This window comes from Pseudorasbora parva, chromosome 9 (genome assembly GCF_024679245.1).
Source record: "Pseudorasbora parva isolate DD20220531a chromosome 9, ASM2467924v1, whole genome shotgun sequence".
Classification (NCBI taxonomy): domain Eukaryota; kingdom Metazoa; phylum Chordata; class Actinopteri; order Cypriniformes; family Gobionidae; genus Pseudorasbora; species Pseudorasbora parva.
The window spans coordinates 13,632,270-13,920,627 of NC_090180.1; the positions used below are offsets into that span (position 1 = coordinate 13,632,270).

Genomic DNA, 288,358 nt, shown 5'->3' on the forward strand with positions numbered 1-288,358 from the left:
TCCAACTAAATTTTTCTTTAATTTAGAAAAAAAGAATGGACAAAAAAGATTAATTCATGCTCTGCGCTCTGAATCTGGGATGTTGTTATCTGATCCCATTGATATTAGAAAGAGAGCAGTTTGTTTTTACGAAAAGCTGTACAGCTGTGAATGTGTTGCAGAGCCTGACAGTGACAATGTCTTCTTTGAAAGTTTGGCACAGGTGTCTGAGGATGCCAATACAGAACTCAGTAAGGCCATGAGCCTCGACGAGTTATACAAGGCCCTTCAGGGCATGGAGTCCGGGAAGGCTCCCGGCATCGATGGTCTCCCAGCGGACTTTTATAAGTCTTTCTGGACAGTATTGGGGGAAGATTTGCTCGCGGTGCTTAACGAAAGCTTGGCTGGAGGGCGGCTGCCGTTGAGCTGCCGTAGAGCAATTCTTACACTTCTCCCAAAAAAAGGAGATCTAACGGACATTAGGAACTGGCGCCCTGTGTCGCTGCTTTGTACAGATTACAAACTGCTCTCAAAAACTTTGGCAAATAGGATGGCGGAAACAATGGAGCAAGTTATTCACCCGGACCAGAGCTATTGCATACCTGGTAGGTCCATTTTTGATAATATTTCTTTAGTACGCGATATTTTAGAGGTCTCCAAGTTGTTTAATTTAGATTGTGCTTTGTTTTCTCTGGATCAAGAAAAGGCGTTTGATAGAGTTGAACATAATTACCTCTGGAAAACTTTAAGAGCTTTTGGGTTCTGCCAAGATTTTGTAGATATGATTAAGACGCTGTATACGGATGTTGAGAGTTTGCTGAAAGTGAACGGTGGCTTATGCACTCCTTTCAAGGTTGGTAGAGGTGTAAGGCAAGGATGTGCATTGTCAGGAATGCTTTATTCATTAGCCATAGAACCTTTATTGCAGCAGATACGAGTACTTTTGAGTGGGTTACACATACCTGGCTCTAACAGTAAAATTCATTTGTCAGCTTATGCTGATGATGTGATTGTAATGGTTAGTAGTCAAAAAGATATAGAGATTTTAACGAAATTACTTGAAGATTTTAAAGATATATCTTCTGCTAAAGTAAACTGGAACAAAAGTGAAGCTTTTATATGTGGAAAGTGGAATAGAGAAGAGTTAAGCATTCCTGATGGTTTAATTTGGAGTAAAGGGGGTTTTAAATATTTGGGGGTCTTTTTAGGAGATGAAACAACTGTATTGAAAAATTGGGAAGGGATTACTGAAAAAGTTAAAGGACGTTTAGCCAAGTGGAAATGGTTAGCCCCAAACATGTCTTATAAAGGGCGTATATTAATTATTAATAATTTAATTGCATCCTCTCTTTGGCATAAACTAGCATGCATAGATCCACCTTTAAAACTGATGAATGAAATCCAAGCACTACTGGTGGATTTTTTTCTGGGGTAAAATGCACTGGATCACTAAGAGCATTTTGTTTTTGTCCAAAGAAGAAGGTGGACAAGGACTGGTAAACTTGCAAAGCAGAACAGCAACTTTCCGCTTGCAATTTATTCAAAAGCTTCTTTCGGGGTCAAGTGACTTTTGTTGGAGAGTAGCTGCTTGTGCTATTCTACGGAGTTTGGGAGGTCTACAGATGGACAAATCGCTCTTCTTTTTAGACCCCCTAAGACTGAACACTTCCAATATGCCAATTTTTTATCGCAATCTTTTTAAAGTATGGGGTCTTTTTAATCAACAAAGGACACTGTGTAAGAAATCACTTTTCTGGTTGCTAAATGAACCCATAATATATGGAACCCGTCTGGATATTTCTGCTGTTGGACATACTTTTTCTGGACTAAATGCTATCCTTTGCAAATCCAAGATTACTACCTTAAATCTTCTGTTGAATATGGCTGGACCTAATTTTAGGAACATTGAGCAGGCAGCTTCATATCTAGGAATGTTCTCAACCCGGATAGTTGCTCAATTGATGGCAAAATGGCAGTCTGCTCTTACAGAGGAAGAAAGACAATTAATAAAGGACTATTATGCGGGAGTAGAGACTCCTAATGCAAAGGACCCTTTTCCGGCTTTACTTTTGTCTCCTAAACTAGAAGATTGTACAGGTATGTTTTTAAAAACTGGGAAGTCTTTGGTTTTGGATTTCTTTTCGGTTGCAGGGAAAGTTTTGTACAAAGCTTGTGTTTTGGTCTTTAACAAGAAGATTTTAGATGGCAAAATGGACACACCATGGAGATCGTTCTTAAAACTGGATGAAAATGTTAAACCTGAATGGAGAATTTTGTATAAGCCACCGTTAACAAAGAGAGTTGGGGATATACAATGGAGGGTTCTCCATGGAGCAATAGCTGTCAAGGCTTTTATCTCTGTTTTAAATCCTGAGGTTGGCTCTGAATGTCCTTTTTGTTTTAAGAAAGAAACTGTTTTTCATGCATTCATGGAGTGCTCTAGATTGAAGCCCTTATTTAATGTATTAAGAAATCTCTTTGATGTTTTTGATGAAAATTTTTCCATGGAATTATTTGTTTTGGGTGTTAAATATGTACAGAAAAGAAAAGTTGACTGTCAATTACTAAATTTTATCTTGGGTCAAGCTAAATTAGCTATCTACTCAAGTAGGAAAAACAAGATTGAACAAAGGTCTGGACATGATGTTACTGTTTTGTTTTCAACTCTGGTAAAGTCTAGAGTGTTGATTGATTTTAATTTTTATAAATCTATGGATGATATTTTGTCTTTTGAACTAAAATGGTGTAGTAAAGGAGCATTGTGCTCGGTGTGTGAAGATGATTTGCTTTTCACAAATTTGTTGTAATTTATTTTATTTATTTATTTATTTATTTATTTATTTTTTAATTTTTTTTTATTTTTTATTTTTATTTATTTATTTATTTTTTTGTCTGTAAGTTGATTTTGTAAATGTGTCTGTGAAAAAATTGTAATAAAGAGTATTTAAAATTCTCTCTCTCTCTCTCTCTCTCTCTCACAATTTTTGTGCATTGTACTAACACAAATGAAAATATACTGAAATGTTTGTAAAAAGGTTTTATTAAGAGTTTTGATATTAAGGCCGGAAACACACTGCAAGCGTGTTGTGAGCGTAGCGTTTCTGTTGCATGTCAGCCGCGGGGCAGCTGCCTGCCGTTTTCTCTGTCTTTGCACACCAGGACTCAAGGTGCAGATCCACTTGTCCGTGCAACACTTCTGTCGCGTCGCGCACCACTTTATTCCTATGGGTGACGTCAAGCTTTAACTTTAACGCTCCCGCATAGCATTCTGGGAAAGGCAGTGCTGCATTTGAACCGATTTGAACGCACAAATGAGGGGAAGCATCACAACATCACGCTTCAGTCGTGTCGCAAAAGTGGGTCTCCACGGTCAGGAGCGTGTCTGATGTGGCGCTGCTGCTGCTATTGATGTACAGGCAAGACTTTATCTTAAATATAAATATATTGCCAATTGATACCGCATATTATATTATATTACATTATATTATATATGAATAAATCCTCATAAATATTACATACTGCACTTTTAGGTTTTCAGTTTTTGTAGGTTGAATTATTATTATTGTTTTTTAAATAAACTATAAGTACATTACATGTTTTAAACTCGGTTTGTTATTGTAAAACAAACTTTTTGCAAAACAATTCTCTACATTAGACACATCACTCAAAACTCAAAAGCTCATTTGTTGTTTCATTTAGAAAACACTGCCATTCAAATACGTACAAACACTCAACGGTTGTGTGTGAAAATCTTTTAAATAAACTGGTCTTAAAAATCAAAGTAAGAAAATTATTATTTTACCCCATTATATTTCATAGAGTATGTATAGGCTTACAATATATGAATACTGCAATTTTTTTTTTTTTTTAAACAAACAAACACTAAAGCACTTTATACAATATACATTTTTTCACATCAGCTTCACAATAGTAACAATTTCATATTCTGTTGTGAAGGAGCTGTAAGTGTTATTATTCAGCTCAAGTCCATTCAGTATTTATTCAGTTCGGTTCCATAACCGTGTAAAATTCATCAGTTGTACATACATATTGTACATACAGTGTATTTTGTGCACATACATGTACATGCAACAAACTCCTGCACACTCAACTGCTCTCTGAACGAGCAAAAGAGACGAGATAACAGTGTTTTACATTTTTCGCATCCGTGTGTAGGTTGGCTTGAATGTGGCTAATCATTTTATGTTTGTGTGTAGAGTTACAGAAAGATTTGAAGATTTAAATAGTTTTGAATGAAGTGTTCGCTTTTGCAAGAGATGTCTGACATTTTTCATGGTGTGTGTGTGTGTGTGTGTGTGTTGTGGTTTTGTGTTTAGAGATTTTAGAAATTAAGCCATAGTTTAAAAAAACTGTACAAAAGTACAATGGAATTGCATAGGCTAAAACAATAAATATTTAATAGAACAATAACTGAAGAATAAAAAGAAAATATGAGTAAAATATGAAATGTGGATATGTATGGTAGTGGAGGGACAAGTGAATGTGGTAATCCACTGAAAGCAGTGGGGTTGAATTGATCATGTAATAAAATATTAACCTGAACTAAAATATGTGGTCTATTTGTGTTTGTTCAGTCTACCTTTTTTGCTCTCCAAAAGTCTTGTTACAAGTTTTGTTTATTTATTTAGAATTACATAAGAATCTTCAACAACCCCAGGGTTACTCTCACTTTTATCAGTAGGCTACAGTGACTCACTGAAGGGACGTCAGGGCATGTTCAGAGACGAGATAAAAATCGTCCCAGCCGGGAAAGGAATATTTAGAAGGAATCAGAAAGTGTGGGGGCGATGCACATAGTAGTGAAAGTAGTGGAGAAGCGCACATCTCGGTGGGCGTTTATGCATTACTTCTTCAGAAAAGACGCTCTCCAATGGAAAGCAACGGGACTGAAGATCTTATGTTGTCGCAGGGCATGGATTTAAGTAGTAAGTAGCCTATGCATGAATGATGTCTTGACGATTCTACCGAAGTGATCAATGCAGAACTGTGTTAACGCTTCTGAAACTCACGCTCTCTCTCTGGGTAGCCTATATAAAAACGTGCTTTTGCGCAGATATTTTAAAAATGCGGATACATTTAAGTTAAGTGGCCTAAAGTCATTAATAAAAACTTTATTGGCAATTAATGTAGCCTACATTCAAATATGATTATGTATAGGGCAATGAACAGACAAAAGGGGGTTATACAGAAATGACCAGTTTTTTCCCCCCTTGAAATAATTAGGTAAACTACATACATTGACATGAAATAGCTTATTTGATTTGTCTTAAATGTTTAGTTCCCCAAAACTGAAAATTAAGTCATTAATTACTCACCCTAATGCCGTTCGACTCATCTTCGGAACACAAATTAATATTTTTGTTGAAATCCAAAGGCTCAGAAAGGCCTCTATTGACACCAATGTAATTTTCTCTCTCAAGGACCAAAAAGGCAGTAAAGACCTCACAAAACCTATCTCTGTGGATCTACAATAATTTTATGAAGAAACGAAAATAGTTTTTTGTGCGTAAAAAATAAATAAATAACGAGTTATATAGTGATGATGGATGGCCGATTTCAAAACACCAAACCGGAGCTCTCGGATCGCGTGTCAAACCGCCAAACTGCTAAAATCACGTGATTTTGGCGATCCGAACCGCTGATTCGATACGCTGATTCATAACGGTTCGATGCGAAGCAGTGTTTTGAAATCGGCCATCGCTATAAGTCGTTATTTTGTTTTTGTTTTTTGTTTTTTTGCACACAAAAACTATTCTCATTGACGTGCATTTTATGGGTCTTGAAAGAGGAAATGGCATGATGGAGGCCTCTCAATCAAATTTCAACAAAAATATCTTATTTGTGTTCTGAAGATGAACAAAGTTCTTATACAGGTGTCGAACGACATTAGGGTAAGTAATTAATGACAACATTTTCATTTTTGGATGAACTAACCCTTTAATTGTAGATTATTGAGGTTGTGAATTACATCCCCTCTCACATAGAGAAGCTACGGTGGCCGACACAGGGCAAAAAATGTCGCCGTAGGAGAGAAAGTGACTAGCGCTCTGTAGAGAAGTTTGTCTGTTTAGGGCTACTGTAGAAACATGACGGCGCAAAATGGCGAATTAACTGTAATGGGGCCCCATAGACTGTAAAAAATATGAACGTAGGGTCTGTGACGTCCTCCATAGGGTTCTGAAGAGCAGTTTTGAAGCCTCAAAGTCTCACTTCCGGATAACAAAAAATTGGTAAAGAGGTGGGACGTGGTTGTAGCTGAGGTGGCATGATGTCTATAGGCTAAATGCAGAACTTTAAGGCTTAATATAATGTAAACGAATGAATTATAAAAAATAAAAAAATTGTACCAGGCTGTAAACATGTCTTTTTCTGCTGTAAAGTTGGGCATTGTAACATGGAGCTCAGTGAGATACTGCTCCTTTTTGGAGCCAATCTGTAGCAGCCAGCTGATGAATTGCAATTTAAGTCACTTCCGTATTGGCTTCAAGAGAAACTGGGGGAGGTTGCCGCTTGGGGGACCCACGGTGTGTGTAGATTGAAATGGCTCATGCTAATAAAACATAACATTATGTAAGGTCTTTATACACCACTGAAAATGTAGTTATGGATATTATATAGGATTTCTGTCAATAGATCCTCATAAATACTACAGTGCGTTAAAATAGTCTAGCTATCAGAAAATACCTGTGACAGTGCTGATGTCATTGAAGAAACGCTCACTTGTCTTTTTTTTTTTTTTTTTTAAATAATCGTATTTAAAAGTAGAATTCCTGGTGAAAAACTACATTACCCTAGCCTGACAAGCCAGACCCACATCAAGATGTTTGCGGGCAGATTCAATTTGCTGCCGCTAGGGTGCGTCTAGATTTCTAGGCTAACATTACCCATGATTCTGAATACAAATCTCAACCAATCAGAGAATATATGGTACAAGTAGTAAGAGTAGTGTGCTTGCATATATCCCTGTGCTCTCAAAATACTTAAATATTTCTGTGAATTTCCTTCATACTTCATACTAAGATCAACATCTTTAAATCATTAGTTCTATATCTATTGGGTTTCAATTCAATTTAATTTGCAATTCTTCATGGGATTGTAGTTTTTTTCTTCATTAAAGCCATCGAGTTCACAGATTTTGTTAACACTGTCTTTTTGTCTGATTCTCAAATACTTTTTTTGCTTTAATCAAAGTTTGGCTCATGGCCATAAAAATCCCTATGGGCAAAATGAATGGGGAAAAGACGGCTAAAAAAGTTGGCATGCACTGTTGCGCTCTATTATAGAAAATATTTGACAGTTCAGTTCTGTGACCAACCAGAGTTGAGTAATCCAGAGAGTTATTTCATGTTACTATTACCTTTTGATTTAAGAAATGTATAATGCCATAATGTTTATTAATGTTAAGTAACATTGAATATTGCTAATTTGTTACTTAATGGATCTACTAATGTAATTCATTATTGTACTAGTCACACATTTTCTCATTGGATTGGTTGTTTTATAGGAGTTCTGGTAGTTGTCTTCAGCATGGTTGCCTCTGAACTGTCTCACGTCCACACTAGACCAGTTGACTTTGTCTGTAACAGCGAGGCCAGAAGAGCGATGAACAAGGTGAAGGACTTACAAGAGGAAATGGTAAGACTGTGGTAGCTTAATTGTTCTTTCAATTATTTTTGTGTTTCTTAGGATGTTTATCTGTGGCCTATACCATATTGTTTAAATTCGTATCTTACATCATATTAATATTACATATAATTTTACAAGGATAGTGAAACCATTTAAATGTAGGCACAAGGAGTGAGAATATATTCATCTGTGAATGGACTTGGACTGACCAAAATTAGCTTATGTTGTGGGCTAAAATCAAATTATACCCAAATAACCTTCAATTGGATATAGGTTATATAAAGTAAATGTAATACTTTTTCAATTCATCACCATTTATTTGTGTTTGTTTGTTTGTAAAGAACTGCTGGAATCAATACCAAGTTACCCTTCGTATATTTTTTAGCATAGCTGAGCCTCATTAGGATGTTTGCATGCTACACTTCACTTGACAGATATTTGTCAGTTTATCTATTTGCATGTTGACTGTCTCGCTTGATTCTCTGCTGTCATCCTCTGTCTTGGAGTCATCCGTTATCTTATCGACTTGACTCTGTGTTTGTTTGACAGTTTGCCACTCTGACTCCTCAGCGTCTACATCTCTGCTTGTCTATCCACCGGTGAGACTTTTGATAGGCTGTACTTTTCACTCCCTTTACAGAAAGTCTGCAGTGCTGTAGATGCTCTACCCTCTTCTATTCAATTACCATGCGTCGGCATTAACAAACCAACCTGGGAGAGAAAATCGGTGAGTCGTTCAATGCAGCCCACTCCCACACACACTCCCTCCATTACAGCATCAACCCACTCACGCTGCTCTCAGGCACACAATCTTTGAGACACCTGTACCCAGAGGAAAGGAAAATCAAACATGAGATCTCCTTCTCAACTCACATCTTTCTCCTAGACAGAAATGAGATCAAGTGAACATCAAATTGAGACATAAGGCTTAGTGACCTGCTTCTCACATGTTTCTCCTGAGACAATAAATGACATTCTCTCACGTTTATCTCCTCTAAAGTTTCATAAGAGATCTCGGTAACATTTCGCACTGTGCTCAGATTATTCTCCTTAACCAGAGACACTCACACTCTCACATTTATCTCCTCTAAAGCTTCATGGAAGATCTCAGTAACATCACTCACTGTGCTCAAATTATTCTCCTTAACCAGAGATGCTTACACTCTCACATTGATCTCCTCTAAAGCTTCATAAGAGATCTCGGTAACATCACTCACTGAGCTCAGATTATTCTCCTTAACCATAGACACTTACACTCTCACACTGATCTGCTCTAAAGCTTCATAAGAGAACTCAGTAACATCACTTACTGTGCTCAGATTATTCTCCTTAACCAGAGACACTCACACGCTCACGTTTATCTCCTCTAAAGCTTCATAAGAGATCTCGGTAACATCACTCACTGTGCTCAGATTATTCTCCTTAACCAGAGACGCTTAAACTCTTACATTTATCTCCTCTAACGCTTCATAAGAGATCTCAGTAACATCACTCACTGTGCTCAGATTATTCTCCTTAGTTAAAGACTCTGGCACTCTCACATTTGTCAAACAAGTGATGTGCCCTATGCAAATAAACTGTACAGCTTTCTTATTGTATCAACAATTAACCTTATTTACTGAGGTATTTTCTAAAACTGTAGAGGAGATAAATGTGAGAGCTTCAGAGTCTTTAGTTTAGAAGAAAAATCTGAGCACAGTGTGTTGTTGAGATCTCTTCTAAACTTTAGAGGAGACAAATGTGAGCTTCAGAGTGTTACTGAGGGGAAAAACATCTGAGCACAGTGTGTGATGATGTTGAGATCTCTTATGAATCTTCAGAGAAGACAGGTGTGAGAGCTCCAGTGTTTCTCGCCAAAGGAGAAAAGTCTGAGCACAGTGTGTGATGATGTTGAGATCTCTTATGAATCTTCAGAGAAGACAGGTGTGAGAGCTCCAGTGTTTCTCGCTAAAGGAGAAAAGTCTGAGCACAGTGTGTAATGATGTTGAGATCTCTTATGAATCTTCAGAGAAGACAGGTGCGAGAGCTCCAGTGTTTCTCGCTAAAGGAGAACAGTCTGAGCACAGTGTGTTGTTGAGATCTCTTCTAAACTTTAGAGGAGACAAATGTGAGCTTCAGAGTCTTACTGAGGGGAAAAACATCTGAGCATAGTGTGTGAGGATGTTGAGATCTCTTATGAATCTTCAGAGAAGACAGGTATGAGAGCTCCAGTGTTTCTCGCCAAAGGAGAAAAGTCTGAGCACAGTGTGTGATGATGTTGAGATCTCTTATGAATCTTCAGAGAAGACAGGTGTGAGAGCTCCAGTGTTTCTCGCTAAAGGAGAAAAGTCTGAGCACAGTGTGTAATGATGTTGAGATCTCTTATGAATCTTCAGAGAAGACAGGTGCGAGAGCTCCAGTGTTTCTCGCTAAAGGAGAACAGTCTGAGCACAGTGTGTTGTTGAGATCTCTTCTAAACTTTAGAGGAGACAAATGTGAGCTTCAGAGTCTTACTGAGGGGAAAAACATCTGAGCATAGTGTGTGAGGATGTTGAGATCTCTTATGAATCTTCAGAGAAGACAGGTATGAGAGCTCCAGTGTTTCTCGCCAAAGGAGAAAAGTCTGAGCACAGTGTGTGATGATGTTGAGATCTCTTATGAATCTTCAGAGAAGACAGGTATGAGAGCTCCAGTGTTTCTCGCTAAAGGAGAAAAGTCTGAGCACCGTGTGTGATGATGTTGAGATCTCTTCTATATCTTTAAAGGAGACAAATATGAGATTGTTAGAGTTTTTGTCTCAGGAGACAAGTGTGAGAAACAGGAGACTTAAGCAAAGTCTCCATTTAATGTTAATGTATCCTCATTTATGTCTTGCAGAAACATTTGAATTGTTAAAGGTTTTTTTCCCCCTCTGGGTAGCTTATATGTGATTCATCCATGCCATTTCAATCAAGCACAATACATGCAAAGAACAAAACAACCTATGTTAACATGCGTGCAAAATGGGTTGTACAAGATAAACTTTGTAATGTTAAACGAAGAACAAAAAGGTTAAGCAGCAACCATGAAGCACTGGTACATTATAGTATTACATTTGTTATAAATAAATAATTTATCTAGACTAAACAGCATACACTTGTCTGATCACTGTTTGGAATAAGCACAGCATATTAATTTCTGGGTCAATTTTAATGAATAAACAAACCTTGATATTCTGAAACACATAATGCTTTTTGAATGATAGTTTCAGTATTTAAAAATATTAGTACAAATTTAAAAGATAAGTTTATCCTAAAATAAAATTTAAGACATCCGGGGTTGGTAGAAAAACTTCTTAGACTTAAAAGGTAGTCAATAATTCATTTTTGAAAAAAAAACCCAATGTAAAAAAACCAACAACAAAAAACACAGCAAGACAATAAAGAGAACGCCCATGTTTCTGATTTTGCACTCCTTTTTCTCAGATATTTCTCATGTCTCAGTTGTGTCTACTCTTATTTCTCTTATGGATTTTAGGAGAAACATCTGAGACACTGCTGATACTACAACAAGAGCTAAATAAGAATCTCAATTAAGTCTCAGATATTTCTCATGTCTCAGTTGTGTTTACTCTTATTTCTCCTAATGGATTTTAGGAGAAACATGAGAAGACAAATTTAGACAATAAAGAGATTTTCCAAGCTTCTCTCACCACAATCTCAGTTTTGACTCTCTTAGACATCTCTCATTTGTGTCTATATTTGCTTCTCCTAAGGAATTTTAGGAGAAACATCAAATAAACAACTGACACTTAATCAAGAAACATAGGAGAATCACAACTATGTCTCCTGAGCTTAGAAAAAGCAACCAATGAGCAAACTGTTTTTCCTCTGGGTATGTGTGTATTCCAGGTGCATGAGTGGAGGGCTGAGATCCTGCTGTCTTTGGGGACTCTAGCGCAGGATGTGCGGTCTGCCAGGACACTCAGCCAACCTGGCTGTAGACTCACTCTGCTGGAGCGCTTGGAACGCAGTATCAACAACTACTTGCATGTAGTCAGACTGCTCCACATTGAGGTTAGGATGATCAGTTCAACCTTGTGCTGCAGCTCAGATACATATTGGCACAGAGACGAATGGCATGCAAATAGATTGCAAGCCTCTTGAGGAATTCACTCACGTAGGATATTGACTTGCAGAATGAAGAATAAAGGCATAGGATTTACCACAGATCAGACTAAAACATCTGACCCGTCAAAAATAAATATATAATTTAATAATATAAATGATCTTCTATTATTTATTTTGATTTTTTTTTGCTTGCATGCTAAACTTTTGTAAAATGTACTAAATTTAAAAAAATTATATATACAGTTGGCTATATTATACAAGCAAAAAATTATAGTAAATATTTATATGTATATATATACAGTATATATATTTATTTTACATTACTTAGTAATATGTTTAGCATACATTACAAAAGTTCTGAAAATATATATATAGTAATTCTATTCACAATAATAAATATACAATAATTCAGTATATATACACATATACACTATTAGGCATGTTAGTATTTTCACCCCCCAAAATATGCCAATAAGCCAGTTATTTATATATTTTGCAATAGGTGGTCAGTAGGTAATATCAGTTTACATTTTCAAACATTTATTTTGCCATATGTAATAATCCATTCTATTGAGATTTTGGTATGCAGAAGGAGTCTGACAATAGCTGTTTAAAGAAACTGCTGAAACATGAAGAAACTGAAAAAACTGAGACAAAATCCACAAGAACTGCGATAACATCTCTAAGACACTTGAAAAAACCTTCCTGCAAAACAGGTTTAGACACTTGTGTAAAAAATGCTGTAAAATGAGAATGCATTCAAAAGTAATGTCATAAATAGATTTTGTTTATCAATTAACTCCTAATAACTGGTACACTTGCTCATAATTTTGCAGGAGCTTTGCAGGAAGGTTTCTTACAGCATCTTGGAGATGTTGTCGCAGTTCTTGTGGATTTTGTCTCAGTTTTTTCAGTTTCTTCTTGTATGTAAAATGTAAACTGTTACCTACTGACACACTATTGCCAAATATATAAATAACTTGCTTAAAAACATTTTTGCGGGGTAAAAATACTAATGTGCTTAAGACTTTTGCACAGTAATATATATATATATATATATATATATATATATATATATATATATATATATATATATATACATATATACGTATATATATATACGTATATATATATATATATATATATATATATACGAAAAGTATTCAGAACTTCTTAACTGTTTCACTCTTTGTTATATTGCAGCCATTTGCTAAAGTTCTTTTTTTTCTCATTAATGTACAAACAGCACCCCATATTGACAGAAAAACACAGAATTGTTGACATTTTTGCAGATTTATAAAAAAAGAAAAACTGAAATATCACATGGTCCTAAGCTTTCCGACCCTTTGCTCAGTATTTAGTAGAAGCACCCTTTTGATCTAATACAGCCACAAGTCTTTTTGGAACAGTTTTTCACACCTGGATTTGGGGATCCACTGCCATTCCTCCTTGCAGATCCTCTCCAGTTATGTTAGCTCGGGTGGTAAACGTTGGTGGACAGCCATTTTCAGGTCTCTCCAGCGATGCTCAATTGGGTTTAAGTCAGGGCTCTGGCTGGACCATTCAAGAACAGTCACGGAGTTGTTGTGAAGCCACTCCTTTGATATTTTAGCTGTGTGCTTAGGGTCTTGTTGCTGTGTCTTGTTGGAAGGTGAACCTTCGGCCCAGTCTGAGGTCTTGAGCACTCTGGAAAAGGTTTTCGTCCAGGATATCCCTGTACTTGGCCGCTTTCACCTTTCCCTGGATTGCAACCAGTCAGGACGACTTTCCCTGCAGCTGAAAAACACCCCAAAGCATGATGCTGCCACCACCATGCTTCACTATTGGGACTGTATTGGACAGGTGATGAGCAGTGCCTGGTTTTCTCCACACATACCCCTTAGAATCAAGACCAAAAAGTTCTATCTTGGTCTCATCAGACCAGAGAATCTTGTTTCTCACCATCTTGGAGTCCTTCAAGTGTTTTTTTTTAGCAAACTCCATGCAGGCTTTCATGTCTCTTGCACTGAGGAGAGGCTTCCGTCGGGCCACTCTGCCATAAAGCCCCGACTGGTGGAGGGCTACAGTGATGATTGACTTTCTACAATTTTCTCCTATCTCCCGACTGCATCTCTAGAGTTCAGCCACAGTGATCTTTGGGTTCTTCTTTACCTCTCTCACCAAGGCTCTTCTCCCCTGATAGCCAATTTTGCCCGCACAGCCAGCTCTAGGAAGGGGTTCTGGTCGTCCCAAATGTCTTCCATTTAAGGATTATGGAGGCCACTGTGCTCTTAGGAACATAAAGTGCAGCAGATTTTTTTTGTAACCATGGCCAGATCTGTGCCTTGCCACAATTCTGTCTCTGAGCTCTTCAGGCAGTTCCTTTCACCTCATAAATCTCATTTACTCTGACATGCACTGTGAGCTGTAAGGTCTTATATAGACAGGTGTGTGGCTTTCCTAATCAAGTCCAGTCAGTATTATCAAACACAGCTGGACTCAAATGAAGTTGTAGAACCATCTCAAAGATGATCAGAAGAAATGGACAGCACCTGAGTTAAATATATGAGTGTCACAGCAAAGGGTCTGAATACTTAGGACCATGTGATATTTCAGTTTTTCTTTTTTAATAAATCTGAAAAATGTCAACAATTCTGTGTTTGTCATTCAAAATGGGTTGCTGTGTGTACATTAATGACAAAAAAACGAACTTAAATGATTTTAGCAAATTGCCACAATATAACAGATTGAAAAATTCAAGGGGATCTGAATTCTTTCCATACCGACTGTATATATATTCATATGGTAATATTAATTAGTAGCATATATAAATATACTGTATATCATTAGAATATATGCAAATCATTTATGCATGTGGGAAACGAAGGCTGGTCCGTGTGGTTTGATCAAACAGATGAACTACTGTAGCTCAAATTGCATGGGCACCCCTGACCACAGACCAGTCAGGGTGGCCATGCTGACTAGCCTGACAAGCCAGACCCACATCAAGATGTTTGGTCTGGAAACTCACCATAGACAGGGCTCAATCTGAGGGGCGGGATAAACGGTTGTCTTTTAAACTCCCTCTCCACGCGATAGGATAGCGCAACACCAAAACCAGAGCAACGAAGGTGAAACAGAGCTTGTTGATAGATTAAACATTCACTGTATCCGGTCGGCTAAACTCCGAACACATCTTCCCTTTTTAAGAATGACTTCAGTGCCGTTCTTTGTTCTTTTCTCAGAGAAAAGCTTAACTCCAAGTCTTCCAGAGTCACGGTCAGAGCTGATTCGAAAGACCTCTGCCGTTCGCCAGTTTCTGTGTTTACTAGAAGCACGCAAACGCAACTCGGCCGTCGTCATTATGGCCCCGCCCGCCGACTCTATACATGATGTGATTGGCCCGTCCAGAGTGAGGGGAATACAGCTCAGAAGGGTATTGAGAGTTCCTAGACGACACTTGCGGGCAGATTAAATTTGCTGCCGCTAGGGTGCGTCTAGATTTCTAGGCTACATGCTGACCCTTGTCCACTGCCAAAAGCGCTAACAGCAGCAGAAACATGTACCATGTAGCAAAGGAAAAAGGTGGCCTTGTCTGATGATTCACGTTTTCTTTTACACCACCTGGATGGCCGGGTACGTGTGCATTATTTACCTGTGTAGTTGTGGCTGTTTTGACAGCAAAAGTGGGACCAAGACAATATTAGAAAGGTGAACATAATGTTAATAATAATAAATAATAATACATTTTATTTGTATTGCACTTTACATTTGGAACAAATCTTGAAGTGCTACAGTTAAGATGATTTAAAAAATGTAAAATAATAATAGATTTAATAGTAAAAGTCATAAGTTCTTCTAAAAAAAAAATGTTTTAAGTCCTTTTTTTAAATTCTCAAGAGCTTGAGGTGCACTCAAATGGTCAGGTAGGGCATTCCGAGGAACGGCAGAACAGAAAGCCTGATCAACCCATAGTGATGAGCTTAGTCTTGGGTGGATGGAGGCGGTTTGAGTTTGAATATTCATGTTATCTTGTGCTTAACATAACATAACATAACATAACATAACATAACATAACATAACATAACATAACATAACATAACATAACATAACATAACAAACATGTTATGCTTGATCGGTGTATATAAATATGAAAATGTATTCAATTATAAGACTTGATTGCACCTAGCAAAACAAATTATTTAATAATGTAATAGCGATAATCTAATTTTACAACGTGCTAGATGCACTTTCATATTATTATTATTAATTGTATTATTATTATTATTATATATATATATATATCTTTAAATGCTTTAAAAAGACGTAAATGGAAAGTTGCCATATTTGAATGTGGTTGTGGGACTACGTAGTTCTCAGGGAAAATATCCTGCCTTCCCGGAATCTTTGTTGGTTCATCACGTCATCTTGGTGACTTTGACTCCAGGTGACCTCTGCCTTCCTTCCCCAGGAAAGAAGGGGAGATAGCGACACATACTTGACCCGTGAGAAGGCTGGGAACATAGTGCTCTCTGAAGTGCATTACAGCCATGCCCTGCTGATAAAATATACATGCCGCCACTCCTAGATTAAAGCACGTACTGTGGGGGGATGCTTGACTGTAATTTTGCTGATTTCTGATGTATTTGCTAAACATAATTATGCCAGTGTTTTCACTGATCTCAATGATGACCCACTATCTTCCAAAGTATTAATTTATTTCAATCACACAGTAAAAGCCGTTTCTGTTCAACATACTATGACTATTTCTATCTTGAACACCATTTTCTTTATATGTCCATCTTTTTCTCATCCAGCAGGGAGAGCAAGTAGGGCCCCAGGCAGAGAGATGCCTTTCTCAGCCCTCTAAGGATTTGGGTTTGGTGTTGAAGAAATTTGGGAGTCTTCTCACAGGCAAGCTGGAGTGGCTCATTGCAGAGATGGCAAAGGGGTGCTAGACGGAAAAACTGACTTCTAATCTCAGCCTTTCTTCAAGCTTGTGTAATAGGACCGGACAGGCCCAATCAATTTTAACGATGGTCCACTTTCAAGACGATAGACGGCCATGCACTTTACCAGAGACCACAGATTTACAGAAGAAAAGTTTAAACGACAAGATTCTGCCATCTACTGGATCATAACTGAACTGACTAACCTGTTGGCAGTCACCCACTTGAACTTTTAAAAAAGACAAACTGAAAACTGTGAGTCCTAAATGTTATTTTATACCACAGATTATATTTATTTATTCAATATAGTAGGCTGTATGAAAGTTGACTCATGGTGTAATAGGATATGGAAGACAACCTGAAGCCAATAAAAAGGGCAGAATGTGTGGAAATGCAGTTCACACACAGGAAAGGTCACTTTATCTATACACTCCAACTTATTATTATGTGATATTTGTGCATATAATATATTTTGTATAAAAAAGTCTTTACAATATTTTGTAAAACAAACAAACTAAAAAAACACATTAATTCAGTATTTTTTTATTCAATTGAAACACTGATGCATTAACACAAAACAATGTAAATAAACAGTGCATAATGTGAAAATATGTAATATTTAAATTACTAAATATATTCTCTTTTAAAATTGCTTAAGCAACATTTTTACAACAAGGCTTATTTTGTCAAAAGTAAACACTACACACAGTTCACATATCCACACACACAAGTATCAGAACACCTCAGTTCGTTTGCTAAATGAAACACTTCTTTCAAAATTTTACAATATAACAAAACCCAATTTTGACACCATATGGCACACATATGGTTCATATATACAATCTGATTCTGTTTGATTTATTACACATTGCTCAAAATACAATTAACAAAACCTTACACCCAAACTGCAAAATACCTCTTGCAAAATGAAGCACTGCAGCCAAAACTACATATAGTATTATCAAAATCAAACTTTTGCACGAAATGGCACACACTTCATTCATTTACCAGATTTTTGTCTGACCAGCAAAAAAGTTATATGTTCAATAAGTTATGACAACATATGTTTTTACATTGTTTTAACTTATAAAAATAAGTTAAGAAATGTTAAACTTTTTTTTTATTAGTTATACAAGATGTAACTCATTTTTTAAAGTCAGTTTAACATAATGTAAGTTGAAATAACTTAAACATCCAAGTCGATTGTACTGCAAAAGTAAAAAAAGTAAAAATGTGCCCTTTTTTTACAGTGTACACACTGTTGGGCATAATGTGTATAATATGTATAATGTACAATATTATGTAGTTCAAATTGTAGAAAATTATTCCGTTCACATGCACAGATATATATTTGCAGATACACACATGCTGTTGAAACATTTCACCAAATAAGTCATTTGCACAGCAGATCATTGGATTGAAAAAAAATATGCTGACAATAAATAAATAATTACATCCTGATTGAAGTGTTAATTCAGCAATGAATGTCAGTGTTTTTAAAAAGGCAAACATGTGACTTTATGTCAGGTTATTGTGTCTTATGCAGATAACCATGTTCAGGGCATTTAAAAGGTGCCATTTTGAATTGCAAGATGTGTGTAAAGCAGAAAATGTGTTTAGGCTTTAGGAGACTTGAGGTTTTGCTCTCTGTGTGTCAATTTACTTTTTTTTTTCCCAATTGCTAACACACTAAAATGACATGCACAGCACAATTATTTAAACTGACACACAGAGAGCAAAATCTCTACTCAAGTCTCTTTAAAATTATACTTTTAAAACTACATTAAAATAAACCAGTTAAATTGTAACCAGTTAAAAAAAGATGTTCTCCTCTGGACAGTAGCAGCACACATCAGAGAGGAAAAACAAATCTCTGTTCTGATTTTTCTGCTTATGCTTAATAAATTACAGTTCTGGTTAGGTTCAGGTGTCTCTATAGAGATGACAACTGTAGGCCTAAGTCATTATTCTATATGAGAACTCAAATTATCTGCAAGAGAAGTTTAAAGTAGAGAGCCTAAGGAGTCATTTATGTATTAAATTCTATTTTCAGACATAAAATGAGCTGTAGAGAGAACATCAGGCTAAGCGTGTGATTGATTGTGCCATACAGGAGCTGACAGATTGCTAGGAACCTCTAATACGAATTTAAAAAATGCTAAAAGACTCATGTGTTGTCTTTGGTTAAACCCCTTTAAAATCAGACTTTGAATATTTGTAGACAAAAGCAAGTTACTAAACACTGCCGATGTGTATGTGAAATGCTATAATCACATGAATTATTGATTCTGGAAGTCCGGACAAAATATTTCAAACCATGGAAGACTTTAGTTATGTAATTGCTGTTTTCATGTTTATTAATGTTTGTTCATGCAATTGCAGGTCCATTTTTTTGTCAGGCAAACCCCTAAGACCTAAAATTCATGGTTTTCTGATGCCAGGTAATAGTAATCAACTTTTAAAAATTTAGATTTATTTATTTCTTTTTAATTTTACATTTTTATGATTTCATTAATTGTTAGCTTTTCATCAACTCATGAACCACCTGTATTTGTTTTTTTTACAAATTGATGTTTAATGTCTTTCATGACATTGATAACCATGAATGGATTAATAAATAAATATGGTTAACAAATAATAATCCCACTCAAATCTACAAAGTGTCCAAAGCTGCGGTGCAGCCCGGGGTATGAAGCCTGGTGGTGGGGACTTGAAGAAGGGGACTTTTGTAGGGGACTTTTGTATTTTTATTATTATTATTATAACTACAAAAGTGGGGACATTTGTAGTTGATTTGGGATGAAACAGGGAGCCAGTGCAGTGAGTGTAGAATGGAAAGTGTGTGATCATATTTACATAAATAATTAAAATGTAATAACACTGATTATCTCTTCATCACGGCACCTGTTACTGGTTTGCGGCTATGCAGCCCATGCACAACAAACTGAAGCAGTGTGTATTCTGACACCTTTCTATCTGAAGTAGTTAAGCATTAAGTTCTTGAGCAGTTTGAGCTACAGTAGTTGGTCTTGTTGACTGGACTATACGGGCCAGCCTTTGCTTCCCTCTTCCATCAGTGAGCCTTGGCTCCCCATGATCCTGTTGCCAGTTCACCACTGTTCCTTCCTTGGACCACTTTAGATTCTGACCACTGCAGAGCAGGAACACCCCACAAAAGCTGCAGTTTTGGATGACCCAGATGCTCTGTCGTCTAGCCACCACAATTTGGCCCAGTTGTGCATGCCCATTTTTCCTGCTTCTCTAACACTTAAACTGTGAGGGCAAAATGTTCACTTGCTGCCTAATATATCCTACACACTAACAGGTGCCCTGATGAAGAGATAATCATTGTTATTCACTTCACCTTTCAGTGGTCGTAATGTCATGTCTTATTAGTGTACACACACACACACACACACACACACACACACACACACACACACACACACACACACACACACACACACACACAAACACACACACACACTCACGTCTGGTTCACTATCTTTGTGGGGACTCTCCATAGACGTAATGGTTTTTATACCGTACAAACCGTATTTTCTATCCCACTACACTGCCGCTGCCCCTAAACCCATCACAGGAAACATTCTGCATTTTTACTTTCTCATAAAAAAAAACCCATCCTGTATGATTTATAAGCCTTTTGAAAAGTGGGGACCGCTGGCTGATTCCCACAATGTAGGTAATCTCAGGTTTTACAATCCTTATGGACATTTGGTCCCCACAATGTAATATAAACAAGGACACACAAACACACACTGTATATATATGGGCTGGCAAACATTTTGATTTAAGGTAACGTTACCTTAGTGACGTATCTGATTAATGCCATGTCTACATCTGTCAGTGTTGTGTTCATGCTGCTTTTCCTTCTGCTCATCCTCGTCTTCTGTCCCACTAGCAGCTGGGCCTATCTCTACGGCTTTTTCATCAGGTACATAGACATTTACCTCCAACACTTTAATCAGTGTTGAACATGGCTCTTGAAACACTGCTTAGAAAGTCAAATTTGTTACCTTGAATTCATTTTTATTAGTTTAAATGAAACTGAATTAATATGTAGATTGATTTAATTTTAATTACTTAATATAATTAAGTTTTGGGGTCTATGGGAAGTTATTATAGTGTATAATATTGAAGTTCTTGTGAATCAGCTGATTCCTCTCATCCCATACTCTATCAATCAATTAACTTTATTTATATAGTGCTTTTACAATGACGATTGCTTCAAAGCATCTTCACAGTGTTAAATAGGACAATATTGCAACACAATTTTGATTCGGCTGTACAGTCGTTCTGGAGAAAACAGTGATGTTATCCACTTATTTTGATTTATCATATAGCAACAATGTTGGCAGATCAGTATTATAGTTTATAGAATTAAATAAGACCTAATTCATTAATTAATTTTATTTGTAGGCCTATATTTAGTTTAATAACATATATCATAATTTTAGTGTCCCCACCCTAACTGAGCAAGCCAAGCCAAAGTGGCAAGGAACCAAAACTCCACCAGGGCATGATGGAGAAAAATAAACCTTGGGAGAAACCAAACCAGGCTCAGTTGGGGTGCCAGTTCTCCTCTGGCCTATTAACAAACAGTGATTATTATTCCTTACATTCCTTTAATGGTCATTGAAATTCTGGCAATTTCCAGAAGATTGTTCTTTTCAGATTCTGGCCTCTCTGTGATGAGGACAAGTTATTTCTTTCATCTTTTTAACTTTATGGACACCAAGTGTCATTATAAGCCTTCTTTGTGTCATGTCGCTCACATCATTCACTTCAAAATGTAAGGTCTCTGAACACGTTGCAGGAGGTCCAGCGAGTTCAGTTATGCTGGGTGCCCTCATGTGCACACATCATAATGCTGTTGCATCAGGGCAAGTCTATAATAGCAGTCAGATGTAGGTTATAGTGACACCAAGTGACTACACTGCACACATACTACATAAGAAAACGCTTTAAATATTAAATGCTCAATATGTATTTGGCTGAAAAATCTTACGCAGCATGCAGGTTATCGCAGTGAACACTTGGCGTCGCACTTTAAACAGAGAGTGAAACTAGGGGAAATGAAACGAATGTCAGCTCATGAATATTAATCGTTTCGTGTTGACGTTGCTGGTGGTGACATTGTGACATTCCAGAAGCAAAATAACTGCTAGTGCAATTTCTTGAAAAAATTCTCAAAAGATTTTAAATTAGGCTACTAATTCAATTAAAATCTTAAAGGTTTAATATACTAATATAAAAAACAAAGGGAGACAAATAAAATATACAGCAACCTACAATTAATTCAGGAATTTTAATTACAAAGACATTACAAAGACAAAGTCTATTTGAAGCAACTTCTGGATTCTATTTGATTCAGTTGTAGGCCTATGATTAAAACGCATAATACTGAAATCTAGTCAATTAAACAAACCTCTCCTTAACTAATCACACTGCCCAGTTTCACAAGATCTGTAAAAATGTGTTTATTCCTTAAGAGTTGAATCTGATCCTTGATCCCTATTTTTTCTAAATGCAGCTACACTTTCGTATAAATGCAAGTATTAAACATGTATGCCTTTATGTGGCCAGTGCAAGAAGAATTTGATCGCTAAAGATGACACATTGTTGCATTGTAATGACGTCACGCGGACTCGGGTGCCGCCCCGCGGTAATGTTTCCTCTGGATCCAGAGGCACGGTGGTGTCACCCGCTGTGAAACGCTTACCACACAAGGTTACGAAACAGACGCCATCTTGGCTCAACTGCAAGTCTCTAGCGTGGGAATCTCACGCCACTTCAGCGTAGCTTGAGCCAAAATGTCCCACCCTTACTGCAGTTCGTAGTAACCTTCTCCATTAAACCCTTGTGGGAGGGATATACGAGAGCTGTCGCGCAAACTACTTCTTCCTACACTTCTGTGGAACACTGGAAAATGGCCTAGCTCGTTCCTGGAGATATCCTGCAGATGTCAAAGACGTTATCGCTTGCTTATATGACGCGAAGTGTGTCGGGTTTTACCCGGGGAGTTACATGGCTAAATCGTGCGTGAAGATGATGGTAATGATGATGATGATGGGGATTCCACCGGTGAGTAAACGATTAACCCACAAACTGTTATTCGCCTATGACATCTGTGATGTGTTTACTATAGAGACCCAACGAATGCAGCATTTAATTCTACTTCAGAGTTTGAAGACGGATCGATTGCGAGATTTAAACTGACTCTTTTGCGTGTGTTTCTTGCCAAAGATTAATTTAGCCTCGACCTCGTGCATTTTATGTTATGTGTTCACGTTTAAATATCTACGATTAGCCTCTGACTGCTTGTGAAGCGAGTACAAATAGCTGTTAAGCAGGCAGGTTAGTATTAGTTGCAGTGGAGCGGGTTATTTGACAGGCTAATGTTAGTTAGCTAACGGTAATAGAGTCTTTAGTGACTGCAGAATGAACTTGAATGAGACAGAATAATATGACAGAATAATCTGTTATACATGTGACTTTGGAATAAGCTCCTAATACAAGTTTGTTTGCTTTAATATTATATTACGCTACCATAATGAGAAGCTTTCGAGAAATTATTCATGAGGTAACACTATAAAAATTAACATTAATACATAATTAAAATATATACTGCATAACCACTGTATTGCACATGAAAAATCTATAAATAAAACATTTCTAACCCGCTCTAATATAGATTATATGACACGTATGTAAAAGTTTTTATAAAGTGCTAACTTTTAGTAGTAATCAATCACATTTTTTTCATAGAAAGCTTGTGTCTGTTTTGGGATGCTTTGGGGATATAATTTAGCATGAACAACTGTCAAGAACCCCAAAAATTCGAAATGGAGATTTGACAGTTTTTTGTTTTTTTTGGTGGTAGGGCGGGAGTATAGCTAGTCATCAAGGGTTTGGTCCTTGCTTTGTCAAAGTGAATCAACACTTGTAATGCAGAAGTTTAAATGACTCATTCAGCTTTCTAATGTGTGATTTTTAGGAAAAGAGGAAATTATGCAGTGGAAGCTTTTGAAATCAGAGACAGGTTGACAGATTCATGCTTCCTTCAGCAACAGATAGTTATGTAGTTGACCCTCCTGTTCAAGACATCTGAGCTCCTTCTAATGATTTTTCTTGAAAATATGACACTGCAGCAGGAACAAAGGCTAGTTCCTTATACTGCTTTCATTCTTCTTCTTTAAGAGTAGATGAAAGTAAAATCCTGTAATAGAAACGTACTGTGATGTTCAAATGGTGACAGACACTATTGCAGCTGTGAGCTCTAGTCTTCCCTAGCTTTTGGAGCATTGCTTATTTTTCCTAACTTTATACGGCTTTAACTTCAGGATGACTTCTAAGCATAGCATGGGTGAAATGCCACAGCAGGCCTTCAAGTTTATCCAGGCAGTAGCCAGAAAGTGACAGCAAACCATTCCTGCAGCGCGGAAGCGATCAAACTGAGCTTCACGTAAACAGTCTTAGCGGCCCAGTGTGCTGCAGAAAGATGCTTTGCAAAATGAACATTAACAGGAAGAAAAATAGCTACTGTGAAACTCAACATTCCAGAGTCTTGCAAAAGTTATCAAGTCTGAACTGAACTAGTCACATGACATTTAATTTTAAGTGGTTACATGGGAGGATAGATTTTACTGGGTGTGCCGATGTGTAGGAATGTGGTAATATAACATGTTTAACTCTTATCATGAGATGTGAATAAGGGATCTAAATGATTAACATGATTCAAACTTGAATGAAAAATCTTTTGAAAACCATCTTCTAAGCTGCTAAATCTTCTTTGCCCTCCGATTAATAGTTAAAACTTTTGTAGCAAGTAAAATACCTTTTAGGTCCTGTCCCAAATGGCACCCTAATCGCTCGCGGTCTTCGTATTATGTTTAGCTGTTTAAATTGTCTGGTAGAGGTCTGCTGCGAAGCTTGGCAAAAGTGTGAATCGAGGGTGCGTATTGACCGCAAAATGGGGAGCTTGCAAGTAGTTTTGAGTGTTTTTTAAATGTTAGTGATTTTGCCTATCAATTCCGATTCTTATCGATTCCCAGTTTTGATTCCAATATGGTAAGTCAAACATTATTGTCTTTTTTTAAAACAGAGCAACTAACTACTAAACTAGACTAACTAAATTTTAAACATTATTGAAGAGAAGTAAAATAACACTGGATAGTTTCATTTTTTTTTTATTAGGGCTAGGCAATGTAGTCAAAAAATTATCACAATAAAAACAAATTAACGTCAATTGATGTCTATAATTATCATAATACATGATGATTAAGGCAAAAAATGTAACATTTTTGCTCCTTAGTGAAAGTTGCAGAAACCAGACCGTTAATTTTGCTTTTAAACTACTCTTTATGTTAACATGTTAACTTAAGTAGCATCCTTTTTCAGTCTTTCTTCCAAATCTCTCTATAGAAAAAGATATTTCTTAGCTTCTGCATGTTCTAATGGGTGACAGTTTGTGTTGCCTGATTTTGATGATGTGAACCTTTGGCACAGTTTTCCCAACATTTCTTATAGTTTGTATATTTAATGTTCGCAGTGTAAATAATTTAATTTGATCGATATCAGCCCCTTATAGTGTCTTATTAATATAATTTAATTTATTGATCAAATGTACGAATTTCACATGAAAGATGGCACATATAATATTATGTTAAAAAAGTAGGCCTTAAAAAAAAGGAAAATAACACCTAGGGGTAAATATCAAACACAAAATTGATCCTTCTTTTTCCTCAAACAAGTGATTGACTGATTTATTTTCTGAATTTTCTGTTTTCATTTACTTCAAGCACACGACAAGGCTTAACGTCGAGCCCTGCACGAAAATTAACTTGTCTTGGCAGGGCTACAAAACTGTGTAAGGTGTGGGATATGTGTTTGGTCTCTTTCCTAACGGCTTTATCATAACTCATTGGCTGAAACAGAATTAGGTGATTAATATGTCACGCACAGTCACAGTCTATTCTGTTTGCCCTGTCACTCCTTATTTCTGATGTAAACCTATTTCTGCTTACAAAAACACAATGTTTACCTCTGGTACAAAATTTTGCCAATTGTGAATTACTTTTAAATGTCTGGGTTTGGTTTGGATGGATTGGATGTCTGTATTACTCATTCTAAGTTTACAGGTATACAAATTCAGCACCTTAGTTGACTGACTGTGCATGTATTATTCAGAGATTCTACCAAGAAATTAAATCTTAATCAGGCATGGTCGCTGGTTTCATTAGTCACAACTCGCAAACAGCCTCTCCAAATACATTTTATTATAGCTGCTTTAAAAAGCAATTAAAGCAAGCAAAGTTTAACTGTGAGTGTGCACTACATTCTGGATTATGCAGTCCTCCTTGAACTTCAACAATTAGCTTTAAGCGTGAAAACAAAGCTTTTTGTATTTGAGCATGGGTGGAGTCTCAGTGCGGTTTAATGGAAACTTTGTTGCTTTTAAATGGTTTGTTGCTGCGCTGCTAGTTATCTATAGCAACGGTTGCAGATTGTAATTAAAGACTTGCGTTTTTACAAGCACAACCTATTCAGTCTGTTGTAGAGACTTTGGGGATTTTACTCCTGATGCGAAGAGTTTGGTTGGTTGGATGGCTTTAAAATATTGTTTTTTATCATGTAAGTTTGTACATTTCCAAAAGTACCATAAGACATTCATGTTGGCAGTGTACTTGATTCTTCTGGTACAGTGAAGGCAGAATGTGAGTGTAGAACTCCGTAACCCTTCATTTCCTCGTCCGATCTTACTTTGTTATAACAGGACAGGAACCTTTGTGCGACAGTTCTTCCATCAGCCTTTAGCTGATATATTCTCAGAGCGATAATTGCTATTTTCCAGCCATGAGATTGAGTTGTGGTCCTTCATTCTACTTCTGCGATGATGTCAGATCTTGGTTAGATGTTGTCTTTATGATCAGAACCACCTATGAGTCAGTCTTCTGACCCTTTTCGGTCATAATTAGACAATATTGTGTTCAAGAAGTCGGGCTGCATGATATTGGAAACTGGCATTGCGATATACATGTATATATTGCGAGATTAAAAAAAATTCCCCAGATGATTTGAATAGCTCTATTTGCAAAGAACTAATCATTCTTTTGGGATGATGATTTTGTAGGGAAGTGCATTTGCATAGAAAATAATAAACAATGGAACAAAGTGATCAAATTGGAACAAATGAAATAAGCAGTGCTTTAAGTTTTTCATGCAAGTCTAACAACATAAATTGAATAATCAAGTGTAAAATAACACTGCATAGTCTTCACTATATTAATTAAAAATGATTATTCTTTGTTAAAGGCTTAAAGCTATAAAAGTGTTTTTTCTCCTTTCTCTCTATTTTGTCTTTTGTTGTTTGAGTAACATTAATGACAGAAAGCAGCATATTTATTAGGCTGCTGTCCCTTTAAGACTGAATGCACATATCCATTATGATACACGTCCATTTTTATCTCAATTGTTTACATTCACTTAAGACCTTACTTGCCAAGATGGGCATTTTTACATAATTTTGCATCCATGATGTGTCTGTTGAAGCACACGCTTGTAGCAAAAAACGTGTGTAGATTTCCTTTCTTTTATAGTTACTTCCCTCTTCATTTACTCTTCATGTTTTCTGGTCTTAAGCGATATCAAATGTTGTTCTAACACACAGCAGAAAAGAGAGCATATGCATTATCGGGGGGTCCTGTTCCCCAACCTCACTTAAGCGGTTTGCATGACTGTTTCTTCTTCCCCTCCTCCGTGCCTTCTTAACTTTGTGCTGACAGTGTGGCAAAGCATGCATCTTTAACTAAGTGTAAAATGTGTCTAGTCCGCTACTTTCAGAACCTTCTGCTTGGTGGAATATCTTTTCTCTCTACACACTCATTCTTACGTGAGACCGGCCTTCGTCATCCCCCATATTTGGCAGTGACAGGCTATCCACTGCAATGTAACAGAGGCAGCAACAACTTTGTGCTCCTAATTTTGTCTATCTTCAAAGCTCAGCAAATTACTTGAAGTGGAAATTATTTAATTTTAACAATATCAGGTTAACTGGAAGATTTTGGTTTTATGACCTTAAGGGTATCAACATGAGGCATCCATTTAGCATAAGGCTGAATCAGACATGATAGGGAGAATTTAAACCAGTAGAGTTTGTATGAACGTCATTAGTAAAATCTTATCATCCTGTTCTGTTTCAGGTTTGGCTGTCCAATGTGTGTGAGACTGGATGAGACAAGGGCTCTATCAGGAGCCTTTGTGCAGACTAACCTACAGTTACTGAAGAGGACCTCTGAGCAGGTGAACATTTTTATTGTTGTATGTGATCCAAGTTTACTGATTGTTTCGAAATTACATTCATAGTTTAAGAAACTTATTTTTATACACCCTCTTTTATGCTATCAGTTCATGTGCACAGCAACTAATGCAGATTAGTGCTCTGTGATGAATCACTTCTTGTATCTCTCATTTGTACGTAGCTTTGGATAAAAGTGTCTGCTAAATTAAGAGAGATCTCTTGAGAGAGAGAGATTTTTAAAGGGTAAATATCTGCCATGATCCCTTTAAGTTAGTATAAGGTGCAAAGGTAATCCAAATCTTAAAATAGGTGAAGTTTTAAATTAGCACTGGGTAGGGTTTGGTACCGTTTAACTGGGTACCGGTACTTGAAATTCCGTACTGGTACCCAACGGTACCTTTTGTTGCTATTATAGGGATACTTCAAAAAATACACACTGCATGTATTTATTTAAGAATAAATATATATTTATATATAAAATATTTATATTTATATATAAGATAAACTAAATATATATATATATATGTGTGTATGTGTATGTATGTATATATATATATATATACATATATATATATATATATATATATATATATATATATATATATATATATATATATATATATATATATATATACACACAGTCTATACATGCGAATATTTCTTAAATATATACATGAAGGAGTGTGTATTTATGTATACATAATAATTATACACAGTACACGCATACAGCTCTGGAAAAAAATTAAGAGACCACTTAACATGAATTTCTCAAAGTCAAAAATGAATTGTCAGTTACAAAAAATAATCTGTATAAACCTTGATCATGATATGGTGCCAAAATGTGACATATTACATTTTATAGAACATCACAAAATATGGATTTTTTTTATGAATCTACAATGCATATACATGCATATCAATGCATATCTATGCATATGCATAGACTCTGGAAGACTTTCACTGTTCACTGTACTTTTATAAAGTTTGAATTTGTTAACATTCTGTGTTCCTGTGCATTATATTTATGTGCTTATGAAAAAGGCAACTTCCCTTTCAGGTTCACACATCACTTGGCAGGGTGGAGTTCTTGACCCATGGAGAATTACTTCCAGGCTGAGGCCTTTAACCTGGACAAGGTGCTGGATGAGTTTGAACAGAATGAAGGTAAGAGAAATGCTAACTTGCAAAACTTTAAATGAATAAAGCAGGACCTCTGACAGTCAGAGACAGTTCTGAGGCCGTTCAGCGGAACAAAATATATTCTCAGTCTCAGCACGTTTACATATCTTCAGATAACCCACTTCGTCAGGTGAATTAAAGCACAATGAACTGAACGCAGCAGAGTAGCACAGGTGCTGATATAATTAGAACAAATGTTTGGCACTGTCAGTCTGCCCACCGCATGGCTAGCAGAAGCAGGTAGCTATGCTGGTGGCAGGAGTCTGTGGTGTAAATGGGGTCAATTGAATTAGCATTTCCCCTCAGGACTTCTGCCTCCCCCTGATTTTCCTGAACACTGTTTAATTGGTGTCACACAGCCAAGCACATGTAATTTACAAGGTTAAGGTTATATGTGTATTTTGAGGTATAGCAGAAAATTGCTATTAGTATTATTTTGATCACGGTTCTGTGCTATGCGGACAATAGCTCCTGGTGCACAGCCATATGAAATTGACATTAAAATGTATTGATTGCTTTGTCCTGTATGTCACAAAGAACATTAAAAGCCACACAGACTTCCCTCACACACAGCCACCCTCTTAGTGATGCCATTGAACGGTGGAACAAATGTATATCCCCGCTCCGACACTAATCTTGACAGATTAATGGGGGTGAAAGGAGACTAAGCTATTAAACGGCCCCAGAAGAAAGCTGAATGGGCAGTGTGAGTATGTGTCTGCTTGCTCGCGCTTGAATGTATGTAAGAGATAGGGAATGCCTGCCCACATTCCAAAGCATTGATGTGTCAGTTTGAAAGATGGATCCCAAGGCGATGGCCAGATTGGCCCACTTCCTCAACATTTTCCAATCTTGCCCGACCTAATTTCTCCATTTATCTTCTGTTTGTTTCAATCTTCTCAAAAAGGAAGCTAATTAACCATTTTTTAATGCTTTTAGATGAAACAGACTCACCAACGCTCTCAGATGCCAAGTGGACTCAGATTCTGGCTCCGCCGTCACACCTCCTTTCCTTGAATCCGGCACTGACCCACTCCGACCTCAGCCCAAGGGACAGCCCTATCGGCTTCAAGCCGCTTTTGGATGCCCAGATGTCAGATGGCCCCTCTTTGGCTGAGGTCACCAGGTTAGAGGGGAAACAGGGGCTGGGGCAACAGCCAGAGGGCAGGAGCGAAGAACGGACAGCAGATGTTCATAGTCCCCCTCTGCCCCAGCCCAACATTGGCAAGCTAGTGAGCACTGATGGCCACTTGGCAGACTTGCCAGACCCCAACAGCGTGGTGCTGGAAAACGGCTATCCAGATAGTCCTGATCATAGTGTCCAGTCTGATGTCCTTCTGGCCAACAATGATAAGACAAGTCAAGCTGTTACAGATCAGAAAAGTGTTGAGGACACTGGTCCCTGTGAGTTTAAGATGGAGCAGAATGGTACAGAGGGAAATGGTGCTGATCCTGATGAACCTGGGAATAGGCCACCTGTTTTAAAGAATGGTGTTAAGCTGGAGGCAATCGAGCCTGAAGGTGGTTCACCTGTCCATGAGGTCAGAATGAGGGACTGTAATCTGGTATTTCCAGAAGGAAGTAATCCCCAGAAAGGGGAAGCAGTATTGCACAGATCGGTGAATGGTGGCGGAGAACTGGATTTTGAGAGGGAGAATCACGAGGGTGCCTTTCAGAATGGTGGACTGGTTGAGAATGAAAGTACTGGGGAAGATACCTGGGTGTCAAATCAGGAAGAGAAAGAGAAAACACTCGAGAATCACCACAAAGGGATTCCCATAGACTCTGAATCATCAGGGGTGGAGAAGTCCCTGTCCAATGGTCTAATTGTAGACCTTGATGGAGATGCACACAGCCAGACAGTGGTCCCCTCAAAGGAGGACTCTGTGACAGAGGAAAAAGAAATGGAAGAGAGCAAACAAGAGTGTTGTGATCCAGTTCGAGGACTGGAATCTGGCAGAAAGGGGAAACTCAACAACAGCCGGCTGCAGCCTGTCAGCGTTCCCTATGGTGGTGCCCGCCCAAAACAGCCTGTCAGTCTAAAGCTGCAGATTCCACTGCCTCTCTCGAGCCAAGTTAAGAATGAATTTGGCTCTACTGGCAAGAACAAGAATCTGGAGCCACAGAGTATGACAGGAGGCATTGAGGCATCTTGTGGAGTAACCGAGTCTGGGGTTGTTCGAATGAATGGAGAGCATGGAGAGGGCTCTTCAGGCTTACTCATCCCATTTGAGAGTCCAGACAATGATCTCCAAGCAGGCCAGCAAGGAGCCTTCTCCAAGAAACCCTTCAGCTCCTTGGGGGAAGTGGCTCCTGTTTGGGTTCCTGACTCTCAAGCACCCATTTGCATGAAGTGCGAAGTCAAGTTCACTTTCACTAAAAGAAGACATCACTGTCGGGCCTGTGGCAAGGTAAAGCCTTTTGTTCATTATTAAGTGTTTGTTTATTTTTTTTAATAAATGTATTTAAAAATCGTTTGTGAAACGTTTGTAGAGTGCGGCTTTTTGAGAAGTGGTGTGATGTTGCTTTCTAAGCAATCAGGCTTTTGTTACGTTTTGGCTCTTTTTCTCAGTTTCAGGCAATTTTTGGTAATTAATAAAATAGCCTAGCAACCACATAGCAACATGCTTAAAAACCTTAAGATTACACCTTAATAACCACATAGTGCAGCACTGGCAACAGACCACAACATCCTTCCTTTGTGGAGGTGAGTTGTGCATGGGTAAGCAGTCTTCAGAAATTAAAAATCAATTTAATATTGGCTTCTAGCAAGGTTGAAGCTCAAGCGGGATACAAGTTTGTCTCGCCTCCTGCAGACCAATCTGTTTTTACTTTCGCTCATTAACTATTTAACATAACATTTTGATAGCCATAACACTCTAAGGATGGCATCCACTTAGAGCAGGGGTCTCAAACTCAACTTACCTAGGGGCCGCTTGAGGTAGACTCTGGGTCAAGCTGGGCCGCATCAAGTGTTCCACAAAAAAAGTTTTTCAAGTATTCCAAAAAAAGGAGCAAAACTGATCAACTCTTCTCAGTCGTTATTATTAACAGTTCTTCAACATGAATGTTTCTTTTGAACATGAACTGTCCTTTTGAACATGATCTGTTTATTTAAATATAGCTTATAGAATTTAAATCATTTTGTAATAATGAAATAATGAATGATTTAAATTTTATTTAAAATAATAGACTAATTCAAAGCAAGGTCATAACCTGGTCAAACAGAGCAGGGAACAGAATTCTAGGTCTAATTCTAGTTGGGAAATAATCTTTTTGGGACTATTTGCAAACAATATTTGCATTAATTTGCATCAAATATATTATGCGTTCAGATATTCTTCACATTACCTTATAAATACATAAATCCGCTATCAGTATTTGAATTCCTCAGTGGTCTAGTAGAATTTTTGAAAACAGTGTTCCGGGTTCGAATCCACTCTCAAATTTTCCTTTTCCTTTCAAATCAAAGATGTACATCAATGATTGTATATTAAGAGCAGAGACATGTTTGTGTGCAATTTGTTGTGTGATTTTACCGGAAGAATAGTGTCTCTCTCTCTCTCTCTCTCTCTCTCTCTCTCTCTCTCTCTCTCTCTGGCATTAAGCGATAGATTGACTCAGCAAAAAGATACGCTTCTGAACAACACGCGAGCCACACTAACAGTAAACTTTGAAGTCAAATAGTTTGAGACCCTTTCACAAACTCTATTGAAGTCAATAGAGTTTGAGACCCATGCACTAGTTTAAGGCAATTTTTAGTCATAAGCTTTTAACTTTTATCTCACACATCCCTCTTCCATAACTAATCAGTAAATGCGACAGACCCTTTATTAGAAGAGGTTGTGTGATCCCTGACCTGTTCTGAGTCAGCTAGTGGTACACTGACTTACAATGAGAGAGCAGAATTTAAAGGAAGCAGGCCTATGGGTAATTGTCGGGCAGCTTGAAACCTGTGACGCTGTCAGATTCCTTCAGGGAAAAATGTTTGTCGATGCAGCACTCAAAAATAACTGCAAGACTGCTGGAATAATGCCTAAATTTCCCTTGGTGATAAACTGCTGCATCTGTGATGCCATTTTCACAGATATGGGCTGGAAAGAACAACTGTGAAATGAAAAAGAAATGTAGCTGTGGTGCAAAATGGTTTAATCTGACAGAACTGTGATTGTTCTAGACCATGTCTTTGTCCTGAGACCTGGTCTGGTTCATATAGTTTCTTTCCATTGTTTTATTATTTCTCATTTTTCATTATTTTTCGGGTATGGATTTTTATCAAAGCAAATATGTTTGTGATGTGTGTCTGGCCAGGTGTTCTGTGCTGCTTGTTGTAGTCTGAAAAGCAGGCTGGTGTACATGGACAGGAAAGAAGCCAGGGTTTGTGTTACCTGTCACCGTGCAATCATGAATGGTGAGTGATATGAAACTCATAGGAATAGTTATAAATTTCCCTCTAGGCTGGGAGATTTTGTACCTCAAAATTTCCCAAATTGAATCACTTAACCAGTGTTATGGTTACAAACACTTTTTGAGACTAATGTACTGTAGTTTTCATTAATACATAATCTTTATGATGATTTTTTTATTTAATTATTTTTTGAATTGAAGCCTTTGTTTTTGCACCTGTCAGAGAGTTTTTGAAATGTTTCCAAAACTTTAAGGATTATAAAGAACAGAATAACTTTGTTTCCAAGTAGCTTTATACTGAGATTATCCAGTCAACACTTGAAATTAGGTTTTTACTATGTGTATAACCAGATCCTTTGAACTCACTCATTAGCTCAAGCATGGGAGAACACAGGAGGTGGTTGCAACCAGAGCCCAAATCCCAACAACCCAGCTGAGTACTGCTCCACAATTCCTCCTCTGCAGCAAGCCCAGGCATCAGGAGCACTCAGCACACCGCCACCAACTGTCATGGTGCCAGTTGGTGTCCTTAAACAACCTGGGTCTGAAGGTAAAATCTGTAGGCTAAAACGTTGTTAATTTGTGGATTGTGGATTTTGTGGACTTTTCAGCAATGTTCAAATTGTGTCAGGGCTCTTTGGAGGTCTCCAACCCCTATACTTAGTTCTAGATCTGTTTGGTGGGAGCTTAACTTACCCTAACCCAGTGGTTCCCAAACTTGGTCCTGAAGATGTTTTGATGTCTCTCGTTTCTAACACACATTTGAGGTCTTGGAGCTAATGAGTTGAATCAAGTGTGTTTGATTAGGGAGACATCTGAAATGTGCAGTACTCCAGGACCAATATAAGGAACCACTGCTCAAACCTAATAGTGCACTAATGACTTCTGCTGTCATTTCCTAAAATTCTGTCATCATTGACTAACCCTCATGTCGTTCTAAACCTGTATGAATTTCTTTCTTTTGTGGAACTTAAAAGAAAACATTAAAAAAAGTCTCTCAACATAATGACAATAATAACAATGGAAGGCAATAATCACCAGAACTCTTTAGGGCTGTCATGATATCAGATTTTTACTACATGATTATAGTGGACAAAGAAATTCACAACATTGTTTTATTTTGTTACATTTTTTTTAATATAATGGTTATGGTCAATCCCATTACAATGTGACACCCCTAGTTACCAATTTACAATATCTTCTTTTGTGTTTCACATAAGAGTCATTCAGATTTGAAACGACATGAGCTGTTTTTCATTCAGGCATTTTTTCATTCAAAGTCCAGAGTTAGCTGTTCTTAAGCCTCACCGTGTGTGTGTACTTCCAGGTTCTCTTCCTCGAGAGCAAAGAAGGGTTTGGTTTGCTGACGGTATTCTACCCAACGGAGAAGCTACAGACTCTTCTAAAGGGCCGCCGGCAAACCCCAACCCCTCACAGCCTGTGGCAGCGTCCCAATACTCAAACAAATCATCAGGAGCCAATGCTTCTGAGGTGACAATTTACTTTATTCCATTAGAGTTTCAATTCATCGCTAATATGGAGTTTTTTTTTCAGGCATAGGCTCATTTCTGATCTTTGTGCTTATCCCGTGACAGTCATGTTTCGTTGCAGTCTTAAATTTGTGTCTTTCCCGCCTCTGTAGATGACCTGTGCCACTGGAGCCCCGACCGCTAGCCCTGTGGGCAGCTCTCTCAGTCTAATCCCAGAGGACGGACTTCCTCCCATCCTCATTTCCACAGGCATTAAAGGAGGTACGGGAGGCCACATCACAGGTGCTTGCCCATCCTCACCATTCAGCTGTCTCCACTATTGGTGTTTGTTTGTGCATGTCCGTGTGCATGCATCTGTGTTTCTGCTTACGTCTCCACCACTCATGCTAAGGGAGGGTTTTCACTGGGTTGGTTCCTCATCTGGGTTGTATGCGAGGAAAGCGGTTGTTGCTAGTTACCGTAATGATATCATATGTCTTGTCTGCAGACTATGCTGTGGAGGAAAGACCTTCTGAGATTGTGCTGATGCAGCAGCTTGAGGAAGGCGGCCCTGATCCCCTCGTGTTTGTCCTCAATGCCAACCTACTGGCCATGGTCAAACTGGTCAATTGTGAGTAAGCCATTCCTCGCTAGATGTTCTCTATGGTTTAGATTTAGTTTAATGCTAATGTAGTGAATTGTTTGGGAAATGCTCATTCATGATTGTTTCAACAGCTATGGACATGTTTGGCCCAGTAGACATTTCTTAAGCCCCTTTCACACTGCACGTCGGACCCGCAATATTCCCGAAACATTGCCCGGTCGCCTTCTGTGTGAAAGCAGCCACATCCCGGGATTGATTACCGAATTCGACCCGGTTCGGGGACCTAGTAATATTGCGGGATTCGACCCGGGACGAGCGCTGTGTGAACAAAAGCTGAAACTAATGCATGCCGCAACGTGTACGTAGTTATCGTGCGACTCCTAGAGCTTGTTTTTTCAATAATACAACCCTGCAGTGCCAGAAGAGCTAGTCGGTGTTTTAAACGCAGAGAGTGTTCGTATACAAAAGAAACAAAAATTAAACAAGCAGAAATGTGCGCAAACTGGACACAAGTCGAGACCACAGAGCTCCTTACTATCCGCGCTGAAGCTGAGATCGCTCGCCATTATACGTCACATCCGGATGTCACGTGTCAACTCGACCCGGGACCGTTAAGCGTTGTGTGGGAAAGCGCACATATTACCGTATTTCGCTGGCTGTGTGAATGGACCAAATCTAGCGGCCCGGGAACAAATGCCGGGTCTCATTATCCGTGTATTTGCCGGAATCGCAGTATGAAAGGGGCTTTATTATTGTCAGCGTTGAAACTATATTGTTTTATTTCTTACTGACCCCAAACTTTTGAATGGTTGTCTACATAAACTATTTAGACACAATACATATCTGTCATTGATTACTCACTCTCATGTCACTCTAAAACCATAAGGCCTTCGTTCATCTTTGGAACATAAATTAAGATATTTTTGATGAAATCCAAGAGGGCCTCTGTAGACGGCAGTAAAATGATCACTTTCAGAATACTATTTGTGTGCAAAAAACAAACAAAGTTAACAACTTTATTTAAAAATTTCGTTCTAGCCTGTGCCAGTCTCCTAAGAAGTTTACATTGTAAATATAGTGTGTAGGAGACTGACAAAAAGTCGTTTATTAGACTGATAAAGTGGAGACTGATAAAGTCATTATTTTTGTTTTTTTGCGCGCAAAAGTACTCTCGTCACTTCATAAAATGAAGGTTGAACCACTGGAGTTACATGGACTATTTGAACAATGTTTTTACTAGCTTTCTGGGCCTTGAAAGTGATAATTGTATTGCTTCTATGGAGGGTTCAGAGAGCTCTTAGAAAAAAGCTAATTTGCAAGATATGTAGTTGAACGTAAATGGTAGCTGTACTATTGTAGCTATTGTCATTCTTTTGTGAAATTGTAGAAAATTGCTAAGGAATTCCCATGAGCCATAACGGTCTTTTGTGCCATCTTTGTGTGAAGATGTAAATAGGAAGTGCTGGTATATGACAACAAAGGGTATGCATGCCGTGGGCCAGGCAGAGGTTGTGGTGCTTCTACAGTGCCTCCCTGATGAGAAAACCATCCCCAAGGACGTCTTCAGCCACTTCATCCAGCTGTACCGGGAGGCTCTCACAGGTAAACTGATACTCCTCCACCAGGGGGCCGTTCTGGTAAACTGATCCAGACAAAATGAGAGCGTGGCCTACATAGATAAAATTAGACCTTTCTGCCAGGAGGCCCTTAAAGGTAAAATGAGGCTGATGGCCCCAGTGGCACTGAGGATCTACTTCAGCAGAAATTGTTTTCCAGACACAATCATTGTATCCCAGTCGTACGTCAGGTCAGTGGGTTCAGCCACAAAACAGTTCCCATGCCTTCTTGCTCTAAAAGCATTCCCTGTTTGCCAAATGCAGGATGTGTGCCAGAAGTGTGGAGGCCAATTCTGATGTATTCAGTGAAAGAATGTTATCTGTCTGGCCAGATTCAGTGTCAGTCAGCTTACATAGTGGGTAATGCTGAGGAACACTCATGAGCTTTTTTTGTCCCGTTGAAATGATCTTTTATGATCTATAGTCATTAGTTCTGTTCTAAAACCTAGTGTGCTTCATAAATGTGAAGTCTTCATTGTTCTGCAAATTTTTATGGTTTTGTGGTTTCGTTTTAAAAAGCAATCCATGCAATCAGAAATTTCGTTTCCCATGCTGATTCCACATCCGGTTCAAATTGGTCACATGAATTTGCAGCGTTGAATAATAGAAATATGCTGCACTATTGACAATAGACCATTTTTGCCTGTGAAATTTCTCAGAAGTGTATCACTTATGTGACTAGACCTAACACACTACATAGGCAGCAGTTCTGTATGCCACACAAATGTTAGTACTAGATTAGCGCATGTTGCTTAACTCATGAAGCTTAAAATATTGACAGTCTATTTGTAATTAGGTGCAACTATTCTTCTATTAAATAAAACATATTCATTAATGGCATTTCATTTGTTTAGCCCAGTCTTGATAATGTTTTTTTCTCTCCCTATTTTCTTTTTCATTGCTTTCTATTGTCTGATAACTATATACAAAATATATTTTTCAATGATATTTTATCTTTGCTTTTTGGTACAATAACAACTAAATGACCATTAGACTACAACATATTCAATTTATTGTTATTAACAACATTAGGTTACACTTTATTTTACAGTGTCCTTGTTTCATGTGTTGCATGTACTTACCATAGTAATAACAATAAATGATGTATAATTACATGCTCCTAACCCTCAACCAAACCCGAATCCTACCATAACCTAATAAGTACATATAGTTAATTACCATTACTCAGTGCTTAAATATATAATTACACTGTAACAATGAAACCTCTAAAAAAATGTTACTCTTTATTTCAAGGCGCCTGTGTTACTGTGTACTTAAAAATGGAAGTATTTAGTAATATTAATAAACTATATGTACTTACTATAGGGTAGGGATGAGGGTTTGGTTTCAGGTTAATTGCTATTATGCATAATTTATAGTTATTACTATGGTAAGTACATGTAACATGTAACAAGGGCAATGTAAAATAAAGTGCATTATTATTAATTATGGTATTTACATTTCTGCAAACTTAACTTGCTTAGCGAACATTTAAAAAAAGATTTTCAGCTTTTATCTAAGTAGAAAGCTTGATCTAATCCCACACTTTTTTTGTGCAGGAAATGTGTTAAATCACCTGGGACACTCCTTCTTCACTCAGAGCTTCCTGGGCAGCAAGGAGCACGGCGGCTTCCTTTACATCAGCCCCAGCTTCCAGACCCTGCAGGACCTGCCGTTACCTAATCCGCCCTACCTCTTTGGCATCCTGGTGCAGAAGTGGGAGACCCCCTGGGCCAAGGTCTTTCCTATCCGACTCATGCTCCGCCTAGGGGCGGAATACCGATGTGAGTTTGTGGTTTGATGTTGAATTTGAGAGATGCTTAATGCTTTAGCTGTCAAACGTTGAAAGATCTTGATTGTTACTGTTGTTTTTATTGTATGTTTGACCTCTTGATATGGTGACATGTACATTTACAGAATAGTGACAATGCAGGGCCCCTTTCTGATGCCTGTAGAAGAGCTGTTTAGGAAACAACAATGTAGAAAATGTCTTTATCTGTGCTCTCTTCTCATGCAGAGAATTTTTCTGCACTAATTTGTAAGCACTGCCTCCTGTGGAGATGGAATATATTAATAATGTGTTTCCTGCTGAGCTTCTCAACTCATGAATCCTCATCCTTGACATGCAAGCATTCTCACTTAGAAGCATGCACTGTTCTAGTCTAATTTTTAACCAGGGTGTGTGAGGACTTGGTAAGCCCAGGCACAGGCACCTTTTTACATTAAATTAATTGCTGTATTACATAAAAGGTCATTTGGAGTTTGAAGGAGCTTATTGTGAGCTGCTGATTGAATAGCACAACTTGTTGTGGTAACCCTGTGTGTTCTTATTATGCACTTGTGTTGCAGTCTACCCCTGCCCACTGTTTAGCGTTCGCTTCAGAAAACCCCTTTTTGGAGAAACTGGTCATACCATCATGAACTTGCTGGCAGTAAGTATTCTTATTTCACTTCTTCTTTTGCATTTAGCACATGCCTTACTCTCAATATGAACCCATTTCAAGAAATCTGATGGCTTTTCACCTTTCCCCAATCTACAGGACTTCAGAAATTACCAGTACACGTTGCCAGTGGTGAAGGGGCTGGTGGTGGACATGGAAGTGAGGAAGACGTGCCTCAAGATACCGAGCAACCGTTACAATGAGGTGAATGAAGACTAGCACATGGAGACGCCATAGCAAAACATATTTTCGGTTGTTGTATGGCAACAATTTTCTAATAGAATGCATGGAACATTTACTTGAGATTTATGTGGAACAGCATGAGTAATAGAGCGCATAGCAGATTCGTGACAAATCTCCCATGAAACAAGGGAAGCATTGACAACAGCTCGTCTCCGAGTCCTTTTTTTTTTTTAAAGTCGTTGAAGACTTTCGGGTATTTAGCATGTGTTTGAAAAGCACTTGACAGAACAGAACTTTGATATAGCAGGGATTATTTAAAGCCTTGGCTGCCTTACTCTGCTGTCTTAAAAAGCTGTCTTTCACTCATCTAAGATGAGTAAAAACATCTAAAAACGTAATTAAGCTTTAGGATAATGCATAACTTTGGAAAGTCATGACAAGTTTTCTGTGGCTTTCTCTTTTCTCAGCTTATGAAGGCAATGAATAAGTCCAATGAGCATGTGCTGGCAATGGGCGCATGCTTCAACGAAAGGGCGGATTCCCATCTCGTCTGTGTTCAGAACGATGATGGGAACTACCAGACGCAGGCCATCAGTATTCATCACCAGCCTCGCAAAGGTGCGGCACGATTACTTGCATTTGCAAATTAAACCTTGAAGGTGCACCCAAAGTAAATTTTTCCCACCGGTCAATCGATGTGTGACAACACCGGTAATAGCGGTATTAAATCGCTATTTCTAAACCTGGGTTCATTAACCGATTATTCTTAATGAAAAACACAACAAACAAAACGGTACGATGACAAACTCCCTTAATTAGGCGCTTTTACATTGTGCTTTGAAACCACATCTTCTGTGACCATCTTGTCATCTGCTCTCATGATAAATTAAATCGGACTCCTCCTGCTTGTCTGTGCTGTGACTCCCATTCGGCCCACATTGTATTGAGCAGGTCACGTTCAGTTTTCATTTGTAGTGTCTGTTCTTTAACTGAAGTAAATTTTATTACTATATTTAAAAAAATCAAAATGAAAAAAACTTCTAAATGCTGCGTTGTGCCTGAACACCGGCAACACTGACTATCACAGCAAGCCGTGTATGGGAATATAATGTATGAAAATTAGAGCTGTCAATTGACCGCTCGCAAAGACCCACCCCTATACTAGTTACTGTTGCTATATCTGACATAGTGAAAAATACATTGCAGAGCAAAGATAACACTGATAAACGCACTGACAGACAGGACAGAGCAGGTAACTTTTAATACGAGACAAAGTCTCAACCCTAAAATTGTAACTTTTTTCAAGAAATGTAAACAATACTGTTTTGTGTCTCTTTAATGTGTGGTGACAGGTTGCTTTAGCGCCTCAGTTAAAGCTGCTCGTGATCCGATCATCTCTTCCTTCTAGTTCATTTATAGTATAAAAATAAACATGAATGAACTTCAGAATGAATGTTGTTACAACCACGGAAAGACATCAGGACACACCGTTTTTCAAGTTCAAGTCCAACGACGTTAATCTATGAACTCTCTTGACTGTTTTGTTAGACTCAAATGACGGATTCGGCCGAAGGCAGATTGTGATTGGTTAGATCGCCTGTCAATCAAACTTCCGGCGAAGGGTGAATTAAAAGATGTCATCGAATTATGATATTAAAGTACTTTGAAAAAAAACCCAAAAACCTAAAGGACCCCTGAGTCCTGTTTAATTCCAAAAAAATAATGTGTAATATTGCATGAGGAAAGTAGGTTTTTGATGTATTATTTCCTTTTTCAGTGACTGGCGCCTCCTTCTTTGTGTTCAGCGGGGCTTTGAAGTCTTCATCAGGCTACTTGGCTAAGACCAGCATTGTGGAAGGTACAACAGAAGACATTTGCAGCCTCTTTTTCTAAATGTAGGACATCTGATTCCCCTGGAACAATGTCTAAACTGGACATAATCTCCCTTTTAACGTTTTTGTTAAAGTCCCAGTCAGGCTGAGTTGAACTTTTTATTACCATGTGATTCTAATTTAAAGCGCTTTCTACTTAGCAGTAAAACAGAGAGTTTTTTGGACTGTTGATAAAAAAGACTACCATGTTGGAACTAATCTTATAATTTTGGACTACTTTGAGATATCAACATAAAATTTGGCCCAGATGCAGTTGGTGTGACTGTGAACAAGTCCAAACTTGATTTTATGACCTGTCATATATACTGTCTAATAGTCGCCAGGACAATGAATACCAACTAAATAAATCAATTAATTGCATCACTTTGTCTTGGCAGTGTTATAACATAAGAACCTCCAAACATGATCAAAATGTGTCTAATTCTATCAAATGAGACTATGTACTGGATGATATCTTGTTTTTGTTCTTTTTGGATTATAAGGGGTATGTAAGGGGTGAACAGTGAAAGCCAACAGAGATTCACAGTCAGGCTGAACTGTACTTTTTATACCACCTGATTCTAATCAACCTTGTACTTATCAGTGTAAAATGTTGTGCAGATTTATGTGCTCGCTGTAGTAAAATGCTTGTGAATGAATGCTTGTGCCCCAGATGGCGTGATGGTGCAGATTACAGCTGAAACAATGGAGGCTTTACGGCAAGCCCTGAGGGAGATGAAAGATTTCAGTATTGCCTGCGGAAAAGCTGATCAGGACGAGAACCAGGAGCATGTCCATATACAGTGGGTTGATGATGACCATAACGTCAACAAGGGGTAAGCAGAAAACTAGAATGTACTCTTTTACATGACAAACACCATTCCTCAGCTGCAGGGGGGGGAAGATATATTAATGTCTATATATTTACAATTCAATGTCATTAAAGTCCCTGTTTGTGTAATGATCAGGTGTCACTATATTTGGCACCGGTTTGTGGTTTGTCCCTCCTCAGACCACTGTAGGTAAAATCTCACCATTGCTGACCCAGTTGCCATAACAATTAGGCCTTTCAAAGTCAAAGTTGTTCAAAACCCCTTTATTCCTGGCCATTTCTGCTGCATTCAACACAGTGATTATGAGAACTTGCTTACAATCTAATCTACACAGACTTTAATATGTGGCCTTGTTTGGAGATGATCAACAATATTTGCTTCCCCTGTCATAATGTTTTGGCTCATCAGTGTATGTATGCATTTATGTGTGTGTGTATAGCATTAGCTGCTTTTGTGGATCATCAAAAAAATATTAAAATATTCAATCCCAGGTTCTTGAACTGGGTAAATGTTGTAGAACTGTCATTAAAGGAACATGCTGACTTTTGGGGGCTTTAGCTTGTTCATCATATCCCCCAGAGTTAGATAAGTCCATACATGCCGTTCTCTTCTCCGTGTGTGCCATAACTCTGTCTAACGCGCACACCGCTAGTTTAGCTTAGCACAAAGACTGGAGGTAACCGGTTCCATCTAGCCTACAGGTCAATAAGTGACAAAATACCGCCAACATTTTCCTATTTCCTACATGTTGGGATGTGTATAGTTACGTTGTCGTATATCTAGACCAATATGGCTACAATATCTAGAGCGATATGGCTAGGAACTATACTCTCATTCCTGCGTAAAAACCAAGTAATTTTGCTGCTGTGCCATGGGTGCAGTGGAGCAATGATATTACGCAGCACCTGAAAATATTCTAACTTCCGTCAACATAACCAACATGACAACCTGCTTGCACAGAAAGCATGCTGGGGACTATTTTCAGGTGCTGCGTTATATCATTGCACCCATGGTACGGCAGCAAAGTTCCTTGATTATTACACAGGAATGTGAGTACAGTTCCTAGACATATCGGACATATAATTTTCTGCCGGTCTTAATGCACAATGTAACTGTACACATCACAACATGTAAATAGGCGAATGTTGGCATTATTTTGTCACTTATTGAGCAGTAGTCTAAATGGAGCCGTTTACCTCCAGTCTTTGTGCTAAGCTAAACTAGCGGTGGATGCATCAGACAGAGTTATGGCACGCACAGAGATGAAAATGATATTTATGGACTTATTTACCTTTGGGGGGATACAGTGAATAAGGTAAAGTTCCAAAAGGTCAATGTATTCCTATAACAAAAATACTTGTCATCTCACCAATGTACTTTTCTTGTTTTAAGAGTGATCAGCCCTATTGATGGGAAATCCATGGAGTCAGTCACCAGCGTTAAGATCTTCCATGGCTCAGAGTATAAAGCCAATGGAAAAGTCATCCGTTGGACAGAGGTATTTATTCATTATGTCATCATTTATCTTCATTTAACATTGTGAATTCTATTGTAAGTCTATTCTATTTCAAATATGACATTCTTCTGTAAAACGCAAGATATATTTGAAAAATATTTTTTGACCATACAATGAAAGTCAGTTCTAGTTACTCAAAATATGGACAGAAAATATTTGTGATATTTTGTCTCATGATACAACTGTACATTTTGCTGTGCTTAGGTGTTCTTCCTGCGGAGCGAGGACCAGACCAGTGGCCTGAGCGATCCTGCTGACCACAGCCGGCTCGCCGAGAACGTGGCAAGGGCTTTCTGCATGGCCCTGTGCCCTCACCTCAAACTTCTCAAAGAGGACGGCATGGCCAAACTGGGCCTGAGGGTTACATTGGACTCTGATCAGGTTACAATGATAGCTCACAAATAATTGTTGCTTTCTGGCTGTCTACATTAATCCGGATACATTTGAATCTTTTTCTCTCCGTTTTGGCCTTCTGCCCACACTGAGAACGCGTTTTTGTCCTGCGAAAATTTCTGAAGATGCTTTCCAAAGTGGATACGTTTTAAAACACTGTCATAGTGCGGACTGTAAAAGCTGAGGTATAGACCATACATGGAGTGCGATCCGGACACTGTTGGGATGTTTTGCTAATAAAACGATCGTACCAGAAAAATAGCATGCAGACTTTATTATGTCTGGTCTCTTGATATCATCTCAGAAAAACGTTTTATTATAATTTAAGCTTTTTCTGACTTTTCAGTGTGTAAAAGAGAATATTTGGACGGAGAGTGTTTTGAAACAAAAGCGCACAAATGTATCCAGATTAATGTAAATGTAGCCTCAGTCAAGGAAAGATGACTCCTCCAGACTTACTCGGGAATGTCTTACAGGTGGGCTACCTAGCAGGCAGTAACGGTCAGCCGCTGCTCCCCCAGTACCTGAGCGATCTCGACAGCGCCCTCATCCCAGTGATCCACAGTGGGGCCTGCCAGCTAAGTGAGGGGCCTATGGTGATGGAGCTCATCTTCTACATCCTAGAGATCATCTCTTAAAAGGAGGGAATCCGTCCAGCCTCAGACTCATGTCTCCCACCAGCTCGAGTCCCTCTTCGCTCTCCCTCTCTCATTTGCACTTCAAAGAGCCTGAAAGCTGTGCAGGAAAAAGTCCTCCATACCATCTATGCACCATCTCCACTGGGACGCCCTCTGCCCAGCCCCGCTGAATGTGGTGCTCTCTTTCCTTTCTCCTCACCTCTCAACTCCACTGTGGAAACCATTGGCCCTGTCGAGTCAAAAGGGGCTGCCACCCTGAATTCGATCTCTTCAGAACCGTTGTAGCAACACTAAGCTCCTCAAACACAAAAGGGCGCTCTACACACTCAGCCCTAAAGGAGACTGTCCAGATGTTGATCTTGGCCGAGAGGGGAACTGTAGGGGGAAGGTTTGATCAACGAAAGGGTTTCTGGTACACAGTGCCTGGGCCTCAATAAGAAACGAAGAAATGAGCTTCGGTTTCACCTCTAAGCTTTATGAATCACCAGATGCTTTATTTCATGTATATGGACCTTGTAAAACTGCTCCAAAGCTAAAACAATGTAGCTTCCTCAGATGGACTGCTTGGCATGGTAGCGGAAAGATTGTGGAACAGTATTAGGAATGTTCAAGTTACTGTAACAGATGTCAAGAACGGACCTCTGTCACAGACTATTATTATTATTATCATAAGACAATACGATCAACAATAATTTCAAGCGGCCTTCAGGAATTCAACTACAACTACCAAGTTCCACATAATGGTAGGTTCTGACATGACTGAAGGTCTCAGTCCAATAAAGCTTTTATTTTGGATTGGTTTGGACTGTGAAGGAGGATGATTTGTTACCGTTTTTTCTGGGCCGCTGCATTTTAGCATCCCGTCCCATCTATTCTCACCCTTTTTTTAGTGGCCCATGTTCATATAATGTTCCGCCAATGTTTTTAACATGTTATCATATAAAGGATTGTTTAAGAAATAGCAATGCAGCGCACGGGATATTAAGCCATCGTTAGGAAATGGAAGGAGAGAATAAAGAAGAATTAAATTACTGATAGTATTATTTAAAGATGAATGCTATATTCATTGATGAGGAAAGTTTGGATTTTGGTATGTGGTTTGGAAGCTGTTAGTTGGGTTGAGGTCATTAACTCTGTTAGTTTCTCAGTGTTAAGGTATGGTCACATTAGAGATTTTGCGAGCAAATATGGTCTATTTTTAAAATTGTAGTGTATATGTACATATGAAGCACAGCTCGCGCAGAAGTCACTTTCAAACCAAGCAACCGTGTGACCATCTGGAGTCTAACGTCTGGAGAAAATCAAAATTCTGAAGGTGTGGATTCCTATAGAAATGACTGGATTGTCTTTGAGAAATTGACTACGCTTTTAAATCATGTTTTATGTCTTTCTATAGAGATGCCAAAACAATTTGCGCTCCTAAACGTTTGGTGTTGGAAGAGAAAGTTTCAAAGTGTATGCATTCTCTTGCAAAACTCTTTGTTCCCCCTTGAAACATTGTTTTTGCCCGTTTCTATACTATAAACTATATTTCAATGCTTTTGTGATGCGAGTGAATGCAAAGTTAAATATTTCGCGAGAGTTTAAGCACTTTGCGCACGAAGAATGCAGTTTCTTGGGGAACGCAGTACTTTTGCGAGAGAACGCAAGAAGCATCGAAAGACATTTCCCTCCCATCACCATGCTCCATCGGATATCATTTCCTGAGCTGCCGTTAATTACAACGTTGGTGTTTTTCCGTGATTCACGGACAAATGGTTCTTGAAAACGAGTTTTTGAAATGTGTTAAACTGCGTTTAAACGTATTTGAGAGTAAGAGGATTCAGTCAGTGAATCATTCAGAGCTGTTGCAGAGTTAACAAATGTTACTAAACTGCAAATCTAATCTCAATTATGATCTCGAAGCGCTTTTAAACAACCATCTTTATCGAGCGGTTTCAGTTTAAGTCATGTTTGTTAGTCTGGAGTCCTGCTTCAGATAAGCAGGAGATTCTCTTATTCGGCTTGTTGTATTTTTGACTGATATAATGTGGTATCAGAACCCTTGAGAACATTTACTTCACGAGTAGGACATTATGTGAATGAACTTTTTGTATTGATTTTTCACTCACATGGAGAAAATTGGCCAGCTAATTCTATGGAACTCTTCCAAAATGGAAAACTATCAGAAAGAAGGAATGTGGGATATCACTGTGGATCACATTTTAAGAGAAAGGGCATTTGCCTTAATTTCATAAAACGTTACATCCATCAAAGACATTCCAAAGGTCAGCTAGATTGTCAATCATATCTAAACTGATAGAAAGACATTGTGACCTCAGAGTGTTTTAACAAGCCCTCTTTAGCTAGCTCGTCATTATTAAAATGGCTTCACTGAAGTAGTATCTTGACATGACAATCAAACTATAGTTAATCTTCTAGTCAAAGTAAAGGTGGGATGGGTTTTGCATACTGACTTTCAGATATGGTTGGTTTCATCAGATGGCCCACGCATGAATGAGGACAGCAGCGGATATGAAGATCCACACACAGCAAGTGAACCTCGCAGCCCTTTATTAGCAGGCCATCAGTTGAGACAGAAAGCATGTGTTTCTGGCTTTTGGTGAAGAGCCCCGACAGCTTTGGAAGCAGACTGTTCATGAAAAATAAATGGCATTACACAAAGGCTGTATTGTCTTCCCATGAACACGGTTCAAAACAGCCTTTTGTTACTCCCTGCATCCACCTTTTGCCATTGTTTTTCTAGATTGTTTTGTGCATTATTGTATATCTTGACATTTTTATATATTTTGTTAAACATAGCCTTTTTTTCCCCGTTTTTTGTTTTGTTTTTTGCCGGCCCTAAGTGTAACAGCATGCATGCTGAAACATTCTGTTGGTTTGAGCTGTGATTAATCACTGTTAAAACCTGACATGGGGGAATGGAAATAAATTTGCAATGTATGAAAAGCCAAAAAAGAAAAGGAAAAATAAAATACCTTTCTTTATTGTACACTACAAATGTCAATAAAAACAGACTTTATCAAACCTGTGGAATATACAAAAACATCATCGTTGCACATAAAACTGAAAACAAATTTTTATATTAAGCTTCCATTCAAAGTCAAATAAAATTATCCATTTCAATCGAGAAAAATCAGGAACTACAGATCTTCGTTTCTCTCATTTAATAAAACATTAACAGATACACAAACTTGGTGTGAAGTGAAAATATATTATATGGCAGATTTCTGCATGGTATGTGTAACATGATTAGACAATTTTGTTTAGGTAAACCTTGCGATGAATTAAAGAACTGTTTGAAGAATCAACACTGACAAATCAAAACCAGGACAAAGCTCAATCTGAGACTGGAAAATGTGCTAAACCGCACAATTCACATGAGATGGGAACATCTACCTGAAATGAATGGACAGAGTAAGCTATAGAGCACACATTGTCCACACTTAAAAGCCGAATGTCAGTCGAATCTTGGCAAATTGTAATCCAACACACCACAAAATATAAATGGGGCAAAATGAGGTATTTTTGAACTTACAAAGTAAATGTGACAAAGCTAAGCCTTTTCTCAGGTCTTCGCTGTGGCAAGTGAAATCAAAAGGTATCGTGTCTCAATATAATAACTTAAAGGGATAGTTCTTCCAAAACAATGACAATTCTGTCACCATTTACTCACCTTCAAGTTATTTCAAACCTGGATTTCTTCTGCTGATCACAAAAGAAGATATTTTGAAGAATGTCGGTCACCAAACAGCTAATGGAGTTGTATGGAAGTCAGTGGGGCCCATAAACTGTTAGGTTACCGACATTCTTCAAAATATCTTCTTTTGTGTTTCCCAGAAGAATGAAAAATGTATACAGGTTTGAAACAACTTGAGGGTGAGTAAATGACCAAATTTTTCATTTTTGTGTCAACTGTCCCTTTAAGTGTGCACTAGCCCACAATGTAAACATTGGCTAAACGTGGTTAAAGTGCCAACTAGGAGCGACCCTAGAACAGAACAAGACCTTCAAGTGCAAAAATAGCAGTAACTAATAGATTTTTCTCATAAATTATGTAAGGGACTTTTAATATATTTACAAAACAATGCAGAATCACTCTGAAATCTACCTTTGCTAACTTACGGTATACGTCAACTAAACTAGAATATTACTCAAATATACCAGTTCAAATCTAAGGGATTGTCAGCAAAGTGCTAAAAAAAACACTTGTTTAAAAGAGTAGTTCACTTTAAAATGAAAATTATTTCCTAACCCTCAAGACATCCTAGGTGTATATGACTTTCTGATATATTAATACATATCCTGACGCTTTCCACGCTTTATAATGGCGGTGATCAGGGTCCATTGAGTTTGAAGCTCAAAAAAGTGCATCTATCCATCCTAAACATACTCCACACGGCTCTGGATGGTTAATAAAGGCCTTCTGAAGCGAATCGATGCTGTTTTGTAAGAAATAATATCCATATTTAAAACTTTATAAAGTAAAATATCTAGAGTAGCTACCACCAGACCAGTCCGTATTCAACTTACGAAGAAAGTGTAACGCTTCTCGCAGTTCAAAATGCTTGCACTACGTCTGACTTCATACGACGCGTCAGTTACGTTTTTTCCTTAAGTTGAATAAGGAAGGTGATCTGGTGAGAGCTAGATATTTTAAATATGGATATTTTTTCTTACAAAACCCCATTGATTCGCTTCAGAAGGCCTTTATTAACCCCCGGGGCCGTGTGGAGTATGTTTATGATGGATGGATGCGCTTTTTTGAGCTTCAAACTCAATGGACCCTGATCACCGCCATTATAAAGCCTGGAAAGTGTCAGGATATTTAACAATATAACTCTAACTGTGTTCATCAGAAAGAATAAAAACGTATGCTACTAGGATGGCTTGAGGGTGAGCAAATCATGGGGTCATTTTCATTTTTACGTGAACTAATCCTTTAAGCTTAAATTTACTGAAACCATTTCCAAACATGGTACCACTCGATCATTTATCTATTGAAGCAGACATTAAAAAATAGACTATTCAGAGCAGTTGATGAATAATTCACATCTGGTTCAACTAGTAAAAGCTGGTTTATGGCTTTAATGGTATTTATAAGGAATATAATATTTAACAGCCGTTCTTTAGTCTATCTGTATAAACAATGGCGTGTATTCACATAGGATGTAAACAAGTTTTGAAATGTTTGGGGTTCCAACGCAAACCTTTTTGCATAGCTGATCGCGTATAACTCATTTGCATAGCAGTCATACATTAGTACTGGAGATATGACAGGAATAGGTTCTAGTTTAAGGGAGAACAGATGAAGTCATTCATCTTTACTGCACCAGCAGTGATTACTTTGGCATTAGTGCATAAGTGCATCCCAGAGCAGTGAGGAAAAAAAATAAAATAAGAAAAGGTTCATTTGGCTTTAGCTCCAATGGATTAATGTAACAGTTGGGGTGAGCGTTATAAAATTAGGAGGCAATCTATCTCAAAAGGCATATCAATCTCATGCAAGTCTGTGCACATTTTCCTGCTCTTTTTATAAATACCTACTGTATTTTTAATAACCACCCCAACTGTTACATCCTGGTCTAACCTTTTACCCTGATAAAAACAAAGCTTACGGCCTCTGTTAGTGACCATGCCCGTCTGTGAACGGAGCACAAAAGAGCGAGTCCTCCGCCATCTCCGCCACTTGGTTTGTACCCAAGGCTAGCAGCACCGTTGAGCTTTCTGCGTCCATACCTTCACCCGCTCTGATAAAACCGCTCAGGACCTGAAAGACAAATCCACTGTGAGGTGAAGTCAAGAATGCGATAATGTATCTGTCATTAGAAATAGGGCAAATTTTCTTACTTTGTGAAGATGAAATCACAGTCAGTTACAGCAGTACCTAACACAGAACACAGACGACAGTCACAACCAAATAACTCGGGAATAGGACTGTCAGAATCATGAAGTATTTACCGTAGCTATGTTTCCATCAAAAGCTGTAAATATAACATGCTCAAAATTGCAATAACGCATGATAAAACATTTGCAAATAGCACCGTTTCCATCCCATGTGCTCAAGAAAACAAAACAGAAATGTGAAATTGTGGTAATTAGGAAAGCCACAGTGGCTGTTTTTCAGAACATCATGACTTGAGCCTTAAAGCGTGCAGACGAAACGCAATAAAACCTGGCATGTTACCTTGCGTTCGGAGGCGGATTCCTGGTGTTCGGGAATGTAATCGTGTGAGACACATCTGTGAGCTATTTATGCCTAACCGTTCTGATGGCATTTCAGAATGACTACACCAACATTTGACATGCTGTTCAATGAAACTAGTCCACTAGTCCAGCTATCCAATCGCATCCTCTGTTCAGCGCAGGCACGTAAGTTTTTGTTGTGTGTCAAGGATTTTATTTGTAGCTTATGCTCATGTCTTCTTATCAGCTAACAAAATAATTATCCGCCTCAATAGAGCGCATATTTTTAGAATTTATGTATACTAGTTTTTTATACAATATCCCACAATTTGCATAAAAATAGAAGGATGGCGACAACGTGTTTACACTGAACCTGGAATAATACAAAAGTAAAATACAATAAAGTATTATTGTAAAATGACAATAATAAAACTTGATTTAAAGCATAAACATAATTATTTTTATATTATTTTATATATTTATATTACCATATAAATAAATTAAGCCGGTCATGTCTTCTTCTGTCATTAACTGTGTATGATGCACCTAGAATGACCTCAAATATATCTTAATGTAAAAAAAAAAAAAAAAAAAAAAGCCAAGTGTGACACTACTCACTGAACTCGTTCTCATTTTTAATCTTTAACTCTTTAACTCGTTTTTAAACATAAGTTGCCTGGCAGCGGCTGCATTTTTGATCATTTTCACACAAGTTTAATGGCCCTCACAATATTTTATTGTATAAACATCAGAATATGCAACCTATCAAAAGAAAGAACAGACCCTTTACTTTAAAAAAAACTAAAAGTATGATAGCTTTATGCATATATATTTTTTTTAAACATCACTTGAATATGGGCAAGTTTAATACAAATAAAAATAAAAGTTGAGCAAAAAGCTGAGCAAATCATGTTTTTGTCAAATTCTCTGTCTGGATCACATTCAAAATGATCATCAAAACATAGATGAAATAAATCACGTCCATCAACACCCCTAATGCTTGCATAGGTTGACATTTCCATTTAGTAACATTTGGCAGTTTTGATTTATACGCTGTTTAATGTTGGTCATTGCAGTATCCATCTGCTTACATATGATGTCAAATGTTTCTGCATCCTCTTGGCTTTTCTTTTGAACAGGAGATTCATTACTTTTTCAGAAGATGCGTAATAGCGCTCCCTACTGTATACAAGTGAAAACAAGAAAGCCGGAAATTTCCGTCAATGGCTTGCAAATGACAGAAATTTCCATCAATGGCAGAGAAAGAGTTAATAGCAAAACAACCTGAAGAAATGAGTCTGAGCGGATTGGACTAACCTGTGGCTCCTCTAACACCACCCATCGTTCTGTGACAGTCTGGAGGTCCTGCCCACCCAGTGGCTCTCTGAGACGCACTTTCACCTCCAGACGACCGCCTGTGGCCTTTCGCCCATCCATAAGCTGCATACAGAAATGAGGCCAATGCCATCATCATACATTTCCTTCACAAATGTAAACATGGTGATGTTAGGTTCATGGGTGTGAATGCACCATTTTAGCTCAAGTTCATCTGTTAAACACACACATATGTTTGCTTTCACAGCTGATGTTTGCACTCTCGTCTCCAGCTCCCACGCACATACTATTCAAAAACAGCCCCACTCACCTCCACTATCTCTCTCACTTCACTTTCAGCTTCCAGTTTCTCTAATTTGAGGTGGGCTGTTCCTACTGGCTTGTCGCTCCTCAGGAAGCCACTGTCACAAGACAAAGGAGTCAGTGTGAAGCTCAGATCCACCTACTCACACTGACCCAGCATGCACCACAGCAGTCACAGAGTTCAATCAGGGCAGCACTGGTCAGATGTTTATCTTGACCTTTGGGTCTCTCTAATAATAACAAAACTTTAACAAACCAAGTACTATAATTCTAGTACATATTCTAAAATTAGGAATATATGGAGATGATGAAAAACACTCACCCTTTGTGCAGCACTTCCAGCTTCAGGCCTTTAGACTGTACAACTCTCCTGAATCCACGGTGGTTACGGTTGATGTTAAGTTTAAAGCTCTGGTTATACTCTGCCATAATTCAACATAAAATATTAATTACATGGCTTTCTATAATTCTTCATTTTGGTGTCCTGCAGTCAAATATTTTTGTATAATAATCACTAAACTGTATATTTTTCCCAACCAACCGATTTCCATCACACTTGTGTTAGTTCCATGTGTCTCCTACCACTTATAAAATATTTTTTTATATATATATTTATTTATTAGTCTGTTAAGTATCTATGTATAAAGCAGCATAACAGTCAGATTGTCATTGCTCCTTAATAATCACAAATGAATAGCCAAACATTTTTACCTGGGTTGTTGGTATTTTTGATGACTGATGTTTTATGTTTCTGAGGCTGATCCTAACGTTAACAGAGACAGTCATAGTTAGAATCAAATGGATAACTGGGTAAAATGAAGCCTATACAACTCAAGAGCTAGTACTCACTGTACTGGGGTATGGGAAATCAAACTTAACATAGGCATCCAGGTAATTTGTTGCAACACCTTTCAAAAGAAGCACAGAGGGGAAGACGTGAGTATGAGGTTATTATACGAGGCATTATTTTGTATACATTTTATTGAAGTTCTCATACAAAAAAAAGTTTGGATAAAAGTGACTGCAAAGCGCATACATATAAATTAGTGTTTTTTTTGGTTTAAAATTACATTTGTTTAAAGGGATACTTCACCGCCTTTTCGTATTAAACTACCGGTATGTTATTCCCTAAATTAAGACGAGTTGATACATACCTCTCTCGTCTCAGTGCGTGCACTTAAGCGCTCTGACGCACGGTGACATTCTGATAGCATTTAGCTTAGCCCACTAAGATCCCCCCCTCACATCTCCTCCTCCCTCGCTCATTTCTGTCAATATAGGGGAGGGGGAGATGTGAGGGAGGATGTTTCAGGTGGGACTTTTTACTGCGCCGAGTCGAAGTACTCTCAGAAATGCTATTCCACCTTACATTTTAGTTCTCCTTTTTAATCCCCTTAGAAAAGCGACGTATTTTATTTCATGTCACCATACTTGATTGTTCAACTATTCGTGTAACTGTATTTAAATAGGGAAAACGTGGATCTCTGTTTGGTACCATAGTGAATGAATGAATGAATGAATGAGGCATTTATATAGCGCTTTCAAATGTACTACTGTACACCCAAAGCGCTTCACACTCATGTCAGGGGTCTCTCCTAAACCACCACCAGTGGATGAACTGGGCTTAGTGGGCTAAGCTAAATGCTATCAGATCGTCACCACACGTCAGAGAGATTAAGAGCACGCACTGAGACGAGAGAGGTATGTATCAACTCGTTTTAGTTAAGAGAATAACATAGTTTAATATGAAAAAGCAGTGAAGTATCCCATTAATCCAAGACCAGATGTTAGAAGCTTACCAGAGGGAGCAGGAAGGTTCATCCCTCTAACAATGACCACAACCATATCTGTGCTACTGAGGTCTGGAAAGATCCTAGAAGAAAAGAAGTCAAGTCAAGAAAAAAAAAAATTCATACATTTCCCCTGATGGTGGCGTTGAACAGTAGTGAGGATGGTGCTTCCTGTAGAAGATCCACAGATCAGGAAACAGTATTGGTGTTCTTTTTTTATTAAAGTGAGATCTGCAAAAAGAGTGTCAGACCTGACAGTGCGATATGTTCTCTCCTCAAAGTGATGTTTAGGAGGCTGAAGCCCCCTGTTTTGTGCCAGTTTAAGAATCTCCAGGCTCTTTTTACATTGGTCAGCCATCTTCTCAAATCTAAAAGACGGAAAAAGGGAATAAATGAAGTGCCTATTGAAATCGAAATTTGATTCACTAAAATGGGGCATTGATGCGATACATACTTGGTTGTTTCTGCAACATTCCCCATGTGTGTGAACTGCTTGGAGTACGTCACGCATTTCTAAAGAAGAAAGGAAACATGTCCTACTCATATTTTCTACATCCTCTTAAGTTTCTGTCCCAAAACCTAGTGATCTACTCAGAAAGCATTTTAAGGGAATCACAGTTGTGCTCCCAATTGAAACGCTATCCCAGAAAGCAGTAACAAGCTACGGTCAAGCTAAATGAGCTGTTACAAGCTAAGCTAAATTAAAAGATGACAGACAAAGCAAGACATTGATTATAAACATACTTATTTATACTGAATAAAAATTATTAAAAAAAACATTTCACCCAATATATATTTTTATGCTGATTTGAGTATCATGGTTAGCTTAGAACATGCTAACATCAAACTCTACTAAAACAGAGTACCATGTGCTTCTTGTGAGCTTCTTGTGATCATAATTTGTGCAAAATTGACTATAAATATACTAAAAAGTGAACATATATTGACTAATTTTAGCTGCCTATTTAGGCAGTAAAAGATAGAATATATCAAGACAGCTCAGTAGGCTTTGGCACAGATCCATTCTCTCTGTTACTTCACCACTTTCCTGTTACCTCGTGTTGATCTTTAAGCAGTTTGGTGAGTTGAGTGTAGACCTCCTCAGCCTTCTCGGAGATCTGAACATCACTGTGATGGACTAGAATAAAGTCCTCGTCCTCATCTCCAGGCGGTGAAGGCACCTGAAGCATAGACTGAGTTATAACTCATTACTGTATTATGGATCTGTTAGTGCCCCATTATGCTTTTTCCTTTTCATTTGGTGTGTAATATAGCTGTTTGTGAATGTAAAAGGTCTGCAGTGGTTACGGTCTCCCAAAAGACACAGCTGATTCTCAACAAATTGTTAGTAAATCCAGTCTCAATTCCTGCACAATTGGTTATGTAACACATTAGCACAATGGTTTTCATTGGCTTCCTGCAACGTCTACTTTCTGTAGTTGTAGCTTGAGGCCTGGAAGAGTTTGAATGTGTTGTTGACATGTCGAAAAGACACAAAAGCAAATACACTTCCAAAGGATGAGGACACAGTAAAACTGAAGCCATTGTTACTGTTCACTGTGTGCTGAGGAAGATCCGGAGCTGAAATTAAGATATGGTAATAGCTGTTTGGTGTCTGACAAGCGCTGTAAGCAGTAAACCAATCACAACTGACTTGGTCATCGGACTAGAGTAGACTCTCGGAAAGAAGGGATTTAGGAAAACTCTTGATTCTTTATCAAACCGTTTCAGACACTGTGAGAAAAGAGATGATGCTGCAATATATATTATGAGAAAAAAAAGTGTTGTTTTGGCCCTGGATGCATGTAAACATATTGTAGGAGTACTTTAAAACTGCATGCTAAGGGCACTTTAAAGAATTTGTTAAAAAAAACAGGGACACTGTGTGTTTACCTTGCTTCCGTCCACAGTCTTGCCGCTGCGGGCAGCTTCTATCATGGGGTCCAAACTTTTTGCTGTGCGCAAGAGGGTCTTGGCCTGGTCTAGGTCCTTTTTCTGCTTTGCCTGCAGTGCTGCTTTCATGTACTGCTTTCTGAGGCCCTCCAGAAACTCCAGCTGTTGCTGAGCTGGGGAGACAACAACCAGATTTAAACCCATTTGTAGTGCATATTATATATATTATATTATATTACACATATACATATATTATATTATATTACACACATACAGGTCTAAAATTGTCATCGTAGGTGCATGTCCACTATAAGAGACATAATCTAAAAAACAATTATCCCGAAATCACAATGTATGATTTTTTTTAACCATTTATTTGTATGATACAGTAATTTATACAAGTCATAGTTTTTTCGATGCTTCAAAAGAGTAACTAACCAACTGATGTGACATATGGACAACTTTGATCATGTTTTCATTAACTTTCTGGACGTGGACAGCAAAGTGTGCATACACTTACATTCAAAGGACAGAAAACCCTCGGACTAAATCTAAAATATCTTAAACTGTGTTCCGAGGATGCACAGAGGTCTTACGGGTGTGGAACAACATTGGGGTGAATCATTAATGAAAGTAATTTCATTTTTGGGTGAACTAACCCCTTCAAAATGTTATGAGAAAACGTTTTATGAATGTTTATCCACCACATTACCTTTTATTTAAACCTAAATAAGAAAGCCATTGTCAATTCGTCTGTAAGTTGGCAGGAAGTTTTGATCGCTTTAATAATAGTTGGTTCTGTGTGCAGTGTGTAAAGGTAAATAAAAATAGTTTTACCCTCCTGCTGACTAGTGTCGTGGCCCTCCCAACCCATTCACACATCAAATCAGTTGACCATAGAAAGATTCGACAATTCTAATTCGAATGTGTTAATAATAATTAATAACATTTATATAGCGTTTTTTCTAGGCACTCAAAACGCTTTACATATATAGAAGGGGGAATCTCCTCAACCACCACCAGTGTGCAGCATCCACCTGGATGATGCAACGGCAGCCATATTGCGCCAGAATGCCCACCACACGCCAGCTGATTGGTGGAGAGGAGTGATTAAGCCAATCATTATATCATTATAATCATTAATCCTTAGTCAGGGACATCCCTACTCTGAATCGAAATAGAATCAAATTGTGAGGCAAGTGAAGATAAACACCTCTACCTGTTTGACCGATTTATGTGAGAAGTGCACACAAATCCCTATTACGAACACAATAACATTGCAATTAACAGACCATCTTAAATCACAACTCTACCAGTGTCAGGCAGACTTCCTCTTTTGGATGTTCTTTCTGGGGAAGGTGAAGGAGTCTTCTTGGGCTCCTGCACTGTGGGCTGTACTGCAAGAGTGGGCTTCTTTTGGTCTACTACTTTTGGAGCCTAGAAATCAAATAACAATAGACTTCTTTAATGAAAGGAACTTATAAAAATGTAAGAAATGCTACAGAATTTAAGAAATACCTTCTCCTCGTCATCTTCCTCTTCACTATTATCAGCTTCAGCTTCATTAGACGTCAGCTTATTGGCAGTTTCCAGGACAGCAGCCAATCCCTGGTCTGGAGAAGCGGCCTTCTGGCCTGGGATTGGAGGAAAGCCTGTAGGGAACAGTTTAATTTAATATATTTCCTTGTTTTCTCAAAGCATGCATATCGTTTAAGAAAAAATTAATTGGGGGAAATTTGAAGTCGGTAAAACAAATTCTTTTATTTTGCAAGGATACATTAAATTGATCAAAAGTGACAGTAAAGACATTTATAATGCTACAAATAATTTTCACTTCAATTAAATGCTTCATATTCTCCCAAAATTCCTGAATTAGTTTTTTTTTTAAATCCTGGTTTCTACAAAAATATTAAGCAACAATGTTTTATACATTAATAATAATAAATGTTTCTTGACGAGCAAATCATCATATTAGAATGATTTCTCAAGAATCACGTGACAAGAATGAATGGAGTAAATCACATTTTATAATGTATTCAAATAGAAAAAAAAAAAAAAGAGTTATTTTAAAATGAAAAACATTGAACATTACTTCTGACCTTAATCTTTTGAACGGTAGTGTGTATATACAGAAGAAAATGATCAAAAATGTCTAAGATATCTATTTCTCTACAAAAGAACTGACCTGGAGGGGCGGGAAGTTCGTCATAATTGACAGGTCGACCTGCTTTATGGGCACGTATGGCAGCCTGGTATTGCTGTGGGCCACAGAAACAAGACCATAATCTGAAATCAACAAGTCTGCGCAAACAGTACAATGTGGTGTGGTATGTTAACATAAACTTGAATGGATTTCCAAAATCAGGTTAAAGTCAAGGAAACAATGCAAGAGAAACTGAAAGTTTGAGGACATTCAGTGGTGACTATGTGCCATTATTTGAGGTTTAGGTGACATTTTGACAGATTTACTAACTTTAGCAATGCGGTCATGCATGCGGGCTTTGCGCTCGTCCCCGCTGGCCTTAGCTTGTGTGAAGGCCTCTTTGTATTTGGCCATCCTCTGTTCCAGAGCTTCAAGAACAGTCTTGGGCTGAGCCGGGCCAGGAACGCTGTCTGCTGGTATTACAAAAACTCAAAATGAAGGAGAGGAGAGAGCAAATACAGTAATTGAGGTTTGACCATAAAAAGAATACAGACAGTCCTGCATTTCAGTTCTTAATACGGTTAAGGTCACACACATTTCAGTTATTTATTAAATGCATTCTATAACAGAACTCGCACCTGTAAATTCACAATCACAGAACCAGACTAGTTGTCCGTTACATCATGCAGTATGAGAGAGCCGCTGCACAAACATGTGTCTACCATGTGTTATGAGTTTTCATGTGGGGTTTTGGTTACTAACAGCAACAGCGATATGAGGGTTTTATATCCAGTCATAGAAGCTTTTGTCAGTGTTGTGTTTTATGTGTTACTCAAATGCTCTGCTCTCCACCCAGATAGAAATGCTGATGTCGGTTAATAAAGACTTTACGAATGAACTCGCAGCTCGAATGGACATTTGACAAGTGACAAGACTTTTCAGTTTTACATCGCCATCTTTGATATTACTTTGGTCACTGATGTCATGGTTGCCGGTAAGAGAATTCCGGCTTGACTCCTTTTGCACGATCATACAAACAGTATTCAGGATTCTACTGTAAAGCCCAGGGCTCACCCAGCCAACATCAAAGAACTAGCGGCGACGAAAGCTGACTGAACCTCTCGTCGACTGTGTCTCGGCCAAAAAGCAGCGCTTGCCTTAAACACACCAAAAGGACTAAAGACGACTGTCAATTTTGCATTCTGCACCTGCATCTACGTAAATATTTGTTTATATTAAGTGTCAAAATCAAATGTTTTCATTCAAAAAGGGAAACTGAATCTAGGGGTGCAGATATACAAACCATACACAAAGCAACGCTTGCTTACATTTTGAATATCAATCACACTGATCCCTTTCTTCATTCCAGTTAGTTCATGTTGTTTTGAAAAGATTTGTGCATTCAAATGCTCAGGTAAGATGTAAAATTATGACACCATTCTGTCTGTACTATCGTGACTTTCATCACTTTTGCTTTTATTCTCGTGCAGACTCATTTGCTAAGCTGAAAAGCCAGAGCTCAGAGAATCAGAGTTCTCTCTCACCGACGCCCCCACACTGAATCACCCCCAAAAAACCTGACGGCATCTGACTAGAGACAACAGTGTGGAACACACCAAAAAAACTAAGACGACCAACTCTCAAAAACATCCCGACATTAAGTTAGTGTGAACGGGACATTACCAGACTCACACCTGTAAGTAAATGCGGTTGTCATTCCGAAATAATGACAGTGTGACCTTGACATGAGAGGTGGTGTACTAACCAGAAGCTGAAGGTGAGACTTTAGAAGATGTCTGGGGTGTGGCTTGATTGGATGCTGTGGAAAAGAATGAAGCCTTTAATGCTACAAGCCTTGGAAATGTAACAAATATGTAACACATCGTGGCTCATATAGTATCTATCACTTAATTGATAAAAATTCAGCCCTAACCTTGAGACAAAGGGGGCGGAAGGGAACTCACATCCACCGGCTGGCCTTTCTCCAAAGCCTCAATTGCTGCATCGAATCCCTGAGCCAAACAAGAAAACAGCATAGTGCTTGTCTTTGTCTACTTCCTACAAGTCTTGAATACCCCAAATAACTAAGCACATTTTTGTTACAAGTGAGTTATTAGAAATCATGGTTTACGTGACCAAGATGCTTGTTTAAGAGGAATATCCAAACTTGCATGATAACATAGCTGAAAAATGCAAAACTAACTGAAACGGTGCTTGACAACAGTAATGTCTTTGAGATGCAGTCTTTGGAAAGTTCTGTCAAAATTTCCATGTTAGAGCAGAAGGCAAAAAATATATATATATATACAGGGTGTGAAATAAAGAACATCACCTCATTTGTTACAGGTGATGGGAAAACATGAAACCAAAATAATTTACATGACAAAGAAAAACAACTACATAAATAAAACTAAATAAGTAATTCCAACACTGTACAATTAACAAAAATACAAGAACACACCAAGAACAATTCCTGAGAGGGGAGACTGACTTTTGACATGAATGCCATTCATTGAAATGAACAGAACAGAGCTAGCAAAACATAGCTATATATATGATTAGAAACCACATCTTACCTTACTGGCCTTTATGTGCATTTTGGCTTGGTCAATCTCTCCTGCTTGTTTGGCCTTGAGAGCTGCCATCCTGTACTCCTTCTGTCGCTCCAGCAGAACGTCTTTAGCGGGCTGTCCGACTGTAGAGGCTGCTTTAGGAGCAGAGGAAACCACAATGCACCCTTTACAAGAACAGCTATGCAGAATGTCAAAATTTAATTTAAAATAGTAGCAAATCAGGAACAACTTAAAGGGGAAGGCCTGTATTTTCATAGTTTGCTTTCCACATCCAGCCTTGACGACCCAATGAACAAAAAGAATGGCCCTTTTTCAGTTTTTTTCTCTTCATTTTGCATTTGTACATATTGAACTATGACTACTACCATTAATGAAAAGGAGAAAAGGACAAATGATTCAAATCAAATGATATGATCAATATAAACATTTTTTTAGGGATGTTGGACAACAAGGAATAATTTATTAACCAGAAGAGCCAAATATAAGCTCCACTAATAAATCCACATATGCTGCCAAATATCAAACAAACACAATGATTTATTTCTCATCGACCCGCGATTGATTGGACTATTATTGTTATATTACACATTGCCCGCAAAATCGGACAATCGGGCGTTCGGCGTGTGCGAGAGAGAGAATAGCAGAACTGTTCTATAAGTCTTATATAGTGTCAATGCTATCCTTTTCCATAAGTTGATGGTTTGATAATGTTAAATTAAAATATAAAAATGCATTAAACAGAATAGTCTTTACCCTGGTCTTCAGTGTCACATGATCATTCTAATTATGCGGATTTTGTGCTCAAGAGACCTTTTTTTTTCAGGAGAAAAACAGCATTTATTTAAAATGGAAATCTTTTGTGACATTATAATTGTATTTACTGTTGCTTTTGATAAATTTAATGTGTCCTTTCTTAAGTATTAATTCTTAATCACCCCGAACATCTTAATGATCCCAAACTTTTGAACGGTTATGTACGTTCTTCTTTTGCATCAAGACAAAAGCACTTGACTGACCTAAGTGCAATTCAGTGTCATGTCCTGCGTGTTCCCCTTCTGGAGACGACAGGGAAGCGGGAGACGTTACACCGGATGACTCGTCTCTAGTGTTTAATGCCGAATCCATGACAATAGGGGCGGCTTCCATGGAGACGGGAGAAATCTCGACAGCACTGTCACTCTCCCCTTGCTGATCAGGGGACACTGCAAGGACAGGGGGATGGCTAGGACCACCAGATGCTCCACATGCAACTGGAGGGGGAATCTCAGTTTCGTCTATCTTCCCCCCTTTTCGCACTGATGACAGCATAGTCTGTAGTGTCTAAATAAGAATATCAATTGTCATAACATCATTAAAAAGAATTGAATTAAAAAATAATAATAATACATGTTTTGTTTTTTTAACAGCGACACTATATCTGCTCACCTTGAGGGCTCTCTCATATCTCCGTGCTTTAGAAGTTTCCCCTGCAGATTTGGCATTGGTAACAGCCAACCTATACATGTTTATTCTCTCCTCTAATGTGTACTCAATGCTCCCAGGCACTGAAGAAACCCTAGTATCCTGTGAAAAAAAAATATATATATGAAGTGGCATATTACTTCTTACACAAAAACCTTGTACCATTAAAACACAGATTATATTGATTGAGATGTTTAGATGAAAACTGGAGGGATAAAAACTCAATTAGGATATAATTAAAAAATGAAGCAGGATGTTAAAAACAGTAGATTCCTAATAGCTTCCACATAGCTGTTTTGTTTGCTGTAGTGTTACCATACCAAAATTATGACTTCGATACGATACCAGAATAAAATACCTCGATACCGATACCATGGTGGTAAAAAAAACAAAAAACAAAAACAAAACAAAAAACAGTAAAAGTAATTGAATAATATGACAAATTATTCATTGTTTTATTTTTTTTTAAACTAAAAATTCACTTGGCCAGCATTTTCCTGCACTGGGTTTTGACCATTCCCTCCTCTTATTGATATAATAACTGCCAGTGTGAACATCCAGAGACCACAATCATGTTATCATTCACTAACCTTTCACTTTTAAACAGGTTGGGATGAGCAAATTCTTAATAAATGATACGAGTAATTTAATATTTTTAAATGTAATTTTATAATAATAAATACAGATTGTTAGTTGTATCTTTGTTTTTAAAAATAAGCAAAAAATGCAAATTACAAAAAATATGGCAAAAACAGTTTTTTTTTAGCTACATTAGGTCTATTTAACAGTAGCAAATCAAGAAAGAAATTAAATAATCAAATATAAAACTGCTTAGTCTTCACTATATAATTTAACTATACACTGATTTTTAATAAATTTATTTTAGTTATTTAGCCAAGCATGTGGTGGTGTTCTATATTTCACTGTTGTTTGATGAACATTAATCACACAGAATATTATGTCCGGCTTAAGACCTGCTCGGATCTAATTACCTCAACTCTCCAGACCGTGCATTTTTGCCTATTTTTGACCATTCAAAGCCAAATAATAATCTGCGAAAGAACTGAATCGCATGTTTTAAAAAAGGCGTGCGCGCGCTCTTCAGGTCAGAGTCCGGCAGCGCGAGCACGTCCCGTGCCACGCCTTTTCTCGGTTGCTTTCTTTGTCATGCGCTGCGCGTATATTTAAGTCTTGTACTTCCAATGTTTAGTGAACGGAGGAAGCAGAGCTCTGCACACACGTCCTGACACCTGCTGTCACACATCCATGCAAATTAAGAAATACAGCTCATATTAGCGCTGTCCTCCTTAAAGTACCGGTATAATAAAACTCCATATTGTACCGTTCGCAATAGCAGGGTATCGCAATACTTTTCTAGTACAGGTATATCGTTTAACACTAGTTTGCTGTAAATTTATATCAACTAGAATTCACTTAAACTGCAAAAAAACTTTGTGTCTTATATCCAGTCAAATATCAAAAATCTTAAACCAATATGCTTTTACTAGATAAGTAAGATTACATTTTTTTTTTGTTTTCTGGGGAAGAAACCTTTTTTGAAGTTCAGTTTTTTTAGCTTAAAACAATGGGGTAAGAAAAATATATTGTTTCTGTTTCTGAACTAGAACTAGGGGGGGAGCCAATCATTTGAATATACTCCAGGGTTTCTACTGATACAAAGCCATATGCTAATCGCTGAAGTAACCCTTTAATGAGAAAAATAACTATATGATGAACCACTAGACTGCGAATCTATAGCTGCGTTTCCACTGCAGGAACTTTGGGGTGGTACTCGGTGTGTTTCGACCGCAGGAACCAGGGTCTAAATGAAGTTCCGGGTAAATATTTCATCCTCCAAATGGCCCTGCTCACGAGTTAGTACTTTTTCAAAGTTCAGGAACTTTTGAGGGCGGGACTTGGGCGCAGCATTTTATTTCAACCGGCATTTTAAAAAGTCTTTTGCGAGGTTCTTTCTGCGTTCAGTAAATATCAGTCTTGCTCTCTGTCTGATGGTGCGCGTTCGTCTCAGCCATCTCATGTTCAATGTCCGTAATAGCTGATAATAATATACATTGTCATTTTAAACCTAGCTTTACTTGTAAGCTTTCTAAATATGCTAGTGCTCTTTTCTGTCGTTGTTAATTACCTCGCTCATGTTGACAAGAGAGGAAAGTTCATTTTTCTGAGGGTAAACTTTTTATTTTGTGAGTTATGAAGATAATTTTGGAATAATGACACAGCATATATTGCCCCAGGCAGTTTTTACTTTAACTGCGCCTGACAGAAGAATTATTTTTTTTCTGAGATGATTATTACACTTTAAAACAAATAAATAGCTTATATAATACTGTATTAGTCCTGGTGGCCGTTAAGAGTTGCTATGGCTACAGTTAACACATTCCAGCTGGTGGAGAAAACAGCGTTGACATTTTTGATGCGGCAGACAAACTGCATGTCACAAAATGATTGCGATTGAAAGTCAGCACACGTAAACACCAGATCGGTTTAGATAACGTCTCATGTAAACAGTCCACTAAATCGTTCAATCGGAAAGACAAAAAAAAGTGTATGTTGTAAACATGGATAGTATCGCGCAAAAATTATTTCTGTCCGTCACTGACTTGGAGGAGCAGTCGCGTGCAGTCCTACATCACTGGACTAATTTGCCTAATCTAAACGTAACTTTAGATCGCGGTGGAAACGCAGACAGTTGCAGGTCTGGGGGGAGAAAAGTTCCTGTAAAAAAGGTTCCTGGTATAAATTCTTCCGGGTAATTTTGGTGGAAACGGGGCATATGTGAAGAAATTTAGGACTGACAATATTGTATTATGCTTTAAGTTAGGAGATGTAACGTCAAGGATGAAAACTGCATGCTGGGTTCTTTGGGAAGTTGAACAAGGTTATCTTTTCCTCGCAACCAAAAACACACTACTTTGGTGATATTTAAAAAAAAAAATCATTTTCGGCTTGTGTGACCCAAATAATTGTCGTGCTCTCTCCTGCTACGTTTTGTGTGTGTGCGCACTTTTCTGGGAGAAGTGTACATACAAGGATTTTCCGCCCTTTATGACTTAACACAGGTCCGTACTCTATAAAAACTTTCCGGAGTATGTTTGGCACAGATGAATTGTATTGATGATACCTGGGCTGCTGGTGTTGTTTTTGCTGAAGGAGTTTCCGCACTAACAGGGGAGGTTGGGGTTGCAGCACCTGAGTCTTCCATTTCCTCCTCATCAACCACTTCCTGCAGCTCAGCCTAGCGAGAAACAACAAACACTTTAAACTCACCTCACACATTCAGGAGGTTCTGACAGTGATACCCGAGAAACCGCCAAAAATCACAGGATTCATTTACCAAAAGGTCTTCATCCTCCTCCAGACTGTCATCGTCATCATCATCAATGTCTTTCATGCAGGCTTCTGCCATTTTTTCAATATCCTCCATTGGTAATGGAGCTTGAACATAAAAAGTCATGTTAGATTAATTTAAACATTCACAAAACATTTCCAGGACATTCATGCTCCTAACATCCAGTCGGACAATAAAGTTACCCGGTTGGTCAAGGCTGGTTGGCATAATCCAGGTAGGCCCTGCTAGTAGATGTTGTAATTATAACATTTGGAAGCAAAAAGCATCTTTGCCAAATGGAGGGTCATTCAAAAGTTGCCATGTACAGTTCACAAATGCACAAATAATCGAGTAGATGAGGTCACCTAGCATGGAATAGCCTTCCTCAACTTGCAGGTAACTTTTTTTCTTTAGAATGTCAGTGTTTTTCCACATAATGTTAATGGCATAAGTAGTTGAATGTCTCCCAGTTTTTTTTAGTTTAATTCCAGTCAAAATATTCACTATAGGGTTTAAATCTGAACTTGAAACATGAGCCTGACGGACTTTCTCAAACCACTTCTTGGTTGTCTTTGCAATTTGGGCTGGAGCATTTTTGTTGTCGTTGTTGAAAAAATAACATCTGATCATTTCTCTTTAGATAAAACTTTTTATTTGTAGGAAGCAAGACATTCTGCAATAGTTCTGTGCTCCACAGCACTAAATGACTTTTCACAGCGAAGTAGCTCACCGACACCAGCAGCTAAAAAGGCTTCCCACATAATGACTAGGGATGGGTACCGAAAACCGGTATTAAACGGGCCCCGGGGGTGAATTTTGAAAGACCGTAGTATCGATAAGCTCGGACGTTATCGGTTCTGCTGTCGGTACTTTTGAAAATACACGTGACCAGAGAGAGAGAGAGAGAGAGAGAGAGAGAGAGAGAGAGAGAGAGAGAGAGAGAGAGAGAGAGAGAGAGAGAGAGACTAATAAATGTGCGGAGCCGCAAGAGATTTAGATTTTGTCTTCCAAAGATTATAATAATAATATTTATGTCTAGCGCAACTTAATTCCCTTTGTAGCCTACGCCGCCATTTCTCCCTAAAACTCAAACGTAAGACAGAATCAGCACGATCAGTGATTGTTGTAAAATACAGTCTAGCTACTGTTGGTAAATTGTGGGATGCGTTTAATAATAAAAAGAGCGATTAAATGCACAAAAATGTGCGCAAGAGATTGTTCCCAAGTCGGCGCGCGCTCTGAAACAGCCGCAACGAGACGAGCAAATTACACTTTCGGTTTCACACTCGCGTCTAAACGATCAAATGTACACAAACATCTATGTCAAAATGACCGGCTTGGAGAGTCTCTTAAACACAACACAGTTTGTGTCTAAAATGGACGTAGTTATTATGGATATAGTCAGGAGAAAATGTAGTGCATCTGCCTATTATCAGTCGCCTATAGATCTGCACATCTGTCTTAAAGAGGCAGCGGTGTAAATAAACATGCTGATGAATTACTGCGAATTAAAAACCAAATGCAAAGAGCAAATCACTCACAGCTCTTAAATGAATAACTTCAGCTTTAACAAGCATTATTTTGGCTATTTATGATGAACAGTGTTATTTTACATTTGATTACTAGAATTCTTCCTGAAATGAAAGCACTTCATGTGTAGGCTGTGTATTTTTGTTAATTGTTCGTGTGTGTGTATATATGTATGTATGTATGTATGTATGTATGTATGTATGTATGTATGTATGTGTATATATATATATATATATATATATATATATATATATATATAAAATCTCAAAAAGTACCGATAAGAATACCGTTAAAGTACCGGACCGATAAGCAGTATCGGTAAGAGTAGTAATACCGTTAAAACCTTAACGATACCCATCCCTAATAATGACAGTCTCCGCCTACAAGCTTCACTGTGGTGGAGTGCATTTATTATTATATTTCTCAGCAGCTTTTTGAAGAAACCACTATGGAGCATCACCATGCAGCTTGTGTTTCACTGTGATTCATCACACCCCACACAACTTCCCATATTCCGCCAAAGACTTCATTCTGTCTCTGATGTTTTTCTGAGACAGCAATGGCCTTTTAAGTAGATCAATTGCCTAACTTTTGCTAATTTCCTGACAAAAGCTTAGTGTATAGCCTAAAAAAAAAACATTTTGGGCCCTTTTTTTTTGTCTTGGTTATGTTAAATTGTTCTCCGATATCTACATAGAGGGTATGTGGCTTATTTAAGGGCAAAAATTGTCCACATACAGTTTTACAGGTCCATTTACAACCCTATAAATTGTCCCTAGGATGTAATGCTCTGTTTTTGCCTTATTTGGAAGAGTAATGAATATTAATGTTGAGCTCTGCTCTGATTGAATTATTTCAGCAGCTCAGCAAAGCGGCTCGTGAGTCCTGACCAAGCCTGCAGCACCCCTCTATGAAACTGAAGCTTTTGCGCTTCGATCGCCCCCTGGTGACCGGTCCCAGTATAACTCAACAATAAAATTACTAGGGGTGACCCCTAATAGTGGAAGATTCGATGCATCAATATGCATGACCGGATTCGACCACTGATCTCATGGTCGAATCTTCGCGGGTGTTATGAAACGAGGATCATACCATTTTGGCAATATGGGGGTGCTCAATATTAGTGTTATAGAGACGTGTCGCGGCACTGAGTGATCACCCCTTTAAGGGCACTGAGCCTCGCACTGGACGCGCCTTTAAAATTCGAACACATACACCGACGGCGGCATTCGACGCCTGTCTGCGGCGATTAAATGTATATTTCCCTCAAGTCGTGAATGTACATACTGATTTCACCCTGTGCTACAAGATACACTCATCGTTCAGCACTTCTGTCAGAAGTCGATTCAAAATTGAGCTCGTGCATATATAATGTTCACGTCTGCCTGAAGTGAGATAACGTTACCCGAGACACGGCGCTAAGCTTCAGTCCGGTGTGAGACCCCCTTCAGGCACAATCGGCTTATAACAAACATGCATATAAACGCATTCAAAGTGTTCTTTTCCTCTCTAGGCAGGTATTTTTTTAGGTTTATTTATCAAAATGTTCTTTTATATATTTGTGTGTTGTTCTGTGTTTCAATCACGGCTTTTAAATGTTATGAGAGAACGGTTCATTTACGAATGTAGTGTAGCCTAATTTTGATCACTTTATTAAAAGTGGTGGCTGTGTGCCGTGTGTAAAGTAAAATAAAAATAGTCTTAGCCACCTGCTGACTAGTGTCCTGCCTTTCCCAACCCGTCTATACCGTTTATTCATTTTTTCCAGTCTATGGTTTACACACACACACGATTCACACACTTTTGGTCGACCATAGAGAGATCCGAAAATTCTGATTCGAATGTGTAAATCCTTAGTCGGGGACACCCCTAAAAATTACACTTCAAATATTTTTCCCCAAAGTTAGTTTATGTCATTGAAGGCAGTTATCATCATGATGATTTCATTTCAAGTGTTCATTTTTAAAATAAGTTTAGTTTTAGTTAGTTATTTGATTCTATAAAAAGGGGAATGGGGGGGGGGGGGGGGGTCATGATTGACAGCTGAGATCGACGATCGCTTCAGCTTACTTGTTTATTGGTGTTTTCAGATCATCCATATGGTTGCCAGATTGCTCGTTTAGGTAAAACACCAGATAGTATGTGTTCTTTTCACAGAAAAGCTCTGATTGGGGGATTTCAATTACTGAAATCTGGCAACCGCACGCACGAACACTGGTTCTTCCCCTTTAGACTCTTTTTTTCGTCAACGATATTACATGTTTATATAATGCTAGTCACAATGTAGGCTACGCAGTGACTGTGATGTACTCTGAAATACAAGCATGGAAAACATCATACTTCAGTTCTCAAAAATATAAATATATATATTTTTTACAAAATTAATAGAAGCCTTGTCAAATGACTATCGTTTTAACTTATATAGTGGAGAATGTGACGTTAGCAACTAAACGTCAGCTAAATGACGTAGACAATCTAAAGTCTAAATTACCTCTAGACAATGCTGTCTCTAAGAAACTTTCAATTTAATCAGAAATTGTTTAAACCAGTCAATAAGTGGAATAAATCACTACTTACTGCCTGCAGTAATATAGTTGGAATTGCCCCTTTCTTCAGTTTAAGACGCTGAGCGAAGCTTGCTTGATATTGTCCCAGGTTAGAAAAACTGTCCGTGGTGAAATGGGTCGGGCAAACGAAAGATTTTGAATTAAATTGTTGCGGTATCTGATTATAATAAACATCATTTATCTGTGGGAAGGGTATGAAAAGTCCTCACGTCCCCTGCACAGCCTGGAACATGACATTTGTGTCCATGAGCTGCCGTTTTTCGTATCCTCGCATGACTCGTTTACCTGCAGTCCCGTGGCTACAGAAGCAGACGTACATATTTATCTGTTCAGGCGGCGTTTCAACATTTGATGACGTCAAGAGTTGACATATTCTAAAATTTAGTGTTTTCTGGGCCTGGTTTTAATAAAAGCTTTTCTTTGACTAACAAGAAAGTTTTCAGCTCCGAAACTTACAGGATATTCTTATATCACGAATAACTTTTATATATATTAAAGGCTGAATTAAACATTAACCCTTTAAAAGAACATTATAGAATACATTAGGTGATAATATTTCAAATTCTAACTTTTAAAGTTTGGCTGCAACAGATACAGTCTGTATCAATGTCATGATATGAATTTCAAATAAAGAAACAGGAATCATTTTGCACACCTTTGCTAGCCTTTTTGCCCCTGGCAGCCGCATTGGGTTTCTTCCCAACAATGGCAGCAAATTCAGCTTCTAAAGCTGGATCATCCAGATCTTGCTCCATGCCCATCATATCATCGGGTTTGAAATCAAGCAACAATCCCATCTACAAAGAAGCAAAAATGTGTTACATGATCCAATAGTGGCTTTGTTACTATCATCATCATCATCATCAATAGATGGACAGATCATTTGATTGTTTCTAACTCACAGACCCCATCCCATATAAACAAAAAATATGAATGATAGTTCATCCAAAAATTATACAATTACAATTTTTCATGTTTTTAAGTGAACTATCTCTTTAAGATATTTAACCTTACATCATTTACTGCTGACATTCATATGCAAAACATTTGAGCACTGACCTGTTTGGCTGCAGCTGCTCCTTGGCCTTTAGGCGCCGCCGCTCGCTTGTTTTTCCGGGCAAACATCCCGACCTGCTCCCACTACTCCACCCTTTACAGACAGAAAAACACCTGAATAAAGTACTTAAGGTCAGAATGTAATGTAAAAATAAACTAGGGTTGTAAGAAGGGAATACTAATTTAGTCTTGAACCAAGTTTTCATGTGAGCACGAAATAGCAGCGTGAAGGTTGCTTATCGTAGACTGACAGTTTAGGTTTAGAAGGAAGTTTATTAAAGCTAACGACAGTCACATGTGCTGGTAACACGTGGGCTGTGCTGACTCACCCCGCCGATTCAGAAGAGAAATGTGGAGTAGTTTACTTTCTTTTCCTTGCCAACAGCAATCCCACTCCACTTCCTCCTTCCTACCGTACGAAACGATTCACAAACCTGACAGTTTGTGTGGAAACAACAACAACAACCACAACACCCCAGCGATTAGAAACCACATCATAACAACACAAACTCACCAAAGACAGACAACTATATATAACGTTACTTCATGACATGTCAACAGAAAAACATGTAACGTTATTAGTATCCCAGTCGGTAAGTCATGATACTGGCATATAAAATTAACGTTCTATCCGCCCGACTGTTTAAAAAACGTTGGTTGATTTAACGTTACCTCAGTGAATTTCTAATGAAAACGCCGCGCGGCACATAGCAGCAACGTTACATTTAACATTGGTTTTGTTTTGCTACTGCAACCAATGCAACGAAAAAATGAAGACAGGCCACGCCCAACAGTTGCAAACCACACCGGTCTTTATCGTTTCCAAAATAAAAGTTCAAGCCTCTCAATGACCCTTTTTCAAAATAAAAGGATGTCTCGCCGATAACTAAAATGTCAGATGTTTGGCTAATGACAGCATCAGACAGACATTAACCATAACTATTAAAAGAAAAAGAAAAAAGATGGAAGGCCAGACATTGTGCATAACATAAAATCACATAATATTCAAACACGTTTCCTGTACAAATCTAGGTGTGCATTATGCCAGGGGTTTTCAAACTGGGATCCAGGGACACCCAGGGGTCCTCCATGAGGTTCTAAGGGGTCCCTAGAAAATTTCAGAGAGAAAAAAGACAGAACAATAATGGATAAAGTCTAACAAACTTTCTATTTCAGTTCTAAATGTTTATCTCCTTTCTTGCCGTATGCATACTTTCCAGTATTGTATGTTTGCTCCACCTTTCTAGGGAGTTTTTCTCAATATACTCCCCTTTATCTTGCTCACTGGGGTTCTAAGGAGGTATTCTTAACAGATATTCTTAACTTCTTTTGTGTGTGTGTGTGTGTGTGTGTGTGTGTGTGTGTGTGTGTGTGTGTGTGTGTGTGTGTGTGTGTGTGTGTGTGTGTGTGTGTGTGTGTGTGTGTGTAAGTTGCTTATACAAATATTTTTTAATTGAAAATTTACTTCTTCAGGGTTATACATCCAAAATAGCCAATTTAAGTTTGGAAAAAATATGTTGAATTGATGTCACACTTTTTAAGAAGGGGGTCCCTCATAAAAGGTTTGTTTTGGGGGGTCCTCTGCATCATAAAGTTTGAAACCTCCCTGCAGTAAATTGTTTTTATATTTTATCTTTTTATAATACCCTTGTATTATTGTGTTCTTATTATTTTACTAAGTATGTTAATTCTCTTGAAATTCTGTGTCAAGCTGGTGTATTTGCTTTCTGTGAGCACTTCTACCAATTTAAATTCCTATTATGTGACCACATAATAAAGTGAATCTCATACCAGTTACCAAATCAATCAGAATGCATATTATTATTTTCTCATACCTTCCTTTTCCCTCAAAATACAATTTCGTGAGATATTAACAACAGACCCGTGAGTGACAAATCATGTAAACAAACAGCGTAATCCAGAAACGAGCCTGGGACTCTTAATATGTAATAATGACAGGAAGAGCTCAATGATGCGATGCACCAATCAAAGCGCAGCATTTTTCTTTGCTGCCTGGCAACAGCGAAAACTTTTGTTTTTTGAATGGTCCAATCACGACACGCGTTTAAGACATTTAAACTGGAGTTCATCCGTTAACCGTCTTCAGCTACTCTCAGACGAGTTTTGGCTCTGCCTGTGGAAGGACGAAATAAATCACCAAAGTTCTACATGAACAAGAGCTGCTGAAGTCTTACCATTTTATGTGCATCGGAGGAACGAACTTGCTGGATTTGTGGTAAGAGTGAAAAAAAAAAAATATATATATATATATACATTTTTAACGATTAGGCTATGCATGTAACGTTAGGTGCTGTTATCAACTTAGTGCCTGTTGCATTTCATAACTAAGTTAGTTACACTATTATAATATTATCCTTTTAAGTTGAGTCGTATGGAAAGCCTGTATAATACGTTTGATTACGTAACGTTATCGTGCTCCATGTGACCAGACAGTATCCTGTTCTTTTTCTCCTACAGAGTGACCATCGCTGTGTCAGTAATGTCTCAGTTTGGGTTTGAGAATGACATCCACAATGTCCTCAGGCTGGACATGCCTATCACAAACGCCCCGATGGCTAGGTGGCAGAGGAAAGCCAGCACATCCAGCTCCAACACAAACTCTCTCTCACCAAACAAAAGCGTCAACAGATCAGTGAGCCTTTCCAAAACCCCCAGTAAAACACCAGGTAACGTTATGTCCCATGTGTCCAGCCATTGGTCTGCTCATTGTAGAGTTGGCGTGTCTTCAGTGATAAGTTACATATTAATCAATGTCTTTTTTTTTTTTTTAAAGGAAAGAACGGCAAGACTCAAAACACTCCCTCTAAGGGAGGAGGAGATCGATTTATCCCAACAAGAAATAGCAACCAGTTGGATGTAGCAAGTTTTCTCATTTCCAAAGAGAACGAGTCGGTGGAAGAAACTCCATCGGTTACAGCAGTAAGTGTTTTTGTTGTAAATACACATTTAATTACTATTATACTATATACTATTATAAATGCATCTGGTGGTTGTAGATATTTTCTGATTCTCAACTTCTTCTATCCTGGCAGCCAAATCAGAAAGCTTGGTCTGTGACTCTAAATGGTTATGACATTGAGGAAGCAAAGATCTTGCATTTAGGAGGAAAACCACTTAACGCCCCTGAGGGTATGTTGTGATTTTTATTTATTTTTATTTTTATTCAGTTATAGTAGTAATGCTAATATTAAAGGGTTAGTTCACCGAAACATTAAAATTGTCATTAATTACTTACCCTCATGTTCTTTAATTAACACTTAAAAGACACAGAAAGGTAGTAAAGACATTAAAAGTTCACGTGACTCCACTGGTTCAAGCTTAAAGGGGTGGTTCTGTGGTTTTATTTCTAGACTTTGTGTTTATGGGGCGCAGTATAACATGTCTTAATAAAAATTCTTATTTTACCTTTATTCCACACTGCTGTCTCCACTGTCGTTTGCTTCCTGCTTGAAGCCCAACCCTCTGAAAAATGCAATGGTCTAAGATTGGTTAGATGGCCAATGTAGTTTCATGTATTTTTATTGGCTAACGTGTCAAGCACAGGTTGTCTAGAAATGCCGCGCCCCTTACCATTACGGGCAGAAGTAGCGCTGTGCGATTAATCGAAATCGTAATAAAATCGCGATTTGAGCATGTGATTTTTCGAAATCGCTTCATAGCACTTGATGATGATTTTGCATGCACTCACTCCAAACGCTGTCTTCATTTCAATAATTTATTTTGTTTCTAAATTCAGTTCATATAAAAAAAAAAAAACGAATTGAAAATTAATGAAATCTAACGAAATTCAAAGCCAAAATAACGAAAAAGAAGAGAACCTTTGAGTTACCACCATGCAAAATCAAACATTTCGTTCTTCTAATTTTAATTAGGATAACAGGCCTAGCCTATATCCTTCCATTAAAAATAATGTCTCTTGCGGCACTGGGAAACGTACCAATTTTGTAGACTTTAGTCTGTTTTTGTTTTTGTTTTTTTTGATTACCCACATTAATCAGTGATGCGCGGGTTGATCTAAAATGAGCGAGTGCGGTCATCACCCGCGGACGAGTCATCCAAAAATATTTGATATTCGGGTCGCAGTCAGTCGTGTCGTTTGAAATAAAGATGCCAATTAAACCTTTGTAATTTATATAGCAGCCTAAAAGACACAATTTACTATGAAATCCATTGATAAGGAGGCTCCTCTGCGTTCCAGCATCAGTGCAGCGAGTGAGTGCATTCAGCTGCACAGGTTGAGTCATAGAGACGAGAATTAAACCGGCTCAACCCAGGGACGGTCGATTCAATATTATTTCTACACAGTGTGACGAAAGCTAAAAATAAGTAGGCTAATCTTCTGTTTTAGGCCGACTGGAGCCTTGTTTTTTTGTTTTTTTTAAACATTGTTGCAGCCATTAAAATAGTTCTGTTTTGTTTTTAATGTCAAAGTAGTTATATTTTGTGTCATTTCTTTAAGTCAATTTAGAAAACATTTTAGAGCAATTTTTTGTTTGTTAAATTTAGTTTTAATTTTAAGTGACAGCCTGCAACCGACAGAGTTAACCGCATGTTTAATCAATTTAGCCTCTAAAATAAACTCTTGACTGGTCTTGCCTATATAAAGTATATAACACTTCAAGCATCACAATGTTAGTTCATTTAGCCTAGGCTACTATTACTACCACAGTAAAAGGCATATTTGACAAGCTGAGGCAGTCTGATGCTCATCTGAATGGCGCTTGCAAACTAAACGAGCTAAACAAATAAAAATAATCTCATTTAACGGAGTTCACATCAACGAAAGCAAAAGTTTCATGATACATTTTATTTTTATTTACATTTACATTTTATTATTGCTTGTTGTCATCTGTTGAGGTTTTACACGCAGTGTGGCGGTTGGTCAGTTGTATTTGTCCCGTCCCTCCTCCACTGTGATTGGACAGCTGGATGAAAAGTGACTGAGCGCTGCGTTTTACTCATAGACTGTAAAAAAAATATGGACGTAGTGTCCGTGACGTCACCCATAGGATTTCGATAAGCCGTTCTGAAGCTTAAAGTATGGGCGAGCTGGGTGTTGCCATTTTGTGAGCAAGTCATCGCGTGTCACTCCCGGATAACACAAAATGGGCAAAAAGGCGGGATGTGCACGGAGCTGAGGTGACGCAATGACTATAGACGGCAGATAAATGGCTATCCACTTGTAACCACGCCCTTAATTATGCAGAACTTTAAGGCTTTCTATAACGTAAACTAACGAGTTATTAAAAAAAAATTCACCCCACTCACAGTTGTCATGAAGATCAAAATTAGCCTTATAAGCCAAAACCACAATTTGTACCAGGCTGTAAACATGTTTTTTTCTGCTTTAAAGTGGAGAATTTTAACATGGGGCTCAATGAGATTCTGCTCCCTTCTGGAGCCTGTCCCTAGTGGCCAGTTGAGGAATTGCAGTTAACATTACTTCCGTATTGGCTTCAAGAGAGATCGCGGGAGGTTGCCGCTTGGTTTTACTCCAAGTTGAACATTCTTCAACTCTCGGCGACCTGTAAAAAAAACGCTCTGCGCTCTGTGAAATACTTGCTCAGGCATTCTAAAAAAAAAAGCTGCGCTCTCATTGAAAACAATTGAAAATGTCCGCCAGCCGCGTGAAAAACACTCTGGTGGACACATGGCCACGATTAGTTCACTCAAAAAAATGAAATTTGTCAGTAATGACTCGCCCTAATGTTGTTCCACACCCATAAGACCTCCGTTCATCTTTGGAACACAGTTTAAGATATTTTATATTTAGTCCGAGAGCATATCTAAGTGTATGCGCTCTATACTGTCCATGTCCAGAAAGATAATAAAAACATCATCAAAGTAGTCCATATGTGACTCTTGAAGCATCAAATACATTTTGGTCCAAAAATAACCCAAATTACAATTTTATTCAGCATTCTTTTCTTCCTTGTTTGTTTTCAAACCTCAAATAAAGATTCAAACGGTCATGAATCAGCGGATTGATTCATGATTCGGAATGCCAATGTCATGTGATTTTGGCAGTTTGACACTCGATTCGAATCATGACTCAATATGCTGGTTCATGACCGTTTGAATTAAAAAGGAGAATTATAATGTATGGCGGAATAGAACTTCTGAGAGTACTTGACTCGGCGCAGTAAAAAGTCCCGGCTGAAAAATCCTCCCTCACATCTCCTCCTCCCTCGCTCATTTCTGTCAATAGGGGGGAGGGGGAGATGTGAGGGAGGATGTTTCAGGCTGGACTTTTTACTCCGCCGAGTTGAAGTACTCTCAGAAGTGCTATTCCGCCATACACTATAATTCTCCTTTTTAATGCGCTTAGAAAAGCGTCACGTTTTTTGTCGCCATACTAGGTCGTTCAACTATTCGTGTATCTGTATTTAAAAAAGGAAAACGTGTTACACGTTTTGCATACTGGGTTGCACAGTGACACTGACTGGGTTAAACATTCATCGTTTCTGAGGGGAAATGTTGCAGTGCGTTGATCATCTGCCAGTCTTTTCAAAGGAAGATTACAAACGGCGAACACTAGTGGTTAGCTTGACGATGTGAGTACAGAAATCTTTTACTTTAATTCCTAGATGGTTTGTCTCCTTGCTGCTTCTTAATTCTCGCGCCTAGTGAGCTTGCTGACAGGCGGTTGTCACGACAATGTAGTTTAAGGCGGCACAAGTTCGCGTTCATTTACACTGAATCAAAACCGCGTCTGTCGCCTTTGATACTAGGGGCCGAGGTGGGTCAGACCCGGCATATTTTAAGTCTGCTTTAATGCGGCATCGCGTCTTTACAACGAATTTTGAGCAGACACAGACCCGTGTTAGACCCGCCTTAACTCGTTTGGTCGCTTTTAACTTGATCTCTGGTACCATAGTGAATATACTGGGCTTAGTGCACGCACTCAGACAAGAGGTATGTATCAACTCGTTTTAGTTAAGGGAATAACGGTTTAATATGAAAAAGCAGTGAAGTATCCCTTTATGGTTGAACCACTGCAGTGACATGGACTATTTTAGCAACATCTTCACTAGCTTTCTGGGCCTTAAAAGTGGTAATTAAATGGCTGCCTATGGAGGGGTCAGAGAGCTCTTGTTCTTATGTGTTTGGACTGACATGAGGGTGAGGAATGACAGAATGTTAATTTTTGGGTGAACTAACCCTTCAAATCGATTGAACTTGTTTTTTTTTAAAGTTTAATTTCTTCTACGCTTCCATAAATGCATCTCTCAAATGAACTGAGCACTTTCTCCCACAGGTTATCAGAACAACCTGAAGGTTCTCTACAGTCAGGTTTCCACGCCAGTCTCGACCAAGAAGAGCCGGTACATTTCCTCGGTTCCAGAGCGAATTCTAGATGCCCCTGATATCAAAAATGACTTCTGTGAGCTGAGTTTTACACTACACCATGTGATCGGATTAGAAGAATTCTTTATAGATGTGAGACTAATGTGGCAATTTATCTTCAGATCTGAACCTGATGGATTGGGGAAGGCAGAACCTGTTGGCTGTTGGCCTTGCCAACTATGTGTATTTGTGGGATGCTGGTGTGGGGGACATTCTTTTATTGAAGAAAATGGATGATGTAAACGAATACATCTGTTCTGTCTCATGGAGCAAGGATGGCAATTTCTTGGCCGTTGGGACCAGTGATTGTAAAGTCGAGGTAATTGAAGGTTGTTTTCTCATACTGTGGTTGAATAACTTCTCCAGTTGTTCTCTCTTTTTAACTTCAAGCCTCTCCCATTGTCCAAGACTTTGAACGCCCCCAAAATATTTCTGGTACTTCAGCTCTAATGACACGTTTATTTTTATTACTTCTATGTAACTTTAAATGTATTGCCAGGCAATGTATTGTTTGTGACTAGAGGCATCTTTACACAGCAAACGCAGTACAGAAACCGATTCTGAAGCAGCATAAAATCCCAAAAATGTGCATTTACACAGACCGTTTAATCCTTCTCTGAAGCGGCATAAATGCATTTACACAGGAATTAAAATCGTGGGTAACAATGCGTTGAACATTATTTAAAACTACAGTTTTAACAAAGTGTTAAGGGGGGTCGCACACCGGACGCGGAGCTCGGCGGCGCCCCTTTAGCCTATAAATTAATTTAAAACAAATAATGAAATGTATAAAACCTATAGACCTAAAATAAAAACACAGAATTTTTAATAGTTTTGTTCTGCCTTTATTTCTTAATAAAATTGTGCCTGATTGACAATGCTATAAAGAAAGTATAGCCTACATTATTATGGGTAGAATACCGCAGGATTAAAAGTGGTCCAGAGTTTTTTTCAAAGAAACAGAAAGTCACTTTAGAGCATTCATAAGGGGCGTCGCATCTGTAGGGGATAGGCCTACACCCACTCTTTTCTCGGTGACCGGTTTCAAAACCTGCTCTTTTTCTGTAATTTTTCCGCAGTGTTGCACAAACACCATAGCCTACTGCAGTCGCTCCTCTGTGTGTCTGCGCTCCTAGCGGCTGCTTCCCCTCCCTTTACATAATAGATATTTTTTTATAGCTTAATGCTCTTTAAATATATTGTTGCATTGTGAAAAGTTTTGGTGCGTAGGAAGGACCTGTCCGCGGTCGTTCTCCGTGGTTCTGACCCATCTCTCTGAGCCCATGAGTGTAAAAGTGGTCAGGAATGTGATATTTCCCCAAAACAAAGTTTAGTTCTCAGCTCGTATAACATGAGCCCGAATATTTGACAATTCTGTTATATTGTGAACAGAAAAACGTTACACGCGTCAATCCATTACCGACGATTTTTGGTCTTTATTAAATAGGCTTATATAGCCTACAGACAGTTAGGCTATTTAATCAAAAAATAATGTTATAGGCTAATATTTCAACATAGCCTAACTATGACATTATAGGCTACGTTTTCTTTAACCCTTTGTCCAACGAAATTAAGCGCCGGCGCATTTTGTTCCTTTATGACAGCGGGAACAACTCACTCTGTATTTTTTTGCCATATGATACAGATAGCCTAGGTGATATACATAATTATAAACTATAAATTTTCTACTTTTGTCACAATAACAACAAATGCTGTGGATTCTGGGAATATTGTTTATGCACTTTCCAAAAGCTGTCTTAATTAATTTTTTTATTATTAGGCTAATACAAATTGTTCAAAAGCATTTCTAAATTCGGTTAATATTTCCAAAAAATGAATTTTCAAGACAAAATAATGAAAAGGTAAAAACTACAACCATGCAAATTTGGCCTTCTCTGGCAGTTAGGTTACATTCCGATGGGGAATGAACGTTAATAAGCTAAATGTTCTAAATAAATATGCACGTAGCCTAATAATAATGATAATTAAAAAATACACAACTTTAAATAAACTCAAATATTCTACAATGTTGCTTGTAGACAAATTACAATACCATAATGATTGAGTACCTAGGCTATAGCCTATTTCAGGTTGTTAGGCTGCACTATGCCTAAGGGAAAAATCCAAACTTCAGTCTATTTTAATGACATGTATGACAGCATATAGAATGTATCAGAAAATATCAAATCTAATATAAAACATCCTTCTCTCAAAGAGATTATAATACTGGGTTGCACAGTGACACTGACTGGGTTAAACATTCATCGTTTCTGAGGGGAAATGTTGCAGTGCGTTGATCATCTGCCAGTCTTTTCAAATTAAGATTACAAACGGCGAACACTAGTGGTTAGCTTGACGATGTGAGTACAGAAATCTTTTACTTTAATTCCTAGATGGTTTGTCTCCTTGCTGCTTCTTAATTCTCGCGCCTAGTGAGCTTGCTGACAGGCGGTTGTCACGACAATGTAGTTTAAGGCGGCACAAGTTCGCGTTCATTTACACTGAATCAAAACCGCGTCTGTCGCCTTTGATACTAGGGGCCGAGGTGGGTCAGACCCGGCATATTTTAAGTCTGCTTTAATGCGGCATCGCGTCTTTACACAGAATTTTGAGCAGACACAGACCTGCGTTAGACCCGCCTTAACTCGGCTGTGTAAAGATGCCTTAAGCCGGGTGCACACTGTGTGATTTTGGCAACGATTTGGCCGTCTGAGACAAATTTAGAAAATCCTAAGATTCCTCAGATCCTAGGCTAAAATCTGACGTCTTTGGTCGTTACTATGACCAACTATGACCAAAACGAGAGCTAGAAATTTATTCGTAGCCAGCATTTCAGTCCCACGTGTAATGCAGCTCACTGTCACTGAATGCGTCATTCATTGATGATATAAAGCTCCGGGTGAGATTTCTTGTGCGCGTCCGTTTTTAGCGCGCCTAAACTATCGTGCAGTCTGACATTAATGACAACTGAGATCTTGCAGTGTGACACGGGGATCATGTTCGTACAATCTGACAAGGGACATTCGCAAAGGATTTTGAAAAATCGCACAGTGTGCAGGACCCATTAGGTAGTTTAGTCATTTTATTTTAGAGCTTTATTTTTGCAGGTCTAGAAATTACCTTAAATTAATGACCGTTGGTAAGAGCATGAATAGCATAGAACATTGCAGCCGGAGCTACTTCTCTCTGTTTATGTCTATGGCGGATCACACAGGGACTGTGCTCCTTGGCAAAATTCCGAATTTAAAATTCAAACACATGCACTGGTGGCGGCATTCGACGCCTGTCCGCGGCAATTAAATGTATATTTCCCTCAAATTATGAATGTATATACTGAATTCACCCTGTGCTACCAGATACACTTTACACTCATCGTGCAGCTCTTCTTTCAGAAGTCGATTCAAAATTGAACTTGCGCGTATATAATGTTCACGTCCGTATATAATCTGTATCCCCCCCTTTAGGCACAATCGGCTTAAGAACGTGCATATAAACGCACTGTGTTCTTTTCTTCTCTAGGCAGGTTTACTAACGCTTTAAGGCCTGGTTTCACAGGGTTTAGATTTAAGCCTTTGTTCAGTTAGAACATTTAAGTGGCTTTTATAAACGTGGCTTAGGAAAAAAAAACATTGCTGGTGTACATCGAGACAACCACTGTGGTCCTTGATGGTTGCGTGTCTGTATTCAATTTCTCATGATTTGTCATTAGAGATTTAAATGAATGCATAGGCAGCCATATTGCTTGCTGAATTTCTAAAAGGTTCATGTCATTTCTTGCAGTTATGGGATGTTCAGTACCAAAAGCGTCTCCGCAGCATGGATGGTCATTCGGCAAGGGTTGGTTGCTTGAGTTGGAATGATCATGTTTTGTCTAGGTAAGACCAGCATCTCTTTGAACTTAGATTTTATGCATCTGTGCTTAAGGGTGCGTTCACACCTGAGCATTTGTTTTGGAACCTTTTTTTTTTTTTCTCTCCCTTTGTTCGTTTAGGCAAATGTGAACATGGCAATTGTGCTCAGATTCAAATTAATTCTAGGGGGGTTCGCTTGAGGTGTGAAAGCAAATCAACCCAATGAACCAATTGGCATAATTCATAACAAGAATTGTGCTATAATGGCAATAGTGTCTGATTCTGTGCGTGAGAACAGTAGTTATCACCGTTGAAAACCAAAAGTGTACGGTTTCATCTTAAAGGTGTTGTGACCTGTTTTTTTAATTTTTTTAAAAATATATATATATACTGTTGTCTAAGGTCAACTTGTTCATGTGGTTTTTACATTCAAAAACATCATAATGAATAAGTAATAGGCTATTTTCTACCTTGGTTTTGAGGCTCTCTCCTGCAATGTTTTGATGGGCGAGACGCACTGTTGACATAAAAGTGTATTTAAAAGGCTAGTTCACCCAAAAATAAAATTTGTCATTAATGACTCCCCCTAATGTCGTTCCACACCCGTAAGACCTCTGTTTATCTTTGGAACACAGTTTAAGATTTTATTTAGTCTGAGAAATTATGCCTCCAATGAAAACGTATGCACAGTATACTGTCCCTTACCAGAAGAACCTGGGATCTCATTTATAAAACTCTGCGGGTTTTTTTTTTTTTTTTTTTTTTTTTTTTTTTTGTAGCTTGATTTTGTGTACGCACAAAATTCTGATTTATAAAACCATGCGTACACCAGAACCTGCGCAAGAGTTCCTTTATAAATCACAGCCAGCAGCAGATTGTGCGTATGTGGTTCTCCACCCTGTCTCCTCCCTGAAATCACCATATATGGAGCTTACAACGCCTATATTTACTACGCATGACCTAATTTGCATATCATTTGCATGCATATTCCCATCCATGTGACATCATGTTTAACACTGTCAAAGGTAAAAGACATTGAAAAATATTAGATATGGACTATAAATGCCATTTGTGCCTTACACATTACATTGCTGAAAATCGTTCAATATTGTAGAATAAATGTATCAAAATATTCATATAGGCCATAGTGTTATTTTAATTAAAAATATTTCGTTAGTTTTAAACACTTCAAATAAAATAAAATTCATGCAGTTTTGCTGATAATGTCCCTGAATGAAAACTCGTTCTCTCCTTATTCTGCCATTGGCGTAATCCTCCAAAAGTGCCAGCAGTGCCATCATGAGGCGTTACATACACGGGTCACCGGAGGATTTGTTTCTAACAAATAGACTGATCTTTAACACCTTGACAAAATCACAGAATTAATTTGAAGGCGACAATTTAAGACGAAAATGTTATACCAAACGCATGCTTCATGATGGTTTTGTAATGAACACCGTAATAGTTAGGACTGATAGTGATTGTGCTTCATGACTGTATTTGCAGACTTTGAGATTTTATGATGTGTACATTTGTGCAGTTCTCTAGTAAAAGGGTATTTCATGCTATTCTGTATCACCTGTAGTTGCGCCATCTCCTCCTGCGCTCCCGTTGTGGACAGGGACTGTAAGCAGAGCATTATTATTAAATATTTTTTAAATACATTTTGAATTCCGTTTGGATTTTACTAGCTTAGATGTATATAGCCCAAAACAATCGGCACAAATAACACTGTTGGAATTTAATCTTCATGATAATGTGGTTCTACCGTATGAAATGTCATTAATTCTTATCGTTTTTCTCACATTTATTTTCTACAGTTCTAACTTCAGTTCACGACTTCACCATCTGTGTCGCCAATTCCCTTTGTCTCCAGAATGTGCGTACGCATAGCTTAAAGGTGCGCACATTCTCCCGTCAAGTTAGTTTTTTTTTCATAGATCACAACCTTTGCGTAGGAACTGGCGTATGCACGCTTTATAAATGAGACCCCAGAAAGGTCTTTTTATTTATTCATTATTCAGATCGTCAACGTTATTTCCGCAGTTTGACACACGATCTGAATCATGAATCAATACGCTGATTCATAACTGTGCAAATCTTTGTTTAAGGATTGAAAACAAATGCTGAATAAAGTCGTAGTTGTCATTTTGGGACCAAAATGTATTTTCAATGCTTCAAGAGATTCCGCCTCTCCATTGAAAACTGTGCTTACGTTTTCAATGGAGAGGCAGAATCTCTCGGACTAAATATAAAATATCTTAAACTGTGTTCAGAGTCATTAATGACACAAATTTCATTTTAGGATGGCTAACACTTTAATGAGATTCTTCTTCCCCTGTCAGTTCAGGTGAGGGAGGAATTTAAGGGGCAACCGGAATGTTTCTCCTAGTACAGGGACAAACACAATGAATGATTTCTCATCCACCTGTGATTGATTGGATATATAATATAAATAAAATATAAATGTATAATACTTTTAATACTATTATTTGAGCTGCTGATCAGTGTATAAAAGTACAAACTACACGTGCCTTTCAAAAATATCAAGTCAAGAGTAAACGACGCACAACAAGAAAAGAATGTTATTTCACAAAGATTTACTGGCCTGTCGATGGGCTTACGTTTTGGTAACCTGTCTGGAATACTCATAGCCCTGGGACTTTGCAAGCCCTGGCCCATATATTGCAGAGTCTGATTCTGAATTGCAATTAACCAACAAATAAAGGATTCTTCAGCCTTTGACAGTGTGTCAAGTTATGTTTTGTTAACCATGTACAGAATCAACTATCTGTAACAATGCAATACTATCACATATTAAAAAAAACACGTTTTACTCACAAGTGTTGCACCGTTGCCAACGACTGTCCTGTCATAAGTCCCGCTGCTTGCGAGCCGTGTGTGTTGCGTAACAGTCGCTCCAGCAGCCTTGCTCAGCTCCCTCAACATTTGGTCCTGCTCTGCTTTATGCTTCATACTGCAGTAATGTTAATAATCGCATTTATGAACATGATTTCTGCCCGAGTCCTATCCTGATTATTTTCCACCAGCTGTGAAGTGAAGACCACATGTACCAAGATACTGAGTTCAAACTTGGCATCAAGCTACAGCTTTGTTTTGAATATGCACCTTAAGCAGATAGAAAAGTAACATACTGTAGCTTTAATGCTGTGTAACTGCGCTTCTCTTTGCGTGACTGCTGTCCTGACGAAGCCTTGACTTTTTGCATCTTGAAACCGATGGCCTCCAGACGGCACTGGAAACTCCAGAGACAGTGTTTGAATTTGCTGCAGTATTAATACGAATGTAAAATAACTGAACAGCAGGAGTGACCGCTACAGTAGTGTTTGTGTGTCTCAAGTTACAAATAAAACCATAAGCTCATGCAGTGAACTTCTCAATCATCTTGATGGATTATGTAGAGGAAACTAACCAATAAGAGGGCCGTTGTACTCTCGTGACTGGCATAAACATTTTGAAATTGTTTCCTTGTGAAAGCGAGCTGAACCAAGAAAATGCAAAATGTTAACATGAAGTCCCTATTTCAGAACAAAAAAAGTGATCTATAGGTGCGAAAATGCCCTAACGCTTTGCTTGATCTCCAGTGGCTCCAGATCTGGTTTGATTCATCAGCATGATGTTCGAGTCGCAGACCACCACATCTTCACCTTCGGCGGGCACACTCAGGAAGTCTGTGGCCTTACCTGGTCTCCAGATGGGAAATATTTAGCTAGCGGTGGCAATGACAATATGGTCTACATTTGGCCCATGACAACAGGTTCGGGATATCAAGCTGTCCATGCTCTAAGTGAACACCAGGGAGCAGTCAAGGTAACTTGAATTTGAAAAAAATGTGGACCTTTTTTTTTTCCTTTTCTTTTTTCTCTGTAAGGTTTTATGGTTCTTTTTTTTTTTTTTCTTCCACCATTAAGGCTTTGGCATGGTGCCCTTGGCAGCCTAGCATCCTTGCGTCAGGAGGGGGCACCAGTGACCGTCATATTCGCATCTGGAATGCTAACAGTGGCTCTTGTATCAGTGCCTTGGATACTTGTTCACAGGTAGGCTCACCCCCTGTATGTCATAGTACATGTAATGTTATCTTGCATGATATGAGGCTACATTTTTTTTTTTTGCTTCCTTCCAGGTATCATCTCTCGTTTTTGCTCCGAATTACAAAGAGTTGGTGTCTGGCCACGGTTTTGCTCACGACAAGGTTATCATCTGGAAATACCCCTCGCTTGTTAAAGTTACAGAGTTTGAAGGCAAGTTTGAGTTTCTGCTTCAAGTAATTGTGCAGTCACCCATCCTTTAGTTAAACATTACAACAACGCTGAATTGTGACACTTCACATTTTAAATTCCTGTCCAATTATCCATTTTAGGACACGAAGACAGAATCCTCAATTTGGCATTGAGTCCAGATGGTTCGACTGTGGCTTCTGTTGCTGCTGATGAAACCATTCGGCTTTGGAAGAGTTTTGAAAAGGATGCCGTCAAAAAACCCAAGCCCACCAACAGCATCATTCAACAACATATTCGATAACTATGAAATGTTAGTTTTAATAGATCCAACAAAAGGGGAGTTGGAAGGTTTAAAGATCTGAAGTCTAATAATGGGATTCCCAGAAGACAACCTCCCTCCTTTGAAAGTTGAACCATCGAATAACCATTTTGGTGATTTTTATTTTTCTTCACTCATGTTCTTACATATTTAACTCTAAAAGTGATCACTAAATTATGTACAGTGTAAATTTTCAAATAAAGTGTTGTAAGGATTTCTTTTCCCTTTTGACATGTATTTGCCTTTTATAAGTGCTCTGTGATCAGTTAGTTACATTTTGTATTTTAATGCATGGTTTTTAAGAGCTATTAAGTGGAATAATGTTTTGCCATGTTGGCAGACGGGTTGAATTAAAAACCACTGAAAGCCTTACAGGTTTTTTGTGACTAGCTTGAAATAATAAATGGTGGAATGTTGGTGGAGAAGGATGTATGCTTTGTCCTAATAAATGGCCTTTCAAAACTCAGTTAAACTGCATGCAACATTTGGTGATTTCTGGTGTTCATAAGTTGAAGGCAGCACTGCCCAATCCTGATCCTGGAAATCTATCTACCTGTAGAGCTCTGCTCTAACACACCTGTCTGTAATTGTCAAGTGCTCCTGAGCTCTCAATTTGCTGGTTCAGTTGTGATCTCCAGGAACAGTTTTGGCACCCCTGGTCCAAAGGTATAGTTTGAATTGATAGGAATCTCTCTATAATTTGGAAGTCATGCTATTGTGAGTACAATGATGCAAGAACTTACTCAGTGGTAAAGGGTCAGTGCATTATAATAAAACATCCAAGTATTACAGAGTTAAAATATGTGGGGGGAAAACAAGACACAAATGCTGTTGAGGGCTAATTCTCACCACCAAACGACAACCGACATGGGTACTACTTGTCACCAATTTAATGTTGACTCTGCTTTTCAGGTCGTTGAATGTCTGAGTAGTGAGTGACTTTTTGTAATCTGGTGATTGTCCTTGTTGGTCGGCGTATGTTTAGTGCAGTGTGAATGCAAGGCATCTCTAAGCAGTCTGAAAGCCTTGGGTTCTGTTATGGGAACTTAAAGTGATGGTTCACCCAAAAATGAACATTTATCTGCTTTCCCCCAGGGCATCAGAGATGTTTCTTCAAATGAAGATTTACTCAAAGCGTTTCTCGTATAATGCATGTCAATGGGGTGTTTTTCTAGGAGTTAAAAACATACGAATTCATATTAAACCCTGCGGCTCGTGATGATACATTGATGTCTTAAGACTCAAAACGATCGGTTTCTGCAAGAAACGGTATTCCCAACGCCATTACCTCCGCCGAAGATGGTCAAAACCCGGCGCGATCATAGATATAGAATCCTCATTCGTCTGTGTGTGAATCGGTCGGATGAGCCATCCGTGTACACATACCTATGATGGCATCTTTAGTTTGAGCTTCTTCGGCGGAAGTAATGGCACTGGGAAAACTGGATGAGATTCGTCTGACGTGAGGTAAAAAAACAAATACGGTTTCGTTTCCTTGCCGAAAACGATCGTTTCGTGTCTTAAGATATCAATACGTCACCATGAACCACAGGGTTTAGTATGGATTTGTATGTCTATGTGTTTTTTTACACATAGTGACTCCCCATTGACATGCATTATACAAGCAACGGTTGGAGTTAAAAATCTTTATTTGTTCTATTGAGAAAAAAAAAAACACCTACATCTTGGGGTAAGCAGATAAACATCACATTTTCATTTTTGGGTGAACTATCCCTTTAAGATATTTCAATTCTTAACCTGTGTTAACGTGCATGGAGTGTCCATAATATTTACACTATGTAAATATTGTGTTTAATTTCATTGTTAAATAAAAATCCACTTCACAAATTGAGCATAAAGCAAAAAATACAGTTTATTATAAAAAGCATTTATTAACTGATAAGTTATGAACAAACTCTAAAAAAAGTGACAACTCGTACATTTCCAATAAACTGCGGAAATATTTATTTACAGTCAAGTTTGAGCTTGTGGAACTGTACAGTGTGCAAACAACTGGGAGACTCATATGCCAGGAAAAAAGCCATGGTCAACCGGATTAAACCACAGACATGCTGTCAGGTTTCAGAGCAACGTCAATGAAGCGGTCTTCAGTGGACGAATTCTCTTCATGCATAGTGCTCCCCAGCCTCCAACATCCATAAATACAAAGAAAGGGGGACCCACTGCCAGATCCAATGTGCCGTTTCATCTCCCGTGTGATCATAAAAAACATGAACATTTGACAAAAATAATCTAACAACCATGTCTCTGATGTTTTGATTGGCCCACTTAGATCTCCTTCACTTTACCGTTGTGGGCAAATCCATTAGTGTAGTGCACAGTGCCGTTTTCTAAGTGTTTGCCATTGGCCACTACCACCGGCTCAATCACAGTGGTAATGCCATTCTGTTTGAGTTTGTCCTCATTAGAAACAGGTAGTCGCTTGCCCTTTACGTAGGCCTGGATCCAGAAGTTTGAGAAGAGGATGAAGAAAAACGTGCCGTACATCAAGATGAGATGAATGAAGAGAGGAACTTGGTATTCACACTTTTCCATGAAGTAATACTGAGAGATATGGGCAACCACCAGTACAAACTGAGTCTGTAGAAAATACAAGAAAAGAAATATAATTGTTCCATTTTTTTTTTTTTAAGTGCCCTAAGTATGCTTTTCTTTTGGATATTATCTTTCATACAGTGTATGATACGGCTACTTGTGAATGTAAAAGGTCTGTAAAGTTTCAGATTAAAGTGCACAATAAATTTAGTTATTGTCTCCCAAAAGAAAGAACCGATTCTGAACTGCCTTAAATGTGTCATCAATAAATCTAGTCTTACTTCCTGCATGAACCCATGTAGGTTTTTAACAAATCAGCATAATGCCATCTTATGGTCTTTATTGGCTGCCCATGAACAACGTCTACTTTTATCCGCCCTCGAACACTGTAGCTGAGGCCTGAAAGAGTTTGTTTCATGTTAAGAAGACACTGTGAAAGCAAACCCTTTTCCAAAAGTGGATTCAGATATGCCCTTTTTTTTACCATACAAAACTAAATTAGGATCTTTTAAAATAGCATAATAGGGGGCACTTTAAGAGAGAGCAAAACTACTGTATTGATGGAACAGAATTATAGAATGTAATGACAATTGCCTTGAATTGGAAGACAAGCATCAAATATTATTTTACTTAAATCTCATATTGTGTGTGCCATTCTAGTTAAACATTGATGCAAATGCAGTTCACGTTAATCCCATAAGATAAAGAGTTTAATTGAGTTTGCACTAACCAGTTGGATAGCCGTCATGTACTTTTTCCACCACAGAAACTTCTGGAAGCGCGGCCCTGCAGCAGCTAGACAGTAGTAGGTGTACATGATGACGTGAACACACGCGTTCACCAAAGCATGGAAAGAACCCATGCCACCCACTTTCATTTTCACATGAAAATAAATGCAAGTATTTGAAATTAGACATATTCACAACAGTTAATACACCTTAACTTTATTCTCATGTAGTTGCCCTCATGCAGAAAATAAATAAGTATTTTATAGGAACAAAAAATGACATTTTACAGGCTCCTAGAATCACAGATTTCAATTGTTTTCATATGGTTTAGTACTATTTGGTTCATAACTTCATGGCCAAGGTACAATCTGGGTCTTGAAGCAAAACCAGTTTATAACTACTGGGGCCAGTTGCATAAACATAGCCATTATGTTAAAGGGTTAGTTCACCCAAAAATGAAAATTCAGTCATTAATTACTCACCCTTATGTTATTCCGAACCCGTAAGATCTTCGTTCATCTTTGAACTCAAATTAAGATAAGCTCTCTGACCCCTCCATAGACAGCTATTTAATTAAATTGCTAATTAAATTAATGTTAATTAAATTGCTGTCTATGGAGGGATCGGAGAGCTCTCGGATTTTAATGAACACATTCAAAGTCCAGAAAGGCAGGAAAGACATTAAAATAGTCCATGTGATTCCAGTGGTTAAACTTTAATTTTATGAAGTGACGAGAACACTGTGCGCAAAAAAAGGGTTATTCAACAATTCTTCTCATCTGTGTATGCAGTTTACATTGGTCTGCTCTCTGTCAGCATCACACGCATGCGTAGTGGTGCTCAAGTGAACAGCATTAGCCAATGGGAAGCCGCTGTTCTGGCGTAACTCTGATGTAACTCAGAAGCGCTGCAATGAATTTACTATGTCAACAGCGTAAGAGACTGACATAGACAAAGTAATTGTTGAATAAAGTTGTTATTTTTGTTTGTGTTTTGCACACAAAAAGTATTCTCGTCGCTTCATAAAATGAAAGCTGAACCACTGGAATCACATGGAAAGCGTAAAGCAGCACTAGGTAACTTTTCAACCTTCATAATATATTTTCAAGACTCTTGTGATGATACATCGACTTACAATAGGTTGAATGACACGTCTGCCATAGCCTGATGGGGTCTGTATCGTTTTTAATCGTACTTTTAAACTTCGGGTTTCGGGTAGTAACCCGAGAACAAAAAGAACTACAAAATTCGACTGCTTTACGGCATATATGTCACTTCCTCCAACACCCACACTTCCTTAAATTCGGACGTGCGAGCCCAACTTTGTTCGTCGGATAATATAGTCATGTCCGAAGCAGCAAAGACAAATAAGAAAGAAAAGGTTTTGTTGGAGGAAAGCAATAAGAGGAAACGAAAAAGTGATGGGATTAAAGGCAGGACGAGGATGAACATTGGACCAGCGTTTGCTCGTTGGCGTGAGCTGAAGGAGGCGTGCCCGACCGACTTCTGTCATGCTTGTTATGGTGATTACCTACCACTCAAACATTGAATTGAAGTATTATATAGATTCTGTAAAACGGTAACCAATAGACTACTAATGACGCTGGCTTGTAAACGTGAGCATCGCGATTATTTGGCATTTGAAAAAAATAAAACCCATGAAATTATATTCATATGACATGCTGAAACATATGCCACTGACTGTACCTGGGATGAAGACATTTCACACGCGACGCCAGAAGAACACCTGCATGTGAACTCCTCCTGCAGTGTTCAGGGGAACTGTTAGTGCTGCACCAACCCACGGGGCCGCTTTTATGAAGTTATTTGGCCCGCCCTGCACCACTGTATATATTTTTACAACCCGCCCCGCACCCATTAAATAGACATACGGGGTCCACGGGTTATGAGACCACCCGCGCATTACTAGCTCAGGGCTATCAGGGTTGTCATGTCAACCAACGCACGTGCGATGGCATCCCCTGTTGTAGGATGACAGAGCTTACGACAGTAGTTGAGGACATAATTTTTTCTCAACTGTAGGGGGACCCCGAGAGCAAAAGTTGCTAAGTGCTGCTTTAAAGGGGTGGTTGCATGCGATTTAACTTTTTTAACTTTAGTTAGTGTGTAATGTTGCTGCTTGAGCATAAACAGTATCTGCAACGTTACAGCACTGAAAGGTTAATGCAAACGGAGATATTGTCTTTTAAAGTTATGGCAGTTCATGGTCTACAAAAACGGTACATTTTGGTCTACAATGAGCTTCTTCCCGGGTTGGTGATATCATAAACTCTTGCTAGTCACTGCAGATGTGACTTCTGCCCGTAATGGTAAGGGGCGTGGCGTTTCCGGACAACCTGTGCTTGGCACTTCAGCCAATAAAAATACATTTGGCCATCTAACCAATCTAAGACCATTGCGTTTTTCGGAGGGATGGGCTTCATAGAAGCAGGAAGCAAACGAGCCGTTCAAAGGACAGTGGAGACAGCGGTGTGGAATAAAGGTCAAATTCAAGAAAAATAAGTGTTAAGACATGGTATACTGCACCCCATTAACACAACCAAGCCTAGAAAAAAACCCACAGAACCACCCCTTTAAATAAATTGCTGTCTATGGAGGGAGGGGTCCGAGAGCTCTTGGATTTCATCAAAGATATCTTAATTTGTGTTCCGAACATGAACAAAGGTTTTACGGGTTTGGAACGACATGAGGTTGAGGAATTAATGACAAAATTTGTGGGTGAATGATCCTTTTAAGACTCTCTCACTTGCATATGCTCTCAGACTAAATATAAAATATCTTAAATTGTGTTCCGAAGATGAATGGAGGTCTTACAACAGTAATGTGGAACAACATTAGGGTGAGTTATTAATGACATAAATTTCATTTTTGGGTGAACTAACCCTTTAAGTACTAGTATGACCAACTAGCAGTTAATTATGAGGCAATCAGTCTTACTTTTTAGTATCAAATTAGACGAATCTGTTTTTATGTAACTGACTTAAACCAGTTATGAACTTAAAGAAAAAAATTTGATGACTAACTTGTAAGACTAGTCTTATCAGTTTATGCAACCAGCCCCTGATCTGTTAAACCAGCGACTACAGTATTGATATACTCACCAGGAGTAAGAGTGATGCCCCACCACCAGGTCCAAGGCAAGATGGAATGATGGAAGATATGCAGGAATGTCACCTGACTGTGCTTCTTTCTCAATACAAAAAACACCTGGATCACAGACACAGTTCTTGTTAACTCGGGTAACAAATCATCCTGTATTTAGTGAGGAAGCTACTGTATAATGTGCCTGATGCCTTTGCATATCCTATACCAAATACAGCATTTCAAATTTAAAGCATGATAATCACAGCATGAAGAACTATTCTTACCGTATCTAGAAGTTCAACATATTTGGAAAAATAGAATAACCAGGCTGCTCTAACCATCTGAGGACATAAGGATGAACACAATTATCAATAATGCATTCTCATTCAAAAGTTGGGGGTCTGTAGGATATATAAAATATTTTTGAAAGAATCAAGTCTGCATGTTCACCATGTCTGCATTTATTTGATCAAAAAAAGCATAACTAGTAATATAGTGAAATATTATTACAACTGTTTTTATTGTAATTCATGTAAGTTATTCCTGTGATCAAAGCTGATTTTTCAGCATCATTACTCCAGCCTTCAATGTCACATGATCCTTCAGAAATCATTTTAAGGGAAACTTTTATACTTTTTTTTAGGATTCTTTGAAGAACAGAACGTTTAAGAACAAGCATTTATTTGAAATAGAAATCTTTTGTAACATTATAAATGTCTTTATTATAGCTTTTGATCAATTTAATGCATTCCGGCTGAATAAAAGTATTAATTTCTTTCAACGTGTGAATGAAATAAACTTACTCTGAGAGCGTCGGGACTGTTGGAGGTGTCACAAAGGTCACATCTCCAAGTGTACGTTGTTCCCCAGCCAGCCATCAAGAACTGCAAGCGTCAGGCAGATCAAAAATTACACAAAAGCACAATAACATGGTTTATTCATCTTCTCTTCTGTCATAATTTACTCACCCTCATGCCATTCAAAACATCTCTGACTTTCTTTCTTCTGTGGGACACAAAAGATGTTCATCAGAATGCTCACGCTGCTCATATAATGAAAGTGAATGATGCCCATATATGACTACATCATAAAAGTATCATAAAAATGCTCCATGTGTTGTCAGTACACACAAAACCCTTCTGCTTTTATGATACTTTTATGATGCCCATTTGTCATTTTTGAAGCTTGCCAGCTATGGTCATTCACTTTCATTATAAGAAAACGAGTAGCTTGAAGTTTCTGCTAAACATATTCTTTTGTGATCTACAGAAGAAATACTATTGTAAGGTGAGCACATTTTCTCCTCAAAGACATCAGTTCACATGAAGAAGTTTACTCTCCCAAACACAAAAAAATGAAAAGGTTTCCTACCTCATAAACAATGTAGGCATTGTAGATCACCATAAAGAAGTTATAGATAATCATCGTTGTGTTGAGGCGGAGAGGTTTGCGGTTGGCCATGTATCGTGGTCCCACACATAAAACGAAGAACACGTATCCCAGCAAGATGAACGTCATCTGAATGGGACCCTGCATCAGCGGATAATCACGCACTCTGGCATCTGAGCAAATTGCACATCAACTGATTAGCCACATGAAACAAGCCTCTACAGTAGATTTATAATGACTAGTGCTGTTTACAACAAATATGACCGATTTGAAAGCTTTAACAGAGCTCATCTGAAAAGCATGATGTGATTAGCTCTTACCAGTTCTTTTCAGAATATAGTCGTAGAACCTCATGACGTTTGAAAACACCTCTTGAAACATCTTGTCTTGATTTCTTCAGACAACTAATAAACTGGAGGACATAAGTAAATGTGTTAAAACAAGGCGACCAAACAATGAGAAACCAGCTAGTAAAGGCTGGTCAGAGTAATATGCTGTTATCAGGAGGACAGTGAAGACAAGAGTCAACAATGGGAGCCTAGCAAAAGCAAACAAGAAACAGCTGGCCATTTGAACATGATAAAAAGCCCATGAAAAGCCAAGTGGTACATGATGTTACCAAAGCCCAATCATTATAATTACCAACTATACTATTGAGTGTACTACAATATGTGTGTAGTTGGCACAGTTTTTTAACCCAATCTCTTGATATGAATGTATTAGGGAAAATGGTCCTGTAACTGGTCATCGTTTTGCCTTCACTAGTCTAATTCTAAATGGTTATGCGTTCAAGTTTATTTTTCATTTTTTTAATAAATAAAATGTTTATATACAACTATAGTAGTACACTTTTATTGTACAAAAATTACACAGCAAATATAGCATGTAGTCTCTTACATGAAGTTATAAAAGCTGCATTGATAATTGCATAAGAATTTGTACAATTTTAAATAGTTTAGCAGCCCATCAACTTTCCAGATATTTCATATCAAGTTGCCGATGCAAAAATGTTGGAAAAAAACAAAGCCAACACCTTTTTTTGCTCTATACGCCAAATGTTGAGCAACCAAGAGAAGATTGAATGAAGAGACTAGTTAGAGTGTGTGTCTACTGCACAAAACGCACATGGGATCCAACCAGACAAACCGATCAGACTAAAGACTTAGGCCTTGTTTCACAGACAGAGCTTAGATTAAACCAGGAATAGGCCTTAGTTAAATTTAGGTAGGTTTTATAAACGTGCCGTAGAAAAAACATCACTGGTGTACATCTTGCGACAAAACAATGGCACTGATATATGTAAACATGTCAGCACAAGTTGATTTCAGTTAAAACAACTCAAACATGCATTTTAGTCTGGGACTAAGCTTAAGCATTGTCTGTGAAACTGGGCATTAATGTCATTCTCCACAGCTGTTTGTATGTGGGACGGTTTTCGGCAGGGAAACAATGGGATACGATGACAAAGCACACTAAACAGACCCTTCACTGCTTATCTGCCTACACATCTAATGCATTACCACCTGTTTCATCAGAACAGAACATCATAAAGGCACAAGAGAGACACAATTGTTGTGTTTAAAAATCTCCTAAACTATTAGAGGACTCTTATTGTCCTCATGCTCTTACTTAGAATCAAACAAAGTTGCTTATAAGTGTCCATGAAAAAACCCTTCCGTAAACCCTTCAATATGGTATGAGCTCTGAATCTATACAAAATAATGTCTATACACCAAAAACACTCTGAAGTTATTTATGTGGTGAGGATGAAGATGATGCCATCTGTACAACCTGAACTCCAAATAATAACGCAATAGTGCAAAGCCAGTCAAACTGGTGAGGTGAAGAATCATAGATATCTATCCTGTCACAGAATCAGATTAACTCACTAGACAGGAACTGCTAATGACAACATCACGAAAATGAGTCACAGTCAATCCTACACAGAAAAAAAATCATAAACAAGGGACACGCAAACTAAATCCTGAGAGACGGTCTAAACTGATCAAATCTAGTGTCTCATCACATTTCTCAGTCACCTAAATAAGGAGGAAAATATAGACAAACTATCCCAAGAAACTATATGATAGGAGACAGCGTAAGGGATTCCCATTCATAATACAGCCTATTACAAATACAAAAGTATGTTTTAAGCTTACCTGTTGTCTTTCTGTTGATACAGTCACCACAGTCCAAAATAAATAAATAAATAAATATATACAAAAACTGTTAAAAAAAATTCTGCCCCACAGGGGCAAATAAATGGATGACAGACCCAAGTAAGCAGTGGACACAGTCTCTGAACTTTGGTTTTTTACCCAGTGTCCTTATCCTTTCTTTCAGTGTCCCTCAATCACAGCAGTCTTCACCAGAGATAGAATAAATGACAGACCAGTGGGAGTTTTCCCAAGACAGAGACAGGCCAAGTTCAGAGGAGTCACTCCCTGCCCAATATAAACCTGAGCAGCAGCTCATTCAAAAGAGACAACACCCGCCTGGTTTCGGGACTGTAACCTGCATTCAGCTAGATGACAGGAACCGCCCTCTGAAACCCACCTCAAAACTCAACGATTGGCTCTTGAGAGCGAGGCTGGTCTGTGATTGGCTCTAATACTGGTTAGGTTTTTATCATGCAGTGGAAGTAGGCGAGAATCAACGGAGACTGCTCAACAATAAAAAGTCTTTTGTTTCCCTTGGGTCACAAATATGAGCCTATCCAGTGAGTGTAAGCCCAATACACAAAGTCAGAGAAAAATGGAAATATATAGGTAACACACTCACACAAATATATATAAAATGGTAATATATATTTACACACACATTTTATTTATTTATATTATATTTCCATTATATATATTTTATTATTATTATTTTTTTTAAAAAAATAAAATGTGTGTTACCTATATATTTCCATTATATATATATATATATATATATATATATATATATATATATATATATATATATATATATATATATATATATATATTATGTCATATTTATATACACACAGATTTTGATTTAATGTTCCTTAGTCAGGTATAATAAATAAATAAAATGAATCAATGTGTGTATTTAGTATTATGTATAAATGTACTTTTTATTAAATCTTTGGAATTATATGTGCATATTTTTTTTTAGTTTTTATTGCATTGCATTCCATTTCATTTTAAATTTAGTTTTAGTCATTCTAAGTCAACGTATTTTATTTTAGTTAGTTGCCAAGGCATTTGTTTAAGGTTAAGTTTTCACTTAATTTGTTTCAGCTTTATTTCTACACTGTAAAAAATAATTCAGGTCTCTAATTGAAAAGGTGACTGATCACATCTAAAATTTTCATTTGGCCAAACTGAATTTCTATGAATTCAATTGAATCAATTCACAGAAATTCAATTTGGCCAACAGAAAAATTTAGATGTGATCAGTCACTAGAACATTTTCAACTGGAGACATGATTTTATTTTTATTTTTACAGTGTATGGACATTATAAATATTTTGAATAACTTTAATTTTAGACAACAATTTTAATTTTAGCTAACAATAACACTGAAGCAGATTATTTATTTTTTTGCCACACAATGTGAACAAGTTACCCCTTGTTGTAGCCACCCCTTTAAGAAAAACCAAGATATTGGTGTAACTGAATCGGTTTACTTTTATGTGTCAAGGTGTTAAAGTGATGGCTGATCTGGGCCTCTACTTTAATCTCTAGCTAGATGAGCAGTATAGCAATGAAATGGGTTTTAAATCATAACAGCAATAATGACAGACATATCAGATACATGTCTATATGTCTAGAAGTCAATGAGCCCTCCAGCTCACCATGTGGCACTTGTTCTACACAGGGACACTACCAGTCAGTTTCACTGGATTCCCGTAGCACTGGTCCGACCCGTTCCTTAGTCGTTGAGGACAGGGTGTGGGATCCGTCAAACTGACGCATTCTTCTAGCCGTCCGGGAGGAGGTGAAGAATGACAAAAATCCTGACACGAGTGGGGAGTCTCTGCTCTCAAACCATTTTCTCTGACACAAAACGCAGTTTGATAACCGACACACTGACTGTCATGTCGCAAAACCAAAAATTCAAAAATGCATATTCTAACCCAGGATATCTTGCCATTTGTGATTTATGACTCGTGCCTCAAATACCCTTTTCTACACTAAAACCTCTGATATGGTTCTGATGACCAGTTGTGTAAACTTCCTGTGGTTGAGGACAAGTACTAGAACAAGAGATAAGTAACAATCACAGACAAGCATCCGGTTACATACTTTCACATATTTGTGGGAATGTCCCAGAACTCCATTCCACCCTTTTATGTCAACACTCTTAGAAATCTTTATAGAACCTAAAGAGCTTAAAGAAAAAATAAGGTTAAATGTCTAAAGTTATTGAATTATACTTTCATGTTTAATAGGTTATTTGATTTCTTTAGTGATACATGCTGTTTAATTCATAAAATTTTACAAAATAAATCAATAAAATGATCCCAGATTGGAGACCCTTAAAAGGTTCTTTGTGTGACCCTGGACCACAAAACCAGTCATAAGTCACACAGGTATATTTGTGGCAAATAGCCAACAATACACTGTATGGGTCAAAATTATAGATTTTTCTTTTATGCCAAAAATCATTAGGATATTATCTAAAGATTATGTTCCATGAAGATATTTTAAAAATGCCCTATACCGTTAATATATAAAAAATGTATTAGTAGTTATTAGTAGTAATATGCATTGTTAAGCACTTAATTTGGACAATTCCCCAGATTCCATATTTTCAAAAAGATAGTATATCGGCCAAATATTGTCCTATATCCTAACAAATCATATGATATATAAAGATGATTTTAAAAAATTTACCCTTATGACTTTATATGACTTATGGTTTATATATGGTCCTGGGTCACATATATGAAGTCACATATTTCTCATATATCCCTTTAATGTTCTATATAGAACCTTTTCTTCTAAGAGTGTATAACCAAATTATTTATACTAAGTGTGGAGAATCATCTCTGATGTTTACTTCACCTCACCCTATATGCTATACTTACATCATAGTTTAACATAAGGATGTATGTTGTACTATATTTAGTTTTGGAAACGCCCATTGAGTCCAATATCCAAGCTCTCTAAGCATGTCTAAAGGTATAAAAAGCTAGTTTTAGCAATTAAAATAAAAATAACCAATAGGCTTTAGATAAATCACACCCATAATTTGCTAGCTACATGCTAGTCAGTTGCAGGTGGTATCATGGGAAGATATTCTCAATCTAGAGTAGTAAAACAAAATCGGTGTAGTCCAACATTAATCATCAAAATTTTTTGTTAAATACTGAAAGGCTCTCAACTTTAAATGTGTATTTCTGCTTTTCCTGCGATTCCTTTTAGAAGTAGGCCTACACTAGGATAAACGATTGGCATCAAAGCTAATCCGAAGCATTTTCATTCTGAAGCATTCTGATTTATTAGAAGTGATTTATAAAGTATTTTACTAGAGAGAGCATATAACTACTGTTGCTATAACCAGGTGATGTGATGGAAAAACCAGCACCACAGGCAACGCATCAGCAAATAGCAGCCAGTTTGAGTCAGCAGCACCTGAAGGGCGGATTTCTGAGTGTGACAGGGGCGGCAACCCTTGCTAATCCTTTATTTTATGAAATGACTTAACTGAGATTAGTGTTCTAATACTATTTATATAATCCAACATTAAAAACTATATAATTCTGATTATACAGCTTTATCCACCACTGTTTTAGGCTCTGTACAAAATTCTCATTCTGCTCACCAAAGCGTAATTGATTTGATCAAAAATATAGTAAAAGATTCATACAGTTTAATATTATTATGATTTAAAATAACTGTTTTAATACATTTTAAAATGTAATTTATTCCTACACTAAGAAAAGGTTCTATATAGATCCTTAAAAGGTTCTATCGGCTCTACGTATTTGGAACCCCTAAAGGGTTCACTGAAAAAAAATGCTTTTCTTAGTATTTTTGTCTTGTTTCTAGTCCAAACATCTAAAAATTCTTAAAACAATAAGTATTTACTACACTCTAAAAAATGCTGGGTTAAAAACAACCCAAGTTGGGTTGAAAATTGACAAATCCAGAAACTGGGTTGTTTGAACCCACACTGTAAAAAAATTAGAAAAAGAGTTACCTGGTTGCCTTAAAATTTTGAGTTCATTGAAATTAAAATTTTGAGTTAATACAATGACATTTTTTTGAGATTCGACAACCTTTATTCAAATATTATTAAAAGATTTTGTAAGTATATTGGGTAATTGCGTGTGTTTTATTTTTGATGATGCGGTGAAACATGCCAAATTGTGCTATTTTCATGATTTATCAAATTTTTTATGTGGTTCAGATGCAATAATTTTTTGAGTTTCTATTTATTAAACTTATTTCCTTCATTGTATCAACTCAAATTTTTAATTTGCATGAACTCAATTTTAAGGCAACCAGGTTACTTACTTTTTTAAGTTAAACCAACAAAAACCAACAAATTTTTTTTACAGTGCAGTGAATGGACCCATTTAAACAACCCAATTTCTGAGTTTGTCCATTTTCAACCCAACTTGGGTTGTTTTTAACCCAGCATTTTTTAGAGTGTAGGCAAGCAAAAGTAATGTTCTTGTTTTGGGAAAAAATAACTCAAAATGAAGAGAGTTTTTGCTTAAAATATGTAAAATAATCTGCCAGTGTAAGTAAAACAATCTTAAAACATTATTTTACTTACCCCATTGGCAGATTATTCTGCTTATTTTAAGCAAAAACTCTCTTAATTTTGAGTTATTTTTTACGAAAACAGGACGATAATTTTTACTTGTTTCTAAATATAAGAATTTTTAGATATTTAGACTGGAAACAAAACAAAAATACTAAATAAAAAATGCATTTTTTGCAGTGTTTTTTTTTTAGTATACTCAACTCCAAAGAAACTTTTATCATAAAAGGTTCTATCATGACAAGAAAGAACCCTTTTGGAACTTAAAAAGGGTTCTATATAGAAACTTTTAGGGGTTCCAAATACGTAGCACCGATAGAACCTTTTCTTCTAAGAGTGATGATGGCAAAGCTCATTTTCAGCATCATTACTCCAGTCTTCAGTGTCACATGACTCTTCAAAAATCTTTTTGATGTCACTTTCAATCAATTTAACGAATCCTTGCTGAACTAAAGTTAATTCCTAAAATCCTACTGACCTTAAACTTTTGAACGGTAGTGCATGTATGCTCCCAATCGTTCAAGTCATACAACGATTGTATGATTGTATGAGTCATACTCCCAGGCCTTCATGTTACATTCCAGGCTTTTATCATCACCTTATTCTTCACACGTCATACCTGAGTATCATACTTTTCATTCCCTATACATCTGACTGACCGAGATAAACGTGACTCTGCTGACCTCTGACCTACTTTTCACTTCCATTTCCAGTATTTATGGTTCAACTGCAGACAGTAAACCAAGTTCTATGAATTAGGACATCATATTGGATTTTTTTTTATCAATGTGCCACCTGAGGCACATCTACCTGACGATATGTGAATTGTTAAAAGTTCTCTATCGTTTAGCCAATCATGTGCGTTAGCAGAACTGTACTCAACACACCTAAGCCAAAAAAATAAAGCGCAACAACACAACGAACCGCGGCAATCCTTACATTGTGGGTCAAACCGAACAAGGAACCTCACACTAATGAATTGTGAGAGTCTGAGAGCACAATTGTTCATGCATGATTCAATTTAAAGAATCAGCTGTCTCTCATTTCTCTCATTACTCTACTGAATAAATCTTTGCTTCTCATTCCAGCCCTTGTGACTGAAAACTGAATTATTGTAATTTCGAATTACATTAGATAGGCGTGTTTTCAGGACTCAAACTGATAACTCGTCCTGAATGGATGCCATCCATACGGGTGCTGGTCTGCATTCATTTGCTAATACAGACACATCAGCAGATTCTAAATAGAAATGAGGATGGTTTCCATTCAGTTATCCTTCGGTATCAACCTCAGACGGGCTCAAAATAAGAAATCCTTTAATTGTTTTAGCTAGACTATTGAGCGAGAGGGAAGCACCATATCAAAGTAGTGAAACTGGACTGCCTCTTTCAGTTCTCTCTTTCAGGCAAATTTAAGGAGCTCATTAACACCAGTACAGTAAAATTGGGATTGTAAATAATAGGGCGTTATATCACACATTAGGGCTTGGTTTCACAGGCTTAGACTAAGCCAGGATTAGTTCAATTAGGACATTTAAGTAGACTTAATAAATGTGCTTTAGAAAAAAAAACATTACTGTTGTACATCTTGAGACAAAACAACGGCACTGATATATTTTAATGTCTCTTTCAGTTAAAACAGATCAGACATGCATTTTAGTCTGGGAGGTTTAAGCCTTATCTGTTAAGTGGGTTAATATATCTTTAAATATTTGTTTAAAAAAATGAAGAACTAAGTTTTAATTACATTATTGATTTACTTATTTAAAAATAATAATAAAGATGTGTATATTTGACATTACGTCTTAATGGAACTCTCTCCATCAACAAATATTTTAGCTTTTACATTTTTTGAATTTATATAAAAATACACTTTCATTTAAAGGTTTGGGGTCAGTATTACATTGTTTATTTATTTTTAAATGTTTTGATGCACATCATAATTTTTATTCTCACCAAGGCTGCATTTATTTAATCAAAAATACAATAAAACAGTAATATGAAATTATTACTTTCAGAAATTACGGTAGTCTAATAGGCTGATTTGGTGCTCAACATTTTTGTGTTTGGAATAGTGATACATTTTTTTTAATTATTATTCTTTGATGAATAATATTATACGTCTTTACTGTCACTTTTGATCAACTGAATGCATCCTTGCTGAATAAAAGAAAAAAAACTTTTAAAAGGTAATGTATAAGATGTAAATGGTCATCATTTCTTTTGCTTGTTCATTTGAAATAGTTCTCTAGTGTGGAAATCTTTATTTTCTATTCCATGTTGCCTCTTAAAATCATAACGCTGCAATCATGCTCTTTATGTTAGTTTTAAAATAAAGAATAGCATGTCAAAGTCATACAGTTATCAGTATGTTTATGCATTTGTTGTGTATGCTAATTATTTAGATAACTAGTTTAATTTTAGCCAAATTAATCAATGTTGTCTAAAGGGTGTTTGTGCAATTCACAGATTATTTTGCACAACCTCAAATTTGCAACACTTGCTATTACAATAAAATAAAATAAAAACAGTAATATTGTGCAATATTGTGTTACTTCCAGAAATGATTTGATATCTCATTTCGTGCTCAACATTTGTGTGTTTAAAACGGTGATGCATTTTTTCAGGATTCTTTGATGAATGGAAAGTTTAAAAGTTAGCCTATTTGAAATAGAAATCATTTGTAATAATTTGTCTTTACTGTCACTTTTTACTGTCAACTGAATGTGTCCTTGCTGAATAAAAGTATTAATTTCTTTAAAAAGATAGTGTATAAGAGAAGAAAGGGATCTATAAATGATCAAATTCTTTTTTTTTTTTTTTTTTTTTAAATCACATTTTTGCTTTTATCATTTGAAATAGTTCTCTAGTGTGGACAATTCATTTATTTTGTATTTTTTTATTCCATGTAGTCTCTTAAAATAATAAAGCCGCAATCATGCTGTTTAAAATTAAAGAATTAAATTAAAGAATTCAAATAAAGAATAACACATCAAAGTCATACATATCAGTTATCCATATGTGTGTGCATTTGTTGTGTATTCTAATTGTTTAGACAGTTTAATTTCAATGAATGTTGTCGTCTAAAGGATGCTTGTGCAATTCAGATTCTATTGCACAAACTCAATTTTGCAACACTTCACTTTATCTCAAATCTTGTAAATCACTGGATGAACAACAGAATTGTACACTGTAAAATATATATAGTTGGTTTAACTTAGAAAAGTAAGTTACCTGGTTGCCTTAAAATGTTGAGTTCATTGAAATAAAACATTTAGAGTTAAACAATGAAGGAAATTGATTTAATAAATACAAACTCCAAATATTATTGTATCTGAACCACATAAATATATATATTTTTGTGATAAATCATGAAAATAGCGCAATTTGGCATGTTTCACTGCATTACTACAAATTAAACACATTTTTATGCAATATGCTTACTAAATCTTTTCATATTATTAAAATAAAGGATGATGTAATTTCTTAAAAATTAGCATTAGTGTTGGGCGATATGCCTAATTTTCCAATCGTCATATCGTCAGCCTGTGAGATCGCCGATACGCGATCTTATCGCGTCGGGGCGGAGCATTCAGTGGCATAACTTTGTTTTAAAAAGTGGGTGGGACAGTCTCACGAAAATGCGTATAGTACGAGTGTGCAATCTCGTGGAATGTATACGTCAAAATGAGCTTTGGCTTACAAATGGTAGGCTACGCAGTTTTTTGTGTGCATATGATACACACTTTATGGCGTATTATAAGGGGATGCATCTAAACACAATATAGCGTTAGTGTCCAGATTTTTCACGTGAATAAAGGCATAGATTTGCACACTTTAAATCCTCGTATTTTTTTCTCATTAAAACCGAATATCATCAGTGATTGTACATGAAGAGCAGGGACAGTTTTTGTGCATTTTGTTTCGTGATTTTACCGGAACGAATACAAAAGTTAGATTAAAGTGCTCTGCACATGCACGAGCCACGAGAGAAATCTGCAGCACTGAAAACAGCGGCAACGAGCGCCAGATCGCCTCTTATTTAACAATCGAAATGATGCTCTTCTAGTTAACCAGATGTGTTGTGTTTGTATTATTTAGGTTCATCCGTGAAGCAATCCGTGTGCAACTGGTCCGCTGTTGCATACCACAAACACAGCATTTATTCATTATTTTTTATTTAAAATCCAAAAGTTTTTACTGAACATGGCTCGTCACTAGCCTACATAAACAGCATTTTATTCAATTAATTTATTCATATTTAGATTTAGCTAACACAAGTGGCAAAACATTTAAACATAGGTTATAGCCTAAATCACAAACATTTTAAATTAGAAACTTACAATAGGCTATTCAAAAACAGCCGACTCTCGTCTTTTCTTTCGTTTTTAAACCTTTTAAAGGAAATCCTGCAGTCTCGTTTCCTTGCTTAACTTGAGAAAAAAAGCCATGTGATGACTTTGAAACAAGAGTAGGCCTATATTTTAAGTTATACGCATCTGTGGTTAAATTACTGGATTTTCGCGTCAATAGCCTACCTGTTTATTTTAATGCGAACAATGTTCTGTCGTTTTAATGCAGCAACGCAGCGCAGCAAAAAATAGCCTCGGTACGAAAACGATCCGTGTACTGCTGCAGACGCACCGCTCCTGGAACGGACTGACGGACAGCACCCGCGTGCAGTGTGACAGCTGTCATCCGTTAACATGGGTACGGAAAAAAATACGCACCGCACACGCACTGCAGACGGGGTATGTGTGAAACGGGCTCCATCGGAACGCGTGTTCAGTGCAGCGGGCAACAAACTCCCCACCGCAACCTTCTCAAACCAGCTGGTTTTCTTTATACAAAACATTTTTGGGAATAGATACCTGAATTGCATAACAATAATTGTTGTCTTAATTGTTTCTGGCCTTGTGTTTGTTTTAGCAATAAGTTCATTCGAGTAGCCATACATTTGAGGTGATTTAATTGTTTTGCCGTTTTATTTGAGTTCTTTCATTGTGTTTTTTTATTTACTAAAGCCTATTTCGTTATTTATTATTTTTAGGCTACCGTCAACCTGGTGTCGCAGCCTGTCTATTTTAATGGACTATTTATTTCTGTAGCCCATACAGCGCGCAAGGGCTAAAACACATTATTAGAAAATACATTGTCTGCTGACATTTAAGTATTTCACTGCACTTTAACAAGAAATCTTAGCTTAACGGCCAGTGCAATATTTTTTGTTCATTGTTGTTCAGTCGTAAGTCGTTTGAAATAAAGCTGCTTTTACTTTTTGACTGATTGCTCTGTTCAAATGTATAGGCTATAGCCTATAATTATAATATAGCAATTTGTTATTGTATTATTATAAGTATAAAATAAATGTACATTTATGAAAAAAAAAATGCTTTAGCCTGATGATGATGATGCCGTTTTCGCCGTGGCTCATGTGAATTTGTGAATATAGGGCTAGGTTGATCACCTTGCAATTAAATTCTGAAACTATATAGTTTTCATAGTTGTATGTAAAAACATTTTTTTCACTGAAGAGTAACTCATTTTTACATTTTAAAAGCGTGTGGTGTTGCACTCGCAGTATATATGCGGCACGTAGCCTGTGAGTGCAACACCACGCGCTTTGATGTTGATGTGAATAGTAAGGCTAAGCAGAATAAGTACAATTAATGTAATGATGATGATAATAATAATAATAATAATAACTATGATCATAATATTTTCATTTAATAATAATTTTTATTTATTTATTATATTCATGGGGAACGAGCCAAATATCGCCTTGAAATCGCCAACAGCTTCAGCTTTCGGCGATCTCTCTGCCTATCGTCGATACACGATACTATCGTCTATCGGCACAACCCTAATTAGCATTGTATAAACTCAAAGTTTTAATTTCAATTAACTCAAAATTAAGGCCACCAGGTAACTTTTTTTAATAGATTTTTTTACAGTGTAGGGGTGGTAACTATTAACAAAACAAAACAACAACAGCCACCATTATAAAACATCACCAAATTAAACTTCAGTAATATAACACCATGAATGCATAATGAACTTGGTCAGAAGGGCAAAGAGAATGTCTGACGACTACAACCACATGTACAGAGAGATCCTGAGCCACACCTCTCTCGTTTATGCAATGTCATCGTAAGCGGCCCAAAGTGATTATGTCACCTACTCCATCACGGATGCTACTCAGGGTGGATGGTATGCAATAGGACACAGAGAATGTCTTCTGCTTCTAAGAATAACCACCACACATTGTTAAAGTCCGCATGAAACGGAAGTTGTGATGGGCCTTTCTTCGCTATTGTGACGCATATCTGAGCAAAACGGCTTCTCGGAAAACAAAAATGTAGGGCAAAACCTGATTTTGTCAATGAGGAATTGAATGGATGGATGTGGTTATTGCTGGGATCTCATGTGGGTGACAGGTTGTCTGTCCTTGTGGCAGGAAGCATCAGAGAAGAGTTATTTGATTAAAGATTATGAGAGCATGTGAATGAAATACTTATTATAATAACGTGCAAAAATCCCCCGTTTAGACGTACATCTTTTTCGCAAAATGTTCTGTCATTTCAGGGCTCGGAACAATATTCCACTTTTAGTGAGGGAATGTACAACTTTTACTTTTAAAATAAAATTAAAAAGGTGGTTGAGAGAGACCCAAATATGCGACCATATGTGAAGTGTATTCTAACTGGTTAAGTTTGTAAGATGGGCCTGTGTAATATCCATAATCATTCATAACTTCTTTCTTAGACTTGGTGCAATACAGATGAATGGTAAATTAATGTTTCTTTTTTTCTAAATAACTTGTCGCTGTTCTGATACTGATTGCTGTATTAGTGTGTCTTAATGTGTTATATATAATTTTTATTTATTTTTTTATTTTATTTTTATGTATAACATCTACCTGCCAGGGGGTCTGCAGATGGAAATTAGCCTAAGGCTATAATCTGGCATATTTACATTTGTTTTAATGTTCATTAATATGCATTGTTCCCCCTTTCTTAAAATAAATAAATGAAAATGAATGAAAATCACAAAGGGTAAGTTCACCCAAAAATAAAAATTGTCATTAATCACTCACCCTCATGTCGTTCCAAACCCGTCAAACCTTTCATCTTCGGAACACAAATGAAGATATTTCTGATAAAAATGGAGAACTCTCTGACCCCTCCACAGACAGAAATCTAATGAACTATTTCAAGGTCCAGACTCCAGAAGGTTAGTAAAGACATTGTTAAAGTCATCTATGTGACTACAGTGGATCAACCTTCATTTTTTGAAACAACAAGAATACTTTTTTATGAAGAAAAAAAAAAACGACTTTATTCAACAATCTCTTCTCGTCTGTGCCAGTCTCAGTGCAGCGCTTCCAAATTCTCAGGCTCACCAATGGCTAGCTCCTGCGGTAGCATCACATGCATGTGTCATGCTAGTGTCGTCCAATGGTTCTGTCATAGCGCTTCGAAAGCACTGCACTGTATTTACTACGTCAACAGCGTAGGAGACTGGCACAGATGAGAAGAGACTTTTTGTGCACAAAGTGTTCTCGTCACTTCATCAAATTAAGGTTGAACCACTGGAGTCACATTTTAACAATGTCTTTCCTACCTTTCTGGGCCTTGAAAGTGGAGGGCTTTCAAGGGGTTTCACGAACATGAACGAACATCTTACAGGTTTGGAACGACATGAGAGTCAGTAATTAATGACAGAATTTAGATATTTGGGTGAACTAACCATTTAATATTAGAGAAGGTTCAATGGTTGGACAAAAGGGTATCTTACTAAGATTATGCCTTAGTTCAATAGTTTGGGTCATATGCCCAATATTTAGGATGCATGTTTTGGCAAACAACAACAATGTAAGCACACACTGAGTAAAAAAAATTGTTGGCATAACTTCTTGGAGCTGCAACAAACTAGCAACCTTAAACGGTCAAGCTGGTTAGCAAAACATGGGTTGGTGCTCAGACCAGCTAGAAACCAGTTAGAATGTTCTAGAACACAGGCACCAGCTTAAGCTTGATTTTCCAGAAGGGAGGACATTAATTATATATGTGAGTTTTGAAAGCATGCTCTTTTCACCACTGCAAAAGTCATACTAAGATTAGCTGAATCTGAGAAGCACTATAGTCTGCAAAGCAACTGGACACTCATTGATTTAAAGATGCAGGGTCTTCAAGTCCTTAACATAGTCCTAAACAACTTTACACATCCCTTAGTGACTTAAAACCCAAACCAAATCCATAAACAATGCCACAACTCTCAAAGTCACACAATAAACTACACAAGTGCACCAAATGTCAAATGGTAATGTTATTTAACCTGTTATCTGTGATTTTGCAAGAAGACTATTCTAAATTCAGAGGGAGGAAATACAGAAAATAGTGTGTGTGTGTAAAGTAAATCAAGGTTACACATGTTCATTCACAGGTCACCACAGTTCACTGTTAAATATCGCAAAATATTCAACATATTAATGATGTAGCTACTGCCTTGCTGATACAGGACTGTAAAGCCAAAAAAAGTCAATTTACAGAATAAATTACGAGTAAGTTTGATACACCAAATTCCCACCTGATCAATCGGGCGTCATGACGCAGGAAACGGTCTGGATGTCCGGAAGGTCTGGATTTGTTTGTATCCATGATTTTCTGAGACGGTCCTTTAAATGTATTAAGTCAATTAGTTTGTATCAGGACACATATAAAGAGTGTCATTCAACATTGTTATGACATAGTTTACACGGTGTTAAGTAGCGTTATTGAAATCAATGTACGTCTCTTCTCATATGACTTTGATGAGCTATATAATATGTGTGCTGTTGATACTCTCAAATTGTGTTTTAATTGACAACCAGCAGGCGTCGCTGTACTACAGCAAAAAAAAAGAAGAATAAATAAATCCACAAAGAGTCTACAAGATAGATAGGACATGAAAAAGTATCAGTCAATTAAATGATTGTTGTTTTTCATTCATTTATAAAAGAAAAGATATCCATCTCAGGAGGTCAAACTAAATTTTATATGTGCTATAATAATAATTTATATTATATATGGGATGTAATATATATATATATATATATATATATATATATATATATATATATATATATATATATAGAGAGAGAGAGAGAGAGAGAGAGAGAGAGAGAGAGAGAGAGAGAGAGAGAGAGAGAGAGAGAGAGAGAGAGAGAGAGAGAGAGAGAGAGAATTTACAACGTCATTACTCCCGGCTTCAGTGTCACATGATCCTTCAGAAATCAGTCTCATACAGAATTGCTGCTCAAGACACATTTCTTATTATTATCATCAATGTTGAAAACAGTTGTGCACCTTAATATGTTTAAGGAAACAGTGATACAGGATTGTTTGATGGATATAAGTTTCAAAATAACAGTATTTATTTAAAATAAATCCCTTTTGTAACATTTCAAAATGTATTTTCTGTCACTTTTGATCAATATAATGTATCCTTATTAATAGAAGTCTTACTGACCCCCAAACATTTCAATGGTAGAGCAGTTATAGTTAGTTTTAAAACTAAAACATGTTATTATAACCTACCCTGGCCTGACATGAAAAAAAAAAAAAAAAAAATCCTTGTCCTTGCAAAACCGTCCTTTCAGTTAAATTACAGTACAGGCCAAAAGTTTGGACACATTACTATTTGTAATGTTTTTGAAAGAAGTTTCTTCTGCTCATCAAGCCTGCATTTATTTGTAAAAAATATACAGAATTTATTCTTATTTATTGTGATTATATAACATAATTATATATATTGTGATATATTATTACAATTTAAAATATTTGTTTTTTTATGTTTTATTTATTATACATTAAATTATCATTTATTTCTGTGACGCAAATCTGATTTTTCAGGATCATTACTCAAGTCTTCAGTGTCACATGTGACGTCCAGTCTATCACATGATGCTTCAGAAATCATTCTAATATTCTGATTTATTATAAGTGTTAGAAACAGTTCTGCTTTTTTCATTTCAAGTTCATATTTAATTAATAAAATGTTCAAAAGAACTGCCTTTATTCTAAATAAAAACATATTTTCAAATAATATAAATCTCTAAACTATCTTTTTTTTAATCAATTTAACACATCCTTGCTGAATAAAATTATTGATTTATAAAAAAAAAAAAAAAAAAAAAAAATGACTGACCTTAAATTACTGACCTGTAGTGTATATTGTTGTTACAAAGATTTCTATTTTTAAAACATTTGCTTCTTTTTTTATTTTAATATATATATATATATTTAATTTATTCCTCAAAGTATTATAAAAAAGTATCACAGGTTATAAAAAAATATTAAGCAGCACAACTGTTTCCAACTTTGAAAATGAATCATCGTATTAGAATGATTTCTTCAGAGACACTGCAGACTGGAGGAATGATACTGAAAATTCAGCTCTGCATCACAGAAATTAATGATCATTTAAAGTATAATCAATTGAAAACGAATTATTTTAAATTGTAATAATATATCACAATATTAAACATTTTTTTTCTGTATTTTTGATCAAATAAATGTAGGCTTGATGAGCAGAAGAAACTTCTTTAAAAAACATTACAAATAGTAATGTGTCCAAACTTTTGGCCTGTACTGTAGGTCTCCATTATATCTAAATATCTTATTGTGGGATGTTATTTTACAGCCTATATATATATATATATATTTTTTTATTTAATAAAAAAATATATATTTTTAACCATAACAATAAATGCAAGTATTAAAAATGTCAATGTGTTAGACTTAGGGCCTTATTTTGTTTAACACACTGAGTATTTAAATCTGTTCTGGCTCTCAAAAGCTTTGTCGCTAGACTTCACACAATCTCATTGTCTCTTGCAGTTTCCGCCTCCCGGAGAAACAGCTTTGCAGACCTGTGATATGGATACAGAGCAGGTAGCTCACCTCTCTGGTAATTGAGTTCACAGCTGGTAGCTGTGCCTCAGTAGACTTCTCACCCAGGAGGGAACAAAGGCCATCCTCTTCCCCGGCAGGTCAGAGTGGCTCATCAATAGCACAGACTTAAATAGATGTCGCAATTACGTGCCTCAGGTCCAATGGGCTAATTATTGTCGTAAACTCTTTAGTGACGGCAGCCCACACTGTTCATTTATCCTGCTGCTCTAAAGGACTGGCAACGTTTCTGCAATGTTCATTTATTGCAAAGCATCATCTCCTACATGTTCTCATTGCAAGCCTTCAATGCTCGTTTCCTCCATGACAGTATATTGTTTGTTGTGAGCTGTTAATGATACCTGGTGTGAAATATTTCATGAATAAGATCATTATAAATTAGCCGACAATGGGAATTTTAAAATGGATGCTTTTAGTAATTACTAAACAGTTTGCAATTTGGAGAATTTGTCATTACATGAAATCTCCTTGAGGCAGATTACTTCCTTGGCATGAGTCAGGTTGAGGAACATGTTTCTGCGGAGGAGTCTTTGACTATTTGCGTCAAAACGCCCAGATCTGCGATAGCAGACTCCTTCATGCAGGTCTGACTGACAACAATGATGAAGAGAGGGGATCGCTGGAGAGGATGAAGATGTCGGTGGTAGAGCAAGAGGGCACAACTCCACGTCTGAATAGAATGAAAAAAAGCATACAGGTTCAGAAAGCTAGAAGAAAAACAGCAACAGAAATAATATGAACTGTTATTACAGGCAGTGCTGGAGAAAGCTACATTTAAAAGTAATGCATTGCAATACTGCAATTAAAAAGTAACTTATACTTTAAAAAATGATGGGTTAAAACCAACCCAAGTTGGGTTGAAAATGGACAAACCCAGTGATTGGGTAGTTTTAAGCAAACATTTAACCCAACTGTTGGGTTAAAACAACCCAATTGCTGGGTTTGTCCATTTTCAACCCAACTTGGGTTGGTTTTAACCCAGCATTTTTTAAAGTATAAGTTACTTAAAGCTACACTGTGTGACATTTTCCCCCATCTAGCGGTGAAAAGGAATATGACCATAATATTAGTTTCTGTTCCTCTCAATTCTGATTTCGTTTTAACTCCTACGGTGGCTGATTTAGTCCAAGATTAACATGGCAATTCTCCTCTTCACATTCGACACAGTGCCATCGAGTGTTAAAACGCGAAAGGTGAAGCTTGAATTTATGGGTATGTCCCTCTTTGGCTAATGTACTTTCAAGATGGAGGAGCAACATGGCGACCGGCATTCGAACCCCTCACCCATATGTATTTTCAATGGCATATTATAAACTTATGATAATATTTAATTATGTGAAAGAAGTAAATAAACATTAATGAGCACATATATTTTTGAAAGAACTAAGAGTTTTTAGCTAAGAATAAACTAAAAAAGTTACACAGTGTAGCTTTAACGCAATATAGAGTAACGCATCAGAAAATGCGCCAGAGTATCCTATGTACCACTGGAAAAAATAGCATTTTGTTTGAAGAAACGTCAAGATTTGTTTGCAAAACATTGGGGCAACTTTCTCTCGTATCTTGGTATAACAACAGGACAAAGTACTTAAATTTCAAATAACTTTCCATGTCTTTTGTTCAGTGTGTCTATGGTTTATTTGTGGCACTGGGTGGGGATTGGGGTATGTTAGGGTTTTGTACAAGGGAAGATCTGTACAGTCTATCCTGTATTTTGTACTGAAATGTAATATTAAAACCCAATAAATACAATGTTAAAAAAAAGAAAATGCGCCAGACTGGACACGGTGTAAATGACTTCCACGCTTACCTCAGCTCTGCGCTCTAGTGATGAATGAAATCTGATTCCTGCTGCATTTGTGTCGTGGCTTTCGTTCGGCTCACTCACACGTTTTTAAAAAGACACGTTCAGTTTTTAATTGTAGTGTTTATTTTCTAACTGAACGAAATGATTGTATTACTTTATGGAAATCAACGACGTTGGGGGGCGGTTCCGGTGCCGCTATAACCAGTAGTGGTGGCTTTGGGAGTGGCCTCGTCGGGCCGCGAACAAGTGCATTCTGGAAGTTATTGTCTTTCATCTCCATTTGAAAAAAATGCATTTTCTGTCAAAAATCATTTCACATTTCTACTAAATTAATGACCCAGTTTAAATACAAACCATAATGCTAAATCACCCTATAATTTGCGTGTTGTCAGTAGATCCCCGTTGAGTAAATCTGGCCCTAAAAGGGAAATAAGTCCGCCTCAGGCTGAAGGAAATGCAAGGTCACTCCATGTAGAGGGCGAAGCTCAAACAAACTTTCAGCTGTGCTGCCATTCTGGAGAAAAATATTCAGCAAAAGTTCAAGAAACACAAATGTGATGTTTATCTAAAGTCATTTTTGCTTATTAGTATGGTTGAATTAGATCATTGAAAGTTCGGAGCAAACACATTGGTTAATAAAACTAGATTAAACTAGAATATATTGTGTTTTTTATACAATATATAAGAATATATTGTGTTTTTTAAAGAAACCCTGTTGTGCAAAATGTTGTTTGTATACTGAACAAAATTATAAACGCAATACTTTTGTTTTTGCCCCCATTTATCATGAGCTGAAATCAAAGATCTAGACTTTTTACACAAAAGGCCTATTTCTCTCAAATATTGTTCACAAATATAATTTGCATCCACCACATGGATCCGCCGCATGTATATTAAATGATGTAAGGGCGTAGTTACATTCAAGCTAGTTTAAGGCACGACAGGTTTTTTTCACAGCAAAGAAACATTTAAAGATGTAATTTTTTGTGATCAAACAGGAGTTTTAAAGGATAAAATGGCTGACTACAGGGGGACTTTAACATTTGATTATTGTTTTCATTTTACTCTTTTTATTTATTTTGAGAAATACTGAATCTGTTTTTGTGCGAGTGAGATGTAAATGCATTCACCTTTAGTTTAGAACTACAATAACCATCATGTTTACACAGCACACACGTTTACACTGCACTAACTCCCGATTTCTCTCAACATGGGGACAGAAGAGATCTCAGTCAATACATGAGAAAACAAAGTAACTTGCATTACTTATTCAAAAAAGTTGCTTTAATTAAAGGATTAGTTCACTTTTAAATAAACTTTTGCTCACCCCCATGTCATCCAAGATGTCAATGTCTTTCTTTCTTCAGTTGAAAAGAAATTAAGGTTATGATGAAAACATTCCAGGATTTTTCACCATATAATGGACTTCAATGGGCATCAAACGGTTCAAGGTCCAAATGAGTTTCAGTGCAGCTTCAAAGGGCTTTAAACGATACCAGACGATAAATAAGGGTCTTATCTAGCGAAACAATTAAGTTTAATTAATTAATAACAATTATTTTTTTAAATTAAGTTTTATAAGCACAAATTCTCGCGTTGCTCACGTTTGTGACGTCGCGTAATACGGTATTATGTTTGAAAAGTCACTTGACGTAGGTGGAAGTACAGAGTCAGTGTTTGTGTGGAAGGAGGACCATATACACATATTCAAATGTCTTTGTGTCAGTTTATCGTTTAAAATGCCCATTTTGTGTGCGTATCCTGGGTGTTTTAATATTAGAAAGCTTAAAAGAAAATTTTCGTCTGGACAGAAATTTGTGACTTTTAGACGTGTATAGATTTCCTATAATCTGAGCGACTGAAACTGTGGTTGCTCGCGCTGCACTTGGATAAACTGTTTTACCTTTTAACTCACTTTTTTTGTTAACAGCGTTTGACTTAGTATGTGCACGTTCCACAAGCTGCACTGAAACTGTCATTTAGACCTTGAGCCGTCTGGTCCCATTGAAGTCCATTATATGGAGAAAAATCCTGGAATGTTTTCACCATAACCTTAATTTCTTTTTGACTGAAGAAAGAAAGACATTGACATCTTGGATGACATGTGGGTGAGTAAATTATCAGCAAAAGTTTATTTAACCCTTGTATGGTGTTTGGGTCTGTTGGACCCGTTTTCATTTTTTATCAAAAGAAAAATGATACGATTAATTATTTTTTCAAATTGAGACTCATTGGCCTTGGCTCATTTTCTGTGAGGAATATCAGAACACATTTTCAATGACCACACACTGTACACCCCCCCTACACATTCATATTACCACTGGACCCAAGGCTAATAAAAGTGTGGAAAATGTAGGTCCTGTGTACCTTTACTCTGTCCTCCTACTGTTAGGGCCTGCTGTTAGTGTGTGTACGTTCATGTATATATGGTTTATGAGGACACAAATGTGTATAATGACATGGGTATTACAACGTTTATGACGACATGTGTCCTCATACTAAAACATACTAAATGGTGTTTTTTGAAATTCAAAAAATGCCACAAGTTTTCTGTGATTGGTTGGTTTAGGGGTAGGGTTAGTGTAGGGGGATAGATTATACAGTCTTAGAAAAACCATTATGCCTATGTAGAGTAACTAAACACCACATATCCAAGTGAGTGTGTGTGTGTGTGTGTGTGTTATTGGTGTGTGTGTGCGTGTGTCCTAGCGTGAATGAGTGTGAGTGTGTGTGTGTGTGTGTGTGTGTGTGTGTGTGTGTGTGTGTGTGTGTGCGTGTGTGAGAGAGAGATGTGTGTAAGTGTGAGTGTGCAATAGTGAGTTTTGTTTCTACCCCTGCCGTTCCCACACGAGCTTGCAATTCTTAAATGTGATCTAACAAAGGTAAAGAGAAAATATTAACCATATATGCTGTTTATATTGCTTGTAATTGGGATGAAGTAAACATCTGCTGAGTATTTTAACATAACATTTTTGATTGTGTTGAATTAAAAACCCAAAAATACAGTGGGTCCACCAGACCCACGTACACTGGCTGAGTAACAAAAATATGAACACCACATAAGGGTTAAAAGTGAACTAATCCTTTAGGCTCATTGGAAATACGTGACTCTGCCTACATTTTTGCACCACCCGAAATATGGACCTCCAGGAACGTTTACCTGAAATTTTTGGGTGAAACGTCCACCGGAGGTGCTAAGTGGTAATACGGTATTTTTTCTCTATTCACAGACTGATCTCATGAAATGGCATATGTATGACACGCCAATTCGTATGCCATTTTGGCAGACGCATAATCGCTTTTTAGTGTGTTTATCAACGCCATTAGGAGGTCAGGAGAATCCATCATTTAATATTCATCAGAGTTATGGAAATGTATCATCATTTTACAAATAAAGTTTCGGAGAAGGATACTTTCTACATCCTTGTATCCTGCGGTCACTCCGGAACTATAGGTTCCTCCATCGATTTAGTTAAAAAAAGAAGAATCGAAAAGGAATCGAAAACAACAGTGCGGAATCGATTCTTGAAATCGACGGAAACAGGAACGCAGACAAAATGATTGCACAATGTTTTGCTGTCTGCACTGTTCCACACATCTTTAAAGTCGGCAAAACATTTCTCTCGTAAAGCGGAGAAAAAGAGTAGCACTTGACGGGGTTGCCAGGTTTTCACAACAAAACCCGTCCAATTGCAACTCAAAACTGTGTTAAAGTAGCCCAATTCCGCATGAAAACCGCAGACTTGGCAACACTGGATCGCAGTTTGTGTCCACCTGAGTTGGCGTCATTCGCCTCTGTCGCCCTTTTTTCAATGACGTACGGCTCGCATTTACTGGGCAATATCTGATTTGACCGCTTGCATGGCAGACGCTAATGCACGCATCCGAATCATATCAGATTTATTACCACATATAAGTGAGGCCTGAATCCGATCTGAGGATATCGGAATTCATGCATTTTTTTACTGCTGACATGTTCACATGTCATATCCGATCTGTGCCACATGAGAGGAAAAACATCGGAGTTGGGTCACTTGAACCAAGCAGTGTAAATGGGGCCTTAGAAATATGAATGAACGAGTGCGTGTGTTCTGTTTACAAAGGAGCGCGATGCCGCGATCATCATTTCAACGACTAAAACGTTAAGTTAAACTCTGTTCTTCACATGAAGATATCGTATTACTTCAAAAGACTTGGAATGCAACATGAATTAATACTTTTATACATTTTTTTGGTCAGTTTTGCAATAAATACATGTACATTTATTTGCCTGTTACGTGTTTTATATTGTTGAGAGTGGGTAGGTTTAGGGTAGGAGTGGAGTTAGTTACTCCAAAATATAAAATTAGGCTATAAATATTCATTCTGTTAGATCAGGTTGGCGGAGCGCCTCCGGTGGACGTTTCACCCAAAAAGTGCAGGTAAACGTACCTGGAGGCACATATTTCGGGTGTTGCAAAAATGTAGTCACGTATTTCCAATGAGCCTGGGTTGCATTAAATGTATAGTATACTGGTACACTATCAAAAAAAAGGTACACCTTTGTACCTAAAGTGTGCAGTTTAGTACATCAAAGGTACATATTGGTGCCAAAAGTGTACATTTTTATCTAAATGGTACACATTAGAACCTTTTTAAAGGTTACAATCCCAGAAACAACCTTTGTACCATTTTCTGAGTGCACGCATAGAGCATTTTGATGGAATTGTTTATCACACTAATAGTATTGTAGTACCGTCTGGCTCCAGTTTTATGTTAAATTTCACAGTTTTGTTTTTCCAAAACTGTGTGTGATATTTTAATATTTGGCCACACATTTACACTTTGAACAGGCTAATGTAGGCATATTGTTACCTTCAGCTTTGCTTTGCCCATTATCGACACATTGTGTAAAATAATGAACTTGCAATGTGTGATGCACTGAATTACTGCTCTGAATGATTTCAGAGTTATTTCAGTACATTGTGTGTGTGTGTGTGTGTGTGTGTGTGTGTGTGTGTGTGTGTGTGTGTGTGTGTGTGTGTGTGTGTGTGTGTGTGTGTGTGTGTGTGTGTGTGTGTGTGTGTGTGTGTGTGTTTCGCAAGGAAAAGATACCGTTCCACCTTTCATATAAGTATAAACATGAATATTTAATCATTAAGTATGCAATGTATACTGTACACTATATACACTATATACTACTGGTAGCAAGGATGCATTTGAATTTAAGGAAGAAGAATTGATATTCATTTAACTGTGTATTTCCTTTTAAGGGAAAGTTTAGTGATTTATAAATATTAAAAATGTTTGTAAAGGTTTTATTGGCCTTACAGACACGCACACATTTGTCCATTTTCAAAAGACACTTAATATGATTTATAAGTTGTTTTCCACATGAAGACCAAAAAATGTCCCCCTGTGGGGATTTACGATATTGCCATCTTTCATTTTGTCCCAGTAATGTAGGGTTTACCAGGACCACACACACACACACTCACACACACACACACCAAAGCAGTTGACGTCTGATTTTTACAATGCAGTTATAATGTATTTTTTAAAGCTATTTTTTATCTGATCTGTTGAGCTATGGCTCTGATTGATTTTTGCTCTCAATGGTAAAAATGAATTAGCCTATTGTATTTGCACCTTCTCTAATGCTACTTAAGATGTTTATGTCTCAGAGACAAATAACCACCTGTTGAACTGACAAAAAAAAGAACGCTATTGATGTGGTTCATTTCAGTTACCTAACTTGATTGAATTTTTGTTACATAAGTTCCTCTCTGCATTATTTTGTCCAGTGAACATATATTTTTTACATTGAATTTCATGCTTAAAGACACTGTACCGTATTGAAGGGCCCCAGCTCACAAACAGGAAATGTGTCACTTCTTCTTCTTCACCCGTTAACGTCATTTGTTACCCAACTCTCTGGTGTTAATCCCGCTCACCCCCGGCTCCTTCTGTTGCCATGGATATGCCATCCCTATGGCAACTCAGGGCCTTTGTGGATGGTCTTGGGTCCTGACGGCGGAAGACTCATTACACATTCCCTTCCAGCTCCAAGTCAAATCAGTCAAAATGGGCGAGCTCATCTGCTTGCTAGAGTACAGGATCCTCTGTGAAAATGTGCCACAGCACGGCTTCACAAACACATTAGTGGATTTGATCATCAGTCTTAAGCGCATCAACATTAAAGAGATGGAATGAAGATGACCTTTCCATTCCTAATATGGAAGAGATTAAAAAAACTGTACCAAAGCAAACACTGCTAATGTCCCTGGTGAATTTGAATTAGCCAAATGACACAGTTGTTTACAAAAAGGAACAGCATCACTGTCCGTGTTAAGATTTTATAAACTGAAAATAATTGGTGTAGAAACTGTATTTACTCAGAAATTGCTAGTAAATTTCGCTATTAATTACAAAGAAATGGCAACAATTAATATTTAGTAATATTATTGATTTAACTGCACTGACACTATCGAATGAGAACTAAATGTAAACTGTAACAGTGATAGTTATTGATCTGAACTGAATGAACCTATTGAAATAAATTGAGCTGAATAACAGTGGGATGGCATTCTTCCAAGGCTCTCCTTAAGTTATACAAAAAAAATATTTTCATGATTTTTCATTTTTTTTTAAAATAATTTGTCAAATCAACTTAAATTAATGTGGTTCAGATAACATATTTAGAATTTCTATTTAAACCAATATCCTTTGCATTAACTACATTTTTTTATTTCAAATGAACTCAAAATTAAGGCACAGTTAACTTTCTTTTTTAAGTTAAACCAACAATATTCTTTTACAGTGTATGAGTAAACGTTCTTCCAGTAACATTAATAGAATGTTTGTTCAGAGTTATATGGTCTTTAATAATGCTCTCAAAATGTATAGGACAAAAACTTTATTTATACATGGCTCTACTGTAAAAAACAAGGTTGGATTGATTAACAAGTTATATCAACAAATGTTTACATTGCTTAAAGGTCCCGTTCTTCGCGATTCCATCTTTCAAACTTTAGTTAGTGTGAAATGTTGCTGTTAGAGCATAAATAATACCTGTAAAATTATAAAGCTCAAAGTTCAATGCCAAGCGAGATATTTTATTTAACAGAAGTTCCCTTTCAAAGCCTACAGAGAACGGCCGGTTTGGACTACACCCCTGCACTTCCTTGCTGTAATGACGTCACTAGAACAGTTTGTTGACTAACCCTCCGCCCACAAGAACACGCAAAATAGGGGGCGTGGTCTTGTTGATCTCCCACGTGGAGAAGAGCGCGCATTCAGCGCTTGCATCTCCCCGTTATGGTAAGAGGCGGTACCTTTCCGGGCAAAGTGCGCTAAGCTGCTGTCCAATCACAACACGGGAAGCGTTGGCCCAATCAGAACTCGTTACGTATTTCTGAAGGAGGGACTTCATAGAACAAGGAAATCATCAGGACGTTGTTAGGACAGAGGAAACAGCGCTGTACAGATAAGTAAATTGTGTGAAAAATACTGTTTTTTTACACACGAAACATGAACTCATGTTATATTGCACACTGTAAACATAATCAAAGCTTCGAAAACACACGAAGAACGGGACCTTTAACTCATCAAAATAAGTTGATGCAATTTTCAACTTTTCAACTCATTTTTGTCAGTTTAATGCAATTTAAGTTGAATTGACCTAAACATGCAGGGTGATTGTACTTAAAAATTTAAGGCAGACATTTTTCAGTGTGGAATGTTTTTTAAGTGTTTTAGATGAACGTTCGTCTAACATTTTTGAATCTTTCAGAACATTCAGAAAACATTCAAAAGTAACATTCAAATAATGTTTGCGAAATGGAATATTCCTTTAACATTTTTAATGTTTCAGTGAACATTTAAAAACAACATTCTCATGAATGTTAGCAAAAAAGTCTGAGAACAGTTTTATTAGCTGGGATCTTTTGTAGAGCTGCTTTACAGCTTTAACTTTAATTTGTTCAATAATTGATTAAAGGTGCACTATGCAACTTTCCGTCCATTCTGTTTCCGGCTATTCTGAACAAAGGTGTAGTTTGATGACGCCAAGTGTGAGCGCAGTATCTTGGGACATGTGGTCTTCACCTCACAGCCGGTGGAAAATAGGACTCGGGAAGAAATCATGTTCATGGATGCGGTTATTAACGTTACTGTAGTGTAAAGCAAAGCAGGGCCGAGTGTTGTGGAGCTGAGCACGGCCGCTGGAGTGATTGCGATACAAATGCATCATTTATTATGACGGGACGGGACACAGTCGCCCGCACTTCCGCTTTTTCCGGTCATGATTATAAGGTAAAGCAGCTCTGTTTATCTTATTAGATACATTTAAGTGTGTTGAAAATGATGTTATGACGCTACTCTGTGTGTTCGCTCGGTGCTGCTGTGACACATGTTCACACTGCTAAGAGAAAAGCGCTTCTGCAGAATAAAACCGAGGGTAACGCAGACATGATTGACAGGCAGGCAAATTTCTCAAACGCTATGATGAAATGTCCCGGTCCTTGATCAAAATAGCAATTTTCTCACAATTTACAAATAGTTGGAAACATTTAGGATATTGTAAGTACTCAACTGAACAAAATATACAACATTGACCTAGTGGTTTTTGGATATTTTACTGCAAAAATACTACATAGTGCACCTTTAATGTAAAATTCATACTGTTATTAATATGAAGCTGCTTTGAAACAATGTATTATATAAAGTGCTGTATACTGTATAGGGGAGAATGAGGATGAAAATAACACCTTTTGTTTGAGAATTGGTAACTCAGTGGTTGTTTGTGGTATATATCTCAAAATGTTATACAAGAGCCACATTTGTGTGCTACAAATATAACTCACTTGGACATGTACAACACAATCACAGATTATGTGAGTTAATGTCACACACAAAGAGTTCTGTTGTTACAACCTACCCTGCTGGGTGAGATGTAACACTAGCTGGGGATAGATGTAACATAGGCAGTTTGCTGAAATAAGATCCACACAAATTTATGCAAGAAGAACCAAGAATAATCCGTTTTGAGAGAGTTTGACAAGAGCCAAACTGTGATGGCTAGATGACTGGGTCAGAACATCTCTAAAACTGCAGCTCTTGTGGGATGTTCCTGGTCTGCAGTGATAAGTATCTATCAAAAGTGGTCCAAGGAAGGAACAATAGTAAACCGGCCAAGGCCCATTGATGCAATTGGGGAACAAAGGCTGGCTCGTGTGGCCTGATCAAACAGACTATACTGTAGCTCAGATTGCTCAAGAAGTAAATGCTGGTTCTGAAAGAAAAATAGGTCTCAGAGAATGCATCGCATTTTGTTGCGCAGACCACCACCAAAAGCACCAAAGCGGGCACGTGAGCATCAGAACTGGACCACGAGTCAATGGAAGAAGGTGGCCTGGACTGATGTTTTCTTTTAAATCACGTGAATGGCTGGGTGTGTGTGTGTCGCTTACCCGGGGAACACACGGCACCAGGATGCACTATGGAAAGAAGGCAAGCTGGTGGAGGTGTGATGCTTTAGGCAATGTTTTGCTGAACCTTGGGCCCTGCCATTCATGTGGATGTTACTTTGACACGTACGCATTGTTGCAGATCATGTACACCCTTTCATGGAGACTATAATGCGCCCTGACACAAAGCAAAATAGTGCAGGAATGGTTTGAGGAGCACAAAAAACAGTTTAAGGTGTTGGCCTCCAAATTCCCCAGATCTCAATCTAATTGAGCATCTGTGGGATGTGTTGAACAAACAAGTCTGATCCATGGAGGCCCCACCTCGCAACTAACAAGACTTAAAGGATCTGCTGCTAATATCTTGGAGCTAGATACCACAGCAGACCTTCAGGGGTCTATTGGACTCCATGCCTCAATGGGCCAGGGCTGTTTTGGCAGCAAAAGGGGGACCAACACAACATTAGGAAGGTGGTTATAATGTTGTGCCTGTTCAGTGCATATGCTAAAAAAAACAGCTTCATTCATAAAGCATATGGTTGCACAGTGTCTGTCAGTGACCTCAACCCATGTTATGCAATGTGTTTTTAGTTTTATTATATCCTTTGTCCCCAGTGGTGACACTCTGACTCTTGCGTAGGCAGCACTTGAAAACATCCTCTGCAGGAGATTGGGAACATCAGGTAATTTAGTCCTTTATGCAGATGAGTATTTTAAAATAGGCGCACACTGTTTGACACTTTGGATTAGTTAAATCTGAGTTAAAAGTGAGGAAAAACATGTATTTCAGATACCCTAAATGGGTGAATAGAAAGTGTTTTGTGCTCAGTTTGCTTTGTGAATGTTTATTAGGTTCGAATTAGCAGCGGAGAAGAGATGTTCTAGGTCATGTTGTTACTAATACACCTCGATTTTGCATAGGCGCAACAATGGATTTTTGAGGATAAACACATTTAACTGAGTTCATTTGCTTACAAATGCATGGCCCTGTTGGCCATTCAGCGTAAACACTCGAGCATCAGGAGTCTGTTAGGCCTGGCTTGGCCTTTCTACTCGAATGATTAGTCGCCTTTAATCAGACACAAATTAGTTTGAAGGGAACAAGCACGAATCCGGCAAGGTAACCAGAACCCAGTGTTTAAAGATGTATGAAGAGCCTTGAGGAGAAAGTAGAGTCTCTGCTAACTCATTTCACTAACAGTGAAACGTCCATACAGTGTTCTTCCTTCGTGAGCGCGCGTGGGACAGCCAGACGGGGCAGGTGGGGGGTTCCACCTGCTGAATGAACGCGGTCAGTATTGGGGAGTACCATGGGCTGCGGGTAGGCTCGGCCTTGCTAAGTATTGTAGCAGGTTGTATCATCATTGGCGTGTCAAAGGACTGTGATGCAGATGCTGTAGGGGGCATTTTTCTCGGAGCAGGGGGACTTGGTAAGTAGCAATTCTCTCTGTCTGACCGGCCAATAACACCATAGATATCTAAGGGGTGTACAAAACCACAATATTTAGATTAGTGGTAATCTGATATGGATTTTTCAATAATCAATTCCATCATTAAATGCTGGACAATCATCTTTAATTGTTTTTAATACACAAATTCAGTCAACTGTTCATTAAAGGGATATGTCAACTAAAAAAACCCTCCAAATAGTTTTTCTTCTTTGGAACACAGAAGGAAATATTTTCAGAATGTCCAAGATACTCTTATCCTTACAATGAGATTAAATGGTGACCATGGATTTCAGGCAAGAAATATTTGTGAATAATGGTTTAAATATTAGTCTGTCACACACACAGTTATTATATGATTCTGAAAGATTAAAAATATAGAATTGGAGTTATATTGAGTAGCCTACTTTTGTCAAGCTTTTTGATGCTTGACCATCTCTGGTCCCCATCGATTTTCACTGTATGGAAAAAAAAACAGCGTAGACATTTAATTAAAGCTACACTGTGTAACTTTTATAGTTTATTCTTAGCCAAAAAACACTTAGTACTTTCAAAAATATATGTGCTCATTAATGTATATTTACTTCTTTCAAGTTATAAAGTATTCTCGTAATATGCCATTGAAAATACATACGGGTGAGGGGTTCGAATGCCGATTGCCATGTTGCCCCTCCATCTTGAAAGTACATTAGCCAAAGAGGGACATACTCATAAATTCAAGCTTCACCTTTCGCGTTTGAACACTCGAAGGCACCGTGTCGAATGTGAAGAGGGGGATTGCCATGTTAATCTTGGACTAAATCAGCCACCGTAGGAGTTAAAATCAAATCAGAATTGAGAGGAACTGAAACTATTATTCACTGGATGGTCATATACCTTTTCACCGCTAGATGGGGGAAAATATCACACAGTGTAGCTTTAAGCTTCACAGGTTTGGAATAAAATTAGGGTGTGCGAATTACAGAATTTTTTTCTAATTGGGGAAACTTTCCTTTGAATTTGCTGCATTAATCTTCAGGGTTTTGCTGCTTCACTATTCCACAGAGCATGGCTCTTTTGCATATCATGCATTTTTAACACTACATCTAATCTCTGCTCCATATCAGCACACTTCCTCCTCACAGCATTATCCTTTGCCATTTGTCAGCAATAAATAATGAACCCATATTAAGAACGATGTTGGAATTGGCTGCATGTTTTTTATGTAATGCAGAGGTGTACTGAAGTATCCTCTTGCAGTCACTCATGTTGAGGTTTGCCCCAAAAAAGCACATCCATCATTCGATCCAGGTCTGTAATCCAAGCCACCTGCTTACGATGGTGGGTATGTAATCTACACAGGACCCTGTCACAATAGAGCTGCACAACACACCAGCAGCCTTTGATCTATTGTTCACTGCTGGAGAAAAGTCCGCATTACTTGTATAGGCCCTTGCAGGTACGTTATACATCATAATATTTAACCATCAAGTCAGACGATCAGGCTGATTGGCAGCTATTTACCTTAGTCAGAGTAGATGCCATATTTAATTGAATGCAAATGTGGCAGTTTTTTATTATTGATATTATTACTATTTATTTTATCTAAATTACGAGACTGCTGGGTTGTCTGCTGGGCAAATCCAACCATTGGGTTTAACAATGTACAAAAAAAATGTATTGAGTGTACTTATAATTATTTATTTACTATATACTATTGTTGTCACGTTTAACACAAAGAAAAACAAAAAAAACAAGAGGGGGAAAACCATAAACTAGAAATTCATAAAACTGAAACATCCACCGGAACTGGGACCACCGGAACACAATCCGCCAGAACTCGGACCACCGGAACACGATCCCCGGAACACGATCCACCGGCACAAGGACCACCTGAACACAAGCCACCGGAACTGGGACCACCAGAACACCATCCGCCGGAACTCGGACCACCGGAACACGATCCCCGGAACACGATCCACCGGCACAAGGACCACCTGAACACAAGCCACCGGAACTGGGACCACCGGCACTGGGACCACCAGAACACCATCCGCCGGAACTCGGACCACCAGAACACGATCCACCGGCACAAGGACCACCTGAACACAAGCCACCGGAACTGGTACCACCAGAACACCATCCGCCGGAACTCGGACCACCAGAACACGATCCACCGGCACAAGGACCACCTGAACACAAGCCACCGGAACTGGGACCACCAGAACACCATCCGCCGGAACTCGGACCACCAGAACACGATCCACCGGCACAAGGACCACCTGAACACAAGCCACCGGAACTTGGACCACCGGCACTGGGACCACCAGAGTTGTGGATGGTGTGCATCCCTGTGCTTCTCCCAAGCATGCAGGACTGCCACCACAAAGCATCCCAAACAGCCCTCCAGGCCATGTCTTGACTCGGGACCACCGGAACTGGGACCACCGGAACATGGTCCACCGGAACTGAGACCACCGGCACAGGGACCACCGGAGTTGTGGATAACGCCCTGTGTTTCTCCCAAGCATGCAGGAGTGCCACCACACAGCCTCCCATTACAGCCCTCCAGGCCATGTCTGGACTTGGGACCTCCGGACTCGGGACCCCTGGAACTAGGGGTTCAGGTGGTTTTACATGTTGTACCTTCTTTAATGCTAGTACCTTCTTGAAAAGTATTACCAGCATATATTATATTCAGCATTTAATGAAATATACACTGTAAAAATAGGGCAAAATATAAAGGAATTTTCTACGCACCCTAGCAGCAGCAAATATAATTTGCAGCAAGGGCATCTAGCAACACTTTGTTGGCTTGCGAGCTGGAAAAAAACCAAATTCTTGTCAGGCCAATCACATTTTTTATAGAGTCAGTGGGCGGGCTTAAATTTATGATGGCAGAATTGTGACGTTTCGAAACTTGAAAACAAAGATGATGACAAACAGCAGCCTTTAAAATCATCTTTGGCCACAACTCTGGAAGACTTGGAGTTAAGCTTTTCTTTGAGAAAAGAACAAAGAACGGCACTGAAGTCATTCTTAAAAAGAAAGATGTGTTCCCGAGGAGTTTTACCAAATGGACATGGCAAAAGTTAAATCTATCAACTTCACCTTCTTCATTGCTCTGGTTGGTTGTAGTGCTCTCCTATTGTGTGGAGAGGGAATTTAAAAGACAACCGTTTATCTCTTTATCCCCCCCAAAGGTCTGGATTGTTTTACCTGTATTTTGCACTACGGTGTGTTTTAAGGTTTAACGAAAATTTCAATAAAATTACTGGATAATGTCCAGGCAGAAAATGTCCATTTTCCATTTTCATTTTTACAGTGTAGCCTAACTATTAAATTCTTGTTTATTGAATTTGTATAAAAGCCTCACAATCGCAATCTTGCTGATGGTTTGAATATTCAAACATGTCAGTAACAACCTGTTAAACAACACAATCCCAGCCTCCTTCATTCGTGTCAAATCTACCCAGTCTAAAGTCCTATTCTTGAAGCCATCTCATCGCTGGCATGGCTGCACACATGGGTTCGGAGGTCTTTATTGGTGCGTGAACGTCTCTTCTGTCAAACGGGTCAGATCAATTCATGCGCCACGCTCTAAAGCATCAACCACGGTGATGGAGTCTGGGGTGAGTTAGGAGAGAAAGACTGAAGGAGATTAGAGGACACAAATGACAAAGAAGAGCCAGAAAGGGAAAATTGTAGGAGAGAGCAAACGCGAGCAAGACACGCGGTTGGTGAAGCCCCTCAGCATGCCGCAATCATGCCTGCCAGTGGCCTCTCATAACAGAAATTGGCCAAAACACAAAGCCAGCAGAGGTGCCTCATCCTTTTCAAACAGGAATTGATTCACAGCTTGAATTGTAGGTGCATAATCAAAATCCAGCACAGCCCCTGCAGTCTGTCTCGCCATCAGCCTTAGACCTCTCGAAAACAAAGGAAGACAGAACTTAACTGCACACTTTTATTATAGCCACAAGAATACAAAGTTTTAGGGAAGGCATGTCATATTGGAGTCAATGACTGAGTCTTACAATAAACTTAGCATGAAAGATTAGCAGGAAACAGAGCAAAAGTGCTCTTTTTCTTTCTACTTGACCATTATAATGCATAAATTGAGGTTCTTCAGTTTGCAGTGTAACGCAATATGCATGGGGGACGTCTTTAGTGTGCAGCTTTAACTCAGAGAGCCACCGAACAGAGAGAAATAACATTAGAGCTATTCTCTGAAAAGACTGGAACGTTAATTAAGAATTAAAAAGGTGTCAGCAGGACACAGGACTGAGCGATTGTGTCCACATCTATTGTTCTCTCTCTGTGTTCTTGTTCTGCAGGCCTCCTCATTTCCATCTACCCGTTCATAAGAACATGGCTCAACGTCCATCACATACTGCCCAATATAGGTGAGACTATGATGTATTATATTTCATAGCACCCATAACACTGGTCTGTAACATTCTGAATATAAGATTGTTATTACTGAAATACTGACTCCAAACTTGAATGTATATCTATAATGTATATTTCTCTGTCTGTAAGGCCAATACAATCTTCAAACAACTTTTTAAACATTTGTAAAATAAAAATGTCCTTTCTATTAATATTACACTTTATAACTTATAACTGCAGTTATATGAATATCCTTTTGTTTTGGTAAAGTCATCATTAAATAAAAATAGACATTCTTTTTTTATTTTTTTATGGAATATTGCAGTATTTATGATAAATTATTTATCTGTGGCCGTGCACATCATTATTTGATGTGGTAATAGTATTTACTTGAAATAATTTCCCCTCCCTCTTTCAATGACAGCTCTTCTCTGATGACTTGTTTACGGGTGTGAGGGCGGGACAACCTGTCACTCACATGACATCACAGCAATAGCAATCCTCAACCATCCAATCAATTCCTAATGGACAAAATCAAGTCCCACCCTACATTTCTTTCCAGTCACACTCTAGTTTAGTGTCCAATTCTCACTATTAACTATTATTAACTACAACTTTTGCCTTAATAAATTCCCAATGTAATGCTAATTAATAGTTAGTAAAGTAGTTGTTAAGTTATTGGTTAGGGTTAACGGACGTACAATATGGTAAATAAGGGATAATGTACACCCAGCCGGTTGTTATCGCAGAATAAACAGAGCGATCAGGACCTTGCATCATCCTGGGGGGGTTTATTCTGCAATAACACCCGGCTGGGTGTACATTATTCCGCTTATTACACGGCTACTAGTCTCAAATAAATTAGACACAAAATATTGTCTTGAGATTAAATATTTTATTAGCTATTACGCAAAGCTTCAACGAAGAAAAACAGTTCCAACCTGCTTTAAGCCTTTATCTATAGCTGCTAAATGTTGAAAATGAATGCTGAAAGGGTTAGTTCACCCAAAAATGAAACCAAACCTATGATTTACTCACCCTCAAGTTATCATAGATGTATATGACATTCTTCTTTCAGACAAATACAACCGGAGTTATGTTTAAAAAGTTCAGGCTAACGTTAATCCAAGCAGTAGTTGTAACGTTAGCTGTTTTTGAAGGCCATAAAAAATGCAGCTGTCCGTCAAATAATGTGCTCCACACGCCTCCAATGGGTTAATAGAGCCTTCTGATTCGAATCGATTCGTTTGTGTAAGAAAAATATCCATATTTAAAACTTTATAAAGGAACCCTGCCTTGAAGTCTTCCATTGTAGCCATGGCTGTTTATGTATTTAACAGCCACAAGATGGCGCCAGTGTTAAGCATAGAAGTAGTACCGGTCAAGATAACTCGTAGTACCCGTATGAGCGGTTGTTATTTGGGAATAACATACCGCTGGAATACGCGATTGACCAATCAGAAGCAAGTATTTCACAGAGCCGTCTAATAATGCAGAATAAGGCATTGATTGTTGATGTTCTTTATAAGTACTAATAAAAGTCATATGCATGCTGATAAGCAACTAGTCAATAGTGAGAATTGGACCCTAAATGGCTTGTTCAAGAAGCCATTTTTCTCAGATACGGGAAGAAAAAATATTGCAACTTCTGTTTCACGCTGACTTTAAAATCAAATACAAAACTTAAAAGCTCTTCTCAATTCACAGCCGAATGGTGCACAAATAGGGTGCTTATCAATTATAATTAAATGCTGTATAAATTTTCACTTGATTATGCTGTTGTAACATGAGATTAGTTTGCTTAATGTGTGATGAGAGACCAACGATGTTGCAACACTAACATGACAACATCTAATTTTCTCAGGCAACTTCAGAGTGCATCCAATGGCTACAAATTCAAATCCAGCCCCTGAACTGCCTGTGGCTACACTCACACGAGAGGGTAAATGGCTTTTCTATGTCACGTGGATACGCACACACAAACCCGTTCAAACACATCTCTCTGCTTCCAGTCTGACAATTGAAGACTGATTTCCTATGACACCATTTTAGAGTGACTATTTTCTCAGGGTCAATGTAGAGCTGTCTGCTGCTTCTCATTTGCACTCTCTCTGGCCTGCTGGATCTGAGGCAGGAGCTCTGTTCCAGGCTATTAAATGGTATTATGGATTTAATGGGTAATAACTAAAACTCCATATCCAATGAAGACTAATTCTTACATCATAATTGTTTTGTTTGATAATTGCTGCAACTCTTGTTGAACTTAACAGAAAACAGCAATGTCAGTGCCCTAATACTAACACAACCACAGCCATAAAACTGAATATATTAAACACAGTGTTCCTGTAACTGAAACAGTGGAGCGATGGGTTCGATTACCAGGCAATGCATGAACTAAAAAGTATTGAATGCAATGTAATTCCATTTGGATAAAAGTGTTGCCAAATGCTTAAATGTAAAGTATCAGTGCTCAGTATGCAAATGTACACCTTTGCCAATAATGAAAAACATACAGCTAAACCTATTTTTGCTGAATCAAATGCCATGTTTACACTTTATTTTGATAGTCCACCACTTTAGACATTCTACTAACTTAAAGCAATTGTCAACTAACACTTATTAATATGCAAAAACATGTAAACTAAATCATATTAGTTTTAGTAGGCTGGTCCGGATTCAGTAGTTTGTATTCGCTGTGATTATTATTAATGTTTTTATCTTCGATTATCTGAATCATGCACCATCATATACTGTAGTAATAGGCTGAATTTATATTTGCCACATTTTAAGTCTTGCAGTTATTTTCGGACCCACTTTATATATATATATATATATATATATATATATATATATATATATATATATATATATATATATATATATATATATATATATATATATATATATATATATATATATATATATATATATATTATATAACTACTATGTACTAACATTTTAATTAATAATTTGATACAATGCACTTATTGTGTACATACATGTTTTTACATTGTACTTACATTTAAAAAAAATACCTGCATGTAATTTCATCTGTAATTAATTTCTGTAGTTACATTTGTAATTACACAGTTGGCACTTCCCTTACCCCTAACCCTACCCTTAAACTGACACACACCACCACACCTATCACTAACTCTACCCGTATCCCACTTCAATATCAGCAAAGTTGGTGGCAATACAATCTGAACCCAGTAAGTACATTGTACTTATTTTTTGATGTAAGTACATAGTACTTAAGGCCACCTAATATACAGTGGGGCCCTATTTTCTATTGAATTTACATACAGTAATCTGCAAATATATGAAACTACAAATTTGTAAAGGGCAAACAATATATTGTCAGTATGACCCAATGAAAGCCAAAGAGGTGGATCCTGGTCGCCATTATTCTAGGTGCAGCCCCAATATTGTAGCCTGACGTCATCATACTCAATTCTAGTCAGAATATGAGTCGGATACTGTTCCATTGGGCTGTGATTATGGGGCGTTTCAACCGAACCAGGAAAGACCTCAGTTGGATAGACCTACAACCAATCAGAGCAACGAAGTGATGCATAATGCTAGTTGTCAAATGTCGTGGTTTTCGCGAGTCTGTGGTTTTCCCGTGGGTTGTTTTCCATGTCCACAGGTTGAAGTGAAGCAAGTGACCTCAATTATGTGATATATAAACCCAGGAATGCAAATTTTAGCAGGCCACCTTGCCAAAATAACACATTTTACAGAGAACCCCCTCAAGAAGCTATTGTTTTGGGCTAGTAGTTGGCGGGTTTTGTTGTAAAAACTTGGCAACCATGTCTGCACGCGCTGGAATAAACAATCTTTGCCGGTGTTGTAAATAAAAAAAAGTCTTTAAGGATACACAGAGTATACTTACCAACATGATCATCATTTCTGAGAGAAATAGTGAAGGTAAATGCATATAAGAATTGCTCCATTTAGGATTAGAACAAATTCATTATTTTATGAATTATGCTATTGTTTATTATCTGTCCATCATCGTCTAAAGCCCGCCCTTACAATTTCATTGATCCGAACAGTTTCTGTTCAGGCATAATTACTGTATAGTTAGAATGGCATCCAGGCCACCAATATTGATCCTCCATGGCAGTTTCAAAAGATTGTGGCTAATCACTTATCCTGCTCAATGAAAAATTAATGATGTTCTAGCAGGTAGCCTAACTATATCCGAGCAGCTTCCTGTGCTATGCCAATCCCACATCTTGATTTTATCAGTCTTTACATGAGTCACCTGCATGAGCCCGACAATACAAGTCAGGTTAATTAAGTTACAAAAATCATCAAATTAACATAATCAAATTTCCCCTGTCAACTTTACTGAAAATTTCACTTGAGTAACTACACAGTAAGGTTTTTATTGTATTTTATATAACTGATAGGGAATTAACTGTGTGGGGCAATCCAGGATTGTCTTTTAGACAGTTATGTTTTGTTATATGTTTCCTGTGCAGTAGACCTATCTATAGTTACTAAGCTCTCTTTCTTTGTCACCTTAATAACTGATTTCATTCACCTGTGTTCCCCTGTTACGTGCAAATGGAATTATGAATACCATCTCAAATCAAAATTTCTTATAGCATGTGTGGGCTACTTTGAGTTTGGGGAACTCCTTCGTTCTGTGATTTCTGTAAAACAGCAATTCGTGACAAAATACATTAAAACAACTAAATATCAAGATATACTGCTGCAACCCTCGCATTAGTGTAACATGTATATACAAATTATACCGTTAAATATGCATTATTTAGTCAAATTCAAAATTCAAAGAGGCTGCTTACTTATTTGTGTATTATATCAGGAAAATAAAAGATCCAGCAAAAATCACATCTGCTGTCCTGTGTCTAGCTTCACAAATCTACCAATGAAGAACTTTTATTTAATTACTGATGTCGCTGGCAGTATATATATATATATATATATATATATATATATATATATATATATATATATATATATATATATATATTTTTTTTTTTTTTTTTTTGTAATTTGCTGACAAGGTAAAATGTAAAAATATATAGTGTTATAAATGTGTATTACATTAACTTTACTAGATTTGCAGCGTTGATAACTGGAAATGCATCATCACAGATTGTGAAAAGGGTCCATAATCAGCATTTGTGATCTATAGGTTGAAGGAATTAGTAAATGAGCAACATTATTTAACAGTATTTTGAAACATGGCTGTGGGCACGTCTAGTTATGAAATGACTGCAGCCATGAGATGAGCTACCAGGAAACCAAGTTCATTTAATCAGAAAGCTCACTCTTTGCCCTGCATGCTGTGGAAATTACATTGAAACGTGTCAATCCCAGCCCAGCCAAGCAGCCACTGTGTGTCCTTGTTGCCTCTTCACTGGCCATTTCCTGCTTCAGTCTGCACATCTGTTTCTGCCCCATATAATGCACAGTCGTTATGAGATTTGTGCTCAGTTGAATAGATTGATAATATAGAAAAAAACAACGACAACTCTAATTTGATATGATGCCTCATTTCCTATACAGTTGATTTTCTTGTTTTTTTTTTTCAGAGAAGATACACTTATATTATCAGACCTTCAGGCTTGATATGAATTCAAAGTATTCTTTAAAACTGTGTGTGCATGGTTTGGCAGCAAAAGGCTATAAAAAGTATGATTATGCAGTAAATTTTCACGGGCTGTATTATGCCCTCAGAGCACGCAGCAGTCATGCACTGAATCATGTAAACAGGCAACAGGGATGTGTTGAGCGAATGAACAGCAGTCTCATATTGTGCCCTCTGTCTGAGTCTACGGCCCTTTCTCAGGCATCAGCTAAGGACAAAAAAAAAGAGTAAAACATGTTGTTCCCCATTCAATATGATTATTACTTGTATTAATACTACCACTAATAATAATAATAGTCACATTGCTGTACAATCCAAAAACAAATGACTCAGAGGGCCCTATTTTAATGATCTGAGCATATGGTCTGAAGCGAATGGCGTAGGTGCACTTACTGAATCCCCTTTTGCTAGTTTAACGGCAGAAAAAATGTCCTGCAAGCCAGACACAAAATCCAAAAGGGTTTTACCTAGTCTCCTAATGAGTCATGGGTGTGTTTTGGGCGTAAATTGCAATACACCAATCCATGGGCGTTGGAAGCAAATAAAAAGTGGATGGGTCCTCTCTGGGACTAACATTAGATTCCATTTACATTAAATACAAACATACTGCCATTTACTAAACGACTGATTAGGACAGACAAAGTTACGGAAATCACTGAGTAATTTACCATGGCTATAGTGCAGGGGTAAGACACGTCATCATGTTTTTATGCAAATCAATCAGAGGTTCGAATCCGCCTTTTGCTACACTTGCTCTACTCCCTTTTTCCATCACGAATCAGATCGGAAAGGCATTTATTTTCAAAAAACATTGAGAAATTATTAGAAAAGTGGAAGTAAAGCATCTAACGTGTTTAATAATAATTAGAGACGATAAAAGTGAGTGGGTCCAATATCACCGGTCGTAAAAAGTGGCAGGGGTCGCTCAAAAGTTACCAGTTTTGACCACAGCGAAGCACCGTATCATTGCGTTTCCCTGTAATTTGGATGCATTTTAAAGACCTAGCCTACACTTTTATTACTGAAATGCTGGAAAGTATTTACAAGAATAAGCTTTCTTATTCTTGTAAATTCTTGTATTCTTGTTCTTCCTAAAAGAGAGAGGAAAAAAAACGTAAATATTTTAAATGAGGCGCCATTACGCCAGTAACGTTAGGTTGTTGTTCTCTCAGGATTTTTTAAGAAATTTAAAATGACTGTCTTACTGCGTCCAACCTCAGCAGCGATGGCACGTTGCGAAAGGCCTTGCTTGTGCAGCTCAACAATCCTGCCACATTCAAAGAGAGAAAGCCTTTTTGCCTTTGCCATCAGGAGATCTTGACAGTATGACTGCTTGAAGGACAATGACATGAATGCCATATTTTTGTGCAGATTTGACCTTTTTATGGCTATGGTCTTAAACTTTTGATCAGCTGATGAACGGCCTGTTTGAGTTTAAATGCAGTTTTCAATAAATTGCCTACTCTCTATTTTTTGTCTCTTGCTCCTGTTTCTTCTTTTGGCATTTTGAAGCTGCACTTACAACCCGGTTATGATCCACAAGTGCGAAATGTGTAAAACTTGCAATGCATCCCCTAGTCTTAAGATTTTGTTCAGGAGTGTATGTTTCTCATTACACATTTTGGAAGATGATTGGTGTGGGTACATGCTATTCAAGTCTCACTTCAGGTCGGAATATACTGAAATCCGTAATATGCAAAAACCACATGCCTGCTTTTTCCTGTCTCATTCTTAGGGACTCAAAGCCAGCTTAATGTAGAACGTTCGAAGAGCCGGATGGGAACATTTGTGGAGGCAGCCGCTCCTACGGCAGCCGAGGGCTCACAGGATGATGGGTGAGACATATGTTTACCGCCTATTCCAAAACACTGATGTTTAGCTTAAGAGATTAAGGATTTGTTTACAAGTCAACGATGTACTAAAAATGGAAAAGTTTGGGAATTTTGAAACCAGTTTTCAAAAGTTAGCATTTTCAGGCAGGCCCCTAAAACGCTGTTGTCATGTACACAAATGGCCAAAACATACACATTTTTTAATTTTTTAGTTGAAAACAGTGTCGTGTTAATGGCCCCTGAATAAGCAAGTTCATCTATACAGCTTTTGCCCTGGGTAAATCATTATGTCATTCACATATTCATAACTTTACATTAGTGAGGTATCCAAATTAAACTCACACACACACGTATACTCCCCTCATTACATTTGCGACACATTGAATTCCCTCTCTCAATATATCAGTCTCTCTCTAGGGCCAGAGAGTAATTTGATTCTTCTAGCAGGCAGTGGTGCCAAACAGCAGACGTCTTTGTGGCTCACTGGAGGAACGGAGTGATTGGGATTTCCTCTTGCTTTGAGAGAGGCTTTTTGCTCCCTGTTGAGTTCACACATTATATTCTACGCTAGGAGCCAATCACTTCCAGGACATTATTTTGATTGACCCTCTTTGTGACATGATTTTACGGACATATAAGAACCACTACAGAATAGCAAGATTGGTCTATTTTCTGCAAATCTTTCACCTGCATGAGTTGGCTTTGGAGTTTAATGTGCATTGCACAAACTGGACATAGAATTGAGCCAGAAAGTCTTTTCTGGTCGAATACACCCTCTTAAAAAATGGAAAAAGGAAGGTGTCAACCGCTCCCTATTGAGCTTATTGGACTCAAACCAACAAAAAAAAGTTTCCGTGGATGTAGTTGTCATGGCGACACCACTGCCTTCACTCATAGGGACATTTATGTTGCATGAGGAACCATACTTGGCACTGCCTATTCAACTAAATACGATTTTAATCATTTTCATTATAAGCATTGTATTTCTTCTCCTAGGCCTTCTGCAGATGTTCCAGATATCTTGGGCAGGCGAAAGTTTAAGTCGCCATCTTCTGATCAAGACCCTTCATAATGGCTGGATCCACTGAGACTCATCATTAAAGAATTAAAGAGCAAACAGTATTAATTTCACAATAAGCAAGGCTGATCTCTGCTTACATCTCATTACTGTATCCTATCTGATTTCACTCATTCAAACAAGGTGTCTGCTCTAATACTAAAATAATGTTTGATAAAAGCAACGAGCAAGCTGAAAATGACAACCATGTGCTTTAAGTCATAGTTCACCCAAGAAATTAAGCATCTGTCACCATTTGCTCACTCTCATGTTGCTCCAAATCTGTGTGACTTACTTTCTTCTGTGAAACATTAAAGGAGACATTTTAAAGAATGTTTCAGTTGGTTTTGTCCATATACAGTGAAAGTCAATCGGCTTTCACAATGTAATGGAAGCAAGCTAGTACTGTGTGAGGAAACCTCACTGCCCTGGCTTCAAGATGACTAGCGAATGACATTTGAGGCTGCAGACGTGATAGTTGTGATAGTTACCTCCCATGCTGGTTAGAACCCCGCTCGGAACAGGTCAAGTACGACTGGTTACATTTGGTGCCATGACCCAGATGGGAGTAAGATTTAGGGTGCAGAGTGTAATGAAGGCAAGTTAGTAAGAGCTATGCGAGAAAACCTTTCTACCTTTTCCTCAAGACACATACTATAATAATAATAATAATAGATTTTATTTATAATGCACTTTTCATTCTGAAGAATCTCAAAGTGCAACAAAGGGAACAAATAACAACAACAACAAAAATGAATAACAAGTAAAAATATAGAATAAAACAACATAAATAAAAAATTAAAAAAATCAACCAACACAGACAACTGAACAGAAACAGAGCTGATGGTAAACAGAAACAGAGCTAATGGTGAACAGAAAACAGAGCCGATGGTGAACAGAAACAGAGCTGATGGTAAACAGAAACAGAGCTAATGGTGAACAGAAAACAGAGCTGATGGTGAACAGAAACAGAGCTGATGGTGAACAGAAAACAGAGCTGATGGTGAACAGAAACAGAGCTGATGGTGAACAGAAACAGAGCTGATGGTGAACAGAAACAGAACTGATGATGAACAGAAACCGAGCTGATGGTGAACAGAAACAGAGCTGATGGTAAACAGAAACAGAGCTGATGGTGAACAGAAACAGAGCTGATGGTGAACAGAAACAGAGCTGATGGTGAACAGAAACAGAGCTGATGGTGAACAGAAACAGAGCTGATGGTAAACAGAAACAGGGCTGATGGCGAACAGAAACAGAGCTGATGGTGAACAGAAACAGAGCCGATGGTGAACAGAAACAGGGCTGATGGTGAACAGAAAACAGAGCCGATGGTGAACAGAAAACAAAGCCGATGGTGAACAGAAAACAGAGCCGATGGTAAACAGAAAACAGAGCCGATGGTGAACAGAAAACAGAGCCGATGGTGAACAGAAAACAGAGCCGATGGTAAACAGAAAACAGAGCCGATGGTGAACAGAAAACAGAGCCGATGGTAAACAGAAAACAGAGCCGATGGTGAACAGAAAACAGAGCCGATGGTGAACAGAAAACAGAGCCGATGGTGAACAGAAAACAGAGCCGATGGTTAACAGAAAACAGAGCCGATGGTGAACAGAAAACAGAGCTGATGGTGAACAGAAAACAGAGCCGATGGTAAACAGAAAACAGAGCCGATGGTAAACAGAAAACAGAGCCGATGGTGAACAGAAACAGAGCCGATGGTGAACAGAAACAGGGCTGATGGTGAACAGAAACAGAGCTGATGGTGAACAGAAACAGAGCTGATGGTGAACAGAAACAGAGCTGACGGTGAACAGAAACAGAGCTGACGATGAACTGAAACAGAGCTGATGATGAATAGAAACAGAGCTGATGGTGAACAGAAACAGAGCTGATGGTGAACAGAAACAGAGCTGCTGGTAAACAGAAACAGAGCTGATGGTGAACAGAAACAGAGCTGATGATGAACAGAAACAGAGCTGATGGTGAACAGAAACAGAGCTGACGGTGAACAGAAACAGAGCTGATGGTGAACAGAAACAGAGCTGACGGTGAACAGAAACAGAGCTGCTGGTGAACAGAAACAGAGCTGACGGTGAACAGAAACAGAGCTGATGGTGAACAGAAACAGAGCTGATGATGAACAGAAACAGAGCTGATGGTGAACAGAAACAGAGCTGATGGTGAACAGAAACAGAGCTGATGGTGAACAGAAACAGAGCTGATGATGAACAGAAACAGAGCTGCTGGTGGAAGTCAAGCTCCAGTACACTGTGGTCCACTCCATGTATTACATTTCTTCCAGCGCTAGAGGCAGTGTCCTGATGACGTCGTTGAGGGATGACAAGTGAAGACCAGATGATGGGTCTTCATGACGATTCAGACGATGGGGATCGCTGCAGCACCACGCAGGAGGCAAACAAAGTTTATCGGGCACTTCTGTGGACACACCGGGGTCGGCGCAGAAGTCCAAGCCGTTCCACGGCCACAATCGAGAAGCGGAACATCCCAACATCACGCCAGACGCTGATGGCGCTAACCCAGTGCAAACTTCAGCCACCATGCAGCTCAAGCCCGAGGGAGACCACTGAGACCACCAGTGAGCAGCCGACACCCAGAAGAGAGAGCAGTCGCAGCGAGCAACATGAAATGTCCTTCAAACCAGAACCAACCGCAACTATTCAAACATAAACATCAGAGAAGCGGTGGAAAACAGCGAATGGCGAACAAAGTCCTCTCAGTGGCTGCCAGCAATCAGCAACAGTCCCAGTTGTAGCTCTGACTGTTAGACTAGTCACAACATAATAAAATAAAATAAAATCTAAATCTAACTGTACAGTTAACATGATTTGTGGGTGGATACTAGCGTCTGAGGTTAGAGGCTGCAGCTTTTGCCGTCTTTGTTAAAGCATCTGCCTCCCATGCTGGAGATGCTAGTTTGAATTCATAGATCTTTCATTCACTCTCTTCCATTGTACCATGAAACCATGGTATCAAGGCCCCACCCACACACCTGCAAATGTTCCTGTGAAACAAACATTTATGGAAATGTATAAATTAAAGTTAAAAGCTCCAATCTCCTCCTCCTGAAAATCTTGAAAAAAGTCAGTTGATACCTGTAATGGAGTTTGTAGAAGGTAAGGAAGGAGGCGGAAACCGGCGAACATTCAACAACTTTTAATTCAAAACAATAAACAAAACAAAACAAAAGTAACGCGGGCAGCCCCTCATGGACGACTGCCTGCACACACACAACAAAACGTAAACCAAAACATAACAAAGTCCAGGCCTGGTCCTCTCTCGTCTTCCACTGTCGTCTCGCCTCCTTTTATGCTCCTGTCACTCCGCCGTGAGACGAGACCGGTGTGGCGCGCAGCTGGCGCTCATTAACACTTGCCAACGGCCCGCTCTCATGGTCCCTTGTTTAGCTGCTTGCCACATACCCCCATCGGCCCTCGCAGGCCGGGGGTACTCCCCAGACTGCACTCTATTCCACCATCCGGGTTAGGACAGAGAGGCGAGAAAAACGGAGCCAGGAGCATGCGGAGAGAATTCAACAGCTTAGATACGGTGTGTCTTCCTCTGCTTGTAAACAAATTCCTCTCTTCTGGGTCATATTCTCGCGTATGGGTCATGGTGCTTCATGACTTCACATCAGAGGCCCAGACGGAAGACAAGAACTTGTTGAATAAAGTCGTTATTTTGATTAGTCCCCCCCCCCCACACACACAAAAAAAACTAATTCTTGTCGCTTCAAAAAATTATTGTAGAACCACTGTAGTGAGATGGACTTTTTAATGATGTCTTTAATGCCTTTTATGTGTCTTGAGAGAGGAAATGGAGGCCTTTCTGAGCCATCAAATTGCAACATAAATATCTTTATTTGTGCTTCAATGATGAACAAAGGTCTTACAGCAAGTAATTAATGACAGAATTTTCATTTCTGGGTTAACTAACCCTTTAAAGTGCTCACTTTGTAGATGAAGTGCTCTTTGCACAGACATTGCACAAACTGAATTACACAAACAAAATAAAATGTAGAAAATTATCACATGAAAATTCTATTCAAATGTCTTTGTGTCATGTCAACACACACTTATAAACACACATTTTCCTGATCTACCTTCTCTCTGACACACTATATTTTAACGGTAGTCCTTTTGCAGCACTAGAAATGACTCAGAGAATCACATACTGCGTGAACACGTAACGTGCATGGCACAGAATCATTGTACATCCCACGCAGACCATCAGTGACACTCTGAGGCTGAATATGCAGTATCTGTCCTTGCATGGCGACAACGAAGAGGGACACTGCCTGCTGTTGCTAAGAGCTCTGACGTACACTAATGACTGAATTATACACCATTGTACTGGGTGTCTCACACAACCACACTAGAGAGAAGTTTCACACGACTTGGAAAAAAATAACTTCATGATGATCTGAAGAAACAGTAGAGCTTATTCAAAAGGCAGTTAAAGATAACTACACAAAACTATTCACCAAAAATGTTACTGATAAAATGATTCATATAAATAAGAAGTGAACTGTGAGACCATTACGATGCTCATGGTGATATTGTGACGTATCATGGCCAACACAACTATTCAAAGTACACTAAAGTATAATAGAGTTTTATGCTGCGCTATTTTGTAGATGACCTTACACAAATGTACAATGGTAACCATAGCCGGAGACAAAGTATATGATGGCAATTCAGGCATCAATTATGTCTCATTTTTACAGTGTCTGTTTATGATTGGCCGTATATAAGGCTCCTTTTACAAAGTAAAGCTGACCTTCACATAACATTTACCATGGTAACCATCCCACATTAATTTATTATTATTTTACAGAAGTAACTATAAATAAGGCCTAGCTAATGTATTTTGCTGGAAATGGCTACTGTAAATTATTGTACATTTTTGTAAGAGGAGATACAAGAGAGACCTACCGTACTTCTGCCGCAATGCGACGTCGTGCGCAAGTGTGTGTACACTCTGCTCATTACACACACAGGGACACACCGCAGCACATGTTAAATATTAAAAATAAAGAATTCCTCTCTGAAAAAGCGTACAGTCTTACCGCTTACAAATTCCGCCATTTTCCATAGTACAAGTGCAACTGGCTTTTAAAGGGAATAGGATACGAGACTCTGACTGGTTTATTGCATGTTAGACCTAAAACACACCCATGACTCATAAAGAGACTTGGTAGAACCCTTTTGGACCACCGTTGTTAAAGGTGTCATGAACTGGCTTTTTAATTTTTTTTTATATTGTTGTCTGAGGTCAACTAATGATGTTCGTGTGTTTTTTACATTCAAAATATCATAACTAATCAGTAATAGGCTATTTTCTACACTGGTTTTGAGGCTCTCTCCAAAACGCTGGGTTTTGATGGGCGTGACGCACTGGAGACTTGTAAGTAAACGCCCACGGCTAGGATTGGATAAGATTTGCATATTTAATGAGCTTAAGCTCCCCTGTCAGTTCACATAAAAGAAGAGACTCTGAAAGATTGAGAGAGAATCGGCAACCAAAATGATCATCGCGACCACAGGGCTCGCAAACATCTTTTTCAAACAAACACAATGATTTTTTTCTCATCGACCCGCGTTTTATTGGACCATTATTTTTATATTACACATAGCCTGCAAGATCGAACGATATAAGCACGAACTGGGCGCACACACATAGGCTACACACGTTTGTCGTGCACGCTGCCCTTCAGATATCAACTCGAGAGAGAGAATAGCAGAACAAGAACGGAATATAATGAGATTCATCGGCCTGCCAGGCTTTGCGATGTGTCCAGCGTGCTAAATGTATGCTCTTTTAAACATGTACACATAAGCAAAACGATCTATAACTATGCAATACTATTACATATAAAAACACGTTTTACTCACATACGTGTGTTGCACCATTCCTGTTGGATCCAAATCCAGCATCAACCGGAGATTTGTTTACAAACGATTCCGCAGTGAACTGAAGTGAACACCACTGTCTTCCCCACGTGAGCTGGAACTTCATTAAAAATAAATGAAGTATCACACATTCCTAATATTATGATCCGAAGGAAGCTTATGCAGCGACTGTTCTTACAAAATATCTTGCTTGCTATCTTCTTCCACATTGTTATTGCTGCTGGCTTGTGATCGACTGCAGCTAACAGGGAATGTTCTCAGAACATTGGCTAATATTCTCTGAAAGTTCTCTCAAAGTTATCAAAAAAAAAAAAAACGTTCTTGCAGTAACGCTATTAGAACGTTGTGCCAATGTTTTTTGCTATTGATTAACGTTCTAAAAACGTTAGCTCTAAAATGTCATTCTTAAATTGTTAGTGAAACGTTTTAAAAAACGTTAAAAAAGTATTAGTCATTACAAATTAGTCATACAGCTTTTTTCTTAAACTTCAGATACATAATTTGTATATCCAGTAACAACTTAATGACACTTAAATGCTAATTTCGTTAATATATATATATATCTCTTTTACAATCAGAAGAAAAATCTAGTAAAGTAATTATGTATTAAATATAATTGTAATATAAATATAAAAGTCAATTATAAAAGTAGTTTTACCTTTTTTTTTAAAGAAAGAATAAGATGTCAATAAACAAAAGCAAGTACTTTAAAGGAGAAAACTGGAATATTTTATTTGATCATACTCCACACACCCTTATAAGAACATTATTTAACGTTCTTATAACCTAATGAGAACGTTAATACAATGTTTCGCAAACCGGACATTTTAACGTTCCTAGAACTTTCATAAACGTTTTATAACTTATTGGGAACTAAATAAAAGCTTTTCTTTTAACAAGGAAGTTTTCAGCTCTGAAACGTAGATTATATTCTTATAGGCCTATTACCATGACCTTATATCAAAAGCACAAGGGAAAGTTGATTTCTCAATTCATCCCCCTTTTAAACTAGCAAATGTGGATTCGAACATGCCCTAAGTGCATCTGCACTTCAGACCATGCGCTCAGATTATTAAAAAAAAAAAATCTAATTCAAATAATGTAAAAAGTTTTTTTTGTTGTTGTTGCATTAGGCTACTTCAATAAGTAGTAGGCTAGGTATATGGTATTTTTTGGCAGTAATAGGTCTATTTGTGTGTTGCATTTTTAGAGTGGTAGTTTGGCCAGGGCCTACTATCATAAAATGATGTAGGAGCTGAGCACAGCTCTGATGATGAGAGGGTCCCTCCTCCCTATAGCTACACACTCATTGAACACATGCCCACCCACTCATTCACAGTCACACACACACACGCACACCACTGCTCTCATCAACACACGGGCTTCTGTGCAACCTGTTACTGCTAATACGAAAGGAAAATATTACAACAACATCTTTTCATTTTGTACAAAAACAATATTCGTTTAATGAGAGATAGAGACAGTCAGAATATGCTGAGACTCGAATCCAGCGCGTGGAGTGCGCCTGACGTGTATTGAGTGACAGGATTATTGATCTTAATATGAGTCGGGCAGTGGAACCCGCGTGAAAGACGCCGTATTTTTTTAGGACGGCGTTTTCGACTTGGGAAACGACAGGCTTCGCACGTAACCTATACCCAGAGAAATCATCGTCAAGCTTGTATAATTCTTGGACGTCGACTAAGCGGTAAGACCTTTTCTTGTTTAAGAAGAGAGGCTGAAAATTGTTCTAAATCGCTGTATGTCTTCACAAAGCGCGTGTTATTTGTTTAAACGATCGTCTTTAACCACATTTAATCGTCCCATGGGCTATCACATCCGGCAGGGGTGAAACCAGCATCGAGGATGCTCAATGCTCCTATGGGTACCTACGCATTTTACAGATTCATTTCACAGTTGAGGATACAATGTGATTTAAACAGGTATTGTGGGAAATGATTAGCTTCAGAAAGTAACATGACCTTGGTGTTGTAAAAAAGCTCCAGTAGCCTACAGCTGCTTAGTATAAGGGCAAATGGGACTGTGGTAACATCATTTTTTTTTTTTGTCCAGTGTCATGACTTGAGTAATGATCCATTCACTGTCAAAAATATTAGTTATTTAATGGGGGAACTAAAATGCTACAGTAAATGCAGTAAGCGAAATGCTACAGTAAAACCTGCTAATTTGTTATCTTTAGCTCACCCAAAAAATAAAATTCTGTAATCACACACCCTCATGTCTTTCTAAACCTGTAAGACTTTCGTTCATCTTCGGAACACAAATTAAGATATGATTTATGTCCCTCCAATGACAGTCTTTGCGACTACCACTTGATGCTACAAAAAGTTCATAAAGAGATCTTAAAATGAATCCATAGGATATGAATTGAGTGGTTTAGTCCACATTTTCTGAAGATAGCCTACACAATCACTTCATACGCTGAACAGATTTAATTTAGGCTTTACAGAACTGGCTCAGATTTTATTTAAAATATCTTCATGAAAGAAGTATTTTAATTTATCTTAAACTTAACACAGAAACTTATTTAGCCTAATACGTTCCTGGAACAACATCTTTAATGATTCTGGAACAACATTTCATTCAACCATTTTTAAGTTTACAGTTTATGTCAAGTTTAGGCTTACAACCAGGGTTAGGTGCTTCTACATTAGTGTTATACAGCTATCATTTCCCTTTGATCTTATAGGGATAAGTTATGGGTAGGCTGAGGTTTAGGGGTACGGATAGGTTAGGACTACATTTTCGGACAGGAAGGTTGTTCCTGGATCACCAAAATATGTTGACCCAGACACCCGTCTAACTCGGCAAAATCAGGATATGCAAACTTGCCACCTCAAACTATATAATTATATAAATTCTACTCTTCAAATATTGGGTTTTTTTCACCAAGGATGCATTTATTAGAATTTTCAGCAGGCATTTCTCCAGTCAGATGATGCTTCAGAAATCATTCTAAAATGCTAATTTGCTGCTCAAAAAACATTTATTATTATCAATGCTAAAAACAGCATAATACTCCTTTATTTGCAGTTATGTACATTGGAATGTTGCACTTAATGTAATTCAGTTAATGTTAATTACAATACTTTAGTGTCCTATGTGGTGTTTGTCTTTATTATTATTGACCACAGTTGTTGAAGTCAACTTTGATGAAGTTTAAATCTTGTCATGTGGCCTTCCCAATAACTGAATTACATTTGTAAAACTAATCCATATGGTTTAGTCCAAATTTTCTGAAGAGACACGATCGCTTTATGCACTGAACAGATTTAATTTAGGCTTTTATACACATAAATACAGAACTGGCTCAGATTTAATTAAAAAATATCTTCATTTGTGTTCCGAAGACGAATAAAAGTCTTGCGGGTTTGAAACGAGGTGGTGAGTAAATGATTACAGAATATATTTTTTTTAGGGTGAAATAACCCTTTAATTGAAAAATTAAGAATTATTTTTATAATTAACTTTAAACTTAACACAAAAAAACGACAAGAACATCTTGGATGAGATGGGGTGTGAGTAAATGATCAGGAAATTTTCCATCTTGAAGTGAACCAATCCTTTAAGTCATCATGTGACCTAGCAAACCACCTGTGTTATTCCAAGTAATTGAATTGCATTCTACAATAACAAACAGATTATAATAGCTCAATAAATGGCATCTCATAATGCTTGTTATACTAAAATTCAATATAACTCTTGCTAACTCTTGCATTTTAATATAAATTATGTCACTCACTCTGCTTTTGCACTACAGGTAGTGTCCCAGCTATATGAAGCAAGCACTCATTAAGAAGCAATGCTCTCTTCCTACAATTTGCTGAAAAGGAGGACTTGGCAGGTGTGAGTGGGGTTGTGGCAACGCTGGAACTGTGACCCTAGCCAATATGGTTTGCAGCGAACAGAGTTCTGGCACATCAGTGCCCAAAAAGGAAATGCAGACCCGCAAGAAGCGGAAATCTCGTCCTCAGGGTCTGCCTTCTCCTGCCCTTTGCTGCGCATGCGGATTGTGTATTATGTTGGCGGGCATCAACATCACCTTAGTGGGCGCCTTTGCCTTCAGCACGCTAGTTCCCTCTAGCAATCCTCCGATAATCATCGGACCGATACTCCTGTTGGTGGCGTTCTCCTTCTTCGGGGCTTGTTGCATCTGCAGCCGCTTGCCTCCACCTCAGAGCTCCCGTCGGTCCAAAGGAGGTGGTGGCTTGGGCTTTATGGGTCGGGGCGGAGGGGGGTTGGGTGGAGGTGCAGCGTTCGAGATTGAGACCAGCGAACACACAATGCAGGACACCACAGCTGTGCAGCTCAGCCCCACCAACTCCCCCTGCTCCTCTCATGCCTCAAGCCCCGAAAGAGAGGCTCCCGCCACTGCCGCTAACGCCACCGTCCCCGCCCCGGAGTACATCCCTCCACGAGCCTGCAAGCTCTTTACTATGGAGGCCAACGGACCCAGCTCAGCAGCCTTTTCTGCGTCTACAGGGGGTGGAGGGGCGGTCCGGCTCACTTTGCCCTCAGACTGCGCCGCCACTTAAGGCTGCCAATTTAGGTCGCTCTCCGGAGAAGGGCTGGTATTACGTTATGTAAATAGCTTTTCAGAAGAGAAGACAAGCACTGTGTGTGAAGAATTTATTTGATTAGCACAGCTGGCTTGTGCCACAAGGTGCAATAACAATTGAAACATTCGATAAATTCAGCAGGTTGCTTTTTGGAGTCTGCGAGGTCCATGCCATGTGTTCCTAATAAAAATGACAGAGGTATGTGAGAAGCACATGAAGAGCATTTGTGTTCTCCTGTGCTCTCGTATCCAAAGAGAGAGAGCCTTGAAAGGTGAATCACTGTGGCGTGCTTCACATATTCATACTGTGCCACTGTTACTCAGAGCATTCACAGTTACTGCGCTCAAAAGAGACAGAATCAGCTGTTGTGTAAAGATGGCTTTGGAGACGAGCCTAAGAAACAGAACGGAGAAAGACATTACACTGCGCATTGTCATATGTCAGTGCTCAGACCAAAAAAACAGAGATGTTGTATATTTTCTCTTAAATATTTTCTCTTTGTCGTTTTAAACGTTACAATACATTCAAGGGTAAACTTAGATTTTTTTTGATGACTGTGGCTTTTGGATTTTGTCTTTATCGGATGCTTAATAAGCCGCAACACTGTTCAAATGCACTGATGATATCTTTTTTCATGTGACTCAGAAAACGAGTAGTTCCAGTTCAAATTGGACAGATAGTTCCAGCTCAATGATGGGCGGAATTAAAACTTTTAACGCAATTATAGTGCGATTCGCCTAACGCTGTGTGATTAAAAAAAAGCATATTTGTTGAGAAAATGTGCATATAAGCATATCAGCGTATCTGCGTTATTCAGCTCTACTCGTACTGTTGTTGCATTTTGTTTGTTCTTGAGAGACGTGACATTATTTAATGAACCAACAGCCCATTTTTCTGTACAAAAAAGAAAAGAAAAAAAGAAAAGAAAAAGAAACTAGCCGTAAGCCTTCACTCTTAAATTTACACTGTGGTTTATAATGCTGCCAAGTAAAACGATATTTCTTTCCCTTATGATTGCCAAAGGCTGTTTTCTCCTCCTAGTATCCCTCTTCGGTTGTCAATACTTGTCTTACGTCAACAGCACAGAATCATTTGAGTATACTGCCTACATCGGCTCACAGTATTCCTCCCCAAAATGTCTCACTGTCTCTGTGCTCCCTGTTTTTCTATTGCCCTTTGAAAGCAAGAGCCAGAATTGTCCTCAAACATGCCCCCCATCACTGACCCGCAATGATGGTTCAAACCAAACAGCGAAATAATTTCCCTCATGTCGATTTGACCAGAGAGGTCAGCTAAAAGCAGCTTTCGGAAAGGACATTATCCATTTATATTTTTTTAAGAATGAATATGGTCTAATGAAGTTTGTAAAAGTAGCTAAAGTTTTTAGATTTTCTCTTGTTATCATTTTCATCAGTTCCAACCAGATAAAAGGGCTGATTTTTTATGTATTAATTCTGTAGTGTTTCTTTTCATTTGCATCTGTTAATGTGTACTTTTAGCTGTGTGATATAGTGCTGTGTATTTATTATAAGTCATATGGGTCGATATGTGATGAATGCTGAAGAAAGCGCAACATGAACTGCATGCTTACAAAAAGTGCACTGTTGCCACGGGGGAAAAATAAAATCCTTAATGAATTCAAGAGAAACATTAAAACTCATTGATCCGCTTGTTTGTCACAGGATCGTGAGCTTTATTTCCATGTAGTTTAAGGGAAAGAAGAGATGTTGGATAGGGAGCCGTGGAAACATTGGCATGCTTATATAATGTTAGACTACAAACTATGTGCACCTTTGTTTGTAAGCTGCTATTTGCCATCTACACATCTGCTGTAGTCTGAATGAATTGAATGTTGCCTTAATATTGACAGTGATCTCAGGATCAAACCAGCGAGGGCTACTCAAATGTCAAATGAGAACATTTGGTTATGTGGTATTCCTGTATTTATAGAGATTTCATGTTGTTCATTACTTTCTACCATGTGTGTTTTTAAAAAGGTATTTAAATGGAGGCAAAGTGGAATGAGATGCGTGTTGAAAAGTTTTGATAATGCCGATTTGCATTATTGTCATAAATTAGGCCACGTCGAGTAAAATGACGGTGAGTTCTTTTAAGTATTGTTGACACTGAAAAAGTCTTTTGTAAGCTGTACACGTCATAATTATACACTGTTTAACTCCCACTCGCATAATTCAATTAGAATTGTGTCCACACCTGTTTTGACTCGTTTTTTCTAAACCCTTCTTTGTTCTTTTGAGTATATCTGAAAAAAAAGTTACATTATAAAATGAAAAACAACTCTTGGCATGCCAGAATATACATTAAAAACTACATTCTTAAATGCTGTTTGACATTTTGTCATTTCAAGCAATAAGAAACTGCAGTTTGATGTAATGTGTGGCTACAATGGTTGCAAGGCTGATCCCATTTACTTCACTGGACCGACATGCTATATGGATAGTTCTCTCAAACAAGAGGTTCAGGTACTTTTCACATAATGCTTACCCTTTACGAAAATAGCATGTGAAGAAGTAAGCGTCTCGTGGATTCTGCCCATAGTCCCACGATTTGCGGCATAAATCCAAAGTCCCACAATTTTCAGCATAAATTAAGTTCACACAGTCAATCTGGAACATTCTTTTCCTCTATTGCAATCTGTAGTATGCTAGGCCAAGTGATTTATTAGCCTATTTCCTTCTTTCGTTATAGGGGTCTTATTATGCCCTTTTATGAAGCCCTAATATGTTTGCATGCTTGATTGTTAAAAGAAATCATTCTTTTTCCACATATTATACATTATTACAGCGCCTTTCACCCCAGTATGCTCAAAAACACTGTTTAGTTCCTGTTTCAATTAAGCCCCTCCTTGCTAAATGTGCTGTGATTGGCACCGCTTAGCATGTGTTCAGGAAATGTTAAGCCCCTTACCATAACCGTAAGCTCTACTCAGATATAAATATTCAGGATGGCGTCAATTTCAAACCAATTTGAGCCTATTTCAGCAGACCCTTACAACGATAGCGGACAAGAGCATCATGCAGAAAGTATTTCAAGGACTCACAGTGTTTTGTTGTAATTTTATTTTTTAGATTATAGGGGTCATATAAAGCTCAGAGTAAAGATTTTAACCGATGGAAATTTTTAAAAATACGTTCAGGTTTTATTATGTTTATTTGCGGAGAATGAAATCCAGTGGGCTCTGAAAAGTCGTGCGGAGTCCTACATCACCAAGCTTCACGGTACTTAAGACCACGATGGAAATGCAGACAACAGTCGGTCTGAGGGAAAAAAGTGTTCCTGGGAAAAAAATGTTCCAGGTTATTTTGGTGGAAACGGGGTTTAATTCAATATCACAGCTTTGCCCTTTGTTTACATCATAGCAACTAGATAAAACTTATAATTTGAACTGTTAATAGAAAACACAATCACAATAATAAGACACTTACAAGTTGTGATCCATAAACAACAAATTGTCCAGACAATATGGGAATAGCTACATCTTTCAGAAGAAGCTTTTGTGCGTTGCCGGAGTTTCTGGAAGCTGTTCTCTGTAAAATGTGTAGCACACAGACAAACATTGGAGTTATAATGTTCAGGAACAGTGTTAAAAATGTATTTTAACCACTTTTAAGTTTGTCCACCTTAGGACAAACTTTTTCCTAACTTTTTTTTTTTGGATAACTTAATGAATTCACAAGATCTGGAAAAAACAAACAAAAAACATGTAGTCCAACTGAGCCGTTTGTTGTTGTTCTCTCAAAGTGGATTCTGTTAAAGAAAATATCCTTTGGAGTGGACTTTGAGCTTTTTAACCTTGCAGTTCTACCGGAAAGACTTGGGAGAAATATTTCGACAATAGTGCATTTATTAATAGTAAGTAATTTGCTGTAGACCCTGTCCCTAGTGCATAATCCGAGGGTATCGGATCTGCAATTCCTGCCTGAAGATGAGGGCAGGGGCGCAGCCGACCCCTCCGGGAGGTATGGACAGGGCCATCCTGGTGGTGGTGGGGAGGATGGGGTAATCGTCGCTTCAGTATCTGCAAACTCAAAAGTACAGAGCTTTTATACAGTGAGCATGAGAATATCATTGGATTAGAGTAAAGGCGAGTGACGTAGTAATTGAGTCTTCCCAGCAGAACTAATGCTAAAGCTTTCATATCTTTTCACACAGCAACATTACACACTAACTAAAGTTGAAAAAATTAAGGTAATATGACCCCTTTAAGTAAATATGCACCATAAACGCCTAGAAATTTCCCAAAAAGTTTCAGTGAACTTTGTTTGAGTTAAATATCTTCAGACTGGAACTTTGTCAGAATGACAGTTGACAAACATATTCACCTCAAAGAAGAAGGAACATGGATTGCATGTGTTACGTAAATCTTGATTTCTTGCAAATTGAGTGTTCTTCTGGGCGAGTCGGAATGAACTGCGGCGCTAATAGAGTTTTATGAACATGTCGAGCACAGAGTATTGGCCAAGGTCAGGATTTTCGTTAAATAATACATACAATTTCGTATACCCCCAGAACACTTAGAATATATGGCATGTGTCGCAAGGGATCATTCTGTGATACTTTTGCATCTTTTTGAAAAAGCTTGATGCTAGTCACAATTCACTGCCAATATATTTTAAATTCAAAAAGTTCATAAAACAAAGAAGGGCATACAACAACACCAGGGTAAATTATGAAATAAATGAAAACATATATCATAAATTCCTTTTCATTTTAAGGTGAACTATGCCGTTAACTGTTTTAGTGTGTATGTGTATGTCTGTCTGTCTCTCAGTGTGTGTGTGTGTGTGTGTGTGTGTGTGTGTGTGTGTGTGTGTGTGTGTGTGTGTGTGTGTGTGTGTTGTTATCAGGCGGCAACCTCCCGTGCTCTCTTGAAGCCAATTCAAAAGTGACTTAAACTGCAATTCATTGACTAGCCGCTAGGGACAAGCTCCAAAAGGGGGCAGAATCTCATTGAGCCCCATGTTAAAATGCCTATCTTTACAGCAGAATAAAACATGTTTACAGCCTAGTACAAATTGTGGTTTTGGTCTATTCAGCTATTTTTGCTCTTCATAACAACTGGAGGGGGTGATTTTTAAAGCCTTAAAGTTCTGCATAATTAAGGGTGTGGCCACTTTGAGTGGCAGGTGGATAGCCGTTTGTCTGCTGTCTGTTAGTCATCATGTCAACTCAGCTCCGCCCACATCCCACCTCTTTGCCCATTGTCAGTTAACCAGGAGTGACAGGCGATGACACCCTGACAAGATGGCAACGACCGGCTCGACCCTGCTTTACACTTCAAAACAGCTCTTCAGAATCCTATGGGTGATGTCACGGACTCTACGTCCATATTTTTTTAAATTTTTTTTACAGTCTATGGTTGTTACACATATGTCTAAATATGTTTTCAGCCTCCATTAGTTGTGACGTTTTGTTTTAACAGTTGATAGAATTGTATAAGTCTAATAAAAATGTGCCGAAAGTGTTTGTCATGCATGGTGCTTGCATTACTTTATTTTATGGTCAGTTTTATGTCTGCTATTCTAAATGGTAAGCATAGCCCCAATGTTTGGGTAGGTTTTGCACAATTTCTACAAGATGTAACAGAACAGCTGTAACAGTTTGTGGGCACGGGCATGTCAGGAATTTAGCGGGAGCGGGATTAAGAAAACAGTCCTGCAGAGGGCTCTACTGGGATGTTCACTTAATAGTCACAAAACCTAGCCTGACAAGCCAGACCCACATCAAGATGTTTGGTCTGGAAACTCACCATAGACAGGGCTCAATCCGAGGGGCGGGATAAACGGTTGTCTTTCAAGCTCCCTCTGCACGCGATAGGATAGCGCTACAACAACCAGAGCAGCGAAGGTGAAGCAGAGCTCGCTGACTGATTAAACATTCGCCGTATCCAGTCGGCTAAACTACGAACACATCTTCCCTTTTTAAGAATGACTTCAGTGTCGTTTTTTGTTCTTTTCTCAGAGAAAAGCTTGACTCCAAGTCTTCCAGAGCCGCGGTCAAAGCTGATTCGAAAGACCGCCGGCCAGTTTCTGTGTTTACTAGAAGCACGCAAACGCAACTCGGCCGTCATCATTATGGCCCCGCCCGCCGACTCTATACACGATGTGATTGGGCCGTCCAGATTTTGAGGAAAACAGCTCAGAATGGTATTGAGAGTTCCTAGACGACACTTGCGGGCAAATTAAATTTGCTGCCGCTAGGGTGCGTCTAGATTTCTAGGCTACACAAAACCAAATTCAGCCACTAGAATAATAAAAAGAATGAACATAATGAAGATTTCACAAGTGCGATGTGATTCATACAAAATATATATATATATATATATATATATATATATATATATATATATATATATATATATATATATATATATATTTTTTTTTTTTTAATAAGCAAGAAGTTCCACCCCTAAATTTGTGCGGTGTAAGCAGTCGCAAAGTGTAAAAAAATAAAACAACAACGTACAAATGAGATACAAATTCATACGAATTAGCCACCAATTTACCCAAACATAAAAAGTAAATTGTAACGAGAGTGTTGGCTTTATAAAATGTTCGCATGGTAGATTTACTTACCATATTTAAAGTCCCCATGAAATTGACATCCACACTCATCCAATTAATTCCTCATGAACAGAATCAAGTCCAGCCCTACATTTTTTTTCTTATTCGAGAAACGGTTCACTTGGATTCACAATAGTGAATAAAGAACTATTGAAACTTCCATTTCATGCTGACTTTAAAGAGTGACTAGTCTGCAGCTAAATATCCCACTAGCCTATATCAGGGGTGTCCTATCCTGCTCCTCTAGGGCCATTGTCCTGCAGAGTTTAGCTCCAATCCCAAATAACCACATCTGAACCAGCTAATCTAAGTATTTTAAGCACACTAGAAACTTCCAGTCAAGTGTAATGAGGCAAGTTGGTTCAGCACCGAGTTTGGACACCCCTGTGTTATAAGGAGACTGAGGCTAAGTTGTGACACTGGGAAGTTGTAGCAAAGCAATGGCTATATAACTTTATCTAAAGACAACCAATTTCACAAATGTGGGCTATGGTTTCAAACACCTCATTTAAAACCTCTCTTAAATTCGAGTAATATTTGGGGAGGCTGCTCACTGCAAAGCCATGAGTGGAGTGTGAAGTCCAGCTTCCCCCTCTCTGAATGTAATTTGGGCCTAATGGGTGAAGCTAGAATATCCATCCACATCCTAACCTTACATCTATCAAGTCACACATTACACGTACAGAAAGGTGGAACTGGACGTTCTGCAGTGAGCACTACTTGAGAGTTTGTGCTCCAAACTAAATATTTGCTAAGGTGTTGGACGAACAGCAGGAGAACACAATAAAACACACAGCCACACACAAATAATCTAGTAGCCTATGGAAAACTAGGATAATCAAAAGTTTATACAATGTTTGTTGTTTCATTCGCTGTTATGTTTGTCCAAACTATGTTTTCAATTTGCGTAATTTTTTTTTTTGAAGACAAGACGTAAGGCATGCAGACTTGCAGAGAATTAGGCCTACACCTACCGTGAGAAATGTTTACCTGTGCCAATAACGTCCAAACCACTCGTGAATCCGCTGTCCATATTGTGGAAATTCGCTTCAGTTCACATACGTAGACTGTTTCAATAATTCCACCCCGATGCTGAGAAAAAAAAAACTAAATTTGTTAAGTGTGTGTTAAAATAATAATCACTTTTTAAGACTTGACAGTGTTCTCCAGTGGATTTCACTAGCAGACAGCGCCCTCAGTTGGTATTTTATGAAACAACAGAGACGCCTTAACTAATATTAAAATCATAAATATTGTCCATCCTTTTATTAAAAATACTTTATTATATTTAGTTTACACTACCATACCCCACACACTCTTTAGCCATCTCTCAGCTCTGCTGTTTTGGTTAAGAAAATGTCTCAGTTTATTACAGTATAGTGTAGTCTTTTTCCACCAGAGGGTACTAGTCACACGTACATGTATTATACCATTAGAATCATATAGCTTCATCTGAAACTATTTACACCGTATCTCGACCAGTTCCTTTGAGTTTTCCCCCCCTCAGTAAGCACTGTATTGTCTATTAGAATAGATAAAATACACATATTTCTTAATCTCTAATGCATATTGTTCTAGTAGGTAAGTATGAAATACACACATTCACACATTCAAATGAGTCTGAATGACAGTACAATTTGCCTCCAAACCATATGAAACATGTTTCTTCATTGAGAGAAGGGCAAATACTATGTGTATGACATTTTGCATATCCATTAATGAATCTGAATCACATGCCATCTTAAATAAATAAAGTAGCTTATGTAAAATAAATCTGCTGCTGATCTGCTACTAATAATAACAAACTTGTCTTGATCTATACTTTACCCATATACTAAAATGTATTTATACAATTCTTTTTACAATAATATAGTGTGTCCCAGAACAATAGCAGAGAAAAACACACCAAGACATCCATTTATCACTTTGTCACTATTAGATAAATGGTAGATAAATGTATTTGTGAGTAAACTCACATCTTTGCCTAAAAATATGATCAGAGCCATTCTCTATAAGATGTAATTTATAGTGATTGCACCGTCACATTGCTATCTCTTTTTAGCTGAACCATTGTATTACCTTGTGATCCAATAAACTTACATTATACTCACAGCTGTTTCTATGTCAGATGATCTGATCAAAGAGCAAATAGTGTTTTCTCTTGTGAAGTGCAAGTACTTCTAAGAGTTTATATGGCCATGCTCTAGTTTCTGACTGGATTTAATTCATGTGTTTATCGGTCACACTTCAAAGACTGTGTCTTATTTCAGCTGTCCTCTCTGACACCAGTCTTAGTTAACAAAGTCGCTCAGGGTCAGTTGGAGTGACTCCATAAAATACAGGCTGTTTTGTGGTTTGTCTTCATGTTCCTGTAGCCAACAATAATGATAGCTGACACTACTCAGCATGAGCTCTCTTGAGAATGTATTTGTGTGTCGATCCAGATGTTTGCAACATGTTGGAGGTGTTGTTTTAAGGTGCAACCGATTGCAAGCGTAAATATGAATAGTCACATGCCAGTCCTGTCTGTCATACATGACTCAGCAGCATGACTGTAGATAATGATTTACTGTCTGAGGACAGCGGGATGATGGCAAACTGTTCTGGTGAAATGCAGCGATGTAATGCAGAATAATGTGGAATGCAGAGGTCACAGTGAAGGTTGCCCTCCTGATCTACAATGACTATGCAACTTAAATGCAAAAAAAAAAAAAAAAAGACGAGCAAAAACACAATAATTGCAACTTGCACAACAGTGTTGAATTTTATTTTCCCTTTATTTAATAATTTATTTGAACCAGCAAATACACACATTTTATGCACTATTTTGTATAATATAAATTAAAGCTAAATAGAAATAAAACAAAAGATATATCAAATAAAAGCTTATTCAAAAATGTATATAATTAGAAAAAAATTAGACAGAAACCTTTTTACAATTCCTCATCCAATTTATTATAAACAATATAACAAGATCAAAAACAATACAATTATAAAAGAATACCTATTTTCCCATTCATGTTTTCTTAGTATATTGGGTCTCTAATGACACGAGGTGTGTGACTGTGTAAGTATATTTTTTCAGTTACACTTAATTTTAAGGTGTCATTGTTACAGTAATTATGTATTTAAGTACTGATTAATATTTAGCAACTACATTTACTATAGGGTTAGGGTAGGATAATGGTTTGGTTTAGGGTTAGTTGCATGTAATTATGCATAACTTATACTAACAAGTCAATATGTCAATATACAATATCAATTATATATGTAAAAAGGACACTGCAAAATAAAGTGTTACAATTTTTTCTGCACAGCAATATTTTAACCTTTAATGACTAAATAAGTGTAGTTTACCTTTATTCCACAAGGAATGTCTGATACACAATGATACTACTCCAGCCTTGTATATTACCAAGGGAATAATATCTCAATAGAACTGGCAAATTTTATTGTGGTATTTGGTATGTGGCAGCCTGGGAATTCCAGGTGCAGAATGCTAATGAGCAGGGGAATGTGTTAAAATATGTTATAGGCTATACATGTTTGCAGAAGCACGTTAATGCCTCATATGATAACTGGTGCAGAGTCTTGGATGGTCCTTTCATGCAACATATAGGCCTACAAATGTAAGTGACATGTACACTGTTTGTTAGAGAATGTAGTTTGTGGTAATGACTAAAGAGATTTTATGCTTAACAGGAATGTATGCAGAAGAAGTCACTAATGAACACTCACGATGCCTTTGAAGAAATGTTTTATCCACTAACCTTTGCTTTTTAACTCAGATTTGACTAAACCTATCAAATTACCAAAGGTAGAATAGGAGAGTTGCTTTGTCTGCAGATGCTTGTGACTTGTGTGACAGTGTGGCGTGATTCTCTTGTCTCAAATCCCATGCGCTCCCCTGAGGGACAGACGGGGTTCCTCAGCTTTCTCGATCCGCTCAGAACTGGACCGCGGCGGTTGCTCGGGAGAGAGAGTGTGCGTGTGTAAGAAACCTCGTCTGTGTCCCCAGCTTGAGTGCGTCAGGGAGGGACTTAGAAAGAGAGAGAGATAATCAAGCAGAAGAGATTAAGGAAAGACGAGCTGCAAGAGTTCAATGCAAGCAGACAGAGGTTATGTAACCGTGGTGAAACTAACCCAGCTCTATAATGCAAAGCATGCTGGGAAAGACCAGTGGAGACTGGAGTTCTCGCATGAAAATGGCCTCACAGCACCAAAAGAAAATATCAGTGCTGTTTATCAGTTTTTCATTATTTGACGATAATTCGTCTCGCTTTGACCATTTTGGCATCCTCATTATGTAAAATTGGTTCTGGATTAAGGTGTCTGTCTATGCAATATTATGCAAATCATACATGTTGTTCTTTTTGTGCAAATTTGGGTCATGACCAGTGATGCCAGTAACGCGTTACTCTAATCGGACTACTTTTTCTCAGTAACGAGTAATCTAATGCGTTACTATTTACAAACCAGTAACCAGAATCAAGTAACTTATCCAAGTCACCGTGAGTTACTATTTGTCATTTTCCTTAGTAAAAAAAAAATATATATATATATTTTTTTTTGCTTTCTTTTTGCGTCTCGGGGAGAATATTTTTTCAGGAAACATTTGTTAATTTGTTAACAGTATGCATCAACTTAAAATGTCAGGAGATACATTGTTGACGTTACTGTTAAAAATGCACTTCCAATTAAGTGAGTGTTGGCAAAATTTGTTGTCATTTCTATGTTGAGGCGGCAGGGCTGTTGTCGGCAACTGCTGAATGTAACTAATAAAGTAACTTGTAATCTTAATTACTTTTAAAATCAAGTAATCTGTAAAGTAACTAAGTTACTTTTTAAAGGAGTAATCAGGAGTCAGATTACTTTTTCAAAGTAACTGTGGCAACACAGGACACACAACTGACACATTTGTTGTCAAAGCTATGAAATTTGGCCTGAAAATATAGATTTTCAAATATCTAAAATTTATTGTGCCTTTTCTAGTTTTTAAATATGTAGGCATGTTTTATAATTTTTTCTCTTGATTTTTAAGAGTTTAAAAAAATAGTTTTTAATAATAATTTAAATGAGCGTTTAAATGTATTACATTTATTATTATTATTATTTAATTATCTTATGTGCTTTGCCATTTTATTATTGTAGGTTTAATATATTTAAGTTTCATTATTATTATTATTATTCATTCTTAGTTTTAATTTATTTTCAGTAAGTGAGTTCAGTGCTTCATCTTAACTTATTTCAGTTGGCTGGCTTTTTTGTTTTTTTATGTAATATTTTAGTTGTAATTTTTTAAGTGAACAAAATGCTTTAAATAGCTTTAGTTAATGATAATAACCAGTAATAATAATATATTATTATTATTATTATTATTATTATTATTATTATTATTGCTGATGTTTGTTTAGATTGCAATGTCAAAATTTTGGCATGGGTAGATGACAATGCACATGCTTCTGTTGCTGGGAAACACTATGATGTGAATGAATGAGGGCACCCTGGTAAAAAAAAAAAAAACATTTTGGTAGAATGTGTGGGAGTTTCATATAAACCGTTTAATACGTTTTTTTGTTTTTGTTTGTTTGATTTTTTTTTTTTGCTCATCCAAGCCATTAGGAATACCAATGACCCTAGACAAAGAGTAAAAAGCAACTCTGACCTTTAGTAAGCACAAGTTATACAAATGATCCACTGCTGTTGCGTAAGCTTCCTTTCAGACCCCTCAATGCAAATCATCACAAACACATCCTGAGAAATGCCATTGATGTGACTGACTGACTGACTACACTTTTGCTGCTTTCAAACAGAAGTGCTTTACTACGAGATGGTTGGCAGAGATTCTGTGTTGCTCTGACCATTTATGTCTTATATAGACTTTCCTCTACAAAGAGAAGCGTGATCAATGACGTTTTATTCTGTCTATGATAAGGTAATGGCTCTTTATGCATACATGAGATTGATTTTTGTCTTTTTTGGCTCGGCGTTCTGTGACTCTTTGACAACTCATTCAAATAGATCGATAGAATGTGTAGCCAAGAATAGACTTGGTAAGGACAAAGTACACTTGCCAAGTTCAGGTATTTTAATCTTATAAAGTCCACATTTGCAACACATGCATGTGTATACTTGGTTCAGTTATCCAATATTAACTTAGAAACAGGATGACAACGTGGACTGAATTATTGATCATTTTACTTAATGTTTAGCTCACCAAACTCGAAGAAATGGCGCTTCATTCATCACCACGAAATTCTCCCGAATCGCATTGATGGGATTGGGATTGGTAAACAAGTTGCTTTACTAACTGCTCACCAGTAGAGGGCTTCACCACAGCACAGATCTGATGTAAAGAATCAAACTGCATCAAACTGGTTCACAGCTGCATTTCGACAGGATGCATCTTTTCTTCTCATAAATACTTTGTCATTATAATTAGATTGAAATATGCAGTCATCCGATTCAGCAATACCAATCCCAACACATTTAGAACTGTATATTATGATAAAATAATATTAAGATATTATTAAAGGTATGCATATTGAGTAATATGAAATATAGGGTCTAGGATTGGATCATGAGTGCAGTGATTATTATGTTTCTAGCATGTTATATATTTGTGAAGAGTAACCCTAATTGATGGAGTTTATAGATTTTAATTTCTTAAAGGGGGGGTGAAACACTCAGTTTCAGTCAATCTCATGTCAATCTTGAGTACCTATAGAGTAGTATTGCATCCTTCATATCTCCGAAAAGTCTTTAGTTTTATTATATTTATAAAGGAAATATAGGCTGTACCGAGTCTTTCCGGAAAAAAAACGAGCGCCTGGAGGCGTATCGTGTGGGCGGAGCTAAAGAATGACGAATGCGCACAAAGCGGTGACATCCTCAAGCGTGGAAAATCCCATGGCTATCGATCCAGAATCAGATTCGGAGGCTGAAATAAATTAAACAGGAGAAACAGCAACAGCAGGACGTCCGTCTCTGTGGTATGTACTGTATTTAGTGGCCTGTTAACATTTGTGTGTTTTTACTCGCAGTTTATGAGGACATGATTCGGTTTATGAACTATTGTATGCGACTAAACCTTAGCAGTAGCAAGCAAAACGGTTTTACACGTCAGACTAGTGTAACGTTATACATAGAACAACAATGGAGTAACCGTTAGCGCATTTGAATGACGAAGCACGCGATCGTGTCGTTTAATGATGTTTACTCACGCGATAAGCCAACAACAGCACAGACATTTGAAGCAGTTTTACTCACCGGCTGCTTCCAAAGCAGGACCGAACCTTTATCGCTGGGACCGCTCCGTCAAAAACACACTTCTTTGGTATGATCTGGTAAAGTCCTGACAGCAGTGACTGTGGAAATCCACTTTGCGACGCGACTGAAGCGATGTTGTGAAGCTTCCCGTCATTTCTGCGTTCAAATCGGTTCAAATGCAGCGCTGCCTTCCGGGAATGCTGTGCTGAAGCGTTGAAGTCGCTCGACGTCACCCATAGGAATAAAGTGGAGCGCGGCGGGGACTATAACGACATAAGTGTTCACGGACGAGTGGATCTGCACCTGCGCGAGTATTTATGGGCGTGCATTTCCTCTCTCGCTCTAGTCACGCGCGCGCGCACCCTACCGGGAGAAGAGCCCGTACGGCCCATACAAGGACCTTCCGCTCTATTAACGTCAAGCCGACCCATACTCGAAAAAAACTCTCCGAAACTTGTGAGAAACCGGAGGGAGTATTTTTGACACAGAAATACTCCATCAAACGTCCAACATTAGTTTTTGAAACTTTGTCTATGTTTAGGATGGGAATCCAAGTCTTTAACAGTGTAAAAAGCTCAGTATGCATGAAACAGCATTTCACCCCCCCCCCCTTTAAACAACCTCATCATGGCCATATTATGACAATGTCAAGATGCGTCAGGCTCAAATGTTTGGGAGGAGGTGCCAGCTCAAACATGAGCTGGCACCTCGAGTCCAGACCTTAAATGCATTGGAAGTCTTTGGGATGTGCTGGATAGCATTCTTGCATTGTCAGTACAAGTCATTGTCCAAAAACTGTTGCGCCTCTTGATGGAAATAAATGTTGTGATGTGATGTCTAATGTTCCTTTGGCCTTTTTAGATTACCTTTGCTGTGCTCTCCACCGCTCATTACGCAACTCCACAGCCGATGGGGCGTCTTTCTTTGCACGAGAGGGCCAATGTTCCTGAATTCACCTGTTCGACACTTGGAAAGCACTTCGTTCTCAATTGCTAAGCAGTAAACAGGCTTAATAGCTGGTGGCAAGCCTTTAACAGCCTCCATTAGCTCATCAAGATGGGTTATGCAACAGGTGTGTAGGGGAGCCACTTAAATAAATGATGATTTGATGGGCTCTGTTGTAAGGAAGCAGCGCTGTAATAAAATATCAGTGAAAGCTGGTGTTTGAGAGCAGACGAGGAGTACAGATCAAACACTGTAGCGTGTCTATTCTTCCCAGGAGATGGGCTGAATGGATGCCACGTTGATGAAAACTGCGCCGATTTGCTGATGCGGCCAAGCCTCCGCTCATTAACAGCAGGATCTCATCATCTCGCTCGCTCTTTTCTAAAAGGATCCCTCAGAATGAAATAAAAGGGGATGCTTTACACTTTAATGACTTTCCCACAGTGCTCCCCAAAAAAACAAACAAGCTCGATGCTGTGACCAGGAGGGGAGAGGAGCTCGTCTAATAAGGCCGAAGAATACTGAGTCCAGTGTCTGACCAGTCCTGCCATCAGCCGCCCTTGCCAAGAGTGCGAATAATCATGCCTTTATGTGGACAGGGAGCTCCGGGGACAGCTTTCTCATTACGTCCCCCCTTCATCACCCCATGCCGCAATAGCCACTGTGGCCCACCAATCTTTGGTTCCGATCTGGATCCCCACTGAAAGCAGATTGTTCAAGAGAATGTTTTTTGGGGGGAAAGGCAGCGAAAACACCCCCTTTTCACTTGGCACATAATTCTTAGCTAAGCATCTTTCAACAAGACCTCAAGTTGGGGATGGTCCGGCCTGTTCCGGCCTTACCAGAAAGAGAGGCCCTGCTTTTAAGAGCTGTGATTTATGTGTGTAGTTTCCGAGAGTTGCACTCTCGACGCCTCCTTGTGACTCGGACACAGGAGGGATGCTGGCATGTAAAAAATGCTTCATTCAGATGATTCAATTCACAAAGTTTTACAGAGGCATGGAAAAACTTCAAGTCATTCAAGCCTTTCCTTGAAAACTGGGTCATTTTACCAAACAGAATGAAATTATGGTATAATATAATAATAATTTGTAAGGAAAAATGTAATAATAATAATCTTTATTTGATATAGCACCTTTAAAAAGAGAATCTCAAAGCGCTTTATAGACAGATAAAAAGCAAAAGATACATGTAACACAAAAAATTAAAATAACAATCACAAAAATGTGTTTTAAGAGCAGATTTAAAACCGTTAAGAGAATCTGCTTGTCTGAGCATCATCGGAAGAGAAGTTGAGAAGGTCCGGTCACCCAGAGCGTCAGACGGGGTAACAACTAAAAGATCCCAATCGGAGGAGTGAAGATCTCGTAGGCGTGAAAGCAGTTTAAAGTTCTGATTAGTAATGAGGCGCCAAGCCATGAAGGGCCTTAAGTCAGCATGAGTATTTTCAAAAGGTACATATAAAACATACACAGATATATAAGAAATAAGAATTTATATAAATACGTTTTTATATAAAAACTTGTGTCAGTATTTACATTTAAAATCAATTTATATTTTTATGAAGCAAGTGACAGTAAAGATGTTTTATAATATTACAAAAGATTTATTTTTCAAATAAATGCTGTTATTTTGAACTTTCTATTCATCAAAGAATCAAAATATGTATCATGGTTTACAAAAAATAAAAATAAAACAGCTAACGAAAGATTATTGATAGCAGGACAACATTGATAATTATAAGAAATGTTTCTTGAGCATCATATTAGAATGATTTCTGAAGGATCATGTTACACTGAAGACTGGAGTAATGATGAAAATTTTGTTTGGCCATCACAGGAATAAAAAATTAAATATTAAATATAGGAATAAAATATTAAAATAAAAAATAGTTATTTTAACAAAATGTCACCGTACTTTCAATCAAATAAACTGTTACAAATCTGACGTGATGTATTGCACATGTTACATATATGCACATATATACACGTCAGATTTAAAATATCATTATAATGATATTTTAAATGGAATAACATGAAAATTCTTTGTATGCTCCAGTAATTAGGCAATGATTGGCTTGATGAGGATTAAGGCTGCAGGCATTCCTCGCACACTATGCTGATCAAAATTGGATTCTATTACTGCAATATCATTCATTATTATTTTTATTTCATATTTTTTGTTCTTGTTGGTGGCATGTGCATGTTCTGTAAAATGAAACCAGAACAGAATGTATTTCTGAAACTCGCAGTATGTAGTTCATCATAACAGCAAGCGGCAGCCAGCAAAGCTGCCACAAGGATAACCTTACTGTTGCTAAGCAACAGGGTATGTCCCAGTTTAATGCAGACTGGGCATTGTACTACAGATCTTTTTAAAAATGTAAACACGAAATATTTACACAATAAAGATCAACTCAGTGACCCCTACAAAAATGAGGGTACTGTAAAGCTGTAAACTGTGGCAGAGGTTGACTTTTGGGTATGAGGGTGAAAGGAAGAAAGCCTGGGTTTGCTGCAAGCTCCAGAAATGGTTAAAGCTCACGAGCATGACCAGACATTTTCTCACTGGCCTTGTTTTTGGAAGAGTTTTTTTTCAAAAGCACAAAAGCACAAAGCGCAAAAGCACAAAAACTTTGCATCAGAGTGGCTCTCTTGCACTGTTAGATGTGACAACTAATTCTTACATGACAACTCTCAGCATGTTTGGCGTGATAATGGATATGACAATGTTGAAATGTTTGGGTCTGCTAAGCTCAGGGCGTAGACAGGGTTTTATAATCACAGAGGTATTCCGGTAGCCTAGAAATTTAGACGCACCCTAGCGGCAGCAAATTTAATCTGCCCGCAAGTGTCGTCTAGCAACTTTTAATACCCTTCTGAGCTGTAAACGCCAAACTCTTGCCGAGCCAATCGCATCGTGTATAGAGTCGGTGGGCAGGGCCATAATGACAACGGCCGAGTTGCTTGCGTGCTTTTAGTAAACACAGAAGCTGGCGAACGGCGGTCTTTCGAATCAGCTTTGACCGCGACTCTGGAAGACTTGGAGTTAAGCTTTTCTCTGAGAAAAGGACAAAGAACGGCACTGAAGTCATTCTTAAAAAGGGAAGATGTGTTCTGAGTTTTGCCGACCGGATATGGCGAATGTTTAATCTATCAACAAGCTCTGCTTCACCTTCGTTGCTCTGGTTGGTGTAGCGCTATCCTATCGCGTGCAGAGGGAGTTTGAAAGACAACCGTTTATCCCGCCCCTCGGATTGAGCCCTGTCAATGGTGAGTTTCCAGACCAAACATGTTGATGTGGGTCTGGCTTGTCAGGCTAGTATTCCGGGGCTCCCCTAAGAACATCTTGATTTCTCTGATCTACATATGTGCATTTGAAGACATTTGAAGGCCAAAAAAATAGGATAATAGCTTTAAAACCATGCAGGCAGTAGAATATTACAATGCTCTCTCCTCATCTCCATCACTCTTTCTTTTTCTCTCAGTCTCCTTATCTTGCCCTGTCTAAAGCTGAGCTTTGACTGATAGCTTTCATTTTAGTCTGTGTGAAGAAAGTAAACATAAACTGATATGCATATGTTTTATGAATCATTTTCTTAGATAAGTGAATTTACCTTCCTGGTAGTCTGTAGCTATAATTGAGTTTATTAAATTCATTCACAATATGTACACATTCATTATTAATATAATGATGAAAACAGCTTTGTTAATGTTTCTTGTCCCCTCACATTGACAGTTGATAATTATTACATTACACGAATCATGCCTATTTTCAATTCAAATGTTTATTAGTTGACAGATATAAGATTTTTTTTATCATTTGTATGCTGATGATTCCCAGTTACACATCCCGCTGAAATCTAGAGATTCTCTGCAGCCTCTTTTGGATTGCCTTGATGATATTAAATGCTGGTTGGCAAATAACTTCCTCCAGTTTAACAATGAGAAAACTATTCTCTGAAATTCTGAAAAAACTGAAATTCTATAGTCAGTTATTTAGACAATCTCTGTTATCCCTTTAACCATATGTTAAAGGGATACTTCACCGCTTTTTCATATTAAACTATGTTATTCCCTTAACTAAACGAGTTGATACATACCTCTTTTGTCTGAGTGTGTTCACTTAATCGCTCTGACGCGCTGTGACGATCTGATAGCATTTAGCTTAGCCCACTAAGACCAGTTCATTCACTATGGTACCAAACAGAGATCAAAGCGACTAAACTTCTGAGAGTACTTCGACTCGGTGAAGTAAAATGTCCCGGCTGAAAAATCCCCCCTCACATATCCCCGCCCCTCCCTCATTTCTGTCAATAGGGGGGAGAGGGAGATGTGAGGGAGGATGTTTCCGCCAGGACTTTTTACTGCGCTGAGTCAAAGTACTCTCAGAAGTACTTTTTTTACTTATTTTATGTCATCATACTTGATTGTTCAAACTATTCGTGTAACTGTATTTAAATAGGGAAACCGTGGAGGTGTTTGGTCGCTTCTAACCCGATTTCTGTTTGGTACCATAGTGAATGAACTGGGCTTAGTGGGCTAAGCTAAATGCTATCAGATCGTCACCGCGCGTCAGAGAGATTAAGTGCACTGTAAAAAATTATTTAGAAAAAAAGTTACCTGGTTGCCTTAAAATTTTGAGTTCATTGAAATTAAAATTTTGAGTTAATACAATGAATATTTTTTGAGATTCGACAACCTTTATTAAAATATTATTAAAAGATTTTTTAAGCATATTGGGTAATTGTGTGTGTTTTATTTCCGATGATGCAGTGAAACATGCCAAATAGTGCTATTTTTTATCATTTATCACATTCTTTATGTGGTTCATATACAAAAATATTTTCAGTTTCTATTTATTAAACTAATTTCCTTCATTGTATCAACTCTTTGAGGCAAAATTTTAATTTAAATTAAAATTAATTTTTTTAAGGCAACCAGGTTACTTTTTTAAGTTAAACCAACAAAAAACAACCAGAATTTTTTACAGTGTGCACGCACTCAGACGAGAGAGGGATGTATCAAGTCGTTTTAGTTAAGGGAATAACATAGTTTAATATGAAAAAGCAGTGAAGTATCCCGTTAAGTCACGTGCAAAAAATGTAGGTGTTATTTTTGATTCTGAGCTTTGTCTTAAAAAACTAATTAGCCCAGTTGTTAAAAACAGCTTTTATCAATTGAGAATAATTTCTAGACTTAAATAAACTGTTTCCTTCCATGATTTGGAGAAAGTTATCCATGCATTTATTACATCACGGCTGGACTAGCTCTTTATACCATGGTCTTCCTTAATCTTCATCGGCACGTTTACAGAGGGTTCAGAATGCAGCAGCCAGACTGTTAACTAGTACAAAAACGTGATCATATCACTCCAATCTTGGCTTCTCTTCACTGGCTTACTGTTTATTTTAGAATTCAATTCAAAATTTTGCTGACTGTTTTTAAAGCTCTTAATGGACAAGCCCCATCTTACATTTCCGATCTTGTTCATTTTAATTAAGCTTATAAGTCCCCTCAGATCTGCCAGTAAAGCTCTCGTATATGTCCCACGGTCAAGGCTAAAAATGAAAGGTGACAGAGCCTTTGCAGTTGCTGCTCCACGATTATGGAATCAGTTGCCACCTGACATTAAGTGTGCTCCTTCTGTTTCCATTTTTAAATCCAGACTCAAGACACATCTTTACGTTTTAGCATTTCCTTCTTATTAATTTTTGGATTAGTAACTGTTTTCTAATTCTAATTTTGTATTATTATTTTGTATTATTTTAATTTTAAAGGTGCACTATGCAACTTTCCGTCCACTGGAGGGCACCTATTCTAAACAAAGGTGTAGTTTGATGACGCAAAGTGTGAGCGCAGCATCTTGGGAGATGTGGTCTTCATCTCACAGCCGGTGGAAAATAGGACTCAGACAGAAATCATGTTCATGGATGCGGTTATTAACGTTACTGTAGTGTAAAGCAGAGCAGGAGCGAGTGTTGTGGAGCTGAGCACGGCCACTGGAGCGATTGTTATACAAACACACTGCTCGCGAGTACAGGGACTTTTATTATGACGGGACGGGACACAGTCGCCGGGCTCGCGCACTTCCGCTTTTTCCGGTCGGGTAAAGCAGCTCTGTTTATCATATTAGGTACATTTAAGTGTGTTGAAAATGATGTTATGACGTTCCTCTGATGTGTTTGCTTGTTTACACTGCTAAGAGAAAAGCGCTTCTGCAGAATAAAACCGAGGGTAACGCATGATATGATGCGATTGAAAGGCGACTCGCTTAAACGCTATGCTGAAACGTCCCAGTCCTTTAATAGTAATTTTGGAAAACATTTGGGATTTTGTAAGTACTCAACTGAACAAAATATATAACACTGGCCTAGTTTTTTTAATTTATATTTTCCTACAAAAATACTACATAGTGCACCTTTAATGTATTTTTATGATTGTTTTGTAAAGCACTTTGGTCAGTGTAAGCTGATTTTAAACGTGCTTTATAAATACAACTTACTTACTTACTTACTTACTAGTTTGGCTGATTGGTCATTTAACATTTCAGTCCTAAAACAGCTAGTTTAGCTACTTACATCTTATCTCTCACTTTATGGCCGTTAACTGAAGTGTCGCACTGGAATTCGCGCTCAGCAGCTTCTGTGAACATAAAGCCTGCCTAATTTGATTTGATTGGCTACCTCAAATATTATGACATTGACAAGCCATAAGAGACCGCAGATGAAGCTCAGGGCCCGTATTTATCAAGCTTCTCAAGGTGCTTTTTTAGTCTTTAGTGCTGAGAATTCATGAAATTGACTCCTACTTTCAAACTTAAATATAAAAGCTAGTTATCAAATTTCTTAAAGCTAAGATTCACTCTTACTCTCCCAGTTATTTAAGACAGCTCGAGAGATCTCAAGAGGTAAGTAGCTCAAGTGGTTAGGAGTTGCCAATAAGGGCTTGTGATGGCACTGAGCAAGCAAACACTTTTTCGTTGTGGCACATTGCATTTTTACTCTGGCAACGTCACTGTCTACGTGCTCGCAACATTGTAAGAAAATCCTCATTAGTTCCTGCGCAGATTGGTCGAATGAGGCCGATCTACATGGTATACAACTATGATCGCGACAGCTTGACCTCATCAGATGGAAGTAATAGATGATGGGGAAACTTGATGAGACTCGTCGGGATATGAGGTAAAAAACCAAACATAAATACTGTTTGGTTTCTCACAGAAACCAATCGGTTTGTGTCTTAAGAAATCAATGTGTCGTCAGGAGCAGCAGGGTTTTTGTGCACGCTGCCTAACCGTGCGTTCACACCGCCGCCGGCGAGAGCGTCAAAATTCGCTCTTGCCGCCCTGACAACGACGCTGTAGAAAGCTCCGTGGACGTGCTGCCGCTCTGACGTAGATCGAATGTTTTTTCTTTTTTTAAACTGTATTTAAAGAGGCCGCAAATCAAACAAGCATGTTGATGGATATACTGACCACAAGTAGGGTATAAATTAACTTCATGAAATCGTTTAAATGTGAAAGTAAGAATTAATTGCACACCCGCTGAACAACGAGCGTTCTAGCGCCAATAAAATAGTGTTGCGCGACTTCTTAACAAATTACACATCACTATGAATGATCTTGTCATAAATGATAAGGAAACCCGCACAGCAATGATCAACCTCTCCTACAAATTGCTTGGGAACTAATGTGGTCGGAACCAAAGTTTACAGGCCTGCGTTCTCTGGATTTCTCTCAAGCGGAGCACTTCTACATTCTGACTGGTTGCCGCCTGTTGCCGCCGAACCGCGTCATAGCTCATTACCATAAAGTTGAGCTGATTTCAACTCTCCTCGACGCCCAAATCGTCCAAGACGCGCCGCGCCGCTCTCGCCGGAGCTCGCCGCCCGGCTCCCATTGAAAATGAATGACTTCCGGCCAGCTTGACGCTCTCGCCGCCGGCGTTGTGAACGCACAGTAAGCATATTTTTTTGTTTGTATGTGTTGTATGCACACAGCAACGGTTGGAGTTAAAAATCTTCATTTGTGTTCTACTGAAGAGAAAAAAACATGAAATAGTTACAAATTTCCATTAATGGGTTAAAAATGTTTATGAGTCCTGGAAATGCATGAGTGTGTGTTTGGTTATATAATATGTAAATGTAGACGTAACCAAACCCAGGACTAACACTTAATGTTCTGCTGTGTGTCTATTGTGTTTTAGAAGTCAATTCCCAAGGCACTGAAAATGTCTAGTAGGCGTCAGGTGAACCAGGACACAGTCCTTTAAACATTACATGGACAGAACACCCAGGGCGCCACATTCTGTAAAGCTCACCTACTGCTATGGAAACTTATCTTCCTCTCTCTGAATATGGAATAGTACAAGAGAAATATATTGTAACTCAACCAGTCTGCCTCATAACAGTTGTCCAATAGCTCTCCTTAGATTTGACATTTTAATGAATAGACTTTTGTTCAAATCATAATACAATATACCCAGCCATACACTTGAATTGTGCTTATTGGACGTCAGGTCAGACAGGAGTGTTCTCCCTTTTCAATTACTTTCTATGGATAACTAAAACTCCACGTTTGCACTGCAGCAAAACACAATACTTTGGCTTTGTTGACCGAGTCAGCCCTGCATCTATAATACAGGAATCTGGTTCAGTCTTTCCTGTGAGATTTCTAGCACAGAACAGTCTCTTGTACAACAAAGCAACAGAGTCCACTGAGAGTTTACAGGTTCAGTTCCATAAAGCAGCAGTGTTTAGCTTGCACAATAGCCTTTCATATAACGTTTTCTCGTGATGGCCTGGGTTGTTACGGCCCACTCGGTCCTGTCGCTTTCAGCCCTCGCTAGGACTTCCTAATCCGTTCACCGATCTGCTTAGTTGGACTTCCTGTTGGACGGAGAAAAGAGAGAAAAGTTGTGAAACTTAAATCTGATCATGCTAAAATGTGTTGAAGGGACCATTAAAGGTACAAATTGGAGTCGGATTTGCTATTTTGTACATCATAAACTCAGTTATTGGATTTGTGAAATACCATATGCTAGGACTACAGTAGGAGGGCCCAAATCAGATCTTTTGCCCTCTCGTGGCACCGGGCCTGGACAACAAAGGGGTATTCTAGTCAAAAAGGTTGAGAACCACTGAACTAACTATATTATATCAGTCAGCAGATTGGTGTATGAACATTTGTAACCATAAAAATGTCTATACTGCAATGCTATCGCCCTTTATCTGCCCATCAAGAGAGGCAGTGCCACACTGGCCATACATAATTGATCTATTATCCTCTTACAGAAAGCCAGGGGCTAGTATCTGGTCATTGATCCTAAAAATAAAAGACAGATTGTTACTATGCCATCAAGTCATAATTTAAGTGAGATATTTTGATGCCACAGTAGCCTATAAGAACCGACCATTTTAATTTCAGAGCATCGGAAAAAGTGTCTCGTCTGATTGTAAAGGAAGCAAAGCCCCTCCAGATGATGATGTAGTGTGTCTGCTGATGTGTCAGTGTCCCTGTGCCAAACATCCTCCCTGCCATGTGATTCAAACAGTGTGCGGGTGATGTCAGAATCCATCATTCACAATGAAACTCTCTGAAGCACAGAATCACTCGCTTAAAAAGCACTCAGAGATGCCAGATTTATGTATAACAGAGGTATTTTTAGTCTCACAAAAGAATGTGTATTTTTAGAATATGTATTCTGAAAATAAAACCTAAAATAGCTCAATCCACTCACCTTACAACAAAATGCCATATTGCACTTCTATGTTATAACCCTATACTACTGGGCTATCATATAAAGTGCTATATCACATGTTTTAGTAATGTTTTAATATTTCGACTGAAAAACAAGGCAAAATTAGGATATTTTGCAGTGCAATTCTTGATCTAAAATCCAGACCTAATCACTAGATTAAATGAAAAAAAGCTGTCATTTGTGTAAATGTTGAAATATAGATGTAGTGTTAATTTGTTCTACTACAGAAACAAACACGCCTAAATATTGGATGCCCTGGGGGTAACTAGATAAACATCAATTTTTCCTTTTTGTGTGAACTATCCCTTTAACGTCATATCCGTTAACATGCCGAACACTCAGAGTGGTCATGGCCGAACAAGATACCTAATCATGTGCATATGCAATCTGAAAATAATACCTAGTTTTTATAACATGCTAATAACAAACATGACATGATGGTTGCAAATAAATGCTCAATGAGAACACACAGAAACTGCTGCTGAAGCTTATCTTGTTGTTTTCAACAGATTAACACCAGCCTCGACAAACAATTGCACTGTATTTCAAAGATTTATGTCAGAAGATTTAATCAGCATTTTGACTGTAAGTTAATTGATGTGTCTCCTTAAATAAAGCAATATAAAGTGAGGAACAGAACAAGGATAGACTTTTCTGTTTGTGTCGTTCATAGCTGTTATTATGAAGTCCAAAGTAATCTTTATTTTAAACTCCTCTAGGGCATTTTTCAAAGAAAAGGGGCTTACAGGCGCTGAATATATCCATTCTTAAGCTGAACTCTGCAGCGTTGCAACACAAAGACTGCCTGGTTTCTTCTGCTCTGACTGGCAATTTTCGGCTAGTGCCAACCGTTATACCTTGGTAAACCTTGGCAGCACCCTACCATAATTGTGTTGTCCTGTTGGCTCATTATAAGAGGCTTAACGTTCACACAACTGCCCTACACAAACATGCCTTTTGTCTGCCAGTGTAAATGAATAGTTCACCTACAAATGAAATCTGTCAGAATTGAGTTAACCTCATGTCATTCCACTGAATGTGGCAAAAGGCTGATAGGTTTCACATCTTAAGGCCTTCTTGGAAAATTGCTCCTGGTTGAGAACCATTGTTTTCTGACAGAGTAGCAGTAGGAATGTCCACTTTTTAATTCACTGAGTGAATTGTGTAAACACAGTTGCTTTCCAAGGCATTCATGCCATGAAATACACACTTATATAACAATGCATGCATCTTTATTTTCAGCACATTAACACACATACAGCATGATTTGATTTTACCCTTGCCTTCTTGGCACGCTAACACATGTGAATCAGCAGGACTACAACCGTTTCAAGTTTCAAAGAGGCGTTAGAGTGTTCCCCATAATGTAGCCATTGAAATTCTAGGGGCCTTGCACAAACGGAGCCCTATATGAATAAACAAGACACTATCTTACATAATAGAGCCAGATCTGGGAAGGACTAATTATCATAGAACCTCACAATAGGATCTGAATGCCATTTCATGGTGTCAAGCTTAGTTTGGAAATCTCACCCATAATGACTTGAGGCATTCCGTGACACCCAAACTTCCTGGCTCATGCACTATCCCCATAAAGTCTGAATGCTGTAGTGTAAATCCAGTCTATGTTCTTTCGGAGAGCTTAGGTTAGAGACGCTGGACTTCAGACCGGATATTAAAAGACCACAGCTTAGGGCTATGGATCTCTCATGTTCCTGAGAGCAATGATATTGCCTTTAACATGGCCATCAAATTCTGAGAAGAGATCATTTTGCTCTATTCTTCACTTTTGAACACGGCACTTAACTTAGTTTCTCACAGTGTCATTTTTTTTTCTTGGAAGGCATCCAGCTTTAGAACACAATGGCCTACAAGTTAAGTTCAGATGAGTGTCACATCTTGCACGATTATTGTTCAAATGACTAAATGACATGCACAATAAGGGCCAGTCCACAGAGAATTTCTTTTTTGCATTGTAATATGCCGCTTTTGGATTATTATTAAATATGCACACAAGACTGTATTGAAAACTTAAGCCCAAAGTATACTTCGGCCTTCCGCGTCCATGCACTGTCTGCATCACGTCATTTTTGCCAAGAGGGTTCCCGGACATCAGCATGCTCCGTTGTTTTTTCTTCTGAACTATGTTGCAATGGTCGATCCACTAGTTTTCTTCTACGATCCTGTTTAGCAATGTCCTGTTGATGATAAAAAAAAACTATTCTGTCACTTCATCAAATTATCGCAGATCCACTGTAGTGAGATGGACTTTTCAACAACTACTTTAGTGCCTTATGGGTCTTGAGAGAGGAGATGTCATTGCTGCCAATGGAGGTCTCTCTGAGCCATTGAATTTCAACAAAAATACCTTAACTTGTGTTCCCGAAGATGAACAATTGAAACGACTTTGCAGGCAGCATTTGCATTTGAAGACATACCTTTGATAACAGACAGACTTCTGAGGTAGCGTTAAAGCAAAATAGAGCACGCTTTGGTGAGAACTAAACAAATATTTAATTATTATAGTAGTAATTTCTCTCTAGAAATGACATCAGTGGAATGTACATTTACACACACAGAATGACCAGAAACCACAACTTTCAGACGGCATCTTTCTTTTGGATGTCTTAATGAATGGAACGCATAGGATTGTGGGATCCCAGCAAGCAATGACTATTATTTCACCAACTTGGTTAACTAGACCCAGTAGTCCAGCTATGAGTAACTTAACTTCTGGCCAAAATAAACTTAAAGGGGTACTTCAGCGCTGGGAAGATGAATCTGTATTTAAACTGGGTCATCAATGTAGTAGAAATGTGAAATTATTTTTGAATTTGGTGCCTTCTAGACTAAGAAAAGACAGAAAATGTATTTTTGTCTCATGGGGATGAAAGACTACAATTCCCAGAATGCTTCGCTGCCCTGTGAGGCCATTCCCAAAGCCACCGCCACTGGATTACTGTGACTGAGTTGGAGAAGACACTACAATTAAAAACCGAATGTGTCTGTTCAATATAATGAATGAGTCACCACGCGAGTATCACAGCACTGAGCACTAACTGCAGGAGTCAGATAAATGAGCTGATGAGCTCTCGTGATGAGAGCTGAGGTAATCGCGACTACACATACATTCACAACGCAAGTTCAGTCTGGCGCGATTCAGTTCATACCTTTTCAATTCTAATTTTCATAGAAATTAATTTGAGAAGTTAAAAGACTTACATTGCTCACCATAGCTCCGTTTAAATGAGTGCCTGTAGCTGAGCTGAGCTGTGAGTGTGATCTCCCATCCCCCATGCGCGGGCTCAAAACATGCGGAAATGGCTCCCTCTGCTGGCTGTAGTCTTTGGCCTTTGGCCAAACATTCCTCCAATGATGCAAATATCGTCAATTTGCATCATAGGAGGATTTTTTTCTCAGGGGGATATGAGGGGGGATATGAAAGGACAATCATTTGAATATACTCCAGGGTTTCTACTGATACAAGGCCATATGCTAATCACTAAAGTAACCCTTTAAGTTTGGTCTTTTTTTTCCCTTCAAAATACCTTGCAAAATGTATTCCATCACGTAAGCAAAGTTAACAGTGATGACAAGGTGTTTGATTTTAATTTCTTTGACCCGTTCTATGCATTGATGATTATTCTTGGGCTATGGTTAGACGACAATTAAATTTTCACTGACAGCTCAAATTTTGTCTTGTTTTAGCCCACACATCAGAGCTGTGTTTGGACAGCAATTAGTCGCCTTTTAAACACAAAATTGCTTGCTGGTATACCAAAGACAGGCAAAGGATACATCTACTGCCTTCAAAAATCCATCAGAAGGTCTCTCAGGAGACAGGAAGGGATGCCAACATTGGATTCAGATGGGCCTTGATGTCTTCCTAACTTGGAATGCGTCCTCTGAGGACAGATTTTTAAAGTTTTTTGATGAATTATTGCCTGGCTGTGTCACTCTCAGAAACTGATTTTGTATTCTTGCTTTAAGCTTTTATGTCAAATACCACAAAATAAAATGATGGACATCAGTATGTTATGTGCCCTTCAAGTAGATTCGGAATATTTTACGAGTTCTGAGCACATAAATGAAAGTTGTATTTACAAGTGGGAGTCACGGAATTCAGTTGTGACGTTGGAAGGGGTTGGAAGACTTCACTATGGAATTTGTTTTCAAAAAACAGTTTTGACCTAGATTGCCATTTATGTGCACTCTCAGAAAAAAAGGTACAGTGCTGTCACTGGTGGTGTACCCTAAGGTACAAAAGTGAAAAGGTACATCTAAATGCTTACATAGCAGTACCTTTTTAGTTTTGTACCTTAGGATACTGACCCAGTGACAGCAATGTACCTTTTTTTTCTGACAGTGTGGGGATAGAAGGGCCAATTTACAGCAAAAACATGAGATGAAATAAGTCAAAGTTTTACAATATCAGCTTATCAAATATTAGCCTGTTTTTTGTATGTAGTAGCTACAACGGTAAAAGCTATAGTCTAAAACTAGATATTAAAGTTATCCGTCCAGTTAGGAATTATGGTGAATTAGCTGTGAAAAAGACTCATTAAGAAGCTCAATGGTTCTTACTTTAAAGTACTTTGATTCGCATTGGTTCCATTCAGATTGAGGCTGAAAAAATTAAGCTGCTGAACACAGAGGCCCAGTTCTAACTCAGCGGTGTTTGTGTTCTCTCAACACAACCGATCAGCATAGAGCTTTTTATGGACGTCATCCAAATGGCTTTACGACAAACTTTGAGCAATGAAATGACCATTGTTCACATTGAACCAGATTCATAATTAAGACCATTCAGGCTGATCAACAAAACCTCTAAGAGAGGAAGAAGGGCTTTTGATGGGTCCTTACGGTCCACTGGGAACCGCGATAGCCTCATCAGCAATGGACTGTCTCAAATAACATGGAAAAGACAGCCCCCTGCCAGCATTTGAATTAGGACCCATCCGGAGTACAATTCCTAATTTATACTTGGTTCAACCATTGACCACATACTGCACTAAACAGCTGACAATGTTCCCACAGAACAGATGCCTACCTGAAGCTGAGGCAAATGTTCCGGCTTATCCAGGGGGACCTGTGAACTTAAAAAAAGACCTGCACGTTGTGTGAGAACCAAGTGTAGATAATGAAGGCCTAGCCTGATCACACCACAACAGGTAAAAGTCTAGTTGTCATGGTGCCATTGTGCACTACAAGTATGTCTCAGTGGGAATAATGTGAAAGGCAATCCATTAAGCACAAGAGAATTATCACAGGATAAGGTCAAGGGGAAACAAAGACGCTTGTATCGTGGGCTCTTCTGTGTTGAGGGTAAGACCTTCCTCTCACACAACAACTATCCCTCATCTCATATTCATGCCAAGCTCTCACCTCGCTTCAGAGAAGTACTCAATTACGCACAAAACACTCAATCATGCATAACTTGTTAACGAGACTGATTTTATTGATTATGAAATCCATGTAATTTTTTTAAAGCCTGCACTGTAAAATTTTTTGTTGTTGTTGGTTTAACTTAAAAAAGTAAGTAACCTGGTTGCCTTAAAAATGTGAGTTTATTGAAATTAAAATTTTGAGTTGATACAATGAAGGAAATTTTTTTAATAAATAAAAAACTAAAAATATTATTGTATCTGAACCACATAAAAATTTTGATAAATCATGAAAATAGCACTATTTGGCATGTTTCACTGCATCATCAAAAATAAAACACACAATTACCCAATAGGCTTACTAAATCTTTTAATAATATTTTAATAAAGGTTGTCGAATCTCAAAAAAATTTCATTGTCTTAACTCAAAATTTTAATTTCAATGAACTCAAATTTTTAAGGCAACCAGGTAACTTTTTTTTCTAAATATTTTTTTTACAGTGTGCCATAAACTTTAAATGAGGCTAAATTTAAAACTATCTTACACTTTTGTAAAAAATAGGCAAACTTTTGAATACTTTTTAAAATAGTATTTATTATGGAAATAATATAGCCTCCCTTTAAGAATATACTTGTACGTATGTGTGTACTGAATGTAATGTTTTTGACACATAATTGCAAATAAATGAAGATTGTATTAATGCAGCAAAAGGTAACTTTTCAACCTTCATAATATATTTTCAAGACACTTGTGATGATACATTGACTTACAATAGGTTGAATGACACGTCTGCCATAACCTGACGGGGTCTGTATAGTTTTTAATCGTACTTTTAGGCCCCGTCCACACGGAGACGGGTTTAGCTGTATACAAATACATTTTGTACCGTATCAGCGTTCCGTCCACACGGATCCGGCGTTTTGGAAGCATGAATCCGATATTTTTTGAAACCGGGTCCCAAAGTGGATAAATCTGAAAACGACAATTTTCTGTTTTCGCATGTACAGCGAATCCGTATATTTTCTGAAACGGTGATGTCATCACACTACGTCCGGCACGGTGAAAGAGTTAAGGGATACAACTACGGGCACTGGGCATGCACATATCAATATCGCGTCATTTACTTACCTTATTTACATTATTGTAAGGGTATGTTTTGGTTTGTAGGCATTAATAAAACACATCTGTTAAGTAGCAAATATATTTATTGTTCTTTTATTGTGAGATTTTGCCTCACCTCCGACCACAGCTATACCCCTTCTATAGCCACAACTCTTCTTCTCCGTTTTAGTGTATTTCTGTGGCAGAATTACAGCGCCACACACTGGCCTGGCATGCAAACCACATCGTTTTTAGTCGGTTTCGGTAATCACGTGTGGACGCAGATATTTCTTGAAACGAAGAAAAAAAAATCGGATTGGCAAATCCAGCCCATCCGGCCCATAACTTCCCCATGAATGTTTTTGCTGGGGTTAGGTCCTTAAATTGGAGTAAACAAATAAAAGGACAGGGACGAATAATGATAGATATTATTGAATTTACTGCAAATGCACTGTAGGTTTCATTTAGGCTAACTGTAAGATCATGATAGTCACAGGTAAAACCATGCTCTTCATGGGTGTATGGTTTCTAAAATATATAAACCATATATAATAAACAAATTAATTTGTAATAAAAAAATATTGTAAACACATGTAGAAAATACAAAAACAGCCTATATAAAAGTGATTTATATTCCGCAATATTTAATGTAAGTAATAATATTAACATTTTTAATAAATATGTTTCTTCCAAAACACCATATTTCTTCACTGTTAGTAGCTACTAGGTAAATTGTGGTTGTGCTCTCCCGTTTTGGCCTTTCAATTCAGAAGACAAACCAATGGGCCGCTGTCGGTGCATGATAGGCCAGTCAGTGGCAAAAAATAAAAATCCCACCTGGAAAATGCCCGGTGTGCCAGATTACCAGTCCATTCCTGGAACTGACAAATCACTTGTTTAATGGAATAAACAGTTCACTTAAAAATGTTTTGACAAAAGACAGATTTTTTTGAGAAAGCACCTAACTCTTTTTTTCCATGCTGAAAGCTTGACCTGTTTAGCTGATCAGCAGAAGTTAATATCCTTCCTCAGTCAGGACAAAAGACTTTGAATTTAGGCTAATTTCAGCATTTCTCTCTTTTCCTGTGCTGATGGAAACAGACAGTTCCTGATTTCTACTTTTTGTGGATCTCACATAGGAGGTATTTCAGTATGTTCTTGCATTGCCTTTTGTACATCCTCCATCAATGAAACATTTTAACAATATATTTTATACCACCAGCTGACTGGTTTTCAAGCTGAGTCAGCAAAACTTAGCAGAACTTTGACCTTAAAGAGAAATCATACATCACTTTATGAAGCACTATAACTTGTGGAGCTCAGACTGATAAGGGATCATCTTCAGTAGCATCACATCAAAATTGGCAATACATTACTTGTAGAGACAATAATATATACAACAGTTTGGATGAGCTGCATGACAGTCCTGGGAAAAAAGATGAGTCACACTGGTTATATATATAGTGAGCAATTTTATAGAAATTCATGTTTCTCCAAATAAGTCATCTAAAAGTTACTCATATGTCATATGGCTTCTTTTTCTAAGCTGCAAATGCTGAAGTTTTCAAATAGCATCAAATCATGTATTTATTTCACATATGGTAACTTGTTTGTCACATAACTATTGTCTAAGACTTTACCCTAAGCCAGCAAAGTTCATAATTTGAGTTTATTCTATTTATCCCTTCAGCTTAACTTCACTAACATTATGGCACTGACATAATTTGTGTTTCTTCAATTAAAAGGTGTTCTTTTTAGGACATGTACACTAATTAAAATATCTTGCATGAAGAAGAAGAATAAGGCTACAATTTTGCAAACTTTTAACAAGATGGATTACATAAATAATATACTTGAAAAGATTTTACGTCCGTGAAAATTATTTTGGACACTTATATTGAAAACAAAAAAACTGGGTTAAACCAACCCAATTGCTGCATGGGTTTGTCCATTTTCAACCCAACTTGGGTTGTTTTTAATCCAGCCTTTTTTAAAGTGTAGATAAACTTTAGAGTGCTTAACTACATCTTTTGTAATTTCATTTACATTTCAATTAGTTACACTGACTTTGAAATATCACTGAAAAAAGTAGCTGTCTTACATTTTTAAGTACAATCAACTTGAATGTTTAAGTCATTTCGATCTTATTAACTGTTAGCGCATATTACAGGTTTTAGTGTGAACAATTAATCGATGCAAGTTAATACACACCAAAAAATTCTTTGCCGTAGTAATCTTTAATCAACATTTGAAAAGTTACGTCCAGTCTGGAAACGGCTTTCCTTCTCAGCTGATGTCAGTTTGACGGCTTGCGGTTTAAAATGCGTAACCACTCCCCTCTACCGTTCGTCTGCTATGAGCGAGAGATGGAGAGGAGGAGCGCTGAAGTAAAACCCTGCCCTCTATTCAATGTTTCGTTTCACTTGGAAATGCGTCACAGCACTGAAGAAAACTCACTCGCTACTTCCGCTTCACTGGGACTTTAAATTATGTTAAGCTGGCTCTGAATCTTCTATAACTATAAGGAACACACCAACTTTTTGGGACTTTAGCTTATTCTGCAGCTAGATAAGTCCATACTTAGCACAAAGATTGGAGGTAAACGGCTCCATCTAGCCTATACTGCTTGATAAATGACAAAAAAAACGTCGTGTACTGACACCGACAGGAAATGAAAACTTGCAATTTTCTAGGCCGATATGGGGACTACTCTTATTCCTACATAAAAGAAATCAGATAACTTTGCTGCCGTTCCATGGGTGCAGTGGCGCAATGATGCATTGCCTGAAAATAGGCTAACTTCCGTCAACATAACCAACATGACAACCTGTTGGCACATTGTACTGCGTAATATCATTGTGCCTGCTACACCCATGGTACGGCAGCAAAATTCCTTGATTATTATGCAGGAATGAGAGTACACTGTAAAAAGAAAATATTAAAAAATAAGTTACCTGGTTGCCTTAAAAATTTGAGTTAATACAGCATTTTTCAGAATTGACAACCTTTATTCAAATATTTTTTACAATTTTTGTAAGCATAATGGGTAATTGTGTGTTTTATTTGTGAAGACGAAAGAAACATGCCAAATTGTGCTATTTTTATGATTTATATATATTTTTTGTGTTTCAGATACAATAATATTTTGAGTTTCCATTTATTAAACCAATTTCCTTCATTGTATCAACTCAAATTTTTTATTTCAATAAACTCAAAATTTGAAGGCAACCAGGTTACTTACTTTTTTAAGTTAAACCAACAATATGTTTTTACAGTGCATATTCTAACTTTAAATATACTTTAATGTAATATTTATTGAACGTCATGTATTTAAATGTATTTGCAATAGCACAGTCAAAATTATGAAGTGAAAATTTAGAACACTTAAAATATATTGATATGAAATGTACACAATAAAGTTTAGAAACATAAAAGTGTTCTCATTTTAAGTACACTTGCATTACCTTTTTAATATTTCATTATCTGCAAGTATTTTTTTATTTTATTTTTATTAAGAACATTGAAGTGCAGGTAAAAACATAACAAGAGCATTCTTTCTCACAGCGGTAGTACAAAGCTTTCAGGTGGATAAGAAAATGTCTACTTATTTTCTAAGATGCTACTCATGCCCCATATGTGGACTTGTATTTCGGTGCATAGCACAATCATTCAGCCATCTCTGTTTCATTTATTACCACAATAGAAGGGTAAATGAAAACAGATTCCTCAAGAATTTCATGCAAACATTTTCCATGTGTGTGACTGCATGGCTCAAACTGGAAAATCAACAGAGTTTAAAAAAAGGCGGAGCCATTATTTAAATTCAAAAGGCCTGAAAAAAATTATAAGGGTGGCCACACTATACTTATACCATATATACATAGCAGTGGACCCAGAGTGTACAGATTCTGTGCAGTAATTTTAGACTGATAAATGTTCATCAGCTGTCCCCCACCCCAAAAGACTTAACACTTGTGGACAATTGCGTCACTCTCTATCTTTCGTGCATCACTGTTTTTTGATTATTTGCTCAGGATTAGACTGTTGATTCCAGACTGACAATCTCCTGAGTGCAACAGTTTGTCTTTACGCTGTCCTCTCAGCCTAGTTCAGTTGTTTGTCATTTAGACGTGTAAATCCATACACTCTGTTCTGAGGAAAATAAAGGATTTACAGGGATTAGCACAAGAGCAGCAGACGCAAGGCACTGTCCGCGTTCAGATGGCATCCTCCTTCAGATATCTAGTCAACCTTTAATCACAAAAGGGGAGGCAGAGGGCAGGTTGGCTGAACAAGCTTTGGGTCACAAACTGTTTCTTTTTATGACTTAAAGCAGTGGTTTAATCTTCTTGTGTGGGTATTGTAAGTATCATAAAGCACAGCAATCCCCTTGTACTAAGTAATGTTGGCTTATAAATGCACTTCAGAACTTGTGACCTACATTTATGATGTGATATATATTACGTTTGTACATAAAAATTTTTTTTTTATATATTTGTATACTATTTTTATAGATATATTTATGTAGTTCTACTACACTACTGTACAAAGGTTTGGGGTTGGTTATATTTTAAAAAAAAAATTTTCAAAGGTGTCTCTCACTAGCCTGACGAGCCAGACCCACATCAAAATGTTTGGTCTGGAAACTCACCATTGACAGGGCTCAATCCGACGGGCGGGATAAACGGTTGTCCTTCAAACTCCCTCTGCACGCCGTGCACGCAATTGGATAGTGCTACACCAACCAGAGCAACGAAGGTGAAGCAGAGCTCGTTGACAGTCATTAAACTTTCGACGTATCCGGTCGGCAAAACTCTGTAGACATCTTCCCTTCTTAAGATTGACTTCAATGCCGTTCTTTGTTATTTTCTCAGAATAACTCCAAGTCTCCCAGAGTCGTGGTCAAAGCTGATTCGAAAGACCGCTGTTCTCCAGTTTCTGTGTTTACTAGAAGCAGGCGCACGCGCAATTCGCCCGTCATTATATTAAGCCCCGCCCACCGACTCTATACACGATGTGATTGGCCCGTCAAGAGTTTGGCGTTTACAGCTCAGAAGTTAATTGAGAGTTGCTAGATGACACTCGCGATTTCTAGGCTAGTCTCTCACTAACCCTACGTCCCAATTCGCATACTATCCATCCTAAATAGTATTTGAAAATAGAATTAGTATGTCCCAAATCGTAGTATGTTGAAAAGAGTATTCCAAAGATTTCCGGTCCGAATTCGAAATGCGGACCGATGGGCAGTCTAAAGGCTGATATTGCCCACAACCCATTGCAAGCTGGACGAGGATTCGATTAGAACTACAAACACGGATAAAAAGCTTTAAAAAACTACAAACATGGCGGATGTGCGAGTCAGGCGGTTAAGTAGAGAAGTTTAGATAAAGGGGTTTGAGTGGCCAACTATCAATATTTAACCTGACAAAAGTATATTTATTCAGTGTTGTCCACATTATATTTCACCTGCAGCAGCATTGTGAACTTTTTTAATGACACGTTTGGCCATTAACTTTTAAATGCATCATTATATTTCAACTGCAAACACATGAGGAGAGTCTCTGCATTAAAGACCCACAAATGGTAGATCAACGAGCGGCTACATTTCTCTCCGATACGGTAGGAGATTAATCTAAATGTGGAGGATTTGAACTGTGACGAATCTTATGATGATTGGCAGGTAACTAAGCGACAGAGTCTGTTAAAGATGGCGAAGTAGTATGTCCCGAAGCTTGCATACTTTTCTGCTACACACTCAAAAGTATATACCTTTTCTTCACAAAAAGAGTACATACTTTTAGGACGTAGTATAAGTAGGCGAATTGGGACGCAGCATAACGCCCGTTTCACACATACTCCGTCTGCAGTGCGTGTGCAGTGCGTGTTGCGTTGCGTGTGCGTTGCAGGAGCCCCACACCCTGTAGTGTTTTCACATATGCTGCGTTTGCAGTCCGCAACTGATCCGCTGTTGCACACCACAAACACAGCATTTATTCATTATTTTTTAAAATCCAAAAGTTTTTACTGAACATGCCTCGTCAGAATTCCAATCCTCTTTGTTTACTCTTTAATAAAAGTCAGGTTACATAGCCTACTACATTTAAACAACATTTTTTAAATTTATTAATTCATATTTATATATAAATATACTTAAGATTTAGCTCACACAAAAGGCAAAACATTTAAACATAGGTTATAGCCTAAAATCATAAACATTTTAAATTAGAAACTTAGAATAGTCTATTCAAAAACAGCCGACTCTCGTCTTTTCTTTCGTTTTTACACCCTTTTAAAAGAAATCCTGCAGGTCAAAAAGAACTTTGCTTTTCACCTCCAAGAAAGTACGAGTGCTATCCATTATGGCACATTTTTTTTTACCTCAATGCCAGGTAAGGTGTCGTTTTGTTGCTTTACTTGAGGAAAAAAAGCCATGTGTTGACTTTGAAACAAGAGTATATTTTAAATGATATGCATCCGTGTTGAAATTACTAGATTTTCGCGTCAGTACATGTTTATTTTAATGCGAACAATGTTCTATCACTGCAGCAACGCAACGCAGCGCAGCGCAGCAAAAAATAGACTCGGTACGAAAACGATCCGTGCACTGCTGCAGACGCAACGCTCCTGGAACGGACTGACGGACTGCATCCGCGTGCAGTGTGAACGCTGTCATCCGTTAACATGGGTACGGAAAAAAATACGCAACGCACACGCACTGCAGACGGAGTATGTGTGAAACGGGCGCCCGTTTCACACATACTCCGTCTGCAGTGCGTGTGCGGTGCGTGTTGCGTTGCGTGTGCGTTGCAGGAGCCCCACACCCTGTAGTCCTTTCACATATGCTGCGTTTGCAGTCCGCAACTGATCCGCTGTTGCATACCACAAACACAGCATTTATTCATTATTTTTTATTTAAATCCAAACGTTTTTACTGAACATGCCTTGTCAGAATTCCAATTCTCTTTGTTTACTCTTTAATAGAAGTCAGGTTAAGTAGCCTAGGCTACTACATTTAAAAAACAACATTTTATTAAATTCATTTATTTATATTTATATACTTTAGATTTAGCTCACACAAGTGGCAAAACATTTAAACATAGGTTATAGCCTTAAATCACAAACATTTTAAATTAGAAACTTACAATAGTCTATTCAAAAACAGACGACGCTCGTCTTTTCTTTCATTTTTACACCCTTTTAAAAGAAATCCTGCAGGTCAAAAAGAACTTTGCTTTTCACCTCCAAGAAAGTAAGCTAGGCTACGAGTGCTCTCCTTTATGGCACATTTTTTTTTAACCTAAATGCCAGGTAAGGTGTCGTTTTGTTGCTTTACTTGAGAAAAAAAGCCACGTGTTGACTTTGAAACAAGAGTATATTTTAAATGAGATGCATCCGTGGTGAAATTACTAGATTTTCGTGTCAGTACATGTTTATTTCAATGCGAACGATCTTCTGTCGCTTTAATGCAGCAACGCAGCGCAGCAAAAAATAGACTCGGTACGAAAACGATCCGTGCACTGCTGCAGACGCAACGCTCCTGGAACGGACTGACGGACCGCATCCGCGTGCAGTGTGAACGCTGTCATCCGTTAACATGGGTACGGAAAAAAATACGCAACGCACACGCACTGGAGACGGAGTAGCCTATGTGTGAAACGGGCGTAACGCCCGTTTCACACATACTCCGTCTGCAGTGCGTGTGCGGTGCGTGTTGCGTTGCGTGTGCGTTGCAGGAGCCCCACACCCTGTAGTCCTTTCACATATGCTGCGTTTGCAGTCCGCAACTGATCCGCTTTTACATACCACAAACACAGCATTTATTAATGATTTTTTTTAATTTAAAATCCAGAAGTTGTTACTGATCTTGGCTCATCAGAATTGCAATTCTCTTTGTTTAATCTTTCTGAGTAGACAGGTTAACGTAGGCTACAAGCCTACATTTAAACAACATTTTTTTCAATTCATTAATTCATATTTATATATTAATATACTTTAGATTTAGCTCACACAAAAGGCAAAACATTTAAACATAGGTTATAGCCTAAAATCATAAACAATAGGCTATTCAAAAACAGCCGACTCTCGTCTTTTCTTTCGTTTTTAAACCCTTTGAAAAGAAATCCTGCAGGTCAAAAATAACTTTGCATTTCACCTCCAAGAAAGTCCGAGTGCTCTCCATTATGGCACATTTTTTTTTACCTAAATGCCAGGTAAGGTGTCGTTTTGTTGCTTTACTTGAGAAAAAAAGCCATGTGTTGACTTTGAAACAAGAGTATATTTTAAATGATATGCATCCGTGTTGAAATTACTAGACTTTCGCGTCAGTACATGTTTATTTTAATGCGAACAATGTTCTATCACTTTAATGCAGCAACGCAACGCAGCGCAGCGCAGCAAAAAATAGACTCGGTACGAAAACGATCCGTGCACTGCTGCAGACGCAACGCTCCTGGAACGGACTGACGGACTGCATCCGCGTGCAGTGTGAAAGATGTCATCCGTTAACATGGGTACGGAAAAAAATACGCAACGCACACGCACTGCAGACGGAGTATGTGTGAAACTGCATGAATCTCACGCATCTGGCGTGAGACTCACGCTTTCAGGCTCTGTGTCACGCTCTCACTCCGCCCAACTCAATCTCACGCCAATTGCCAAACCTGCTTTTGATATTAAACAAAGCTATAAGCTTTCATTTTTAAAAATGTGTTTTAATGAAATTCAAACAATAAATAGCGTTTTGGCGCTAATGTGGCATAATGTTAAAGCCAGAGTCGTTGAAAAGCGGAGTTGCATGCTCTCGTCTCCCTGCGGTGCGCGCTGGTCACGTGGCCCATGAGCTCTCAATACTTCTAGCTGCCAATGAATTTAAATGGCTTAAGCGGATACACAACAGTTTCACTATACAGATGTTTGCTGCAAGTTTTGGTAAACAGTACAACATAGTGTTAGTGTGTATTGATTATTAAGTCAGCCATATTAGAGGATCGTTTTATTATGGAGAGTGATAGAGATGCAACATTGTTAACATTAATGTTATTCTTGTATTTAGCCCTCAGGTATTCCTTACTAATTGGTCACACTCATACTCATTAAATTATATTTATTGAATATTTTGATGAGATCTTTTGGTACTAAATACTATTTGTGCAACAATTATTGTCAATAAATGACCACTTAAAATATTTTTCTTCTAATATTTGTATATATCTTCTAATATTTATATTACAATTAGTGTAGTAATTAATGTTAAAATAGAGAATTCCAATTCAAAGAGGCCAATTAGAGTCATTTTGTGGCTAAAAAATATTAATGTTTATTTGTAATGCCATTAGGTGCCTTATGGCTCTTTAATAAATATACATGTATCTAATCTAGTTGCTCAAAAATATATTGCAGTCTTTGCATTCTAATAAATATTTAGATATGATGATCAAACACTAGATTTCTTTAAATGTGAAATTTCAAAACTTTTTTTTATCTTTTTATTCAAAACATATTTTTAATGAATAATGATACTTATATAAGCACTCACAAGTGAATATTAAGGAATGGCACATATAATTTGACCCAAGAACTGTTTAAACTAGTGCTAAAACAAAAATATTTTTTCTTATTATGTACAGTATAAATACTAGATATAAACTGATACTGAATCAAGATCAAAAGCACACCCCCCCCCCCCCCCGCCCCCCCAAAAATCTCACTCACTCCAACCTGAACTTAAAAGTTGGCAACCCTGTGTTATATTGTGAAATATTAAAATTAGCCTAGGTAAAAAAAAGTTGGCTTGAGAAAGCCTGACAAGAAAGTTTGAAAAAGGTTTTCATTTTGAAGTAGTTTGAAGTTTAAAGTCGTTTAAAATTTGAATGCCTTAAAGGCCTACAAGTCTATCAGACAACAGTTAGCATGTTGCTAGTATGATTTAGCATGTTGCTAACATGATTTAACAAGTTAACATGTTTAACACAACATGTTGATTGTATGATTTAACTCGTTTTTAGCATTATTGAGTACATTGGGAGCATGTTGCTAAGATGATTTAGTATGTTGCTAGCAGGATTTAACACACCTGGGAGTTGAACAGACTTGGATCTTGTTTGAACATTCCGTGAGACTATCGATGAAACTCTATGAGATTTTTACGAGTTTTAATTGTCATAAAAAAAAATAAAAAGAAAGTTGTATCATGTTGAAAAGATATAGCAATTAGAGTCAGAAGAGTCTGAGCTAAATTTGGTTCTAAAAACCTATAGGAGGAGTAGCCTATAGAATTGTTCGTCTAGTATTGAAGTTTATTTCAGTAACTTTCTCAAACCAACTCAAATATCTGTTTTCTATTTTAACATAAAATATAATTTATTTCTGTGATGGCAAAGCTGAATTTTCAGCATCATTGCTCCAGACTTCAGTGTCGCACGTCCCACGTTCATTTTTGCAGCTCCTTTTAATGAGTACCAGGTAGAGTAGGACAGTTCAGCACATGCATGAACCTATCATTTTATCTTGTAAAAGTTGTAATGCTGGCATAATCTCAAGTCAGGAGGGCTGTCATGAGAGTGACGAGCTCGCTCATAAGCAGACGTCATGTGATCACTCTCCTTATCATGTCTCACTTCACTTCTGCTGACTACAACGGATGCAAGCTTCTGTAATTTAGTATCTTTACCTGTTTGACAGTTTGACATGATTATAATAGTTACCTTAGTAAAACTGTCATTTCCACAGGTGTCATGTCACTGTCCCGCCACCAGATGGTGCTATTTAAAATGGGCACAGTTTTTGATTTTCAGTGTTCTAGATCTGTTTTAATGATTGTAGCCTGCCAACTTAGTTTTGGCATATTTGAGGTAACCAACCATGCCTTCATGTGCCAGTGAAAAGTCCACGTTGGGACCATCAGCACCATTCACGTGCTGTTTGATGTAGTGTCTGGTTAAACGGCTGAATCAGCTGTCATATGCAAAAAAAACAACAACAACAAAAAACAAAAACAAAGACGAAAGAGTCCATGGAGACATTGGTGTATCAATCAAAATGGCAGCTTGTGCTTTGTCTCATTAAAAATAAATGAATGAAAAACAGAGATAGAAGCACTGCTGCCAAAAATGATGCAGGATTAGATTGTATTTCATGTTTTTGGCATTGCATGCTTTAAGTCACAGTAAAAAAATCCTGTGGACTTGCAGGACGAAACTGAGCTATATCGAACATCACAGAGACCGGTGATGGTGCTTCTGTCTTTTATAGCCATATGCCTTTATCAGGAACACCATACATACAGTAATTGCCCCGTTACATTCGGTCTATTTGTATAGCAAGATATATTCACGTATCATGGCAACACAGGTTATGCTTTCTCAAGGGTAAAGACGTGGTATTTACCTCTGCGTGGAGATTATTGTAACCTGGCGACAGACTTATTCATCTTACCACAAACAAACTGTACAGCTCCTGGAACTGCTCTCAAAGCAGGTTGAGGTTTGTAGGTTTTAAGAGGTGAAGTTTTATACTGAGATATATCGAAAATGAAAATGGGATCATACAAAATAATATGACTGTTATATGAGATATTTGGGGTTTGAAGTGTCAAAGGGCTAAGTGTCAAGAGGAATAATTCCAATAATATTTAATGTGTTCATCAGGAGTTCAAGATTCAGTGTTGCAATGTTGAGAAATTATTTCTGTAAATTCAGTGGTCAAATACTATGTGACCTCTCAATTTTCCATGTAATCATAGCCACCAGACTAGTGTCTGGTATGTGTGTGCAATTTTTGTGAACGTTTTGTAAAGACTTTTTGTGAAAGAAGAATTGGCTGATGATCAATAATATATTAATTATTTACTTCCATTGTGTGAGTAATATGCAGTCATGTAATCTGGACAGTTAGTGAAGTTTTAGTGTCTGTACTTGTACTGTACTTTTTTGTGTGGAAAACTTTACAACATTCCAAAGCGTTTCATATTGAATTGAATTTAATACTTAATTACATTAGAAATCGAATACTTCCTTACTTTTACTTAAGTAAAAATAATTCAAAGTTTTACTTGAGTAGCCTACAAGTAAGAAAGTACATTTTTAATGTAGGCTAAGTATTAAATGTAGTAAATTCCGAACCAGTAATGGACATATATATATATATATAATGGATATATATATATATATATATATTAAATAAACAAGAGAAATAAACTGATTAAGAACGTTTTTTTTTTTTTTACCCATCACAGTTCTGTGCAGTTCAACAGATTCTCCAGTTGCTGGAATCCTTTGCTAATTCACACACTTAGACATGTGAATATTAGATACTTAATTGTCTTGCATATGGAAATGTCTGCTGTTGTTTTCATTTAAATGAGACGTACAGCTTAATGGCACATCACTGATATGATACCAAATAACATTGAGAGGTATAGCAAGCCGTTTCATGCAGTTGGTCTATAAAAAGAAATACTCCTGATAAGTGAATTAAATATTCTTATTTTGTACTCTTAGTCATGTTCTGAAAGGAGATAAAAAAATGTCACCCTTACAAGAATCTATGAGCAATACAGTACAGATAAAAGTTCTCATGCAAGTTTAGAACATGAATTATACTGTAAAATGATAGTTAGAGTTCATTTAGACAAACCAGTTTTGCACGTTTTAAGAGTCAAAGTCATGCCTCTACCCATCATTTCAGCGTTATGAGCCAGCCTTTTGTTATTGAAAAGCATAAAGCTTAGGCAAGGTTATAGCCAACTTGCACACTTGAGAACATGCTGTTCTTCTGCTTTTAGTTGTTTTTTTGTAACCGAATACTTAAAGTGGTATGCAAAATCTGCGTGTAAACGCTCTCTATTGTAATTGGTTTAGGAGGGTACCAGATTTAGAGGATAGAAAAGGGTGAGTGGGGTGCAGAGACAAAACACAGAAGGGAACGGGAGGTTTGTATTATAATCAATCTATTCATTGCATGCAGTTGAGTGCAAACAGAGAGACACATGCATCATTGTCAATTCTCAGCTAAAAGACAACGTTCTCAGAATTTTAGCTATAACGTTTGTTGCAACTTGCAAGGTTTTGAGTTCAAAGTTATCTGGTGTTTTATAATGTTCTCAATTCAGGTGATTTTTTTGCACCTTCAGATTTTCAAATAGTATCTCTGTCAAATTTTGTCCTATTCTAACAAAGTCACGCTTATTTAGTCAGATTTCAGATAATGTATGAATCTCAATTTCTACAAAATGTATCCTTATGACTGGTTTTGTAGTCCAGATGACATATACAAATCATGAAGTTAGCGAACAATGTATCAATTTAAGGAAGAAACGATAAGCTCATTGTAGTAAGTAATTAATGCATTTTTTAAAAACTTAATTACCGTAATTAATGCAAAAATAATTGTAACCTAAGTTCAAATGCATTATAAGATTCAGAGATTCTTTGTTACATCTGAAAGTGTTTGTTTGTAGTGTTTTAATGCATTATAATTTCTAAAGGTGTATTATAATGTTTTATATTATTCATGAGATCATACAATATGGTGCATTGCAAGGCACAACATACTTTTTAAAATAGTTAATTATAAAGGCTTTAAGTAAATTAGAAACTTAAATACTTATGAATATGAATATACTTTTTCCTCATGTAGTCATGATTGAATAGTCTGTATAAAAGCCTTGTTTTAGTCTACTATGCTTCTTTCAAGGCCAAAACATTTTGTACAAGACATAAAGCACAAAAAATACCTTTCTTTTAACTCTTGTTGGGAGGTGCTCTGGAGACCCTGACTGTGCAGTTTTAACTTTAAGGGCAGGGTTTACACAAAAGGGAGAGATGTGAGCTGTGAGACTGAGCGTGTGATTAGCAGGAAGTGCATTGTTCCTCGGTGCAAGCGCTTTTTTCTTCATTCTTGCAACCGAAGCGTCTGACCCTTAATATAGTGCCGATGTTCCTTAACAGAACCGAGGCCTGTTTACTTGTGTGCAAGACACAGGCTTGTTGTTATTCTTCCATTCGATTTCATTCATTTACTTTTTGCCTCTCATCATATTCCATAAGATAAATTATAATGTGCTTTGATTTTTGATAGACAAAGAGGTTTTGCTATCTTGGTTTTAGTATTATAGTATTTAGTATCTGACTGTCAAGTAAAGTATATCGTTGGACACATTTTGTAAACTGACGCTTATGTCTGTCGTGTGTCGTGAGTTTTGTATAATAATGACTTGCACTGAGAGACCTCTCTTCTCACCATCATTATTAGACACGCCTCCTTACCTGCTGATTGGCTACAAGTTTGTTATTGGACTCAGCTGAGTCCGTTTTGTAGAACAGTTTTGAAATAACACTTACCCCACCTTTAAAGGGGTGGTTGCATGCGATTTCACTTTTTTAACTTTATTTAGTGTGTAATGTTGCTGCTTGAGCATTAACAGTATCTGCAAAATTACAGCGCTGAAAGTTCAATGCAAATGGTGATATTGTCTTTTAAAGGGGTACTTCAGTGCTGCATGGGAAGATGCATCTGTGTTTAAACTGGGTCATTAATGTAGTAGAAATGTGAAATAGAATTTGGGGCTTTCTAGACTGAGAAAAGACAGAACATTTACTTTTGTCTCATGGGGATGAAAGACTACAATTCCCAGAATGCTTTGCTGCCCTGCGAGGCCACTCCCAAAGCCACCGCTACTGGATTACTGTGACTGAGTTAGAGAACAGACACTACAATTAAATACTAAACGTGTCTGTTCAATATAATGAGAGAGTCGCCGCGTGAGTGTCACAGCACTAACGCTGCAGGAGTCAGATTACAGTCATGAATGAGCTGATGAGCTCTTGTGATGAGAGCTGAGGTAATCGCGACCACACTCGCGGCATAACTTACATTCACAGCACGTGTTCAGTCTGGTGCGTTTTCAGTTCATGCCCTTGGAAGCTTAACTTTCATAGAAATTAATTTGAGAAGTTAAAGGTCCCGTTCTTCGTGTGTTTTCGAAGCTTTGATTATGTTTACAGTGTGCAATATAACATGAGTTCATGTTTCACGTGTAAAAAAAACAGTATTTTTCACGCAATTTACTTATCTGTACAGCGCTGTTTCCTCTGTCCTAAAAACAGCTTGATGATTTCCTTGTTATATGAAGTCCCTCCTTCAGAAATACGTAACAAGTTCTGATTGGGCCAGCGCTTCCCGTGTTGTGATTGGACAGCAGCTTAGCGCACTTTGCCCGGAAAGGTCCCGCCTCTTACCATAACGGGGAGATGCAAGCGCTGAATGCGCGCTCTTCTCCACGTGGGAAAGCAACAAGATCGCGCCCCCTATTTTGCGTGTTCTTGTGGGCGGAGGGGTAGTCAACAAACGGTTCTAGTGACGTCATTACATCCCTGCACTTCCTGCTGTAGTCCAAACCGGCCGTTCGCTGTAGGCTTTGAAAGGGAACTTCTGTTAAATAAAATATCTCGCTTTGCACTGAACTTTGATCTTTATAACTTTACAGGTATTATTTATGCTCTAACAGCAACATTACATACTAACTAAAGTTTGAAAGATGGAATCGCGAAGAACGGGACCTTTAAAACACTTACATTGCTCAGCACAGCTCCGTTTCCATGAATGCCTGCAGCTGCGAGCTGAGCTGTGCAATCTCCCATCCCATATGCGTGGATTGAAAACGTGGAAATGGCTAACTCTGCTGGCTGTAGTCTTTAGCCTTTGGCCAAAAATTCCTCTGTTGACGCAAATATCATCGGAGGAATTTTTCCAGAAATAAAATGCATAAATCTCTTGTCTCAGGGGGATATGAGGGAAGGAAACAGAATCATTTGAATATACTCCAGGGTTTCTACTGATACAAAGCTATTTGCTTATCGCTGAAGTAATCCATTAAAGTTATGGCAGTTTATTGCCTACAAAAATAGCCGGTTTAGACTACAACAAGCTTCTTCCTGGGTTGGTGACATCATAAACCCTCACTGCATATGTAGCGAATTAGAATCTTTCTCTGTTGTGTTGGGGGAAGGTCTTTTACTAAGCACAAAGCATTTAAAACATATTTGTTAAATGTAACTGGCGATTGTGTGTTTGATTCACCTGAGTCGCAACACAGATGTGACTTCTGCCCGTTATGGTAAGGGGCGTTGCATTTCCGGACAACCTGTGCTTGGCACTTCAGCCAATAAAAATACATCAAACTACATTTGGCCATCTACCCAATCTAAGACCATTGCGTTTTGCATGGGATGGGCTTCAGAAGCAGGAAGCAAACAAGCCTTTCAAAGGACAGTGGAGACAGCAGTATGGAATAAAGGTAAAATATAAGAAAAATACGGCGTTTAAAAAAAAAGAAGTAGTCATGTTATACTGTGCCCCATAAACACAACCAAGCCAAGAAAAATACCTTTAACATTTTGGTGGAGAATGTGATCACAGTATCACAGTACATAGATATATATATATAACACATCCTCATTTATTCATTTTTTTCTTCATAATTCTTAAAGACCTGTTGTGAAAATCAAGTTTTTAATGTTGTTTATTTTTAATATGGTTTCAGACAAACCATGTGCAAATTTATCAATTTAACCCAATTCATCATTCAAGTCGACACCATTGTCTAGTATTTTCTTCTTAAAATGAATTATGCTCTGAAGCAGGGGAGTCTCAAGAGAAGCCATGTTTTTTAGCAATATTGCAGGTCAATTAAGTATATGATATATATTACAATGTTATGCCTTTCTCCACAAACATTCTGTGATGTTCAAAGCAGTTCTAAGGGTGCTGATTTTCAGAATTTAGACTGAGATGGCAAACTGGAACATGGTTTGTGTAACATTAGCAAGACATTATTAGTTGTTTAATAACGTATAGTCAAGCAAAATGCTAATCATATTAATTACCGTTATGTTACTGACATTGTAAAGAATGATACCTTTGTGCAGCGTTTACTACAGTAAAGTTGTCAGAGTGGGTCTCAGAGCTGGTAAGAGTGACAGGAGACTGTGCTAATTTGCATATTTATTGATCTGCGTATACTAAATGAAGCAACGGCATAGTTACATTCAAGCAGTTTTAAGGTATGATGATTTTTTTACACAGTAAAAAACTGTTACATTTTTTATTTTGGTGATCAAAGATGAGTTTTAAATTATACTTTATTAACTATTGACTACAAGGGGACTTTAAATAAAATAACTTTTCTGTAACATTATAAATTACATTACTGTCACATTTGTTTATTTTAATGCTAATTAAAATACCGACCACAAATCTCACTGACCTCAGATGTTTGGTCAGTAGTGTACATACAACATACATGCTCTAGAAGTGCCAAACAATGGCTCAGTGTGTATGTGAAGCTGAAAAAAACATGCCTGACATGTTCACAACATTTGCCAGAAAACAATGTTATATTCTGACTTGGCTGTTTCAATTGACTTGAGTTGTGCTGTCCCCTTTCAACAATACAAAAACCTCCACAAAGAATGTATGAGCGCTCTAATGTTAGAATAACAGCTTGTATTTCTACTGTAGCCTATGTATGAGGGGGAAAACTGTGTCACTGTGTCATAATGAAAGGCTCGAGCTAAGCACATGACAGGTGAAAGTCTCAGGGCTAAGAGGATCTGGAGCAAACAAATCGCAGCCAGCCGAATCACACACGTGTGATGAAAGAAAGAGAGAGTCAGTGGCTAAGTCTGGAATACCTTTCTGTCAATAATGACTTACCCATATGTCGTTCGACACCCGTAAGACCTCTGTTCATCATCGTAACAAATGAAGATATTTGTGTTGAAATCTGATGGCTCTGAAAGGCCTTCATTGACACCAATGTCATTTCCTCTCGCAAGACCCATAAAAGGCAAGATGTCATTAAAAAGTCCATCTCACTACAGTGGCTCTACAATAATTTTATGAAGCGACAAGAATAGTTTTTGTTATTGTGCCAAAAACAACAACAACAACAACAACAACAACAAAACAAAATGAAATAACGACTTATATAGTGATGGGCTGATTTCAAAACAAAGATTTGAACTGTTATGAATCAGTGTATCGATTCATGATTTGTATCGCCAATGTCACGTGATTTCAGCAGTTTGGCAGTTTGACACGCGATCCGAATCATAAATCAACATGCTGATTCATAACAGTTTAAATCTCTGTTTTGTAATCAGCTCATCACTATATAAGTAGTTTTTTAGATTTTTGCGCACAAAAATTATTCTAGTCGCTTCATAAAATTATTGTAGAGCCACTGCTGAATGACATATTTTTTTATTTTTGGGTGAACTAACCCTTAAAATACTGAATATTGCACATGTACACTGCTTAGCCTAGATTAGTCTAGAATTAAGCAACCCTTCAAGCAAAATGCTATGCTGTTGTCACATGGCCTAATCTTATTTCATGTTTATCTCAGTGAGTAAATCTTCAAAGAATATTAACATTTATTTGGCATTTTTTTAAATCAAATTTTTTAACGATCTGATCACATGGTCTAAAGCGTATGTCGCAGGGGCACTTAGGTTCAAATCCACTTTTGCTAGTTTAAAAAATGGTTGGTGCGCCAGGTGCATGGTCCAAAAGGGTTGTACTATAGTCTTTATTATTATTTTTTTATTAACAACTTTTATTCAAGACACATAGGTCCATAAAGACAACACAATACAAACAATAATAATAAAAAAAAATGTTAAAAATGAGCACATCAGGAGTCATTTCTAAAACATATACAGACTTCGGGTCCAATATTTCCAAAAGCAAGATGTGTACCTTGTATCACTCTTAGAAACATCAACTATGGACACAATGATGAAATTCTTAGACTCTGTCAGTCTGCACATAAATCTATACATAAAAGATTTAAATCATTCATGGGTGTGTTTTGGGCGTAATGTGCGATAAACCAATCAGAGTCTCATCTCTGATTTGCTATTTACACACTGTAAAAATGTTTGGTTGTTTTTTGTTGGTTTAACTTAAAAAAGTAAGTAACCTGGTTGCCTTAAAATTTTGAGTTTATTGAAATAAAAAATTTCAGTTGATACAATGAAGGAAATTTGTTTAATAATAGAAACTCAAAATATTTTTGTATCTGAACCACATAAAAATGTGATAAATCATGAAAATAACACTATTTGGCATGTTTCACTGCGTCATCACAAATAAAACACACAATTACCCAATATGCTTTAAAAATCTTTTAATAATATTTTAATACATGTTGTCGAATCTCAAAAAATGTTCATTGTATTAACTCAAAATTTCAATTTCAATGAACTCAAAATTTTAAGGCAACCAGGTAACTTTTTTTCTAAATAATTTTTTACAGTGCATGTTTCTCCAGAGAGCAGACCTTTAATTTGATATATTTAAAAATATTTGTGTGCTGCTGCACGTCCCTGTGTGTGTAATACGCATATAATTAACACGTCCTTTAAAAATTAAATTTAGACCAGGTTTTTGTTGGTCAATGGCGCAATCATTTTCAGTTGCCTCAAAATAGCAACGTGCCAACAATGTACCTGAAGACACCTGATTTTTAGATCAGCACACCGATGGGCTTACAGATGGGCGCGAGTGCATTTGCAATTTAAACAACATGGTGCTGGACGTGAAAGTGTTAACTGCGTCGTGCCGAAACTAGCAAAATACACTTGCGTTGCACCTGGCATCACATTGCGCCAGGCATTTGATAGGGCCCAATGAGTCGAGAAAGAGATGTTTTTAGTAATATTACTTGGTTCAGTTGTCAGACTGGAAATAGAATATTCATTGCATTGATGGATACCATACCCAGAAACGTATGCCCTGTTGTATAGAATTCTGTCCTGTTGTTCATGTTGGCGTAATGTAATTCATGAATGCATGTATAAAGAAAATTTGCGTATGCAGAAGAAAATAGTAGTACTATGTTATTCTGAAAACAGTCAGAGAACAGAACTATAATATGGACTAAATCAGAGAGGAGTGTGACATGTCATGGTGTTGATTAGGCTATTAAAAAGGTTTTATGAATGTATTCACACCCAGAGTAAAAACACTTACTGCTCTGCTGCTTTTCCCCATCTTTAGTGCAGCTGTGGTGCCAGCAACCAGTGCTGTAATTAAGAATACTAGCAGCTGCCTGGGTGGTAGTTGTGGGCATTTATGTCCCATGATGCTTCACAAATGTTGCTCTAGCCTCTGGGGTGTTGTTCTGACTTTTCACTCGAGTATGGAAGTCACTGGGTTTTGTAGGGGAATCACATAATACAATAATGGGGGTAAGATGTCTAAGCCAGCACTCTAAGAACAACTGGGGTTTTCATAGCCGGACGTGGTCATACTCAATTCTAGTCAGAATATGAGCCTGAAACTGTTCCATTGGGCTGTGATTATGGGGCGTTTCAACTGAACCAGGAAAGACATCAATTGGATAGACCTACAACCAATCAGAGCAACAAAGCGACGCATTGCCAAATGTCAACAGAGCTCACTCCACTTTTCCATGTCCGCTTGTTGAAACGACCATTATGTGATATGTAGACCCATGAGTGCAAATTTTAGCAGGCAACCTTGCCAAAATAACACACATTTTACCTCCCAAACACCATTTTTTTTTCCAGAGAACCCTCCCCTGAGAAGCTATTGTTTAGGGCTAGTTGGCGCATTTTGTTGTAAAAACTTGGCAACCCTGTCTGCACTCGCGCTGGAATAAACAATCTTTGCCGGTGTAAAAAAAAAAGAGAGAAGAATTTAAGAATACACAGAGTACTTACCAACATGATGATCATTTCAGAGAGAAATAGTGCAGGTGAATGCATACGAACAAGCTCTCCGTTTAGGATTTGAACAAATTCAACCCAAGCGCCTTTGATGACGTGCATGATTACGTTACTGTTGATCATCTTGTGGGCGTCCAGGCTAGGTTTTTCATAGAACACAAAATAATTCACATGGTTCTTCACAGTTGGCGTTTGCAGTTTAGTTGTCAGCCCTCTTCAGTTTTCAGATATTTGAAATATAGACATACCCTGGTTTAGTAGTAAGGGCACTGATCAGGACGTTAGTCAATAGTCTGACTCCCTGATCAGTGCCCTGACTACTGATCTAGGGAGCTGATTGAGACGCACCCATACTGTTCGAAAGCTTTTACATTTTTTTTTTTTTTTTTAAATGTAGTCTCTTATGATAACCAGGGCTGCATTTATTTAAACATTTAATCAAATCAATCTAATTTATTCTAATAAAAACAGTTTGAATATTTGAATAACATTCTAATTTATTCCTGTGATGGCAAGGCTGAATTTTCAGCATTACTCCAGTCTTCAGTATCACATGATCCTTCAGAAATCCGTTTATGCTATTTAATTCCTTTAATTCCACTCGGAACCGTACATTCCCAGTGTACAAGTTCTAAATGTGTGTTCTACGAAGATGTGAACGCTTTCGGAAGCTGTTGGAATCTTATGACATGGCGTGAACGCATCATCATTGTAATATGCGGATTTGGTTCTCAAGAAACATTTTGAAGACAGTTATCATTTTTTGTGGAAACATTCTTTTTCAGGATTCTTTAATGAATATTTATTATGATTATTGACATTAATGATATCTGCAATACATTGTTGATTCTGTTCTGTTTACCCAACAGGTTTTTGTGCTGCTCTCCCTGCTCTTTGCTCTCTGCGAAAGGGAGTTCTTGCCCAGAACAGAACCATACCGCCAGTCTATCATCTTTGACGATAGTGGTTCTGATAGAATAATGACTTTATTCAACAAGTTCTTCTCTTACATGCCCGTCTCCGCTGTTCACGTTGTAAACACAATGAAGCGCTTCCGTGTTCTACGTCAGAATGCCGGCTCACTATTGGCCGACGCTGTTCACATGAGCATGCGTATGATGCTGACACACACTGTTAAAAATATTGTTGGTTTACCTTAAACAAGTAAGTAACCTGGTTGCCTTAAAATTGTAAGTTCATTGAAATTAAAAATGTGAGTTGATACAATGAAGAAATTAATAAAACACATTTTTTATGTGGTTCCAATGAAGGAACCACATAAAAAATGTGATAAATCAGGAAAATAGCACAATTTGGCATGTTTCACTGCATCTTCACAAATAAAACATAAACAATGATCCAATACGCTTACAAAACCTTGTTATAATATTTGAATAAAGGTTGTTAATTTTCAAAAATGTTCATTATATTAACTCAAATTTTTAATTTCAGTGAACTCAAAATTTTAAGGCAACTAGGTAACTTATATTTGAAATACTTTTTTACAGTGTGCAGAAGCTGGCCAATCAGTTGCCAATACTGAGCCGGTGGTCAGAAAGCTTGCATTTATTTTTGGGTGAACTAACCCTTTAATTTCATGCACATCAAATATCATTGCATATGCAAATATAAGCCACCCCCCCCCCCCCACACACACACAGACACACACACTGTGATGATAATATAGGTTATACAAACTCATTAGAGCATGTGATCATGTGCATACATCATGTGTAATTAATGTGCATAAATGTTCTATGTGCACAAAACCACCCTCATCTGCACAAGTTCTTCAACGTGGAGTTAAAGGCAGCATTAAGATTATGCTCAGTCATACAACAGAAACCTTCAGCCGGAGAGGAGCTGCAGCTGAACCCCATCCTCTCCCACTCCCGATTTCACGCTGCCATTTCACAGGATTACAGGCAGCCATAGTCAAAGAGCTGCCCATAACCGGTCTACAAACCCAGTCTGCAGTCCTCAGTTTGCCTCATTACCTCCTCTGTTCATTCAGCCTCTGGCCAATGATCACTTTCATTCTTTTTGTTCAAATTTCTCTAACATTTTCCTCTGCCATATGTGACCTCATATACGTTTATTTACGTCTATTCACAGAAACTCATGCATGCGTAGTTAAAACAGACAGTGAAAAAACATGTGTGACAGCCTTATGAGAATGGCGTGATTGCTGTTATATAACCTCAAACCAAAGTGTGCATTAAAGTGGCTGCGCTGCTTGTCAGTTGATCGCCAAGGATGCAGATGAATAACATCGGCTGTTGCCGTAAACAAAATGATCTGAGAAAAAGTGCATGTTGTGCCTAAAAATGACGCATTGGATAATCCAGTTGTTGATAGGTGAAACAAAGGCCATTATTACACTGCTTTGTACCTGGTGATTGTTTCACCCTTCTGATTGCATAACCATGTTTTTTCCCCCTCTTCCCACTAGAACTGACTCGGTTCAGCCTGAGCATTCCGGTGGTCGCCATGGCAACTGAGGCATCATCCCTCCTCTCCAAGTCATTGTTGAGTGGCAAGAGTGCGTTATCTAAGGGTCACAAGTGATATTTGGATGGATACGGAGAACCTGAAGAGGATTAAGCAACACTTACTTCTCATTTGCTTATCGTAGTAATGTTTTTAGCCTATAGCACAGGCGGCTACATTGCATGCATGCAGCATTGCATATGTTCTTGAGGAGTTATCGTGTTATAAGACAGCAGATAGAGAGGTCCATTAGAAATGGCCATCTTTATCTTCCTAAAACATGTTTCTGCCTTTACTGTCTGTTTTTAAAAGGCAGGAAGGAAACTGGGTCAGCAGCCTGAAGTGTTTCTCTCTACATGATTCATGATTCATGCACGCTGTGCTATTATTTGGCCTAATGAGAAATCATCTCTATTAAGCTTCATTGTTATCAACACCTATAATCATTGATTATGCTCAGATATATTCATGAACACTGTAAAAAAATATTTAGAAAAAAAAGTTACCTGGTTGCCTTAAAATTTTGAGTTCATTGAAATTAAAATTTTGAGTTATTACAATGAACATTTTTTGAGATTCGACAACCTTTATTAAAATATTATTAAAAGATTTTGTAAGGATATTGGGTAATTGTGTGTTTTATTTCTGATGACGCAGTGAAACATGCCAAATAGTGCTATTTTCATGATTTATCAAAATTTGTATGTGGTTCAGATACAACATTCTGAGTTTTTATTTATTAAACACATTTCCTTCATTGTATCAACTCAATTTTAATTTCAATAAACTCAAAATTTTAAGGCAACCAGGTTACTTATTTTTTTAAGTTAAACCAACAAAAAACTTTTTTTTTTTACAGTGCATGCACTCAAACAGAAATGTATACCTGTAAAAAAAATGTATTTAAATAAATGGGCAGATCACTCATGTTTTATGATTCATCTAAACATTTCACAGAGAAAAATTAAATAGGGAAATCATTCTGTCATTTACCAAAACCTTGTATGTTTTATTGCTGATTCGAGTTAAACATTATTATGTGAAACAAGAGCTGCTTTTATGATAAGGCTGAAAAAAAATTATATGATTTAGAGAACATTTCTATTGAACAGGCTTTTGGAAAAAAACACACACTGAACAGCACTTTTTGCCCGGTTTTAGTCTTTTATCGTCGCAATATAATTTAAAAAAAAAGTAATTTAGGATATCCATATAACTGCCCGGCAACTTATCTTTCCAAGCACTAGACAGAAACCCCATTCTAATTTGTGATTGGTCTGCAGCCATTTTGGGGGAGCCAATCACAGGGCGTTATGACTTGTCAGTCTTTCATGCATGGGAATGTAGGTAAAAGGTTTCACAACAAACTTGTTAACCTTGCCCCCACCGCGCAGAGAAGCACACAAGTAAATATTTTTGTCCCAGGAACGCTTGAATTTTCATGCACTTCATAGAATGAAACAGGGACGCCCCTTTGTTCCATTTCGAGAGCCACAAATAGCGTGCAATCATACGGTTAGTGAATGTGCCGAGTTGGCCGGATTCGTGTTTAGTTTTTTTTTTAAAGATATGTTTATCGACGATGTTGCAAAAGTTTAGCTGCAAACGCTGCATAACACAGCGATGCGGTCTTGAATAATTGTTTGCACATTACGAGGGTTCACAAAGCAAGCATTTTAGTCTCTGTCGTGCACATTATTGTGATAGAGTTAGAAGTCTCTTACGAGACCATAAATGTGTGGCACAGGCAATCTTTACCCGTGATATGTAAATGTAATTTAAGTTAATGACAGAGATATACCAAGTTGCAACAAGTGTCTTGTGCAAAAAAAAAAAAAAAAAAAAAGTTTAGCTTTTTCAAGTCCTCAATGTGTCTTAACTTGAATTGTGTCAGGATACTGTACAGAATGTTCTTTTGTGCGAACGTAAAGTTCCTGAGTTTTTTTTGTCCAAGCATACTCACCCTGTTCTGTAAATTCAAGAGAATGAAATTAACTCTTGAAAAGCTCAAATAACGCCGCAAGAACACAAGACATGACAACTGTACAGATAAAGAGGAAACACACAAGACAAGTTTGTGGTAAAAATAAATGTTTAAGTCTTTTTTTTTTTTTTAGCAACTTCAGGTTTACCAAAATGGGTGCAGTTATGTCATAGTAGTAGACAAAAACAGGATAAAAATCCTTGATGAATCAGGGATTTAACATGACAAATAACAAATCCACAAGTAAAAAAAAAGAAACCGTTATTGGACCTCAACTGTGAAGTGTACCGCACAACATGAACAGTGTGTACAGTAAAAAATGGATACCAAAATTTGCTATTTAATACACTGTCAGTAAGACACATTTAAACATTACATACTTGAATAACCAAGTCAACATATGCAACAACAACTAGCTATTGGTTTAAAAAAAAAAAAATTAAATGTCTAGCCTTGGCAGCTCTAGGTTCTTCTGTGCATCTGACAAGAGTCTCAGTCCATCTTAACTACCAAAAATGTAGGGTCATGGGATCAGAGCTGTCAACGCTAACAATAAACATCCACTCCCCAAGAAACGATTAAAATGAGGAAAGGCAAAATAAAAAGGGGGAAAGACATGCCCTGCAACACCAGGTCCCCAGTCAGATCAGGTTAACTTCCGATTTAATCTTAAAATGTTAAGTTGACCAGTCAACTTCAGCAATATTAAAATGGCAGGTTAGAACCACCCTGATAGAAAATAAGATACAGTACTAATTTGGCTTGATGGCCATTTTTAAAAAAGAAGGGGGGGGGGGGGGGGATGGCAAGAAGGGGAGGGACGTTTAGTCCAGTTGGAAGAGAGATCTAGTAGTCCACAGGTTCTTCACCCTCTTCATCAAGCAAACACGTGCGAATCAGGGCCTCAGTGACCGCATAGGGGTCGCAGTTGGCAGATGGACGGCGGTCCTCAAAGTAGCCCTTCTTCTCTTGTCCCACTGTTCGTGGGATCCGGATACTAGCACCACGGTTGGCTACGCCTGCTGAGAACTCATGAATGTTGGATGTTTCATGGTGGCCAGTCAGTCTACGAGCATTGTCCAGGCCTCCCTTTGGATCATAGGCGCGGATGTGGTAGTTGTGCCTCTTTCCAAGCTTATCAATACACTCCTCAATGCATCTAATTAGAAATAGACAAGATATAGTCATTTAATATAATACATTAGCAAGCCATCTATTGTTTTTGCCACCTATTATTGGTACTTACTTCAGTCCACCATCTTCTCGCATTTCCTTAGTGCTAAAGTTAGTGTGGCAACCAGCGCCATTCCAGTTGCCTGGGATTGGCTTAGGATCAAATGAGGCTACCACACCGAAGTCTTCACAAACTCTGTGCAAGATGAAACGAGCAACCCACAAGTGATCCCCCATGTTTATGCCTTCACAGGGACCAACCTGGAATTCCCACTGCAAAACAAGTTATAACAAAAAGAGTTAATGGAAGGATTGGTCGCATTCCAAATAGGTAATCTTTAGATGGTAACAGACTGGGACAGAGGTTACCTGGGCTGGCATAACTTCAGCATTGGTTCCACAGATCATCACACCAGCATAGAGACAGGCTTTGTAATGTGCCTCCACAATGTCTCTGCCATAGGCTTTATCTGCACCAACTCCACAGTAATAAGGTCCTGCAGAAAAACAAACAAAATTAGAAGCCACACATCTTCAGAATATTTATACTGGTCAATCGGGAGCAGTTTTTACCTTGGGGACCAGGGAATCCATTGGAGGGCCAACCAAACGGATGTCCATCTGTACCCAGGATAGTGTACTCTTGCTCCATGCCAAACCAAGGGATCTGATGGTCTACCATTTCCATGACCTTTTTACACGTCTTACGATGGTTGGTTTCTGTTTTTAAAGACCAGAATAGCATTATGTCTTCAAACCCAGTTCAAACATACACAGATGTGGTTTTTATCCTCAAATAAACGTACCAGCAGGCTTCCGGTTGTACTTTAGCACCTCGCACAAGACCAATTTGTTGGGGTCTTTGCGGAAAGGATCCCGAAACATGGCAGAAGGGATGAGATACATGTCGCTGTTGGAGCCTTCAGACTGATACGTGCTAGAACCATCAAAGTTCCACTCAGGAAGATCTGAATAACAGAATACAATTAGAATCTTTTAAAAGATATAGTAATAACTATATACTCACCCTCAAGTTGTTCCAAACAAGCAGGAATTTCTGCTGAACACAATATTTTGAAGAATGTTGGTAACCAGACAGTTGATGGGCCACATTGACTTATACCAAAAGTCAATAAGGACTAGAAACGGTTTTAGGTTTTAAAATATCCTTTTTCCTGCTTTTCAGCAGAAAAGTCAAACCTTCCATACAGGTTTGGAACAACTTGACAGAGTGTACATGACAGTTTCATTTTTGGGTGAACCATCCCTATAATTCCAAGATTTAAATATAATTATATGAATGCTCTTTAAGCTAAATGTGGCTTTGGCCATCTTACCTTCAATGCTTTTAGGTTCTGAATCCAGTGTCCTGGTCTTGCATCGGAGTCCTTCTCCGGTTCCATCTATCCAGATGTACATGGCTTGTACAAGGTCTCCCTGAGGCAGTTCCATATACTGCTGTTTTACCACCTTACTCAACTGAGCACTGGCAGACGTAGCCATTTTTTATTACTATAAAACACCTAGACAGGAGGAAAATAGATGGTTTGTCAACATTAAGAAGTCTCAAGAATGTTGAATATTGTAATGTGGATAGCATTAAAGCATACATTCAGCACAAGAATCAATATCTTAAGTAAAAGACCAAGCACAAACAAACATGATAATTTAATCAAACAGTTAATCTCAGAAGAAGCCAAACAGCATTGATTGGATTATAAACCATTATTGCCAACCAGGTAGTTTAGAAAGACTTATTTTGGCATGTTAAAATGTTTAAGCAGAAAATAACTTGGCCAATCCTGATTAACCGCAGTATAAAATGGTTGGCTTGTATCAATTGAGTCTTGCAAATAATACCTCCTCCAAATACTATCAGAAGTGTCCTACTTCTCACTTCTTAAAGGGATAGTCTACCCCAAAACTAAAGCCATCCTAGGCTTACATGACATTCTTTCAGACGAATACAATCGGATATATTAAAATGCCATGGCTAATCAAAGTTTTAAAAAAAAATGGCAGTGAATGGGAGCCCCCCCAAAAGTGCATCCATCCATTAAAGGTTATCCACGTGGCTGCAGGGGTTTCTGAAGCAAAGCGATGCACTTTGTAAGAAAAATATCAATTTAAATAAAAAGGAACCTTTATGAAGTAAAATATCCAGCTCCTGCCAGATCACCTTCTATAAAGTATAACACCTCTTGGAGTTCAAAATGTTTACATGACATCCAACATCACGTCGGTTACACTTTTTTTATAAGTTGAATATGGAATGCCAGAACTCTAGTTGCATTCGTTTGAAGAATGTCATTATACAAACATAAAATGGCTTGAGGGTGAGTAAATCATGGGGTAATTTTCATTTTTGGGTGTACTAGCACTAGGTTCTTATCCAGTTTTTTTTATAAACTAGGAAACTAGTGTTTACAATAGCATGTGAATGCAGTATAATGTTTAAATGGGGTTGAGACAGACTAGACCACGTGCTTTGCAATCTGCATTGGGAAAATCTCCTAGCATTCACTCGTGAAAAGGGTAATCGATCCGTATGGAAATCCGCTACCAATATTGATCGTACAAAACAAGATTGATAGCGCAAAAACGCAAAAAATAACGCATAATTGCTGCCCAAAGTAGCCGCGAGCATTCAACAGTCGACCCTTTCCAGAGCATCCCTGACTACAAATGTAGCAGCCGGTAACCATGGTTACATCGCGGCAGCACATTACATCATAGATAAACAACTGAGATCACAAAACAAGTCAATTTTGTTTGAAATTAAACAAATACCCATCAATAAAAGAATGATGATGCATAACCATATGAACGTTCACAAAATCACATTCGTGCATTGTTCACAAATGGCAGCCTAATACATATCAGAAAGTTACATACCTGGACACCAACAAAAATTAAAATGTATGAACTCGAACTGCCAGGTCCAGTTACTTGACTGATTATTTCGTATTTGGTGTTCTCTCATTCTCCGCCCAGAAGTTTGTGCTGTCAGCCTGATTTATATGTATGGTCGCAGGATCCCGACGCGTGTGATTGGTCAGTGCGAAGCGTGATCTGTTTATTCTCAGGTGATTGAAGGAACGCGAGGCTACATCATTGGACGCGCTTCAAACACTAAAGCCACGCCCTCAACTTCATCGAGGGAACATTATGTGTAGGAATAGGAAAGCCTTTTGTTGTTGGTCCTTCTCTGTTCTTGATAGAGCGATAAAGAAGTTTGCCCCACCGAAGTAAAGGCACGACATGCGGTTTAAACTGGTGCTTAAGAACATTGCGTTCCACACACAGAGCAAACCCTGATTAAAGAAGCATTTATGTTGGAGAAAGCGAGTATCGTGCATCAAGTGGATGTTTAATGCCCCCATGTGGTGTAAAATAATAATCATACTGCATTCCTTTTCTTGGAAACTGCTGGGTTTTCATCATGGTCATAAGTGGAAAAAGCAGACTCGAATTAGGCTAGGCTATAAACAAACTTCTGAGATTTTGTTTATGTAATTTGTTAATTCGTTTTCTTGAACAATAAAAAATTCTATCATTAATTCTTGGCTTTTCTAAAGCAAGATGGCTATATGGATCTTCATGTGGCTTAAAGAAGGTACTGCATATTATTTACAATATACATATCGGTTTAAATTCAGCCTTAAAGGCATAACTTTGAAAAATACAAGAAGTTCCTACTCATAACTATCATTCCCAGAAATCAGTGTGCAAGGAAGCAATAACTGATTATTTTTCACTCAGAATGCTCTTTTACACATTATGTAATTACTGTAAAGTTATCAAAATGATGAGATCAGCATGCCTGAAGACAGTAATCCTTAAGAAATGTAAAAGAGCTGAGTAATCTAATTACACAACAACCTGGTGACCTGAAAAGGGCATTTGACTTCAGTTCGTTTTTAACAACATCATAGCACACATTATCCAGATATCAGACTGATCTTACAGTAACACTCTTTGAGGGACATTTATTTTGTAATCATATCTTTCCTCTTAGGCTACATATTGTACATAGAGCACAAATAAACCTTTTAAGTGTATTGATTCAAGGTACACTGAATTAATGAATGAATTTGCATGGCATAGCACTTTTTTTCTTTAACCAGTCTCTGATATAGTACCATTGGATAGTACAACAATTCAATAAATCAAATTGAACTAATTCAAAATATGTATTTAAATAATCACAACTGAACCCTAAATAATTTTTAGTTGTTTGTTGGGACCATGATATCCAAATTCCCCTACAGAAGTACTAAAATGAAATATCAGGGGCACAGAAGGATTTTAATTTTCAAAACATTATATAACAATCATAAGAAATGTAGGCCCACTTTCCACAGTCACTACCACAGGTGTCATGGTGACATTCCCCCCGGTGAGACCATGAACTCACATGCTGTGCTCATATTGCTCATGCTAAATGAAATAGTACAATCAGTTTGCCACGTGACTTCATTTTTTATGAATATGGCAAACTTGTTAACCTTGTTTTGCTTTTGAAATGAGATGAGCTATTCTGCCTCAATATCTATTGTGGCCAAAGGGCTATTACAAAGAAATGCTACAGCTGATGATGCACAGTATCAGTTTTCCCAAAAGTCCAGCGATGACCTGGCACACAAATTAAACATTAAAAGGCAATGTGTAAAGACAAACCAAAGGACATTGTTTTTTCCCCTCTGCAGTTGAAGTACAGGTCAACACACGGCTGTTTCAGAGAGAAGAAGCCATCCAAAAAAGTTGAAGGCCAGGAAACTCTTCATGGCGAACGTATCCTTATGAGTTCAGCTGTATCATCTGTGCTTATGGAAGCAGCTGGAAAAGTTGAATCAGGAATATTTTTAGTCACAGAAAATGGATGCCAAGTTGGTTAAACTTAAAGTGGCCTAAATTGCCATATATGGAAGCAGGGGGTAGACCGAGTACAGTTGGTACAGGGGTACATTTGAGACACCTCAAATAACTTGCGTGCTCAACCAGTCTGGTCTGTGATATTTGCTTCGCACATGCGTATTAGCGTCCTCTTCAATCGTGGAAAATTTGAAGTCTGTGCGCTTCTCCAGTCCGAAGATATCGGTGAACGTTTTTTTTCTAAGGTCAATTTTTCATTTCACCACAGCTCTTCCACATTGAATAGCTTCTCATCCTTGCACGACTTTTAAAGTTAACTTACATTTTCTTAAACCTTAATCTGTGCTCTAAAAACTGGCATATTGCATGACTGTGTGTCATGTAAGGCAGTCGTAAAATATGGAGAAATGTCCAAGGTGGTCAGCGGGGTACAGTTGAGACGCAGTGTATCAATTGTACCCCGCACTAGAATCCTATTGTAGCACATGCATTTTAGTTGCACGATGAAATTATTTTCTTATAGTATTTTTGTCTTATTTCAAGTCCAAACATAAAAAATAATAAAAAATAAAGTAAGAAGTTTTTACTAGACTAGTAAAAATCAGTCTTGTTTTGGGATTTAATTATTTTTTTTCTATAGTTTTTGCTTAAAATAAGCAAAATAATCTGCCAATGGCAAATGGCAATTTATTATTGATAAATAATCAAATAAAATACTGAATGGAAATTAAAAAAAAATTGAATTCTAATTTTAAAGGTATTTTACAAATTCAATGAATTGGTTTGGCAGTTTTACAGCATTAGGGATGGGTGTCTCAACTGTACTCGGGTACTGTTCCAACTGTACCCAACATGGGTACAGTTGGAACAAAAAAGCTTATTGTGTTTATAAGCTAATTGTGGCAAATATGACCTACTTATGGATGTTAAGAATTATTAATATTTTAGTAGACAAGTAAAGGAAATGTCGAATGAAAAAAACACATATTTTCAGACCTCAGTTTTGGTGTGGTAACTGAAAAAGCAAAAAGTGTACCAACTGTACTCGGTCTACCCCACTGCTTTGTAGTTTACTTAATTTCTAGACTAATTGTAAATTCTAAGAAACAAACCACCCACATGAACCAGTGTGCATGCGGGTAATTGTGTCTCTGATATATTCAAATAGATGAATTAGCATTATGTTTTTTTTGCAAATGCCAAAAATCCCCCTCAAAAAGGTGGACCAGAGATGCTGCCTGTAACATGTATTCAAATGGCTCCCTCTAGTGGGGAAAACATTCCAGTGCTCTTCAAATTATGGTTTATAGTTTACAGTTACAGTTTGTGCTACAGTTTGTGCTACCGGCAGAACTGGAGGATATATCTGGATAATGTACCTCGTCATTTTAACGTAACATATCAACAATACTATTATGTGTACTATATCCTTCAGACTGTAAGAGTAAACAAGTTCATGTCTTTCTCTTTGTGGCAGTGGAAATTGGATTAGGCTATTTGTAAATGGCTCCTCCATTGATCAAGCCAAAAAAATATTGGAAAGGCCCCAATGTACTCTGAGATATTTCTTATTATTATTTACTGAGAATAAGGATTATATTGTTTGTTTGAATTCAGATCCATGTGTGAGATGACAATCAAATAAATATATTTGAATTGCATTAACATTCAGGGCCGTGGAGAGACCGTTGGAGGGGCAGGTGCTCAAAGTATAAAAGGGGCACATGGAACAAGGCTTTTAATCGGGCTGTGCTCAAAATATCAATACAGCAATATATTGTGACACATTACAGTGTTTCAATACGGATGTTTCTGTATTGATATGGCAGCAAATGCTGTGATGCAGTTTTGAAAAGAAACCTTTAAAAGGTCAAAAGTAAAAAATAAATAAATTTAAAAGTAAAAAAAAAAAAAAAAAATCTTTCCACCTATTAATAACTCTGGGATTATAAACTGTTATACTTATGATTCTGTTATACAGAATAGTAAAGAACAGCTGTTATAGTAGGTATATAATAGTTAACTGTAGGTAGGACACGGTTTCAAAACCAACGTGACCCGTTACATACAGTACAGAGAATAGTTTTATTTAATGTTTATAAAATGAATAGTTTTATAAAATGTTTTATTTAATTAAGTGTCATTCGCTCAATTATGTCATTTTTAATGCAAAGATGACATTATGTGAGATGTCTTGTTAGTGATAGTGACAAACTTTAAAATTTAAAGTTGTCATAACAAACACATCTCACATAATGTCATCTTTGCATTAAAAATGACATAATTGAGCGAATGACACTTAATGACAGTTGTCATAAACATGCATAAAAACTCCTTCATATTCATAATCTGGGTATTTTCATACCTTTTCCTGAAATCTACTAGGGCCATATTTCATGTACTCTGCACTTTGATGTTAGGTCAGGTTCATTTTATATTGACATCAATATTTTAATAATACATTTTAAAGTATTATTTCCAGAGATATATTATTGAGTTAACTGGCTATAGTGATTTTGCTGTTGTAAAAACTACTGTTACAAAAAAACATATTTTTTTTCATATTAAAATTAGTGCTGGGAATCGATTTAAACAAATTAACTAATTAATTACATTTTTTTCTGTAATTAATCAAGATAAATCACGATTTAAAAACATGGGCGTTTTTAATATTTTGATATTGTAATAATTTCAGTTAATCTCCAAATTAATGTTGAAACAATGTAAAGACAACATACTGTAAATATGTGTTGTATTGGCATCTTTTTATGAATGAAAGCCAGTATCACTGGTACTAATATCTCTATGAAACATTTTGACATTGCATTACAGTATAAATGAAAGCTACCAATTTCAATATTTATTAGGCTTTAAAAAAAACACTTAATTTAAGTGAACTTAAAACAATCTTTATATAAATCCATTATAATAAATGTTATATTTACCGGTGGCCTTTTAGACAGAAAACGTAATAGTAGCACCTTTCTGAACTGCAAAAAATAAATTAAAAAGAGATGAATTATCATTAAAGCTACATTTTTCTCTGTGATGAACATTATTGACATGAACATGATTGAAACCTGTTCTGAATTTATATAACGTTATGTTTTTAATGATAATAAAAAACAGATATAGGCTAATTCAGAATATGAAAAATCAGCATAAGCCTTTGCAGTGTTTTTTAAATAAATACTGGAGTAAAAATAATAGTTTAAAGTATATAGTTTTTAGTAAAATAAAGACAAGACTGTGTAACTACGCCCTTGAAACTTTTCTCCCTCAAACAGCAAACTAACGTTAACGTCACTTCTACAATACACATAGTTTATTGATTTGTTTAAAATATCTGTTGTCCGAGATTACTGCGCCAGTGTGCCTTCTTGTGTTCACTCGATCAGTAAAGCAACGTTTGGCTGGCGTCGGGACAACATAATGACATCATATAATAAAATAAAAAAACTTGACAAATTACACAGCCAAATGACCAACATAAAAGTTATAATAGATAAAATATATATAAAAAATGTTTTTTTTTTTTTTTACATGATTCCCAATTATTTATATCCACCATTTTTTAGTATTTGTACAATTTTTATATTTTTTCAATTTTGTAATTAATAATCATTTAATTCTTAATTCAATTTGAACCAGATTTGAGATTTAACACAAATAAATCTCTCAAGTCAATCAAGTGGCCGTGTCTATAATAGAAACGTTTACACAACATTATCATATTATTTTCTGATAAATTTTAATAATGGTTCAGTAATGAACTCTAGTAAAAAAGTAGCAGTGGCTCGGCCAGATTTTAAATATCACCTCAAGATGCAGTCTAATCCTGTTTACAGGAAATAAGCCTGCTCCCGAGCAGGATTAAACTCACGGACCTGTCGCTATGACAGCAAGTCCAGGATGAGCTTCGAAGAACCAAACAATTCGAGATCAAGCCAAATCGTCAACAATCAACTGAGTTAGTGACTTTCAACTGACCCCTGTACTGTACAATGATGAAAATATTTATTTCTCTCCACAGTGTAAAATACATCCAAGCATTCCCAAAAGTTGCATTTTGTACTGAAAATCTTAACATATTATAAATACAATATAGTAACAAAAACATTTGTAGAGACAAAAAGCAACAAACAAAAAAAAAAATCTATAAATCTGCATCTGGCCATAGCACTTCATCCACATTACACTCTCTCGCAAGACTGCAATACATCCTTGCACCGACCCTGTATCAATTAGGTCACAGATGAGGGACATCCTGACATAGGGGTGGAGATTTTGTAATTTTGTAACCTTCCATGGCAATACCAAGAAAAACAAAACAAAAACAAACTCTCTTGATGAGGTTAAGGAAGGGAGATTATGGTTGGAGGTGTTGGAGGGAAAATTGTGGATGCTCATGAAACTAGTTGAAACCAAAAATCGGTGGAAAGATAAATTGTCCCAGATGAGAATCTCATCTGCGCTGTATCCATTTGGTCTTCTGCTGTGACAATGTTGCGGTTTTTCCAATTTCTAACACACTATTTTGCAAACTAGGCTGGTTTTCAAAATTAACGCAATTCACAAAACCACACACCCAAAAAATTGTAATCACTGATGAAGAATATTGATTTTTTAGAGTGTTTGTATTCATACAGGAGCTAATATGTCTCTGCCATGCAGGACACTTCTGTGCTATGTTTAACACTCTTACAATTTCACGACTTCGCACTTATAATATAATTATAATTCACATATAATTTGTAGAGAGTAAATTTAAATGTGTATTTGGCGTGCTGTCTGGGGGGAGGGATTTAAGCTTGGATTTTGGCCCGAATCCAGAGTACCCCCAAGGGGTGGTGGAGGGATGCTGATAAACTGTCCACAAAATGGAGGTAAGGCGGCTGTGTATATATACACCTCTTTTGTTGATTAGCTGAGTGCTTCCACCTGTGTCAATTATCTGAACCTCGATAACCTCGTTTAATAAAACACCAAGTGTGGAAAACTACTGAGATGGATTGACAATGGGGGTATAAGAGATTGTGACTTCTGTAATGCCTTCAGTTACACTCGATGCAGGCACTGATGACTGAAATAAACCTTTATAAAGAAAATTGGCTACTGTTTGTCTCTTATTGACAGAAGCGACGGATATAATTTTTTGTTTGCTATTACACACCTAAACTACAAAATACCTCATACACTTTGCAAAAGGATATTCTAGAAATCTAAACTCACTCTATTGGCAGCAAATTTAATTTGCAGCCACGGTAGTTTAGCAACTCTCCATTGCTGGGAGCTGGAAAAACCAAACTCTAGTCAGGCCAATCACATCGAGTATGGAGTTAGTGGGCGGGCTTAACATAATGATGGCAACAAAGAAGCTGGCAAACAGCTGTCTTTTAAATCGGCTTTTGCTGTGACTCTGGAAGACTTGGAGTTAAGCTTGTCTTTGAAAAAAGAACAAAGAACAGCACTGAAGTAAACAATTCTTTAAAAAGGAAGATGTGTTCTGAGTTTTGCTGACCAAATACGGCAAAAGTTAAATCTATCAACTAGCTCTGCTTCACCTTCTTCGTTGCTCTTGTAGCACTCTCCTGTTGTGTTCAGAGGGACTTTGAAAGACAACCGTTTATCCCGCCCCCTGTGTGAGCCCTGCCAACGTGTGTGCCAAGACCCAACTTCATCTTGATGTGGGTCTGGCTTGTCAGGCTAGCAAAATTAAACTTTTGCATGAAATGGCACACACTTCATTCATATTATCAGATTTTTTTTTAACTACACACTGTTGGGCATAATCAAAAACACTCATCTTTAGTATGATTTGCCATAATACTAAAATATGTAACAATGCTCTTCAGGTGCAGTGTTCACATGCACAGAAATATTTGCAGACACATACACACACACACACACACACACACACACACACACACACACACACACACACACACACACACACACACACACACACACACACACACACACACACACACACACACACACACACACACACACACACACACACACACACACACACACACACACACACACACACACACACACACACACAGTTGAAACTATTTTTTTTTAATTTTCCCCAAACAAGTCAGTGCAACATATGACCAGCAGATCTATTTACATTGGACTGAACAAAAATATGCTCACAAAAAACAGTAAACTGAAAAAGAAAATTGCATCCTCTTCATCTTCCTCTCTCTGCATCCTCCATTATTGTTGTAAAAAAAATGGTGCTCCCCTGTGGTATTTTCATAGTGCTTACATCCTGGCAGAACCCGAAATCGGCCTCAAATATACCCTCAAATAGGGCACCTTAAGTTTCCTAAGGACCCCATTAATAGCAGCGCAAAATATTTAATATAGCTCCATGGCCAATGTTGTTTCTTCCTTTTCCTCTTACTGTAACATTGCCTTTCCTTTTTTGTTGAAGACGGGTAAACTCACCTGTTGCCTTTTTTTAGTGCTTTTGTTGATTGTTGAATTAACAGTTAAGCACCAAAGTGCCTGCACACCTGACCGCCGTGTTTGATCAACTGGTTCATAGGTGTGGTATTTTGGAAAGCAGTGCCTTGAAATGGCAAATAAGCAACATCAAATTTCTGTGTGTAATGTGGAGTAAGTGTGTTTAGTGTTTTGCAAGAAGTGTGATGCTGAGAATGTGCCTACACTCTAAAAAATTCTGAGTAAAAAACAACCCAATGTTGGGTCAAATATGGACTAACCCAGCAGTTGGGTTGTTTTAACCCAGCGATTGGGTTGTCTTGAGCAAATATTTAACCCAACCGCAGGATTAAAACAACCCAATCGCTGGGTTAAAACAACCCAATTGCTGGGTTAGTCCATATTTGACCCAACATTGGGTTAAAACAACCCAGCATTTTTTAGAGTGTATAGTTGTGAGCTGATCTAAGCTGAGGTCAGGTTTCACCACTGTAAAAAATCCAACTTATGTTTTGTATTTAATATTTAACATGAAAAAGTTGAGATAACTCAAACAAATGGATTAAATCCACTCAAAAATGTTCTTCAGCTGGTTGCCTTACACTTTTAAGTTTTCTCAACTTTTTTTTTACAGTGTTAATTTAAATTTTTGTGTGCAATCGTAAAAACTGTAGTATTATTAATATTATTTTCATATATTATTTACAAAAAATGTGTAGTCCTCTATCTTCCTGGTGATAGAGGCAGCGGAAGGGTCCACTAAAAAGTGGTACAGTACGGTTCGATATTTTAATACCATTCACAACTTGTGACAATTGAGACAAACTTAACATCATGGGTCAAAAGCAAGCTAATTCCCATGATCCTATTGTCCCTCAGCAATAGCATACACCCTTCAGTGAGGGCCCCTTCTCCACGATTCCTAAAGATGAGTTTTTTTATGGTCTGCTAACTGCAGAGTGTCTGGTCGTCAAATCTGTACAGAACTCTGAACGGAGTGCAGGTGTGCCATCATTACATCACATTCTTTTGATTATATCAAGGGAGTAACATTTATATTGTTAATGGTAATGGCACCACATTATCATTTTATTACTGCAGTTAAATTAGGCTAACTTTATTCAGAAGAACATTCTGGATGTTCCTGCTGCTTTGTTGTTTTATTCCATGAATGTTACTCTCTAATGCTGGGCATCCAGGCCTTGTTATCTCTATTTACAGCATATTTCTGGATCGTAACTTGCCCATAAACCGCACATATCTCCCAGCAGATGTTTGGCGGACGAGTTTGGAGAGTGTAAAAATTTAATGGACACAGATGTGTTAGTGCGAGACATATTGAGCTGTTTGTGTCAAGAACATTTTATGGAATTTACTTGTGTATGCTATAATATGCAGATGTTTTGTGGGTACCTTGTTTTATATCCACGTTTTCAAAGCCAAAAAAGTTATCAAAAGTATATAGATTTGTAGGTTTTAGGTTTTGTTTAAACAACAAAGACATGTTTCAGTTTTTGAAAATATGTTTGCTTGCCCCAATCCCGAAACAGCTTAAATATGTTTTCTTCATGTCAGTCTTTCTCATATACATGCAGCCTTTGCAGAATGTGGTGTAAAACAAAACACTGAAAGACAATTGAAAGTCATTGCAATCTGGTAACATTTTATTTCAGTTGGTTTTGCTTCACATTTATTGGTTTCATTGTCTTTGATTAACTTCCAACATGAACAGATAAAAGCAGGCTTGTGCAAAATTCAGAATTTCAGAATTGGCCTTCATTCAATTCATGAATTGGAATTTTAATTGAATTGACTCCGCCCCACAGGAAATTGAATTGGAATGACAGGAAGTGGAATTAACTTCATGACAATTCAAAGAAATTCCACAGTCACACAACAGAATGTGTTGAATCTCACATACATTCAGCGTTAGAAAGGTTACTTTGGAAATGTAATTGCTTACTGTTACAAGTTACCCATTTTAAATGTGGTTTGGATTACTTTATCAATGCAAAGCAATTTCCTTTTAATATGATTAGTAACTAATTGAATTACACATTTTACCTCAGTAATACAACAGTTACATTAATTTAGTAATTTAATAACACAATTTCATTACACACAACACTGTAAAACTATTACACAGTATCTACTTAAAAAATATGGTAAAAATATGACATAATATTTCAGTAGTTTTTATGATGAATTAAATCTTATTAGTGGAATGTGCTTTATCAATTAAAGTTGATTTTGAAATTTTGATACATATTAGAGTAATGGAAATATGTTTATATTTGACTTTCAGTTGTTATTCAATTAATAGTCTAATTGATGCTGGCACAATTAATTAGAAACAAACTTGTTATTGCACTAGCATTAGCAAAGTTATTGCTCATTGAACAAAACAGCATTCTACATAATAATAATAATAATAATCGTAATACTTGCAGTTATTCACATCACATGTTAACCATAAGCTCTACTCTTATGCACAATAGTAACGGTCAAACCTTCAACATAACAGAAATTCTTTCAAATGTCAAACATAAATGAACATTATACATTAACAGATGTTTCCCTTCACTCAAAAACACATTAAACAACACTTAATTTCAATATTAATCTCCATTTCCAGCCATATGCAAAGCATGCTGGGAACTAACAATGGTGTCTCTATAAAACTGCACAATTGAGGTAATTATCTTAAAATAAAGAAGTAATATTATTTTCCTTAATATTATTAGCTTAATCAGTTCCTCAATTCAAGTCTCACAATTGCTTACATTTCCTAAAAAAAATAAGGAAAGTGTATCTCTTTATTTCTTTACAACACTGAACCAACATTTTCCTAAGAAAAAATACACACATATTTTTAATTATCACCTTAATTTAAATTACAAGACCCATGATTCATTTTTTACAGTGTCAATCCTCAACCCTGCATACATTTTGTTCTAAAATACAGATAATAATCAATTTAAATACATTTGTTTAATAAGTTTTGTTCCAATGTTATTTTAATTTCAAAGTAATAAAATAACACAAAATTGTTGTAAATGCAGTTATCATTAATTCCAATGCAAAACTCACTGAGCAACCCTGATGGATCTAATTCTCAATCACTCCTCAGGTGTTTTATCATTGAGTCTGCAGCGTTCTGGTCTGAAGATCTTTCCTGCAACACTAAAGATTCTCTCAGCAGGTGCAGATGAAGCTGCCATGGCAAGATGGACATGTATATGAATTTCTTAGAATTTTTCTTGAATTTCAATTCTACTTACTTTAATTCAAACGAATTGTACGAATATACGAATTGTAATTCTGCATCCTGTTTTTGATATCAATTCAAATTCAAGAACTGAATTGGAATTAAGGAGTCATTCTCAATTCAATTCTGAATTGTGCACAAGCCTGGATAAAATATAAAGGACATGTTTCGATATGACTTGACTTGACTTGAGACTCACTGACAACGGTACAGGGAACAATACTCTATAAGAGACAATGGAATGGAAACATGTGTCCGTCTTTCGGATGAGACTTTAAACTGAGGTCCTGACTCTCTGTGGTCATTAAAAATCCTAGGATGTCCTTTGGAAAAAGAGTAGGGGTGTAACCTTGGCATCCTGGCCAAATTTGCCCATTGGCCCCCTGACCATCATGGCCTCCTAACCATCACCATATACTGATTGGCTTCAGTACTTTGTCTGCTCTCCATCGATCAGCTGGTGTGTGGTGAGCGTTCTGGTGCAATATGGCTGCCGTCACATCATCCAGGTGGATACTGCACATTGGTGGTGGTTGAGTGCTTGCAGTGCCTTGAAAAAGCGCTATATAAATGTAACACATTATTATTTATTTATTATGAGGGCTATTTATAAAGAGATTATTGGGATCACACGACTAAACCAACCAATGGGAACATAACACATGATCACATGAGGACAAGGAAATCACATGACAAGACCAGGAACTTGAAACATGACTTAGAAATTACAAAATAAAAGACATGAAAATGTAAACCTGAAACAAAACCCGAAACCAACCGTGACACTTTATATGGTATATCAAAAATATTTTGACCGAACCGCTTTGTTAAAATATCAGGCAACAAACCAATTATGATTATAATGCCTTTGACTTCTTACATTAAAGTTGAAAAGTTTGAGGTTGAAGTTGAAAAGTTTGTTTTAACAAAAAACAACAAAAACTAGGTAAAGACAGTGTTAATGTGACATATTATTAACATTTAAAATAACTGTTTTCTATTGTAATATATTTTAAAATGTAGTTTATTCCTGTGGCGTCAAGGCAGTAGTCACATGATCTGATGATTTGCTGCTCAAGAAACATTTTTGATTATTATCAATGTTAAAAACTGCTTAATATTTTTGTGGAAACCACAATAAAGTCTTTCCAGAATTCGAAATACATTTTTATTACATGCCTTTTGATCATTTTAATGCAAACTTGCTGAATAAACGTATTCATTTCTTTCAAAAATAAATCAGCATCACCTTTGTAGAGTAGGCTACTTTTACCATGATTATGGTGAAGGACTCATCCGATTCATAAAGACGTGATGCACTCCCTCGAGGGACATGTTGTCTTATTTAAGGCCTTGGGCTCTGTTCCATGACATTCCTGTTTCATTGATTTTTTTTTTAGCTCTAAAACTGTAGGCTGTTATCAGTGCAGGTTTATGGGCTGGAAATGTGTTTTTGTTAACATAAAAATGAAAATATAGCTTTTGTCTGATAGCTTCAGAAACAATTTGGATGTAGTTATTATTACGGTCTCTGCAAGGATGTGTGAATACAGCAGACTCTTCTATATTCAAGCTCCTGAAACTAATTAAATAAGGAGGCCACTGTTTTATTATGCATGGTGTGACTTTTTGATAGGGTTTTCCAAAACGAATGTGCCTTTTATATTGTCATTTTTACTGAAGCATTTCTTAAGGATCTGTTAGCGCCTCAGTGGCAGCTAATAATAAGCTTTTATTTTTATTAGTCTTTTAATTCAGCTTATTATTATGGCTGAATGGGTTTTCCTCCCCAAAGTAATTCACTTAATGAAAAGTCATTTTGGGGTGTGTGGGGAATGTCCAGCGTTTTTAGTGGCATGTCTTTAACAGTTCACAGACCTCATTCTGAGCTTTTTCTTAGCTTTTTTAGAGTTAGTTAACACAATCTATGCGGCGTTCCAGGCAACCCGTGTTTTTACAAACTTCTAACCGTGAAAATGCACTGAAACGGCCGTCAAACCTGTGACTTCTCAACCATGAACTCGTACTAGCTTGATATACTCCCAGTTACGAGTTCTGACGTCACATTGCCCGCGAAACAACAATGGCTGCGCCAACGTTTATGGAAGTCATACATTAAAAACTAAAGCAGCGTTTCTAGCGTTAGCTAGTCTATTGAGTGCAATAAATTAATACCAAATAAATTTCCAAATATACAAATAATGTAAATTTTTCCTTACGCAATTCCTCACGCTCAGGCAATTTGGGCGTGACTTTGCCTGGAACGCTACAAAGTGGTGAGTCCTGGTTTGAAGTCGTAACTTACGGGCTGAAAAAACTGCCTTTTAATAAATAAAGCACACTTTAATAAATAAATAAACAAACTAAAACATAAACAAAACACAATGTAACTTCTAGGCCTGGGTCCTCTGTCGCCCTTCTCTGGTGTCACTCGTCCTTATATGCAGTTGAGCTTGCGAATTGGCGGATTCACTATTTATGTGGCGAAATTTGCTTGCTTCTACAGAGAGGAATCCCTTTATTTAATTTATTTTATTTAAATGTATTATTTCATATTTTAAAGGTTTCATGAACTGGCATTTTTTTTATACTGTTGTCTGAGGTCAACTTATGATATTTGCGTGGTTTTTACATTCAAAAACATCATAATGAATAAGTAATAGGCTATTTTCTACACGGGTTTTGAGGCTCTCTCCTGAACGCTGGGTTTTGATGGCTTAGAAGTAAACAACTTTTTGGGTGAAGCGTCCACCGGAGGCGCTAAGTGGTAATATTTTTTCTCCATTCCCAGACTGATCTCATGAAATGGCGTATACATGACACGCCAATTCGTATGCCATTTTGGCATGCTATCAAGACGCATAATCGCTTTTTAGTGTGTTTATCAACGCCGTTTCATTTCTATCCCCCTACACTGCCCCTACCCCTACCCCTAAACCTACCCAACACACACACGCACGCACACACACTCAGCCCCTAAACCTACCCATCACACACACACGCACACACACAGCCCCTAAACCTACCCATCACAAGAAACATTCTGCATTTTTACATTTTCAAAAAAAACAATTTAGTATGTTTATAAATCCATTTAGCTTGTGGACACACACATATCCAGACACATTTTGAAAGTGTAACTCAATACACTTTCAATACCTAAACCTACCCATTTGTGTATTATAAAAAACAGGATATAACAGGCAGATACGACTGCATACATAATTTATTCAGAAAGTACAAATATTCCAAGTGTTCCGAGGCCAAACGATTGATTTGTGTGAAGAAAATCCCCAAAAGCGATCAGTAACGTCGAATCCATCTATCAAAGATTAATAATAAATTTCAAATATTGCCGCCGGAAGAAACGTCACATCAGCTTTGACAGCATTGGCTGTCGTGTGTCTCGTGACCAAATGCGTTATTACGTCAGCTTTGATTGTAAAATGCCATTGGCTCTCGTGTGTCTCGTGATCGCGTCATTCAACTTGTGTGTATCATTTAAATCAGAAATATGAATGAACGAGTGCGTGTGTGTTCTGTTCGCAAAGGAGCGCGATCATCATTTCAACGACTAAAACATTAAGATCAACTCTGTTCTTCACATGAAGATATCGTATGACTTCAGAAGACTTGGAATGCAACATGAGTTAATACTTTTATACATTTTTTTGGTCAGTTTTTGCAATAAATACATGGGACTGTACATTTATTTGCCTGTTACGTGTTTTATATTGTTGAGAGTGGGTAGGTTTAGGGTAGGAGTGGAGTTAGTTGCTCCAAAATATAAAATTAGGCTATAAATATCAGTCAGGATGTCATATTGCGCATCTGGAATGGAGAAAAAATATTACCACTTAGCACCTCCGGTGGACGTTTTACCCCAAAAATGAAGGTAAACGTTCCTGGAGGTACATAATTCGTGTGTTGCAAAAATGTAGGCAGAGTCACGTATTTCCATTGAGCCTGGGTTGCATGTGAGGGATTGTTTTGTGTGGGATTGCGTGGGGAAACCGCAACCGGAATGATTCGCCCACAGGGCTCACAAAATATCTTTATCAAAACAAACACAATGATTTATCTCTCATCTTATCTATCATTGATTGGAATGTTATTGGCCCGTCTGATTGGTGGATATAACCGCTAACCATGCACACACACAGACACACACAGCCCCGGGAGATTGGGCTTTGCCAGCCCTGGTCCATACATGTCCGAGTCTGTTTCCGAATCGCAATGAACCAAAACCACCACAAATAAAGGAATTTTCAGCCTTTGGCAGTGTGCTAAGTTATGTTCAGTTATACACGTACATATAATAATTAGATAACAATGCAATACTATCACATATAAAAAAACATTTTGATTCATTTGATTCATTCATTCATGTAATTTCAAGTCTCTTATTTACAAAGGAATCCGTGGTGAAATGAAGGACGCGCAATGTCTTCACCATGTGAGCTGGATATTCAATAAAAAAGATTTAGGTGTTTCACCACACAGTGACGTCCAGGTATAGCCTGACAAGCCAGACCTACATCAAGATGTTTGGTCTGGAAACTCACCATTGACAGGGCTCAATCCGAGGGGCGGGATAAACGGTTGTCTTTCAAACTCCCTCTGCACGCGATAGGATAGCGCTACACCAACCAGAGCAATGAAGGTGAAACAGAGCTCACTGACAGATTAAACATTCGCCGTATCCGGTCGGCTAAACTCCGAACACATCTTCCCTTTTTAAGAATGACTTCAGTGCCGTTCTTTGTTCTTTTCTCAGAGAAAAGCTTAAAGGGTTACTTCAGCGATTAGCATATGGCCTTGTATCAGTAGAAACCCTGGATAAACCCAGGATTTCTAGAAAAATTCCTCCTATGATGCAAATTGACGATATTTGCATCATAGGAGAAACGTTTGGCCAAAGGCTAAAGACTACAGCCAGCAGAGGGAGCCATTTCCGCATGTTTTGAACCCGCGCATGAGGGATGGGAGATCACACTCAGCTCGCAGGGAGAGCTCAGCTACAGGCACTCATTTAAACGGAGCTATGGTGAGCAATGTAAGTCTTCTAACTTCTCAAATTAATTTCTATGAAAGTTAAGCTTGCAAAGGCATGAACTGAAACGCGTGCCAGACTGAACTCGCGTTGTGAATGTATGGCTGGAGTGTAGTCGTGATTACCTCAGCTCTCATCACGAGACCTCATCAGCTCATTTTTTTTCACTCGTGCAGTTAGTGCTCAGTGCTGTGAGACTCGCGCGGTGACTCACTCTTTAATTGTAGTGTCTTCTCTAACTCAGTCACTGTAATCAAGTTGCTGGCTTTGGGAATGGCCTCACAGGGCAGCAAAGCATTCTGGGAATTGTAGTCTTTCATCCCCATGAGACAAAAATAATTTTTTTGTCTTTTCTCAGTCTAGAAGGCACCAAATTAAAAAATAATTTCACATTTCTACTACATTGAGGACCCAGTTTAAATACAGATTCATCTTCCCAGCGCTGAAGTACTCCTTTAACTCCAAGTCTTCCAGAATCGCAGTCAAAGCTGATTCGAAAGACCGCCGCCGTTTGCCAGTTTCTGTGTTTACTAGAAGCACGCAAACGCAACTCGGCCGTCATCATTATGGCCCCGCCCGCCGACTCTATACATGATATGATTGGCCCGTCCAGATTGTGAGGAGCTCAGAAGGGTATTGAGAGTTCCTAGACGACACTTACGGGCAGATTAAATTTGCTGCCGCTTGGGTGCGTCTAGATTTCTAGGCTAGTCCAGGTATGGCATAACCTGAGATCAATCGTTTTCTGGGCCTGGTGTCTATAAAAGCTTTTCTTTGACTAAAAAGGATGTTTTTAGCTTTAAAACTTACATGCTATTTTTATATTACCATGACCATTTATATATCAAAAGCTCAAGGGAAAGTTGATTTCTCAATTTATCACCCCTTTAACAATCATAGATACAAGTGGTGGGAAAATGAGAACAAAGGAAACCAAAACAAAACATACACGTGACAAATATTTTTTTAAATGTATAATAATTGAGTACCAAATAAGAATATGAGAATGTAACTGAAAATTCCACTCTGCAAAATGCAGCCTTGGTTAAAGCATCAGACAAATTGTAATGATTAGTGTTAAATCTGTTTTAAAGACTTTTCACAACATTTTGGCCTTGCATTTATTCATCCATTTCAAGCTTTTTATTAAATAAAATTTGATCATAAAAACACGCCTCTCCAATGGATTGTATTAAACACATCTGATATATTTGTAGCGTTGCTTGCAATCGAATTATATTCAAAATCAAGTTTGCTCTGGTTGCTCAGTCCACACCCACACTAACAGCCTGCTTTGCAGCTCTCCAGTAGCCATGTGGACATATTGGAGTACACTTTACAGATGGAGCTGGGTAAGCGACCCAATAAAAATCATCAGCGAAAATGCCACATATGATTTTGAGCATGAGATGGATGACAGGGACAGAAAGAGTGTGTGTCGCAGCCTTGCTCTGGCAGTAATCACTGTTGTCGAGGCACTAATTGGTCTTGTCTGTTTGTGAGGCCACACACTGTGACGTGGGGGTTCTCGCAGATGGGTCGTGGATGCTGACTTTAAGGACGGCTGGTGCCAGACAGGCCTATGAGCCGTGATCAACAACAAATGGGTGTCTGGATTAGGCTCTTTCTGTCAGATAGTTGTTTTGCCTGACTACCCCACATCAGCAGATAACAGGGGGCAAATATACTAGATTATATATAAGATTTGTGTTTCAGCTTAGTTCAAAATTTGTACTGTGATTTGTCACCAATTACCTTCCTGCACTAAATTATTATTATATTATGGTTATGTTTTTATTAGCGTATTATATTGCGAATATAATTAATACAAATAACACAATTACCAAATTGTTTAATTTTTATGAAACGGCAGAAAATAACAATATACTCCTTTAAATGTAAAAAAAAAATCAGTCAGATTGGTTTGTCCAATCAGAAAGTTTTTAAGGCGTTTTCTGTCTGTCAATCATTTGCATCAATCAAGCTGACTATCTGATAGCTTGCAAATCAATTAGATGTTTATAAATAGAACGAGTTTGGAATGTCTTGGAATGTATATGCCAAAATGAGTTTTGCCGTGCATATGGTACGCGGTTTTTCGCGTGCATATGATACGCACTTTATGGCGTATTATACATACAAACCCCCCACCCCACTACCCTAAACCTACCAAAGAGCGTGTCATATGCACGCCATAAAGTGTGTATCATATGCACGCAAAAAAACTGTGTAGAATTTGCACGCCAAAACTCGTTTTCTCAAAAACTCCACGAGATTTTACACTCGTACTATTTATACGCATGACCATGAGATCGTGTTGGATGTTTATATATATATATATATATATATATATATATATATATATATATATATATATATATAGAGAGAGAGAGAGAGAGAGAGAGAGAGAGAGAGAGAGAGAGAAAGAGAGAGAGAATCCTGATTAGTGCCTGCGCGGATGGCGCGCATTGGTCGAATGAGGCATCTATGTAAACATATATCTATGATCGCGCCGGGTTTTTGACCTATACTTGACGGAAGTAATGTCGTTGGGAATACTAGGTGAGATTCGTCTAGTATGAGGTAAAAAACAAAACAAAAAGACAAATACTGTTCAGTTTCTCGCAGAAAACCATCGTTTCTTGTCTTAAGACATCAATGTGTCGCCATGAGCCACAGGGTTAAATATGGATTTGTATATTTGTGTTTTTTACTCTCATAGAAAAAAACCCCACTGACATGCATTATACGAGCAACGGTTGGGGTTAAAAATCTTCATTTGTTTTTAACTGAGAAAACAAACACACCTAGATCTTGGATGCCATTAGGGTAAGCAGGCTAACATCAAATTTTTATTTTTGGCCCAACTATCCCTTTACATGCATACATTTCAGTTGCCAATATCACCCAATAACATCTTAGTAAGATAATATTTTAATGCTTTGTTTTATGATCTGATCTCGGTTGTATTGTAGGAAGGCAAAACATATTGGCCCAGTTTCTCAGACAGGGATTAGATAAATTAAACCAGGATTAGGCTTTAGTTCACTTAGGGCATAAGTATAAGTAGCTTTTATAAATGTACCTTAGAAAAAAACGTGTATCTTGAGACAAAACAATAGCACTGTTAAGATATGTTGGTGCAAGTTGCTTTCAGTTCAACATGCATTTTAGTCTGGGACTAGTTTAAAGGTGCACTATGTAGTATTTTTGCAGTAAAATATCTAAAAACCACTAGGCCAGTGTCATATATTTTGTTCAGTTGAGCACTTACAATATCCCAAATGTTTCCAACTATTTGTAAATTGTGAGAAAATTGATATTTTAACTAAGGACCAGGACATGTTAGCATAGAGTTTGAGCGAGTCGCCTGTCAATCGCGTCATATCTGCATTACCCTCGGTTTTATTCTGCAGAAGCGCTTTTCTCTTAGCAGTGTGAACAAGTGTCACACCAGCACCGAGCGAACGCACAGAGTAACGTCATAACATCATTTTCAACACACTTAAATGTATCTAATATGATAAACAGAGCTGCTTTACCTTCATGGCTGGAAAAAGCGGAAGTGTGCGAGCCCAGCAACTGTGTCCCGTCTCATCATAATAAAAGTCCCGGTACTCGGTACACTATATTGACCCGGTGTGTTTGTATAACAATCGCTCCAGCGGCCGTTCTCAGCTCCACAACACTCGGTCCTGCTCTGCTTTACACTACAGTAACGTTAATAACCGCATCCATGAACATGATTTCTGCCCGAGTCCTATCCCGATTCTTTTCCACTGGCTGTGAGGTGAAGACCACATGTCCCAAGATACTGCGCTCGCACTTGCCGTCATCAAACTATGCCTTTGTTTAGAATAGGCACCCTCTAGTGGACGGAAAATTGCATAGTGAACCTTTAAGCCTTGTCTGCGAAACCAGGGCTGATGCAATGCAATAAATAAAATGATGACTAAGAGATATAACGTACAAAACGTTCCCCAAAATTTGACAATATCTGATACACACATTTTAACATGATAATCAAATAAACTAAAGTTGCTTCATTCCATTCTTCAAAAATGACTAAGAATATAATAGATTTTTTGGAATATAACAGTATAGGCTGCATAGGGTTAATACAGTGACAAAGTCTGCATGTTCTACAACAGCCAACATCACTTACAGAACCTTATATTATATATATATAAAGTGTATAATAATTGTATATTACATCTAATTGTAATATGTATATGGCACTTTAAATCAATAATGATTTTAGCATTTAAGCACAAGCCTATTGACCTCCCAATGCGTGTTCTTGGCAGCAGATGGCAGTGTTTACTACCAAGAGAATCTCAGAGACATCTTGACAATCAGATTGTCGTGTCTTGAGCATCTGCCTTTCTCCATATCTTTGTGCTTTTGGTTTCTTTAAACAAGCATTGGCTGAGTCACATACAGCATCAGGTCTGCAATAGAGGCTTATTGTTGAATGCATGCCGTCAAGGGAGACTGTCCATGCATATCTACCCAGTGTGATTGAGCACTGCTCTGAATGAAAGAACTGACGGTGGACTGGTTTGATTTGTAGCTTTATAGCAGGATTATGATAACATGTCTAGCTCTGCTCTGACTAATGTTGCAGAATACAACGATAACTGCATGGCAGATGCCACATTTACGGAAACAAATGCTTCTTATCTTGTATTTATTTTAAGTTTTAAATGCGTGTTTTTTAGTTTCAGCTTTAGTTTAGAATTTCCACCATGATTTGGCACCAAATGACCTATTTTATTTCCATCCACTTCTGTCTGTCAGTAAACACGCAGCAGTGAAAATGTATAACATTCGTAGCCTAATTAGCCTACACTAATAATTTTTATACAGAACTGATAAGTGTAATTCTGCCGTATAGCCTCATTGCAGTGAAATTAATTCACAGAAAATTTCAGTTTACTTTGGGAGAAAAAAACATAGTGACAAATTCATAATTGACTGCTTATTATTCCCATGATGAGACAGAAGCCTTATTGCCAGACATGTTTGGAATATGAAACGGTTTTTGACACATGGGCAGATGTTTTGCTTTTTATTTTCCCCTTTCTCCATAATCCTCCCTGAAAAGGTTACTCCAATCCCCACTCTTATGTTTATTAATGAAAAGAAAAATTCTTCACCTGAGAGTTTGGTAAGGAGCACAACAGGAATACTAATGCCTTGAAGCTCTGCAGTGATGCAATTTACAATAGACTGTTCCGATTAGGCATAATAGTCATTCATTTAGAATTACAATAGCTTATGATCATCATACTCAGGAATATTTTAGATAATACAAAAATGCAAATCGTTGTAACGCACTACGTTTATTCCAGAATTATCATATCACATTTGTTAAACAGGACTAGCTGTGAAATTAGAAATGTTTTGAGACGTCAGAGTGCTTTCATGTGTGTAGACATTTTTAGCTTTATTTAGGCACTGTAAAATTCCCAGTGGGTGGACAACCTGCTGACAACATAAAAAATTGCCCTGGATTTGGAAAATACATTTTAAAGTCTCTGTTAGTGTACTGCTCCCTGCAGTTCAAGTTCTGTTTATGTTCCCGCAACATTGATCTGACCCTTGGTTTTTTGCAGCACTGTTTATCCTGATCATCTGTCCATATACTTCCTTCACATGCCTAAACCTGTCTGTCGAAGGGAGACTGAGTGTGTGAGGTTACAGCGTACATGTTGCTGTTTATACGAGCCGACGCAGTTATAGACAATCTGCACTGAGACGACATCTGGTAGCGCTGTCACTCAAACCCTCTCTCTACCTCTCTCTCTTCTTGTTCCACCAGGTGACACACTCTTTTTCTCCCTAATGTCATGTTTTGCATCATGCAAGATAAATATTTATAGAGCCTTGACAGTGAATTGAATAAGCCACACTCTCCCGAGAAGTGAGCAAGAAACATGTCAAAACAGGTCTGAAAAAATCAGTCTCGTCATCTGCATTTTCTGAACTGTCGCCATCGCTACCAGATGTTTATAGAATTCTGTCGCAATATAGCACTTGTTATTTGAGGGACAATCAGTCGTGAAATTTCTGATTCACATTATAGTCAGACGATATCATTTTCATTTCCTAAACTCACTTGTTTCTTTGTGCTTGTATAAAGGAAGAATGTGACAGTAGCCTACTGCCATATTGACAGACACTGCGATTCAACAGAGTGCATGCGGTTCTTACTTAAACCCGAGTATGTGTGGACCCAGGCAAGGCAATATGCTTTGTCCAGCATGAAAAGCTCCCTGTGGGGAAATTGGTCTTCTTTAACACAGGAGATTGGCTCTGAGATTTCTCTCTGATAGCTGGACAGGGACTGCGGTAAAACCACACGCATCGAGTTTTTTCTGCCCCTAGCAGACCCTGAGGACACAGGCAGGGTTGTAAATATAAAGATATGATTGGGGGAATGGGAAAGAGGGTGAAACAGCTGCTTCTTCTTACATGATTTGCAACTGTGGATGAATGCTGTTTTAATGGTAGTCCTGTCCCTTTTTTTGTCTGAGAAGTCACTTCCCTCGGATATACGTCAGAATAGGGAGGAAAATCCTGACGCAGCATCCGTTTTATGTCGACTTTAAATGTTATGACGATTTTCTGTTTTGAGGACTAGTTGGCATTTAGGCCTTTATTGCAGTGTTTCCCAACCTTTTTGTCCCCTCACAGCCCTATTCATCAACAAAAACTTGAAATGTGCTTCTTTGAACTCATTCTACAGCAGTTCCAGTCCTCTTTGGCGGAACAGTTTTTCAAGGGCCAGATTTCTTAAACAGGGCAAATTAGCATGAGAGCGCAATTCCAACAAAGCACAGATGGGCGTGGAAAGTTCTGCATGTTATCTATTGACAACACGCACATTAAAGAACAGATAGAACGGATCATTTCCATAATGAACAATGCAATCTATCAGTTAGCATCTGCTTTAAGAACGGTACTTGCCTGACTGTATTGTGCCTAGTGTGAAGTTTGGTGCATGGGGGTTTATGGTGTGGGGTTGATTTTCAGGTGTTGGGCTTGGCCCCTTAGTTCCAGTGAACTCTTAATGCTTTTTTGGGATGGTAAGTAATGGCGCAAACATCAGTAAATTGACACGGTAAACCTAAGTAATTCACATTGTATAATTAATATAAATACTCTGCTCCCATACATTTTGCATCTGAAAGGGAAAATAACTAAAGCTCCAGAAATGACTCTGTCAATGTAAATATTGACAGTAGTTTTTTAACGCCAAAAGAGGGATTGCACTTGTGCAAGCTGTTAGTATATATGGCCCCAAGAGTGCTAATATACGGTCCAACAGCACTGGGACTTTTCCTGACACATTCCAGACAGACTGTGCTTTAGTGGTTGGGATGTTTTAATGACTCTTTCTTACACTGTATATTGTTACACCAGCTTCTGACTTGTTGCCTTGCTGCCCTATCAGGCAATACCTTTGCAGGCAGCATTTGCGCATGAAAGTACCTCACAAAACTGATTTCTGACAGGCTTCTGAGGCAGTGTAATGTCTGAATGATCTACACAACTAAACAGTGCGAGCAATTGGTGATAACTAAGTGAATATTTAATTACTAGTAATCTAAGTGAACTTTCTGCAGAGTCAATAGCTACAGACCTCCAAACTTTGTGGCTTTCAGATTAGCTCGAGAACAGAGCGAGAGCTTAATGGAATGAGTTTCCATGGCCGAGCAGCTGCATCCAAGCCTTACTTTACCAAGTGCAATGCAAAGTGTCAGATGCAGTAGTGTAAAGCACACCACCACTGGACTCTAGAGCAGTGGAGATGTGTTCGCTGCAGTGACGAATCACGCTTGTCTATCTGGCAAGTCGATGGATGAGTATGGGTTTGGCGGTTGCCAGAAGAATGGTACTAGGCTGACTGCATTGTGTCAAGTGTAAAGTTTGTGGAGCGGGAATTATGGTATGCTGTTTTTTTTTTTTCAGGGGTTGGGCTTGGTCCCTTAGTTCCAGTGAAACGAACTCTTAAAGGGGTGGTTGCATGCGATTTAACTTTTTTAACTTTAGTTAGAGTGTAATGTTGCTGCTTGAGCAAAAACAGTATCTGCAAAGTTACAGCGCTGAAAGTCCAATGCAAACAGAGATATTGTCTTTAAAAGTTATGGCAGTTTATTGCCTACAAAAACAGCCGGTTTGTACTACAACTTCCTGGGTGGGTGACATCATAAACTCTTGCTAGTCACCGCAGATGTGACTTCTGCCCGTAATAGTAAGGGGTGCAGTGTTCCCGGACAACCTGTGCTTGGCACTTCAACCAATAAAAATACATCAAACTACATTTGGCCATCTAACCAATCTAAGATGCGTTTTTTGAAAGGGATGGGTTTCATTGAAGCAGGAAGCAAACGAGCCATTCAAAGGACAGTGGAGACAGCGGTGTGGAATAAAAGTAAAATAAGAAAAATACGGCATAAAAAAAGAAGAAGTATTAAGACATGTTATACTGCACCCCATAAACACAACCAAGCCTAGAAAAAAACCATGGAACCACCCCTTTAATTCTTCAGCACACCAAGACATTTTGGATAATTTCATGCTCCCAACTTTGTGAGAACCGTTTGGGGATGGCCCCTTCCTGGTCCAACATGACTGCACACCAGTGCACAAAGCAAAGGACCATAAATACCTGGATGAGTGAGTTTGATGTGGCTTGACTTGACTGGCCTGCACAGAGTCCTGAACTCAACCCGGTAGAACACCTTTGGGATGAATTAGAGCAGAGACTGTGAGCCAGGCCTTCTTGTCTAACATCAGTGTCTGACCTCACAAATATGCTTCTAGAATAATGGTCAAAAATTCCCATAAACACTCCTAAACATTGTGGAAAGCTTTCCCAGAAGAGTTGAAGCTGTATAGCTGTAAAGGGTTGGCCAACTCCATATTAAATCCTAAAGTTTAAGTTCATGAGCATGTAAAGGCAGATATTCAAAAACTTTTGGCAATATAGTGTATATAAACGTACTAATAATATACTATATTTTACAATTTTTTTTTTTTTTTATTTTTTTTATCAAATATATGCAGCCTTCTTTCCAAAACACACACACACACACACACACACACACACACACACACACACACACACACACACACACACACACACATACACACACACACACACACACACGCATGCACGCACGCACGCACGCACACACACACACACACGTTGATGTTTTTTATATAGATTTTACAATACAAAAACACCGTTTTTTTAGGTACCTCTTGAGGTACATGTTCCCTGGTTGGAACACTTGAATCACTGTGCCATTGTACGTCAACCCATAGAATTCACTTCCTGTATTAGTTGTATTATCTGAGTCAAGTCCCCATTTCATATGGAAATTTCAGGAGATGCATTGAAAGAGCGGCTGAAACATTAGCCATCTCATTATGTCTCCGAGCATATTATCTTGATGGGCTGCAGAAAAATGGCCCTGTATTGAAGCAACGTTAGTGTGGCAGAGTGCGTGATGGTGACACAGCAGCAGTGAAACTGGAGTTTTATTTAATCCAGCGCCGTCTCCCTTGGCCTGATAACTTCACAGCCCATCCCAGGGCTTGTCTGTCAGCTTTGACACAGTAATATCTCCCAAGCCCTCTGTTTCCTAGTCACTTTCATTTATTTTAAAATACCATTTCACACACTGCTGCCTTTAACTAGGCATTATACAGTGTGTGGGGAGAGAGGCCTAGATTGAATTGTGACAGAGACAGCGGGTCTTGCGGTGAAAAATATCAAAATATTGTAAATGGCAGCAGACTCTATAAAATGGCAATGCTGGAGATGATGATTTTCCTCCTGTTTTTTTGACTTTCATTTCTATTGTGTGCGTCTAGGCCTATATATCTGTCTATATGTGTGTGTGTGTGTGTGTTGGGTTGCATGTGTGTTTACTGCTCAAGACAATTTAGATTCACTCTGGCTATCAAAACAATATTCCCCACACTTCTCAAATTCAGAGACTCTTTCTTGTATTCCTCCACAACCTTTGACTATAAAAAAGTATACAAAAAGCATACAGAAAAACTATTAAAATAAAATACTTTTTAGACACTTTAGCAGGTTCAGCTTTTTTAGGATGATGTTGTCTAGAGGTTGGGTTGGACTTTTTCATTGTAAAAATTCCAACATAATCTATTATTACCCATTATTTTACTTTTCATATTTTACTCATAACAAGACATTTAAAAGCCTTGTGTTTGGTCACATTTTCATTATTGATTATGAACTTACAAGACTAGCATAGGCTATATATGCATTTATTCATGAAGAGAACAGATGAACCGAAACTGTGCATCACTTTTCATGTTCAACACCCACAAAGCAGATGAATGTGAAATGATATTGGTTCTTAAGTCCCAAGAGTCGATGCTTTAGTCTATGCCGTTTTCAGTTGATAAATGAACAGAACATTGTTGCTCGCCTCCTATCCAATAAGTTGCAATAAGCTCTCTTTCGCTTTAATGCTAGTTACAGCACAATATAAACATAAATGAACATCAGAAGGTTTTAAGATACAGTACAACTTACTGAAAGACGTATCATGTAATCGTAGACTGGGTAAACTGCAAATCTGCCGGCGATTTGATTTCGCCCTGCATCTCAGTCTGGAAACCTGTACATTCATATTGTTATTATTCTGTAGAGGCGGTGTTTCGCAACAGATGACGTCAAGATGCGCATACGATCGTTTTCTGGGCCTGTTGTCTATAAAAGCTTTTCTTTGACTAACAATGAAGTTTTCAGCTGTGAAACTTACAGAATTCTTATAATACCATGACCTTTTACATAAGCTGAAGGGAAAGTTGATTTCTCAATTCATCAGCCCTTTCATTCAGCAATGTTTTGATTTACAGGTCCTTCTCAAGAAATTAGCATATGTGATAAAAGCTCATTATTTTCCATAATGTAAGGATAAAAAAATTTAACTTTCATAATATTTTAGATTCATTGCACACCAACTGAAATATTTCAGGTATTTTATTATTTTAATACTGATGATTTTGGCACACAGCTCATGAAAACCCAAAATTCCTATCTCAAAAAATATGCATATCATGAAAAGGTTCTCTAAACGAGCTATTAACCTAATCATCTGAATCAACTAATTAACTCTAAACACCTGCAAAAGATCCCTGAGGCTTTTAAAAACTCCCATCCTGGTTCATTACTCAAAACCGCAATCATGGGTAAGACTGCCGACCCGACCCGACCCGACCCGACCCTGTCCAGAAGGCCATCATTGACACCCTCGAGCGAGAGGGTAAGACACAGAAAGAAATTTCTGAACGAATAGGCTGTTCCCAGAGTGCTGTATCAAGGCACCTCAGTGGGAAGTCTGTGGGAAGGAAAAAGTGTGGCAAAAAACGCTGCACAACGAGAAGAGGTGACCGGACCCTGAGGAAGATTGTGGAGAAGGACCGATTCCAGACCTGGGGGACCTGCGGAAGCAGTGGACTGAGTCTGGAGTAGAAACATCCAGAGCCACCGTGCACAGGTGTGTGCAGGAAATGGGCTACAGGTGCCGCATTCCCCAGGTCAAGACACTTTGGGCTACAGAGAAGCAGGACTGTTGCTTAGTGGTCCAAAGTAATTTTTTTGGATGAAAGCAAATTTTGCATGCCATTCGGAAATCAAGGTGCCAGAGTCTGGAGGAAGACTGGGGAGAAGGAAATGCCAAAATGCCTGAAGTCCAGTGTCAAGTACCCACAGTCAGTGATGGTCTGGGGTGCCATGTCAGCTGCTGGTGTTGGTCCACTGTGTTTTATCAAGGGCAGGGTCATTGCAGCTAGCTATCAGGAGATTTTGGAGCACTTCATGCTTCCATCTGCTGAAAAGCTTCATGGAGATGAAGATTTCGTTTTTCAGCACGACCTGGCACCTGCTCACAGTGCCAAAACCCCTGGTAAATGGTTTACTGACCATGGTATTACTGTGCTCAATTGGCCTGCCAACTCTCCTGACCTGAACCCCATAGAGAATCTGTGGGATATTGTGAAGAGAAAGTTGAGAGACTCAAGACCCAACACTCTGGATGAGCTTAAGGCCGCTATCGAAGCATCCTGGGCCTCCATAACACCTCAGCAGTGCCACAGGCTGATCGCCTCCATGCCACGCCGCATTGAAGCAGTCATTTCTGCAAAAGGATTCCCGACCAAGTATTGAGTGCATAACTGAACATAATTATTTGAAGGTTGACCTTTTTTGTATTAAAAACAAGCTTTATGCTCTATTCATGAGCTGTATGCCAAAATCATCAGTATTAAAACAATAAAAGACCTGACATTTTTCAGTTAGTGTGCAATGAATAAAAGTTTAATTTTTATCATTACATTATGGAAAATAATGAACTTTTATCACATATGCTAATTTTTTTAGAAGGACCTGTATATGCTTTTAATTCTGATCATTGCGTTATTTTACATATGCAAATAATTACATATGAAATCACTTGTTTCTTTGTATGTATTTTGATCAGGAGATTCTGTTCTCTTTCCGAAGATGTGTCATAGCGCTCCCCCTAGAATACAACAATGAAAACAATGAAACACAGAAAAATCTGTGTTTGGTGGGGAAGCGTCTTTTCACAAATAACGGATAGTTCTGTGTTAAACACTAACTGGAATAGAGACATAATTAGGCCTATGCATATGCAATTCTGAAATTATTAAAACTATTATAATTACAATATAATTATTATAACATGCTCGCCTGTGCGTAATCAAACGCATCAAGGGAGACCAGTGCAGAGGCAATTGTCATTCGATTTGGCTTCTTTTTGGATGCATCTCAATCAGCTCCCTAGCTCTTGAATCAGTATATCGTGTACATGAATCTGGGCCCTGCTAAGGACCCTGGTTCACTACACTAGGAAAGTAATCGCCTAATTTTTCGACATGATTATGTACAACGTCAACGTACAATGTTGTCATTACATTCATTGATGTGGGTATATGAGAAAATTTTTGGATGTACTACAGCCACCATGTTGTTACTGTCATGTGACCTACCAGTATCAGTTGCATGTCACTTCACTGCCATTTATAAATCTTCTCCCATGGCCTCATGGGATAGTAAAGTGTCCTGCAAATGTAGAAGTAGTAGGTCGTCAGGGGATTTCTCACCTTCTGTTTTTCGAATATGCATCCGGACATACTACTCTGTGGGTATACTGTTTTTTCACATACTATGTATTAGGGAAGTATTTGATTTCGGGTGCAGTGTTAGTGTAATCTGTCAAAATGATGGACGGCCTTCAGATTTTTCCATGACTGCTAAAACTATTTTTCTGTTAACACAACCTTTGTATCTGGGTGAGGATGTACATGCACAATTACATTTTGAATAAAATTAAATTAAAAAAGTGAATTATTTTTAATAAAATCACTATAATTTCACATAGGGCCATTTAAAATATTTTTGGGGGTTGTTGTTGCAGTCAGAATATCTGTATATGTCATTAGTCTGTCATCTCTTTATTAGAGTGAACCCACTGGCAAACAAAAAATGATATGCTAACGTATTCGTCATTTCCTTGTGTCTCTGCATAATTTAGGCTGCCTCCCTGCAGGATTAATCTGATTGGACAGTTATGTAAAGAGACTGAGGCCTGAGCTGTCAGTCTCAAGCCAACGGGTACAACAGCAATTGCTTTTGACATCTGGGCATATGGCATGTACATTTCCCAACCTTCTCCTTAAACTACTAGAAATATATGATCTACATGCGATTCTTTTAGTGTCATGGGGTCCATAAAAAGTCTTCATCAGTGCTCTTCGTCAAATTTAATACCTACCATGAAATAAAAAGGATTGGAAATAAATAGTTTATCTACTATTGTTGTACACTAACATTTTTATTTTTATTTTTTTTTTTACAAGAAAAACTATTTAAAAATGTCATATTTGATTCAATACGTTTGCTATTTCTTTATAATTATTTGTGGATGGTTTCTACACCAAATTTTTATCAGTGTACTGAAAAAATCCCACGCTGTGACAACTTGACAACCAAAAAGTTCACCCCAAAATTAAAATCCTGTCATATTTTACGTACCCTTATGTGGTTCCAACCCAACAGGTATTAAGTTCTTATTCAATCTTATAGACCAATTTGGAGTCAATGTCACGGTTTTATCTTTTGCATTGTGGTTGCAGAAAAACAGTGGTATGAGTGGAGGAAAATGGGCGAATAAGAGAAATGTACGGTGGCTAGTAGTGCAGTCGTACTAAATTAAACCATAACACAACGAAATCGCTACACCACAATGGAATTAAACCACAACACAAATCGCTACACCACAATGGAATTAAACCACAACACAAATCGCCACAACACAATGGAAACAAGGCACAACACAACGAAATTGCCACAACACAACGGAAACAAAGCACAACACAACGAAAACAAGCCACAACACAACGAAATTGCCACAACACAACGAAATCGCCACAACACAACGGAAACAAAGCACAACACAACGAAATTGCCACAACACAACGAAATCGCCACAACACAACGAAAACAAGCCACAACACAACGGAAACAAGGCACAACACAACGAAATTGCCACAACACAACGGAAACAAGGCACAACACAACGAAATCACCACAACACAACGGAAACAAGGCACAACACAACGAAAACACCACAACACAACGGAAACAAGGCACAACACAACGAAATTACCACAACACAACGGAAACAAGGCACAACACAACGAAAACAAGGCACAACACAACGAAATTACCACAACACAACGGAAACAAGGCACAACACAACGAAAACAAGGCACAACACAACGAAATCACCACAACACAACGGAAACAAGGCACAATACAACGAAAACAAGGCACAACACAACGAAATCACCACAACACAACGAAAACAAGGCACAACACAACGAAATCGCCACAACACAACGAAAACAAGGCACAACACAACGAAAACAAGGCACAACACAACTAAATCGCCACAACACAACGGAAACAAGGCACAACACAACTAAATCGCCACAACACAACGGAAACAAGGCACAACACAACGAAAACAAGGCACAACACAACGAAATCACCACAACACAACGGAAACAAGGCACAACACAACAAAATCACCACAACACAACGGAAACAAGCCACAACACAACAAAATCACCACAACACAACGGAAACAAGGCACAACACAACGAAATCACCACAACACAACGGAAACAAGGCACAACACAACGAAATCACCACAACACAACGGAAACAAGGCACAACACAACGAAAACAAGCCACAACACAACGAAATCACCACAACACAACGGAAACAAGGCACAACACAACGAAAACAAGCCACAACACAACGAAATCACCACAACACAACGGAAACAAGGCACAACACAACGAAAACAAGCCACAACACAACGAAATCACCACAACACAACGAAAACAAGCCACAACACAACGAAATCACCACAACACAACGGAAACAAGGCACAACACAACGAAAACAAGGCACAACACAACGAAATCACCACAACACAACGGAAACAAGGCACAACACAACGAAATCGCCACAACACAACGGAAACAAGGCACAACACAACGAAAACAAGCCACAACACAACGAAATCACCACAACACAACGGAAACAAGGCACAACACAACGAAAACAAGGCACAACACAACGAAATCGCCACAACACAACGGAAACAAGGCACAACACAACGGAATCACCACAACACAACGGAAACAAGGCACAACACAACGAAAACAAGGCACAACACAACGAAATCGCCACAACACAACGGAAACAAGGCACAACACAACGAAAACGCCACAACACAACGGAAACAAGGCACAACACAACGAAAACAAGCCACAACACAACGAAATCACCACAACACAACGGAAACAAGGCACAACACAACGAAAACAAGGCACAACACAACGAAATCGCCACAACACAACGGAAACAAGGCACAACACAACGGAATCAACACAACGGAAACAAGGCACAACACAACGAAATCACCACAACACAACGGAAACAAGGCACAACACAACGAAAACAAGCCACAACACAACGAAATCACCACAACACAACGGAAACAAGGCACAACACAACGAAATCGCCACAACACAACGGAAACAAGGCACAACACAACAGAATCACCACAACACAACGGAAACAAGGCACAACACAACGAAATCACCACAACACAACGGAAACAAGGCACAACACAACGGAATCACCACAACACAACGGAAACAAGGCACAACACAACGAAATCACCACAACACAACGGAAACAAGGCACAACACAACGAAAACAAGCCACAACACAACGAAATCACCACAACACAACGGAAACAAGGCACAACACAACGAAAACAAGCCACAACACAACAAAATCACCACAACACAACGGAAACAAGGCACAACACAACGAAAACAAGCCACAACACAACGAAATCACCACAACACAACGGAAACAAGGCACAACACAACGAAAACAAGGCACAACGGAATCAACACAACACAACGGAAACAAGGCACAATACAACGAAAACAAGCCACAACACAACGAAATCACCACAACACAACGGAAACAAGGCACAACACAACGAAAACAAGCCACAACACAACGAAATCACCACAACACAACGGAAACAAGGCACAACACAACGGAAACAAGGCACAACACAACAGAATCACCACAACACAACGGAAACAAGGCACAACACAACGGAAACAAGGCACAACACAACGAAAACAAGCCACAACACAACGAAATCACCACAACACAACGGAAACAAGGCACAACACAACGAAATCGCCACAACACAACGGAAACAAGGCACAACACAACAGAATCACCACAACACAACGGAAACAAGGCACAACACAACGAAATCACCACAACACAACGGAAACAAGGCACAACACAACGGAATCACCACAACACAACGGAAACAAGGCACAACACAACGAAATCACCACAACACAACGGAAACAAGGCACAACACAACGAAAACAAGCCACAACACAACGAAATCACCACAACACAACGGAAACAAGGCACAACACAACGAAAACAAGCCACAACACAACAAAATCACCACAACACAACGGAAACAAGGCACAACACAACGAAAACAAGCCACAACACAACGAAATCACCACAACACAACGGAAACAAGGCACAACACAACGAAAACAAGGCACAACGGAATCAACACAACACAACGGAAACAAGGCACAATACAACGAAAACAAGCCACAACACAACGAAATCACCACAACACAACGGAAACAAGGCACAACACAACGAAAACAAGCCACAACACAACGAAATCACCACAACACAACGGAAACAAGGCACAACACAACGAAAACAAGCCACAACACAACGAAAACAAGCCACAACACAACGAAATCACCACAACACAACGGAAACAAGGCACAACACAACGAAAACAAGGCACAACACAACGAAATCACCACAACACAACGGAAACAAGGCACAACACAACGAAATCGCCACAACACAACGGAAACAAGGCACAACACAACGAAAACAAGCCACAACACAACGAAATCACCACAACACAACGGAAACAAGGCACAACACAACGAAAACAAGGCACAACACAACGAAATCGCCACAACACAACGGAAACAAGGCACAACACAACGGAATCACCACAACACAACGGAAACAAGGCACAACACAACGAAAACAAGGCACAACACAACGAAATCGCCACAACACAACGGAAACAAGGCACAACACAACGAAAACAAGCCACAACACAACGAAATCACCACAACACAACGGAAACAAGGCACAACACAACGAAAACAAGGCACAACGGAATCAACACAACACAACGGAAACAAGGCACAATACAACGAAAACAAGCCACAACACAACGAAATCACCACAACACAACGGAAACAAGGCACAACACAACGAAAACAAGCCACAACACAACGAAATCACCACAACACAACGGAAACAAGGCACAACACAACGAAAACAAGGCACAACACAACGAAATCGCCACAACACAACGGAAACAAGGCACAACACAACGGAATCAACACAACGGAAACAAGGCACAACACAGCGAAAACAAGGCACAACACAACGAAATCGCCACAACACAACGGAAACAAGGCACAACACAACGAAAACAAGGCACAACACAACGAAATCGCCACAACACAACGGAAACAAGGCACAACACAACGGAATCAACACAACGGAAACAAGGCACAACACAACGAAATCACCACAACACAACGGAAACAAGGCACAATACAACGAAAACAAGGCACAACACAACGAAATCACCACAACACAACGAAAACAAGGCACAACACAACGAAATCGCCACAACACAACGAAAACAAGGCACAACACAACGAAAACAAGGCACAACACAACTAAATCGCCACAACACAACGGAAACAAGGCACAACACAACTAAATCGCCACAACACAACGGAAACAAGGCACAACACAACGAAAACAAGGCACAACACAACGAAATCACCACAACACAACGGAAACAAGGCACAACACAACAAAATCACCACAACACAACGGAAACAAGCCACAACACAACAAAATCACCACAACACAACGGAAACAAGGCACAACACAACGAAATCACCACAACACAACGGAAACAAGGCACAACACAACGAAATCACCACAACACAACGGAAACAAGGCACAACACAACGAAAACAAGCCACAACACAACGAAATCACCACAACACAACGGAAACAAGGCACAACACAACGAAAACAAGCCACAACACAACGAAATCACCACAACACAACGGAAACAAGGCACAACACAACGAAAACAAGCCACAACACAACGAAATCACCACAACACAACGAAAACAAGCCACAACACAACGAAATCACCACAACACAACGGAAACAAGGCACAACACAACGAAAACAAGGCACAACACAACGAAATCACCACAACACAACGGAAACAAGGCACAACACAACGAAATCGCCACAACACAACGGAAACAAGGCACAACACAACGAAAACAAGCCACAACACAACGAAATCACCACAACACAACGGAAACAAGGCACAACACAACGAAAACAAGGCACAACACAACGAAATCGCCACAACACAACGGAAACAAGGCACAACACAACGGAATCACCACAACACAACGGAAACAAGGCACAACACAACGAAAACAAGGCACAACACAACGAAATCGCCACAACACAACGGAAACAAGGCACAACACAACGAAAACGCCACAACACAACGGAAACAAGGCACAACACAACGAAAACAAGCCACAACACAACGAAATCACCACAACACAACGGAAACAAGGCACAACACAACGAAAACAAGGCACAACACAACGAAATCGCCACAACACAACGGAAACAAGGCACAACACAACGGAATCAACACAACGGAAACAAGGCACAACACAACGAAATCACCACAACACAACGGAAACAAGGCACAACACAACGAAAACAAGCCACAACACAACGAAATCACCACAACACAACGGAAACAAGGCACAACACAACGAAATCGCCACAACACAACGGAAACAAGGCACAACACAACAGAATCACCACAACACAACGGAAACAAGGCACAACACAACGAAATCACCACAACACAACGGAAACAAGGCACAACACAACGGAATCACCACAACACAACGGAAACAAGGCACAACACAACGAAATCACCACAACACAACGGAAACAAGGCACAACACAACGAAAACAAGCCACAACACAACGAAATCACCACAACACAACGGAAACAAGGCACAACACAACGAAAACAAGCCACAACACAACAAAATCACCACAACACAACGGAAACAAGGCACAACACAACGAAAACAAGCCACAACACAACGAAATCACCACAACACAACGGAAACAAGGCACAACACAACGAAAACAAGGCACAACGGAATCAACACAACACAACGGAAACAAGGCACAATACAACGAAAACAAGCCACAACACAACGAAATCACCACAACACAACGGAAACAAGGCACAACACAACGAAAACAAGCCACAACACAACGAAATCACCACAACACAACGGAAACAAGGCACAACACAACGGAAACAAGGCACAACACAACAGAATCACCACAACACAACGGAAACAAGGCACAACACAACGGAAACAAGGCACAACACAACGAAAACAAGCCACAACACAACGAAATCACCACAACACAACGGAAACAAGGCACAACACAACGAAATCGCCACAACACAACGGAAACAAGGCACAACACAACAGAATCACCACAACACAACGGAAACAAGGCACAACACAACGAAATCACCACAACACAACGGAAACAAGGCACAACACAACGGAATCACCACAACACAACGGAAACAAGGCACAACACAACGAAATCACCACAACACAACGGAAACAAGGCACAACACAACGAAAACAAGCCACAACACAACGAAATCACCACAACACAACGGAAACAAGGCACAACACAACGAAAACAAGCCACAACACAACAAAATCACCACAACACAACGGAAACAAGGCACAACACAACGAAAACAAGCCACAACACAACGAAATCACCACAACACAACGGAAACAAGGCACAACACAACGAAAACAAGGCACAACGGAATCAACACAACACAACGGAAACAAGGCACAATACAACGAAAACAAGCCACAACACAACGAAATCACCACAACACAACGGAAACAAGGCACAACACAACGAAAACAAGCCACAACACAACGAAATCACCACAACACAACGGAAACAAGGCACAACACAACGAAAACAAGCCACAACACAACGAAATCACCACAACACAACGAAAACAAGCCACAACACAACGAAATCACCACAACACAACGGAAACAAGGCACAACACAACGAAAACAAGGCACAACACAACGAAATCACCACAACACAACGGAAACAAGGCACAACACAACGAAATCGCCACAACACAACGGAAACAAGGCACAACACAACGAAAACAAGCCACAACACAACGAAATCACCACAACACAACGGAAACAAGGCACAACACAACGAAAACAAGGCACAACACAACGAAATCGCCACAACACAACGGAAACAAGGCACAACACAACGGAATCACCACAACACAACGGAAACAAGGCACAACACAACGAAAACAAGGCACAACACAACGAAATCGCCACAACACAACGGAAACAAGGCACAACACAACGAAAACAAGCCACAACACAACGAAATCACCACAACACAACGGAAACAAGGCACAACACAACGAAAACAAGGCACAACGGAATCAACACAACACAACGGAAACAAGGCACAATACAACGAAAACAAGCCACAACACAACGAAATCACCACAACACAACGGAAACAAGGCACAACACAACGAAAACAAGCCACAACACAACGAAATCACCACAACACAACGGAAACAAGGCACAACACAACGAAAACAAGGCACAACACAACGAAATCGCCACAACACAACGGAAACAAGGCACAACACAACGGAATCAACACAACGGAAACAAGGCACAACACAGCGAAAACAAGGCACAACACAACGAAATCGCCACAACACAACGGAAACAAGGCACAACACAACGAAAACAAGGCACAACACAACGAAATCGCCACAACACAACGGAAACAAGGCACAACACAACGGAATCAACACAACGGAAACAAGGCACAACACAGCGATAACAAGGCACAACACAACGAAATCACCACAACACAACGGAAACAAGGCACAACACAACGGAATCAACACAACACAACGGAAACAAGGCACAACACAACGAAAACAAGCCACAACACAACGAAATCACCACAACACAACGGAAACAAGGCAGAACACAACGAAAACAAGGCACAACACAACGAAATCGCCACAACACAACGGAAACAAGGCACAACACAACAAAATCACCACAACACAACGGAAACAAGGCACAACACAACGGAAACAAGGCACAACACAACGGAATCAACACAACGGAAACAAGGCACAACACAACGAAAACAAGGCACAACACAACGAAATCGCCACAACACAACGGAAACAAGGCACAACACAACGAAAACAAGGCACAACACAATGAAATCGCCACAACACAACGAAATTACCACAACACAACGAAATCGCCACAACACAACAGAAACAAACCACAACACAATGAAATCGCCACACAACGGAATCGCCACAACACAACGGAAATGCTCCTGACCAACAGGGGGCTCTCGGAGAGCAATAAAGTTAGTTTTTCTTGCCGTTGCTCTATAGATTGGCCAGTCTTACAAAGATATAAACACTAGGATCAGTTTTAATTGTGTAACTCACCTACAGGCATTATAGCTGTATACTCATGAACGTTTTTCACTCGCGATCACAGTGCTCGGGAATGTCTTTCAATTCTCAACAAGTGGTTGAAATGACTTTTTTGTTTTTGTTTAAATGTTCAAATTCCAATGTTGTGCATGAAGGGGGTCGCACACCAGACGCGGAGCTCGGCGGCGCTCTGCGGCGCGCCACGTCTTTAAAATTCGAACACATTGTTTTCAATGAGTGTACGCACACCGGTGGCGGCATTCGGCGCCTGTCTGCGGCGACTCAGGATATTGTTCTAAATCCTGCCGTGCCACAGAGCGCCATTTCAAGGCTTTATATTAAAAGTATATTATCGTTAAGGTATACTGATTTCAACTTTTGCTACAAGACACATTTGTTTTACATTCTGAGTTCAACAGCTTGAATAAAGTCTAAACATATTTTGGGGAAATGTATAATAAACGTAGCCTTTTAAAATGTGCGCGTCCGGTGTGCGATACCTGAGACGCTGCGCGGCGCGCCGCCGAGCTCTGCGTCCGGTGTGCGACCCCCTTGAGTCAGTTTTTTAGAATACAACAAAGCTCTGGAATTTGAGCATGTAATTTTAAATGTTAAAAGTAATTTTAATTCATACAAATTATATGTTTCAACTGCATGGTGGATTAGCAGACGTTTAAAAGCATTTTCGAGTATAAATATGCCACTATAATGCATGTAGGTGATTTTGAATTGATATTTCATGTCGATATACAATGGTTACACACTTAACTGGCCAATCTATATGGCAAGGAAAACTTTATTGCACTCCAAGAGCCCCCTCGTGGTCGGTTGCATTTCCGTTGTGTTGTGCCTTGTTTCTGTTGTGTTCTGGCGATTTCGTTGTGTTGTGGTTTAATTTAGTACAGCTACACTACTGGGCCACCGTAGAAATGTCTTCTTGTACATTTGGATGTCAGATTCAGAATGCAAAAAACGATGGACTTCATGTTTATAGAGTATTGCCATTGAAGACACCAAAACGCAGACCACCAAAACCACATACTGGACTGATGAAACTTGAAACTTGTGATGATTGATTAGTCTACTATTAAAGCATGGATTTGATGTAATCAATAGATCTACATATTCACAAGATCTACAGTAGATCTACAATATTCACAAATGCAATTCATAGGCATACGAACTTTACAGTTACAGCATGAAATAGTATTTAACCCTTTTAGGTTACATAACATCACAATTATGACTTTTTCTTGCAATTATGAGTCAATAAAATTTTTTTAGGGTGAAAAAGTCAGAATTGGGGGATATAAAGCTGCAATACAAGGAGAAAAAGACAGAATATTGAGTTTCTGATATTTCTTCTTAGAACACTGTCAGAAAAAAAGGAACATTGCTGTCACTGGGGCGGTATCCTAAGGTGCAAAACCGAAAAGGTACCAATATGTATATTTAAGGTACTAATACACACTCTTAAAGTACTGATATGTGGGACAGTTGTAACAGGGGACGGTTGTAACACCTTGAATTAGAGTGATGCCACACTCTGCACATACTCATTTCAAAAAGGGAAACACATTTGAAACTTCCTGACGGAGTTAGGGGGGTTACTTTTGAGGTAAAAAAAATACTTTTCTTTCCGATGTACTTATTTGGATGATGTTATGTACTCTTTTTTGTCATGTAGTAAATGTCATCATTACTTAAAAACATGAAATGAATAGTCACAATAAAATTTTGAGTATAGAATTGATTCATTATTTTAGACATGTTACAACCACCCCTAACATGTTTTACAACGTGTCCATTTTAACAGTGGAGAGACTGTATTAAAATCAATTTTGCAACCTGTACATATTTCATAAAAGCACTTAAATACATTGTTTCAGAAGTTGACAGATTGAAGTTTGTAATATAACAAATTGGTTATCCCAGTATAAATGTTTTTTGATCTATTGCTAAAAATGGCAAAAAGTGTCACAACTGTCCCTGGTCTATCTACCTTTTAAGGTACCAATATGTACCACTTAGGTGTGAGTAAGGTACAAATTTTCTTCTTCTTTCGGCTGTTCCTTTCAGGGGTCGCCGCAACGAATCATCTGCCTCCATCTATTTCTATCCTCCGTATCGTATCCTCTTCTCTCAGACAAATACCTTCATGTCCTCCTTCACTATACATCCATAAACCTCCTCTTTGGTCTTCCTCTTCCTCCTTCCTCCTTTCTGGCAGCTCTAACCTCAGCATCCTTTTACCGATGTATTCACTCTCCCTCCTCTGAACATGTCCAAACCATCTCAACCTGGCCTCTCTAACTTTGTCTCCAAAACATCTCACATGTGCTGTCCCTCTGATGTACTCATTCCTGATCCTATCCATCCTCGTCACTCCCAAAGAGAACCTCAACATCTTCAGCTCTGTTACCTCTAGCTCTTCCTCCTGTCTTCTCCTCAGTGCAACTGTCTCCAAACCATACAACATCGCTGGTCTCACTACTGTCCTGTACACCTTTCCTTTCATTCTTGCTGGTACACTTTTATCACACAACAGACCTGACACTTTTCTCCACCCATTCCAACCTGCCTGCACACGCTTCTTCACCTCTTTTCCACACTCCCCATTGCTCTGGACTGTTGACCCTAAGTACTTAAAATCCTCCACCTTCTTTACCTCTTCTCCCTGTAACCTCACTGTTCCACTTGGTTCCCTCTCATTCACACACATGTACTCATGTACATGTACACACATGTAAATATAACATTTGAAACTGCGCGAAAAACAATCAAAAAAATCTAAATTGTGAAAGCTATAAACTCGAAATGACCATTTTTAAATTGTTTTATTACGTGGCTTCCATAGAGTGCTACTCAGAACTGTCATTTTCTGCTACCAGGTAGGCCCCGCCCACAAAACACACCATCGCTGTTTTCAAACACAAAATAAGCCTATAAGCAATTGCATAATAAAAGCAACGAACATGTAAAAAATTAAAAATGTATCAATTTCGGATTAACATTTGTTTCTACACCAATGTATATATTGAATATTTACTCATACAATATTCAGTGTTTAGTGAATATTGGATATTTTTTCTTTTAAATAAAACCATCCAATTTAAGTCCAGGTCAACAAAACCATGTTTCAAGGATTAATCTTGATCCTTAAAAAGATCCGCTTTGCCGGCGCTGTGTCTCTCTGTGCTCGGCCACTCTGAGCTTATTTTAAGGGTTTGGGGTTGATGGAGCTTCCTCTGTGTCTGGGTGGGTCCACCTCAGGCTGCACTGCTGCTGCTGCTGACATATCTGTGGCGTTTATTAAGAGAATGACAAGTCTATCAGGCCCCATAAGCAGGCTCTCACGGGCGGTAGATCTTTTGTTACTTTCAGGGAAGGGATCATCAATCTTGCCGGCGCTCTGCTCTCTTGAGTTGTTGATGGCAAACACAGATTCTTCCCGCTCCCTCTCCTCTCCTCCTCGCTTCAGCCGTTCTCTCGCACTGAATTCGACAGATATGACTTTCTCGGCTGCCGTGGAGCTCAATGATGTGATGGCCCACCGGCTACCGAAAGGTGGAAGCCTGGGAAAATGCAATATGTTGACAGAAGGTACTTGGTTTGTGATGAAGAGCTGGAGAGAGACCAAGAAAACACATTTCACTGAGGGGTGTCTCTGTACTATCAGACTGATTCAGTTCAATTCAAAGCGTTATAAAACTTTACACAAAGCAACATAGTGGAACGCTGTTGAACTAAAAAGCTCCATTCAGACGAGGACCACTGAGACTTTGATTTACTGGAAGCCTGTTTCCATCTCAAGAGTAAAAAATAAAAAAAGGGCATTGTGAAATAAAGTTTAAAATGAGGGTAATACTTTACACAGCAATGTTCTCTTTGTGAACATTAGTTAATGTATTAGCTATCCTGAAAACAAAACCAAAACCATGCACAGCCATTTATCAAACTAGGTTAATGTTAACTACATGTTTAACATATTAGCATTGATTAATGTATTGCAAACAAACAATAATTTACAGTGAACAATACTATATTTATCACTTACCATAACCTTAAAATCTTTTTTGTTTCTTATTTTATGAGACCAAATTATACCTCAACCCTATTTTAAAATGCTACCAAAATAAGTCACATTGTGACATAAAGTCATTATGCAAGATGAAGGCAAAGTTGAGAGAAAGTCGCAATTGTGAAATTTAAAGCCACATTATCAGATGTCACAACTGGGCAATAAAGTCCCAAATACATTCAATTAATTCACAATAAAGTCAGTTTGTGAAATATAAAGGTATAAAGTCACAGTTATCATAGTATGAAAAAGGATAACTCACCCAAAAATTAAACATATGTTGTTTTCTTTTAATGTGAAACACAAAAGCAGATTTTAGGGTACGTTTACATGACAATGATGTACTTAAAAGGTTTTTCCTTTGCGTTTTTGAAAAGTTGGTTATACAGACGACACCGATTTCAAAATGATCTTCTTTCACACAGATCAGCAAAAATGCCTAAAAATCAAGCGGCAACCTCCCACAATCTCTCTTGAAGCCAATACGGAAGTAATGCAATTCTGCAAATGCAATTCAAAACTGCAATTCCTCAACTGGCCACTAGGCAGGCTCCAGTAGGGAGCAGAAACTCATTGAGCCCCATGTTAAAATTCTCAACTTTACAGCAGAGAAAAACATGTTTACAGCCTGGTACAAATTGTGGTTTTGGCTAAGGCTAATTTTGACCTTCATGACAACAGTGAGGGCGGTGATTTTTTTATATAACTCATTCGTTTACGTTATATAAAGCCTTAAAGTTCTGCATAATTAAGGCCGTGGTTACAAGTGGATAGCCATTTATCTGCCGTCTATAGTCATTGGGTCACCTCAGCTCGGCGCACATCCAGCCTTTTTGCCCATTTTCTGTTATCCGGGAGTGACACGCGATGACTCGCTCGCAAGATGGCGACGCCCAGCTCGCCCCTACTTTAAGCTTCAGAACGGCTTATCGGAATCCTATGGGTTACGTCACGGACACTATGTCTATATATATTTTTTTTACAGTCTATGCTAAAAACACTGTATCATGCATGCAAGGCCAGTAGCTGAAAAGATCAGAATTAGAATTAGTTGGTGAAGTTATAATTTGACATATGTAAATAATGCATCTCCACTGCTCATAGCCTATTAGTGGTGTAAATCTACACTTTGCTAGAAATGTTAAGAAATGTATTTAAAAATAACCACCCTGCAACCTTCTGGGAATATTATTTTATGGTTCCAAAATATTAAACTAAAAATAACCATTAAGGAAAGTTTTGTATAAGTTCTTTTTAGGTTTTTTACAAAAAAAAAGTTTGAAACATTTTTAAAAGCTTGCGTTTTCGATTCCCAAAATATTGTTGTTATATTAAATGACCAGCCACCGTTTTTAGTTGAAAACAGTGTAGTGTAAACAGTCCTTGGCTGAAAGTCTGAGCTGCTTTTTAGAGTTTATTAATTGTTGTGTGTCTCAATACACATTGCGCTTGGTTTGTGCTATGGGACAGAGGTCTTTAACCCATCTCCTGGAAACCCATGTTAAGTTCATATCTAACCTGTTTCAGTTTAGGATTTTCAAGTGATCCTAAAGAGCTTGATTAGCTTCAGGTATGCTTGATTAGGGTTGGAGCTAAACTCTGCAGGATGGTGGGTCCCTGGAGGAGCAGGGTAAAGACTAGGTCAATGACATCAAACATCTTTGGCTGTCATGGCTAATCGTGATTTGATGTGTTAAATGCTTTAAATATGCAATTGTTAATGAGATTAAAAAATAGCCTAATACCTGTTTGGAACCATGAGGGTAAGTAAAATATGACAGGATTTTAATTTCTGGGTGAACTATCCCTTTAACTCCTGGTTGTCAAGCTGTCACAGCGTTGCATACAGTTCAACGTGGGACTTAGTCTCTAAGAGAAACTTTTCCTCCAGCCTGACCTCAGTTATTAGCTCTCTCTGAGACTCGTACAGTACGTTAAGCCCAGCTTGCTTTGCAGAGGAATGGGGAGCTTCATTAAGTGAGAGCTAGTAGATTTATGAACTCCAGTCTCTCTGCAGAGTCCTCTGGAATGGCTGAGGTCTAAGCGAGCACAGATATGATGAATATACTCCACTCTGGGATTGGCCAGGGTCAGTGAATCCAGAAATGTGAGTCTGTAAGATAACTCTGCTGTGTTCGTTATTGCTGCTGCCTGGATGCTTGGGATAGCGCCCAATCAGTGAACACTGTATTAATATGGAATATAATCTGCATTACCTCTGCAGACAACATCTAGACTTATCACCCAAGGGTCATTATGATGACTGCACACTCCCCGTCCAATCATAATTACCTGAGACTCATTTAATTTGGCTTGTGTTATATGAAAATCCATAATGAATAGCTATTCAAGACATTCAACCACTACAAGTTGGTGCAACACAAAAGTCTTTTCAAAGGAACACAAGTTTGAATCCTCCTGGACTCTGCTGGTGATTAGCACGACAATAGCAGGGTTTGGCCGCGCAATACAGTGTTGAGGCATATTGGTCGGGCTTAATGAAAGAGGAAATTTGATTTTTCTTCTTTGATCGTGTCCAAGCTCTTTAATTTACCAGTCAACAAAAGAAGTGGGAGCGAGAAGACGGGCCTGCCTTTGTGCTCTCAGATTGCCAAAAATATCAAATCAATCTCCTCATTAACATTACTAATTCTTGCGTAGGCAGTTTCCTGCATCTGCAAATTGGCCTGGCAGTATTGTTAGTTCAGGTGTTCGATTTAATTGATTCCAACCCCCACCCCCCTTCAGTAATGAAAAGCCTGAATGAAATGGAAAGCAAATGACTGAAGGAAGAGTGTATTTGAACCGAATTTAATAGAATAATTCCATTATATTGAAACCTATAAGGCTTTTAATGCGCTACATAGGGGAGCGCTTGAATATCTTTCCAGCTAATTGTTGAAAAGATGTATTTTATCTAAATGGTAGTTGCACCGTGCTTCAGAGACCATTCTCACAACTTTCTTGACTTTCATAACTTCTCACAATTGGTTCTGGTGGGGGTGGGCGATGCTCACCTGATTCTATCATCTCATAATTTCCAACCTAACTACGCTTATTTGTTTTGTTAAGAGAGAAAGGCATGTAGGGGGAGGGAAAAGCGCTTTCTTTCCCCACTTCTAACTCTTTTTATTACACACAGCTGTGGTGGTGTGTTAAAAGATGGCTGTGATAATGGTGGAGGAAATCAGGCTGTCAGAGGGTGATACAGGCTCCACATACTGACCCCTTCACCCAGCTCCTATCAGTCAGCCTGGCCTTGGTTCGACTCCTCACCTCATGATCCCTTTACTCAGCTCCAAAGTACCTAAAAAATAACAAACCACAGCCAGACCTAAATACTTAGTCTGCACTTTGTGAGGCCAACATCTCTCAAGGCCTTTCTTATGAGCGCTGCCACATATCTGACCTTGTGATACAAAATTGGGATATTGAAAGGTGACAAATACTTTTGGTTATACTTTATTTTAAGGTGTCATTGTTATATTTAAGTACTGAGTAATATTAATTAACAACATGTACATACTATAGGGTCATGGTAGGATTATGATTTGGTTGAGGGTTAGTCACATGTTAGTTTTTACTGATATTACTATGGTAAATAACATATGTAACAAGGACACTTAAAAAAAGTGGGCTACACTTTATTTTACAGTCATTGTAAGAGTGTAATTAATAGTAATTAACTATAGGGTTAGGGTATAGGATTCGGGTTTGTTTGAGGATTAGTTGCATGTAATTATACATAATTTAATTATGGGCGGCAGTGGCTCAGTGGTTCATGTCGGTTGTCTACAAACCGAAAGGTTGGTGGTTCAATCCCCGGTTCCAACTGACCAAGTGTCGAAGTGTCCATGAGCAAGACAGCTAACCCCAGCTGCTCCCGACGAGCTGGATGGTGCCTAACATGGCTGACACCGTCGTCGGTGTATGAATGGGTGAATGTGAGGCAAAAATGTAAAGCGCTTTGGATAAAAGCGCTATATAAATGCAGTCCATTTTACCATTTATAATTTATAGTAATTACTTTTTCTAAGTACAAGTAACATATGTAACGGTCACGGCAAACAAATATTAAAAAAATAAGTTACCTGGTTGCCTTAAAATTTTGAGTTCATTAAAATTAAAAATATGAGTCATTTTTGAGAATTGACAACCTTTATTCAAATATTATTTAAAAGATTTTGTAAGCATATTGGGTAATTGTTTGTGTTTTATTTGTGATGACGCAGTGAAATTTGTGCTATTTTCATGATTTATCAATTTTTTTAGGTGGTTCAGATACAATAATATTTTGAGTTTATATTTATTAAACCAATTTCCTTTATTGTATCAACTCAAGTAAACAATTTAACAATTTAAGTAAACTCACAATTTTAAGGCAACCAGTTTACTTACTTCTTTTAGGTTAAACCAACAATATGTTTTTTTTACAGCGTTTAAAAAAGTGTTACCATAAAGTGTGAACTTTTTCTGTTTGTTTTTCTTCAAATAATAGTAGTATTACAAATATCATTATTATTTCATATACGGGTCCTTCTAAAAAAATAGCATATGTGATAAAAGTTCATTATTTTCCATAATGTAATGATAAAAATTAAACTTTCATATATTTTAGATTAATTGCAAACCAACTGAAATATTTCAGGTCTTTTATTGTTTTAATACTGATGATTACAGCTCATGAAAACCCAAAATCTCAAAAAAATTGCATATTTCATCCGAACAATAAAAGAAAAGTGTTTTTAATAAAAGAAAAGTCAACCTTCAAGTTATTATGTTCAGTTATGCACTCAATACTTGGTCAGGAATCCTTTTGCAGAAATGACTGCTTCAGTGCGGCGTGGCATGGAGGCGATCAGCCTGTGGCACTGCTGAGGTGTTCTGGAGGCCCAGGATGCTTCGATAGCGGCCTTAAGCTCATCCAGAGTGTTGAGTCTGTCAACTTTCTTTTCACAATATCCCACAGATTCTCTATGGGGTTCAGGTCAGGAGAGTTGGCAGGCCAATTGAGAACAGTAATACCATGGTCAGTAAACCATTTACCAGTAGTTTTGGCACTGTGAGCAGGTCGTGCTGAAAAACGAAATCTTCATCTCCATGAAGCTTTTCAGCAGATGAAAGCATGAAGTGCTCCAAAATCTCCTGATAGCTAGCTGCATTGACCCTGCCCTTGATAAAACACAGTGGACCAACACCAGCAGCTGATTGTTAGGTACTTGACACTGGACTTCAGGCATTTTGGCATTTCCTTCTCCCCAGTCTTCCTCCAGACTCTGGCACCTTGATTTCCGAATGAAATGCAAAATTTGCTTTCATCCGAAAAAAGTACTTTGGACCACTGAGCAACAGTCCAGTGCTGCTTCTCTGTAGCCCAAAAGTGTCTTGACCTGGGGAATGCGGCACCTGTAGCCCATTTCCTGCACACGCCTGTGCACGTTGGCTCTGGATGTTTCTACTCCAGACTCAGTCCACTGCTTCCGCAGGTCCCCCAAGGTCTGGAATCGGTCCTTCTGCACAATCTTCCTCAGGGTCCGGTCACCTCTTCTCGTTGTGCAGTGTTTTTTGCCACACTTTTTCCTTCCCACAGACTTCCCACTGAGGGGCCTTGATACAGCACTCTGGGAACAGCCTATTCGTTCAGAAATGTCTTTCTGTGTCTTACCCTCTCGCTTGAGGGTGTCAATGATGGCCTTCTGGACAGCAGTCAGGTCGGCAGTCTTACCCATGATTGCGGTTTTGAGTAATGAACCAGGCTGGGAGTTTTTAAAAGCCTCAGGAATCTTTTGCAGGTGTTTAGAGTTAATTAGTTGATTCAGATAATTGGGTCAATAGCTCGTTTAGAAAACCTTTTCATGATATGCTCATTTTTTGAGGTTTTCATGAGCTGTATGTCAAAATCATCAGTATTAAAACAATAAAAGACCTGAAATATTTCAGTTGATGTGCAATGACTCTAAAATATATAAAAGTTTATTTTTTATCATTACATTATGGAAAATAATGAACTTTTATCACATAATTTTTAGAGAAGGACCTGTAATTAATAGGGAAGCTGCTCCACATGACATTTTTAAAGCTTGTCATGAAAAATATCAATTTATGCGATATTTCAAGATATTTGTTGACTTATTGTTTTTTTCTGCTATAGTTCATGTGTGCCACATAACTTTTGAATAAGCAACGTAGTTTTGACAATTTTAGATTTTCCAAGAAATAATAATAAAAGTGTGTTAAACTACTTTTTACAAACTTTTTCTTTAAAACGTTAAACCAAAAGACTCTGCAGCCATCAGAGAATCATAGAGGACACACCATTTCTTCATCAAATTTAACTTTTGTGTATAATCAGTTGTCATATGAAAAGTCATGAAGTGTCACTGTCAACTTGATATTTTTGTGTTTTTATTAGCTATTAAAAGAGGATCTCTGAACCCAAACAGAACATTTTGATAGTATAATGACTCATAAAAGCCCCTTTTCCCCATCATCAACGCAATCGCTTCTCTGACTCTCTTTCCTTTTCAGAATGCACAAGATGACACATCAAGACTCTTCCCTTTATTGACTGTAACTGACATCTTTATCCGATTGCCGGCGTCTTTCCTTCCTCCATTGTTGGTGCTCTCATCTGTGGTGTTTCCACACGGTTGCGTGGCGGTGCGCTGGGATTTCACAGCGTTCTGACTCAAGCTGACACCGTGACAGGCGAGCAGGTGGGAGAAAAGCGCACTAGTCATTCTCAGACAGAAAGCGTAATAAAAGGGAGCTTATCGAAAAGCCCCATCATGGCAGAAAACATTCCTTTAAATGAAATGAGTTGAATGCAACTTTGCAGCAAGGGGGGAAGAGGAAAGGAAAATAAAAATGCTAAGTATTCAACATTCACTCCATTAAATCCTGGAGTGTTTGTGCTTTCTCAGCTAGCTTGCATAACTTAATTAAATCCCATCTTGTTTTCGAGCACATTTGAATATGATTGATTTCAATAAGGGAGAGGCAAGAGGCACAACAGGCTTTATAAATAATAATTTCTGATATCAAAACATTACCGTGCCTAAGATTTGTGATATTCAGCTCAATGCTGGAAAAGGGGAAACATTTGATGAATAATAAATAGCCTGCTTCTGACTTAATCACTAAAATGTAAAATACGTTTCGTTTTTTTTTTTTTTTTTTTTTGCTCACATTTTCATCTTTCATTGATGCATTTTTTTGGGTTTTCAGACTTCAAAGTTTGTTCATATGATTACAAGTTTTGACTGGTTCGTTTTGACAGTAATCCCTGCTGTAGATGCTACAATAATTACACCATTCTGCAGCCAAAACAATCTTCCCTCATTGATAGCCATTCAAAAATAGTTGTCTATTTAACAATGTTCTTGTATGCAACATGGCAGAAGATGCCCCCTTAAGAACAATATTTACTTTTAAATGGTAACATATTTAGATAAAAGTTTAACATGTGCAAGATGAAGATGTTTTAGTCAATGTGTTATGATAGGAAATAAATAGAAACGTTTGGTAATTTAGTTTTTATTGCACAAAATGGCATATATTTAAAGAGGGGAAAGTTGACCCCCTTTAAGAAGCAGGATAAACTTCCATAGAAGAATACATACAATGCCTCTATATAATTAATACACATATAAACACCGACCGACTCTACTACTGTGGTATCTGGCGTCAAGATGTTAGCAGCAGATCCTTTAAGTCCTATAAATTGCGAGGTGGGGCCTCCATGGATCAGACTTGTTTGTTTAGAACGTCCCACAGATGCTCGATTGGATTGAGAGCTGGGGAATTTGAAGGACAAGTCAAGACCTCAGACTCGTTGTCGTGCTCCTCCTGAACCATTTTTGATTTCGGACACGGTGCATGTGGCAGATCACCCTTACTGGTGGCTATGCAGCCTCTATACGCATTAAACTGCGTTGCACCGTGTATTCTGACACCTTTCTATCAGAACCAGCATTAGCTTTTTGAGCAATTTAAACTACAGTAGCTAGTCTGTTTGATCGGACCATGTGACCCAGCATTCGTTCTCCATGTGCATCAATCAGCCTTGGCCACCCATGATCCTGTCGCAGGTTCACCACTGATCCTTCCTTGGACCACTTTTGATAGATAGTGACCACTGCATATTAGGAACACCCCACAAGAGCTGCAGTTTTAGAGACTCTCTGACCCAGTCGTCTAGCCTTCACAATTTGACCCTTGTCAAACTCGCTCAAACCCTCACGCTTGCCCATTTTTTCCTGCTTCTAACACATCAACTTTGAGGAGAAAACAATGATAATAGTAGTGGTATAGTGGTAATACAATGATATGTATTGTTATTATGTACAATAACAATTGCAAAAAAATAACATGACATTGTCCAGAAATGAATTCCAATAGTACATGAGTTTAATCTATCGACACAGAAGTCATGTTTAACGTGATAGTTTCATCCTTACATCTACTATATCCTATACAATATTGTTTGTCCAGAGTTTCTTCACATCAGTGTATAAATGCATAGATTTGCATGCAATGCTTGTGTGCTTTAAAGTAAGTGTATGTAAGATTGTGGCCAAAACTGGTACTGCAATCACTATCCCCTCTCCCCCTCCCCCCTGACTCGAGGTTGCCAGATTGGCTGCAGGATCAGCAGGAACGTTTGTAGCTGCTGATATTGGTAACTAGAGCAGAGCTGGCAACCCCGATGCCGAAACACTACTGACTTTATGATTGGTAGATAGGTGGAGGGTGGAGCTTCAGGCCAAAACACAACATGTCAACATCAACATCAGTTTAGGGCTGCAACAACAACTTTTAAATGACAATATCCTGGCCGGACTACTGCTGTCAGTGATATAAGTATTTGAAATTAACATGATTTCTTAATGTCTAGTGACATATCATGGTCATTTTATGATTAATTGAAATACATTTCTTACATACATTTCCTTTAAAGGGTTACTTTAGCGATTAGCATATGGCTTTGTATCAGTAGAAACCCTGGAGGATAATCAAATGATTGTGCTTCCTCCCCCTCATATCCACCTGAGACGAGAGATTTATGCATTTTATTTCTGGAAAAATTCCTCTTAAGCCTCTGGCCAAACATTACAAAGATGACGCAAATATCGTCAATTTGCGTCATCTTTGTAATGTTTGGCCAGAGGCTAAAGACTACAGCCAGCAGAGGAAAGTTAAGCTTCCAAAGGAATGAACTGAAAATGCGCCAGACTGAACACGCGTTGTGAATGTATGCCACGAATGAGGTCGCGATTACCTCAGCTCTCATCACGAGAGCTCATCAGCTCATTTATGACATTAAATGTAATCTGACTCCTAATCTGAGTTAGTGCTGTGAGACTCACATGGCAACTAGATCATTATATTGAACAGACACGTTTAGTTTTTAATTGTAGTGTCCTCTAACTCAGTCACTGTAATCCAGTAGCGGTGGCTTTGGGAATGGCCTCACAGGGCAGCAAAGCATTCTGGGAATTGTAGTCTTTCATCTCCATGAGACAAAAATACTTTTTCTGTCTTTTCTCAGTCTAGAAGGCACCAAATTTAAAAATAATTTCACATTTCTACTACATTAATGACCCAGTTTAAATTCAGATTCATCTTTCCAGCACTGAAGTACCCCTTTAATAGTGGTAGAACATTTGTCAAAGTGCCCCAATTATGCTATTTTAAAGCTTCCTAATTTTGTTTTGGAGACAACAGGCTTACATGCATCAAATGTCAAAAACAGTTTAATCTTCTCATAATATAGCTACATTCATTCAATACACATCACCACAATGTTCAATAATTCTCCAATGGAATCTGTGAACTCTAAATCCATCCTTTCCGCAAGCTTGCTCTGCTCTGATTAGTTAGATGGCCCGGTTTGTTGTAATTGGTCTTACAGCAAATATTTCAGAAACTAAACACCCATTGCCATAAGTGAACTCCAGCTCTGTGTGCGGAGGCTTCTCAAATCTCAACGACTGTACACACTTTAAAGACAGTAACGATGGCGTCGATTTTATATCAATCCCAGCGCGAGTCTGAATCGATGATGAAACACTGGAAACATTTACAAGGAATGAACTGAAAATGCGCCAGACTGAACACGCGTTGTGAATGTATGCCACGAATGAGGTCGCGATTACCTCAGCTCTCATCACGAGAGCTCATCAGCTCATTTATGACATTAAATGTAATCTGACTCCTAATCTGAGTTAGTGCTGTGAGACTCACATGGCAACTAGATCATTATATTGAACAGACACGTTTAGTTTTTAATTGTAGTGTCCTCTAACTCAGTCACTGTAATCCAGTAGCGGTGGCTTTGGGAATGGCCTCACAGGGCAGCAAAGCATTCTGGGAATTGTAGTCTTTCATCTCCATGAGACAAAAATACTTTTTCTGTCTTTTCTCAGTCTAGAAGGCACCAAATTTAAAAATAATTTCACATTTCTACTACATTAATGACCCAGTTTAAATTCAGATTCATCTTTCCAGCACTGAAGTACCCCTTTAATAGTGGTAGAACATTTGTCAAAGTGCCCCAATTATGCTATTTTAAAGCTTCCTAATTTTGTTTTGGAGACAACAGGCTTACATGCATCAAATGTCAAAAACAGTTTAATCTTCTCATAATATAGCTACATTCATTCAATACACATCACCACAATGTTCAATAATTCTCCAATGGAATCTGTGAACTCTAAATCCATCCTTTCCGCAAGCTTGCTCTGCTCTGATTAGTTAGATGGCCCGGTTTGTTGTAATTGGTCTTACAGCAAATATTTCAGAAACTAAACACCCATTGCCATAAGTGAACTCCAGCTCTGTGTGCGGAGGCTTCTCAAATCTCAACGACTGTACACACTTTAAAGACAGTAACGATGGCGTCGATTTTATATCAATCCCAGCGCGAGTCTGAATCGATGATGAAACACTGGAAGAACTAGTTATTCAACCCAAACCTTAGGCAGGACATTTCTCAGTGATGTTACTCAGTTTGAGGTACATTATGGGATGTATCAACTGTAATTCCTCTCCATCAGCATTGTATGTCCATCAACAAACCTGTGTGTGTGTGTGTTTCTAATTTATTGCAATTTCTGGAACTGTATTACTAACAGCGCATACATTAGCCCAGCACTAATGTAAATGACTGATGTAACATTAACATTTGCAAAACAAACCTTGCTCCATCCATTATCTTTACTCAAAGTAGTAAGAATGACAGACAATCTGCATTAATAGACATCTGATTAGCAGAAGTATTTCAGTAACGTATTGCCAGTTAGCCAGACACAATATGAAACACAATAAACACATTGTGGAGCACAGTGTCTTTTCGACATGATGCTATCCAGTATCATGAATCAGCTGCATATTTGAGGGGGTTCAGTGTTTCCCTGGTCTCTGCGCGCACAAACAGTGTACAGGCAATATGCTAATGTTTCGTCTTGACGTCACAACGAAACGCCTTGGGATTCATTTGAAAAACGATTTGTTTAATTGCTCTTACTTTAGAGAGAAATAACTTTATATACGGTGCACCTTCAAATAAAACTTTGGAGGATGTTTACATTCACTTAGAGCTATTACACACTACATGAAAAGTAATTTTCAAAAATCCATAATAGTGGCACTTTAAGCGTGTCAAAGGTTCTGGGTTCCAGCCTGCCTCTGTATAGTTTTTTTCTCTCACTTGTTAATCTTATAAAAGTGTGTATGTGTGATCTGATATTAGTTTTGCCTTCTCTCCATGAGTTGGGGCAACCAGCTATTTCTAGTGTGAGGTGTGAGCCTTTCTCTCTTTTTGGTGGCGGTACTTTTCCATGTCCAGTGTTTGACAATTTGATGTGTGTGTGAGTGTGTTTTTTGCAGTGCATTTTTCAGAGAATAGAAGATCCCCTAGCCCTGGAGGGGAGGTATAATTGTGTGTGAATATTGTATCGATTTGTTTATTGTTAATTTATTATTTGACGGTTCTAATAAAGTTATGTTTTTTGTACTTTATCTCTGTTTCACGTCTTGACTCATCCGTAACTGAACCTGTGTGCCTTGGTGTTTTTTTGTAAAGGGCAATTTCCCGGTATTCTAGCCCCCGGGGTGGCCTAGTCGGTTATCATTGGAGGGTGGGGGTAACTCCCCTCCCTGATTAAAGTATAATTAACAAATAGTGACGTGATTCCCGCTCTGCGACGCATACAACCAATATTTCTTCCAGTAACGTCCACAGAACACACAACCATATAGGCAATAGGTGCATATACAATGTACGGTATTAAATAAACAGCAGCCGATGTCAACCAAGTGCTTATCATCGCATTTGATATCGAAAATGCTATTAAAACTTTGACTTGTGCATTTGATACTGTCTGTTTTTCTCAGGATCTTGACATGCTGTAGTCAGCCGCTCATCCTTCAACCTGTTTCCTCAGGGAGCAAGACAGAGAGAACACAGTTAGAGAGTAAGTCAGAGAGGGAGAATCTCGGCTCAGAGACTCAGAGAACGAGAGAGGGAGAGCTGGAAGATGCCTCTGTGAAGTCGAAGTGTGACTCACACTCGCTAGTGCAGCTACAGATGAAAGACTGTCATTCCAAAGTGAGCCGAGGAGAAACTCAGCGGGGAAAAACTCCACAATACTTTTAAATGAATAATACCAATAGAATAGTCCTGCATTTACATTTCCTCTCAATGTTTTCTGTTTTCACGGAATAGGAATAGCAGGCGTACGATTTCTGCAGTGTTTTGTTCACGCGTCAAAGAGGAATCGAACGCGTACCGGATGCCACTGATGTTGTCTCTCTCCGCCGGGCTCACCGACTCCCTGCGCCCGTCTCACAGACAGTAAAGGGCAAACAATAAAATCATCTGCAGTCTGTTTGTGTGGCGGTGCAGGAGAACAACAAGGGTCTTTCAAGGTCAGTCAGCTCCAGAGACAAACAGGCTTCTGGAATTGCCTACCTGAGGATGCAGCAGTGGCTGCCTCAGATAAAAAAACTGCCCTCTGCCTTCAGCATTATTCACAACTAATCCTTTAAACAGATGTATGAGTTGCTTGTATTGGAGGAGATCCAGCCATAGATATGCTAAAACATCTCCAGGGATAGAGGAGTGAAAAATAGATCCACCTGATGCATTTCTAATGCTTAGTAGGTTTACCAATAGGCTATCATTCATTTTAAGAAGGGAATAAAAAAAGAAAAAAAATATTTAAAATAGATTTATTTTAAAATAGACCCAGAATTTATTTCTAGATTGTAAATGTTTCATTGACTCAGTCTTATTACAAAATTACATTTTATAATATGTTTTAGCATTTGAAGATTTTAATTTGACCATGCATGAACTATATATATATTGTTTCTGTATAATGAGCTGCATTTACACTTACAATTTTAACCAAATTAGGAAGAATGAGTGATGTTATGCATCCAATTTGGCATGGATCACTCTCAGAAAAAAAGGTACAGTGCTGTGACTGGGGCAGTATCCAAGATACAAAAGTGAAAAGGTACATCTTTGTACATTACTCACCCCAAAATGGTACATATTAGTACCTTAAAAGGTACATATCAGTACTACATATATCAGTTTTGTACCAAAGGGAACCGCCCCAGTGACAGCAATGTACCTTTTTTTCTGACAGTGGATGACGCGAGAGTTGGTTATAAAATTATGAATAAAAAATAGTTTAGTGCAATTAAAAACGGAATTTATTAAGCAACACAATCGGAATCATTTGGAAATGCAGAATGTTTGTGGTGTGTGAAGTTTCTTCCTACAAAGAAAACTGCCTCCAAACCTTTCGTATGCAGAACACAAAAGAAGATATTTTGAAGACTGTTGGGAACCAAATCATTTTAGTTAATAACAGTACACCCCCCCCCCAAAGCTTCTCAAAACATTTATTTTATGTTCTACACACTCAGCTGTCACTGAGCTGTTACTCTTCCAAAAGGTACACTTTTGTTCCTTGTTTAACCCTAAAGGTGCACCCTTTAGAAGATATATATTAGTACCTTTTAAAAGGGGATACCACCCCAGTGATGAATACTGTCGCTGTTTTTCTGAAAGTGCAGAAGAAGCTAAGAAAATTATTCGGTAACACTTTAGTATAGGGAACACATATTCACTATTAACTATGACTTTTGCCTCAATAAACTCCTAATTGACTGCTTATTAATGGTTAGTAGGGTAGTTTTTGTAGCATTTAAGTTTAGGTATTGTACATTTTTGGTTGTTTTTTGTTGGTTTAACTTAAAAAAGTAAGTAACCTGGTTGCCTTAAAATTTTGAGTTTATTGAAATTAAAAATTTGAGTTGATACAATGAAGGAAATTTGTTTAATAAATAGAAACTCAAAATATTTTTGTATCTGAACCACTTAAAAAAATTGATAAATCATGAAAATAGCACTATTTGGCATGTTTCACTGCGTCATCACAAATAAAACACATACAATTACCCAATATGCTTAAAAAATCTTTTAATAATATTTTAATAAAGGTTGTCGAATCTCAAAAAAATGTTCATTGTATTAACTCAAAATTTCAATTTCAATGAACTCAATTTTAAGGCAACCAGGTAACTTTTTTACTAAATAATTTTTTACAGTGTAGGATTAAGGGATGTAGAATGAGGTCATGCAGAATAAGGCATTAATATGTGCTTTATAACTACTAATAAACTAGTAATATGCATGCTAATAAGCAGCTAGGGTAATAGTTAATAACTGAACCTTAAAATAAAGTGTTACTAGTGATGCTTTAAGATGCTAGGCAGCGAAGCAGCTCACTATTAAAAACCCTAACCTCACTTCAAACTGTGAGGTGGAAATGAATTGTATTTGAAAGGGTTAGGCAGTATGTGAATAGTTTAATGAACCAAATGCTTTTCTGTGGCATCGTTGTGGGGTTATTGAAATAGTTCCGTGTCTGTCTGCTGTTTTCTAAATGACTTTGATGCCAAGCATGCTGTGGTTTGTTTTTCTGCCTGTTCTCATAATGGAGGAGATGTTTTATACAATTGGAGCAACCACACTGTGGCTTTAGTGGGCTGTTGCTGCCCAACAGATTTTGATGAGTATGTTCAAGCTCCCCAGGAGAAATATTGGACTGGCTCTAAAGTGAGCTACAAAATAAGGGAACCGGAGACAGAACCATTTCAAAAATGTTTTGATCCACTTCTCCCTCTTGGGGTTGTCTGCTGGTAATAAGGGAAACAGAAAATCAATCTGACACAAAATACAGAGCCCTCAACAAGATGTATTTTCTTACTTTTCCTACCTCTTTCACAATTACACAGAGCAGCGCCTCACTCACAAAGGTATTTGTTGGGAAAAGGACTGTTTTCCTCGTCATATCTGTAAGCCTAAAATAATAATTCAACAGAACGGAGAGAGGAAGACAGTTGGCTGCGGCGCGAGCCGTTGACACGACCGAAATCTCCTCGAAAACAACAGCTTTCAATGGCCCTTCTCCCCTGATAATTATGAAAGCCAAGGAAAGAGAAAGAGAAGGAGCGAGAGAGAATAGCAGCAGTGGTCACTGAGAAAAGAGTGAAAATGAGCATGAGGAAAGGCAGCAGCTGGTTTGAATAGATTGCGTGTAGGATGAATTAAAAAGTTGAACCTTTTCGAGCCGCATTCAGATGTCTGGCGCTCGGTGATTAATCATGCCCGTCAGGATTCGCAATCCCCTTTTCAATGAAAAACAAATGCGGAGACAGTACATTCCGCACCTACCCTGTCCAAGGGCCCTGTGTCCTGTTTACATGAACACAATACAAAAGCCACCGTGGGCAGGAGGGGACAGAGGGGATGGTTACAGATACAGCCGTTTCCACCCCAAGCTTTGTGTCTATTCATACACGTTTTTCATTTAACCAGTCAGAGAAATTATAAATATTAGATGAGTTTTAGTTTAGCTTTGGGCATTCCTTTATTGACCATTAATAGCTTGGGTGTAACGTTTTACGAACAATGCAGACATGATTGACAAAACTGAATTAAAATACTTTATTCATCCATGTGTTTTAGAAATCGCGTGTGAATCTGTTCAAGTGTCCCTATTATTGTTTTTCGAATATTTCCTTTCATGCAGTGTGTAATATAGCAATATAGTGTGCAATATAGTGTGTAATATGCAAAGTTGTAAAGTCGAAAGTGCACGATAAATAAAGCTATTATCTCCCAAAAGAAAGAATCGACTCTGAACCGCCTATATGAGGGGTTTGTATCTCGAAACCCAACGCTCAAAAACAACTTGTCCCGCCCACAAACATAATTTTACTGACGACTGCTTCTCAAATCTCAGAGTTCAATGCGGGGTTTGCAAAATGCTTGTTCTTGAAAGATGGGTCAGTACCATAGACTGTAAAAAAATATGGACGTAGTGTCCGTGACGTCACCCATAGGATTCCGATAACCCGTTCTGAAGCTTAAAGTAGGGGCGAGCTGGACGTTGCCATCTTGTGAGCGAGTCATCGCGTGTCACTCCCGGATAACAGAAAATGGGCAAAAAGGCGGGATTTGCGTGGAGCTGAGGTGACGCAATGACTATAGAAGGCAGATAAATGGCTATCCACTTGTAACCACGCCCTTAATTATGCAGAACTTTAAGGCTTTATATAACGTAAACGAATGAGTTTTCACCCCCTTCACAGTTGTCATGAAGATCAAAATTAGCCTTAGCCAAAACCACAATTTGTACCAGGCTGTAAACATGTTTTTTTCTGCTTTAAAGTTGAGAATTTTAACATGGGGCTCAATGAGATTCTGCTCCCTGCTGGAGCCTGTCCCTAGAGGCCAGTTGAGAAATTGCAGTTTACATTACTTCCGTATTGGCTTCAAGAGAGATCACGGGAGGTTGCCACTTGGTCAGTACCAAGCCTGCAGCATCCCTCTCAGATAATGAAGCTTTCGCGCCTCGATCACCCCCCGGTGACCGGTCCCAGTATATATATCCCTCTTTGTTTTCTAATGGACACAAGGAAAACTAAACAATAAAATTACACTTCAAATATTTTTTCCCCAAAGTTAGTTTATGTCATTGAAGGCAGTTATCATCACGATGATTTCATTTCAAGTGTTCGTTTTTAAAATAAGTTTAGTTTTAGTTAGTTATTTGATGCTATAAAAACGGGCGGTGTGACGTCATGATTGACAGCTGAGATTGACGGCTTCTCTGAGTGAAGTTGTCACTGAGGCACTAACAGACTTTTTTCAGGATTTTTGGGAGCAGATTGGAGCTTTAGCTTTAATTTCTACATTTCCATAACTGTTTATTTCACACCAACATAATTAATTGTTCTGCATCTGTGAGTGTGTGGGCGGGCTTTTGATATCGCAGCAGTACTTCCTGCTCTACGTCCTGCTCTCTACTGCGCAACTCTGGTCCCGAAATCTCTACAGCGCAGACTCAGTCCCAAGATGTCAGCGCCGTGCAGGTCGCCTGAAAGCTTCAAATCTGGCAAGCGGAAACGGATGATGTCGAGTCGTCCACATTTTTTTATGGTCTATGGTCAGTACCCAGTTTATTAGGAAAATCTCCTCAGAATCACAACCTGTAAGTATGAATAATTATGGATATTTTTTTTTATCTTTTTTATCTTCTAGTTTGTGTTTCATATTTTGTAAGTTTCCAGGTGACCAGCTAACTCACGTTATTACTATCTTACTGAAATGAAGCAGCTGTGGCCCACTATTACCTAAAACTCTGTCTATAATGCAGATTTTCTGTTGTTCTAACTACTTTGAGTGAAGATAAAGGATGGAGCAAGATTTGTTTTGCAAACTTTAATATTACACCAGTCATTCACGTTAGTGCTGAGCTAACTCTGCAGCATTATTGATACAGTTGCCACATGTGCACCACAATAAATTAGACATATATGCATGGATTTGTTGATGGACATGCTCTTGTTAATATTGATGGTGAGGAATTCCAGTTGAAACATCTCATAATATCCTTCAAAATGAGTAGCGTATCACTCAGAAAAGTCCTGCTCAAGTCATGCTTGTGATGGTGGTTCGGGTTGAATAATTAGTTCTTCCAGTGTTTCATCATCAGACTCAACTAATTGTTATGGCAAAATTTATGTCATCGGTACTGTCTTTACAGTGTGTACAATCGCTGAGGATGTAGGAAGCCTCCGCATGAAGATTTAGTTATGGTAATTTAGTTTATGATACGTGCTGTATGCAGTAGCTGTACATTGCCAATCATAGTAACTCACAGAAAGGAGGGATTTAGAGAGACTGAGTCATCCATTAAATCATTGAAAAAATTATAAAAAATTATTGAAAAATGTGGTGATGTGCAATGTATATTATGAGCAAATGAAAGTGTTCTTTGACCTATGCTTGTAAACCTGTTGTAGGAGACACTCACCTAAAGGATTATTAGGAACACCATACTAATACTGTGTTTGACCCCTTTTCGCCTTCAGAACTGCCTTAATTCTACATGGCATTGATTCAACAAGGTGCTGAAAGCATTTTTTTGAAATGTTTGCCCATATTGATAGAATAGCATCTTGCAGTTGATGAAGATTTGTTGGATGCACATCCAGGGCACGAAGCTCCCGTTCCATCACATCCCAAAGATGCTCTATTAGGTTGAGATCTGGTGACTGTGGGGGCCATTTTAGTACAGTGAACTGATTGTCATGTTCAAGAAACCAATTTGAAATGATTAGAGCTTTGTGACATGGTGCATTATCCTGCTGGAAGTAGCCATCAGAGGAGATGGGTACATGGTGGTCATAAAGGGATGGACATGGTCATAAACAATGCTCAGGTAGGCTGTGGTATTTAAACGATGCCCAATTGACACTAAGGGGCCTAAAGTGTGCCAAGAAAACATCCCCCACACCATTACACCACCACCAGCAGCCTGCACAGTGGTAACAATGCATGATGGAGCCATGTTTTCATTCTTTTTACGCCAAATTCTCTACCATCTCAATGTCTCAAAAGAAATCGAGATTCATCAGACCAGGCAACATTTTTCCAGTCTTCAACTGTCCAATTTTGGTGGGCTCGTGCAAATTGTAGCCTCTTTTTCCTAATTGTAGTGGAGATGAGTGGTGCCCGGTGGGGTCTTCTGATGTTGTAGCCCATCCGCCTCAAGGTTGTGCGTGTTGTGGCTTCACAAATGCTTTGCTGCATACCTTGGTTGTAACGAGTGGTTATTTCAGTCAAAATTGCTCTTCTATCATCTTGAATCAGTCGGCCCATTCTCCTCTGACCTCTAGCATCAACAAGGCATTTTCGCCCACAGGACTGCCGCATACTGGATGTTTGTCCCTTTTCACACCATTCTTTGTAAACCCTAGAAATGGTTGTGCGTGAAAATCCCAGTAACTGAGCAGATTGTGAAATATTCCTACCGGCCTGTCTGGCACCAAAAACCATGCCATGATCAAAATTGCTTAAGTCACCTTTTTTCCTATTCTGACATTCAGTTTGGAGTTCAGGAGATTGTCTTGACCAGGAACACACCCCTAAATGCATTGAAGGAAGTGCCATGTGATTGGTTGATTAGATAATTGCATTAATGAGAAATTGAACAGGTGTTCCTAATAATCCTTTAGGTGGGTGTATATATATATATATATATATATATATATATATATATATATATATGGTGATTAAATAATGCAATAGTAGTTTGGGGGGGAAGTATCCCAAAAAGTTAACATGTTAAAGTTAAGTGTAGACCTCCAAATACCATAGATCAATAAACAAATCCTTCAATCTCTAGTTCCAGGCATAATCAAGCAACTTTAAATTTAACCATTTTCCACAATGTAAAGTGCAAATCAGATTCATCCATTATGCCACTGCCACCGTCTCCCTGAGGCCACTGGTTTTTTTTCTTAATGAACTGCGTGTCACATTTCTTGACGCTGTGGCAAAGAGCTGATCTAGTTTGAGAAGCATTTGAGAAAGTCAAGAGCCAGCAACATTGGGAGAGAGGAGAGAAAAGTGTGTCATCAGCATAAAAATAGAAGCCTGCTAACGAATTCCTAATCATATCCCCCGTTTCCTCAAGGGGACGTGCTAAGGAGGTTAGCACACAGACTCTTAAATGAGAATTTCAGGCACATTAGCCTCGGATATTATTTCTTGCCATTTTAGAGGATATAAGCATTATTGATCACTGAACTCACCTCCATATTCTGAAACCATATTGGTCTATTGTGTAGAAGACCTACTCGAGCATTAGGACTTGGCAGTGATCAAATCTGAGGAAGGAAAAGATGATAAGAAATAGAGGAAATGATGTGGAGGAGTGTGGCGTTTCTACTGCTTTGATGATAGCAGATTTACTTGGACATCGCCCAGCAAACTATGAGCCAGACTTCCAACATGCAGCACAAATCTCTATATTCTGAGACATTCATTTCAAAGAGGAGCTATATGAGCTTCAATATGTTGTTTGGAGATACGGCATATAGTTTTGTAGCAAACGCAAATCTGTTTATTACATTTAAACCAATGCAAGCAAAAGGTGTACATATATATATATATATCTATATATATATACAGATTGGTCATAACATTATGACCATCTAATATTGTGCTGGTCCCCCTTCGCTCCCTATAGGTCCATCATGAGCCTTGGCTGCCCATGCTCAAATCCTTATGCTTGCCTGTAAAATATATATATATATATATATATATATATATATATATATATATATATATATATATATATATATATATATATATATATATATATATATATATATATATATAAATATATATATATATTACAGTTTATTTATTCGTTATTGATGTATTATGTTTATTATTTTGAAACATCAGTGCAATTCAAAATAATTTAAATACAATGCAGTATATTAAAACATGTAATGGGTGTCCAAGAATTACATGGGAATAAACAGTTTCTGTCCTGGTGTTTCCTATAGTGTTAGTCAGACATGCAACAAATCAAATCTATTCGCAATTTGTTGAGTTGTGTTTTCTGTTTGTCACGTCGCTGTCATTTATTCTTGTCTTTTTCAGCTCAGGGCTTCAGAGATATCCTTTATGCTGGGCTTGCATACTCATCTATTCATGGATTAGGGCCGCTCATACAATTTCATGAACCTGGCCTGTAATAGTAACCTTATTTCAGCCCAACAATGCTGAGCACACACTGAAGAGCGGCAGCACATACTAAAATAAAACCACACCGGTGCAGATATCAGTCAGAGTTATGAGCAAATAACACTACTGAGACAGTTAAAGAATTACAGGCGAGCAAACACATCAACCACTTTTTATCTCCACACATGTTCAGCGTTTATCGAATTCAGCCTGTGTTCTTCAATATGTTGAATTCAGGTTGAAATTAAAGATAAGCAAATGACTTTGATAATGCTGTTGTGAACGTACAGGTTTGTGTGCATTTAATAAATGCATAGAGCAGCATTGCAGCGATGCTTCAATGCAATTTAAGCGCTGTGGAATTCTATATCCCAGTGTTGAATGTTGAATCTGATGTGCTGCGATAGGCATCCATCTATTTACGCACTCAGCATCACATTAGGTGAGGATGTGAAATGAGAGGCATTTTTTTAAACCACATGCCCACGGCACAACAGTTCCTCTTCAGAAAATAATTTTCTCCAAAATCTCTTGTTGCTGTGTTTGTTTCACCAGGATAAGCAATATACAGACCCATGAATCCTTCAGAACTCATACTGTTGAAGGACATTTGTGCTAAATCAGAAGGATCTTGTGATACCTAAATTCTCGTTCAGTTACTTCTAGCAGCATGTAATCAAATATCGCGTAGAACACCTTACACTTCAGAAGGGATTCGGTTGACATTGAAAGCCAGTAAATAATACTGTGAGAGAGATCCATTGGGCAGCTGCCCGACCTCCTCACTGCTGTTCTGCTCTGTGGATGTGTGTGTGAATTATTCTTATGATCTATCTGTCTGTCTGTCTGTCTGTCCGTCCGTCCATAAAGGTCTGGAATGATTTGTTGTTTATGCTTAATATTTTAGCTGCATACTACACATTTTTGCTCTTTGATATTAAAACATTTTGGGCTTATATGATACACCTCCTCCCACCTCACCAGTCCCAGTTGAGTATCTGCACTCTTAATGAAGTTTTAAGTTAATTCTGTACGCAGTAGGGTCTAGTAGCATGCAACAATAAGACTACTTTCACAACTGAATACTGATGCATTTAAAGCCATGTTTATGAGCTTGCAAAGGCTGCATAGTTGGAGAAAATCTTCATTATAGGTGGCAGGTTCTTTTGCTATCTTTGAAATCCCTGGAGCGAAATGAACAGGGACAGCTACACTGCTTAATGCAACGTAGCCTAGCAACAGAAATTGCCACGACTTCAGGAACACACTCTCATATTTATGTTTACATGAGAGAATGATTCGTATGTCAAGCTGATGGGTCCTAATGTCTCCAACTCCCGTAGGAGTGCTCCTTCACTCGCTCTCTTCTCTATCCATTTCTGCTTTTCTCCTATTCTCCTTTTTTTCCCTTTATTTCTTTTTCTTCTTCTTTGCTTTTCCACATGTGCAGACTGGTAGTGACCTAAAAGACATTTACGATAAAAAAAAATAAAAATTAATAATTACTTACTATGTAGTCCCACTTTTTATTAGGTAGCTTTAACTATGTACTAACATTTAAATTAATAGCTTGATACAATACACCCTACTATTGTGCATATACTAGAGCTTTCAATCAATTAAACAAATTAACTAATCACACATTTGTCTGTAATTTACCTATCATTAAAGGTTTTTTTTATAGAATGTTATGTTTGTAAAAGTTTCACACTAAGTCTTCAAATTAATGTAGAAACAACATAAAGACTGTATTTTAACTGTGAAAGAGTGTATTCTAAATATTTGTTTAATGGCATTTTTTAAAGAACTATGATTGAAGGCTAGTATCACTGATACCTGATAGTGTTATTAAATAGACCCCCCCCTCTCAACATTAAGGTAATTGAAAGCTATCAATTTGAATATTTAACGGGCTTTGAAATACAACTTTTAATTTAATTAAGCTTAAAGCTACACTGTGTAACTTAGACTAACTTTTTAGTTTATTCTTAGCTAAAATCACTTAGTTCTTTCAAAAATATATGTGCTCATTAATGTATATTTACTTCTTTCAAGTAATAATGCATTTTCGTAATTTTATAATATACCATTGAAAATACATACGTGTTGAGGGTTCGGATGGCGGTCGCCATGTTGCTCCTCCATCTTGAAAGTACATTTGCCAAAGAGGGACATACCCGTAAATTCAAGCTTCGCTTTTCGCGTTTTTACACTCGATGGCACTGTGTCGAATGTGAAGAGGAGGATTGCTTGAGGCTGCTATATGATGACGGAGGATCACTCTTAAGCCCCTTTCACACTGCACGTCGGACCTAGCCTAGAAATCTAGACGCACCCTAGCGGCAGCAAATTTAATTTGCCCGCAAGTGTGGTCTAGCAACTCTCAATTCCTATCTGAGCTGTATTCCTCAGAATCTGGACGGCCCAATCACATCGTGTATAGAGTCGGCGGGCGGGGCCATAATGACGACGGCCGAGTTGCGTTTGCGTGCTTCTAGTAGCACAGAAACTGGCGAACGGCGGCGGTCTTTCGAATCAGCTCTGCCCGCGCCTCCGGAAGACTTGGAGTTAAGATTTCCTCTGAGAAAAGAACAAAGAGCGGCACTGAAGTCATTCTTAAAAAGGGAAGATGTGTTCAGAGTTTAGCCGACCGGATACGGTGAATGTTTAATCAGTCAGCTAGCTCTGCTTCACCGTCGTTGCTCTGGTTGGTGTAGCGCTATCCTATCGCGTGCAGAGGGAGTTTGAAAGACAACCGTTTATCCCGCCCCTCGGATTCAGCCCTGTCTATGGTGAGTTTCCAGACCAAACATCTTGATGTGGGTCTGGCTTGTCAGGCTACGTCGGACCCGAAATATTCCCGGAACATTGTCGGGTTGCCTTCTGTGTGAAAGCAACCACGTCCCGGAATTGATTACCGAATTCGACCCGGGTCGGGGACCTAGTAACATTGCGGAATATGTATCAGAGTCGCCAAGGAAGCGGAAAAGAGAATTAAGACGGCAACGCAACAGGCAAATCAACAAGACAAAAGTAAATATTGGAGTGGCCTTTCTAAGATGGAAAAAACTCATGAGGAGCAACGATTTTAAAAAGAACGCCGACGTTGCCTTTCTTCTCGACAGGTAACGTTAATATTAATTCAGCCTATTTGTGTATATTGGAAGTTTTATTGTTGCTTGGCTAATTATATCATGGTGTGCTGAGCATAACACTAGAACGACGTCTAGGATAGTTTTCCTCGCGTCAATGATGAAAAAGTATTGTTTACCTTATAACATAAATCTGTGTTCTATGACGGATAACATGATTAATATTTTAATTGCATTATAATTTGTTTGCCTTACGCTAGTGGTGTTGTACAATATACAGAATAACGATAGCACTGATAAAAGTTACTTTACTAAGATTAGCTTGCATTCGTCTGGGAACCTGATAGCTGATGTTAGCAATGAACTGGTTAAAAATAACGAAAACGTGAAACTATTATTCATTTTACATAGATTCATTTGATCATAGATCATTTGGTAAATTAAATAAATGCAAATTATAATAGTTTTCTAAAATTACCTTATCACTTGAGTTGAAGCAACACTCACCGAAGAGGTTGAACTGGAAGCCGTGACTAAATCGGCCACCGTAGGAGTTGAAACGAAATCGAAATTGAGAGGAGCAGAAACTATTATTCACTGGATGGTCATATATCTTTTCACCACTAGATGGGGGAAAATATCACACAGTGTAGTTTTAAAACAATCTTCACACAAACTTATTGTAATACATTTATTTTACTTACTACTTTCCCAGACTACTTACTACTACTTGGGTAACTACTTACACAGACGGGCCCTGCTAAAATGTACAAAAACAGTTATTAAAATGTAAAAAACAGTTATTAAAATGTCGAAAAAACAGTTATTAAAATGTACAAAAACAGTTATACAGTTTTTATTGTTTTTGACCCTTGCAAACAGTGCTTTAAGATTTTCAGGTTTTGGTCTAACAAGTAAATACAGTTCACAGTATTTCACAGAAATAATTCACAGTGCTTCACTTTTTACACATTTTGTTATGTTACAGCTTGGAATAAATTCATTATGTTCTCAAAATTCTACAAACAATACCCCATAATGACAACGTCAAAGAAGTGTGTTTGAAATTGTAGCAAAATTTATTAAAAATGTCATCCAATGATTATCCTTGAGATGTTTCTACAACTTGATTGGAGTCAACCTGTGGTAAATTCAGATGATTGGACAATATTTGCAAAGGCACACACATGTCTATATAATGTGCCACAGTTAACAGTGCATGTTAGAATTGTCTGTAGATCTCAGAGACAGGATTGTATCGAGGTACAGATATGGAGAAGGGTATACAGCAACATTTCTGCAGCATTGAAGGTCCCAGTGAGCACATTGGCCTCCATCATCTGTAAATGGAAGAGAACTACCAGGACTCTTCGTTGAGCTGGCCGCCCGGCCAAACTGAGCGATCGTGGGAGAAGGGCCTTAGACAAGGAGGTAAAGAAGAACCCAATGGTCACTCTGACAGAACTCAAGCGTTTCTCTGTGGAGAGAACCTTCCAGAAGAAGAACAACCATTTCTGCAACACACCACCAAACAGGCCAGTATAACAGGCCTCTCAGTAAAAGGCACATGACATGAGTCTACCAGAAGGCACCTGAAGGATTCTCAGACCATGAGAATATAATTTAAATAATAATTTGTTTCCTTTATATAGCACTTTTCTAGGCACTCAAAGCGCTTTACATAGAATGGGGAATCTCCTCAACCACCACCAATTTGCAGCACCCACTTGGATGATGCGACGGCAGCCATATTGCGCCAGAACGCTCACCACACACCAGCTGATTGGTGGAGAGGTGACAGAGCGATTAAGCCAATCATTATATGGTGATTATTAGAAGGCCATGATGGACAGGAGCCAATGGGTGAATTTGGTCAGGATGACGGGGTTACACCCCTACGCTTTATGGAAGGACATCCTGGGATTTTTAACAACCACAGAGAGTCATTTCCCCCCTATAGAAAATGAAAAAAAATTCTCTGGTCTGATGAAACAAAGATTGAACTCTTTGTCCTGCATAGCAAGCATCATATCCGGAGTAAACCAGATACCACTCATCACCTGGCAAATACCCTCCCTACAGTGAAGCATGGTGGTGGCAGCATCATGCTGTGGGGATGTTTTTCGGCAACAAGAACTGGGAGACTAGTCAGGATCGAGGGAAAGATGAATCAAGCCCAGACTTGAACCCAATTGAACATCTCTGGAGAGATCTGAAAATGGCGGTGCACAGACGGTCCCTATCCAACCTGATGGAGCTTGAGAGGTCATGCAAAGAAGAATGGGAGGAACTGCCCAAACATATGTGTGCCAAGCTTGTAGCATCATACTCAAAAAGACTTAAGGCTGTAATTGGTACCAAAGGTTCTTCAACAAAGTATAAATTTTTATTTTTAATAAGTTTGGAAAAATTTCAAACAAACTTCTTCTTTGAATGTTATTCAGCATTAATGACACAGACAGCAGCAGGTTTATTGAGCTGCTGTCACTTTAAAACGTAAAGATCAATTTTTTTTACCTCTTCATGTTCATGTAACACTTTTTAACTCATTTAAGATTATACTTATGCTGATACTCGACAAAATGGTAATTGTGGAATAATTTTTATGATTTTGTGTGGAGACCTGTTCACAGAAAGTCATACAACGTGCCAGTACAGATTTTAAATCATTTTTTTGTTTTGTTGCATTTTATCCCTGAATGGTTGAACCTGTGTTTTGCAATACAACATGGACACGTTTAAAATCACTGCTGAATCTTTAATGCTGTGAGCTTATTTTTATTTTTATTTTTTTTGAGGGCCTTGACATCTTGTTCAAATACATGGTATCATGGAAATACCAACAGTTAAAAAATCAAAACCTGATGGCCTCTGCTAAAAGTCTTATAATGGGCAATGGTTGGATCTTCCATCAGAACAGCGATTTAAAACAAACATCAAAATCAACACACAGATGTGTCACTGAGCACAAAAAGAAGCTTCTGCCATGACCACCCCAGTTCCCTTACCTATGAAGAGAACTGAAGAGAAGAAGCGCCAACATAGATCTGGGAATCTGAAGGATCTGGAAAGATTCTTAAGGAATGATCTCTGATCTCTTGTTAGATGTTCTCCAGACTCATCAGGCATTATAGAAGATGACTCAGAGCTGTTATAGTGGCAAAAGGAGGTTGCAAAAAGTATTTCATAAAAGGGTGCCAATAATTATGGCCAACGTGTTTTGGAGAAAAACATTTATTTCATAATATGATTTACCCCTGTGATTTACTTCAATAAAAGGTTAGACTTGTGTGATTTTTTAAAATAAAAGATTAAAAGGATAACCGATGCAGATTTATTTTAGCAGCCATCGTTGATCATATTTAACAGGGGTGCCAATAATTCTGACCACAACTGTAGTAGGTAAAGACACCTAAAAGAAAGTGTGACCATGTTTTTGTTTGTTTTGTTTTTTGCATACAGCGCACTCTTAACTGGAATCACATCACTGTCATCTTAGTACATCTTACAGTTCTTGATATTATAGTGTATATACTGAATTTCCAGAACCATGGTTAGAGATTTGGTGGGTCTGACCCCCTATTTAAAACTTGAACCCCCTAAAGAAAGGGTCTTAGAAGTACATACTCTATATTTTCCAAAATGTTTTAATAACACAGTGATATATACATATAGGCATATGTTGCCAGTATTTCCATAAATATGACCAGTATTTATCACTTCATTATAGATTTACATTACATTATAGACCTCAAATAAGATGCTTTTAAGATGCGCGTTATTGCTGCCAAATGACAATTTGTGTAGCATGAGACAAACCCCAACATATTTCCCCTGAAAAATACCTATAAAAATGTCTTTCTCGCCGAGGGATACACTTTATGGACTGTATGCTGCCTGGAAGTGGCACATTGAATTTCATTTCTCTTTCTACTGTTGTTTACAACTTCAAATGGCCTGCAGTATAATAGCATTAGGAGCTGTGCTTGAATAATAATGCTTTCAAATTGCACATCACTGATGATCCAGCTCACAAGCTCTAGATGGGAGACAAGCGAAGATGGTTTCAAACTTCATTGGAGGGTTTAGTCATCAACATTTAGTGTGGGTGAAAGAAAAAAAAAAGTTATTATGAGCCCATAAAATTTGATAAGTGCTTTGTGATCTTATATCGATCTTTGGCTGTGTATCATTTCATTTCTCCCATTTGCTTTTGTCACACACTCATTCTTGCTGTGTAAAAAATATCCTTGATTCCTTTCACCACGTGAGACAATGGTGGGCCCTCCAGCCTTGTTGCCATAGTTACCAAGCAGTTTAGGCAGACAAGAATTGTGGGTGCTGACAACAGTGAATCAACTGATACTCCAGTGACCTCCCTATTCTATCAGCGATCACTGTTAATGGAACGTCTTAATGCGGCAGCTCTGAGAACAGTGCACAGTGATAAAAACCAGCAAAACATCCATATGTGCTGAAGAACAGCATATCTGACCATGTTGCTTCTGTAATGTGATGTTTCCGAGTCAATCAAGATATTCAATGTGATCTCAAAACGTGGTTCTAGCGACACGATTTTATATATGTATGAAGAGCTTTAGAGATATAAAAATTACAAATATTTTTAGATTTATTAAATATTTAATTCATAGACTTGATGGATTGATTATATTGTATTTGTTCACTGGAATTAATAAATATGTTCAGTGTCATCACATTGAATTAATACTTTTATTTTAACTAATTTTACATTATGATTTAATTCTAAATGAATACATTCTGTCATTGTTTAATTGGTTCCTTAAAAAAGAGGCTCTGATGGACAGATGTGCAGTCTTTACCATGGCACGCACCGTATAAAGGTCTTAGATCACATAATTTCCCCTTTTTTTCTTTTTTATTGGAAAGATGATTCATCAGCTGAACAATGCATTCTTGTTAAACGATGATACAATCCATTGAACACACTGTATTCTATCCCTTACAGCCTAATTTTCATTCTTTAAATTTGTTTTAATATGGTTCTACCCTGACTAAGGTTTATTACATGAGAATCATGTTAACCCCAGTAAGGATTTATTACTCTAAGGGAATAAAAAAAAAAAAAAAAGATCTAAACTTTTTTTGATTTCTGATGCTCTGATTATGTTCAAAATGGACACATTTCTAGCTCTTATGTCTGAGAAAAATGTCAGACTGAAGTCTACATTTATCTATTGACGTTCTCAGACTGTGGAAGAAAAATAATAACAATCAGGTGTTTTCGAATCTCATTTGAAATGAGCAGTGCTGAGAGTACCGCATTACAATTAACATGCATTATGTAATGGGATTACTTTTTAGATGCTATGAGTAAAACAAGCACATCACAAGTAGCATGCATTATGTAATCAGGTTACTTTTTGATGTAACGATTACAGCAACATATTACAAGTTACACACATTTCGTATTTAGATGACTTTTTGATGCAATGAGTAAAACTGCGCATTACAAGTAGCATGCATTACGTAATCAGATTACTTTTTGATGTAACAAGTAAAGCAACACATTACAAGTTACACACATTTCGTAATCAGATCACTTTTTTTGATGTAATGAGTAAAGCAATGCATTACAACTAGAGTGCATTATGTAATCAGATTACATTTTTGATGCTATGAGTAAAGCAACACATTACAAGTAATGTGGATTACATAATCAGATTACTTTTTTGATGTAACAAGCAAAACAGTAGCCACGTTAACACGCACACTTTTTTGTCATTCCGATTTAAATAATTCCGATTGAAAGGTTCTGTGGACTGTTCACATGACACGTTATCTAAACCGATCTGGGGTTTACATGTGCTGACTTTCAGTCGCAATCATCACAGAGCAGTTTGTCTGCCGCATCAGAAATGTCGACGCTTTCCTCTCCAGCAGCTGCGGAATGTGTTCACGGATGCCATAGCAACTCTCAACAACCACCAGGACTTATACGGTTTTATAAAAGCTATTTATTTGTTGTAAAGTGTAATCATCTCAGAAATCATCTCACCGCGCGCGGTGTATCACGTCATATAAGGACGCACACTGAAAAGTAATCGGGTCTGGTCGTTTTCATGGTTACATTTTCGTTTGATCGGTTCATGAAAAGGTTTATCTTACCCATCTCAAACCGATTACACTTTCATTTGGTTTGGGCATTTTTATTCCAAGTGAGGTGTTTATATAGCCTGACGTGGTCATACTAAATTCTAGTCAGAATATGAGTCTGAAACTGCTCCGTTGGGCTGTGATTATGGGCAGTGTTTGGGTAGTTACTCAAAAAAAGTTACTAGTTACTAGTTACTTCTGTGAATTGTAATGAGATTACTTTACTAGTTACTGCATTTGAAAAGTAACTTCACTACTTATTACTTTACTTTCCCGTTTCTTAATTTCAAGTACATGGACAGATATCATAGCCCTATCATCACTTAGCCTGTCAGCATAGTGTTTACTGTATAAATGTTTACAAAATTCCACGTAAAACCAAATGGAAGAACAATATCCCTGTCTGCACAAAGAAATATGCCTCATGTGAAATCCACAAACAACAGGATAAAGGAGGCTATAATGGGGTCATTTAAAAATTACAATTTTCAAAACACAGGCTTTGGGAAACATGAGAACAAAACTCTTCTCCTGAGAACAAAACCAGTTTTTATTAGATTCATGGCACACACACACAAAAAAAAAAAAAAAAAAAAAAAAAAAAAAGGTCAATGAAAAATATAAAAATAAAGGTCACTTTGTGTTTAAGAGAGATAATGAATGTGAGTCAAGGCCAAATCTTGCAGATAAAGTTGAAAACTTAAGTTAACTCGCTCATTTAAAGGGGGGGTGAAACACTCAGTTTCAGTTAGTGTCATGTCAATCTTGAGTACCTATAGAGTAGCATTGCATCCTGCATATCTCCGAAAAGTCTTTATTTTTTTTATAATTATATAAGAAAGATGCGCTGTTCCGAGTCTTTCCGAAAAAAGCCGAGCGGGTGGGGGCGTGTCGTGTGAGCGGAGCTAAATAATGACGTGTGCAGCAGCGCGCTGCTATTGTGTTGAGTCGAGTGCGTCATCCCTAACAGCGGGAAAAAAACTTTATTCAAAATAAAAATATGGCTTTTAATCAGATACAGCCATACATCTATGATCCGGAATCAGACCCAGAGGCTGCAGTTGAACAGGAGCAGCAGCAAAAACGACTAGAGCAGGACGTCTCTATGTGGTACAAGTTATACACTAACTATATAATATGCTTAGCGACTTGTGTTATTTACATATTTATACTTGAATTATATCGTCGTATTTTTGTCTTTGAAGGTGTACATGTGGAAGTGCAGTTGTGCACGTGTGTGTGTGTGTTTACGCGTGGTTTGTGTAGACAGTAAGCGGACCGGTTTTGCACAGCAGGATTAGTTAGTGTTTACATAGAAAGACACGGAATAGTAGCGCATTTGAATGAAGAAGCGCGCTTATTTAGTTCAACATATTTCCCCCCTCTTTGTGTATTGTTGTTTGGAGTGCTTTTACAATACACAAACATAAAGTTACACATATAGTGGCCAGCTAAACAAATGTACACGCACTACACATCGCATGCTCCATTGATCAATTAACTATACGTGATCATGTTTGGGCTACTTGATGAGCATAGACAGAAACACAGACATTTGAAGCAGTCTCACTCACCGCCTGCGCGCAACTCAGTTGCTGATCCGGAAAAGCAAATTACATCCACTGTTGCCTTAACGCGGGGTTTTGGGGAATCTGTGCAGGACTGTCTTGGTCTGGCAACCAAAAACGCACTTTTTGATGTCATTGTTAATTGTGCACATTACCTGTGCAGCGCAGCCTACGAGCCAGCGCTTTGATGGGCATAGCCTGTTGCTTTCGCTCTCTCCCTCGCTCTCTCTCTCATGCGCTTCCGGTAGAATTGTCCGTAAGGCCCATACAAGGAAATTCCGCCCCCGTTAACGTCAAAGGGGACGCATGATCTCAAAAAACTTGCCGAAACTTATGACTAACCGGAAGTAGTATTTTTGACAAAGAAATACTCCCATCAAACGTCCACCTTAACTTTTGAAACTTTGTCCATGTTTAGTATGGGATTCCAAGTCTTTAACAGTGTAAAAAGATCAGTATGCATGAAACAGCATTTCACCCCCCCCTTTAAGAACGTGCATTTATTACATGGACAGAGCTAGAAAATAATGTAGAAGTGTTTTAAATGCAAAGCATAGTTCAGTTGAAATCTTGCCTTCTTTGGCTTGTAGTTGATGCAGTAAACTGAATTTACGAGGCAAACTGACTGTTTAAATAAAAGCACTGAAATAAAAATGTGCTGTTTATCTCTTAATCAGTGTAAGGGCATTCATAGGTCGCGTTTTTGCGATTAAAAATGCGTTATGCAGGTCTAGAGATTTTTTTATTTTTATTTTTTACTTGGGTGCCGTGTTTATAAAGCTGCGTCATGCATGCACGATACCATGCAAACGTATGGAAAAGATACAAGCGCAACAGCCAAACTTCCTGTTAATGTTTACATTAAAAACGAAAGAAAAGTAACGTTAGCGCAATGGAATATATATATATAAAAAAAAATCCTGCAATGTGGCATTTAATTGCCCCTCTCCACGCAATTAAGGTTGCATTCGTTGCTATATTAACATGTAGGCTTCCATTCTGTTTTCTTTCCAAATTATCACTGGACCATAGAAAAGTGTAAATGTTCATTTAAAGTGAAAGTAATGTGAAGATCGCCACTGTCCCTGTCTCCCTCTCTCCTAGCACTAGGAGCTACGTCACTCAAATCGATCTCTATGGCAACGTTGCCAGGCAAGCACACGCAGCGCATGCACGAAGCACATGAACAGATCAAGACTTCACACACAGGCAAACACGACACGAAAGCGCGTTCCTATAGTCTAGTAAAGTAGTGTAGTTACCGATATTTTAAGTGTAATACTTTACTTTACTTCGTTACTCAAAAAAGTAATATCGTTACTGTAATCCATCACTTTGTAACTCGTTACCCCCAACACTGATTAGGGGGCGTGTTTCAACCGAACCAGGAAAGACCTCAATTAGATTGACCTACAACCAATCAGAGCAATGAAGCGACGCATTGTCAAATGTCAACAGAGCTCAACTGCACTGTGTTGCCAAGTCCGCGGTTTTTTCTGCGGGTTGTTTTCTATGTCCGCGGGTTGAAGCGACTATTATGTGATATATAGACCCATGAGTGCGAATTTTAGCAGGCAACCTTGCCAAAATAACACACATTTTACCCCCCAAACACCATTTTTTTTCTGGAGAACCCCCCCGAGAAGCTATTGTTTAGGGCTAGTAGTTGGCGGGTTTTGTTGTAAAAACTTGGCAACCCTGTCTGCACCCGTGCTGGAATAAACAATCTTAGACAGTGTTGTAAAAAAATAAAATAATTTAATGATACACAGAGTACTTACCCACATGTCATTTCTGAGAGAAATTGTGATGGTGAATGCATATATATACAAACAAGCTCTCCGTTTAGGATTCAAACAAATATAATCCAAGCCCCTTTGATGACGTGCATGATTACGTTACTGTTGATCATCTGTCCGTCATCGTCTAAAGCCCGCCCTGGTGATTTCATTGGTCCGAACAGTTTCTGTTCGGAGATAATTACTCCTCTACGGATCAAGGCCAGACCGAACCGCCCGACCTAAAATTTTTGTGGGCGGGGATAAGTTCGGCTGGCATCCAGGCTAGCGTTTATATGGAGCATTTTCATTCGGATTGGACTTTTAAACCGATTACAGTGCTCCATGTAAACGCACCTATTGAATTACATGTAACATGCATTATGTAATCAGATTACTTTTTTTTGACGTAACTGCAAATCACATTGTAATATCACTAGACGTGACCCCTAATAGTCGAAGATTCGATGCATCGATATGCAGGACCGGATTCAACCACTGATCTCATGGTCAAATCTTCGCGGGTGTTATGAAACGAGGATTATACCATTTTGGCAATATGGGTGTGCTCAATATTAGTGTTATAAAGACGTGTCGCAGTGCTGAGCGATCGCCCCTTTAAGGGAACTGAGCCTCGCACCGGACGCGCCGTGCCTTTAAAATTCGAACACATACACCGACGGCGGCATTCGACGCCTGTCCGCGGCAATTAAATGTATATTTCCCTCAAATCGTGAATGTACATACTGATTTCACCCTGTGCTACAAGATACACTCATCGTGCAGCTCTTCTGTCAGAAGTCGATTCAAAATTGAGCTTGTTTATTTTTTACCGGTCTATGGTTTACACACACATCGATGATTCAACTATCGGTCGATAGAGAGATTAGAAAATTCTGATTAGAATGTGTAAATCCTTAGTCGGAGACACACCTAAATATCACAAATACATTTTACAACAACTCCAAAAGTAACTTAATTGCAGATTAAGTATATATTTTAATAAGAACAACAGTCACAATAACAGTATGAATTCTATCTTAGCTATAGATAGTGATGCGTGATGTCCAATTTAGTGGACAGGTGATTTATTGAAATCCTAAAATCTAAAATCAATACTTAGAAAAATAAACAATGTGTGATGATGACGTGACTCCTAGATATTACTTAGATGTTGGTCACAACATTTTTTTAAAACTCAAAAGAGTCTCCTAGGATAGAAGAAATGGATAGATATTCTGGCGCAACTTGCCATTTCTGACTGGCCATCGGGCATCTTGGTTTGGAGGGAAAAAAAATCAGTGTATAGGATGATGCACTAGTGTCCACTATAGTGGCTGATAACTGTGCATCAGAACCCATGCATACACAAAATAATTGGCTTTTTGAATAGCTGTCCACTGTAATGAAAGGGTTAAATGTAATTCTCTTCCCTTTCTCATTTTCATTTATAGGCCAATTCACATTGCCCCGGCAGATGCTTTGTGGGGTTTTGTCGGATCATTGTGTTACCCCTGTCGACATCTGTTGGACATTGGTTGGAACTTGTTGAGTTGGCGTTTGTCAGGATGTGAAATGTCTGAAGTGACATACTGTAATGTGGGGATTTTTTGCATTGGTCTGCGTCTGTCAGTGCAGTGTGAATTGGCCTTAAGAAATATGCCTAAACTTGTATAATTTTTTTAATTAATTAAAAAAAGCATACTGACCCCAAATTTTGTAATGGTAGTGTAAATAAATCATGTTTTAAATGTGGCTTTGTATTTTATGTTTCAGTATGTATCTAATCGTACACAAATTGTATTATCGTTATATACAAATACCTACAAATTTTAATGAGATTAGGCTACATTATTCCCTTCAAGAAATGATTAGATCATAAAAATGTATTGCATTAATACTGTAATATACTTCATGTTAACTTTAAGACACTTCCCTTAATCATTTGTTTTTATACCTATTTTCTACATATGATTAGTTGTCCTTCAGGAGCTCATATCTAGGTTGATGGGTGAGGATTTTGAAATTTTAAATTGATACTATTGTTAGCATGATAGCGTGTGATGAAGCTGGTTGTAGGCGGATAATTAAGCTACTGTCAAAAGCTGCTGCCAATCAAAACTGCTATAAGAACACGGTAATGGTGAAATACACCGTTGGCACATTAAACTGCTACTTTAATACATTTGCCCTCTGAGAACTTGTATCTGAAAGTTGAAATACTATAAAAAAAACAATTATACAGCCAAGCATCTATTTTAGCTCAAGCTCAATCCATTGTCTCCTTTGTTAACACCTACTGTATATGATGTGTGTGTCAGATGGGATGGAGTACGAGCTTGCCCATGAACAGTTTTGACTGTGCACTAATGGTTTTATATG

At 38.0% G+C, this 288,358-nt stretch overlaps 8 protein-coding genes and 2 long non-coding RNA genes across 20 annotated transcripts; 5 read left to right on the forward strand and 5 right to left on the reverse strand.

Moving 5' to 3' along the window:
- The first annotated feature begins 4,645 nt into the window (after positions 1-4,645).
- thpo (thrombopoietin) lies at positions 4,646-18,097 on the forward strand. Of its 3 annotated transcripts, XM_067453122.1 has the most exons (6): positions 4,646-4,925; positions 7,505-7,635; positions 8,267-8,353; positions 11,496-11,660; positions 16,511-16,607; positions 16,702-18,097. In XM_067453122.1, the coding sequence occupies exons 1-6, from the start codon at positions 4,871-4,873 to the stop codon at positions 16,725-16,727; spliced, it is 561 nt and encodes a 186-aa protein (XP_067309223.1). In that variant the 5' UTR covers positions 4,646-4,870; the 3' UTR covers positions 16,728-18,097. The 3 variants fall into 3 exon arrangements, with proteins under 3 accessions (XP_067309223.1, XP_067309222.1, XP_067309221.1); XM_067453121.1 differs by having other exon boundaries at positions 4,648-4,925; positions 16,514-18,097; XM_067453120.1 differs by having other exon boundaries at positions 4,652-4,925; positions 16,511-18,097.
- Positions 18,098-22,375: 4,278 nt separating this feature from the next.
- On the forward strand, positions 22,376-48,140 carry zfyve9a (zinc finger, FYVE domain containing 9a). Of its 3 annotated transcripts, XR_010907831.1 has the most exons (20): positions 22,376-22,747; positions 27,865-27,964; positions 29,020-29,126; positions 30,081-31,552; positions 33,453-33,552; positions 33,922-34,098; positions 34,876-35,039; positions 35,191-35,320; positions 35,526-35,648; positions 37,068-37,223; positions 38,797-39,021; positions 39,587-39,669; positions 39,778-39,882; positions 40,329-40,479; positions 41,639-41,719; positions 42,406-42,568; positions 43,958-44,063; positions 44,286-44,462; positions 44,951-45,855; positions 47,594-48,140. XR_010907831.1 is itself a non-coding variant. In XM_067454016.1 (19 exons), exons 3-19 carry the CDS (start codon positions 29,057-29,059, stop codon positions 45,110-45,112), a joined length of 3,645 nt encoding a protein of 1,214 aa, XP_067310117.1. In that variant the 5' UTR covers positions 22,376-22,747; positions 27,865-27,964; positions 29,020-29,056; the 3' UTR covers positions 45,113-48,140. The 3 variants fall into 3 exon arrangements, 2 of the variants coding, with proteins under 2 accessions (XP_067310117.1, XP_067310118.1); XM_067454016.1 differs by having other exon boundaries at positions 44,951-48,140; XM_067454017.1 differs by having other exon boundaries at positions 35,191-35,299; positions 44,951-48,140.
- Positions 48,141-49,901: 1,761 nt separating this feature from the next.
- Positions 49,902-72,108, reverse strand: cc2d1b (coiled-coil and C2 domain containing 1B). Of its 4 annotated transcripts, none has more exons than XM_067454027.1 (27): positions 71,971-72,108; positions 71,628-71,732; positions 71,302-71,392; positions 70,898-71,039; positions 66,152-66,252; positions 65,939-66,052; positions 62,761-62,898; positions 62,352-62,655; positions 61,339-61,466; positions 60,696-60,774; positions 60,528-60,581; positions 59,093-59,250; positions 58,805-58,877; positions 58,138-58,271; positions 57,933-58,056; positions 56,620-56,792; positions 55,782-55,907; positions 55,181-55,239; positions 54,978-55,094; positions 54,736-54,809; positions 53,786-53,844; positions 53,648-53,699; positions 53,259-53,358; positions 52,944-53,034; positions 52,616-52,738; positions 50,963-50,999; positions 49,902-50,882 (listed from the first exon to the last, which is right to left on the reverse strand). In XM_067454027.1, exons 3-26 carry the CDS (start codon positions 71,365-71,367, stop codon positions 50,988-50,990), a joined length of 2,601 nt encoding a protein of 866 aa, XP_067310128.1. In that variant the 5' UTR covers positions 71,368-71,392; positions 71,628-71,732; positions 71,971-72,108; the 3' UTR covers positions 49,902-50,882; positions 50,963-50,987. The 4 variants fall into 4 exon arrangements, with proteins under 4 accessions (XP_067310128.1, XP_067310130.1, XP_067310129.1 ...); XM_067454029.1 differs by having other exon boundaries at positions 59,093-59,232; positions 61,339-61,469; XM_067454028.1 differs by having other exon boundaries at positions 59,093-59,235; positions 61,339-61,469.
- Positions 72,109-73,376: 1,268 nt separating this feature from the next.
- cdc20 (cell division cycle 20 homolog) lies at positions 73,377-87,543 on the forward strand. The gene is made up of 11 exons (XM_067454018.1): positions 73,377-73,534; positions 73,777-73,985; positions 74,093-74,238; positions 74,352-74,448; positions 78,578-78,703; positions 78,789-78,985; positions 82,447-82,541; positions 86,123-86,348; positions 86,450-86,575; positions 86,662-86,779; positions 86,899-87,543. The coding sequence occupies exons 2-11, from the start codon at positions 73,799-73,801 to the stop codon at positions 87,057-87,059; spliced, it is 1,479 nt and encodes a 492-aa protein (XP_067310119.1). The 5' UTR covers positions 73,377-73,534; positions 73,777-73,798; the 3' UTR covers positions 87,060-87,543.
- A 1,389-nt stretch (positions 87,544-88,932) lies between these two features.
- Positions 88,933-110,412, reverse strand: elovl1a (ELOVL fatty acid elongase 1a). 2 transcript variants are annotated; one of them, XM_067454019.1, is made up of 8 exons: positions 110,188-110,412; positions 95,176-95,267; positions 94,838-95,028; positions 94,270-94,350; positions 93,751-93,807; positions 93,484-93,589; positions 90,364-90,503; positions 88,933-89,678 (listed from the first exon to the last, which is right to left on the reverse strand). In XM_067454019.1, the coding sequence occupies exons 2-8, from the start codon at positions 95,234-95,236 to the stop codon at positions 89,367-89,369; spliced, it is 948 nt and encodes a 315-aa protein (XP_067310120.1). In that variant the 5' UTR covers positions 95,237-95,267; positions 110,188-110,412; the 3' UTR covers positions 88,933-89,366. The 2 variants fall into 2 exon arrangements, with proteins under 2 accessions (XP_067310120.1, XP_067310121.1); XM_067454020.1 differs by lacking the exon at positions 110,188-110,412 and adding an exon at positions 97,015-97,329.
- Positions 110,413-112,897: 2,485 nt separating this feature from the next.
- LOC137089525 (uncharacterized) lies at positions 112,898-120,379 on the reverse strand. Its single transcript, XR_010907696.1, has 3 exons — positions 120,188-120,379; positions 114,728-114,871; positions 112,898-113,220 (listed from the first exon to the last, which is right to left on the reverse strand). It is a non-coding gene; the product is annotated as an uncharacterized lncRNA (long non-coding RNA).
- A 4,678-nt stretch (positions 120,380-125,057) lies between these two features.
- On the forward strand, positions 125,058-138,345 carry kncn (kinocilin). Its single transcript, XM_067453123.1, has 5 exons — positions 125,058-125,233; positions 129,568-129,636; positions 131,487-131,564; positions 136,984-137,083; positions 138,077-138,345. The coding sequence occupies exons 1-5, from the start codon at positions 125,086-125,088 to the stop codon at positions 138,150-138,152; spliced, it is 471 nt and encodes a 156-aa protein (XP_067309224.1). The 5' UTR covers positions 125,058-125,085; the 3' UTR covers positions 138,153-138,345.
- Positions 138,346-145,401: 7,056 nt separating this feature from the next.
- tmem275a (transmembrane protein 275a) lies at positions 145,402-150,994 on the forward strand. The gene is made up of 2 exons (XM_067453124.1): positions 145,402-145,781; positions 147,855-150,994. Exon 2 carries the CDS (start codon positions 147,985-147,987, stop codon positions 148,627-148,629), a length of 645 nt encoding a protein of 214 aa, XP_067309225.1. The 5' UTR covers positions 145,402-145,781; positions 147,855-147,984; the 3' UTR covers positions 148,630-150,994.
- A 766-nt stretch (positions 150,995-151,760) lies between these two features.
- Positions 151,761-156,396, reverse strand: LOC137089528 (uncharacterized). 3 transcript variants are annotated; one of them, XR_010907698.1, is made up of 3 exons: positions 156,228-156,396; positions 152,100-152,692; positions 151,761-151,950 (listed from the first exon to the last, which is right to left on the reverse strand). It is a non-coding gene; the product is annotated as an uncharacterized lncRNA (long non-coding RNA). The 3 variants fall into 3 exon arrangements; XR_010907697.1 differs by having other exon boundaries at positions 152,100-152,699; XR_010907699.1 differs by having other exon boundaries at positions 156,212-156,396.
- Positions 156,397-205,014: 48,618 nt separating this feature from the next.
- Positions 205,015-209,148, reverse strand: glula (glutamate-ammonia ligase (glutamine synthase) a). Its single transcript, XM_067454022.1, has 7 exons — positions 208,993-209,148; positions 207,435-207,620; positions 206,904-207,065; positions 206,671-206,817; positions 206,467-206,594; positions 206,171-206,370; positions 205,015-206,083 (listed from the first exon to the last, which is right to left on the reverse strand). The coding sequence occupies exons 2-7, from the start codon at positions 207,598-207,600 to the stop codon at positions 205,771-205,773; spliced, it is 1,116 nt and encodes a 371-aa protein (XP_067310123.1). The 5' UTR covers positions 207,601-207,620; positions 208,993-209,148; the 3' UTR covers positions 205,015-205,770.
- Between the last annotated feature and the right edge of the window lie 79,210 nt (positions 209,149-288,358).

What these genes read in the sequence shown, in the direction of transcription:
- thpo (XM_067453120.1), top strand. Translation starts at nt 4,871, where the DNA reads ATGGAAAGCAACGGGACTGAAGATCTTATGTTGTCGCAGGGCATGGAT. An exon ending in GCAGGGCATGGATTTAAGTA is followed by an intron (nt 4,926 to 7,504) that starts GTAAGTAGCCTA and finishes GTTGTTTTATAG; the next exon opens with GAGTTCTGGTAGTTGTCTTC. An exon ending in TCAGACTGCTCCACATTGAG is followed by an intron (nt 11,661 to 16,510) that starts GTTAGGATGATC and finishes TTTCTCATCCAG; the next exon opens with CAGGGAGAGCAAGTAGGGCC.
- zfyve9a (XM_067454016.1), top strand. Translation starts at nt 29,057, where the DNA reads ATGGAGAATTACTTCCAGGCTGAGGCCTTTAACCTGGACAAGGTGCTG. An exon ending in TCACCGTGCAATCATGAATG is followed by an intron (nt 33,553 to 33,921) that starts GTGAGTGATATG and finishes CTCACTCATTAG; the next exon opens with CTCAAGCATGGGAGAACACA. An exon ending in CCATCATGAACTTGCTGGCA is followed by an intron (nt 39,670 to 39,777) that starts GTAAGTATTCTT and finishes CCCAATCTACAG; the next exon opens with GACTTCAGAAATTACCAGTA.
- cc2d1b (XM_067454026.1), bottom strand. Translation starts at nt 71,367, where the DNA reads ATGTTTGCCCGGAAAAACAAGCGAGCGGCGGCGCCTAAAGGCCAAGGA. An exon ending in AATGTTGCAGAAACAACCAA is followed by an intron (nt 55,095 to 55,180) that starts GTATGTATCGCA and finishes TCCGTCTTTTAG; the next exon opens with ATTTGAGAAGATGGCTGACC. An exon ending in CAAAAATACCAACAACCCAG is followed by an intron (nt 53,359 to 53,647) that starts GTAAAAATGTTT and finishes GAATTATGGCAG; the next exon opens with AGTATAACCAGAGCTTTAAA.
- cdc20 (XM_067454018.1), top strand. Translation starts at nt 73,799, where the DNA reads ATGTCTCAGTTTGGGTTTGAGAATGACATCCACAATGTCCTCAGGCTG. An exon ending in AATGATCATGTTTTGTCTAG is followed by an intron (nt 82,542 to 86,122) that starts GTAAGACCAGCA and finishes CTTGATCTCCAG; the next exon opens with TGGCTCCAGATCTGGTTTGA. An exon ending in TAAAGTTACAGAGTTTGAAG is followed by an intron (nt 86,780 to 86,898) that starts GCAAGTTTGAGT and finishes TATCCATTTTAG; the next exon opens with GACACGAAGACAGAATCCTC.
- elovl1a (XM_067454019.1), bottom strand. Translation starts at nt 95,236, where the DNA reads ATGTTTCAAGAGGTGTTTTCAAACGTCATGAGGTTCTACGACTATATT. An exon ending in ATGTTGAACTTCTAGATACG is followed by an intron (nt 93,590 to 93,750) that starts GTAAGAATAGTT and finishes TCTGTGATCCAG; the next exon opens with GTGTTTTTTGTATTGAGAAA. An exon ending in ACATGACGGCTATCCAACTG is followed by an intron (nt 89,679 to 90,363) that starts GTTAGTGCAAAC and finishes TATTTTCTACAG; the next exon opens with ACTCAGTTTGTACTGGTGGT.
- kncn (XM_067453123.1), top strand. Translation starts at nt 125,086, where the DNA reads ATGAACGCGGTCAGTATTGGGGAGTACCATGGGCTGCGGGTAGGCTCG. An exon ending in GGCTACACTCACACGAGAGG is followed by an intron (nt 131,565 to 136,983) that starts GTAAATGGCTTT and finishes TCTCATTCTTAG; the next exon opens with GGACTCAAAGCCAGCTTAAT. An exon ending in GAGGGCTCACAGGATGATGG is followed by an intron (nt 137,084 to 138,076) that starts GTGAGACATATG and finishes TTCTTCTCCTAG; the next exon opens with GCCTTCTGCAGATGTTCCAG.
- tmem275a (XM_067453124.1), top strand. Translation starts at nt 147,985, where the DNA reads ATGGTTTGCAGCGAACAGAGTTCTGGCACATCAGTGCCCAAAAAGGAA.
- glula (XM_067454022.1), bottom strand. Translation starts at nt 207,600, where the DNA reads ATGGCTACGTCTGCCAGTGCTCAGTTGAGTAAGGTGGTAAAACAGCAG. An exon ending in TGGATTCCCTGGTCCCCAAG is followed by an intron (nt 206,595 to 206,670) that starts GTAAAAACTGCT and finishes GTTTTTCTGCAG; the next exon opens with GACCTTATTACTGTGGAGTT. An exon ending in CTGAAGTTATGCCAGCCCAG is followed by an intron (nt 206,371 to 206,466) that starts GTAACCTCTGTC and finishes CTTGTTTTGCAG; the next exon opens with TGGGAATTCCAGGTTGGTCC.